The following is a 243,793-nucleotide window of genomic DNA, read 5'->3' as shown; positions in this document are numbered from 1 at the left end:
AGTGTTAATAATTTAAAATGAACCCTTTCTTTCATAGGAAGCCAGTATAGTTGATTCAAAAGGGTTTTTGCACTGTCCCAGTAACGCCCCTCTAACAATAATCTAGCTGCTGCATTCTGGATAATTTGTAAGTTCTTAAACAAAATAGTGGGTAAACCAGGACTTTTTTTTGAGGGGGTACTTGGGGGTACTGAGTACCAGCACCTTTTCCATTGTCTGCTAAAATTGGCCCATGGTCCCCAAGTTTTGATGAAAAAGCTCAGGCTCTACACACCAATTATGCCTTGTCATAGATTCTGTGACTGGTTGCAGGGGGCCTGGCTATTGTGGGGTGGGTCCCTCAGTGATCACCCCACCCCTGAAGTGTAGTCTGGCTTTTGAGTATCGGCACCTTTTTTTGCTAGAAAAATCACACTGGGGTAAACTTACATGTCAGCTGATTCAACTTTTCTGGTTCCTAATTCATTCTTTTCTATGTGTAACATACCTGCCAGCGTTCTTTGTACTGAATCTTAAATATTTTGTAGTAAAACTTAAGATAATGAGGGAATTAAATATTTTGAGTAGATTATACATTTTATGGGGGGATTCTCCCAGAGAAAAGACCCATACCCTGCCCTCCACACCCTGGTGTGCTAGATTAGCCCAATAAAAATCTGGTAACCTTATGATTCTAGAATGTGTGCACCCTCAGCAACACCTAGTGGCCAGCCAAAAGATAGCATGGAAAGTAGCTCCAGCCTCTTAGCTGCATTTTGCTCTCTCAGACACAAGTGACAGTATCCTAAGGAGAGTGTAGAGGCAGGATTATCAGATAACTCCATGTTATCTAGAACCATGAAATCAGGATGACTATTCTACTGCATGCAGCAGGGGGAACCCAAGCCTGACTCAGTTTGTCCTAGATGACATGGTGTCACCCAGTAATGCTCTCATTTTAACAGTTCACTGGATTCCTGGTGGAGGATTTGTGTAGGATAGATGGGGGTGCTCAAGCACCCACAGAGTCGGCTCCAATGGATGGTTCTCTGTTGTACAGGCCTAACCTGACAGGCCAAAGGCTTGACTAAAGTAAAGTTGACCACAGTAACTGTAATGGAAAGACTTGACCACAATAAGCATAACAGAAGAAACTGTCATACTCATTAAAAGGAAACACACAGAACAATTACTGCTTGTAACACAGGAAATGAGGGTCTGCCTGAGTGCTAGCAGAAGCGGGTAACTTGTCCTTGACTGATAAAGCACAAGGCTTGTAGCACATGTGAAAAATATTTTAGAGAGGTAACTGCTGAAGCAAGAAAGGAAAAAAATGTAGAATATGCATGTCTGAGAGGGGGAGGAGAGGGATTGAACTATTTATTTATTATTTATTAGGATTTATTTACCACCTTTTTGAAGGAATTCACTCAAGGCGGTATACAGTAAGAATAGATCAAACATGAGCAATAGGCAATTACAGCATTAAAAATATTCAAATAACAATACAACAACACAATAAGGAATAGAACATTTTAATTGACAGTATAGGGTATAAGCAAGGATGGAACATATAGAAAGGTAAGAGAGTAAGAAGAGTTAGAGAGTAAGGCAACTAATTTAATAAAAGGTGCATATGAGGTCAGAGAGATGGGTAAATATTATCTCAGCTATAGTAGGAGTGGATAAACTGTTAAGAGAAAGTCTGTACTCAGCAGACTGCTTGTTATTTTTTTTTTTCTGGTAAAATGCATCAGACAGATTTTCCAGACAGAAGGTGAAGTGTATTTTTTCCACTTTCCAGCTCATTTTCGAAAGTGATTGCCGGCCATCTTCCGACACAAATCGGGAGATGGCCGGCGATCTCCTGAACCCGGCCAAATCGGTATAATCGAAAGCCGATTTTGGCCGGGTTCAACTGCTTTCCGTCGCTGAGCCGGCGAAACATCAAGGGTACGTGTCGGTAGGGTAGTGAAGGCAGGACGAGGGGGGGAACGAAGCCCAAAGTGGGGGCCCATTTTGCCCCACATCCCACTGCTTTCCACCTCCGCTGTAACCCCACATACCTGGGCTTGCGGGGGTCTCCAAGCCCCGCCAGCAGAAAACGTCCTATGGCGGTATTTAGTGCCGCAGTCCCTGTTCTGATTTCCTGATCTGGCACGCATGCTGTGTTTTAGTGATACTGAGAATGCGCAAAGCTCACGCATGCTCAATTTCATTAAAAACCAGCATATGGACATGGGAGGTGGAAGCAGGGCAGGCAGTGCAGCGGTGAATATTGCTGCAGGAAAGTTTCTGCTGGTGGGGCTTCGGGACCCCCGCCAGCCAAGCCAGCAGACTTTGTGGGCCATGAACCCAAATTGGGAGGCCCAGGCCCCCAATAACTACGCCACTGCTTATGCCAGTCGTAGCGCTGGTGTAAATGCTCGCGCCTGCATTTAGGAAATGCGCGCATAACTTATAAGTTAGGTGTATAAGTGTGTACCCCCATGTCCCGCCCAGACTCTGCCCATGTTAATGCCACCTCCGCAGTACTATTGAGGATATGCACGCACCACAGAACAGCATGTAATTGGATTCTTATTAATGCACATATATGTTCACATATACATTGGAATGATTAGAATACTGATATTTAGGTGTGTATTTGCTGCTTAACGGTTTGGCAGGTCCTTATAGGATTATTTTCATAGTATCTCATAATCTCAAGGTGGCTAACCAATATGATGGCTGAAACCAGATGCATGCTAAGCTGCACTGAAAGAGACAAAATGAGAGAGAGGAACCTCTCCTGGCCATTTAAATCATTTTGAATATCAGGCCCTCGATGTCAGAAATATCAGTGTGGCAAAGCAGGAGCATATACATCCAGTAGCAGCACTCATGTTGGTATTTCAGAACACAAACATGTAAAGTGCCAATAAATAGACATGTATGCCTGTCAATTTGGAAACCTACATGTCTACGTTCTGTGAATTAAGTACAGAGCTTACACTCATGCGGCACTTTTATGTGGGGCAGAAAAATTGGAGAATTAAGGGGCGATCTCCCCTAGCTCCTCCAGTAAAGCGCTGCAATGAGCAGCTTTATCAAAACTAGATGTCCCAAGAACAGTGTAAATCCCGATGATATTGATGTAGATATGTATTGCCTGTTCACAGATCCGATGGACTGCAGTTCATATGCATGTCATAGCTTCTGAAATGGGGAATATAGGTGCATTTTTTGGCCCCGCCCTAGTCCCACCCAAAAGATACTGAAACCATGCCCCCATGCAATATGCACATAGCCAGGATTTACATTTCTTAAAATCGGGTTTTCTAGACATATGAGAGATGTGTGTGCTAGTAGTTGCATGTGCAAACAACTGCCTTTTGTGTATTGTGTTTTTAATTAACTTTGTGGTATCTGTTTGCTTGTGTGGTGTTATTCCCTAATCAAAATTGTGCACCTCTCTGATATTTTTGGTTATAAGTGGCACATGAATGATTTTAAATAAATAAATTAACTTCATTTATAGCAGTGTTTCCCAAGTCCGATCCTGGAGTACCCCTTGCCAGTCAGGTTGTCAGGATATCCACAATGAAGATGCATGAAAGAGATTTGCATATAATGGAGGCAGTGTATGCAAATCAAGTTCATGCATATTCATTGTGGATATCCTGAAAACCTGACTGGCAAGGGATACTCCAGGACTGGACTTGAGAAACACTGATTTATAGGACTTCTTCCAATGGATAAGAAAGCAAGGTCATCTTGAAAGTTACAATATTCGGTCAAGTTGTTTCAGGATCAGAGGGTCACCAAATATGCCACATTAATCCCTTTGATTCTATCAAACATCTACTTCTGTTTATCCTAATTAATCAACTTTTCTCATAATGGAGACATTTCTTACAATAGAAGTGATGAACTTGATTTCTGGTTTTGCAAGTTAATTAGCTGTGTGTGTGTGTGAATGGGTTTATGATAGGTTGTTGGAATGTACACCACTTCTGAATGTAGGGTAGGGCACCTTAGTATGTTTCTGAAAAATGGTGGATGGATACCTGTCTCTTCCATATTCTTCCTTCCTCATTTTCCATTAATACAGGAGTACTGTATGTGTTCAGGAGAGACCTGAACCTGGCCCTTTTATTGGTGGACTCTAGCTTCCTTTTCCTCGGATTTAAGATAGTACTGTCTCTGGAGAATGGAACAATTTCCTTCACACATTGACTTATCTTCCTGATAGTATATTGCTCAGACTTGTAACTCATATAGTTTCAGATGTTTTTGGGTCAAAGTTTTAAAAATCTATTGACAAAACGTCCCAGTCACTCAATAATTAAAAAGTTAGAAGTGGCTAATTCCCAGCTCTCTGTTTCTCCAGTTACAAATGACATATCCCCAAACCTGAGCTTCCCAACCTCCCATCAGGCCTTCCAGACTCTCCTAACTTGCCATGGTGCTCACTACTAGTCCTTGGGCATGATGGGGCGGTTTATTCGGGCCTCTGATTCCAGGTACACTTTGAGCTTGGGGCGGGAGGTCAACCTCTCCACATAAGCTGACAGGAGAGGGAAGGACTTCAAGCAGTCTGGAGCCAGGTTCAGGTGATTCTGGAGGACATGCAGGAGGCTGAAGTCTGCATATGAAATCTGTATCAGGGAAGGAATACATAATATTATATAATAGTGGTGGTGGAAGTACTGCACATCAGTAGTACAGAAGAGGAAGTGATCACATTGTATAGCACTGACAGAGAAGATGACTTCTGCATTAGGGTTGTAACTACATTGAAACCAGGGCAAGGGAACCAGTCACTGCACCTTCATCTGCTGAGTTCAGTTAATACTACCTGCTGCTGGACAGAATGTCTACTCCTTAGCATAAATCACTTGTTACTTAAGATCACAGAAATATCTGTGAAAGATGCCAGGATGCTTCTGCTGAGGTTTGCTGCTGTGACGGTTTGCAGAAACAGGAATCTGGGGGGGGGGGGGGGGGGGGGGGGGGGGGGGAGGAGTGGAAGTTGGCTGGGTAGGCATAGAGAGAGGGGGATATATCTGGTTGGCGTAGGGGAGTAGGCCTAATGGTTAGCACAGTTCACCAAGAGCCTGGTGAACTGGGTTCAATTCCCACCACAGCTCCTTGTGACCCTAGGTGAGTCACTTAATCTGTTACCTCAGGCACAAAAACTTAGATTGTGAACCCACTAGTGGCAGAGAAAATTCCCTGGGACACTGAACTATTCACCTCTCTTCTCCATTAAATATTTTAGGGTGAGATTTTTTTACAGGCCCCTAAATTGAGGAGACTTTGTCTGGCGATCCGTGAGCTCCGTGTGCTCACCTCGGCCGTCGCGCTCCCCGGCAGGAACTGCCCGGGACCGTGTCGGCTAGGAGTTGGAGGGAGTTCGCCTGTGGCCTGTAGTGCGGGCCTGGCCTCGTGGCGCGAGCCCGGTCCGGGCGGCGTGTGGGCCTCTTCAGTGGGTGTTCGCGGATCTGCCGGCCCAGCGATCTGGGGACCCACCACACCACCGCAGCGATCCCTGGCCCAGCAGCCCGACGCCCATGTTGCCCTTCCCGCCGCGTGGCACGGCCAGCCTCCACCGCGAATCTTCCACACTGGGCTGTCGGTGCACAACGAAGCAGTCCACAGGCACCACAGGCACCACGGATCAGCAAATCTCCCTGCATCAGGAGGAAGTATTAACGCTCCAGTTGCTCTGAGAACACCCCAGCTTTCCCTGGTCCACCCGAACCTGCCTCTCTCCGCTTGCCTGCTACAGTCTGACGGTTCCAGCTTCTTCCAGTCCGCTGATCCAGCTCCCCCCTGCTTGCTGCAATCCAGCCGGTCTACCGTGTTCCAGTCCGCCTGATCCCAGCTTGGCTTGTTCCGATCCGGTCCGCCTGACCCCAGATTGTTCCGGCCCTCCAGTTTCCCAGCTTGTTCCAGCCCGCCTGAGCCCATCCTGTTCCAGTTCGCCGATCCAGCGTCCCCCTTGTTTGTTCCAGTCCATCTACTCCAGCCTGCTTCTAGTGTGTTCCAGTCCGCCTGCTCCAAGCTCGTTCCAGTCTGCATGATCCCATCTTGTTCCAGTCCGCCCGATCCCTGGTTGCTCCAGCGTCCCCCTTGTTTGTTCCAGTCCATCTACTCCAGCCTGCTTGTTCCAGTCCAAACGCTCTAGTGTGTTCCAGTCCACCTGCCCCAAGCTCGTTCCAGTCTGCATGATCCCATCTTGTTCCAGTCCACCAATCCAGCTTCCCTGTTTGCTCCAGCATTCCAGCTTCTCCCTTCTTGTTCCAGCCCATCTGCTTCAGCCTACTTGCTCCGGTACACCTGCTCCAATCCCAGCTTGTTCCAGTCCACCGATCCAGCTTCCCTGTTTGCTCCAGCATTCCAGTCCGACTGTTCCAGCTTCTCTTTGCTTGCTTCAGCCTACTTGCTCCGGTACACCTGCTCCAGCATTCCAGTCCGACTGTTCCAGCTTCTCCTTGCTTGCTTCAGCCTACTTGCTCCGGTACACCTGCTCCAGCATTCCAGTCCGACTGTTCCAGCTTCTCCTTGCTTGCTTCAGCCTACTTGCTCCGGTACACCTGCTCCAGCATTCCAGTCCGACTGTTCCAGCTTCTCCTTGCTTGCTTCAGCCTACTTGCTCCGGTACACCTGCTCCAGCCTACCTACTCCAGCACATCTGCTCCAGCGTGTTCCAGTCCGCCTGAACCAGCTTCTCCCTGCTTATTCCAGTACCTGCTCCAGCCTGCCTGCTCCAGCTCATCTGCTCCAGCGTGTTCCAATCCACCTGAACCAGCTTCTCCCTGCCTGTCTCAGTCCATCTGCTCCAGACTGCCTGCTCCAGCTTCTCCATGCTCGTTCCTATTCATCCGCACCAGCTGCTCCAGCCAACCTGCTAGCTTGTCAGCCATTGACTTACTTGCCTACTAGCTTACTAGCCCGCTAACTCACCAGCCATTGACATACCTGCTCTCCAGTTTCTCCCTGCTCACTCCTGTCCTCCTGCATCAGTATGCTCCAGCCCGCCTGCTAACTTGTCAGCCCTTAACTTACCTGCTCTCCAGCGTCTCCCTGCTCATTCCTATCCATCGGCACCAGCATGCCCCAACCCGCCCGCTAACCTGTCTCCCACTGATTTACCTGCTGACCTGCTAACTTGTCAACCTACCTGCCTCACTGCTTGTTCCAGCCCACCTGCCTCTCCCTGCTCGTTCCTGTCCATCCGCACCAGCCTGCTTCACCCCGCCTACAAGCTTGCAGCCACTGCCACACTTGCCTGCCTCCTAACCTGCCAGCCACGCACTTACCCACTCTCCAGTACATCAATCCCACCAATTCCAAGCCTCCGGCTCTTCGCTCTGTCACTACACTTACACCTGTCACACTGTAACCACTACTTATGGCCCCTGTCCACATCTTCTTCCTTGCCCTGTCCCTTCCTAATCTTTTTCCCCTCCCCTTACCGCTGTCTACCGCTGGAACCCATTGCCCTCCCGTGTTCCCCCCCATCCTGCCCGCTACGGCATCCCTCACCACCTCACCATCTCTCCTGTCCCCCTCCTCCTTCCTAGCCCTTAATCTCCAACATCTCCTTCCTACCATTAACCCTTCACCATTCCTCCTATGTGCACCCCGTCTTCGTCGCCTTCGTCGCCCGACCTCCCCCACCCTCCTCCGCACTCTCTTGCTCCTCCTCCTGCTATCCGCGGGAGACATTAACCCTAATCCAGGCCCCCCCCACCTGTCCTCCTCCTTTCCATTCAAACGCTTCCGTGATGTCTCCAACCTCGTCCCTATTCCCCTCCTCCCCCCCTCTTCCCTCCCCTTCTCATGTGCCTTGTGGAATGCCCACTCGATCGGCAACAAACTGCCCTTCACCCACGATCTCTTCATCTCTCGTTCCCTCCAACTGCTCGCCCTAACTGAAACCTGGCTCTCCCCTGACGACTCTGCCTCAGTCGCGGCCCTCTGTCATGGAGGCTATCTCTTCTCCCACACTCCCCGCCCAGATGGCCGCGGTGGAGGCGTCGGGCTACTTCTCTCACCCTCCTGTAGTTTCCAACCCCTCCTCCTACCGCAGTCTCACTGCTTCTCGTCCTTCGAAGCTCACTCCATCCGGCTATTCCATCCATTACCACTCAGAGTTGCAGTCATCTACCGCCCCCCTGACAAACCCCTCTCTTCATTCCTTACTGACTTCGACGCTTGGCTCACCGTCTTTCTTGATCCCGCATCTCCTTCCCTCATTCTTGGTGATTTTAACATTCACGTTGACAACCCATCCAATGCCTACGCTTCTAAATTCCTTGCTCTGATATCCTCCTTTAACCTCCGACTATGCTCTACCACCCCTACTCACCGTGATGGCCATTGTCTCGACCTCGTTCTCGTCTCTTCCTGCTCACCTTCCAATTTCTGCACCTCAGTCCTTCCTATCTCAGATCATCACCTAATTACCCTCACACTTCATCACCCTCCCCCTCAACCTCGCCCAACTATAACCACGCCTTTCAGGAATCTCCAAGCTGTCGACCCCCCCTACCCTATCCTCCCACATCTCCAATCTCTTCCCTTCCATCTCGTCTTCTGAATCTGTCGACACGGCTGTCTCTACCTACAATGAAACTCTCTCCACCGCTCTGGATACCCTAGCACCATCTGTCTCTCGCCCCACTAAGCGCACTAATCCGCAGCCCTGGTTAACCCCCTGCATCCGTTACCTTCGCTCCTGCACCCGATCTGCTGAACGACTCTGGAGGAAATCTCGCACCCTATCAGACTTCACCCATTACAAATTCATGCTATCCTCCTTCCAATCCTCCCTATTCCTTGCCAAACAGGAATATTATTCTCAATTAACCAATTCTCTTGGCTCCAACCCTCGTCGCCTCTTTGCCACCCTCAACTCCCTACTTAAAGTACCCTCCGCTCCCACCCCTCCCTCACTCTCTCCTCAATCACTAGCTGACCACTTCCGCGATAAAGTGCAGAAGATCAACCTTGAATTCACTTCCAAGCCTTCTCCTCCCTGTGACTTCTTAACCCACTCCCTCAACCAACCTAACCCGGCCTCCTTTTCCTCCTTCCCTGAGATCACCGAAGAGGAAACTGCTCGCCTTCTTTCTTCCTCCAAGTGCACCACCTGTTCCTCGGATCCCATTCCCACCAATCTGCTTACCAACATCTCTCCTACAGTTATCCCCTCAATCTGTCACATCCTCAACCTCTCTCTCTCCACTGCTACTGTCCCTGACACCTTCAAGCACGCAGTAGTCACACCACTTCTCAAAAAACCATCACTTGACCCAACCTGTCCCTCCAACTACCGCCCCATTTCTCTTCTACCCTTCCTCTCCAAACTACTTGAGCGTGCTGTCCACAGCCGTTGCTTTGACTTCCTCTCCTCTCAGGCTGTCCTCGACCCGCTTCAATCTGGCTTTCGCCCACTACACTCGACAGAAACAGCACTCTCTAAAGTCTGCAATGACCTGTTCCTCGCCAAATCCAAAGGCCATTACTCCATCCTCATCCTCCTCGACCTATCCGCCGCCTTTGACACCGTCAATCATAATTTACTTCTTGACACACTGTCCTCATTTGGGTTCCAGGGCTCCGTCCTCTCCTGGTTCTCCTCGTATCTTTCCCAATGCACCTTCAGAGTATCTTCTAATGGCTCCTCTTCCACCCCCATCCCGCTCTCTGTTGGGGTTCCCCAAGGATCTGTCCTTGGACCGCTTCTCTTCTCGATATACACCTCTTCCCTTGGCTCGTTGATCTCATGTCATGGTTTCCAGTACCATCTCTATGCCGATGACACCCAGCTTTACCTCTCCACTCCCGACATCACAGTTGAAACCCAGGCCAAAGTTTCAGCCTGCCTTTCCGACATCGCTGCCTGGATGTCCAACCGGCATCTGAAACTGAACATGGCAAAGACTGAGCTCCTTATCTTTCCACCCAAACCCTCTTCTCCTCTTCCCCCACTTTCTGTCTCTGTTGACAACACCCTCATCCTCCCCGTCTCTTCAGCACGCAATCTCGGAGTCATCTTCGATTCCTCCCTCTCCTTCTCTGCCCATATCCAACAGACAGCTAAGACCTGTCGCTTCTTCCTCTATAATATTAGCAAAATTCGCCCCTTCCTCTCTGAACAGACCACCCGCACCCTCGTCCACTCACTCGTTACCTCTCGTCTTGACTATTGCAACCTTCTCCTCGCTGGCCTCCCGCTTAGCCACCTATCCCCCCTTCAATCTGTCCAAAATTCCGCCGCACGTCTTATCTACCGCATGAACCGATACTCTCATATCACCCCCCTCCTCAAGTCGCTTCACTGGCTCCCAATCCACTACCGTATACAGTTCAAGCTTCTTCTATTGACCTTCAAGTGCACTCAATCTGCTGCCCCCCATTACCTCTCTACCCTCCTCTCCCCGTATGTTCCCACCCGTAACCTCCGCTCTCAGGACAAATCACTCCTATCTGTACCCTTCTCCACCACCGCTAACTCCAGACTCCGCCCCTTCTGCCTCGCAGCACCTTATGCCTGGAACAGACTTCCTGAGCCCATACGCCATGCGCCCTCCCTGCCCATCTTCAAGTCCTTACTCAAGGCCCATCTCTTCTCCCTTGCTTTTGGCGCCTAACCACCTTCCCCATTCCTGTTACCTACACTGACTGCGTAGTCTATTACCGTTAGATTGTAAGCTCTCTCGAGCAGGGACTGTCCCTCCCCGTGTTTAAACTTGTACAGCGCTGCGTAACCCTGGCAGCGCTATAGAAATGCTAAGTAGTAGTAGTAGGCGTAAGGATTTAGTTTCTATGTTGTGTTAGCTGGAAAAAAGATCCACCGGCCAATATTCAAAGGGAAATATTTGGAGAACTGCAGCAGTTATCCGGATATTTCCTTCAGTTGCAGTGGAACTATCCGGAAAATGCCAAGGCAGTGTGTAAAGCTAATTCAGTGGCACTATCTAGATGGTGTTGGGGTAGTAAGTGGACGGAGCACAGCTGGGTCTGGCAGTTATCTGGTTAATGGTGATATTGAAACCACTAACCGGGCACTTACCCGGATAAAGTGAGGACAGAAAATTTGCTGTCCTTACTATATCTGGTGAACTATCTGGATAGCAATTTGAATATCACTGCTATCCAGATAGCATTACCTCTCACAGCTCTATCTGGATATTCAATGCCAGCTATTATCTGTACACCAGCATTGAATATCCAGATTAGCTTTAAATGCCACAGCTGAAAATGCAGACCATAACAGCTGAATAGTGGGTTTGTTGAATGGCTCTGGGTCCATACTTGAGAAATAACCAGCACTTGCATTTGAACCCCAGAAGTTGCATGTGCAGTGATCTTTGGCTGCCTCAAGTTGTCCCCAGTGGACAAAGAAAGTAGACACCATGGTAGTCAGGGAGAGAACCTGTTATGCTCTTTATGAAGCTAAAGGACAGACAGCACAGATACAGTATAACAGAGGAAAACAATGAGACACAGAGAGCGCACATCTGGCAGAAGAACAGAAATGTTGCAGTTAAGGCTCCTGCAATCCCCTGTTGCAAGCTTCTCACAGCTCTGGGATGGGCTGGACATGGGGCTTGTGATGGGAAGGGCAGGGGAAGGGGATAAGCAGAGGACAATCAGGGGACTGACCACCTGTTCCAAGTGTGCAGGGCTGGCTGTATGTAGAGGTGATTAGAGGCACTTTACCTTGCGTCCTGCGATGAACACGCTGCCTTTGGAATTCTGGGAGAGAAGTCTCTCAAATGGGCCCAGGTGATTTGGTAGCTCTTCAATGTATTTCTGTGGGTCAGGTTCCTGTGGGAGAAGTGAAGTTAAAATGGCTTACAAGGTCCATGATATCTTTGCTAGGACTGCAGCAAATGACTGCAAACCTTTTTACTTCACTAAACCTGTCTCAGACCTGCTTCTTCTCCTCTGTGACTCCATCTACTGTTATTCACAGTCCCATTAGCACTCAGATGGTTTCCTGCATCCGTCCTCTACATCCTCTGCTGACTTGTCTGACCTTCAGTTCTACGCTTGTACTGTACATTCTTAGTGCTGATAAAAGTGCTGATTAGCTAATTAAACAATTAAGGTATGCCCATTGTTACAGAACAAGATTCAGTTTCTGTGTGGATTTTCAGGTGCCATATATAGAATCTGGGGGAAAATGGCAAATTAGTGCCAATTAATGCTGAATATGTGCAGGACGTCAGACTCGAAACAGAATGAAGGAAGAAGAGGACCTCGGCTGGCGGGGGTTGGAGTCCCCCGCCAGCAAAGGTAGGCAACGGCGGGTTGGCGTTGGGGGGGGGGGGTTGAGAGAGTCGTCAGCAGGGGGTCCAGGGCCAAATTCAAGGGGGCCCAGGCCCCTGTGGCCCCACATAGCTACGCCCCTGCCTCACACAGGCTCAGGGAGGAGGAGGTAAGGACCAATAGGGACAGAGTCTGCCACCGGGTGGCAAGGGAGGTGCTAGAGGATGGCCCTCGATTGGAGGGAAAGGTCATACTTGACTGACCTCTCAGGACACAGATAGTAAGAATGACCAGGAAATAATAGCAGGAAGACACAAGAGCCAAGCTTGGCTGAGAGAGAGAGGAGGTCTGGGCAGCCTCACAACCAGTGGTAATAGTTCTTACACAGATAAGCATGTGTGGCTGCACTGCCTGTGAACTACATTACTCACAGTGCATTGATCAGCAGTGTTGCCAGGTGGGTGGTTTTCCCGCCCAATTCGGCGGTTTTCCGCGACCTGCCGCGGGAAATTTTTGCCCGCGGCGGGTCGCGGTTTTTTGGGCTTCTTTTTCTTCTTTTCCGCGGTTTTTCGGGCGGTTTTTTCGGCCGCGAGGGGCGGGGTTAGTGACATTTTGGGCGGGGTTAGTGACATTTTGGGCGGGGCCGTGACGGGGGAGGCGGGGCCGGTGATGGGGGAGGCGGGGCCGGTGACGGCGGAGGCGGGGCCGATGACGGCGGGGGCGGGGTTGATGACGGCGGGGGCGGGGGTGATGACGCGGGGGTGGGGGTGTCAGGGGCAGGGTTTGAGTTTGGGCGGGTTTTGGGCTGTTTTTGGGCTGGATTGGGTGGGAAAAAATTTTTCCACCTGGCAACCCTGTTGATCAGGTATCTTTGCAGTGAGAAACTGCAGCAGTGGAAGTCCTTAGGAATGAGAATAACAGTAAAAGCATTAAACACATTTTAGGATCACATTATAAACCGGATGCGAGGCTGTCAGAGGACAGAACAATTATTCCTGTCTTTATTCAAACAATTCCAAATTATTTAAAGTTTAGGAAGGCTTTGAAGTCCTATTTATTTCATAGGTATTAAAAAAATTTAAAAAATTTAATTTAGTGTATCTTTTTGTAAACCACTTTGATTCCTTGGTTGATTTAAGTGGGATATAAGCAACAGAATGGAATAGAAAGCGTGAGTGCTGAAACTTGGTCGAGTCAGGTCATTTTCTAATAAACCTATTTGTGGCTGGGTTAGTGGTAAGGCCAGCCCTCTACATATGCACTAGAAACCTCAGCTCACAGTGGGAGTCCTTGCAGATCCATCAGGCAGTTTTACTGTTTGCTGTTTCCTCTGTCCCTCCTTAGATCCAGTAATAGCCTGTGATCCATGCCTGGGTTTTCTAAAGGCTGGAACTGGGTCTGTGTTCTTGTAGTTTCCATAACTCCTGGTTGTATATATGCTTTAATAATACAGGTGGCCTCTACTTTTCCTGTTAACCACTTTTGTGTTGGAATGAGGGGATTAACCAAGCAGAAAATGAACCAGGTCTCATTATAAGCAGAACAAGAAAGGTTATTAAGCAAGAAGGATTTAATCCCCACACAATCTGAAAAAAAAGGACAGGTCCATATTCAAAGTGACTTTATTGGCCAGAAATGGCTCCTGGCCAGTTAAATTGCCTTTTCGGGGCTAACTAGTCATTTTCAGTGGCACTCAACTGGTTAGTGCAGCTGCAAAGGTCTGGTTAGCGCCTATCTCAAAACCGGCTATTTTGGAGCGTTCCAGGGGTGGAGTCAGCACTTGGCCAGTTAAGTGCCGATATTCAGCAATCAACTGGTCAAGATAACCACAAAAATAGGACCGCATAAATCAGTCCTATCCATAGCTGGTGGGGAACTGGATTTTATTTTATTTATTTGTATCCCACATTTTCCCACCCATTAGCAGGCTCAATGTGGCTTACATAATACCGTAAAGGCGATCGCCAGGTCCGGTAGATGTTAAACAAATACAGTATAAAATAAGGGTCAGGTAAGGTAAGGGTATACAAGTACAATAAGGGTCAAGGAAATAAGGAATATATAATGTCCAATACAATGTAAGGATTTCCACTGCAGCGTCCTTGCGACTCCGGACTAGTCACTTAAAAGAGGCCCTTTTACTACGACGCATAGGTGCCTACGTGCGTACAATGTGTGTCAAATTAGAACTACCACTATTGCGTGCCCCAGGTGGTAATTCTAATTTCTACACGCATCCAAAATGCATGGCAGAAAATAATTTCTGTTTTCTACTGTGTGGCACTAACCGGGCAGTAATCAGCAGTGTACACATGCTGATGATTACTACCCGGTTAACATATGAGACCTTACCACTAAGTCAATGGGTGGCGGTAAGTTCTCTTGCCGCAAGTCCATGTTCAGCAAAAAAAAAAAAAAGAAGGCCTTTTTTGCAGGCACGCTGAAAAATGGACCTGCGTGCATCCAATAAACGTGTCTACACCAGTGAAGGCCATTTTTCAGCGCACCGTAGTAAAAGGGTCCCTTAACCCTCCATTGTTCCCAGTACAAAATAAATTCCTGTATATAAATGTAAACCGCTTTGATTGTAACCACAGAAAGGTAGCATCTCTAATCCCTTCCCTATGCTTTAACCAGCTCTGCAAACCTGGAAATTCAATGCCGAAACCCGGACATGGCCCAGCATTGAATTTCCGTGCATAACACTGGCGGCAGTCAGCAAAACGCTGAGCACTGTTGGCTGAATACTGACCCTGGAATTTCTTCATTGCCAGGGCCTTCACAAGGCTATTGGGTTGCCTAAATGAACCTTCAGCCTTGCTCCTCCCTTTCCCCAAGATTTTAAGAATTAACAGTGATGATACTCCGAACACAATTTCTCCCACAACAATCCTGTAAAATGCACAACTGAACATCATACTTTTAAACAATAAATTTTGCTTTGTATGAATGTGTGTGCTGTCAGCATCTGTGTGTTGTACTGAAGTAAAGTGGACCCGGGACCAAAAGAAAGGAACCCAGAACCAGACGAGAGCCAAAACTGACATCTGACTTCCGGGGCCATAACTGACATGTGCCTGTTCTCCTAGCAGGTTTAGCCATGTGTTGACGATTCTTTGGGTTTGTGTGGCTTTCGGGATCTATTGTTTTGCTTTGACTATTTCTCTTCTTTGCTTACCCTCAGAAGCTGTTCCCATCAGTGACTGCCTGGTCTTGCCTAAAGGTAGAGCCAGCCCTATTCACTACCTGTCCGTCGCCCTCAAAACAGTGGTGTATCACACTCTACTTACGCGTCGAAAAACAAGACCTTCATATTTGTGACGCAGGTCCTCCACACCATCATTCACCATATCAATCAGCGCAGCTTCTTTGCCATTACTACCATAGAGACCTGTGGTGGAGAAATAAATGGAGGAAACAAAATACAGGCATGTGATTGGAGGGTGTTGTATGCTGTCATACTGTCAGCCCCTCATTTCACCTGTCCAGGCAGTGGTATAGCCATGGGGGGGCTTGGGGCTCTAGTGTACCAAGGGAGGGACAATGGGTAAAGGGTCCGCCACGGGTGCAGGCAGCAAAGGGTTGCTCTGAGCAGTTGCATGGCTGTCGGTCCTCTGCCCCCTCTGATGTCAACTTTCTGTTCCTGAACAGGGGACCAGCAGAGCTGACAGCCATGCGATTGCTCAGTGCAACCTCTTGCTCAGAGGAGGGGGATGCTCTACCTTCCCCCAGGTGGCAATCAAGGTAGTATGCCATTGCCTTGGGAGCCTGGGCCCCCTCACCTTCAGCTTGGGCCCCCTCTGTTTAATTGCTATTTCTTAGGTGTTTAATTTCACTTTCAATTTTAAATGATTACACTATATATGCACATTATTGTATAAGTTATGTGACTGACTTCGATTCCCTTGGTTTGTGGATATTAGATTTTAGAAAGGCAACATAGACCCCTTTGTGCCTTTATAAAACAGACTCCTGCAATGGCCCCCATTGGTGAACAAATGCACCTGCATAAACTCACATCCTATATAATAATTTGCACCTCCAACGTTCTACGTCTGGATGCCTTGGTTCGTAACATCCATAACCACTCATTGTCCCGCCCTCGCGTCAAAACGTAATGACGTCAGAGGGCAGAACAGTGAGAGGGAAGGGAAGCCAGCACCAGCCAGCCAGAGAACGTTCAGGTACAAATCGAGGGGAGGAGAGAATCGTGGGAGAATCACTCCCTCCCTTCCCCCTCTCCTCCGAGTTCCAGGTCCCCCCTCTACTCCAAGTTCCAGGCCCCCCTCCCTCCCTCTCCTCCGAGTGCTAGCCCGATCTGCACTGCCTGCTCTCTTCTTCCAGTCCTTTGCCTGCTCCTTGCCTTCCTGCGTGCTGCTCAGAATTTAAAAGTTCTTACCTCGGGTTCCGGCGGCAGCAGTGAAAGGCGATCAGGCTCGGCGCTTCAGCTTGCCTTCCCTTCTCTCTCAGCTCTGCCTCTGGTCCCGCCCTCATTTCCTGTTTCCGCAAGGGAGGGACCAGAGGCAGAGCTGACAGAGAAGGGAAGGCAGGCTGAAGCGCCGAGCCTGCTCGCCTTTCACTGATGCCACCGGACCCCGAGGTAAGAACTTTTAAATTCTGGGTGGCTCGCAGGAAGGTGACGGACAGGCGGAGGACTGGGAGAAGAGGGCGGCCAGCGCAGGTCGGGCTAGCACTCGGAGGAGAGGGAGGGAGGGGGCCTGGAACTCGAAGGAGAGAGGGGGCCTGGAACTTGGATGAGGGGGGTAGGGAGGGGGCCAGGCTGGAACTCGGAGGAGAGGGGGTCCAGAAACTTGGAGGAGAGAGAGGGGGCTGGAACTCGGAGGAGAGAGAGGGAGGGAGGGAGGCCTGGAAGAGGAAAGGAGAGGGGGGCCTGGAACTCAGAGGAAAGGGAGGGGGGCCTGGAACTCGGATGAGGGGGGGAGGGAGGGGGCCAGAAACTCAGAGGAGAGGGAGGGCGGGGGCCTGGAACTCGGAGGAGAGGGAGGGGGGCCTGGAACTCGGAGGAGAGAGAGAGAGGGAGGGAGGGAGGCCTGGAACTCGGAGGAGAGGGGGGGCCTGGAACTCAGATGAGAGGGGGCCAAGCTGGAACTCGGAGGATAACCTTGCTAGCGCCCGTTTCATTTGTGTGAAAAATGGGCCTTTTTTACTAGTCTGCTATAAAGAAGATGTAAATGTGTTCATTTACTCTAAGGGGTCAATATTCAGGCAGCAGTGGTCAGCAGGTTTTTGGCCACCGCTGGCAGTATCCCCAAATTTTCAATACTGGTCATGTCCAGGCATCAGCATTGAATATTTGGTGATACGTAGCCAGATAACACTTATCCATTAACCCCCAGATTCTATATAGCACGCCTAGAGATCTGTGCACATAACTTAATTGGCTTAATAAGGTAATCAGTGTTGATAACAGCTCTTAACAAGCAATAATGAGCACTAATTGGAACTGATTAGAATTCATGCGCAGAACTTGCTAAACGTATTCTCTAATGAAGTGCGCCAAACTTCTAAAGCGTGCAGGCAAAAAGGGGCATGGTTATGGGTGGGTGGGGAAATGGGCATTTGTTGGCATTCCAAAATTTACGTGCGTAGTTACAGAATATGGCTCAGTGCGTCTAACTCTATAGGCCAGGATTTACGACACATTTTTGTTGCTGTAAATGGGTGTAGTTTCAGGTGCTAGGATGCCAACTAAGCGTATTCTATATACCACACCTAACTCTAGCCACTGCTCATAGAATACGCTTAGTCTGCACTGATTTATTTTAGGCTCCATATATAGAATCTCCCCCATAATTTAATTAGCGCCAATAACTGCTTGTTAAAAAGCCAATTGTCGGCACTAATTGGCTTGTTATTCAATTGTGCATGCAATTTATGGCGACTTTTATAGAATTAGGCGGTTAATGTTTACTCATGTATACTCCTGTGTAATTCGATAAGAATCCTTTTCCACATGCAAAACGTGCTTCAAAAGCTTTATGAAATTAAACCTCTCCCCTCCCCCACATGCAGCTTTATGTTTAAAGACTCACATTATGCTTTTTATTAGATCTGTAAATGATGTACAGACGCTTTCAGGGCTTGTTTAATAGCCATGACCGTGTCATATTATCTCTCTGCAGAATCCCAAAACCTGTGTTATGGAGACCAACTCTATCACACAGCCATTTCCAGAGACTTACCATACTTCTGTCCTAAGTATCGCAGGATTGCATTTGATTGATACAGAACAAAATCTCCATCCTGGAATTGTGGTAACTGACCAAACACCTAATGAATAAATAATATAAGAATGCAAAAAATCACAAAACAAGGAACTAGATGGGTAAAGCCTTAGTTGGCCAAAGGGAGAAAAAGATCCTTAAATACCAGGAAATGCAGTCAGAGACCAAGAAAATGAGACAGAAAGATACAAAAAATATTTCCCATCATATTGGGAGCTGCAGGCTTGATTGTAAAGAATTTCCAGACACACCTGGATAAGTTGCCGATTCAAGTTACATCTTATGAACTCCAGAACAGTGGCTGGCAGAGATTCCCAAGCTGAAAACTCCCAACAACTGTCCCTCCTGCATACCTTATAAATAGCAGATCTTCGCTTGCAGGAAGCAGCGACTGACACATACTGCTTACACCGGCCCCCCAGCCTTCCCTCTGACGTATTCTCACCTATGCGGAAACAGGAAGCTGCATCAGTGGGAAGGATGTGGGGCCTACATGAGTAGTGTATATTAGTTGCTCCTTACTGCTGGTGAAAATCTGAAATTTAAAAGGTGTGCAGGAGAGGGAGGATAATTGAGAGACCATATGGCACGCAGGCGAGAGGAGAGACCAAATCACCTATGGGATGGGATGGGGTGGGGTTCTTCTGCCCACCCATCTTGGGCACAGGCCCACCCAAAATTGGGTGTCTGGCTACGCCCCTGCTCTCTGTCTCTGTGGCACAATGCAAGTATGACGACTGTTAGCAGTAAATTTGAGAGACAGGTCATGTTTCATATACTGTGGCTTAGGAGTGAGGTTCATTATCGTGACTGTATGCACAAAATTAAAATAATGCCTCGCATAATAATTCAGCTAGAAAACTAGCCCATTTGGAGACGTTGCCCCTGAGAGAAACTCCAGAGAGAGTTTGCTTTGAAAACTGGCTTTTAAATCTGTGGACATGCAAGCTCCCCACACTTCCTGAAAAAACATACACCTGTAACCAAAAGAATGTTGAGACCATACAAACAAAAACATTGTGATAGATTTTCATTCAGTTTTTGTTTTTATGATTGAAAGAAGCAGGGCTTTTTTTGAGGGGGTACTTGAGGGTACTGAGTACCGGCACCTTTTCCATTGCCTGATAAAATTGACCCATGTCCCCAAGTTTTAATGAAAGAGTTCAGGCTGTATACACCAATTCTGCCTTGTCATAGATTCTGTGACTGGTTGCAGGGGGCCTGGTTATTGTGGGGTGAGTCCCTCGGTAATCACCCCACCCCTGAAGGGTGGCCTGACATTTGAGTACCTTTGAGTACTGGCACCTTTTTTGTTAGAAAAAACGCACTGGAAAGAAGTGTTCCTTTGTAAGTATGATTTCATTTTCTTAACAACAAATTACCTCATTTTGTCTCTAGAGAAGTCAACAGCGGTAAGGTAAGAGTATATTTTCTACCTGTGTTGTTCAGGTTAACCATAGGCCTGCTCCAATATCTGTTTACTACTTCTAGGAAAACCTTTAGCTGTGTTGGGAGAGATTTATTTTTCTATCCTAATAATTCAGTTGAGATATAAATAACATTTTTCTTGTAATCAGGGGTGACTACCAGTTATTATTCTTATAACACCCTTTTTATCACCCTACACAGAATCATGGGTTCTGTCCAAGGTAATACTCTGTCTTGTTACTCACGGTTGTCTTTTTCAGGTCTACTTCTCCGCCTTTCCACTTCTTCTCTGACACAACTTCTTCTTTCCACTCAGCACCCTGATCTGCGAGAAGCAAGCGTATGGCTTCTGCCCGTCCTAGGGATTTAAAATAAAATAAAAGAGATTCTCATTGGAGGGAACACAAAAAGACAGTTACTCTGTTCTCTCCATGCAGAAAACCTAGTTTATTCTTGGGAATCCCCCTTTTTCTCTTTGGTCTTGTTCTTTTATTCTTTCTGGTAGTCTCTGCTGCTTCCTCTAAACAGAAGGAATGCCAGAACTTTCACTGTCTCCTCTGGAATGCTCATTCAGCACCCCTCATAGGTCATCAGGGACCACTGAAGTACTACAGTGGACTCCCTCCAACTCTCCCCGGGACCAAACTCATCCACTACCCAGTTTCTCTTTTTCTCTTGTGGAGAATCATTTTATAGCAAAGAATCCCTTAACGTATTTATTATTTTGGGGGGATGCCACTGCTTACACAATACTTATATTGCTCCACTCAGAAGAAGGCAACAAAAATGGTATGAGGTTTGCACCCAAAAGGATGTATGAAAAGAGACACGAAGGTCTGAATATGCATACCCTAGAACAGTGGTTCCCAAACCAGGTCCTGGAGGCACCCCAACTAGTCAGGTTTTCAGGATATCCATAATGAATATTCATGAAAGACGTTTGCATACAGTCAGGGGTGTGCTGGTAAATTTTTAGCAACAGGCTCTTTCTCCGGACGTAACCAGCTCTGCAGTTGGAAGGGCCAGGGGTGGCTGGGGGGTGGGGGAGAGCAACACTTGCCTCTCTCTCCTCCCTCCCTTCATGCGGGCACGCTAGGCATACCTTTGCTGGCAGCCAATAAATGGACTGCCACCATTCCCAACATCTTGCTCTGAGCAGCATGCTGGAACTTCTCTCACATGCTCAAGAAGTCCCAGCCTGCTGCCCAGAGCTGGAAACAAGGAGTGGGGAGCAGCAGTAGTCTATTTACTTGGCTCAGCATCCCCACCAGCAAAGTAAAAGATAATTCAGCAGGGGGCCCAAGCCCACATTTTGGGAGCCAGTTGTTAAAGTAGCCATGGAGGGCCCTACTTTAACAACCGGCTCCCAAAATTCTTAAAACAACCGGCTCTTGCGAGCCTGTGAGAGCCTGCTCCAGCACACCACTGCATACAGTAGAGGCAGTGCACCCAAATGTCTCTCATGAATATTCATTGTGGATATCCTGAAAACCTGACTGGTTGGGGTGCCTCCAGGACCTGGTTTAGGAACCACTGCCCTAGAAGAAATAAGGGACAGTGGAGATATGATACAAATTTTTAAATCCTTGCGAGGTATTAATATACAAACATCTTTTTCAGTGACAGGGAAGTGGTAGAACCAGAGGACATGAATTAAGGTTGCAGGGTGGTAGACTTAGGAGTAACGTCAGCAAATACTTAGTCATGTGGAGGGTGGTGGATATCTGAAATACACTCCCAGGAGAGATGACGGAGACAAAAACTGATGGAATTCAAAAACTTGTGGGATAAACACAGAGGATCCCTATGTAGAAAGAGCAGGGCTTTTTTGAGGGGGTACTTGGGGGTGCTGAGAACTGGCACCTTTTCCATTGTGTGCTAAAATTGACCCATGATCCCCAAGTTTTAATGAAAGAGCTCAGGCTTTACACACCAATTCTGCCTTGTCATAGATTCTGTGACTGGTTGCAAGGAGCATGGCTATTGTGGGGTGGGTCCCTCAGTAATCACCCCACCCTTGAAGGGTGGCCTAGCATTTGAGTACCTGCACCTTTTTCGCTAGAAAAAATGCACTGAGAAAGAGCATGAAATGAAAGCAAAAATAAATGACCTTCACACTAAACAGGGTAGAGAGGGGTGTGACCTGCACAGAGGAGCTTTTGAAACTCTGGCCACCTTTTTGGGTGGACTGGATGGACTAGGGTTACCATATGGCTCCAGAAAAAGGAGGACGGATTGAGCTAGCCGGGTTTTACTTCCATTGCTTTCCATTGAAAGCAATGGAAGTAAAACCCGGCTGGCTCAATTACTTCCATTGAAAGCAATGGAAGTAAAACCCGGCTGGCTCAATCCGTCCTCCTTTTTCTGGAGCCATATGGTAACCCTAGGATGGACCATACAGGTCTTCATCTGCTGTCATTTCCTATGTTACTATGCTACAATATTGCTATGTCATCTCCCTCTCCCCAAACTGGAAAGTCTTTAAGAAGAAACTCACCAATATCTGCATCACTTGCTTATAGAAGGAGAAGCCAGAAACACTGGCTGTGATGCCCACCACCATCATGGACTCTAGGAGCTGTGTGGTGTGGGGTGCAGTGTAGAGTTTCCCTGGACTCAGCTTCTCCTTGCAGCAGTTTGGTTGCAGTGCAAGACCTGAGCTGAGCTGCCTAACCAGGACATAAGGCCACGATGAGAGAAAGGATCCTACAGGGGCTGTTAGACCACCTTGGCTCAAAGCTGGACCATGTATCTGGTTATTGCTAGGAAGCTCAGGTCTTGCACAGTAACCAAACTGCTGCAAGGGGAATCTGAGTCCAGGGAAACGATACTGCACCCCACACCACACAGCTCCTAGACAACCTTGGCTCAAAGCTGGACCATGTATCTGGTTACTGCTAGGAAGCTGCCAAGGCTCAGTTGGATTGCTGGTTTTCATACTTTCAGTTGAGAGGACATGCTGGCTGCCAGCCTCCTAGACTAAACACCAGCCAGGTCAGGCAAATGCCAGCAGGTTGCCAACACTCCACCCAGGTTACTAGGAGGGACCTCCACTGTAATCAGGCTGTGAGAGCAAAGGCAGAACTTCCAGCAGGGAAAGGGGAACCCCACCCACTAAGCAACACCTAGCAGTAATTAAACAAACTAATCTCATTAGTTCTATGCAGTTTTTCCATGACTTAAAACTTTCTGTTAAAGGTGGCTTAGTTATTTTGCCTTAAACCTGCTGGTAAAGAAATTACATGTTTGTTTTCATTTCAGAGGGCTATTTGCACCTGGCCATATGTGAGTAGTAGTATTTTCCCCTGATAATTTATTTACTGTCATTTCTATAGCACTTTGGGGCATACAAGTGCTTTACAGAGATTTTAAAATTTAGACATTTCCTGCTCTCTGGAACTTATAATTTAGTGAAGATAGTCACACATAAATCATATGTAAGTACATATGTAAATGTACTGCTGTGAATTGGTTCCTTTCCACCCTGTTACTGCTGAGTACATAAATGTTGCCATACTGGGACAGACCGAAGGTCCATCAAGCCCAGCATCCTGTTTCCAACAATGGCCAATCCAGGTTACAAGTACCTGGCAAGATCCCAAAACAGTACAATACATTTTATGCTGCTTATCCTAGAAATAAGCAGTGGTTTTTCCCTAAGTCCATCTTAATAATGGCTTATGGACTTTTCTTTTAGGAAGCTATCCAAATCTAAAAGAAAAGTCCATAAGCCATTATTAAGATGGACTTGGGGAAAATCCACAGGACAAAAAAAAAGCTTAAAACAGTGAGTCCATGACTGGGAAGAAGAAAAGCAGGTATATCAGGCAGAAGCAGGAAGCCTGTGAGGGAATCTGTGGGACCTTTAGATCATGAAGGAGCAAAAGGAGCACTCAGGGAGGACAGGGCCATAGCAGAAAGATTGAATGAATTCTTTGTTTCGGTCTTTATGGAAGAAAATGTAAGAGATCTTCCTATACCAGAAATGGTTTTCAGGGATGATGATGTGGAAGAAGTAAAAGAAATCCTGTTGAACTTGGAAGATGTACTGAGCTAAATTGACAAGTTAATGAGTGATAAATCACCTGGACTGGATGGTATACATCCCTGGGTACTGAAAGAACTCAAACTTGAAATTGCTGATCTGTTGCTGGTGATCTGTAACCTGTCAGTTAAAATTGTATGTAGTAGTATATTTATTCAAAAGGAGTGAAGCCTGTGAAATTGGGATTACCTTAATCAGTGGGAATTGGATTAGAGACTCAAGTGTTTGTATTGTTAAATAATTTCTGGTTTTAAAAGAGAAAAAATGAAATCAGTTGTATTATTTCCACTAATATTGGACAATAAGTATGTTTCCAACGAAATAAATTGACTATACGCCGTTTTGGGTTTGAAGAAGCCAACCAGACGATCAATGTGGAATAATGATTCAGATAATAAATAACTGGGGAAAATTAGGTTAATACCACATTTTCTTTGTTTACTGTTGTTTAATTGATCTCCTTGTCTTGTTTCACTCTCCCTATTTTGTGGTCTAAGGAAGAGTTTATAATTACCTGATTGAAATAATTCTTGTATTATTTTGTCTGTATTTCTGGCAAGTTATTTTAGTGCTTGTAAAATTAAATTCTTATAAATAAAATAAAAAAATTGTATGTAGTACCTGAAGACTGGAGGGTGGCCAATGGGACACCGGTTTTTAAAAAGGGTTCCAGGAGTGAACCAGAAAATTATGGACTGGTAAGCCTGACTTCAGTGCCAGGCAAAATAGTGGAAACTATTATAAAGAATAAAATTACAGAACACATAGACAAACATGGTTTAATGGGACAGAGTCAGCATAGATTCAGCCAAGGGAGGTCTTACCTCACCAATTTGCTTCATTTCTTTGAAGGTGTGAATAAACATGTAGATAAAGGTGAGCCAGTTAATGTAGTGTATCAAGATTTTCAGAAAGCTTTTGACAAAGTACCTCTTGAGAGACTCCTGAGAAAATTAAGGAGTCATGGGATATGAGGCAATGTCCTTGTGTAGATTAAGAATTGGTTATTGGACCGAAAACAGAGGGTGGGGTTAAATGGCCATTTTTCTCAATGGAGGAGGGTGAATAGTGGAGTGCCGCATGGATGTGTACTGAGACTTTTGCTATTTAACATATTTATAAATGATCTGGAAATCAGAACAACGAGTGAGGTGATTAAATTTGCTGATGACACAAAACTATTCAAAGTTGTCAAAACAAATATGGATTGTGAAAAATTGCCAGACAACTTTAGGAAACTGAAAGATTGGACATCCAAATGGCAGATTAAATTTAATGTAGACAAATGCAAAGTGATACAGATTGGGAAGAATAATACAAATCATAGTTATCTTAATCTGGGGTCCACTTTAGGAGTCAGCAGTCAAGAAAAAGACCTAAGTGTCATTGTAGACAATACGCTGAAATCTTCTGCCCAGTGTGCTTTGGTGGCTATAAAAGGGGGAAAGAGAATGAGACTTGATATACTGCCTTTCCATGGTTACATTGAAAGTGGTTTATGTATTATATACAGGAACTTATTTTGTACCTGGGGCAATGGAGGGTTAAGTGACTTGCCCAGAGTCACAAGGAGCAAACAGGATGATAGGAATTATTAGTAACAGGATGGTAAAAAAAAAGAGAATACTATAAAGCCTCTGTATTCACTCCATGGTGTGATCTCACCTTGAGTATTGCGTTCAGTTCTGGTCACCGTATCTCAAAAATGATATAGTGGAATTAGAAAAGGTTCAAAGAAGAGCAACCAAAATGATAAAGGGGTTGGATCTCCTCTCCTATGAGGAAAGGCTAAAGAGTTTAGGGCTCTTCAGCTTGGAAAAATTGATTGCTGAGGGGAGATATTATTAAGGTCTACAAAATCCTGAATAGTGTAGAACGAGTAGAAGTGAATCGATTTTGTACTCTTTCAAAAAGTACAAAGACTAGGGGAGACTTAATGAAGTTACAAGGAAATACTTTTAAGACAAATAGGAGGGAATATTTTTTCACTCAATGAATAGTTAAGCTCTGGAACTCTTTGCTGGAGGATGTAGTAGCAGTGGTTAAAATATCTGGGTTTATAAAAGATTTCGCCAATTTCCTGAAGGAAAAATCCATAGTCTGTTATTGAGATGAACATGGGAGAAGCCACTGCTTGCCCTGGGCTTGGTAGCATGGAATGTTGCTACTATTTGGGTTTCTGCCAGACACTTGTGACCTGGATTGGCCACTGTTGGAAACAGAATACTGGGCTAGATGGACCATTGGTCTGACCCAGTATGGTTATTCTTATGTTCTTATGATAAAGTAATAGAGTGAAGCTATTCTATTCTCATACTGTGTTTTTTCAGTGCAGTATTCAACAATTAGCTAAACCAGTTCAACATTCATAGAGGAGTCTCAATCTCAGTTTCGAACAGTTTAATACAGATAAGTAAAGACAAGTAACTTACTGCATGCAGATCATTGAAACACTAAAGGATGGGCTGTTGAGAAGTTGCATAACCTCGCTGGGAATGGATGCAAATGAATGCTGATGTTGATGAATGTCAAACTGGTAAAGAGATAATTGACTTGCAGGGATGGAAGGGGAGAGGAAGCTTATGTGACCTTGATTGCTGTACTGGGAACCAAAATGGATATTTTCTCCTTAGGGAGAGTGATGCAGAGGACTACCCAAAAGGCTAGGGCCTCTGGACTTGACCAGTATGGTCAAAGGTTGTGCCTGACTGAAGCATTAGCAAGACAGGTCTCAAGGAGACTGGAGAAGAAATTACATGAAATATTTAACCTATGGGTATAAAGATTACTGGACCAAAGCAGGAAGCAGCTTACATTAAGGCTGTCAGTACAGTAGAAAACTGAAGGTAAATATACACAGAAAGCTGTGAGGGCAGAACAGGAGCGTATCTGACTTTCCCTGGTAGGGGGAGCCAGAGCCCGAAGTGTGGGAGCTGTTTCATTCCCATGGGCTTCTTCGCATTCAGCATGCCACTAATTGGTAGCGCAGCTTTGTAAAAAGAGCCCTTTGTTTTTATAATCTTTGTGCCTCCTTGTTTTATTATCCATAGTTTTGTATAAACTCATACATTTTTGGAGAGCCCAATAAATTGGAATTTTATTATAATTAAGAATAGTCTTCCAGTTACCTGTTTGCCTTTGAATCTATTGTGCCTATTTATTGTTACTTATTAACTTTAAGCCTGCCGTTAGGGGACACTTCTTAGTCTGTGTCAGGGGCATATGCAAAAGTCAATTTTGGAGAAAGGGGGAGCCCAGGGGTGGACTCATTTCCTTTCATCTGTTCTTCTCCCTCCCCCCAGCAGCATTAAATTCTACCTTTGCTGACAGGGATGTTGAAGCAGTCTACTGCCCAAGCCCCCTCCCATGCTGCCTGAGCAGCGAAGAGGTTGGTGGTAAATGTCAGCCACTGACTATGGCACTCCCACACGTACTCAGAGCTATGTGGGAGTGCTGGCAACAGCTGAAGAATGCCACTGACTTCTTCACTGCTCAGGCAGCATGGGAAGGGGCTCGGGCAGCAGACTGCCTTGGCTGACAGGGCTTGGGCATCCCCACCAGCCTTTCCATAAGTGCTACAATTTTGGAGGGGCCTTAACCCAAAATGAGAGATTCCAGGCCGCTGAGGCCTCCCCTCCCCCCCTTGAGGCTTTACCACTGGTGAGAGAAAGTTTTAGGAGATTTGAAATGCATTTTGGACATAGATACCATCAAATTGTTTATGCATCAATCTCTGCCACTAATCTAAGAGGTCCATTACGCTGAAATCATACTCTACCTATGGCTTAGGAGTGAGGCTCATTGCTGTCACAGTATGCACAAAACTGACCCATTTGGAGATATTGCCCTGAGAGATCCTTAAAGAATGTGTGGCCCCCGGAAAGAAGAGAGGGAGAGTGAGAAGCCACATAGTGAGGGGCAACACTGGAAACCCACCAGCCCAAGAAGGAAGTACAGTCTTCCTCCCCCCTCCCCTCTTTGTGCTTGACAGCCAGAATAGAGCCAGAGGAATAAAGATTCCCCTTTGTCCCTCCCCCTGCCAGATTGATACTGACAGGAACAGCCTCCTCCCCCCGCCAAGCTTCTGGAAGGAAGAACAGTGGCTGCAATCGCTGTAAGTCTTCTGCTTAGTCAGTCAGCGCACTTAAGTTATGTTGTGTTCTTAGTTTAGTTAAGAGTACGATTCAGAGGTAGTGCACACACCCAGTCACTCCTACTCTTTGTTAGACCTAGAAAGGTTTTTAGTTAATTTGGTAGCTAGTTAGGTGAATTGAGGCATATGAGGCTATTTTAGACCACAACATGTGACCACAACAGGAATCATGGGACCCTGAGTCATCCATCTGACCTGGACATCCACTGAGCTACCCAGAGGTGGATATCCAGCAGTGAGAGCTAAGGTTGCACCAGAGTATTAGCTACTACCATGAAAGATACACATCAGAGTGCCCACTACTACATCTAAGATATCCGTAGGAGCCTCCCTAAAGGAATGTCTAAGAGACTGTAAGTGTTGGAGACTATTTTTGCACTTTGACTGTGCCCATACATACATAATGCTGAGTTGTCCCAATTTTGCCTGAAGGATCCAAGTTTTAAGTAAATCCTTTGGTTCAGAACTTATATTCAGGCCTGGACTGACTTATTGATTGAGAGAGAAGTGTGGAATGAGTGGATTATTTGTATCACTGGCCTCCCAGAGCAAGCTGGTACCAATCCTGACCCACCAGAATACTACAATGAGAGTTGCTTACTCTTTTGGTACAAGCCCTGATTCTTTCTCACCTTGACTATTATAACATTTTACGCTCCGATATCTCTACACATTTGAGATTGAAATTACAAACCTTGCAGAATGTAGCTGCAAAATTGATTTTGTATTGGCTAAAATTTGATCAGGCTAATCTATTATTGGTTAAGCTACATTGGTTGCTAGTTTCTGTGAGAACAGAATTCAAAGGCTTGCATTATGTATGAATTGTTGGGGGGCTTTGCTCCTGAATATTTAATTTGCTTGTTTTTTTTTAACTAACCCTAGAATGTTGCATTCAAACTTTACCCCTATCTTACTCTTCTCTTCTGTGAAAAAATACATTTTAAAAAACTACTCAAAGGCTCTGTTAGTTATCAGGCAATGGCAGGATGGAATGCCTTACCTTGGGAATTAAGACTTTTGAAATTTTATCTAGTTTTTCAATGTTTCTTACAGACCTTTTTAATTTAGGAACTTTTTAAACTGTTTTTTTCTAAACTTCTTATGGATTGGTTTTTATTTGTATTCTGCATATAACCTTTTTGTAATCCACTTCGGACCCTAGGGGAGTTGATGGAATATAAACCACAGATTAGATCAGTTTAGATTAGTTGTTGACTGAAAGCAAAGGATAACCATAAAATCAGGAAAATATAATGAATCTAGTATATAGTCATGGTGGTACTCAGTGACATGTGCCATCTTTACCCCCTAATCAGATACCTATCAATATAACACCCAGTCTTCTGGAATGGCTACCCAGTACCACTCCCACCCCCACCCCCACCCCCAGGAAGCATGCCTTCATGTGGTAAGCTGTATATATTGAACCCTCTATGCAGCAGTGTGCATGAACAGCAAAGTAGGTTTATGATCTTGCTTTCTCCATCATTCCTGAAGCAAATGAAGAAGAGAAGGAGAGAGTTAAAGACTTGCCTCGAAGTGGAAAATAGGTGATAATATAGCCAGACACTGCAAAAAGAAAAGAGTGTTTAAATTACAGATATTAAAATGATATACAGTAGATATTGCTTTGCCCAAATGGGCTTACAATCTGAGTTTTTACCTGAGGCAACGTAGGACAAATTGACTTGCCTAAGGTGCACTTGTGGAAGAAGAGGGAGTTGAATGCTGGTTTCTCTGGTTCTCAGCCTGCTGCTCTAACCATTAGTCCAAGAGCATAGCCAGACTCAGTATTTTGGATGGGCCCAGAGTTAATTTGGATGGGCCCTTCCACGTCTCCCACACCCTGAGATTTAAAAAAATTTACATTTTTTTTTTTTACTTACCCCACATCCAACATCTTTCCTCCATGACTTTCCAGCATCTGCTCTCCTGTTGCTGGGCCCTTCCCTCCCCAGTATGCCTTGTGAGCATCCCTGGCACCTGCAGTGGTTCATTTCTGCTGTGTGTGCTGGCCCCACAGGCTTCCATCTGCTATGATGGGGCACGTCCCACCACACAGGAAACAGGAAATGATGTCATCAAGGGTGGGACGCAATGGATGGATGCCTGTGGGCCAGCATAGGTAGCAGAGATAGATAGCAGCAGGCTCTGGGGACACCTTTGGGGTGCACCAGGAGGGATGGGATTTAGTGACAGGAGGGCAGATGCTGGGGCGCCACGGAGGAGAGAGAGGAGAAGGCAGTGTAGTGTCATTGCTGGGTGGGCCTGAGCCAAGAATGGGTAGGCCTGTGCCCACCTAGCCCCACCCGTAGCTACACCACTGCTAGAAGGGTTAACTACTATAATGGTTTTACAGCTTCAGCTATACTGGAGAAAGCAATCAGGGTGTTAAGCTAAAAGCTAACAGTGTCATTAATATCTAGCCCTTGGACTCCCTTTTGACCTGTGACTAATAGTGCCTTGTAGGTGGTAGGCCCTGGTGACCTTCAGGTTTGAGGAGTCATGGGTTTGAGGAGGTAAATTCTTCTTTGCCTGAACTCAGGGTTCTAGAAACTGTGCTGGCTTGGGGTGTACAAATATTATCCTAACAGAAAGCAGCTTTATGAACTCTATAGGCAACTCCTTGCACCCCAGTTAGATCAGACACCAGGCTGAATGTAACAACAAAACGCTGTTGTTAAATGCACTTTTGAACTTAACTGTACACAGTAACATAAAGGAAATTATAGGCAGGTATATAAACAGTTATGGAATTAAATACAAAGGTATATAGTAACAAGATTTAATTTCTAGTATACACCTCAGCTTAGCAGACCTGGCAGCCAAAGGAGCTGACAGAGTGTATGGGAGTGCTTCCTGTCAATGTGCTTATTGCCAGCGAACAGAGTAGAGTTGCAACCAGGGGTCAGTATAAATAATTCCCTAGATCAGTGATTCCCAAACTTGTCCTGGGGAAACCAGAGCTAATCAGGTTTTCAGGATATCCTCAATAAATTTGTATAAGATAGCTTTGCATACCAAAGAGGAAACATATGCAAATTGATCTCATGAATATTCATTGTGGTATCCTGAAAACCTGACTGGCTGGGGTTCTGCCAGGACAGGCTTGGGAATCACTGTCCTAGATACTGCACACCTCTGTTCAGATATAGGGACTCATGCTGTGGATAGCCATTTTTTCCTTACAGATTTGGGTTCTCCTTGGGATTGCAGTATTCCCCTACAGAGCTGGAGCTGTGTCTGAGATAGTCATTCCTACAGGGAACAGTCTCATATCAGAAGAGTTTACCATTGGAAATTTGGCTGGAATGGGGAGATTCACTTGAGGAATTTACCTAGCTAATAACTTACCTGGGCAAATTTATTTCAAAACCATCCCAAAACTGCCTCCACTTTGTCTCTAGCCTTTCAGAAGCACCAAAGAAACCTGAAAACATATCATTTTCTTCTTCCATTTGTGAAGTTTTTTTTAGATGTTAAACTTTGTTCCAAAGAGTAAGATTTATGGGTAATGTGTCTGAAATATAAATTTACAGTCTACCCCTGGCATCTCTGGTCTGTACCAGAGACAATGAAAGGTGAAAATGACTTACCAAACTTCCTTTTTTATCAGCCTACTGCTCCTGAGCTGCCAAGTTACCTGGTTGCAGAAGGAGACGATGGCCTTTCCTGTTTTTGAAGTTATTCAGTGTGCTATTTGTAGTCAGATTCTACCCATTGAAATCAGTGGTATAGATCCCATGATGTACCGTGATAGGATTATAAGAAATCCAGAGCTGGCCCAAAATCTCCTTCCAGGGATGGGGTAACTTGGCATCTCCATTGAAGCCTATATTTGTCTACTCTCCATGCTCACTCTCACACCCACAGCCAGGCTCTACATTTTTCCCTACTGCTTCTGGAGAGGTGACATGTAGGGAGAAGGCCATGAATGAAGATCTTGGGGATGAGAGGGTGAGAGAGCAGGGAAAGTAAATGGGATGCTACAGGATGTTAGAAAAGGTGTAAATGGGGATCTATGGTTGGGGGCCCACAAATAATATTTGCCTATATAGTGTTAATCTGGCCCTGACAGCATTTTGAAACCTAAAGAAATACTTTATTTTAAAAAAATATTGCTGTTATCTATGAGTTGTAGTAAAGTATCATAGGATGTGATTAGCTCTGAGATCAAAGATCTAGAAAATGAGGACAAATTCTAGAGAGTAGAACTGATTTCCTGGTGAATGTGGTAAGAGGAATACTTTTGGTACTAGTGGTGGTCACATCACCCAAGAGGTAGCCAGGGATGATGCTCTGACACCAGCATTCTAGAAAACAGGGTATGAGCTCATTGGATGGCCACAACAGAGGAAGAGGTGAGATTGGATGTGTTTGTTGGGTGGCAGGGTAGTGAAGAGGATTACCATGGACTCTCAACAGGAGAACAACAGCTCCTATGGAGGGGGATCCTGGGGATGTCATGTGAAGCTATATGTTTGGGACTCTAAGGGGATAGTATTTAGTGACAGTGGTCAACATTTGACATAAACACTGGTTGCTGTAGTGATTTTATAACCAGGTACCAGTGATATTTAGACTGGGTAGTCATATGGATAACTAGACATATGCCCAAACAACCTCATGAAACCAGCCCCTCAACAATTCATAACAGACCTAACGAACCATGTAAACTCCATGCTACAAAGCGGGCTTTTCCCAAAAGAAAAAGGAAATATTCTACTCACCCCAATACCCAAGGACGCAAAGAAAAGTGCAAGTGAAATAACTATTTACCGACCAGTAGCATCCATACCACTAATAACCAAAATAACCGAAGGGATGGTAACAAAACAACTTACAAACTATCTAGACAAATTCTCAATACTGCATGATGCCTAATCAGGATTTCGATCGAACCACAGCACCGAAACAGTACTAATTACACTAATGACTAAATTTAAACAAATGATTGCAACCGGCAACAATATACTCCTTCTACAATTTGACATGTCAAGTGCCTTTGACATGGTGGACCAAGGAATCCTACTACATATACTTGAATACTTTGGCATCAGAGGCAATGTCCTAAACTGGTTCAAGGGGTTCCTAACCTTACGCTCATACCAGGTCACATCAAATTCAACTACGTCTGCAGCATGGACACCAGAATGTGGAGTACCGCAAGGATCACCCCTCTCACCAACTATCTTCAACCTAATGATGACTACCCTGGCAAAACTTCTAGCAAGCCACAACCTCAACCCAAATATATACGCTGACGATGTAACAATATACAGTATATCCCTTTCAAACAAGACATTAAAGAAATCCACAATGAAATCAACCAAAGCTTACACATCATGAACACCTGGGCAGATGCATTTCGTTTGAAACTGAATGCAGAAAAAACTCAATGCCTGATACTTACCTCCCAATACAACATGAATGAATTCACCGCTATAAACACACCAAAACTAAATCTTCCAATTTCTGAAACTTTAAAAATCCTTGGAGATACTATTGACCGCCACCTAACACTCGAAAATCACGCAAACATCACAACCAAAAAGATGTTTTACAGCGTCTTCCGCAGCCTAGTGCAATCACTCGTACTTAGCCATTTGGATTACTGCAACTCACTATACGCAGGTTGTAAGGAGCAAATACTGAAGAAACTTCAAACAGCCCAGAACACAGCTGCCAGACTCATTTTCGGGAAACCAAAATACGAAAGCGCGAAGCCCTTACGAGAGAAGCTACACTGGCTCCCACTCAAGGAACGCATCACTTTTAAAGTATGCACACTAGTCCACAAAATCATTCATGGTGAAACCCCAGCCTACATGTCTGACTTAATAGACCTACCACCTAGAAACGCTAAAAGATCATCCCGAACTTTCCTGAACCTCCACTTCCCTAATTGCAAAGGCATAAAATACAAAGTGATGCACGCATCAACCTTTTCTTATATGAGCACGCAATTTTGGAACAATCTTTCACGTAACCTGAAGGCGACCAATGAGCTGACCGACTTCCGCAAACTATTGAAGACTCATCTCTTCGAAAATATCTATCGAAAGGTTCAAAACACATGAAGTCTACGCACACTGTTAGTAATACATCAATACATTCCCATCTGTACTCTCATTTTAACATACATAAACCTTAATCTACAGGTAAAATGCTATACCCGAACGTTTTTTCGCGCTATTGTTCTATAGTCCTATCATTATCCGTTGTTCCATTGTTTTGTTCCATTGTACTATTCTCTTAACGATACGTAGACTCCGTTTTAAACTCAATGCCTAACAATGTAACCACAATCGAGTTGTAACAAATTGTACTTCCATTAATACAATGTATTGTAAGCCACACTGAGCCCGCAAATAGGTGGGAAAATGTGGGATACAAATGCAATAAAATAAATAAATAAATAAAACTCAATAAAGTTAGGACATGCTTTTTGCTGTCCTATGTTTATCTGTATAATTACTGAAAATCACCACTAGCCAGGTAATTGAAAACTCCACCTAGGCTCTGTCCCAGACCACCCTGATGCTGCATGGATGGTGCCAAGGCAGTCTGTCTAGACTTTTTAGTGGCATTTCCAGATAAGAGTGCTGAAAATTGGGACTTATCTGGGTAGGAGGCACTCCTACCCAGATAAGTCCCATGGAATATCATCCACTTAGGTTGTGTTCAGTACTTGCTCGTGGTCAGTTATTGGTACCCCAGGCATAACATCAATTTGCAGCCACTTCTGTGAGAAGTACTTTGACTTCACCTGGCTTGCATCTTCTGTCTGAAAGGGGTGCACCCATCATTGTTGTTAAGTAACTATCCTGATAGGACTGTGGGTCAACCTAACCCCTCCCAGAATGCCTTGCTGACTAAGATCAGCTCCCACATTTGAATTTTAGTACACTACATTTACTCTGTTTATAACCAGCTGGGTTGTAGAGTATTCAATAAATTTGCTGTTGGCTGCAATTTTAACCTTCTTTTTTTAATTCCTGGGATATGCTGTTTGTTTAGGACACTCTTGAGGGACTTATAGCCATTGTCTGGTCTCCATCCCCCTGTGTTTAATGGGCTGAACCTGGAGACCATGTATAGTACCTAGTACATTGCCCAGGGTTACAGACAGATAAACATGGAAGCATGATGAACTTGTAACATAACATAACCAAGTCCAAATATGATCAGAGTGTTTATACATATAAGCATAAACACAGGTGTGCACATGGAAGCAAAACACATCCATGCACACACACCTGAACTGCACAGATGTACCCACCCTAGAGCAGGGCTGAACTGTGGGACAGACAAAGTGCCAACACTTACTTCTTACTGCTGGAGATGGTGTTTCAGTGTAAAGCTGGATGTTTCGTATCCTCCTGTTCTGATGCTGCCTGTCCTTTCAGTCTGGTATGAGATTTATCTACCTACAATTTCTGCCACGTCAGTATGAACTCAGACTGTTTAAAGAGTAACAAAAAAGGATGGGAGGAGAAAATGGTTCATTTTAGCTGGTTTATGCAGCTTGAGGCTTGGAATCAGGAGGGAGGGGGTCAGATACTAAAGAATGGCAAAAGGGAGAACGAAGAACAGAGATGAGAAAGGAAGGAGAGAGGGAAAAGGGCAGGGAAACTTATACATTTCTCTTTTGTAGCATACGATTCCTCAGGTACATACAAATATTTCCCACAACTGTCAGATTGTCAATGACTTTGCACAAAACAATAAACAGGAAAAACTCTGTATAATGCTTGAGGAGACAACAGAAATGGAGTGAAAGGTTATATTCTGGCAGCAGAGCTGTCTACACTTGCAGACGAGACTACATTAAACTGCTGAAGAGTCAGAATACTGAAGTTCCCAGAGCTCATCCTTCTGTGGGACTTTAATATTTATTAGATAATTTATATACCACCTTTCTGTGGTACAGTGAAAAGCTGATTCTCCTATTAAACCTCAAGTTAAGGCTTTCTTGACCCCCATGAGAGCGCTTGGCAGTAAATAGTGCGTTCATACCTCGACACATGCTGCCACACAAATTTTTTATTTCCAACCTCCTCTGAGAACTTCTCTTTGGATGATTTGGATACATTGCCGTTACCATGGATAGATCATTCATTAGTCATTTTTTCTGTTTGCTTGCTGTCTCCTGGGAAGAATAATCTGAATCATAGTTATCTAATGCTAGGATCTACTTCAGGAATTAGCACTCAAAAAAAGGACCTAGGTGTCATTGTAGACAATACGCTGAAATCTTCTGCCTGGCAGCGGCAGCCAGGAAAGCAAACAGGATGTGAGGGATTATTAGGAGAGAAATGCAAAATAAGACCAAAAATATTATAATGCCTCTGTATCACTCCATGGTGCGACCTCACCTTGAATATTGTGTTCAATTCTGGTCAACATATCTCAAAAAAGATACAGTGGAATTAGAAAAGGTTCAAAGAAGAGAAACTGAAATGATAGAGGGAATGGAACTGCTTCCGTATGAGGAAAGGCTAAAGAGGTTAGGACTCTTCATTTTGGAAAAGAGATGGGTGGGGGTGGGTGGGATATGATTGAGGTCTACAAAATCCTGAGTGGAGTGGAATGGGTGGAGGTGAATCGTTTTTTCTGTCATTCAAAAAATACAAAGACCAGGGGAAACTCAACAAAAGTGGAATGGGTAGAGGAGTGGCCTAGTGGTTAGGGTGGTGGACTTTGGTCCTGAGGAACTAAGTTCAATTCCCCTTCAGACACGGGCAGCTCCTTGTGACTCTAGGCAAGTCACTTAACCCTCCATTGCCCCATGTAAGCTGCATTGAGCCTGCCATGAGTGGGAAAGCACAGGGTACAAATGTAACAAAAAAAAAGGGAAATGGGACTTGATATACTGCCTTTCTGTGGTATTTTGCAACTATATTCAAAGTGGTTTACATATATACAGGTACTTATTTTGTACCTGGGGCAATGGAGGGTTAAGAGACTTGCCCATAGTCACAAGGAGCTGCAGTGGGAATTGAGCCCAGTTCCCCAGGATCAAAGTCTGCTGCAGTAACCACTAGGCTACTCCTCCACTCCATAGGAGGAAATATTTTTTCACTCAAAGAAGAGTTAAGCTCTGGAACTCGCTGCAGGAGGATGTGGTAATGGCAATTAGTGTATATGGGTTTAAAAAGGGTTTGGACAAGTTCATGGAGGAAAAGTCCATAGCCTGTTATTAAGATGGACATGGGGGAAACCACTGCTTGCCCTGGATTGGTAGTGTGGAATGTTGCTGCTAATTGTGCTTCTGCCAGGTATTTGTGACCTGGAGTAGCCACTACTGGAAGCAGGATAGTGGGTTAGATAGACCATTGGTCTGACCCAGTATGGCTGTGGCCTAGTGGTTAGGGTGGTGGACTTTGATCCTGAGGAACTGAGTTCAATTCCTGGCACAGGCAGCTCCTTGTGACTCTGGGAAAGTCAATTAACCCTCCATTGCCTGCCGCCATGAGCGGGGAAAGTGCAGGGTACAAATGTAACTTAAATAAATATATTCCTGTGACATCTGTTTTAGCTGCCCCACAATGGTTTAGCAACTGGAATAAATTAAACTTGACTTCCTTGGCAGCTAGATGTTAAGACCTACTTCTGACTTTACAAATTTATCGATTGATGAACAGGCCCACTTCTAGGATTCAACACTTCGGCAAGTCCGAGACCTAGGAGCTCCCCTTGGCCTTTTTGTTATGTATTGAATGTATTTAAGATAATGTAATGACTGCATCATACAACACTCTGTAAGCCACATTGAGCCTGCAAAAAGGTGGGATAATGTGGGGTACAAATGCAATAATAATAATAATAATAATGATCACTAATCATAATCATCCATGGTACTATCAAAATCTTTTCATGCTCAGACATCAGCTGCATAGGGCAGAAACCTCTGGAGAAGGAAGAGAGAACCTACTAGCCTAGCATTCTATCAAATCAAAATCAAATAAAATCAATTCTTGTACATAAGTACATAAATACATAAGTAATGCCATACTGGGAAAAGACCAAAGGTCCATTGAGCCCAGCATCCTGTCCCCGACAGCGGCCAATCCAGGTCAAGGGCACCTGGCAAGCTACCCAAACGTACAAACATTTTATACATGTTATTCCCGAAATTGTGGACTTTTCCCAAGTATACCGCTAATATCCCCTTTCCAGGGTTCAGTGTGGTTTACATTCTAGGTGAGTCAAAAGCCAATAATGTTAGTGTGAGGTATGAAAACTACTAGAGACCATTGGTATAATGCATGAAACCAAAAACATTATAGGAAAGGATAATGGATGATACTAGGAGATAGAAGTCAATGGATTGTTATGAAGCAGTCTTTGGGAACTGAAAGGTTTTTAGCCTCTTTCTGAAGCTAAGGGGTCCTTTTACTAAGCTACGTAAGCACCTATGCGCGCCCAATGCATGCCAAAATGGAGTTAGAACCTGACTACAGCGTGGCTTTTATGGTAATTTCATTTTTGGTGTGTGTCCGCTACGTGCATATGAAGAATATTTTTTATTTTTTGGCGCGTGCCAAGTGGCATTTGGCATGTGTAGGTCATTACCATCTGGTTACTGCATGAGTTTTTACCGCTAGGTCAATGGCTGGTGGTAAGGTATCAGACCCAAAATGGACACATGGCAATTTTCATTTTGCTGCACGTCCATTTTCGACAAAAACAAAAAAGGCTTTTTTAACAGGCGCGCTAAAAAATGGATTGGCGTGCGCCCAAACTCGCACCTACACTACCGCAAGTCATTTTTTAGCACGCCTTTGTAAAAGGACCCCTTAGGTAGCTGTTTTTTGTTCTGATGGCAATAGGTACAGAGTTCCATATTTTAACTCCAAGTACAGGGAATAGGGAGCTGAAAATCTTCTGATTTCGAATTGTCTTTTGAAATGGTGGCAATAGCACCAATTGTTCTTTCAGTCTGTTAGACTGGACCAAACTTAGCGAAGTGGTCTTAGTCAATAGTTCAGAGGTAAAACCCTGTAAGATTTGAAAAACTAAACAAGCAGCTTTGAACCTATCTTTCTGCTATGGGAAGCTAGTGCAGTTTGTTAAGATGAGTTGAAACGCTAGTATATACAGATTGAATATACTAGTGTTTCAACTCATCATACAGAATACAACTGCTAGACTAATATACAATTAGTCTAGCAGCTGTATTCTGTATGATTTGCAGTTTTTTTTCTGATATTGACACTTAATACCAAGAAATAGAATGTTACTGTAATCCAAGTGAGGTAGGACTAACATTTGTACTAGTAGAGCAAAGGCTTTTGGTTGAAGAATGATCTGACTAGACGTAGCTGTCTCATTTTGAATAGTGTTTTCTTCCATAGCTGGTTAATGTAGGAAGAGAAGGTGAGTGACGAATCAAGCAAGACCCCTAGTACTATGGTTTCAAACTTGACTATAAAGCTTTGACCATTGGGCAAAGATATTGATGATGGGACCTCAACTCCCTGATTTCGGAACCAAAGGACCTTGTTTTTTTGCGCATTCAATTTCAGTTTATAGATCAGAGCCCAGGTGCTAACAGCAGTCATGCCATTCACTACAGACTGAATTGTATCTTTGATGCTGTCACTGGTAAGAGAAGCAGGATGTCATCCGCATAGGATAATAGTAGTTCATTAAGACCCAGATGTACTGAGGCAAGGAATGACATAAAGAGATTGAACATGATAGGTGGGAGGGGAGATCTACAGTTAGGAGACCATTAGTTTGAAAGTTGGTTGTTTTTCTTGACAGAATAGCTTCAATTTGAAAGGAATTCACTGAAACGTTTTATCACAGTCCCTGTTATTCCTATCTGATCCAGACGTTCGAATAGCATAAATACATAAGTACATAAATATTGCCATACTGGGACAGACTGAAGGCCCATCAAACCCAGCATCCTGTTTCTAACAGTGGCCAATCCAGGTCACAAGTACCTGGCAAGATCCCAAAACAGTACAATACATTTTATACTGCTTATTCTAGAAATAAGCGGTGGATTTTCCCCAAGTCCATTTTAATAATAGTCTATGGACTTTTCTTTTAGGAAGCCATCCAAACTTTTTTAAAACCCTGCTAAGTTAACTGTTTTTACTATATTCTCTGGCAATGAATTCCAGAGTTTAATTACACATTGAGTGAAGAAATATTTTTTCCAATTCATTTTAAATTTACTACTTTGTAGCTTCATTGCGTGCCCCCTAGTCCTAGTATTTTTGGAAAGAGGAAACAATCGATTCACATCTACCCATTCCACTCCACTCGTTATTTTATAGACCTTTATCATAGCCTTCTTTTCTCCAAGAGCCCTAGCCACTTCAGCCTTTCCTCATAGGGAAGTAGTCCCATCCCCTCTATTATTTTAGTTGCCCTTCTCTGTACCTTTTCTAATTCCACTATATCTTTTTTGAGATGTGGTGACCAGAATTGAACACACTATTTTAGGTACGGTCGCACCATGGAACGATACATTTTTGTTTTCCATACCTTTCCTAATAATAGCTTACATTCTATTTGCTTTCTTAGCCGCAGCTGCACACTATGCAGAGGGTTTCAACGTATCATCAACGATGATGCCCTGGTTGGTGACTCCTAATGTGGAACCTTGCATTATGTAACTATAATTTGGGTTCCTCTTTCCCACATGCACCACTTTGCACTTTCTCACATTAAACATCATCTGCTATTTAGATATCCAGTCTCCCAGTCTCGTAAGGTCCTTTTCTAATTTTTCACAATCCTCTTGCAATTTAACAAATTTGAATAACTTTGTGTTGTCAGCAAATTTAATTACCTCACTAGTTACTCCCATCTTTAGATCATTTATAAATATGTTAAAAAGCAGCAGTCCCAGCACAGACCCCTGGGGAACCCCACTATCTACCCTTCTCCATTGAGAATACTGACCATTTAACCCTACTCTCTTTTTCTATCCTTTAACCAGTTTTTAATCCACAATAGGACAGTACCTCGTTTTCTGGAGTCTTTCATGAGGTACTTTGTCAAATGCCTTTTGAAAATCCAAATATACAATATTGACCAGCTCACCTTCATCCATATGTTTGCTCACCCCTCCAAAGAAATGTAATTTATTTTATTTATTTATTTATTGCACTTGTATCCCACATTTTCCCACCTATTTGCAGGCTCAATGTGGCTTACAAAGACCTGTTATGGCTTCGCCATTCCAGGGTCAAAGATACAATTGGTGTTACAAAAAGATCAAGGATGACAAAAAAGATCTAAGCAGACATTTATGGAAATATGACTTTCAGAATAAGGTGAAGTGGTGAGGTGTTATAATTAAGCTATGGATTCTCGTGGTAGGCCTTGTTGAAGAGATAGGTTTTCAGAGATTTGCGAAAGTTAGTTATATCGTTAATTGTTTTCAGGTTAGTTGGTAGTGCATTCCACAGCTGCATGCTCATGTATAGATTGGTGAGGCAATATTTCCCTTCACTAAATCCATGTCTCGCTGCACCCTACGCCTGGAATAAACTTCCTGAGCCCCTACGTCTTGCCCCATCCTTGGCCACCTTTAAATCTAGACTGAAAGCCCACCTCTTTAACATTGCTTTTGACTCGTAACCACTTGTAACCACTCGCTTCCACCTACCCTCCTCTCTTCCTTCCCGTTCACATTAATTGATTTGATTTGCTTACTTTATTTATTTTTTTGTCTATTAGATTGTAAGCTCTTTTGAGCAGGGACTGTCTTTCTTCTATGTTTGTGCAGCGCTGCGTATGCCTTGTAGCGCTATAGAAATGCTAAATAGTAGTAGTAGTAGTAGTTAGCTTTGTATCATTAATCCTTGCTTTTGAATATGCTCTGTAATTTTGTTCTTTATATTAGTCTCTACCATTTTGTCCGGCACCAACGTCAGGCCCACCGGTCTATAATTTCTCAGATCTCCTCTGGAACCTTTTTAAAAAATCGGCATTACATTGGCCACCCTCCAATCTTCTGGAACCACACTTGATTTTAAAGATAAATTACATATTACTATCAATAGTTCTGCAAGTTCATTTCATTTTTCAATTCTATCAGTACTCAGGAATGAATACCAGCCGGTCCAGGAGATTTGCTACTCTTCAACTTGTCAAATTGCGCCATTACATCCTCCAGGTTTATAGAGATTTAATTCAGTTTCTATGACTCAGCTTTGAATACCATTTCTGGCACCAGTATCTCTCCAAAATCTTCCTTGGTGAAGACCAAAGCAAAGAATTCATGTAATCTCTCCGCTATGGCTTTATCTTCCCTGAGTGCCCCTTTTAGCCCTTGGTCATCTAGCGGTCCAATCGATTCTTTTGCCAGCTTCTTGCTTTTAACATATCTAAAAAAGTTTTACTATCAGGCTCATTTTCAAAAGAGAAGGACGGCCATCTTTCGACACAAATCGGAAGATGGGCGTCCTTCTCACAGGGTCGCCCAAATCGGTATAATCGAGAGCTGATTTTGGGCGTCCCCAACTGCTTTCCATCACAGGGACGACCAAAGTTCACAGGTGCGTGTCAGAGACATAGAGAAGGCGGGACTTGGGCGTGCCTAACACATGGACGTCCTTGACCCATAATGGAAAAAAAAGGGTGTCCCTGATGAGCACTTAGATGACTTTACCTGGTCCTGTTTTTCTTACGACCAAGGCACAAAAAGGCACCCAAACTGACCAGATGACCACTGGAGAGAATCGGGGATGACCTCCCCTTACTCCCCCAGTGGTCACTAACCCCCTTCCCCCCTCAAAAAAATCTTTCAAAATATTTTGTGCCAGCCTCTATGTCAGCCTCAAATGTCATACTCAGGTCCATGACAGCAGTATGCAGGTCCCTGGAGCAGTTTTAGAGGGTGCAGTGCACTTCAGGCAGGCGGACTCAGGCCCATCCCCCCCTACCTGTTACACTTATGGTGGTAAACGTGAGCCCTGCAAAACCCATCACAAACCCACTGTACCCACATCTAGGTGACCCCTTCACCCCTTAGGGCTATGGTAGTGGTGTACAGCTGTGGGTAGTGGGTTTTGGAGGGATTTGGGGGGCTATATACCTGGGAGCAATTTCTGAAGTCTACTGCAGTGCCCCCTAGGGTGCCCGGTTGGTGTCCTGGCATGTGAGGGGGACCAGTGCACTATGAATGCTGGCTCCTTCCATGACCAAAGGGCTTGCATTTGGCCGTTTCTGTGATGGGCGTCCTTGGTTTCCATTATCACCGAAAATCAGAAACCCATCTCTAAGGACGACCTAAATTTCAAGATTTGGGCGTCCCCGACCATATTATTGAAACGAAAGATGGATGTCCATCTTATTTTGATAATATGGGCTTCCCCGCCCCTCCATTGGGACGTTTTGCAAGGACGTCCTCAGCAAAACTTGGGCATCCCTTCGATTATGCCCCTCCACGTGTTTTTGCCTCCAGCACAATCTTTTTTTCAAAGTCCCTCTTTGCCTTCCTTATCAGCACTTTGCAATTGACTTGCTATTTCTTATGCTGTTTCTTATTATTTGCAGTTGGATCCTCTTTCCATTTTCTGAAAGATTTTCTTTTAGCTCTAATAGCTTCCTTCACCTCATTTTTAACCATGGCAGCTGTTGTTTGGTCTTCCTTCCTCCTTTTTTAATACAAGGAATATATTTGGCCTGGGCTTCCAGCTTTGTATCCACACCTCATGTAAATTTTTGATCTTTACGGCTAGGGTGTTTCTTAGTACAGTTTTTTCTAGACAGATTATAGATTATGGGGATAGGGTTAGGCACTAAGTTATTTGGTAAGTTGACGCTTGATGTGCTCAAAAAGGCTAAGCAAATCCATTTGAGCCACTTCATGCTGACAGCTTTTGGAGCTAATTTAAGTCAGTTGGGTTCAGCGCTCTTTATCAGTCTTAAATGTGCAGTGTTAAAGACTTCAGATCAGGATTCTCCCTGAGGGTGGAAGCCACTGATGGTGATGAGAAGTCATGGTGTCTCAGGAGCTCATAAGGTGGGGAGGTGTGGATGTGCCGTTGTGGTTGACTCCAAAATGATGCTGCCATTCTTCCATAGTCAGTTGTGAAACAGTAAGGGAGAGTTTAGAGCATGTGAGAGGCTACAGTGTAGCTCTTATGTTATAGAATTGTCAATGTTCTTTGTATGCTGTTTGAATTATGGTTAAAGTACAGACCTGATCAGGACAGGTATTTGTATGACAGAGGAGAGAGAATAATCGACCTTAAGCACTCCTTGGGTTCCTCATTCTTTCAAGCTGCGTTCTTCCATAGCCAGTCGTACAGCTGTGAAAGGAGAGTTAAGGGTGGGTGACAGGCCACAGTGTAGCTCTCCTGATTACAAATTCAGATAATTCTCTTTATTCAAGTTGCAGACTTGGAGTTGCTGCAGGCAATGGAGAGGGGAAGAGGAGGGAAGCTGAACAGTTCAGGTAATTGAGGGATCTTTTTACTAAGCTGCAGGAAAAATGGCCTTGCGCTAGTGGCAGGGGCCATTTTTCCTGCGCGCCAGGGTCCTTTTTACCACAGCCAGTAAAAGCCCCCCCCCCAAACAAAATGGCCACGCTGTGAGATAACTCTTACCGCATGGCCATTCAGCGGTGTGCCCTTACTGCCACCCACTGAGGCGATGATAAGGGCTCCTGCGCTAACCCGGTGGTAACCAGGCAGCGGCAATGCCTGATTACCACCGGGTTAATGCCACACAAGCCATTTCGGTAGTCCCGAAAGAGCAAGCGGTACTTTAAAAACTTGAAACAAGGTAATTTGGTTTTTAATGTCCAGTATCTAATATTTAACAGGCACTTCTGTTCATTAAAGACATACATCAAACGGCTGTCTTTCACTCCTGTGAAATTGTTTGGAAGTTTTAATACTGAGGAAGCTTCAGCAGGATATCAGTAATTTAGAGATAGTATAAGTTAAAGATATGAACTTTAACTCACAAATTGTAGTGATGGTTTCAGTTTGCAGTTTCTGATCCTGATGTCCTTTGTTCCAATTGATGCAGATCTCTGGAGGCCTTTTTAATTGTAGATCCAGCTCATATCACAAGCAGAGAGAAAGGGTGGTTGCTTGCAAAATGCAGGGAGGACAAAAGTTGCATTTGTCCAAACAAATCAAATGAAATTAACTTAGTGAAGGAAGGAAATTCTAAATAAAAATAAATTCAGGACTGGTTCCCCGACGTAGATCAAGAAAAAGTATATAAACTTTGGGCCATAAATAAGCAAATTATGGATTATTTAACCTAGATTTTAGGAGCTCGATGTCAACACATTCTCTCCCTGAGCCCTCGCTATGAGAATCAACTTTATCATTGCCGCAAGGAAAACAAACAGGCTAAGCAAGAATGCTACCCAAAGATTATTCAGGAAAACATTAAGCAATCTAAAAAATAATGTAACATAATTACGAGTCTTATTAACCCTCCTGAAGAAGTTAATGCCTCTCAACTCTTGGTAGCAATATTAGCATCAATTTTTGCCAACAGAATTGCTTCCTTATGTGATACCTTTGTTTAGTTCAATGATGTCTCTTCTTTTGGATCATATACAGTTTCTGTGCAAGTTCTGCTAGAGAATGCTACCTGAGAAGGCCAGTTCCAGTCATAGGAGCTGGCTTTGTGGGTGCTGTGGGTGCTTGAGCACCCCCAATATTGAGAGAATTCATTGTATGTGTCCAGGGAGGGGTTATTTCCTTTGGGCTTAGCACCCCCCAATAATTCTGAAAAGTTGGCTCCTATGGTTCCAGTTCCCAGTCATAATTTTTGTGCTAATATTTGGGCATCTTTTACCATGATGTCAAGGCTTGACATTGAAACTTGGCATTGGCCTTTTAGGCCGCATCTTTGATGCTTTGTTCATATTTGATCAACCAATCTCCTCAGTTACAAAATCTTGCTTTTTAGTCTTACATCAAAAGTGTTCCATTTGCTTTTATTTCAACCACAGGGTACTGGTGATACTCAGACTGAAACCAGTTGTTTATAAGTACGTAAGTATATAAGTATTTTAAAATTCTTTTACTGGCCTGTAAGGCATTTTTCACTGGTCTTCCTTAGGTACCTACTTGATCCTGTTGTCTTCTTTGCAACCTACTAGATCTCATAATGAAAACGTGTCATCTCTTGTCTGTTGCTCGTAAAACGCTGAAGTTGACATATCATTTACCATTTTTCTTTCTTGTAACTTCATAATGGAATGCTTTGCCACCATACCTCTAAAAGGAATCTTCTTGTAATAAATTTACATCTGGTTCAAAAACCTTTTTCTTTGTTAAAGTCTGTGAGGACTGATTGAGCCTGTAACCTTTTGCCTCCCTGAGTCCCTTCCCATTGTCTGACGCATTAAAGTGCATAGGGCTTTTTCTTACTACCTGCTTATTTTAACTAGTGCTATTGTTTATTTGTTGTTTAGTTTTATGTTGTGGTATTGTAATTATTGAATTGTTGTAAGCTGTCTTGATGTTGCGGAGAGAGCAGGAATGGAGTGAAATGTTATATTCTGCCAGCAGAGCTGAGTCGCTTACAGACTAAACTACCAGAGAGCCACAAGTACAGGACCTAAATCCAATATTTCTTCCTGCTTTTCCAATTTAAGTGATCCCTATCTGAAGACTGGAAAGTGTCTTATTTATTTCTTGTTGTGCCTGTTGTCAGTCTGTAGATAGTAACTTCCAAGGAAAAGGAACTGTGAAGTACTATACACATGATAGATAAATACATAAATTATTATTATTATTATTTCTTCTACCTCTTTATTAAATATTACTTCTAGTCCTGTCATACCCATTCACAGGTGTGAACAGATTACAGATGACCAAAGAAATAAGATAAAATACAATAACATGACCTTAAAATAGAATAAAACAACCAAACATAAAACTAACAAAATCACATAGACAAAAACTAGTACAAGCACAGCAACCAATAAAATACACAGTAAAGCAGGTCTAAGATTAACTATTAATATCTGTGCCTCATACAAAGATAAGATAGTATAGTATATTAGCCTGGGTCAAAGGCAATTTGAACAAAATGTGTTTGCCTTCTTGATGTAAGACAGCAAGTAGGTTTCTAGTCTAAAAGCCTCTAGAAGGGAATGCCATAGCCTGGTTCCATTTTGATCCTGGGTATCAACGAGATGGCACCGTCCAACAGATGGAACAGCTAACACCCCTCACCCACTTGATCCCTGTGACCATGAAGGTACAGATTGCGAAACGAAGATCTGAGATAGCAGGAATGTCGCAATGTAATGCCTTAAAAATCCAGCACTATCACTTTGAAGTTCATATGCCAGTTAATGGATAACCAGTAGAAGTTACCAAGGCTGGGAGTAATATGTTTAACATGGTGAATTATCAAACAGCAGAATTTGTGCTCTGTCCAGGCAGGCTACATTTAAAATGCTTTTAAAGAGGAACCCTGTACACTGAGAATAACAGAATTACAATAGACAAGAGAAGAGATAATCACAGCCTGAAGTCCTGTTCTGAAATCATTGTATGTTAAGTACATTTTCAGCTTATGTGGCACACAAGGTGTAGAAAAGGGATTCCGCAGTACAGCCTTGATATGAGGGTGGATTTTAATGAAGAGTCCATTACGACATCCAGATTGATTAGGGGTGTCACAGTCATCTCCATAAAGATAAAAGCAGGAGATCAGGCAGAACCTTTTGACTGGTGACTAAAATTCCATCCTATTTAACACCAGACCAAAAACTAATGCCAATATCTTAAATGGCTACTGCACATGTTATTCAAGGCTGTCAATCATAAGTCCTTTCTGACAGCCAAATACAGAGGCCCTTTTACTAAAAAGCATTAAAATCTGGGCTTTAGTGCCTTTTAATGTGGGAGTTTCGTTGTGCTAAGCCCAGATTTAGGGACCCTTTACCAAGTGGTGGTAAAAGGTGGCCCACAGTGGTGTCAGTGCGTGGGATCAGGGCCGCTGAGAGACTAGGCTGGGCTCGGGGCAAGGCTGCCCCCCGCTGCCCTCCTCCGCCCCCCGGCTGCGGCCCCCCCGCCGCTTCAGTCCGGCGTCTGATGTAACTTCCGGTTTCCGCGAGGGCGGGACACAGGGAGGGAATGCCAGAAGAGAGGCGATCTTCGATTGCCGCTTTGAATGAAGGGGGCCCGGAGCCGTGGAGGCAGGCAGGTGAGACCGGGGACTGTAGCGCCGGCTGCCTGACCACGGCGCCGGGCCCCCCTTGGAGGCCCGGGCCCGGGGAATTTTGACTCCCCGCCCCCCTCTCGGCGGCCCTGCGTGGGATTGCTACATGCTGAGGCCATCTTTCACTGCAGCATGTAAAAGGGCCCCAATAGAAGCAGTAAATGGCTGTGCGCTACTTAAAAATTTGTCACGCTGCCATTTACTGCCAGAGCCCTTACCACCTCCTGTTTAGGAAGCGATGAGGGCTCCAGCTGTAAAGCAGTGGTAATCGGGCAGTCTGTGGCACTGCCTGATTACTGCCAGGACGTCAGACACACAGAAACCGAAGCCTGCGCAGCCGCATTGCTGATCTGCAAAGGCAGGCTTCTACATGGAATGTTGCTAGTGGAGGAGTAGCCTAGTGGTCAGTGTAGCAGACTCTGATTCTGGGGAACTGGGTTTGAGTCCCACTGCAGCTCCTTGTAACTCTGGGCAAGTCACTTAACCCTCCATTGCCCCTGGTACAAAATAAGTACCTGAATATATGTAAACCGCTTTGAATGTAGTTGCAAAAACCTCAGAAAGGCAGTATATCAAGTCCCATTTCCCTTTCCCTATTTGAGATTCTAAATGGAATGTTGCTACTATTTAAGATTCTACATGGAATGTTGCTGCTATTGGAGATTCTGTTGCTACTATTTGAGATTCTACATGGAATGTTGCTATTCCACTAGCAACATTCCATGTAAAAGCCTGCCCTTGTGATCACCAATGCGGCCGCGTAGGCTTCTGTTTCTGTGAGTCTGACGTCCTGCACGTATGTGCAGGACATCAGATTCACAGATACAGAAGCCTGCGCGACCGCATTGCTGATCTTCAAGGGCAGGCTTCTACATGGAATGTTGCTAGTGGAGGAGTAGCCTAGTGGTCAGTGTAGCAGACTCTGATTCTGGGGAACTGGGTTTGAGTCCCACTGCAGCTCCTTGTAACTCTGGGCAAGTCACTTAACCCTCCATTGCCCCTGGTATAAAATAAGTACCTGAATATATGTAAACCGCTTTGAATGTAGTTGCAAAAACCTCAGAAAGGCGGTATATCAAGTCCCATTTCCCTTCCCTTCCCCTTATTGCCCCCCAAGCTTCCATCCTCCTTCCTGCCTAGAGGCAAAGACATTATCCAATACAACCCACAATACCCTTCAACTCAAGCAAGGAGAAACCAAAGACCATTTGCCAGAAAGTTAACAAAGTGGCTGTCACGTTTCCTGGCTGTTCTGAGCTGGGCACTGGTGGCCATCTTGGATTCAGGTTTATTCCAGGGTTCGGCGGCCATCTTGGAGAGGGCTGTTAGGCCAGGGCAGCCATCTTGGAGGTGGCAGCTGCAGGAAGGACGCCTTTATTTGGTCGCAGGGTGTTCCTGATGGGGGCTGCCATCTTGTTTTCAGCTGTGCCTGGTTGAGCCTGATTCCTTCCTATTTAAGGCTCTGTCCTCAGTCTATCAGTGCTTCGGCTTCTACTCGGTTCGCTGACTAGTAGCAGTGCTTTGGATCTACTTCTGATGGATACCTGGTTCTGACCTTTGCCTGTTCCTGGACCTGCTTCTGACAGCTGCCTGGTATTGACCACTGCCTGTTCCTGGACCTGCTTTTGACCTCTGCCTGGTATTGACCTCTGCCTGTTCCTGGACCTGCTTTTGACTGCTGCCTGGTACTGACCCCTGCCTGTTCCTGCACCTTCTAGTGACTGCTGCCTGGTGTTGACCTGTTGCCTAGCCCTGGTTTGCTGTGACCTGCTGTTTGGTCTAACCCTGTGGACTTTGTGCTGGACTTTGTTCTCTCTGTTGCTGGCTGCCCGAACTCAGGGGCTCAACTCCTGGGGAACGTGGGAGGCATAGAGAGGACTCAGTGGCATCCTGCTTGTGAAAGCGTCCATCGCTCAAAAGACTGCCAACTAAGCCAGACAGAGCGCGAGCTATCATGCTTAAATCATTTTTTTTTTTTGCAGGTCGCTGCTAATTTTTCCATTAAACCATGGGTCTTGTAAAAAATGGGGGAGCACTTACCACTTCTATTTAGGAGGTGCTAAGTGCCTTCACGTTAAGTCTGCTTTATCCAGTTAATGAGCGCTATTATGAATGCACTAGCTGGATAATGCTTCCATGCACATTTCCTGCCCATGGCACTCCCTCTCCCAAAAATGCAAAAAAAAAAAAAAAAAAGATGCTTGATTAGGGTGTGCAAACCTGCAAATTGCTGCAAAATACTTTAGCACATTTTATGGTGCGCTTTATTTAGGGGTGTGTGGAATAAAGTGGCCCCAGTGCACCCTTAACGTGAGTGCTAAGACCACTTTCTACCACAGCAGTAAAATGGCTGATTTCCCATGTTTTAAATTAATGTCATATGCTAATCAGTGCTGGCTTGCCCACTGTCTGCCACGCCCCCTCTGCCATAAAAATGAAACTACTTTTTAGCACGTGGTTTGTGCATGCTAATCTCAGACTTGCTGCAGGATCTACCGCGGTAAGTCTTTTTAAGCTGTGGTAAGTGCATGCTAGCACTTACCGCATACCATAGCTTAGTAAAACATAAGAATAGCTATACTGCGTCAGACCAGTGGTCCATCTAGCCTAGTATCTTGCTTCCAACAGTGGTCAATCCAGGTCAGAAGTACCTGGCAGAAACCGAAATAGTAGCAAGATTCCATGCTACCAATCCCAGAGCAAGCAGTGGCTTCCCCATGTCTGTCTCAATAGCAGACTATGGACTTTTCCTCCTGGAACTTGTCCAAACCATTTAAAAACCCAGATACGCTAATCCTTGTTACCACATCCTCTGGCAATGAGTTCCAGAGCTTAACTATTCACTGAGCGAAAAAATATTTCCTCCTATTTGTTTTAAAAGTATTTCCATGTAACTTCATTGAGTGTCCTCTAGTCTTTGTTCGTTTTCAAGCAGTAAAAAATGATTCACTTGTACTCGTTCTACACCAGTCAGGAGTTTGATGCCCTCAGATCATATCTCCCCTCAGCCGTCTCTTTTCCAAGCTGAAGAGTCCTAACCTCTTTAGCCTTTCCTCATGAGAGGAGTTCCATTCCCTTTATCATTTTGGTCGCTCTTCTTTGAACCTTTTCTAATTCTGCTATATCTTTGAGATAGACCAGAATTGAATGCAATACTCAAGGTGAGGTCAGATAATGGAGCGATACAGAGGCATCATAGTATTCTTGATCTTATTTACTATCCTTTTCCTAATAATTCCTAGCCCCATCGTGAATTATTTTGTAGAAAGTAATGTTTTGTGAGTTCAAAAAGTGTCTCTGTAATCAATCAAACATATATATAATTGAGTCCCTCTCTTCAGTCTACAATTTCCAGACACGTCACAATAAAAAAAATTAAAAAATGCCCTAAAAGGAAAAATACAATACTGACAGTCATCCATTTCTCAACTTGAATGTGTGAAACATTAACAAGCAAAGATAACTGTCAGATATATGGCATCTGAACAGACATTCAACTTTGCTGTGATTTGACAGTGTGACCAGTGTTTGTTACTTTTTGCAGAATAAATAGATATCATGACAGAGGAATCTTGCAGAGGATATAGTGATCAATTCAGAGGAAGGATAGTGAGCACTGGTCCCTGAAGCACTGCTAATGAAATCGGTACAGTGATGGACTATACATCATTTACATGCCAGATAAGTGTTATAGCGCTCTGCCGAACAGTAAGTCTTTCTTATGTTATTGGGATGTTAGGAGTTAAGAAATGCTTTAACTGCTTTTGCTCTTTTTTTTTTTTGACAGCCCCGCTTATGTGGCCCCTGATGCAGCAATAACAAATATCTGTGAAATGCTGGCCATTGTTGGTCCTGGGGAACAGAAAAACTAGCTGTGACAGTTGCTAAAGCTAAGTTTGCTTATTAACTAGTTTAAATTGTTTCTATAAAAATGATAAGGAAGGTTTTTATGCCAATGATGATCGTTTTAGCTCTAAAAGTTGAATAACTTGAAGCTCTTTGAGGCTTTTCCTGCCTTATTAACTGGTGACTTCAATGTTCGATTAATATACTTACAAATAATTTTTGTGAGACATTTTTTAATGAATTATTCGTACTTTGGAAGAAAGGCAGGAGAAGGGAGGAGATAGGATCTCTAAGGGAGTGATAGGGATAGTAGATGGCATGGATGAGCAGACTGGCTAAGCCATATGGTCTTTATTTGCCTACATTTTTCTATCCTATATAATAATTCTCACCACCAACATTCTAATGTGCCTGCCTGTGTCCGTGGCGCCTTCAGAGTTGCTGAGCTAGGCTCCGTAGCCAGGCTGACGTCACTCACAGCTGATTCCCAGGCAGGGGGAGGAGTAGGGAAACACGCGGAGCAAGTGGCAGGGAGCGGCGCATCAAACAACGACCCTCCTCTCCCCTGCCCCCCCTCCTCCAGCCACTCATGTCCTATGACCCTCCTCTCCCCCTGCCCCCCCTGCAGCCACCCATGTCCAGCGACACTACTCTCCTCCTGCCCCCCCCTCCAGCCACCCATGTCCAACGACCCTGGTCTCTCACCTGCCCCTCCTTCATCCACCCAGGTTGTGTAACCAATTCTTCGGGGCAGGCAGGAAAGATCCCCGGTCCTGCCTGCCCACTGCTGGCGCTGGTGCTGGCACTGACGCTCCCCCACTGTCGGATCGCTGTTCAAAATGGCCGCCGATACTTACAAGGGCGACCTCCAAGACTTCAGCAGAAGTCTCGCGAGTCCGCCAATGGAAGTCTCAGCGGCTATTTTGAACAGCGATCTGGCAGCGGGGGAGCGTCTGCGCCAGCACCAGCACCAGCAGCGGGCAGGAAGGACCAGGGATCTTTCCTGCCTGCCCCGAAGAATTGGTTACACAACCTGGGTGGAAGAAGGAGGGGCAGGTGAGAGAATGGGTGGCTGCAGGGGGGGGCAGGGGGAGAGGAGGGTCGCTGGACATGGGTGGCTGCAGGGGGGGGCAGGGGGAGAGGAGGGTCGCTGGACATGGGTGGCTGGGGGGAGGGGGTGAGGGGGGTCCTGAGATCAGAGAGGTGGGGGTGGAAGGGGGGCCTCAGACCATAAAGGGAGGGGGGAGAGGGCACACACTCACTCACTCACTCACTCTCTGTCTCTCACATACACTCTCTCTGACACACTCTCTGTCTATCACACACACACTCTCTCAAACATACACTCTGAGGAAAACCTTGCTAGTGCCCATTTCATTTCTGACAGAAATGGGCCTTTTTTTACTAGTTTTTCTATAACACAGACATTCATATGCTGCCAGAGAGATGTTTATGTTCCTGTGTTACCCAAATGATATTTTAGATGTCTATCTTTCTAAAATGAATGTTCAAGTTGCCTGTCACCAGCACATGAACATCCTTTTCACCAATGTACTTTAGAACAGGCTCTACATTGGCAGATTCTGTTCTAAGATACTAGTAGAAGTTCAGACATCCTTACTTAGATGTCTAATTGCTGATTTGAACATCCTTTTTAAATGTCACTCCACATTTGGCTGCCAAAGAGACTTATGATTGATGTAGCCATTCAAGGTATTCAATCCCAAATACTGTATATTATTTCCTTCTCACAGCAACTCTTATATTAGACCTCAGAGGTATTTTCTTATGCCAATTTTCACTATGATGTTTAACGAGCATCTAGTGAGTAGACTTTCATGCTCCTCTCGTCATAGGTCAATATCTTCTCTTTCTGTATGTTAAATTATTTTAAATGTTGTTATTATTTCTTATTTTTCCTAAAACTTATTCATCCTTCACAACATTGGAAAGAAAAATGTTTTGTACTTAGCTTTGTACCAACTGAGATTTAGCAATCATTTAGGCGTATGTCACTCATCTCATTCATAGTCTAGGGCCTCTACCAATGATTGTCAGTGGTTCCCAAACCTGGTCCTGGAGGCAGCCCAGTCAGTCAGGTTTTCAGGAAACTCACAATGAATATTCATGAGAGAAATCTACATGCAGTGGAGGCAGTGCATGCAAATATCTCTCATGAATATTTATTTATTTATTTGCATTTGTATCCCACATTTTCCCACCTATTTGCGGGCTCAGTGTGGCTTACAATACTTTGAGAATGATGGAAGTACAATTGGTTACAGTACGATTATGGATTACATTGTGATGAGTTATAGAAACAGAGTAAATACAGGATATCATTTGGGAATAGAACATCAGAAGATAACAATGGTGAGTCGAGAGGTGGACAAATAATATCAAGGTAACATCAAGGTTTAACATTCTTATTTTTGGGTAGGGTTTTAAGGGTGGTGAGGATACGGGAGAAGAGACTTCAGGATGGAGTGTTTTGGTGCGTATCTATTGGTTTGTATGGACTTCATGTGTTTTGATTCTTGCCGTAGATTTTCTCAAACAGATAGGTTTTCAGTAGTTTGCGGAAGTCGGTCAGTTTATAGATCGTTTTCAGATTGCGTGGTAGTGTATTCCAGACTTGTGTGCTCTTGTATGCGAAGGTCGATCCGTGCAATGCTTTGTATTTTATTCCTTTGCACTTGGGGAAATGGAGATTGAGGAAGGTTCGGGAAGATCTTTTTGCGTTTCTGGGTGGTAGGTCTATTAAATCAGACATGTATGCAGGGGCTTCCCCGTGAATGATTTTATGGACTAAAGTGCATACTTTGAAAAGTGATGCGTTCCTTGAGTGGTAGCCAGTGTAGTTTCTCCCGTAGGGGTTTTGCACTTTCGTATTTTGGTTTTCCGAAGATGAGTCTGGCTGCTGTATTCTGGGCTGTTTGAAGTTTCCTCAGTATTTGTTCCTTGCATCCTCCATATAATGAGTTGCAATAATCCAAGTGACTGAGTACGAGTGATTGCACTAGACTGCGGAAGACAGATCTTGGAAAGAATGGTCTAATTCTTTTCAGTTTCCACATGTAGTAGAACATTTTTTTTGTTGTGTTGTTCGCATGAGTCTCGAGAGTTAGGTGGCGGTCAATAGTGACTCCAAGGATTTTTAATGTTTCTGAGATTGGCAGATTTAGTTTAGGTGTGTTAATGGCAGTAAGCTCTCTTGAGCAGGGACTGTCCTTCCCCTTGTCTAAACTTGTACAGCGCTGCGTAACCCTGGCAGCGCTATAGAAATGCTAAGTAGTAGTAGTAGTAGTAAACTTATTCGTGTTGTATTGGGAGGTCAGTATGAGGCATTGAATTTTTTTCTGCGTTCAGTTTCAGCCGGAATGCATCTGCCCAGGTGTTCATGATGTGTAGACTTTGGTTGATTTCGTTAGAGATTTCACTAATGTCTTTTTTGAATGGAATGTATATCGTTACATCATCGGCATATATGTATGGGTTAAGGTTCTGGTTTGTTAGAAGTTTTGCCAGGGGGGTCATCATTAGATTGAAAATAGTTGGAGAGAGGGGGGATCCTTGCGGTACTCCACAATCAGGTGTCCATGCAGCTGACGTAGTTGAGTTTGATGTGACTTGATATGAGCGTAAGGTTAAGAACCCCTTGAACCAGTTTAGGACATTGCCTCCGATACCAAAATATTCGAGAATGTGTAATAGGATACCGTGATCTACCATATCAAAGGCACTTGACATGTCAAATTGTAGGAGGAGTATATTGGTGCCGGTTGCAATCATTTGTTTAAATTTGGTCATTAGGGTAATTAATACTGTTTCTGTGCTGTGATTTGACCGGAATCCTGATTGAGAGTCATGTAGTATGGAGAACTTGTTGAGGTAGTTTGTGAGTTGTTTGGTAACCATTCCTTCTGTTATTTTGGTTATTAGTGGTATAGATGCTACTGGTCTGTAGTTGGTTATTTCGTTTGTGTTTTTCTTAGTGTCCTTGGGTATTGGTGTGAGTAAAATGTTTCCTTTTTCTTTTGGGAAAAGTCTGTTTTGTAGCATGAAATTCATGTGGTTAGTTAGGTCAATTGTGAATTGTTGAGGGGCTGATTTCATGAGGTTGTTTGGGCAGATATCTAGTTTGCATTGGGATTTGGCGAATCTTTTAAGCATTTTAGAGATGAGGTCTTCTGATATTAGTTCGAATTCGGTCCAGATTCTGTCTGCTGGGTATATTCCATCTTCTGGGTCAAGACAGTTTAGGAGTGTTGTGTATTCAGTAGGGCTGGTGGGTATTTTAAGTCGTAGTTGTATGATTTTTTTCCATGAAGTATTTCGTGAGGTCGTCGACCCCTGGTGTGTCTTTGCTGTTGTTTGTTACTGGTGTGGTGTCTAGCAGTTTGTTTACAAGGTAGAAGAGTTTGTGTGTGTCTTTGTAGTTTGGTCCAATCATTGTTTTATAGTGTAGTCTTTTAGTCTGTTTGATGGTGTATTTGTATTTCCTCCGGAGTGATTTCCAGGCATTCAGTGTATGTTCGTCTTTCTTTTTGTTCCATGTGCGTTCTAGTTTTCTGACTTGTGTTTTGAGTATTTTCAATTCCTCAGTGAACCATGAATTTGTTTTTTTCCTGTGTGATGTTCTTGTTTGGGTTGGGGCGATTGTGTCTAATGTTGTCTTGCATATGTCGTCCCATTCTTGGAGGAATTGAATGGTGTCTGTATTTGTTGACCATTCGTTTTGGTAGACCTGTTGCCAGAATGTTGTGGGGTCTATTTTTCCTCTCGTGGTGTAAGTTGTTCGTTCATGCTTGTTTATTTCGTTTCTGTGTGTTTTTCGCCAGTGGAGGGAGATCATCGCTTTGTAGTGGTCTGTCCATGGTGTAGGTGTCCATCTTGTATCTGTGAGTAGGAGAGTTGAGTCTGGGTTGAATTTGTGTGTAATGATGTCCAGTGTGTGTCCTTTTTCGTTTGTTGGATATCCTGAAAACCTGACTGGCTTGGGTACCTCCAAGACCAGGCATGAGAATCACTGGATTATGTTAAACTAGTTAAAGGCCTGTTTCTTAACGCAATGAAACGGGCGCTAGCAATGTAATGAGTTCCTGCCATTAATGTTTCCACAGTTGTATTCTGAATATAATTGTTGTTTACATGTGTAAGATTTCTTTATGTACAATATTTTTGTGTAAACTGTATTACAATGTGGTAAAAGTTTTCCTTGTTCAGGCCCTTCAATCAGTTTAACAATCACATCAGAATAGCTCCTTACTCATGAGAATGCAACATACAGTTGCCTATGTGAGAGACTGAGAGTGACAGTGTGTTTTACAGACAGTGTAAGAGAGAGATACACAGAGTGATTGAGTGTGTGTGTGTGATGTCTGTGTGTGTGTGTGTGTGTGATGTGTGTGAGTGACAAAGTGATGAAATGTTTGTCTTCCCTTCCGTTCTGTGCACTTGCCTCCACTGATGTTCGTACCTCCCTGTATATGATTGTTTGTTAGCGATTCAATCCACTCCACTTCCCTCCTCCAAATTCCGTTCTGTCTGATTGGTTCTTCATTCCTGTGATGTCACGTTTGTTTGCTTGGCAACTATGCAGCGTTCCGTTTCCTCGACGTGAGGGTGGGGTCAATGAGAGCCAATGAAACGCTGAACTACAGACTTACGAACCGTACACTGCCACAGTGCCACGGAGTCAGCTTCAGAATGTTGGAGGTGCTTTTTATTATATAGGATTTGATTGTGTTATAATCACTATTGTTAAGTGGCCCCACCACTGTTATCCCATGTTTGGACTTTTTGTAGTTTGTCTAATATTAGACTCTTGCCTGATATTTAAACTCTGCGGTCTTTTAAAATGCCAGCTGTGGTGTTTAAAATAATTCATGGATGTTCATTGCTGCTATCGGAATATCTGGGTGGAGTGGGCAACATCAGAATTCAGACCATTATCTGGATAAAGTTAGGACAGCTTTTTTTTACTATCCTAACATTATTTGGCTAACGGCCCTAATATCGCTGCTATCACATAATTTGCTGCCAGTGACTTAGCCGCGGGGGCCTTGGGGGCCCGGGCCCCCCAAATTGGGTTTGGGACCTCTGAAGATCTGCTGGTATGGCTGGTGGGAATCCCCAAGCCCCGCCAGCAGAAGCTTTCCTGCAGCGATATTTACTGCTGCGCTGCCTGCCCTGCTTTCCCTCTCCCCATGTGCATCCTTGTTTTTAGTGAAATTGAGCATGTGTGAGCTTCACATATGCTCAATTTCACTAAAAACGACCATGCACACTTTGGCAGGAAAGTAGGGCAGGCAGCACAGTGGCGAAAGCTCCTGCTGGTGGGGCTTGGGGACCCCCGTCAACCCAGGTATTTGGGGTTACGGCAAGGGTCAAAAGCAGCAAGGAGGCGTGGCAAAATGTGCCCCCCCTCTCTTTGTGCTTATGCCCCCTCTCAAGGTCTGGCTGTGTCTCTGTTTGCTGCTCTGTCCACACACCTTCCTGTCACTAAATAGATAGTGCTAAGGTAGTCAGGAAGTATGGATAGTGTCACTGAAAATTCACAGGGATGACCAGCAAGGAGAATTATCTAGCTGCCAGGCTGATATTTGGTAAATCACGCTTCGAAAGTGCTAAACCCCTCTGAGAAAAGCTGCATTGGCTCCCAATCAAAGAACGTATCATCTTCAAAATCTGCACCTTTGTCCACAAAATTATCTACGGCATAGTCCCAGGATACATGACAGACCTCATAGATCTACCAACTAGAAACAGAATCAGATCATCACGATCATACCTAAACTTACATTATCCAAATTGCAAAGGACTTAAATACAAAACAATTTACGCATCCAGCTTCTCCTACGTAAGCGCACAACTATGGAATGGACTCCCAAAAGCTGTAAAAACAATCCATGACCATCAACTTCAGAAAATCACTAAAACACAACCTCTTCAAAAAGGCTTACTCCACTGATCCAACATAAATTCCCACACCCAGCAACACAGCACAACCAATGATCGTACTGGACAGTATACAATCTTCATTCCCTTCAACCTTCACAGTGCCTGACACACACCTACCTCATTTGACCACAATTCAACTTTTTATTTGTTATCAACCGACTGGCGAACGCCTTTACGGTACCATGTAAACCACATTGATCCTGCCAATAGGTGGGGAAATATGGGGTACAAATGTAGCAAATAAATAAAATAACTGCTGTTATTCGGATAATTTATTTTGAATTTGGCTTTGTAGGTAGACTGATCCTTATTAATGGATTGAATTGCAATAGGCAGTTCGTTGAATACGTTTCTCAGTGTTTCATCCAGATCTATGAACATCCGAGTGGTGAAAGGGTTATATATACTCCCTGATTCTAACACATGAACATCGGACTGATGAAAAAGGCATATATATATACCCCATGATTCTAGAACTCGGCATTTGCATTTATGCACCACTTCTGTATGAAAATGTACAGAATACCGGCACTTTCGTGGGTCATATACACTTACTTGAGAAAGGGCCGGCAGGGTGCCAAAGCACTATTCTGTAACGATACACATAAGTGGCATGATTGTGGTTAACTGCAAGGGTGGCGTTCACATGAGCAGAACAAGGACGGGGCTTCCACTTGTGCCCTTGCTACATTAAGCTGCCCACAGTTATGCCAGGTCTACGGCTGGTGTAACTGTAAGGAACATAACTGTCATGTCAGGCGTACCAATGCTGGCCTTTTGTAACAGAAACTGTCTACTGCATTATCCACTTATACCATAGTAAAAAGGGACACAAGGTCAGATTTTTTCATTCTGTATTGATGAAAATGTTTTCTGTCTCTTTTCATAGCATATCCTATTTCACAGTCCCACTTCTGGATAAAGAGATATCATGAATGCTAAGGTATGGTTGGGTAGGGTGTGTCGCCATCATTGTTCCAGCTCCAAGACAAACAGAACATTGCAAAAGAGATCGGTTTGTCCTTACACAAAGAGTGAAAGTACCGGACAGCTAAATCCTGATCTATTGTTTCATTACAGGTGTTCTCTTTTTTTCTCATCTGCAGGGAATATTACATTTCAGCATCACCACTCCCTCCTCCCCCATTTCATTCACAATACTTAGCCTTACCTACAGGGAGCCTTTCCTCTCAGTGTACACACTGGGAAGTGAACAGTGAAAATGCACCAGTAGTATATATCTGTTTTACGTAGATCAGTTTTATTTTTGAAATGCAAAACTTCCATAGAAAAACACAGTCACTATCCATAAGAAAAACAGAAACAATCAGGGTAAAGTACTTCTGGAATTTGGTCCCAAGCTTTAGTAAAATAAAAACATCAAGGTTACGCTGCGCCTCCTATCAGAAAGGATCTGCATTTAAAACATTCAAAGATATGGGTCATGCATTTGGTATACCTCCTTTCTCTGGTGCAGCCAGAGTGGTTTATGTATTATATATAGGTGCTTTCTATGTCCCTACAATCTGAGGTCGATAATCAAAGCCAGTAAACAGAGAAAGACACTGACTGCTGTCAGCTGAATATTACTCCCTCTAAGTTTTGTACCTGGCGCAATGGAGGGTTAAGTGATTTTCCCAGGTTCACAAGGAGCAACAGTGCAAATCAAACTCAGTTCCCTGCTCAGTTGCCCCTTTACCAGTAAACACAGGCTCCTTTCTTTTAACTTATGATAATACCTCTAGAACTGCTTTCCTCACTGACCCCACTTCCTGATGGAAGATCATAATTCCAGATATTTTTCCTTTACAGTTATAATGAGCTTTTGAGAAAAATATCCCAGTTGCACTATAGTTAAAAGCTTGGAGTTAGCTAGCTGCCAGGTCTCTGCCTCCCCTCCCAAAATGACACCCCTATCCCTAGATTCCCAAGCCCTTCTACCATCCCCACACGCTCAATTCTACTTCTTTGGCGTGAAGGGGCGACTCTTGCGGGCCTCTGATTCCAGGTACACTTTTAGCTTGGGACGGGAGGTCATTCTCTCCACATAAGCTGACAGGAGAGGGAAGGACTTCAAGCAGTCTGGAGCCAGATTCTGGTGGTTCTGGAGAAGGTCCAGGAGGTTGTAGTCTGCATATGAAATCTGTGCCAGGAAAAGGAACACACGGTAATAATTCATTAATTATATGCTTTTATTAACCACCTTCCTGAAGCAAAATATTCCACCCTAAGCAATGTATGAAGTAAAAACACTTAATGATAATATTCAGTGGTATTTAACTGGGCAGTGCCAGGGTGGTCTGGGGGCAGAGTTATGGTACTCCAAGAAGTTATATGGCACTGTTGTCTGCATAGCTAGCCAGGCAAGTAGGATCACTTTAATAGCAGTCCTGACTCAGGGCCCTGTTTACTAAGTTGCGCTATAGGCACGCTAGCGTTTTTAGCACTCGCTAAAAGTGAGTGTGTGCTAACGCTAGAGATACCAATAGGAATATATGGATGTCTCTAGCATTAGCGTGCACTAAAACCGCTTGTGCGCCTTAGTAAACAGGGTGTGAAGAAACAGTGTGTTTTAAGCCTGTAAAATGTATTGGATATTTTCCTGCCTTATATCCTGAAGTGTATTTCTCCTATTTGGCCAGCAGGTGGTGTTTCTTTGCTGTAAAGCTGTTACAGAGAAAATGAATGTTCTTTCTTTAGTTCTAGCACACAAATAGGAAGCAAGAAGCAGTATATTTTTGATATTTTCTTATTCTGGGCTCTGATTGGCCCTGGAGCTCATTTTCATTTGGAGAGTACTGGCTTTTGCTCCAGTCTTAGCCAGGAAGAAGAAGAGAGATCTCTTTGCTAAGGCCTTGTAAATAGTTACATTTGATAACGTGAGCAGCTATATGTCCTGATCTTCCCATGTACTTTTCAGAAAGTAAACAAATGTTTAGTTAGTGTTATAATTGATCCATATTTCAGTTACCTGTTATTGTTTGTACACTGTTCAGTTTTTAAGACAATAACCAATTTAGTTTATTGCCTCTTTGTCTGGACTGGTAAAGAATCCTGGTGGTTTATGTGTTGGGTCTGTGAGTGCCTTCTGGGAACTGTGGGACTACTGGGAGTGTGGCTCCAGTAACCTAGAAATCACTGGGGATAATTTGACACTGGGAGACTTGCCCAGAGGTGGTTGTGAACCAGTCGGTGGAAGGAGGGTGCTAGTGTAGAGCACAAGCAGCAGGTGCAGGCAGACCTGAGCTGTGCTGGGGATAGACCTTCTAAGTGACCACAGAATAACCCCAGGCGGGTGGCTAGGCATATCGTGACACAGGGCCCTTAGTCCGGTCAGCTATGTGGGTATGGCACTGAATATCAGCTGAACCCACTTCTGAGTATCGTCACTGACCTGGATATGGGTCTATATTAGCAATAGTTGGTGGCATGTTTTTTGAAAAGTTGTATTTATTAAACCATATAACTTCAACAATATCATAATTTAAATTAACAACACTATCAGGCTTATTTTCGAAAGAGAAGGGCACCCATCTTTCGACACAAATCGGGAGATGGGCGTCCTTCTCTCAGGGTCGCCCAAATCGGCATAATTGAAAGCCGATTTTGGGCGTCCTCAACTGCTTTCCGTTGTGGGGACGACCAAAGTTCACTGGGGCGTGTCGGAAGCATAGCGAAGGTGGGACTGGGGCGTGCTTAACACATGGGCGTCCTCAGCTGATAATGGAAAAAAGAAGGGCGTCCCTGACGAGCACTTGGCCGACTTTACTTGGTCCATTTTTTCTTGCGACCAAGCCTCAAAAAGGTGCCCGAACTGACGAGATGACCACCAGAGGGTATTGGGGATGACCTCCCCTTTCTCCCCCAGTGGTCACCAACCCCCTCCCACCCTCAAAAAAACTTTTAAAATATTTTTTTGCCAGCCTCAAATGTCATACCCAGCTCCATCACAGCAGTATGCAGGTCCCTGGAGCAGTTTTAGTGGGTGCAGTGCACTTCAGACAGGCGGACCCAGGCCCATCCCCCACTACCTGTTACACTTGTGGTGGTAAATGTGAGCCCTTCAAAACCCACCACAAACCCACTGTACCCACATGTAGGTGCCCCCCTTTACCCCTTAGGGCTATGGTAGTGTTGTACAGTTGTGGGGAGTGGGTGTTTTTTTTTTTTTGGGGGGGGGGGGGTTGGGGGGCTCAGTAAGGGAGCTATGCACCTGGGAGCAATTTCTGAAGTCCACTGCAGTGTCCCCTAGGATGCCCGGTTGGTGTCCTGCCATGTGAGGGGGACCAGTGCACTACGAATGCTGGTTCTTCCCATGACCAAAGGGATTGGATTTGGTCGTTTCTGCTAGATCTGAATTGTAGGATGCTAGTACAGTAGTAGGCAGAATTCCTCCTGAAATGCAGCAGGGTCTATCTGGCAAGTCATGCCCAACCGCTGCTAATGCTGTTAGATTACTATCAGGCTTATTTTCGAAAGTGATCGCCGGCGATCTTCCGACATAAATCGGGAGATGGCCGGCGATCTCGCAAAAACGGCAAAATCGGTATAATCGAAAGTGGCGTATTTTACACCATCGCCGCTTTCCCATCGCCAAGCCGGCAAAAGTTCAAGGGGGCATGTCGACGGCGTAGCGAAGGCGGGACATGGGCGGGCATGGGCGTGGCTACCAGATGGCCAGCTTTCGCGAATAATGGAAAAAAAAGCGGCGTTAAGCAGTATTTAGCCGGGTTTACTTTGTCCTTTTATTTTCATGACCAAGCCTCAAAAAGGTGCCCCAACTGACCAGATGACCACCAGAGGGAATGGGGGATGACCTCCCCATAGTCCCCCAGTGGTCACCAATCCCCTCCCGCACTAAAAAAAAAACAAATAAAAACCTTTTTTGACCAGCCTGTATGCCAGCCTCAAATGTCATACCCAGCTCCCTGGCAGCAGTATGCAAGTCCCTGGAGCAGTTTTTAATGGGTGCAGTGCACTTCAGGCAGGCAGACCCAGGTCCATCCCCCCCCCTACCTGTTACACTGTTGTAATCCTAGAAACCTGATTGACTAATTTACCAGTTATCTTCTCAACCCCACCTCTTTAATGACCATTTCATTCCTCTTTACCATCCTCAGGATATCTGACCAGACAATCCTAGCTCAAGGGATAAAGCTTTTATCCAAGTCTTGCATAATTCAAAGCTGGACAAGGCTGGAATTATAGGAGTATGTTTACCAGCCGGCTGGAGAAGAATAAAGAACTCAGTTAAGTGCACTATACATGGGACTGAGGGGAGAATTTGGATAGGTATAAGTAATATAAAATGAGGGTATTGGGATATGGATTACGTTTATAAGCAGTGTGGTTAGGATACTTTGATGAAAGATGTAATAGTATGTGTTGATTCAAGTCAGCCAATGCAAACCAAGCAGTTTTTTTGCAGGGTATAAAGTATATTAATTGGATATTAAGACCTATGATAAGAAACAACCCCACAGAATCCCTGGTATCCTTTATATAAAGGTTCTGTTTCACCAGTTGGTGATAGACCAGGGGTGGAGGTGTTGAGGTCAGTTTGATAAATAAATGATAGCATTGGAGGTCCTGGTCAATACATACGATAATCCTTGGGAGTAAGTTATTATAGAATATAATTCAAAGCTATAAATTTGAATTAGAATCAGAATGACATTAAGAGACAGGTGCAGTTCTCATTCTATGTATTCCATCTCGTGGGTTATGGGGAAAGGGCAATTTCAGAGGTCGAGAGGGGGGGATCAGGAGGGCTTTTAAGGACAAAAATAGTTATGTGGCTCCCAGCCAATATTCAGCTGAGGCCCACATAACATTCTTATGTGGACCCTGGCTGAATATTGCCCAGGACCTGCATAGGCTTTGGTGGTTAACCCCACCAAATTTAGCTCCTGATATTCAGTGCCAGTGCCTGGACATGGCCTGACACTGAATAATGGGGGCTAATCTAACCAGTGACAGTAAGCGTTTAAAAAAATGCTGACCACTTGCAGCTGAATATGGACCAGTGAGTGTTAAGTGCTTTTTGTGTCAAGGGGTGTGGCATGGGTAGAAAGTGATGTGGAAGGTGTTCAGCGGTTAATGCACTTACTCTGCGCTAACTTCCTCATGCAGAGTTAGCATGGGACCACATATCCCCTCCTAAATTGGAGGCACTAAGCAGATGGGGTGGGGGGTGTTGGGCATGGTTTTATTTAATGGTCTTGTCATTTGGCTGATACACATAATAATTCTTTTTCTATTACAGGGGCAACTTTATGGAACCATTTACCAGGTTATTTGAGATTGTGTCCTGCTAGATTACAATTTAAGAAGCTTTTTAAAAACACATTTTTTTCTTGAAACATTTTGGTGATGATTGATCTGAGATTAGATATGGGCTCTTCTCCCAGACTTGCACTGCAATGTTTTGATATTTTAAAGCTCTGTTTCATGTTTTTGTGTTATGTTTTATTGATTTTATGTATGCTTTATTGTAACCCGCTTTGGATTAAAAGTGGGATATAAATAAATAAACTGTTACGAGATTATTGATGATGGGGGAGGAGGGAGGTTTGGGTGGGTAGGCAGGAGTTGGGAGGGAGGTGGGGAAATAAGAAGGAAATTATTGGTATAAATAAAGGGTCTCTTTGTACACCACTACAGTGTTTTGTATGGTACTTTTGCCTTCTCCTCACCTTTCTTATGAGGGAGGGTTCTTTTGAGGGTGAGGCACAGAGCTGTTTGCCAAAGTTTATTACATAGGACTTTGCTATTTTAGTTTATTTTGTGCCGCGATATCATGCTATAAAGAGATATTTTTTCAAGAAAAAGCAAATAAGCAAAACTCTACCTTGCTTCCGGTGATGAATCCACTGCCATGGGCATGCTTGGACAGAAGCCCCTCGAATGGGCACAGTTGTTTGGGCAGCTCCTCCAGGTACTTCTGTTTGCCAGTTTCCTTTGGTGGGGGAGAGAAACTAAAATGGGTCACAGGGTCCATGATGTCTTTACTGGGACCATAACAGGACTGACAGCAAACCTTTGTACTTCACTAACTGTCTGACAGCCTCAGATCTGCTGCTTTTCCTCTGTGACTCCATGCACTGCTATTTCTGGGATAAGCAGTATAAAATGTTTTGTACTTTTTTGGGATCTTGCCAGATATTTGTGACCTGGATTGGCCACTGTTGGAAACAGGATGCTGGGCTTGATGGACCTTTGGTCTGTCCCAGTGTGGCAATACTTATGCACTTATGTATTCATAATCTCATCAGCACTCAGATGGCCTCCTGCACCCGTCTTCCACATCTTTTACTGACTGGTTGGTCCTTCAGTTCTAGTTCTGAACTGTACACTCTTTAAAGCAAGGACATTCACCATGTCTCTTGTCTCTGCCTTGACCCCCTTGCATCCCTGCCCATCAACATACACAATTCCATAATGGGGCACTTTCATTTACAGGCATATCATGGGGGGAGGTCTATGAATGACACCCAAAGTTAGGTGCCAAGAAGATCCATGCTACGCTAGTGTCTTGCAAAGGGCGCTGTGCACAGCAGTGGTGTACCAAGGGTGGGGTGGTGGGGGCGGTCCACCCCAGGTGCAAGCTGCAAGGGGGTACAGGGAGCAGCTGCACGGCTGTCGGCTCCACCGCTTCCCTGATTCCTCTGACATTGTTTCCTGCTCCGGGGCAGGAAACTGGTGGAACCAACAGCCATGGAACTACTCCTTGCACCCCCTGGAGCTAAGAGTAATGCACTTTGGGGGGTGGAAGTGATGCTCCAGAGGGGTGTTGTGATTCGCGGGGGGGGGGGGGGGGGGGGGGGGGGGAGGTGATGCGGATCCCAGGGCCGCCGAGAAACTAGGCCGGGCCCGGGGCAAGGCCGTCCCACCTCATGCCGCAAGGTCGCCCCGCCTCTGCCCCCTGCCGTTGCCACCCCCGTCTCACCCCCGCCGCTGTAGTCCCCGGTCTCACCTGCCTGCATCCACGGCTCTGGGCCCCCTGCATTCAAAGTGGCAGTCACAGATCGCCTCCCTTCGGGCCTTCCCTCCTTGTGTCCCGCCCTCGAGGAAACCGGAAGTTACATCAGACGAGGGTGGGACACAGGGAGGGAAGGCCAGAAGAGAGGTGATCTGCGACTCAAGAGAGGCAATCTGTGAGCTGAGGAGGCAGGTAGATGAAACTGGGAACTGCAGCGCCGGTGGCCTGACCCTAGCGCCGGGCCCCCCTTGGAGGCCCGGGCCTGGGGAATTTTGCTCCCCCTCTCGGTGGCCCTGACGGATCCGCCCTGGGTGGCAGCCAACCTAGGAATACGACTGCTGCATGGAGTGCCCTTTAGAGAATGCTAGCTTAGTGTGGATCTCACTCCTAACTGTGGGCACAAGTATTTATGCCTGCTCAAACCTGGTGTAAATGCTGGCATACAACTAAAAGCAGTTGGGTGCATAAATGACGACAGTATTCTATTACACCGTGCCTAATTCCTTGGAACATCCTTGACCTACTCATGCCCCTCCCATGACCACGCCCACTTTTGAGTTGTGCATTGTAAGCTGCTAACCGGAGATATTCAGTGGGAGATAGCCGGTTAAGCACTATCCAACTGGTCAGCAGCCGTTCTGGCCAGTTAAATAGTACTGAATATCTGAGGGCTAGATTTTAGACCCCCTGATAGAATTCTAGAATGAAATATGGGTGCCCAGATGCCATTATAGACTAGGCATACACTTCTTGGCATTACTGACACTTACATTCCACATTAGCCTTTAACAACTCAATGTGGCTTACAATCATAAAAAAATACATTGAAAAACAGTTACAATGAGATCTAGATCATAGAAGCAACAGTGCAAATAACTAACACTTCTTATATCATCAGATTGTAGCAAAAATCTATGAAATAAGAAAGTTTTTAGCATTTTTCGGAAAGAGAATAGTTCTCCTGACGCCTGATTTCCAGTGGTAACAGGTTCCACCATTTAATAGCTTGGTATGAAAACTAGGCAGAATGTATACTTTTACAAACTATTTTCTTGTACTTTGGATAATGAAGAATCAAAAACTCCCTTGAACCTGCTCCAGTTTTTCTTTCAGGTAGCTCTACAAGGCCTTGCATATAAGTCGGGGTGGCCCCATATAAAATTTGATGGACTAAGGTGCATAATTTAAATAAAGATCTTGCCTCTACTGACAACCAATGTAATGTCAGTAACAGGAGTGTTATTCTCTCAAATTTCAATGCTCTGTGGATCAACCAAGCCATAGTATTTTGAACTGTCTTACAACAGTAATGAATCAGCATTACTGGATTTGAATGTCCCTTTCCCTGCACCAGACAATCCACATGCAGGTCTTTCATGTTTTTTGTTTGAAGCAGCACTAAGCCGTGATCAGAACAAGAGAGAGGAAGAAAACATTTTTAATGCTTTCTCTGTCGAAGCACAGCCCTTGAAAAAGCCTGTAAGCGAAATGGATGGGGCCACCGTCGGGCAACAGATAAGTGCTCGACTTTACTTCATGTTTGAAAATAGCTGCTTCATAGCATTTCATAAGAATTAGTAAAGGTTTTTGAGAACCAAATAAGATTTGAAGTTAGCATTGAGATTGGCAATATATTAAAAAAATATTTTTAAACAAGAATAAAAAAAAATACATTTGTTAAAATTTTTTTGGGGGGAATTAAATAAAAAAAATTACAGTAATTGTCTCAAGCAAGGTTTTTACGACCAGTAATGAACACCACACCCCCAGTTAAAGCCGCTGAAAATTGAAAGTAAGCGGTTGGGCGTTTTGAGGTCTTTTCCTTGCTTTTCAGAAATATTTTGTAAAAATTAAACATTATATTTCCATATTAATTCAACTGGATTCCTCCTCATCTGTTTGGTGACCTTATGCTTTGGAGTCCTGGGTAAATTTCTCTTATCTGCACCCTTCTCCTCCACCGCTAACTCCAGACTCCGTTCCTTTTATCTTGCTGCACCATATGCCTGGAATAGACTTCCTGAGCCTGTACATCAAGCTCCATCTCTGGCCGTCTTCAAATCTAAGCTAAAAGCCCACCTTTTTGATGCTGCTTTTAACTCCTAACCCTTGTTCACTTGTTCAGAGCCCTTATTTTATCATCCTCACCTTAATATTCCCTTATCTCTTGTTTGTCCTGTTTGTCCTAATTAGATTGTAAGCTCTGTCGAGCAGGGACTGTCTCTTCATGTTCAAGTGTACAGCGCTGCGTATGTCTAGTAGCGTTATAGAAATGCTAAGTAGTAGTAGTAGTAGTTTATGGTGATCCTCTTACCATTGTCCACACTGTGCTAAATAACATTCTATAGACCTGGCTCGTCAAGGTTCTCTTTCTCATAGAGAATCAAACCAAAGCCCTAATGATTTCAGCCCTAAGATGTATAACAAGCACATTGTAAAGCTATAATTGTGGTAAGGAGAGGAAATGTCAAAAACAAAAATCACAGATGCAAAGTACAGATTGGAAATGCATGCCAATCAACCATAAATTATTATAAGCATGAACAGTAATGGGGGGGGGGGGGGGGGGGGGGGTAAGATCTCAGACAATCATGGTGAGCTCTGCCTAGGACTTGTATGTCTTTCACTGGTCAAAAGCCCCCTTTTAAAATTTTTAAATCAATTTTCAATATTTTATCTTTAACATTTTCAATTTGTGATTTTTTAATTGCTAATTTTATCTCCAAATGATCAACTCAATAATGGTCAGAGAACAATGAATCAAAATCGGTGACTTCCAGCAAAGTTCAGAGACAGCTACAAATTAGTAAAGGGGCTGAGATTTGATATACCACCTGTCACGGTCTGTCTTGGTTGGTCACTTGGAAATCGGGTACAGACCCAAGGAGTGAGCCCTTTTGTCGATCCCAGGCCCGGAGGTGAGGGGTAGGTCCTAGAAAAGGCAGTCGGATAGGCCCAAGGCTTCACCTGCGGTGACTGCCATTCCCCAGAGGTTGGGCCCCTAGGTTCAGGCAGCCGGCAGGACTTTGATGGAAATTGGGCTGGAAGAGACTTATCCGGGAGGTACCTGTCTTGGCTGTGAGGAGACAATGGGGATCCTGGTCAAGAAGTGGAGACGGCAGGCTGCGGCCCAGGCAGGGTTCGATTCAGGCAGAGGTCGAGGCAGGTGGTGATCCAGAAGGCAAGTCAGGTTCAGGCAGAGATCAGGGCAGGCGGCGATCCAAGAGGCAAAGTCAGGTTCAGGCAGAGATAAGGGCAGGCGGCGATCCAAGAGGCAAAGTCAGGTTCAGGCAGAGATAAGGGCAGGCGGTGATCCAAAAAGCAAAGTCAGGTTCAGGTAGAGATCAGGGCAGGCGATGATCCAAGAGGCAAAGTCAGATTCAGGCAGAGATCAAGTCAGGACAAGTCAGCAAGAAGAAACGCACCAGCACAATCCAACAAGGTTGTAGCCAAGGCAAAGAAGCAGTGACAGATTCCTCGTTTTAAAGCTGAAGGCATCTGACATCAGAGGAGCGCACGCCCGTAGGTATGCGTCCAGACTGTAGGTGCGCTGGATTGATGCGCCCAGAGTGTAGGTGCGCCTGAATATAGGCACCCAGGAGGGAAGGGATCTATGCACGTAGCATCCAGGTCAGGAACGTCGTGGGCGCGTACGTCTGGCTCCACATGTTACACTCCATGTTTGTGACAGCACCTTCCTGTGGTTATAATCAAAGTGGTTTACATATTATATGCAGCCACTTATTTTGTACCTGGGGTAATGGCGGATTAAGTGATTTGCCCAGAGTTACAGGAAGCTGCTGTGGGAATTGAACCCAGTTTCTCTATGCCACGGCACTAACCATTAGGCTACTCAAAGTAGTACTTAGCCTCAGTGGGGGCCTCCATTTCACCCTCTGGGTTTCTTTAGGAGCTGTAATTTTTCACTGCTCTCATTGAGTTTCACTGTGGTCACATTTAGACGTAAGTTGTAAGAGTCAGAGGCTATCAGAAATGAGAGCGGTGAAAAAGTACAGCTCCTGAGGAAGCCCAGAGGGTGAAACAGAGGCCCCTGTTGAGTGTTAAGCTAGCTACTAATTTGTAGCTGTCTCTGAACTTTGCTTGACCAGTGAAAGATATACAAGTCCTAGGCAGAGCTTATCTACAGCTCACCATGGACATCTGAGGTCTTTTTATCCCATTATAATCTGTGATTGGTTGACATGCATTTCCAATCTGTACTTCACATCAGTGATTTTTATGTTTGACATATACAGAGTACTCTCCTTTTTTTTGTGAGAAAAGAAAACAGTACACAATGCAGGAGTCCCTACAGATCCGCCAACCCAGTTTTCAGAATCTTCAGTTTTACTGACTGCTTGCTGTTTTCTGCACCTGTCCTCAGTTCCAGTAAAATTGTGTAATTCTAAGGCAGGTACCAGTCTTCTATTCTTCACTAGCATTTTTAGCACGCACTAAAAATAAGCATGCGCTAAACGCTAGAGATGCCCATTTATTCCTATGCAGAACTACTGTCAAATTAAACTGGAGTAAATCTACTGAACTTTTCTAAATACAAAACCCCCCAAAAAGTAGACTTTCAGGTAAAAGCACCTATAAAATTTCACATAGATTGTTAGGAGGTAGAAGGCAGAGGAGAAAGCTGAAAGACTGTCCGGTATGATATTAACCCTTGAGAAAGCTGGAATTGCGAAACAGGCACCTATTGGGTTGCGGCCACACCTGGGCATGCAGATAAGTGCAATAAAGTTACCTACGTTAGCACAAAACGTGAAAGCTTTTCTACCATAAAGGACGTTAAATGATAGTATGATTGAAGTTAAATGTAAGCCACAGCAACGAAGGAGATTAACTCACTAAATAGAAAAACAAAAATTAAAAAAAAGAAACAGAAAAATAAAAAACAAGAAGACCGAATAAATCCATATTAAGTGGAACTCAACTAATTAGGAAGGTTGGGGGCAGTTTATGATTAAATTTGTCACCAAAGAGGGGCACACCTTATGGGTGATAAGATATTAAACCTAGTGACTATATGAGACTTGCCCTGAACAATATATGTGAAATTTTATAGCTGCTTTTGCCTGAAAGTCTACTTTTTTGGGGTTTTGCATTTATTCCTATGGGCAACTCTAGCGTGTAGCACGTGCTAATCATTAGTGCAAGCTAAAAATGCTAGCATGCCTTTGTAAAAGACCCCCTTAGTTTTCAGGCCATGTATGCCTAATAATGCAGGTGGCTGCCACCATAGGAGCCAACTTTTCAAAATTATTGGGGGTGCTAAGCCCAATGAAAATAACCCCTCCCTGGACACATACAAGGAATTTTCTCAATATTGGAGGTGCTCAAGCACCCACAGCACCCACAGAGTCGGCTCCAATGGCTGCCACCTTTCCTGTTAGCCCTTATGTGCTGGAAGAAGAATTTGCCCCAAGTGGAAAATGTACTTTTTGTCACCATAGTCATGAATCCCTGGTCTCACCACATAGTTCTGGGCACTAGGTAGCTCTTTGGGTCAGCACCCGAACCAGGGTCACAACAAAGGTCTTATTTCTTACTGAGTTGGGCATGGGCAAGGGCTGGGCTTGATCCTGGTAGGGAGTAGGGTTTTAAGCCACACTTTGATATTTATTCTTTATCGGTCTGGGAAAAAATTAACTTCATTCTCATTCCAAAGAAACTCTCCACTCCAGGAGTTGTATTTTTTTCCAAAAACAAACTTTACTGAATGCTGCAACAGGCAGATATCCAAACTTCATGCTCTCTTAATATCAAACAAGTTCTTTTGTATCCAAACAGTTTACTTTGCTGAAAGAGGTTTTTGTGCCAATCCAAGACTTTCGGTATAAAAGTGCCAACTCTTAATTAATAGTTACTTTATAAATCAGGGGTGTAGCCAGACTTTGGCGGGAGGGGAGTCCAGAGCTCGAAGTGAGGGGGCACATTTTAGCCGCCCCAGCGCCGCTGACCCCCCTGCCATTTTTGACCCCCCCCCCCCCACTGCCGCCACCACCACCAACTTTGACCCCCCCCGCCGCCGACCCTCTCAACCCCCCTCCCGCCGCCAACCCTCCCCCGCCACCGCCATCGGCTACCTTTGCTGGTGGGGGACCCCAACCCCCACCAGCCAAGGTCCTCTTCTTCCGGTGCAAGGCTTCGTTCTATTTCTGTGAGTCTGACGTCCTGCATGTTGTACGTGCAGGACGTCAGACTCACAGAAACAGAATGAAGCCTTGGAGATCAGTCAGCAATGATGCAAGGCTTCGTTCTGTTTCTGTGAGTCTGACATCCTGCTCGTACAACTTGCCTTGCGCCGGAAGAAGAGGACCTTGGCTGGCGGGGGTTGGGGTCCCCCACCAGCAAAGGTAGCCAATGGCGACGGCGGCAGCAGGGAAGGGTTGGCGGCAGGAGGGGGGGTCGAGAGGGTCATCGGCAGGGGGGTCCAGGGCCAAATCTAAGGGGCCCAGGCCCCCGTGGCCCCACGTAGCTACGCCACTGTTATAAATCCTAGAGTATTTACATATTTACAGCACCACCATCCTTTCTGACAGAACAATTCAAGGCTGTGCTTGCCACGCTTTCTGCGGCAAGCTGTCCTGCCGGAATTTATCCATCTGCCGGACCCACTTAGGACCAGACCTCCCTGTCTGTCCTTTCCCCAGAGATGCACTTCCACAAGATGCTACCTCTGGCCCCAAACAGACTCTTTCCTGTTCTGCTCCTGGACTGGGTTAACCCTTTCTACCCAGACCACTCCTCACACTTCAGTTAATGCTTTTGTCGGCAAAAACCTCCTCTTAATTCAGCCTTAGGTTATTGGGCCTATCCAGGACACCCCCTCTCCTCACAGGCCCTGGCAGGGGTGAGGCAACCAAAGACCATATGAACACCAATCCCATCACTTTTATCATCTTCCAACTCCACCTCACTATGACACCAACTATCAGTTATTCTTTACTAATCCTCCCTCTGGGCTGGGATTTCCGTCTCCCACAGCAACTCTGGAGAGTTCCACAGCAGTCTAGTTATCCCCTGAGGAAATTTCCAAACCTATTTACCAGGGGATTACAACCAGGATGGGACAACCTCCTTCACCAGGCTAGAGAGTTCAAGTCCCACATCTTCTGGACTGGAAGGGATGAAAATGGTAACGGAATTCAAAAATGCTTGGGATAAACATAAAGGAATCCTGTTCAGAAGGAATGGATCCTCAGAAGCTTAGCGGAGATTGGGTGGCAGAGCCGGTGGTGGGAGGCGGGGCTAGTGGTTAGGAGGCGGGGCTAGTGCTGGGCAGACTTCTACGGTCTGTGCCCTGAAAATGGCAGATACAAATCAAGGTCAGGTATACACATAAAGTAGCACATATGAGTTTATCTTGTTGGGCAGACTGGATGGACCATGCAGGTCTTTCTCTGCCGTCATCAACTATGTTACTATGCTACTATGTTTCACCACCCCCCACCCTTCTGTGAAGTTGTGGTGCCTTGCCCTGTACTTACAAAGTTCTGGAAGATGAGACGTATGTAGTTTTGACGCAAGTCCTCCACACCATCATTCACCATGTCAATCAATGCCTTTTCTTTGTCATTACTCCCGTAGAGGCCTGCAGTGGAGAAAAGAACATAAAAACTGTATTATTCGGTACAAACTGAGATTTCATATTCTGCATCATTGTGCAACATTGTGGGGAAACCCCACCCCTCCTCCAGGTGAAGCATCATTCCTGGGTGTCCTATTTATGTAAATTTATCTCATGCATATTTATTAACAACCTACTTGGGCTATCTAAAAGAGCAAAGATACCACTGATAAGACTACCATACCATCTGAATTATTGTACAACATTATAACATTCGATTTAAAAACATATCTTTATTAACACACCTTATGTCAAATTAAAAAATAAAAACCCCATGGTGAGCTGTAAGGTATCTGGCAAGAACATCTGCTAGTTATAAAGTAAACCTATTACATGAACTCCCAATTCCCTGTGGAAGTGTTTTATAGACGATATTTTTCTGATTTGGTTGGGCGATATTGAATCTCAGAATAAATTTTTACATCATGTGAATAATAGTGATCTCCATATTATGTTCACTTATCAAATTGAGGGCTCTACTCTAAATGTTTTGGATATACAGATTACATACATTTGAGGCAGTTTTCAAATTTGGGTTTATCGGAAGAAGACAGATAGGAACACGATATTGCATATAATTGTTCACCGGAACACTAGAGCAATGACTTCTTTATAGGCCAACAATTATAACTTGGAGCCTCAGTGATGGGCTAATTCTTCTTTTTTGCAGGTACTGTTTTATGATGCCTGATGCAGACACTGAGTGCAGAAACATGGCCTGTGTCAGGTCAATGATGCACAGCATTGTTTCTACTACTAATTAAAGGACATGTTCCAGTTTTGAAGGCTCCTGGTGCTTTTTGTTTTGTATTGCTTACTTTGTACTTTGTATCCCTCTCTATTTGTGGTATTACAACAGATTCACTTGAATTGGGGTGGAGATGTAACAGCAATGTTAATTCGTAAAGAACAAAGGATGATTTTTAACTGGAATACTATTGAACCATTAGGCCTTAATAGGGAAATAGAGTGGGCACAGGTGTGAGGTAAGGCACAGGGGTATTTACTGCGTCATTTCTGCTGATGGATTCAGATGCCTGCGGGGGAGCGTTGTTTTTGCTCGTACTCTGTAGGCTGAATTACTTTACCGGCATTGACCATGCAAGTATTTTGAAATAATTTTGTAAGGTATGTAATATGTTGTTAAAATGAGGTAGAAGGAATTTATTATGCGAGAGTATATAATAGCACAAGTTGTAACTTTGTGTGTTACAGTTTGTCTCCTGAAGACACCATAGAGGTGAAACATGATATCATGTAGAGACTACGATCAAGTGATATAAATGAACTTGCAAGCAACTGCAGCTGACATCTTCTGAAAGTGACATCAAGGTGTTCAGTGTGGTTCTGCACTCCAATTTTGAGAGAAGATTTGTGGACAAGTGATGTCGTTATTGTTTTGTTTGTGTCTCATCACAACAGTGGGCACTCAACGGATGAACACCAAAGAAATGGCAGAAGAATCCTTTTGGCGATAGAACTGAGAGCACCACGGACTGTGATAAGTAACTGGAAAACTGACAATTCGAATACTGATAGTTTGAATTGGGAGTTCATATAATAGGTTTACTTGATAACTAGCAGATGATCTTGTCAGTCAGCGTTACAGCTTGGCATGTTTTTAAAAATTGGATATAAGGAGGGGCATAATCGAACGGGGCGCCCAAGTTTTCATGAGGGCGTCCTCGCAGGATGGCCCCGCGAAGGGGCGGGGAAACCCATATTATCATAACAAGATGGGCGGCCATCTTTTGTTTTGATAATACGGTCGGGGACGCCCAAATATCAACATTTAGGTCGACCTTAGAGATGGTCGACCTAAATGTTGAGATGGACGAAATTAGAGATGGTCGTCCTCGGTTTTCAGCCATATTGGAAACCGAGGACGCCCATCTAGAGAAAAGACCAAATACAAGCCCTTTGGTTGTGGGAGGAGCCAGAATTCGTAGTGCACTGGTCCCCCTCACATGCCAGGACACCAACCGGACACCCTAGGGGGCATTGCAGTGGACTTCACAAATTGCTCCCAGGTGCATAGCTCCCTTACCTTGGGTGCTGAGCCCCCCCAAAACCCACTACCCACAACTGTACACCACTACCATAGCCCTAAGGGGTGAAGGGGGCACCTACATGTGGGTACAGTGGGTTTCGGGTGGGTTTTGGAGGGCTCACGTTTACCACTACAAATGTAACAGGTAGGGGGGAGGATGGGCATGGGTCCGCCTGGCTGAAGTGCACTGCACCCACTAAAACTGCTCCAGGGACCTGCATACAGCTGTGATGGAGCTGGGTATAACATTTGAGGCTGGCATAGAGGCTGGCAAAAAATGTTTTAAAAATATTTTTTACGGTGGGAGGGGGTTGGTGACCACTGGGGGAGTAAGGGGAGGTCATCCCCGATACCCTCCGGTGGTCATCTGGTCAGTTTGGGCACCTTTTCACGGCTTGGTCGCAAGAAGAAATGGACCAAGTAAAGTCGGCCAAGTGCTTGTCAGGGATGCCCTACTTTTTTCCATTATCGACTGAGGACTCCCATCTCTTAATCACGCCCCAGTCCCACCTTTGCTACGGTGCCGACACGCCCCCGTGAACTTTGGACATCCCCGCAACGGGAAGCAGTTAAGGACACCTTGAGAGAAGGACGCGACCCTGAGAGAAGGACGCCCATCTCCCGATTTGTGTCTGAAGATGGGCGCCCTTCTCTTTTGAAAATAAGCCTGAAGGTGTGCTAATAAACATATGGTTTTAAATCAAATCTTATAACGTTATACAATGATGCATATTCATTGAGAATATCCTAAGAACCTGACTGGCTGTGGGTCACTAGGACAGGTCTGGAAAGTGTTACCTTAGACTTTAAATTTAGGATGATTTTCAGCCAGATTTTGGGATCTAAATTTTGGAAATGCATTACCTACAGACCTGAAAGCAATCGACGAAACAAACAACTACCTTTCAAAAATCTCTGAAGACATTCTTCTTCAACAAGGCCTACAATGAGAAGCTATAGCCTCACTAGGTCAACTCACCAATCCACTCAATTATGAACGCCTACCCTCTATAACTACCCTAACCACTCTCTCCCTTCCTCTTTCTTCCCTTCCGAATCACCACACATTACTAACTGTATCTGATATCCTGCAATGACAATGTTAACAAATCTATGTAAGCCACATTGAGCCTGCAAATAGGTGGGGGAATGTGGGATACAAATGCAATAAATAAATAAATAAATACATGTTCAGCTGAAAATCCTCATATATTTAGGCATCAAAAGCTTAGGAGTCCTACGTTTAGGACTGCAGTTAACTTGCCTAGGAATAGGTCGCCAGCAATCTATTTTGGCGGCGGCGCAACAGCAGGCCGGAACCGTATTTTCAAAAAAGATGGCCGGCCATCTTTTTTTTTCGATAATATGGTGTGGGCCGGCGAAATGCCTTGGATTTCGCCGGGTTTGAGATCGCCAGTTTTGTTTTTCCGCGATAATGGAAAAAACTGCCGGCGATCTCAAACCCGGCGAAATCCAAGGCATTTGGCCGTGGGAGGAGCCAGCATTTGTAGTGCAATGGTCCCCCTCACATGCCAGGACACCAACCGGGCACCCTAGAGGCACTTCAAACATCTTTTATAAACAACCAAATTAGCTTCCAGGTGCATAGCACCCTTCCCTTGTGTGCTGAGTCCCCCAAATCCCCCCCAAAACCCACTGCCCACAAGTGTGCACCATTACCCTAGCCCTAAGGGCTGAAGGGGGGCACCTACATGTGGGTACAGTGGGTTTTGGGGGGTTTGGGAGGGCTCAACATTACCCACCACAAGTGGAACAGGTAGGGGGGGGATGGGCCTGGCTCTGCCTTTCTGCAGTCCACTGCAACCAACAACAACTGTTCCAGGGACCTGCATACTGCTGTCAGGGTGCTGGGTATGACATTTGAGGCTGGCTGAAGATTGTTTGCTCCAGGCTCAGCTTTGTCTCTCAGTGGTCCTAGTGTCTAGTGATGAAAATCAGTGCTAAGTGTCTCACTTTTTTCTATGCCCTAACTCTGCCTCCATAGCTGTCCATTTTTTAGTGACCTAAATTTACATAACATAAACCTCTACATCAGGGCAATTCAAGACAATCTGACATCCTTTTTAATTGGTCAGCATAGATATGGTTTATCACCTGTGATTAGAATTTTGGGAATACTTATTGATCAGTCTTTAGTTTGTGATTCACAGATAAACAATCTAATTAAGAAACCTTTTGGCCTAATGAGAAAGCTCAGACGTAAAAACATTTTTTTCTTGGTGGAGCACTTCAGATGGTTAGTTCACTCATTCCTACTTTCTCAACTTGATTCCTGCAATCTGGTTTATCTAGGACGTTCAAAGAAGAATTTGAGAAAGCTGCAATCAGTACGAAACACTGCAGTTTGTCTGATCTTTTCACTTAAGAAATACGATGGACTTTCCCAATTTTACATACCTTTACATTAGCTCCCTTTTGAGGTTAGGTTACAGTTTAAATTTTACTGTATTTTCTATAAAGTTATATCTGGTTTGACTCTATTCTATATGTACAAGCATTATGAACCCAATTCTCTATATGGCGCCTGATAAATTTGTGCAAAACAATTTCCACCTAGGCGTATTCTATAATCCATATCGAAACCTAAGCATAGTGTATAGAATATACCTAGTGGCCATGATGACACCTAACTCTAGGCACGGCCATTTATGCGCATTATATAACTCTGCGCATAGTGTTTTGGAACACCCACAGCCTGCCCATTCGACGTCCTCTTTTCAGTAGCACGCATTAGAATTTATGCTAACCACTTTGCAGAATATGTTTAGCAAGTAGTACGCATAAATTCTAATTAATGCTAATTAGTGCTTATAATTGCTTGTTAACATCCAGTTATTTATTTATTTATTTGTTGCATTTGTATCCCACATTTTATTTGCAGGCTCAATGTGGCTTACAATGTTCCGTCATGGCATTCGCCATACCAGAGTAAAAGATACAATTGGTATTACATAAAGAACATGGGTGACAGAATTAACAATCAGGTATAGAGAGATAACATTCGGAATATCAGGTAAATGGTGATGCGCTGCAGTTCCTATTATGGATCGTTGTGGTATGCCTTGTTGAAGAGATGGATCTTCAGTCACTTGCGAAAGTTGATTGGGTCGTAGATTGTTTTCAGGTCAAGTGTCAATGCATTCCACAACTGCGTGCTCATATAGGAAAAGCTGGACGCAAGTATTAATCTGTATTTTAGTCCTTTACAGCTAGGGAAGTGAAGATTCAGGAAAGTGCATGCTGATTAGCAGTGCTTATCAGCGCTGATTAGCTTGTTAAATAATTACCCCCCCCCATCCTTTTTACAGAACTGCGTGGCAGTGCTGACACAGCTCATTCAAAGTAATTTAGGGGGCCTAAATTATGCACATTGTTATGGAATATGCTTCAATTTGCACGTGGAAATCTCAGCGCGAAATATAGAATTCAGGGGGTTATATTTTTATTTATTTATTTATTGCATTTGTATCCCACATTTTCCCACCTATTTGCAGTCCTGTTGTGGCTTTGTCATTCAAGGATGTCAAATACAATTAGTGATGTAAAAATATTAAATAAGGGAAAGCAGGAAAGATTTAGGCGGATAGGTATAGAAAGTAGACTTTCATAACTGGGTGGGTTGGCGAGGTGATTTAGTAAGGTCAGAACAAGTAGATGCGCATTTATCTTTTGAAAATCATGTGGCTCAACCAGGGGCGTATCTGCGTGGGGCCACAGGGGCCTGGGCCCCCGCAGATTTCGCCCTGGCCCCCCTCCCCGCCGTCAACCCTCCCCCGCTGCTTACTTTTGCTGGCGCCGAGGTCCGACCCGCAATCTCCGTTTTTCGTCTTCCTCCGTGGCCATGCTTCCAGGAAGTAACGCTGCAGTGCTGATTCGTCGAATCCAGTTCGGCGTCTGACGTCAGACGTCGAACTGGAGTCAACGAATCAGCACTGCAGCGTTACTTCCTGGAAGCATGGCCACGGAGGAAGACGAAAAACGGAGATTGCGGGTCGGGACCTCGGCGCCAGCAAAAGTAAGCAGCGGGGGAGGGTTGACGGCGGGGAGGGGGTGGAGAGAGGCAGAGGCGGCGGCGGCGGCGGCGGCGGGGGGGGGGGGGAGGGAGGCAAAAATGTGCCCCCCCTCTCTGGCTCTGGCCCCCCCTACCGCCGGATTCCAGATACGCCCCTGGGCTCAACTCAACAAGAACATTTTTTTTAACCTTAAAAAGCTTAAGAAGGATTAGACATTGTTTTGGCTCTTTGCAATTTAGACTGGTTTGGTTTTGAGTCAGTTAGACTATTGTGATGTACTTTTTTGCAGGCTGTTCACAATTTTTACAAATCTTACTGATTGAAGCAGTTTGATTGCTTTACTCTGCAAAAGTATTTGATAGGGTTACTCCATTACTGATTAGAGCCCATTGGCTTCCAATTCAAGCTAGGGTGTATTTTAAAGTCTGCATTATTATATTTAAGACATTGCATGGTCTTGAACAGGATATGTATTTATCACTGCTAACTTTTCCCTGTTATGATGTTACTATACGACTGAGAAATAGTTTGGTGTTGTGTTTGCCTTTTTTTTAAGCTGTTAGATACAAAAGGATATTTCAGTTTTCATTCTCTTTTATAGGAGTTAAGCTATGGAATGATCTTCCTGTAATTATTAGATTTTCTATTGTTTTTTTGTGATTTAGAAAGTCCCTGAAAACATGGTTGTTCGAGAAATATTTGTATTGAGAGTTTTGGGGTGGATTACTGTTTTTTAAAAAATTGTACTTCCCAGGTATGCCTGGTTCTTCTTTTTATTTGTAAACCACATACCCCCCAATATTCAGCGTTATTTAACCAGTCAGAACTGCTGTTGACCAATTAAATAGCACTTTATCGGCTATCTGCCAATTTTTAAATTGGGTTTCTCGGCCATATTTGGTCGCATGAAAACCTGGTATATCTTTGGCCAGTTTAAAGATAACCAGCTAAGTCTGATTATTGACTTAGCCGGTTATCTTTAAACCTGCAAAAAATAAAACAAATATTCAATGCTGGTCACCAGAAACATAGCTGGTTATCTTTAAACCTGCCAAAAAATAAACTAGATATTCAATGCCAGTGAATGGCTCGGCATTGAATATCCAGGCTTAGCCAGTCTAACCCCTAGGGACGTACTCCGCAACATGATCCAAACAATGGTGCTGGCCCACGCAGACTACTGCAACGGAATTTATGCAGGTTGCAAAGACCTAATCATAAGAAAATTACAAACGGCACAGAATACAGCAGCCAGACTTATATATGGAAAAATTTGCTTTGAAAGCACGAAACCCCTCCTTCAAAGTCTACACTGGCTACCAATAAATGCATGCATAGCCTTCAAGATATGTTCAATTGTGTACAGAATTATATACGGCCTTGCACCGGACTGCATGACTGAACTAATCGATCTACCTTTAAGGAACATGATGGAAAGAGTGAGATCATACCTGACCCTTCACTATCCCAGTTGTAAGGGACTGAAATACAAATCATCCTACGCATCCAGCTTCTCCTTTATTGGCACCCAACTCTGGAATTCACTGCCAAAAAAACTCAAACTCACTGATAACTGCCTTAAATTCCCTAAAAACCTAAAAACATACTGTTATGATTCTGTTAGAATTCTTCTAGTCAGGCAGGGGAATGCTTGGAACCGCTCCTGATTGGTCCGTCAGGGGCTGAGCTGATGTCAGTCTGTCTACTTAAGCTCACCTCTCCCGTCAACCCCTGCTTTGGCATTTACTCCAAATCTTCTGAAGCCTTCCTTTGCTCTGTTTGAGCTGTTAGCTCTGTGCTCCTGAGGAGTTGTTACTCCTCTCCTGGCTGCAGTTTCTATTGCTCTGTCTCTGTCTGAGGGCTAGATGCACTAAACTTAACGAGCCATTAACGTGGTTTTAAACTGGTTCTAGCCAGTTTAACGTGCAAGTAGTAAACCAGGACATGCACTAAAGGGCATTTTCCTATCACGGTAGCAGCTAATGAAAACGGAATGCAGATGAGCAAATTAGTATTATAATGTGTATAAATCGTATTGTAATGAGATGCACTTCCATTTTCCGATTCCCTTACCGTGGAAACCCTAATGGGAGGTCTGCACCTCTCGTTGGGGCTGCTGTGAGGGAATCGTAAGGAAAAAAAAAAGAAAGTGCTCGTCAGGGACGTCCTTCTAAAGTGCCTAACATAGACTCCTTCACTCACAAAAACAAAAAAGGACGTCCCTGACGAGCACTTGGACGTTTGCAGCTTAAGTGAAGGGCTACTACTCTGCCTTCTCTCTCCAAAACACTCACGGGAAGCAGCGATCAGACGGGGTTACGAGGATGCTCTCTCTTCCTGCGCTGCTTATTTGTCTTGTCCCCTGGAAATCTGGGTAGTTTGGAGGGTTTGTGTGCCTCGGATTCTGCTGTCCCCACACAGGGTGGTGTTGCGAGGGAATCGGAAGGAAAAAAAAAACATCCAAGTGCTTGTCAGGGACGTCTAACACGAGCTGGACGTCTTCCTGCAACTTTTGTGATGGGTGTCCTTCTTGGACATGTTTTTCTTACCTGCAATTAGGAAGGACTTCTCTGAAGAAAAAAAAAAAAAGGACGTCCTGTTTTTCTTACCTGCCTAAACTGACCACAACCACAGTTCTCTCAACAGTCCCTTCCAAGGTTGTTTTCAGCTTGCGCCCCCCTCCCACAAGATCGGGACATGCGAGGACGTCCAAATCAAAACTTTTTGGATGTCCCTCCCTCCAGGTCTCTCTCAGCCAATCACAGCGCGTTTAGCTGTTACCAGTATCAGTTAAACGCGCTGGGATTGGCTGAGAGAGACCTGGCGGGAGAGACGTCCAAAAAGTTTTGATTTGGACATCCTTGCAGGTCCCGATCTTGTGGGGAGGGGGGGGGGGGGGCGCAAGCTGAAAACAACCTTGGAGGGGACTGTTGAGAGAACTGTGGTTGTGGTCAGTTCAGGCAGGTAAGAAAAACAGGGACGTCCTTTTTTTTTTCCTTCAGAGAAGTCCTTCCTAATTGCAGGTAAGAAAAACACGTCCAAGAAGGATGCCCATCACAAAAGCTGCAGAAAGACGTCCAGCTCCTGTTAGACGTCCCTAACCAGCACTTGGATTTTTTTTTTCTTCAGAGAAGTCCTTCCTAATTGCCTGATGTAAGCCTGCCTTTAACATGCAAAGCAGTAAACAATGGAAATGTTACACAAGGGAAGAGCAGTAGCACTTAAATTAACTGGGGCTCTTTTCAGCACTCTTTCTCTTCTGAGGTTTCAGGCTGCTGACAAGTTTCCTGCTTGTCAGGGACGTCCTTTTTGTTTTGTTGTTTTTTGAGTGAAGGAGGTTCTTGGCATGTTAAAGTCTGCAATGATTATGGGAACGAGTGTTTTTTTGTTTTTTTTTGAGTGAAGGACGTCCATAAAGGATGTCCTTGGCATGCGCAGAGAAGCCAGCATAACTCTTGGCTGCTCTGCGCATGCTCGACCGGCTGACTGGCTTCCGAGGGAATAGAGAATGCAAGTGAGCTGCAATGAGCAGCTCATTTGCATTCCATTTCCTTGATGCATGGCCATTCCCTACTGATTCGCTATGGAATCGGTAAGAGAAGGGCTCTTCCGAGGACCTTAGTGCATCTAGTGGGTCTAATTACCTCTCTCCCTTCACCTGGGGATCTCTGTTTAGCGCTGGTGCCGTGTGGTGAGTTACTTCTCGTGTGGTGAGTTACTTCTCCAGTTTGTTTGCTTCCCTTCCTTTCGAGTTCCCTTCTGCTGTGTTTGTTTCTGCCTATCAGGTCCTGCCCTTTGTTTCTCTCTGTGGGGGTTGTTTGTTTGTTTTTCTTTGTACTCCCATTAACGTGTTGTCTGCAGCACTCCCTGCCTCTGGTTTCTGTTTGTGTGCTGAGCTGGGTTTAACCCTTTGTCTGCAGAGCTTCTCTGCCTCTGAGTTATCTGTTTATTGCAGTCTTCCCTTGGTGACTGTTGCAGTACTTCCTTTACTGTACTTCCTCCTGTATCACTGAGCACTGTCCCTTTCTGTGCTAGTGTGTGTGTTAGGCTCCGCTCTCCCTTTTGCTGACTTTTCCCTTTCCTGTTTTGCTGAGGGTCTCTGCCTACAGTATCTTATCTCAGTCCCTCACTTGTTGTGTCTCTGTGTAGGCTACCCTTTCTCCTTGATTACCAGCACCGAGGGTGTTGCTGGTGCTCCGGTCCCCGGTGGGGGGGGGGGGGGGGGGGGGGTTCACCTCACTTAGTCTCTTTCCTCCCTCCCTACGTATGACTCGGTTCCAAGTAGGCCGTGAGGCCCACATGCTTGACTTTGGAGTGTATCGGTTCCTGATAGGCCGTGAGGCCCACCTGAATGCCCTACCTTCCCCTTTCTGGAAGTGCAAGATTGGTTGCATGTGTATGTGCAGTGATTGGTAGCTGGGGTCGTTTATAGTACCTGTTCGGTCCATCCTATGCCTTGGCCTAAAAGCTATACTAGGCCTTGGCCTAGGTCCAAGGGCTCACGACCAGACTAACAATTACCTTTTCAGGAAGCTCCTTTCTCCCAGTGTCTACCTAACCTTAAAACAATCTAAATATTGCCGAAATAATCTCAGAAATAGAAAACAATGATACTAACCCCTACCCCAATACAACACATTCTCCTAGACTATTATAAACATAGTCCACGATAGTTTGATCTTTCATATTAACAGCTTCACTTCAACTAAACCAAAACTCTGTAACCATCTCTTTGTAATATATAAGCCACATTGAACCTACCAACGGGTGAGGAAATGTGGGATATAAATGCAATAAATAAATAAATAAACTCCCGTGGTCTGAATATCAGCTCCATAAATCCCACAAGGTTGTTGCGGTATAAAAGTATTTTTTCATTTAGTTTAGTAGAAACAGTATTTATAATTTTTTAAGTTATCCTTCAGTTTGAGGTAGAAAGAGAACAAAGGATTTGGAATCTCTTTTGGCCTTTAAAGCAGCAAGGCTAGAAAAGAATATTTGTCAGGCGCTACAGACTTCATCTCATTATATGGAATTTAGAAGAATTAAAGCTATTTTATTTAACAAGTATGTGCTTGGATTAGAACAAAGATAGTTTGTGCTGTTTAACAAGTATGTGCCTGCTATAGATCAAAGATAGTTTTGCACTATTATATTAAGATTATACAGTCTTAATTTGATTATTATGTAAATCCCAGGTTTTGTGCTGGTTCCTTGAATTGTGATCCACTTAGAACTGAATAGGTACTAGCGGAATATAAACTTTGATGCTATGTTATGCCTGAGGTGAGGGATGAGCTGGTGCCCTTTCTTGCTTCCAAGGCTCCCAAGGAGGGCTTAAGAGCTCCAGTCACAGAGCAAGGAATCTCCTCACTCAGAACACCTGTGAGGTGGATGCTCCAAGATAAAAGAAAGCAACATATTCCCAGGTTACATAATGAAAAAACAAAACAAAACACATTTGCAATGCTATTTATTTGCCAACTCCAAGAAAGTGACCTGACAGAGCAGATTGTGAAATTAACAGAAGATGTTTTAACAGGAATTATGTGCCAGTTCTTCATCTTGCAACATGTTATGTGTTGTGCCAGTATAGGGCTAATTTTCGAAAGAGAAAAAGTGTAAAAAGTGGCATAAAGTAGCATTTGGACAATTTCTCACAAAAATGTCCAAATTGGTATTTTTGAAACCTATTTTTCAGACGTTGTTCTATGCTGTTCGTCTGCAGTGCGTCCAAATCTCAAGGAGGCATGTTAAGGGCGGTATTTGGACGTTCCTAAGACTTGGACATTTTTCAGCCCTAATGAAACAAAGCAAAACTGTCCAGGACTAAAACTAAGATGTTTTGAGCTAGACCTGTTTTTAGAACGAATAAAGCACAAAAGGATGCTGTAAATGACCAGATGACCACTGGAGGAAATCAGGAATTACCTTTCCTTACTCCCCCAATGGTCACTGACCCCCTCCCACCCCCCAAAAATGTGATTACTAACATTACTTACCAGCCTCTATGCCAGCCTCGGATGTTATACTCAGGTCCATTAGAGCAGCATGCAGGTCCCCAGAGTAGTGTAGTGGTCGGTGCAGTGCAGTGCACTGCAGACAGGTGGACCCAGGCCCATACCTCCACCTACTTGTTCCACTTGTGGTGGAAACTGTGAACCCTCCAAAACTCACCATAACCCCACTGTACCTACATATAGGTGTCCCCTTCACCCATAAGAGCTATTGTAGTGGTGTAAAGTTGGGGGTATTGAGTTTTTTTTTTTGGGGGGGGTTGGGGGGGGGCTCAGCAGACAAGATAAGGGATCAATAGTGAGATGTGTACCTGGGAGCATTTATTTGAAGTCCACTGCAGGACTCCCTAGGGTGCCCCATTGCTCTCCTGGGAAGTCTGTGTAGCCAGTCTACTAAAAATGCTGGCTCCTCCTACATCCCAATGGCTTGATTTTATGCGTTTTTCACTTGGATGCTTCTTTTGTTTTTGAAAATGGACCAAAAAGATAATGCCCAGGCACAAAAACATCTAGCAAATATCCATTTTCAGAAAAAAATTAAGATAGATGTTTTTCTATTTTGAAAATAACTATATTTCCCCTCTTGAATTTTGGATGTTTTTAACAAAACATCCAAAGTTGGACTTAGATGTTGTACCGAAAATTCCCCTCTATGGCGGTCTGTCCAGCAGAACTGCTTATGGGACGTTACCTTAAAACATGCTTAGACCAGCTCAATCCAGATCTCACTGCAGAATTGCAACAAGTAGGAACAGAAGCTAGACTTCCCTCTGAGATCATCTACTTTGCACTCTTTTATACTAAGCCCTGTGTTTGCTAGAGGTTAGGGGCTCGAACAAAGAAAGTCCTTACTTCCATTATTGAGATCACTGGACTTCTGTCATTCAATGTCCAGACCATGGATAGACAGATTTGGCATCACCACATTGATCAACAGAGAAGCTGCTCATCTTGAAACATTGGTGTGCCTCATGAGACTATGGAAGTCTCCTCTAGCTCTCGACATGTTCATGCTGCCAGAGGCACCCTCCTCTCACCATGTGAGGCTGATGCTCTTAACTCTTCAAGGACTGAGACTGATGTATACCAGTAGATGATCCCTATGACTGGACAATCACAACATCACCTAGGGAGCCTGGGGATTGGGGGAGTTCTACTGTATGAAACTTCCATGTGCTATGCTAGATGCTCTCTTGTTGATGACCTACCCCAACTGCATGCTGGTGTAGATGATAAAGGCCAGAAGTAGGGAAGGGATGTAGATCAACAAACATACTGATGTAATCCAAAAAAAGCATCATTCAAATAAATTTGCCTTTTTTGGATTGCATCAGTGTGTTGTTTAGTGTACGTCCCTTCCTACTACTACTACTACTACTACTACTATTTAGCATTTCTATAGCGCTACAAGGCATACGCAGCGCTGCACAAACATAGAAGAAAGACAGTCCCTGCTCAAAAGAGCTTACAATCTAATAGACAAAAAATAAATAAAGTAAGCAAATCAAATCAATTCATGTGAACGGGAAGGAAGAGAGGAGGGTAGGTGGAGGCGAGTGGTTACAAGTGGTTACGAGTCAAAAGCAATGTTAAAGAGGTGGGATTTCAGTCTAGATTTAAAGGTGGCCAAGGATGGGGCAAGACGTAGGGGCTCAGGAAGTTTATTCCAGGCATAGGGTGCAGCGAGACAGAAGGCGCGAAGTCTGGAGTTGGCAGTAGTGGAGAAGGGAACAGATAAGAAGGATTTATCCATGGAGTGGAGTGCACGGGAAGGGGTGTAGGGAAGGACGAGTGTGGAGAGATACTGGGGAGCAGCAGAGTGAATACATTTATAGGTTAGTAGAAGAAGTTTGAACAGGATGCGAAAACGGATAGGGAGCCAGTGAAGGGTCTTGAGGAGAGGGGTAGTATGAGTAAAGCGACCCTGGCGGAAGATGAGACGGGCAGCAGAGTTTTGAACCGACTGGAGAGGGGAGAGGTGACTAAGTGGGAGGCCAGCAAGAAGCAGATTGCAGTAGTCTAAACGAGAGGTGACAAGGGTGTGGACGAGGGTTTTGGTAGAGTGCTCGGAAAGAAAGGGGCGGATTTTACGGATGTTGTAAAGAAAGAAACGACAGGTCTTGGCGGTCTGCTGGATATGAGCAGAGAAGGAGAGAGAAGAGTCAAAGATGACCCCAAGGTTTCAAGCTGAAGAGACAGGGAGAATGAGAGAGCCATCAACAGAAATAGAAAACGGGGGGAGCGGGGAGGTGGGTTTGGGGGGGAAAATGAGAAGCTCGGTTTTGGTCATATTTAATTTCAGGTGGCGTTGAGACATCCAGGCAGCAATGTCAGACAAGCACGCTGAAACTTTGGTTTGGATGCAAGGTGAGATATCAGGGGTAGAAAGGTAGATTTGGGAGTCATCAGCATAGAGATGGTAGGAAAAGCCATGGGATGAGATTAATGAACCAAGGGAAGAAGTGTAGATAGAAAAGAGGAGGGGACCAAGAACAGAACCCTGAGGTACGCCGACAGGCAGAGGGATAGAAGTAGAAGAGGATCCACCAGAGTGAACACTAAAGGTGCGGAGGGAGAGGTAGGAAGAGAACCAGGAAAGGACAGAGCCCTGGAATCCAAGTGAGGACAGGGTATCGAGAAGTATGCTGTGATCAACAGTGTCAAAAGCAGCGGAAAGATCAAGAAGAATGAGGATGGAATATTGACCTCTGGATTTAGCCAGTAATAGGTCATTGGAGACTTTAGTAAGCGCAGTTTCGGTTGAGTGGAGAGGGCGAAAACCAGATTGTAATGGGTCAAGAATAGCATGTGAGGAGAGAAAATCAAGGCAGCGGCGGTGAACAGCACGCTCAAGTAATTTGGAGAGAAAAGGAAGGAGGGAGATGGGTCGGTAATTAGAGGGACAAGTAGGGTCAAGTGAAGGCTTCTTAAGGAGAGGTGTGACCACAGCATGTTTAAAGGCAGCAGGGACAGTCGCAGTGGAAAGTGAGAGGTTGAGAATGTGACAGATAAAAGGAATAAGAGTAGGAGAGATGGCATTAAGAAGGTGGGTGGGAATGGGATCAGAGGAACAGGTGGTACATTTTGAGGAAGAAAGGAGAAGTGTAGTTTTCTCAATAGTAACTTCAGGAAAGGAGGAAAGGGAATGAGGGGAAGGAGAGAGAGGGGAACGGACTAGTGGAGGGAGAGCTGGTGAGGTAGAGAAAGCAAGGTTTATCTTTTGAACCTTGTTGTGAAAGAATTCAGCAAGGGTCTGAGGAGATAATGAAGGGGGAGTTGGGGGAGGGGGCACCTTGAGGAGAGAGTTCAATGTGGTGAAGAGAAGTCGAGGATTAGAGCCAAGAGAGTTGGTCAGTTGGATATAATAATCCTGTTTGGCACGTAAAAGAGCAGATTGGAAGGAGGTCAGCATGAATTTAAAGTGTAAGAAATCAGCAAGGGCCCAAGATTTCCGCCAGAGGCGTTCGGCGGAGCGGGTACAGGAACGTAGGTAGCGGATATTAGAAGTCAGCCAAGGTTGGGGTTTTGTACGCCTTACAGGGCGGGTCATCAAAGGTGCAAGAATGTCTAAGGCAGAGGATAGAGTATTGTTGTAAGAAGAAACAGCCTCGTTGACAGACGTGGATGGTGCCACAGTAGAGAGGAGGTTTGAAACATGGGAGGATAGAGATGAAGGGTCAATATCGTGAAGATTCCTAGATAAATTAGATAGGATAGGACGGGACTGGGAGGGAGGAGATTTAAGTGTGAAAGTTATAAGATGGTGATCAGAGGAGGGATGATCAGAGGCAAGGAAACTAGAAGGTGAACAGTTGGAGGAGAAGATGAGATCAAGACAGTGACCATTTTGATGAGTGGGGGAGGTGGAGCATAGTTGGAGATTAAAGGACGACGTTAAAGCGAGTAACTTGGAAATATAAGAGTTGGAAGGATCATTAGCAGGAATATTAAAGTCACCAAGGATGAGAGAGGGGGAGGAAGGATCATGGAAGAAGGCAAGCCAGGAGTCAAAGTCACTGAGAAAGGATGAAAGGGACTTATTAGGGGGACGATAAATGACCGCTATTCGAAGAGGCAGAGGAGAGAAAAGGCGGATAGAGTGGACTTCAAAGGAGGAAAAACAGTGAGATTGAGGTGGAAGAAGGGGTTGAAATCTGGAGGAGGGAGAGAGAAGTAGTCCAACACCGCCCCCACGGCCAGCAGGGCGAGGAGTATGTGAAAATAGATAACCGCCATGGCACAGGGCTGCGACTGAAGCAGAGTCATCAGGGCAGAGCCAGGTTTCTGCTCCTGTTTTTTTTGTGGATTGTTCTTTGTAGAAAATTGTCCTTCGGTTTTTGCTTTTTGTAGATAATAAAGGTTCATAACTAATATTCTACAAACCTTTACACTTATCTAGGGTCCAATGCAGAAAAGTACTGCATGTTTACCTGCTTGATTACTGTACTGTATACATACACATTATTGGCCAAGCAATACATCAAAGAATTGAGTGTGATCTGCAAATTGTATTAAAACGTATGGTAAACAGGCCACTGAGAATTCTGCATCAATACAATAAAGGAAAGAGTTGATTTTGTTGTTAGAATAATGCTAGAAATGTTTCACCAAGGTCTGAACAGTGGGAAGAGTTGCTGAAGATGATATGTAGGAAGGGAAAGTTGTGTTATTTGATGCCTGTTATTCTGCACTCATCTCCCACAAAGCGAACTAAATGAAGAAGCACAAAAGTACAAGAAGTGGGCTTATCATACATCTAAGCCCATAAATAAAAAAACACTAATTAACAAGTGCGTCTGCTATAATTTTTATATCTGTGCAGATTAATAAACTCCTATATTCCACCCAACTGTGCATGTGTGAGAATGCTACAATTTTTATTTACTTCCACTTGATATATCGTCATGTGGCCTGTGCTAGGCTTCAAAGCTGTTTACAATCGATAATAATAAAAAGAGAGAGAGAGAGAGAGAGAGAGAGAGAGAGAGAGAGAGAGAGAGAGAGAGAGAGAGAGAGACAGGAGAGACAGCAATGAAAGGAGAAAAAGTTAGGGTGGTGGACTTTGGTCCTGGGGAACTGAGGAACTGAGATCGATTCCCACTTCAGGCACAGGCAGCTCCTTGTGACTCTGAGCAAGTCACTTAACCCTCCATTGCCCCATGTAAGCCGCATTGAGCCTGCCATGAGTGGGAAAGCGCGGGGTACAAATGTAAAAAAAAAAAAAAAAAGCTAGTTAACATCTGGACCAAAGGATTGAGTAAACAAATGAGATTTGAGTAATTTCTTGAATTCCGAGAGAGTGGGTTGAATCCTAATATCAATTGGCAATTTGTTCCATAATTTGGGGACAATATAGTGGAAGGCAGTGGATCATGAGGAAGTCAGATGGAGTGCCGATGGTGACAACAGCTGAAGGTGATTGTAGCCAGCAAAGCAAAGAAAGCAGAGAGGGGTATAGGGGATGAGAAATTTATTAAGGTAAGTAGGAGCGGAGGGCAGATGTGATTTGTAGACCACAGTGAGGAGTTTAAAAATGACAAGAGCAGAGACCAGAAGCCAATGATTGAACTTGAGCAGAGGCTTGACATAGTCAAAACCATCATCATTAGCGTAGAAAATGAATGTGGTTGCATACAGTCATCCCTTCCCGTTAACACTGCGATTTGTCCGTGCATTACATTTGCATTTTATTTGTTTGTTGCATGTGGCGGAATATTTTCTTGTTAATCTCGTGGTACTGTCACTATTTGTCCGCAGCTCTACCGTAAGCTTTCTGCATCTGAGCCCTAATTTACAATGCTTTGTGCAAGTTGCATAATTCATATTTGAAATTTTCTCTGAATTCTTTACTTCAGTTTCAACTTGTATTTGGATCCCTGGTCCTTCTCCTGTCAGCTCTTTGTGCTAAGATTTCCACCTGCTCTTTTTTTTTAATTATTATTATTTTTTTACTGTTTTCTCACTACATCTCTAATTTGGACACTTTTTCCCTGATATTTAAAACCATTAATTTCATGGCCAGTAAAATGGCATTCAACTGACTATCTGGCGATATTCAGTGAGAGATAGCTGGTTACCTCTTAGCAGAGAGCCAGTTAATTCGCTCAACACAACCGGCTATCCGCCAATACTCAGTGCAACGCCAGCTAAGTTTGGTGGCCAAATTCGGCCGCTGAAATAACAAGAATATCCTTGGCCGGTTTCAAGTTAACTGGCCAGTGCTGAATATCGACTTGGCTGGTTAAGTTGAAACCGGTATCAGGAAAAAAACAGGAGAAAAGACCTCTACGTCCGTACGCCAGTTGTCCAAAGAGAAGTAGAGGGTGACACAAATGACAATCAGCCGTTGGAAATGAAGTCTAAGGGTCTCTATTGAAAGCACCAGCATTACAGACATATTAAGTTGAAACTGGCCAAAAAATACCCAGATATTCAATGCTGGTTACCGGAAAAGGCCTGGCAGCCTGAATATTGGCCCCATTTATTTTCCATGGATAGATTCTCGCCCAATAAACCTCTGTCAGTGAGGACCCAGAAATATAGGGGTCGACATTCAAAGCGATTTAACTGGGCGGGAGAGGCTGCTGGCCAGTTGAATTGCTTATGTGGGGCTGTCCACTGATATTCAGTGGAACTTAATTGGTTATTGCAGCTGAATATCAGCGTTAGCCACTAAACTGAAAATCAGCAATTTTGAGGGTGGTTTGGCGGTGGAGTTGGCACTTAACTGCCTAAGGGCCCCTTTTACTAAGCAGCGGTAAGCCCAACACGGGGTTGTCACTCGCTAAACAGGAAGTACCGCCGGGCTACCGCAGCAGTCCAGCAGTACTTCCCATCCCTGGCGCGCCATCATATCCAACGCTACAAAAATATATTTATTTTTGTAGTGCCAGGGTGTACCTGGCGGTAATCGCGCAGTGCTAAGTGCTGCCCGGTTACAGCCAGGTTAGCGCAGGAGCCCTTACCGCCACCATAGTGGGTGGCGGTAAGAGCCCCCCCCCCCCCCGATATGGCTGCATGGCAAGTGCTTTACTTGCTGTACCACCATTTGCTGCAGTAAAGAAAGACTTCCCTTTTATTTACTGCAGTAAAAGGGGGTTTCAACGCGTGTGAAAAACGCGCTTTTGCCGCAGCTTGGTAAAAGGGGTCCTAAGTTAATTGGACAAGTCAGACCGCATAAAACTGAGGGTCCGATGTGCAAAGCTTAGCATGGTTGCAACGTTTGCTTTAGACTAGTTGTAGCCATTCTAAAGCAAATGTTACTTAGCGCCTGATGCACAAAAGGGTTTTGCGTGGCTTTAACCATGTGCTGTAGCAGCTACCAAGAATCCCATGAAAATGTGTTACAGTGAGATCAGTAGTATTATAATGAGTATTCCGTGCGATGCACAGAAAGGAACGCCTACCTTTAATGAGCAAACTTTTCCGACAGGTCTAGAGCTGTCCTTGTCTGAGGGCGACTCTACCCTATTCCCACCAGCAGCAGCATGAACAGGATGCTCTCTGGTCCCGAGATCCTAGAGCCACAAGACCTCTGCAAACCACTTCCCCAGTTTAATCTTTGGTCTGTTACAAGTCCTTCTTTTCAAACTCTCCCTAGAAATGACTTTTCTTTGAACCCTTTTTTACCTGGAATCTAAAATGGAGAGCGTTGACTTCAAAGAAATACAGACACGGGCAGGCCGATCCCAGGATTTTGCAGACCCCAGACAGGAGGGTCTGATCCTGGGATCCTGGAAACTGTGGCAAAGTGAACACCAGATTTCAGCTGCAGGCAGGATTGGGGACCGGCGGAGAGTGCAGCAACAAGACATCCTGTTTCTGCGTAGAACATGGAGAGCTTACCGAGCAACTGTGCTGCGCATGTGCTAAGCGCTTTCCCTATGTGCCACTTGCTGAAATTCCAAGCATTTCATTTGCATGCGATTCTCTTTCAGCATCAGTCGCTGTTTAGGAATCGGTAAGTTAGACTGCAGCTGCCGTATTTAATGGCGACTTTCGAGCATCAGGGCCTGAGTCCTATCTTTATCGTGTTTCGCTTACTTGTTAAGTGCTGAATATCACACTGGCTGCATAAACCCAGATTTTAATGCTGGTGCCTAGACATGGACTGGCATTGAATATCCAGGAATAATGCTGACAGAAGCCAAAAATAAAACACTGATCGTCGCCTGCTGATTATTTACCCCATAAACTTTAAATGTTCACTTTCTATTTAAACACTCCCATTCTGTTTTTATCAGGGACTTTCAGAACTTCTCGAAATGCCACAAACAGCAGTAACAATGTCGGTGTCACATCCTCTCTCTCCTCAGAACTCCGAATACTGCTTCATGGAGACCATCCCTGATATCACATGCCCACCTCCAGTGACTCACCGTACTTCTGCCCGAGGTATCTCAGGATCGTGTTTGACTGATACAGAACAAAATCTCCATCTTTGAATTGCGGTAACTGACCAAATACCTAATGAATAAAGAATATCAAAAAGGAGAAGTCACAAACCGAGGAAATAAACTAAAGACCTGATATCATAATCCTTGCTATCTGAGTTCCCAGGTACCTGCAGTCTGTGCCCAGGTGATGGCAATGATTTATTTTTTTCTAAATATGGCTTTGCTACTCACAGCTGTTTTTTTCAGATCCACTTCCCCAGCCATCCACTTCTGGATTGACACCACTTCTTCCTTCCACTCAGCGCCTTGGTCTGCAAGAAGCAGCCGTGCGGCTTCTGCACGTCCTGTGGGGTTAAAATAAAACTTTTACTAAGACGTATTTATATTGCGCTACTAGACATATGCAGTGCTGTACAAATGCATCGAGGAGATGGATTATTGCCACAGGAAACATAAAAAAAACCCCCAGTGACCCCAATTTTTCCATGCCCTGCTCTTTTTAGACAGCACAAAATAGAGGGGTATACCCAATAGACAAAAACCAGTATAATAAACAAACATAAAGCACATGAGTATGTCAGAGAGTCACCAAACAAAAATCTTCATAAACAGATATACTTTAATAGAACTTAAAAACATGAAGAGCATCAAATGGGTGTGTTTCCGTGATTATATCATAGGAATCAACACCCATTGACGATCCAGGCTATTTAGATGAATTCAGTCTGAAGACTGACATGTTTCGGCAGCATATTTGCTTCAGGGGCTGTTAGGAGACCTTGCATCCAAAAATTGGACAATGTAATTAGGCAAAAACCAAGTGTATCAAAAAGAAACAGGAAATACTTCTTTGCAACCAGGAGACAAATGATGAAACACAGCACAAACATGCTGGGAGAACAGATAGTCTTTACTCCAAAGCAGATTTGCCTATTATGAGTTTATTTATTTGTTGCACTTGTATCCCACATGTTCCCACCTATTTGCAGGCTCAATGTGGCTTACATTATTCCATAATGGCGATCGCCATTTCCGGAATGAGAAATACAAAGTGGTATTGCATTAAAGTTCATAAGTGACAGAGTAGATTAAGCAGTCAACTATAGAGAATTCATATTCGGATTGAGAAATAAAGTGGTATTACGTTAAAGTTCATTCGTGCCAAACTAACTGAAGCACTCAAGTATAGAGAGTTCAGTTTTGTCCAGTTCTGATATGAGTTTCGTTGTCTGGTATTTAGGATGGATCATTATGGTATGCCTTTTTGAACAGGTTGGTTTTTAGTGATTTTCGGAAGTTAGTTAGGTCATGCATTGTTTTTATGGCGTTTGGTAGTGCATTCCATAGTTGTGTGCTTATGTAGGAGAAGCTGGATGCATGTGTTAATTTATATTTTAGTCCTTTGCAGCTGGGGTAGTGGAGATTCAGGAATGTGTGTGCTGACCTTTTTGTGTTCCTGGTTGGTAAGTCTATGAGGTCTGACATGTAGACCGGGGCCTCGCCGTGAATGATTTTATGAACCAGAGAGCAAATTTTGAATGTAATACATTCTTTAAGTGGGAGCCAGTGTAGTTTTCTCTTAGGGGTTTGGCGCTTTCGTATTTCGTTTTTCCAAATATGAGTCTGGCTGCTGTGTTTTGGGCAGTTTGGAGTTTCTTAATGATTTGTTCTTTGCATCTGGCATAGATTGCATTGCAGTAATCTAGGTGGCTTAGCACCATTGATTGCACCAGGCTGTGGAATATTTCCCTTGGGAAGAAAGGTTTTACTCGTTTGAGTTTCCACATTGAATTATACATGTTTGTCAAAAGTACAGTATACTATTGCTAATTTGGTTGTGTACTTAGATTTTTTTTTATTATATATGAGTTTATATAGGTTTTACAGTCCATGTTTTTCTGTGGTCCAGGTTTTAGCATGTTTAGTCCACTGATGTATTTTGATATAATGTTTTGTTATAAATATTTTAATATATAGTATTTCATTGTTTATTTATTATATATGTATTTGTTCTCTTGTAGAACGATTTTATTAGATCCCTGATGCAGGTGGTGTCTCCGCCGAAACATGGACTCGTGTTGGGTCTTTATTAGGCAAAACCCACCATATATGTCTCAAACCGCATATAAAACCTTCAAATAGGTAACATTCTGAAAAGTGTATCTGAACGGAAAATCATGGGGCCTAATATTCAAAATTGATTTAAATCGCCTGTCCGGGGCTAACTGGGCAATTTCAGTGGCACTATCTGGTTAAGTGCTCCTGAAAATACTCAGTTTATGCCCAAGCCAAAACTAGATACTTTGGGGGCGTACCAGGGACGGAGTCATAGTAACATAGTAGGTGACGGCAGAAAAAGACCTATACGGTCCATCCAGTCTGCCCAACAAGATAAACTCATATGTGCTACTTTATGTGTATACCTGACCTTGATTTGTATCTGCCATTTTCAGGGCACAGACCGTAGAAGTCTGCCCAGCACTAGCCCTGCCTCCCAACCACTAACCCCGCCTCCAGACCACCGGTGCTGCCACCCAATCTCTGCTAAGCTTCTGAGGATCCATTTCTTCTGAACAGGATTCCTTTATGTTTATCCCATAAAGGTATGCTGTTCAGAAGATGACCCCAAGGTGATGAGACAGGGAGGATGAGAGTGTCGTTCACAGAGATAGAGAATGGGAGAAGAGGACAGGTAGGTTTAGGGGGAAAGATATGAAGCTCAGTATTGGCCATGTTTAGTTTCAGATGGCGATGAGACATCCAGGCAGCATGTCAGACAGGCAGGCTGAGACTTAGCACTTAACCGGTTAAAGTTAAAAGCAGTCCTATCTTTATGCGGCTCTTTACAGCCAGTTACGTGCTGAATATTGCACATAACTGGCTATATTTTGGCCGGCTCTGTATACCTGGAGATTCAATGCCAGAGCTAAGATGTGGGCCAGCATTGAGTTTCCGGGTATAATGCTGGCGGCGGTCAGTAAAACACTGATCACCACTGGCTGAATAGTGGGCCCGTAATTTTTATTTATTTAATTTTTTACTTCCCGCCTGCAAGCCTGAAAGCTATCAACGTGGTTTACATTCAGATACACTTTTCACAGTCAGTCTTGTGATTGAATTAATCTAAATAGGCTGGATTATCAATGGGCATTGATTCCTATGATATGATTGTAGTAACCCACCCATTTGATGTTCTTCTTGTTTTTAAGTTCTATTGAAGTATACATGCTTATGAAGAGTTTTGTTTGATGACTGTCTGACATTCCCATTAGCTTTGTGCTTGTTCATTCTACTCTTTTTAATGGGATCAGTGTCTGGCACAGTGGCGTACTTATTCAAGGTGCATGTGTTGCATACACACCCCCTGTCAGACCCGACCCCCTGCCCCCCCCACCCGTGCCTTAAAATCATACTTTTAGACTATGAGCTCAACCTCAAAGTTTTTATGCTTATTATAGTCTTGTTTTATTCCAGCACATAAAGCGCATCAAGCTTCCATCAGACATACCAACGATGATAAATACAACAAGTGGATGTAATTCTTGAACACAAGAGACTCCTGATGCAGGCCTCATAGGCCGAAACACAGCTATGTCGAGTCTTGTTCATCATCCAATAAATAGTTACTTTCATCTGAAGCATCGTTTACTTTTTGAATCATCTTTGCTGTCTCATTACATTGCATACCCATCCCCTGTCAGACCCGACCCCCAGCCCCCCGGCTCCCCCTGCCGCCCGTGCTTTAAAATCATCTATGCTCCAGTTTTTCCTGGGCAGCAGTAGTGGCACTCATAGATTGCCTGTACTGGAACTTCCTCTGTGAACCATCCTGTCCTTCACAACACAGGAAGTTGCATCAGAAGGGGCGAGACAGTTCAGAGAGGAAATTCTGGTGTAGTCTGCAGGCAGCCTATGAGTGCGACTGCCTCTCCCCGGGTGAAGACTGAAGCAGAGATGATTTTAAGGTACCTGGAGGATGGGCACAGGGGTGCACTGTGCACAGGAGATGGAGGATATGTGGAAGATGCACTTCCTGTAAAAAAATTCCTGGCTACACCATTGGTCTGGCTTATTCGTCGTTGAGAAAGTTAGAGGGTTGCTTCTTCTAAAGTATACTCAGTGCCATCTTCCTTTCCTTTCTGGGTCTGAATGTACTGCCTTTTCTTCTTACAGGGAAAGAAGTGTAGGGATGTGTGTTGATAACATTGTTTAGTGTGTGTTATAGTGTCACTGAGGTGACATTTTGTGTTCTTTCAAGCTTTCTATTACTGGCTTAATTTCCTTTCCTTTATGCATGTTTACAAAATATTTCTGGGTATCAGAAGATACTTCCAACCAGGAGACAAAGGAGATGTAGGGTCCAAATGTCTTAGACTTTATTGAGTAAAAGAAACTTCTAAGACTTGACACGGTGCTGTGTTTCGCTGTGGTCGCCTGTGCCAGGAGTCTGAAGGGTGTAACTCCTACAGTATCTGAGCAGCAAAAGCTCTCAATAAATGATGCAAAAGGACTCTGTAAAGGGAAAGCATTCAGTCAGTAGAGACCAAACACATGCAGTAACTTCTCTAACAAGAGAGACGTTCCTGAATGTGTTATACTTTTCTGGCGCAGGCTACTAAGCTGAAACACAGTACTGTGTTGAGTCTTAGAAGTTTCCTCTACTCAATAGAGTCTATGACATTTCGACCCTATGTCTCCTGGTTGGAAGTGTCTTCTTCTGATGCACTACTCTTGTGTTTCCTTCTGTGACTTTTTTGTAACGGTGTGCTTGTTCCCCCACCTTTGGTGATTTTCCTCTACAAAATATTGCTGTCAGATCCAGAGGCCTAGCCATCTCCTTCTTCCTAGACAATCTATCTGAAACAAAGTTGCTCCAGGCTTCTCTGGCCAACTTTTCCACCCTGATCTTCCAAAAGCGGCACACTGAGCCTGCAGGAGGACTTTACCGTTCTTATCCAATGTTGGTCTGATAAGCTGCCTTTAATTTAACCACTATAGCTAGCAGAGACCAAAACTGGTCACAAAACATAGGAGGTAGGTGGAAGCCTCTTGCTGACTTATTGTGGGGAGTTCTGGTGTGACTCTTTGGGGGTGGGGGAAGGGAATTAGAGGCCAGAGTCACATTGAAATTCAAATAACAGCTTGGGAGGGGAAGTGACCGTGTCTGGCAGCAGATTTGTTTATTTTTTAATTTAATTTTTATTAGAGTGAATTTTTTTAATGAGGTAAACAACATGACAAATATGGTTGACATTTTCATGTCATTTGCAAATGAAATCATGTCTCAAATGGAAAGCTGTGATACAGAAACTGAAAGTTTCATTTAGCAGTTGTTATGATGAAAGAGAGCAGATGATGATATACAGAGAAAAGACATAAAAGGAGAAATTTCCAGAAGGCGCTGGGCAAAAAATGCTCAGACTATAAAAATCTTTATGGCAGAAGCTAATAAAGATGTTGTTCTGTCATTGAGACATACAGTACTTCAACAGGTCCATGACTGGAAATAGCCAGATCAGATAATCTGTCAAAGAACAAAAGGCAGGAAGACACTGGGGAGGTGAAACACATTTTATTAAAATAAATAACGTTAAGATATCCCATCATGTCCCCATCTATATTTTCACACTTGGCCCCTCGGCTACGTGGTAAGCTGTATTGTAGAAAAGCATTAGCATCATATCTATGTTATCTGAATGTTGCAATGCATGCTTATTAGATGTTCCATTGGTATTATGCTGACATTGCATCAAATCTATGTTATTTATTTGGATTTATTAATGCCTTTATGAAGAGGTTCACCCAAGGTGGTGTACAGCAGATAGAGTTTAACATAAAACTTACAATTTTGTTAACAGCATAGCAATAGTAAAATAACCAAGAATAAACTAAATACAATAACAGGCTTATTTTCAAAAGAGAAGGACGCCCATCTTCCGATGGGCGTCCTTCTCACAGGGTCGCCGAAATCGGCATAATCGAAAGCCGATTTTGGGCGTCTTCAACTGCTTTCCGTCGTGGGGATGACCAAAGATCATGGGGGCGTGTTGGACGTGTAGTGAAGGTGGGACTGGGGTATGCCTAACACATGGGCGTCCTCGACCAATAATCGAAAAAAGAAGGGCTCCCTGACGAACACTTGGATGACTTTACCTGGTCCTATTTTTCTTAAGACAAAGCCACAAAAATGTGCCCTAAATGACCAGATGACCACCGGAGGGAATTGGAGATGACCTCCCCTTACTACCCCAGTGGTCACTAACCCCCTCCCATCCTCAAAAAAATGCTTTAAAATATTTTTTCCAGCCTCTATGCCAGCCTCAAATATCATACCCAGCTCCATGACAGCAGTATGCAGGTCCCTGGAGCAGTTTTAGTGGGCGCAGTGCATTTCAGGCAGGCGGACCCAGGCCCATTCCCCCCCCCTACCTTTTACACTTGTAGTGGTAAATGTGAGCCCTTCAAAACCCACCCAAAACCCACTGTACTCACATGTAGGTGCCCCCTTTCACCCATAAGGGCTATGGTAGTGGTGTACAGTTGTGGGGAGTGGGATTTGGGGGTCTCAGCACACAAGGTAAGGGAACTATGCACCTGGGAGCAATTTCTGAAGTCCACTGCAGTGTCCCCTAGGGTGCCTGGTTGGTGTCTTGGCATGTCAGGGGGACCAGTGCACTACAAATGCTGGCTCCTCCCATGACCAAATGGCTTGGATTTGGTCATTTCTGAGATGGGCGTCCTCGGATTCCATTATCGCTGAAAATCTGGGATGACTAGCTCTAAGGACGACCATCTCTAAGGTCGACCTAAATTTCGCGATTTGGGCATCCCTGACCGTATTATTGAAACGAAAGATGGCCGCCCATCTTGTTTCGATAATACAGGTTTCCCCGCCCCTTCGTCCGGACATCCGTCCTCAGGAAAACTTGGGTGCCCCTTTCGATTATGCCCCTCCACATGAGGTAAACTTGAAAACAGTAAATTGAAACCTAATAATAGAACAACCGTGAAACAGTATCAAAAATATACATATTTAACAGCACTGGAATTCAAATACTAGAGATATATTACAATGTTAGCATAATACTAATGATACACCTAATAAGCATGCATTAGAACATTCAACTAACATAGATATGATGCTAAAGATTTTCTACAATTCGGCTTACCATATAGCTGACGGACCAAGAGCAGATATATGATGCGAAGAAGATGCGTGCAGTTGGGATAATTTGATGGTTAGCTAAATTCAAGGCAAGTTCTTTATATAGTTAAGCAAGATATATGGAACTGATCTGAGTTACAGTGTGTGTAGCAAGCTAGTCCAGGTGCAGAATGAGTGTATAGTCAGTCACGCTATGTATTAAAGGCTTGGGAGAACAGCCAGGCTTTCACCTGCTTCCTGAAGTAGAGTTAGTCTCAAGTTACACCTAGCCCCTCTGGGAGTAAATTCTAAACTGTGGGGGCTAGTTCTGAGAAGGCTCACTGGTGGGTATCACATCATACAGTTTCTTTTGATGAGGGTAAGATAATGATGATCTTTGAGAGGACCTTAGAGGTCTCAAAGGTGTGTAAAGGGCTAACTTATTCTTTAAGTACTCTGGCCCATTTTGTCTAAGGACCTTGAAAATCAAACATAGAGTTTTAAATTTAGTCCTGTAAGATACTGTTAGCCAGTGTAGCTTTTGCAGGAAGGGTGTGATGTGGTCATGCCACTTGCAGTCTTCTATCAGCCATGCTGCAGCATTCTGAATTAACCGGAGCTGGTACAAACTCTTTTTTGGTTTGGCCAGTGTACAGGGCATTACAGTAGTCTAGTCGTGATGTTATGATGGCATGGACTACTGTAGTCAGACTCGTCTTTTCAATATATGGAGAGAGATTTCGTAGCTGCCGTAGGTGATAGAGACAATTTTTGATGGTTGTTTGAATTTGTGGGATCAGAGTGAGTGATAAGTCTAGCAGTATTCCAAGATTCCTGACCTGTGATTTTAGGGAGAGTTCATACTTCCCAAAAGGTATTTTGAAGTTGGGTATTTCTCCATTTGCGTATGGCATCCAAAGAATCTCTATTTTATTTGAGTTCAGGCAAAGTTTGTTGTTGTTTGCCCATTCCTGAGTTGCAGTTAAGCAGGCAGTCAGAGCTGTGGGTAGATCTGGTTCAACGGGTATACGTAGTTGCTCATCATCAGCATAGATGTAGAATTATGTGTCCATTGATCGAAGAAGCAGCTCAGCCAGAGGCTTGAGGTAGATATTAAATAAAATGGGAGACAGTATGGATCCCTGTGGCACCCCACAGTTCAGTGCCCAAAGTAATGATGTAGGATTTGAACCAAGTAAATACGATGCCACTGATATCTCTTTCTGCCAGTCTTGTAAGCATGATATTATGATCCACAGTGTCGAAGGCTGCTGAGAAATCAAGCAACACAAGTATCGAGGCAGATCCCCTGTCACGGTTTCTGTACAGATCATCAAGAAGGAACACAAAAACTGTGTCTGAAGCCAGATTGACATGGGTCTAGCCAATTACTTTCAATTAGCCAGTTGTTGAGTTGACTGCAGACTGTCTGTTCTATACGTTTTGACAAGAAAGGAATGTTAGAGATTGGTCAGTAGTTTTAGAGCTTATCCTGGTCCAGTGAGCTCTTTTTCAGTAAGGGGCGCACCACAGCTCTTTTTAGTGTTGTTGGCAGCTGCTCTTCCATAAGAAAGGAGTTAACAATTTTAGTGGCCCCTTCAATAAGGCCTGCGCTCACTCGTTGTACAATCCTTGCCGGGCAGGTTGTAGACCATAAACCTTTCAGGATATTTTCAAGAGCTTCCTCTGTGACCTGATTGACTGAGTCCCAGATGGCTGTGCATGGTGGGGAAGAGGGAATGTTCTATTTATTAGCTGGTAGGAGCTTTGATGGGACAGTCTGTAGGTCCTGATGGAGACCTTTAATTTTGTTGGCAAAGTAAGTGGCAAAGTCATTGTTGGTTAGTCGTGATTGGGAAGGCAGGTTCTGTTGTGGGGTTTGCAGTAGGCTGTTTACTATTTTAAATAGTTGCTTGGTTGAACTTGCAGCTTGTTCTATGTGTTGAGAAAAATGTTGTTTTTTGGCTGCTGTAATGGCCTGGCGGTACATTGCCATGTATTTCTTACAGTTGAGCCTATCTTCCTCTAAGATGAGATTTTTTTCCATTTTCTTTCAAGTTGAAGTCCTTGACGCTTAAGGATCCATAGCTCTGGGGAGAACCACGGAGAAAGTTTGTTTGTGGAGTAAAGGACCTTCTTTATAGGGGCCACTTTTTTCTTATGCCATTGCTAAGCATGCATTTTAGATATCAACCTGTTCTGACACAGTCATTATTTTTTCATCTACAAGGGGATAGGACAAGGCCTCTAGGAAGTTTTCAGCAGTCAGATTTCTCATGTCTCAGATTTCCTTTAGTACATAAGTACATAAGTAGTGCCATACTGGGAAAGACCAAAGGTCCATCTAGCCCAGCATCCTGTCACCGACAGTGGCCAATCCAGGTCAAGGGCACCTGGCACGCTCCCCAAACGTAAAAACATTCCAGACAAGTTATACCTAAAAATGCGGAATTTTTCCAAGTCCATTTAATAGCGGTCTATGGACTTGTCCTTTAGGAATCTATCTAACCCCTTTTTAAACTCCGTCAAGCTAACCGCCCGTACCACGTTCTCCGGCAACGAATTCCAGAGTCTAATTACACGTTGGGTGAAGAAAAATTTTCTCCGATTCGTTTTAAATTTACCACACTGTAGCTTCAATTCATGCCCTCTAGTCCTAGTATTTTTGGATAGCGTGAACAGTCGCTTCACATCCACCCGATCCATTCCACTCATTATTTTATACACTTCTATCATATCTCCCCTCAGCCGTCTCTTCTCCAAGCTGAAAAGCCCTAGCCTTCTCAGCCACTCTTCATAGGAAAGTCGTCCCATCCCCACTATCATTTTCGTCGCCCTTCGCTGTACCTTTTCCAATTCTACTATATCTTTTTTGAGATACGGAGACCAGTACTGAACACAATACTCCAGGTGCGGTCGCACCATGGAGCGATACAACGGCATTATAACATCCGCACACCTGGACTCCATACCCTTCCTAATAACACCCAACATTCTATTCGCTTTCCTAGCCGCAGCAGCACACTGAGCAGAAGGTTTCAGCGTATCATCGACGACGACACCCAGATCCCTTTCTTGATCCGTAACTCCTAACGCGGAACCTTGCAAGACGTAGCTATAATTCGGGTTCCTCTTACCCACATGCATCACTTTGCACTTGTCAACATTGAACTTCATCTGCCACTTGCACGCCCATTCTCCCAGTCTCGCAAGGTCCTCCTGTAATCGTTCACATTCCTCCTGCGACTTGACGACCCTGAATAATTTTGTGTCATCGGCGAATTTAATTACCTCACTAGTTATTCCCATCTCTAGGTCATTTATAAATACATTAAAAAGCAACGGACCCAGCACAGACCCCTGCGGGACCCCACTAACTACCCTCCTCCACTGAGAATACTGGCCACGCAATCCTACTCTCTGCTTCCTATCTTTCAACCAGTTCTTAATCCATAATAATACCCTACCTCCGATTCCATGACTCTGCAATTTCTTCAGGAGTCTTTCGTGCGGCACTTTGTCAAACGCCTTCTGAAAATCCAGATATACAATATCAACCGGCTCCCCATTGTCCACATGTTTGCTTACCCCCTCAAAAAAATGCATTAGATTGGTGAGGCAAGACTTCCCTTCACTAAATCCGTGCTGACTTTGTCTCATCAGTCCATGTTTTTGTATATGCTCTGCAATTTTATTCTTAATAATAGCCTCCACCATCTTGCCCAGCACCGACGTCAGACTCACCGGTCTATAATTTCCCGGATCTCCTCTGGAACCCTTCTTAAAAATCGGAGTAACATTGGCTACCCTCCAGTCTTCCGGTACTACACTCGATTTTAGGGACAGATTGCATATTTCTAACAGTAGCTCCGCAAGTTCATTTTTTAGTTCTATTAATACTCTGGGATGAATACCATCCATCCATTTTGTGTAGTCTGTAATAGAAAATTTGATTAGGAAATGATCAGTCCATGATAGGGGTGTTATCTCTATGCCACCAGCCTTGTGTTCCAAGATGTCGACCTCTTTGCAGAACACCAAGTCTAGCATATAGCCTTTTTCACGGGTTGGAGATTTGATCACCTGAATGAATCCTAGAACTGCCATTGTATCAAGGAAGGCAACAATAGTGGTGTCTGGAGTTTTGTTGTGTACATAAAAAGGTCTTCCATGATCAGTAACCTAGGGTAGCTCAGGGTTACCTCAGTCACCAGATTCAGCAGTTCTTGCACATATGATGTGGTGTTGTGAGGTGCTCTGTAGACCTCGAGCAGCCACATTGGTTCCTTGTCTCCCAGCTGGATTGGCAGGCATTCTGACTCAGACAGGTGGGTGATGGAGACTGCGCAATTTGAGTGTCTCTCGGATCAGGACTGCTATCCCTCCACCCCACTTCCCTTGTCTTGGTTGGTGCAGGATAGTGAATCCTGTGGGATATAGTACAGTCAATGGTACTCCTCCGCTTGCATCGTCTAAGTGGTATTCATTGATGACATCATGGATCAAATTTCCAAGTACTGGTCTGTATGTGGTTGTAGTTGTAGTTTTAGGGGTTACTTGATGGTGGTAGGCAGGTATTGAGTTTGTGTCTCCTAGGCAGATGGGGGAATCTATTGTTCCTTCTTCCCCAGATCACTGGGATATCTGAAGATTTTTGATTTACTAGACCAAAGCACATTCCTGGTTAAAGTAAGTAAGATTTCACAGCTCTCTAGCTATTCAGTATAAGGTATACCTGTACTGCAGACCTCAGGCACAGGCAGAGAAGTTGGACAGAAATCTGCGAAAGACATACAGAAACTATGCCAAAGTGGAAGGTATTTGTGCTAGGAGATTTTATTTTTTCTAGATGTTGATTGGAGCAACCTATCTGCAGAAAGAGTTAGAAGAAGAGAGATCCTGGACTCCCTGTGAAAGATACCTTTCAGGCAAATAGGAACAGAATTCACAAGGATGGAGATGATAGTGGATTAGGCACTTACAAAATGGAGAAAATCTTTCTAATAAGGGTGTGCAGCTGGAAAAGTTTTAGTGTCACGTTATTTTTGCGAATGTTAATTTTTTCCTTTTGTCATCACAGGAACAATGTGGTTGACTGCATACTCTTCAGTAACAGTGCGCACTATTGACAGCACACAAAAAAAATGAAATTTTGTGTGTGTGTGTGTGTGTGTGTGGGGGGGGGGGGGGGTCTGCTTGTTTATGTTTGCCAATGACATGAAATGACAGGAAATTTGTTAGCAGCAAAAGAGATGGAGTCCACAGTACAAGAAAGCAAAAAAAAAAAAGGACCAAGGGCCTCCAGAAATAGGTAACCACCAGCCTTCAACAAAGGATGCAACACAGATTGTGTTTCAGTGTAATGCCTTAATCAGGGGTCTATTCAAATAAACATAAATACATATGTATATGCATATATGAACAGAATTTAAAATTAACACAACCATAATTAATAAAATTAAATACATAAAAACACACAAAAATGATAATCACGCATGCAGTGCCATCTTGAAGGAAAAAAGTTTCTTACATGTGAAATAGAGTGAAAAGTTTGTGATAAGAAATGTGAAATCTTAATGCCAATTATAATTTACCATACGATATCATTCATTTCAGAACATCATAGACTTTCATGGAATGAATAATTTAGGCCCATCATAGTACAGAAACGAATAAAAATATTTTATAAAGTTCAAATACAGATACTTAGGTGTACAGAATTGTAAGTGATTATGGTGCATTTTGTGAAATGAGTGAACAAACAGACTATATTGAAACCTGATCGAGCTCTTATGAGCCTTTAGAATTCACCTTGGGTGAGATGCTGTCAAGTTCCCTCAATAGGGCAATCATATATAAAAAATAAAAATAAAAAAGGATACTTGTTAGAATCTCTCTCCCCACCCCTTTTTACAAAGCCAAGTGGCAATGCTGACACAGCCCATTCAAAGGCCCCCTTTACTAAGCTGTGTTAAAATGGGGCCCTGCACGAGCAGTGACAGCCATTTTCCCCACGTGCCAAGTCCCCTTTTACTGCAGTGGGTGAAAAATGAAACGAACGTGCGGTAAGTTTACACTTGCCATGCAGCCATTTTAGAGGAAGAACTTACCGCCACCCATAGAGGTGGCGGTAGAGGCTCCCGCAATAACCTGGCGGTAACTGAGCAACATGTAGCACTGCCTGATCATTACTGAGAAACATAAGTACGTAAGTATTGCCATACTGAGACAGACTGAAGGTCCATCAAACCCAGCATCCTGTTACCAACAGTGGCCAATCCAGGTCACAAATACCTGGCAAGATCCCGAAAAAGTTCAATACATTTTATGCTGCTTATCCCAGAAATAAGCAGTGGATTTTCTCAAGTTATTTTAATAATGGTCTATGGACGTTTCCTTTAGGAAGCTGTCCAGACCTTTTTAAAACCCCGCTACGCTAATTGCCTTTAACACATTCTCTGGCAATGTTGAGTGAAGAAACATTTTCTCCGATTTGTTTTCAATTTACTACTTTGTAGCTTCATTAAATGCCCCCTAGTCCTAGTATTTTTGGAAACAGTAAACAAACGATTTACGTCTACCCGTTCCACTCCACTCATTATTTTATAGACCTCTATCATATCTGCCCTCAGCTGTCTTTTCTCCAAGCTGAAGAGCCCTAGACGCTTCATTCTTTCCTCATAGGGAAGTCGTCCCATCCCCTTTATCATTTCCGTTGCCCTTCTCTGTATCTTTTCTAATTCCATTATATTTTTCTTGAGATGCAGCCCTTTTCTTCTTAGATGTACTTCGTTTAAGCCCAAACAATTCATGAACTTTCCTTCTTTGCCTTACCCTTTTTAAGCATCCCCCTTTCCAGCTTCATTTTCTGCAATCAATCATCTTAAACTCACACATCAGTAACAGTGAATATCCAATTCAGACTCTTGCCCCAGGACAATAAGGCTTCTGGTTCAACTTTGATATACTGTGAATAAATTGCTAATATTTATCTTGCAATAAACAGTTACATTTCATAAAAATAGAGTCTTCGTTGGATGATGGGCTAGTGCTGGTTTACCAGTCTGGAGTGGATATTAAGGTGTCTGCATGCTTTAAGAGGCCAGAAACAGAGAAAAAGGATAGATTTATATTCAAGGAGGGGAATGTGAATCAGCAGAAAATGAACCTTGTAAAAAGCAAGGGACCTTGCAGCAAACAAAGTAAGAGAAACATATTCTGCAAAGTTGTAGCAATTGAAGGGCTTATACTGTAAACCAGCCAAGGCCTTGAAAGAAACAAGAAAGAAATATTCTGCAACCCCTGCAAAGCTCTTTTAGATATGCTGACTAGGAACTCAGTAAGAATTTTATGAAGATTTAAAATGGAAATTGAAATATTGGGAAAAGCAGCTTTGAAACAATATTCCTCAGAGCAAATTCAGTTTTATTGCCTGTCTTTTGAAGTGCAAATTTATAACCATGGCTATCTACTTGGAGAGCTACTCCCCCCTCCTCTCTCCATTACCTTTGCATCAGTGGTGTGCTGGAAAATTTTTAACAACAGGCTCTCTCTGGGCATAGCCAGCCCTGCTATTTGGGGGGGGGGGGGGCCTGGGTGGACTAGGGGGGCAATGCATTTCTCTCCCTCCCCCTCCCTCCCCATGCGGGCATGCTAGACATACCTTTGCTAGCAGGGAGGCCGAGCCCCACCAGCCAAATAAATGGACCACTGCCACTCCCTGCTGCTTATTTCTGGCTCTGAGCAGCATGCCAGGAATTCTCATGCATAGAGTGGAGGAGTGGCCTAGTGGTTAGAGTGGTGGACTTTGGTCCTGGGGAGCTGGGTTCAATTCCCACTGCAGGCATAGGCAGCTCCTTGTGACTCTGGGCAAGTCACTTAACCCTCCATTGCCCCAGGTACAAATAAGTACCTGTATATAATATGTAAGCCGCATTGAGCCTGCTATGAGTGGGAAAGCGCGGGGTACACATGTAATAATAAAAAAAAATACTTGTGCTAGAAGTCCTGGCATGCTGCTCAGAGCCAGAAACAAGCAGCTGGGAGCAGTGGCACTCCATTTAATTTGGCTGGTGGGACTTGATATCCTTGCCAGCAAAGGTGGCCCATCTCAATGCTGGAGATTTACCACTGCTATTCTGCTCATTGAAGACCAATGAGTAAGGTTTTTCTTGTGGGCCCCAGGCCCCCAGCCATGTCTAAAACCAGTTCTAGCAGACGCACATTCCAAAAACTGACATATTCTAAACAATAAATAGAAAATAAATGTCATTTTCTACCTTCATTGTCTGGTCATTTTATTGTTCTTATTGTGTTGGTCCCAGTCTCTGATTTCTGCTTTCTTCTTTCTTCCTTAACTGTTTTGCCAGAGTCTACTTGTCCATTTGACACTTCCTCTCTCTTCATGTCCACCATCCATCTTCTCTCTGCATCCCTATCTGTCTGACCCAGCATCACCCCCTATCTTCCTACCATGTTGAGCATCTCCCATCTCTGTGTTCCTATTCTTGCCCTATCCAACATATCTCTTCTGTGTCCCTATGTCCCCAGCCACTTGCTAGCATCTCCCCCTCTCTCTCCCCCCAGGGGTCCAGCAAGTATTCTTTGCTCTTCCCTCACTTCTGTTGTGTCTCCTCTTTGCAGGTTCAGCACTTCTCCCTCTTCCTTCTTTCCCTGCATGTCCTGGCACCTCTCTCTCTTTCTTGGTCTTCCAATCCCCATCCCCAAAGTCCAGCACCTCTTTCCCTCTCTGTGGCCCTTCTCTTCCTCATTCCCCTTACCTCACTGAATCTCTTTCTTTGGTACCTAACCTCCCTATCCAGCACTTCTCTGCTTCTTTGCACCCATCTTGATGCAGCACCTCTGTCCCTCATTGACCCACCCCTTATTCAGCAACTCTGTCCCTCTCTATTCTACCCCTCCCGATGCAGCACTTCACTCTCTCCTTGCCCCCCCATGCAGTACCTGTCTTCCTCATTGTTCCCTCCAATGCAGCACCTCTCTCCTTCTTTGACTCCCCATGCAGCAACTCTCTCCTTCCTTACCCCCCCCCATGCAGCACTTCTCTCCCTCCCTTCAACCTCCCCCCATGCAGTACCTGGCTGGCTGCCTCCCTTGTTCCCCCCCCATGATGCATTATCTGTCTCCCTCGTTGCCCTCCCCCCAAGCAGCACCTTTCTCCCGAGTCTCGACCCTACCCCTCTTGATCCAGATTCTCTCTCTCTCCCTCCCTTCCCTTCCACATGCAGTACCTAGCTGGCTGTCTCCCTTGTTGTTCCCCCCGCCCAAAGCAGCACCTCTCTGCTCTCTCTTCTTGCATTTCCTTGCCTCTTGCTCTTGCCCGTCTTCTGCGTTTAATTTTTTTTAAGCAGTGTTAACACGTCAGCAGGAACCTAGGGGCCTTCCTTCAGCGTGTTCCGCCCCCGAGGGCTGAAGGAAGGCCCCTGGGATTGGCTGAAGCAGTCTATTCCTGCTGACGTGTTAACACTGCTTTAAAAAAAAAGTAAGCGCAGGTTTGCGCGAAGCAAAAGAAGAGAGGTTGGGGGGGAGGAGGAGAAACAGAGAGAGAGAAAGAGAAGAAGTGCCAGGTGGGGACCAGAGCCCAAATTTTGGGAGCCGGTTGTTAAAGTAGCTACTTTAACAACCGGCTCCCAAAATTCTGAAAAAAATAACAACCGGCTCTCGTGAGCCAGTGCGAGCCGGCTCCAGCACACCACTGATCTGCATGCTAGTGAAACCTGATTAGAATAGTAGTAACCTTGCCTCAGACAAAAGACCTAGCATTAAAACAAACAGTTTCTGGCACAGAATCAGTCTTCCCTGCCTGTAAAAATCAGTTTTCTGTTCACAAGCCACTCCAAAGACTTGGCTGCTTCCAGATTCTGCTAAGAGCTGCCTTCTCACACAAATAATTTATATAATAGCAGAGTTTAATGTGTCACAACATGATTTGATTGTGGAAAATGCTGAAGTGAGTATGCAAGTTGAGTTAAAGAAAACCTATGCACAGTGCATGGAGACCCTGTTTGGCCACAGCATAAGAGTAAATCCAAAAGGGTATGCAAATTGATTCCAAAGGCCTTGGAAAAGTATTAAACCAACCAAGAGAAATACCTTAACTAGGCTTTGGCATAAGGTAGAGAAAACGTCCTCATTGCTCAGTATTTCTGAAGCAGTCAGTGACCTCCATATAGCACAACTACAGAGACACCAAGGGTGACCCATACCAGAGCTGGAAATTTACCACTGCAATGCCGGAGATTGAAGGCCAATGAGTAAGGTTTTTCTTATGGGCCCCAGCCGTGTCTAAGACAAGTTCTGGCAGATGCACATTCCAAAAACTGACATATTCCAATCAATAAATAGAAAATAAAATTTTGTTTTCTAACTTTGTTGTCTGGTCATTTTATTTTTCTTACTGTGTTGCTCCCAGTTTCTGCTTTCCTCTTTCTTCTCTTAACTGTCTTGCCAGAGTTCCCTTGTCCATTTGGCACTTCTTTCTGTCCATCAGGGCCACCGAGAGGGGAGGCGGGGGGGGGGGGGGGCAAAATTCCCCGGGCTGGGCCTCCAAGTGGGGCCCAGTGCTGGGGTCTCTCTCTTTTTCCTGCTCCTGACAGGACCCAAGTGATCACATCTCAACAGGAGCAGGAGAGAGAGAACTCCGGCGCTGGGCCCTCCTTGGAGACTGGGGAGGACCCAGAGCTTCCTCCAGCGCTGCTCTGCTGATCGGCTGCTTTTCCTCTCAGGCTTGCATGCTCGGTTTTGAAACTGAGCATGCCCTGAGAGGAAAATCAGACGCAGGGGCAGGCAGTCAGCGCTGGAGGAAGACATCTTCTGCTGGCGGGGCCTCAAGATCCCCTCCAGCCAAGGTATTTCCTGCTGAGGCAGTGATCGGGTGGGGGTGGGGGTTGGCAGCGATTGGGTGGGGGCAGCAGCGGATAACAATTGGGGGGGGGGTGGTAGCAGCCCTGTTCTGGGCCCAGCGGCGGCAGCCCTGCCCTGGGCCTGGTTCAGTCTCTCGGCAGCCCTGCTCTCCATGTACACTAAACATCTCTCTATGCCCCTATCTATCTGACCTACCACCACCCCTTGCCCCTATCTTCCTGCCTTGTTGAGCATCTCCTAGCTTTGTATTCCAATTCTTGCCCTGTCCAACATAACTCTTCTGTGTTTGGACCTCTACCCTGAAGAAGCAAGTGAAACTTGGCCATGTCGGCAGAGGTTCTGGCTGTTTTTACATAAGTACATAAGTAATGCCATACTGGGAAAAGAGCAAAAGCCCATCAAGCCCAGCATCCTGTCCATGACAGCGGCCAATCCAGGTCAAGGGCACCTGGTAGCTTCCCAAACGTACAAACATTCTATACATGTTATTCCCGAAATTGTGGATTTTTCCCAAGTCCATTTAGTAGCGATCTATGGACTTGTCCTTTAGGAAACCGTCCAAACCCTTTTTAAGCTCTGCCAAGCTAACCACCTTCACCAGGTTCTCTGGCAACGAATTCCAGAGTTTAATTATGCGTTGGGTGAAGAAACATTTTCTCCTATTTGTTTTAAATGTACTACGCTGTAGTTTCATCGCATGCCCCCTAGTCCTACTATTTTTGGAAAGCGTGAACAGACGCTTCACATCCACCTGTTCCACTCCACTCATTATTTTATATACCTCTATCATGTCTCCCCTCAGCTGTCTCTTCTCCAAGCTGAAAAGCCTTAGCCTCCTTAGTCTTTCTTCATAGGGAAGTCGTCCCATCCCCGCTATCATTTTTGTCGCCCTTCGCTGCACCTTTTCCAATTCTACTATATCTTTCTTGAGATGCGGCGACCAGAATTGAACACAATACTCAAGGTGCGGTCGCACCATGGAGCGATACAACGGCATTATAACATCCTCACACCTGTTTTCCATACCTTTCCTAATAATACCCAACATTCTATTCGCTTTCCTAGCTGCAGCAGCACACTGAGCAGAAGGTTTCAGTGTATTATCAACGACGACACCCAGATCCCTTTCTTGGTCCGTAACTCCTAACGTGGAACCTTGCATGACGTAGCTATAATTCGGGTTCTTTTTTCCCACATGCATCACCTTGCACTTGCTCACATTAAACATCATCTGCCATTTAGCCGCCCAGTCTCCCAGTCTCCCAGTCTCGTAAGGTCCTTCTGTAATTTTTGGAAGCTAAATAGCTTTTTAAAAAGTACGGTATTTTGCAATATAAAAAGTTAAAAAATATGGATTGATGACTATTTTCTCAGCACTGTTTAAGACACTTTCTGAGTTGCAGTGTTTGTGTGTGATATCTGAAGATCCTTTTCATAACAAAGATTGATTTATTAGTTAACTTGTTGAAGATGTGTTATAAGTTGTAGTATATGGTGACAGAAGGCTTGTTTTGGTTGCTAGGAATATACCTGTGTGTTATATGCACCCTTACAGAATAGCACTTCGCCACTTTGATAACACTTATGCACATACATGTACACTTACCCATGTACATACTGTATGTGTACAGTTACCCGTGAAAGTGCTAGTAGTCTGCACATTTATGCACATAAGTAACATGTAAATGTGGATGCCCAGTCATAAAACTGCCCTTCACCTGTTCCTGTAATGATGTGTGCCCCCTGCTGGGCTGTGTGTGCATCTGCATATGCTTTGTGGACCTACACGGCTGTGTGCACCCCCTATGCGGCACTGCAGAACCTTCTGTGGATATGTGCCCTCTGCTGGGCTGTGTGTGCACCTGCATATCTTTGCCTATCCTTTATGTGGGCCTGAGTGGCTATCAGCCTTATTTTCAAAAGTGATGGGCACCCATATTTCGACCCAAATCAGGAGATGGGCACCCATCTCGCAAAGGCGTCCAAATCGGTATAATCGAAAGCCGATTTTGAGCGTCTTCAACTACAATCTGTCGCGGAAACGGGCAAAGTTGACGGGGGCATGTCGGAGGCTTGGTGAAGGCGGGACTGGGGCGCCCTCGGCCGATAATCAAAAAAAGTAAGGTGTTTTTAGCGCGAATTTGGATCATTTTTGGACCCTTTTTTTTCACGAACAAGTCCCAAAAAAGTGCTCTAAATGACCAGATGACCACCGGAGGGAATCAGGGATGACCACCCCTGACTCCCCCAGTAGTCACTAACCCCCTCCCACCAAAAAAACCCAACTTTAACAACTTTTTTTTCCATTCTGTATGCCAGCCTCAAATGCCATGCCCAGCTCCATCACAGCAGTATACAGGTCCCTGGAGCAGTTGTTAGTGGGTGCAGTGGACGTCAGCCAGGTGGACCCAGGCCCATCCCCCCCCCACCTGTTACACTTGTGGTGGTAAATGGGAGCGCTCCAAACTGCCCCCAAAACCCACTGTACCCACATCTAGGTGCCCCCCTTCAGCCATAAGTGCTATGGTACTGGTGTGGGCAATGGGTTTTGGGGGGGATTTGGGGGGCTCAGCACCCAAGGGAAGGGAGCTATGGACTTGGGAGGTATTTTACTTTTTTTTTAATTGTTACAAGTGCCCCCTAGGGTGCCCGGTTGGTGTCCTGGCATGTGAGGGGGACCAGTGCACTATGAATCCTGGCCCCTCCCATGACCAAATGCCTTGGATTTGTTGGTTTTTGAGCTGGGCGCCTTCGGTTTCCATTATCGCTGAAAAACAAAACTGCCCAGCTCAAATCCGCACAAATCCGATGCATTTGCCCGGCACAAACCGTATTATCAAAAAAAAGATGGACGCCCATCTTTTTCGAAAATACGGTCTGTCCCGCCCCTTCACGTATCCGTTCTCGGATATAGATGCCCATGGAGATGGGCGTTCGCATTCGATTATGCCCCTCTTTATGTGCTTCCTATATGGTCCTGTAGAACCCACATATTTAGGAATCTTTGGAGAAGGTAAAAGCACCTCAAGGATGTGTGCCCCCTGCAGGGCTATGAGTGTACCTGCATGGCTTTGTATATTCCTTACAAGGTTTTGTATGGGCCTACATGGTTGTAAGTACCCTCTATGTGGCTTTGTGTAGATGTTGCATCCTATTTGGCTTTGTGCGCATCTGTGTGCCTGTGTACCTGATGCTTAAGCCTCTTTTCCTTACAGTTCCTGAGGGAAAGAAAACGACTTCCAGACTTACCTCGCACAGGAAAATATGTTATAACGTAGCCAGGCACTGCAAAAACATAGAAGCATACAAATTACAAAGTGGAAAAACTTGGGGGGGGGGGGGGGGGGGGGGGGGAATAAAACAAAGCAACAGAAAGGTGAATTTTCTTTTATATCATTTGAATAAAACACGGGTACATTTCTCTCCACATTGCCTCAGTGCAGTGTTACATTGTACAGAAAGCATGGTGAGGACCATATTACAAAGAATGGCAGATAAAGACTTCTGAGGCTCCCAGGCTCCAATAATTTTGGAGCCTTTCCTCATATAAAACTGAAAATGGACTTTTTATTATTGCAATTACAAACATGACAAAAAAAATCATGTAAATACAAGTCTTAGTAATGTGTCCACTGTGCCGATCGGGTAATCCAGCACTAACCGCAAGAGTAACTGCTGGGTTTTTGACATTTGATTTTCACGACACAGGCAATGTGTATGAATAGGGGCTGCAGCAACAGACACACACACAGTTTATAGTTTGTAGGTTTTTTTTTTAAATTTCTGTACCGCTCAAGCTGACTAGCATAACTGAGTGGTTTACAGGCTAAAATAAAAAAGAACAGAAAGGAACTCCATCTGGTAATAGAGGAAAGAAAAACAATCAAACTAAACCATACTAAAAGCAAAAAACATTCATAGACATTAACACCAGTTTAAAACAAAAGACAACAAACGCTTATCGTTAACCACTGAGGAGACTCCTTACCCACCCTTTATTAATGGCTTGGTGGAACAAACATGTTTTAGCTGATTTTTAAAACTTTTAAAAAGCAGATTTGCAATGGATGGGGAGAGGCAGGTTGTTCCAGCTAAAGGGGGCCAAAAAATAAAATGTGGTAGGTCTGGTTACTTCAAATTGCACATTTTTAGGTCCAGGAAGCACCAGTCAAAAATCATTGAGTGAACATTACACCCTGCTTGGGGAATAAAGAATAGTAAGAACTGAGAGATATTCTGGTAAACCTATTCTAAGGGCTTTAAATGTAAGAGTTAATACCTTGAAAGTAATGCACAGGGTCACCAGCTAATGAGACACCAGATCATCCCCACTCTCGAGGGCTATATACACACACACATACACATACAAAGCCCATACATATGTATACACACACACTAACACACACATACACATATACACGCACACACACATGTATGCATGCATAAGCAGCCTAGAACAGCTCTGAAATTGGAACATGGCATACACAGTGTTGGCACTTACTGCTTACTGATGAAGGGGAGTCTCAGCGTAACGTTAATGTCTCACACTCTGCCTCAGCTGCTGTCTGCCCTCCCACTCTGACCTGAGGCTTTATCTACCTGCATTTCTGCTAAGTCACCGTGAGCTCAGGGCAACACTCAAGGCAAGGCCCATGGGAGTGAAAAAGGATTCTTTTCAGCAGGTTTATGTGGCTTAGAGCCAGAGGGCTTGGAGTCATAAGAGGAAAGAAAGAAGCAGAGACTTAAACAGAGATACAGTGAGAGACAGAGAATCAGGCAGGAGTAGCAACATGCCCTTTTCTCCCAGAATTCTCTAGTTACCGATGGCATTTAAGGCAAAGGTGTCACCTAGAATGGCAGCTTGCCCCTTAATGCGTCTTAAAGGTCTCTATTGCAACTTCTCATGCCCAACCACAGTGATATGTAGATCACCCTGGGTTATATAGAAAGGAGATGCAAAAATGCATGTAAAGCAGCTCATTACTATGTAAAAAAACAGAATGCGACCTGCAGTGTGCACCAGATAACCACCACAAGTTGTATTATGGGTAAAATAACCCTAGCGAACCCCAGCATCAGGTAACTATGATTCGGATTATTCTTCCTAATGTGCAACACTTTGCATTTGTCTACATTAATTTCATCTGTCATTTGGATGCCCAGTCTTCCAGTTTCCTAACATCTTCCTGCAATTTTTCACAATCCACAAGTGTTTTGACAACCTTGAATAGTTTTGTGTCATTTGTAAATCTAATCATCTCATGTATTCCAATTTCCAGGTCAGTTATATGTATGTTAAATAGCACCAGTCCCAGTACAGATCTCTGTGGGACTTCACTATTCAGCCTCCTCAATTGAGAGAAATGGCCATCAAGAACAATGCTCCTGAGCTGGAGCCTAAAGGGCTGGTGCCATTCCCCCTTCCCCCACTTCCCCAATCACATCTACCTTATAAAACACCCTCTTCCACCCCCAAGGGTCCTCCTTCATTTTCGTGAGCCTACCAGTATTTTCCCTGAGGGTCTAGTGGTCTTAGGGCAGGAACAATCCCCAGTTGGTCCTGCCTTGCTGTTGCTGTTTCCAAAATGGGTCTCTAATAGTAGTTTTATGTTATTATCACTAGGGGTTATGTTTCCAAATCTAGAAGGGAACTAGGGGCATTGCAAGTAATTGAAGTGTGTGTGTGTGTTTGTGGGGGGGGGGGGGGGGGGAGTATCAAAACAGTGGATTTTAAGCCTGTAAACTGTTCTGATTATTTCTTGAACTGTATTTCTCTAACTTGGTTAGCAGGTGGTGCATGTTTATGTTTAAAGCTGTTACAGAGAAATGACTGTTCCCGCTTTGGTTAACACAAATAAGAGGTAACCTGCAGTGATGTGGCCAGCTATTTTTAAAACTTGTTGTTTTGGGCTCTGATAGGCCCAGGAGCTCAAACTCATCTAGGAAATACTGGATGTTTCTCCAGTCTCAGTTTGGAAGTAGAGAGAGAAAGACCTCTTTACTGAGACCCTGTAAGCAGTTGTATTTCCTGTACTTCCCAGGCACTATTTAGGTAGTGAAGAAATGTTAGATAGTTTTACAATTGATCCATATTCAGTTACCTGTTATTATGTGCTGTTTTTGTTTCATCTGGTTTTTATGGTTCACTGTTCAATGTTTTTCATGACAATAAACATTTTTAGTTTATTGCCTCTGCCTGTCTGGACTGACTAAGAATCCTGGTGGTTAATGTGTTGGGTCTGTGAGTGCTTTCCAGGAACTGTGGGACCACTGGGAGTGTGGCCCCATTAACCTAGAAATCACTGGGGAATACCTTGAGAGTGGGAGACTCACCCAGAGGCAGTTGGGACCCAGTCAGTGGGAGGTAGGTACTAGTGTAGAGCACAAGCGGCAGGCGTAAGCAAACCTGAGCTGTGCTGGGGATAGACCCTCTAAGTGGCTGTGGGGTAGCCCCATGCTAGTGGTTAAGCGTTTCATGACAGGGCATAAGGCTGAAAGTTTGTCTAGGCCTAAGGCATCTAATATCCTTGTGCCGGCCTGTGTGTGAGAGGTTAACGAGTCATGGTCTTTGGTATTTGCACTCTCTCTGACCACTCTTTGGGTAAGAAATCCTATGGAAGCCACTGAATGGAATAAAGAAATTAGAATTTAGGCAGATATTGGGATGAATGAGGGTGTGTATGTGTGTGTACAGAAACATGGTGATGAATGATATAAACTGGGCTGTGTGCCTGCATGTAAGGATAAAGGGGGAGGGAGAGAGTGAAGATGAAGAACTTAGGTGTGTGCCTGAATATGAGAATGAATGTGCAATACTTTTTGTCCTGGAACAATTAGTAATGTTTTACAACTACTATGAATAGGCTGTTGTTTGTGTCTGTATAGCACTGTTTAAGCCTAGTGGCACTTCAGAAATAAGTACTAGTAGCAGATAACTGTCTGTCTATATCTGCCTTTCTATCCTCTCTCTGTTGTTTGGTTCCTTTGCTCTCTCTTTTTTTAAATTTTATTATTTATTTATAACGGTTTTACAATTATAATCAAGCAAAACTTGTTTGGAAAGCAATACATTTCCTATTTAGCTTAACAAGAATCCTATATAATAAAAAGCACCTCCAACATTCTGAAGCTGACTCCGTGACCAGGGTTGCCAGGTGGAAAATTTTTTTCCCACCCAAACGAGCCCAAATCCAGCCCAAAACCCACCCAAACTCAAACCCCGCCCCTGACACCCCCATCCCCGCGTCATCAACCCCGCCCCTGCCGTCATCGGCCCCGCCTCCCCCGTCATCGGCCCCACCCAAAACATCACTAACCCCGCCCAAAACGTCACTAACCCCGCCCCCCGCGGCCAAAAAAAACGCTCAAAAAACCGCCCAAAAGACACAAAACAAGCCCAAAAAAACGCAACCCGCCGCGGGCAAAAATTACCCGCGGCGGGTCGCGGAAAACCGCCCAATTGGGCGGTAAAACCGCCCACCTGGCAACACTGTCCGTGACACTGTGACAGTGTAGGGTTCGTAAGTCTGTAGTTCAGCATTTCATTGGCTCTCACTGTCTCCGCCCTCACATCGAGGAAACGGAATGCTGCATAGTTGCCAAGCAAACAAACGTGACATCACAGGAACGAAGAACCAATCAGACAGAACAGAACTTGGAGGAGGGAAGTGGAGTGGATTGAATCTCTAACAAACAATCATATACAGGGAGGTACGAACATCAGTGGAGGCAAGTGCACAGAATGGAAGGGAAGACAAACATTTAATTACTTTAGTCACACACACATCACACACACACAGACATCACACACATACACTCTCTCAATCACTCTGTGTATCTCTCTCTTACACTGTCTGTAAAACACACTGTCACTCTCAGTCTCTCACATGGGCAACTATATGTTGTATTCTCACGAGTAAGGAGCTCTTCTGATGTGATTGTTAAACTGATTGAAGGGCCTGAACAAGGAAAACTTTAACCACATTGTAGCACAGTTTACACAAAAAATATTGTATATAAAGAAATCTTACACATGTAAACAACAATTATATTCAGAATACAACCGTGGAAACATTAATGGCAGGAACTCATTACATTGCTAGCGCCCGTTTCATTGCGTTAAGAAACGAGCCTTTTTTACTAGTACAATATAAAGGAAACAAAATCTGAAATTTCTTGCTCAAGTCCATATATTTGGTGCAAGATGTTAAGAAATGGAATATATGTTCATTACAACGATTATCAAAGATTAGGCTGAAAGAGAATTAACAGGTTAACATTGCTCAGTATTATTTACCTAAATTAAAGGGAGAATAACAATTTAAGCTCCCCTATTTTGCCTAGATGTTAGAAACACTGTTAACTGAGCCGGGTCAAAAAAGACATATTTATTCGATTGGTATCTCACCACATATTTACATGGATATCTCAGGTAAAGTGTAGCTCCCAACTGAATGACCACAGGTTTCATCAAAAGAAATTGCTTCTGGCGCTTTTGCGTTTCTCTAAAAATATCAGGAAATATTTGTATTTTTTGACCAAGAAACATTTTATCTTTGTTTTTAAAGTACATAGACATTAACCAAGACTTATCTGGTGCCAGTGCCACTGTTGCTATTAGTGTTGTTGAAGTAACAGGTTCAAAGTCTGATGATTCAAGTAATTCAGATATATTCAAGGCTTGTTCTCATTCTTGTGTTTTCTGGTCACCCTAGTCTAAAGATGGCAAGTAATAGACCTCGGTGAAAGGAGGAATAATTTCTTCCTTTACACCAAAAATCTCAATAAGATATTTTTTCAACATTTCCCTGGGAGATTTAGTAAGCTGCTTAGGAAAATTTAAGAAGCGGAGGTTATTACTTCTAGCAGAGTTCTCAAGGGTTTCAGTTTTTCTTCTTAATGAAACCAAATCCTTTATCATAATTTCCTGTTGAGTTTGCATTTTTTTCATTTCCAGTTCCATTTTAACATCTAATTGCTCTAATGTTTCTACTCTTAAATCCATAGTTTTTAATGTTTTGTTCTTGTATCATCATTTCTTGATTAAATTTCTGTATCTGTGGGGACAGCGATTTCCCTAGGCCCACTATTAGGGTCCAGAGAGAGTCTAGGGTCACTTCAGCTGGTTTATTCATATCAAAAGAAAATTGTACGGGTGATACCTCTTTCTCCGTTGTTATCTCCTGGTTCAAGATAGCAGTGTCTCCCACCGTAGCTGTAACTGGTGTCGGCGTTCCCATCAAGGCTTCCAGCTTACCAACAGGCAGATCTAACTCCTCCCGAATCCGTTCACTTGCACCGCTCTTGAGAAGCATGTTCGGAGACGCCTTTGTTGGTGTGCTGCAGCTCACTGGCTGAGGGGGCAGTTCCCTTGTGTCGGGGCTGAGCGTCAGCTCTAGCCCAGGAGACGCTTCCAGGCCTCCATTCGCACTGGAGCGTATTAGCGGGCTGCCTTCCGACATACTTAATACTGTTGTGGATGGAGTTACAGCGGTCTGGAATAAAGTCCGAATATCTTGTGAAGAAGGAGTCTGCCGTTGTGGGGCATTGGAGACTGGTCTACCCCGTCTCTTCGGCATCTCGGTAAGCAAGGTTTTTCAGAGAGCTGTACAAATGCTGCCTGCTAACAACTCAGCTCAGCGGCCATCTTGCCCCTATCCTTTGCTCTCTGTTTTGACTATGTACTATGCAGTCTTTCTGGCTTTGGAAACAAGCAAAAAAAGACAAAGGTAAGGATAGACAAAAAGCCCTCCAATCAAGTTCAGAGGTAAATCCAGCCACAGAGGGTGAGAAATTTTTAAATCTCACTTTTTTCTGACACTGAAGCACAAACAGTGCTGTCTGTATGTCTGTTTCACTCTCTCTCAAAACTCTATCTTGATATTTGAATGATTTCCATAGTTTTTATACCTTCTGAATGTCAGCCATGTGCCTTTCTGGAGCCTTCATCTTTTTTGCCACCTTGCCTCTCTGATGTAAGAGAGAAAAAGATGTAAGACTGCTTTTGATTTTAGTTTCTTGCTAATGTGACCTCACTCTCAGTAGTTTAAACTCACCCTACTATACCCGATAAATTACCTCAGATGAGTTTAAACCAAAACGGGAAAAAAGATACACAGTTAGTACACTAACCCCATACTTCTATTTCTAAAATAGAGTAGGAAAAATTCTAAAATAACAGAAACATGAATTGACTAATAAGAAAAAAATGTAAACTTGAATACGTTTGTTTTAAATAGAACCACAGGCAAATTACTGCCTTCAGATAAGTATTAACACTCAATACTAAAAAAACATATGAATTCTATCTCTAATCTCATAAAACTTCAGAATCTAACAAAAAGTGGATTCTTGGCATTTATATTTTTGTTTCACAGAATTCCTTTGGAAAACTCACACCAAAGGAATTCAGGTAAGTTCTCCAGTTTATTTATTATATATATTTTTTTCTTAGCTGAGGTTGAAAGTTTTCTTTTCTTCTCACGACCAGATTTGCAGCTTTACTTCTAGCGTGGGGGCCCAAGGTTGATATATTTTATTTTTTCTTCTTTGATGCTGGCGACGTCTCCTCAGGAATCTTGTTTCTTCTTCCTACACTTCTCTTACTTAAAATAAATGAGGAAGGAAAACCCTGTCTTCCTGCCTGTTCATAAGTTCTAAATAAGTGTCATTAATGGAACACAATACTGTGGTCCAACTCACTAATAAAAATAAAATTAACCATAGTTTTCTAAACTTCCAGGCCTATGCGTCAACTTTCACTTCCCTAACCTAAAGGGCACATGAACAAGCAATAGTACTTGCTTCCATTACAGTACTCTGTCAGTATTGCAGTTATCATTCCAACATACAAACTCACAATCCATCCCCCCCCCCCCTTAGCACTCAAAATCTTTAAATGCTTTCTGATACTATAACAAAATTAACTTTTGATTTCATATCATAAATAGTATCAGTTTGTTTTTGTTTCTATCACTATTCCTAGAATTCACAAATACCTTCTGAATGCACTCAGCACTTTTACTAATCAGGGATACAGAACTTTACCTAGCCCTGCTCCTAGGATCTTTCATCCAATCACACTGGATACACAAACTTTTGTTCAGTACACTCAGCCTGACTCACTTCCCAAACGTTTACTGACTTCATTGAAATTAGCTTTACTCAAGCTTCACTTTCCCAGGCAGTCATAGTGATCAAATCCACCAACACTCTTCCCCTTTTTACCTGAACTCATTCATGCCACCATTCCCAAAATCTTTCTTCCCTAATTAGTACAAAAATCCTTTTCAGAATTCTTTCAAACCCCTTTTTACCACCTTCTCACCACTCTCACACTCAAAAATACATATTCTCAATTCAGCTGCTTCTGCTCAACTCTCAACTGACCAGCAAGCCGTTGCCAAGGCGACCAGGTCTCAGCTTGCTCAGTTGTTGTCCCATAGTGATGTCACTATAGAACCCTTTTTTTCTCTCTCTCTGAAGGATCCCAGGTAAGATTATTTTAACCCCTTAGGGTTACACTAAGCTGCTCACATCATCAGCCATGGGGGTTAGAAGGAGTGAGGCTGGGATAGGCTTCTTTGGATGCTTGTCAAAAAGTTTCAGCATGATTGATAAAGTTAAACATGCTTCTTCCTTCTCCCCTCCCAAATTTGTTTTATTTATTATTATTATTTGTTACATTTATATCCCACATTTTCCCCACCTTTTGCAGGCTCAATGTGGCTTACATATAACCGTTAACGGCGTTAGCCGATTATTGTCTGAACAAATACATGGTATGAATGAATACAAAGTGATATTGTGGTAGAATGAGATACATGTAAGGTAGGTACAGTTGGGGGGAACTTAGAGAGGAAAAGGGGGAAGAAGAGACAGGTAATATTTGTTACGGTCTTTGGTTACATTGTGTCGCAAGTGTCCAGGTATTTTTATGTTGGGTCGGTGGGGTATGCTCTTCTGAACAGGTCTCTGATTCGTTTGGTTGTAATTATAAATTAGTAAGTGTTATCTGGGTTTATTCAAGCTTTGATTTTTTATATAGAAATAAGGAGGAAGTTCTAGGTTTTACCAAACCATGGGCCCTGCTCTAAGGTGCTCCAGTCCAACCTCTCTTAATAGTATATGTTGTACAAAATGGAGCAGAAGCACTGGTTTCAGTGGATGTCACAGCACCTGCAGTGCTGGCCTCTCCCGGGATGAGTTGCACAAAGGAATGGTGCAGAGTTCTAACTGTGGGGAAGCTCATATCTACTACTTTCCCAGCCTCTCCTAAGAGTTGCACTGAGCAACGTTGAGAGTGTTGACTATGGGGAAGTTCACAACTCCTGCAGTCCTGTCCTCTCCCAAGAGGAGCTGCACCAAGGCAGAGATTTTCAACTTTTTTCATCTCATGGCACACTGACAAGGTGCTAAAATGGTCAGGGCACACCATGAGTTTTTTTTAAGGATATATGTCCTCTTCACCCCCTTTTTGGCCTGCCTGCCCCGCCCCCTCGAGTTGCTCTCCCCCACACTTAACTTTAAAAAAACACTAGTCTATAATATTGTTTCATAAAGGCAGGATAAAAATTTAAGAACTCCTAAGAATTGAGAAAAAAAGGAAGAAAAATCCAGAAAGAGGCTTCAACAATAGCTTTGATTGGCACTTCATTTACTCTGACCCAGACAAGAAAAACAATTTTTGGATGTCCCCAACACTGGTACTCTGCACATAGGCGAAAACTGAGCATGCGCACAGTACCGGCACTGGTAGCTCAGGAAGCAGCTGCTGACTGCCGAGCTGAGCTGCTCTTAGGAGCTTCTGATGCCTTCAGTGACATCTTCAGCTGGTGGGATTTGGGGATTCCTACCAGCCAACACAGCCACTGAGAGTCCCACGGCACACCTGCAGACCATCCACGGCATACCAATGCGCTGCGGCACACAGGTTGAAAATCGCTACAGTAAGGACTGGGAAGTTCACAGCTCCCGTATTCCTGTCCTCTCCCGTGAGGAGCTGTAGGAGTTGCAGTAAGGCATGATGCGGAGTGCTGACTGTGGGTAAGTTCACAGCTCCTATATTTCCAGCCTCTCTCAGGAGGAGTGACAGTAAGGAATGGTGCAGAGTACAGACTGCGGGGAAGTTCACAGCTCCTGCAGTGGCATTTTGCTCTAGCAAGAGTTGATATGTATTGTACCAGTAACATACATACAAGAAACTTATTTTTTTAAATAATTTATTAATCAAAGACAAGTCATTAAAATCAAAATGGAACATACAGAAACAAACAATCCAAACAACAGCTAGTGACCTGCAATAAATTTCAGACTGTATCTTTGTTTTAAACAGTTTTTATTTTAAAGGCTTTGCTGATAAAGATCTCTATGTACAAATAGTGCCCTGAGTTTACATGATAAAGATCTTTATGTACAAATAATGCCATGAGTTTAGCTGTGTTTGTCCTGTAATTTCCCGATCAGGTTACTGGTTAAAGAATATCATTAGATGCTTGATGTAATAAGTTACATTAAAGTAAACTAAAATTTATATCTTCAGATATCAAACAGTGTATTGTCTTGCTTTCTGTCCCAGATTTTGGAGGTTCTGCACTACTAATCTGTCCCAGTGGAAGGTAACATAGTAACATAGTAAATGACGGCAGAAAAAGACCTGCATGGTCCATCCAGTCTGCCCAACAAGATAAACTCATATGTGCTACTTTTTGTGTACACCCTACTTTGATTTATACCTGTCCTCTTGAGGGCACAGACCGTATAAGTCTGCCCAGCACTATCCCCACCTCCCGCCACCGGCTCTGCCACCCAATCTCGGCTAAGCTCCTTAGGATCCATTCCTTCTGAACAGGATTCCTTTATGTTTATCCCACGTGTGTTTGAATTCTGTTACCGTTTTCATTTCCACCACCTCCCGCGGGAGGGCATTCCAAGCATCCACTACTCTCTCCATGAAAAAATACTTCCTGACATTTTTCTTGAGTCTGCCCCCCTTCAATCTCATTTCATGTCCTCTCGTTCTACCGCCTTCGCACCTCCGGAAAAGGTTCGTTTGCGGATTAATACTTTTCAAATATTTGAACATCTGTATCATATCACCACTGTTTCTCCTTTCTATGAAACAACAAAGAAGTGATAATTGTAGCTCTAGGGTTGGAGAAGGTGGGAGTGAGAGATCTTTCTATCTTGAGGTCACAGTACCAAGCCTTGCTGGCTCCCAAAGTTATCCTATAAAAAATCAGCAAGCCCCTCAGTTCAGCATTAAATAATTGTAAACAAATTTCTGATTCAGTCATGTGAAGGACAATTCCATAATCCAGGTGCCCACACTTGCATGTCTCTTGCATGGATAAATGTCGAGGATACAGGAAAGGAGTAGTATAACCAGCAAGGCTCTTCCGTAAGGATAACAGCAGGACAATTAATTGAGAAAATAAAGCTTTCATTCTTCAAGAGACCCGACACAGCACTGTGTTTCGGCAGAAAAGTCTACCTACTACTACTACTTAACATTTCTAGAGCGCTACTAGGGTTGCGCAGCGCTGTACAAATTAATAAACTGCTTACTGTTCAATACAAAATATTTCAAAACAACAAAATGGTGAAATACCAGGTTGCATTTAAGTAGTTCTCTCAATTCAGGTAAGTACAGAAGGATAGCTAGTCCATTCATTTGGAGCAGTTTACCCTTAAACTGCATTACAGTGAATTTGTCGGGTTTGATTGCTGGTGCATCTAAGCTAGGAACGCTTGATAACAGTGCTTTTCCAGCACCATAGCCAGATGTGCCTCTAATAGAAAGAGTTAATCAGAACCAGCATTTAGAATGAACAGATCCAGGAAACTATTAAGACCCCTGAGGTAGGCTTTTTTGCTGAAACGCAGTCCTGTGTCGGGTCTCTTGAAGAATAAAAGCTTTATTTTCTCAATTAATCATTTTGCTGTCATCTTTATGGAAATGCCTTGCTGGTTACACTACTCTTTTCCTGTGTGCTCCTGTACATAGTGCATCACGATCCTCTGCTTTGATGGTTCTCCCTAAATGTCGAGAATGCTAGCACGTATACACATAAAGGTTCACTTACCCACCTCAGTGGGTGGCGGTAAGGGCTCCCTGTTGCATGGCCACACGGTAAGAGTTCTCTTACTGCTTGGCCATGTGTGTCTGGGGGATATTTTACCCACTGCAGTAAAAAGGGCCCTGGTACATAGGAGAAAAGGCCCCCATTGCTAGTGCAAAGCCTTTTTTCCTGCAGCTTGGTGAAAGGACCCCTCAATGAATAGTGTCAGAGGATGTGGTAATAGCAGTTAGTGTATATGGGTTTAAAAAATTTTTTGGACAAGTTCCTGGAGGAAAAATTCATAATCTGCCATTAAGACAGACATGGGGAAAGCCACTGCTTGTGCCTCTGGATTAGTAGCATGGAATCTTGCTACTCTTTGGGATTCTGCCAGGTAATTGTGACCTGGATTGACCACTGTTGGAAGCAGGATACTGGGCTAGATGGACCATTGGTTTGACCAGGTATGGCAATTCATAAGTGCTGATCCTAGCCCTACCCCCCTCATCCCTGTTCCCAAGATTACCTACATACTGTATATGCAGGGCCTCCGAGAGACTGAGCCGGATCTGGGGCAGAGCTGACACTGCTGCTGGCTCCCCCAGAACCACCACTGCCGCTCCTCCAAACCACCGCATAACCAGACTATAAAAATTGGGGAGGCCGGAGCTCAATGTGGGGGGGGGGGGGGTACATTTTGCCCCACCTCCCTGCCCCTGCCACAACTCCACACACCTTGACTGGCGGAGGTCCCCAAGCTGAGCATACGTGAAGTGAGGGGAAAAGCAGCCACAGGGCAGGCAATGCGGCACAGAACAGCGCTGAAGGCTTCTACTGGCAGGGCTTGGGGACCCCCACCAGCCACACCAGAGACCTTGAAGCCCTGTGTCTGCTACTCCCCAGCCTCTAAGGGGGGGCCTGGTGCTGGAGTTTTCACTATCCTGCTCCTGTTGGGACACAATCACCCGAGTCCTGTCATGAGCAGGAGAGAGATAGACCCAGGCATCGGGCCCCTCTTGGAAGCTGGGCCCGAGGGAATCTTGCCCCCCCTTGGCAGCCCTACATATATGTAGGTCAATTCTATAACAGAGCGCCCAAATCTATGTGCCCCTTCGCATGTAAATGTAGGTAAAATGAGCACTTATTGCAGGAACACCCTAAGCTATTCTATTAGGGCATGTGTAAGCGCTATGCTGCTAGGCATGGGGCGTAAACATAGGCGGAGCATGGGTGGAGCTTCCACTTACGTACTTCATGTTCGCAATATTGTTAGTTGCTCCAGCTCTTGCTGCCTTTCCACACCCACAGTGACTCCAGGTCTATAGCTGGGTGCCCAAATGTTAGGCACGCTGATACCAGCTTATCCTTGCTTTCTATAATGACATTTAGGTGTTATTATAGAATATGCTTCTCTCAAATGTTATTGGGGCACCTGAAAGAAGATACCTGCTTATAGAACTGCTCCCATACTGCATTTAAGAAGGTGCTATGTATTCTGAACACCTACATAAGTACATAAGTAATGCCACACTGGGAAAAGACCAAGGGTCCATCGAGCCCAGCATCCTGTCCACGACAGCGGCCAATCCAGGTCAAGAGCACCTGGCAAGCTTCCCAAATGCACAAACATTCTATACATGTTATTCCTGGAATTGTGGAATGCATATATAAACCCAGGCCAATTTTCCTTCCTTCCTTTTCCCATCAGTCGAGTATGGCTTAGATTGTAAGCTCTTTGAGCAGGGACTGTCTCTCTTTGTTAAATTGTACAGCGCTGCGTAACCCTAGTAGCGCTCTAGAAATGTTAAGTAGTAGTAGTATGGCTCTCGGTCACTCTATGGATCAGTGTTTCCCATACCTTCCGATCTCTCACAACTTCTTTCACTTCTGCTATGTTCATTCCAGTATCTTCCTTGATAGTATCTATCCAGCGAATTCTTGGGTGGCCTCTTTTTCTTTTGCCACTAACCATTCCAAGCATGATGTCTTTTTCATGGGACTTGCTTCGCATGATGTGACCAAAATAGGAGAGAATTTGTTTTGCTCCCTTGGCCTCCAGCGAGATTTTTGGTTTGATACATTCCAGAACTGCTTGGTTTGTTATTTTGACTGTCCATGGGATGCATAACAGTCATCTCCAGCACCATAATTCAAATGCATCAATTTTTCTGCCTATCTGTCTTTCGCAGCATCCAAGATGTACAGCCATATGTTGCTATTGGGAAGATGATTGCACTGATCAATCTACATTTGGTTGCCAAGCTGTCCTTGCTCTTCCAGATGTTGTTCATGCTGACCATCGCACTTCTTCCAAGTGTCAGCCATCTCTTGATCTCAGGGGTGCACTCACCATCATGATTAATTTTGGAGCCAAGAGAGATGAAATATTTGACAACTTCAATTTCTTCATTGTTGATCTAGATGCCAACATTCACATTTTTTGCTGATGTCATAATCTTTGTCTTTTTGATCATTTTTATAGGCAATTTTATAAGCCTCTATATCAGGGGTTCTCAACCACAATGAATATGCATGAGATAGATTTGAACACCATGGAATCATGGCATGCAAATGTATTTCATGTATATTCATTGTGGGTATCCTGAAAACCTGACTGGCTTAGGTGTGCCCCAAGGACTGGGTTGACAACCCCTGCTCTATATGAATGTGACTGTAAAGCATCATCCTACCTGTTTCAGTTGGTTACAAAATTGTCCTCTTAGAGGTTAATTTTAATTACCATTTATATATGAAGCTAGACGTAAAGAGCAATTAGTATATCTGTAAGTAGTCAAGATTTTGCTACCGACTTTTCTAATAAGGTAGTTAAAATAGTTGAACAGTTTGAAAAAGAAGGTTTGCCAGTAGAACTGGCATGCCCCTTATCTGATGAACAACAATGGCAGAATTTTCAATTAGTCGCATCTTGGGAAATGCAGAAAGTGATTGCAAAAGTGAATAATTCACATTGTCCTTTGGACCCTTGTCATTCATCAATAGTCCAGGCATTAAAAGATCCAACTGTTGATAGTTTTACTTGCATAATTAATAAATCATTTATAGAAGGAAAGATACCATAATCATTAAAGAGGGTTACAGTTAAATCATCAATAAAAAAAAATCATTCCCTAGACCTTAATTTTTTTTTCTTACATTTTCTAGTTGAAAATTATAAACCAATTTCATCTTTACCATTTCTTGGGAAAGTTTCAGAGAAGGTGGTTTGTGAATAGACATTAGAATTCTTGGAAATTAAATCTCATCTTTACCATCTGACTTGTTTCTCCAATATAGCACCCTTCGCACTTTTTACATTGAATGATATATACCATATTTGAAGATGAGCATGTAAAGGATTCCTTTATGTTGAATATTTTTCCTTTGTGAATGACTGTGGGATCGTGTGAAATGTGTTGGCACAGTTTTCAGCTGGATATATTGCAAGGATGTGTGCCTCTCTCTTTTTTCTGAGTTTCTGTTGGGAGCTTGCTTTTCACTAATTTCTGTTTTAAGTTGGGTGGCTGTTGGAAGGCCAGCACTGGTGGGGATAGGAATATCTCTTTCAGTAGTTTATCCTCCTGGAGTAGTGACTGTAGATCTTTTATGATTCTTCTTAATTTTTCTAGCTCTGGGTTGTATATCACTACAAGGGGGATTCTCTCTGTGGCTTTCTTTTCCTTGTACTGCAGTAGGTTTTCCTTGGGTATTTTAAGGGAGGAGACAACATCCTTGGGGTTTATTTTGGGGTTGTAGACTTTTTGTTTGAAGGATTCAGTCAGGAGTTTGAGGTGTTTATCTCTGTCTCAGGTCAGAGCAGATGCAATGGTATCTTGTGGCTTGGCTGTGTATAATGGATTTTGTTATATGTGAAGGGTAGAAGTTGGAGTTGTGGAGATAACTGCATCTGTCTGAAGGTTTCCTGTATATAGATGTTTGCATATAACCATTGCTAATGGAATGTGCCCAAAAAATTGACTTTTTCTGGGGAGAAAATTCCGTGTTATAAAAGATGGTGTGAAGTCGGCAAATGTAGAATATTCAACTAGAGTTCCATAAGGATCCTCCCTTTTGGTAATGATATTTAATATCTTTTTGTTCCCTCTATGTAGATTACTAAATTGTCTGAATCTACAATTGAGAATTTCCACACATGACATCCAATTTTTATTTCAAATTTGATATATCCATAGATGCATTGTTTGACATGTTGTATCTATTTGAATGCTATATGTCAACGGATGAAGGGAAACTCTCTTAAACTAAATGTGTCAAAAAAGTGAATTTTGGTTTTATCAGTTTAGCCATCCAATGATATTCCTCAGGTTTTACCATTGATAATATGAAGATTCCAATTGCCAACAAAATACAAAATTTAGGAGTAATATTGGATGCTAGACTTATGATGAAATTTCAAGTGGATAAAATCATTAGTTCAGTTTTATAAAAATTAAATCTTGTTAGAAGATTGGGAGATTTGTTGAATTATTCTAATTTCAGATTAATAATTCAAAGTGTCATTTTCCCATTCTTTGACTATTGTAATGGTCTGTTGATGGGACTGTCAAGAATTGTCTCAAAACATTACAAGTAGCACAAACCGCCAGCTGCTAGAGTTCTAACTAGCACTTCTTGATTCAGTCATATTGCTCCAGTTCTAAAGAATTTACATTGGTTACCAATAGAACAAATAATAAAATTTAAAATATTATGGTTGGTCCTTAATGTTCTGAGTAATGCGATTTGTCTGACCATCGCAGCTAATTTGTGTATTTATCAGTCACCAAGAACTGTATGATCTGCTCAAAAAATGCTATTAGAAGTTCCATCTTTTCAGATATTAAGACTAGAAGAATATAGAAAGGGAAAGAGGATAGGACTTGATATACTGCGTTTCTGTGGCTACAATCAAAGCGGTTTACATATTATATATAGGTATTTATTTCGTATCTGGGGTATTGGGGGTTAAGTGACTTGCCCAGAATCACAAAGAGCTGCAGTATGAATCAAAGCTAGTTCACTAACCACTAGGCTACTCCTCCACTCTATCTTTCAAGTGGTTTGCCTGAAGTACTGGAATTTTCTATCTCTGAAATTTAGAATTCTAAAAAATTTTGACTCATTTAAGAAAGGTCTGAATACCAGTGAGTCTGACGTCGGTGCCGGGCAACATGGTAGAGACTATTATTAAGAACAAAATCACAGAGCATATTCAAAAGCATGGATTGATGAGACAAAGTCAACATGGATTTAGTGAAGGGAAATTTTGCCTCACCAATCTACTACATTTCTTTGAAGGGGTGAACAAACATGTGGATAAAAGGGAGCCAGTTGATATTGTGTATCTGGATTTTCAGAAGGCGTTTGACAAAGTACCTCATGAAAGACTCCAGAGGAAAATGTAGAATCATGGGATAGGAGGTAGTGTTCTATTGTGGATTAAAAACTGGTTAAAAGATAGAAAACAGAGAGTAGGGTTAAATGGTCAGTATTCTCAATGGAGAAGGGCAGTTAGTGGGGTTCCCCAGGGGTCTGTGCTGTGACCAGCGGCGTACCAAGGGCGGGGTGGTGGGGGCGGTCCGCCCCGGGTGCACGCCGCTGGAGGGGTGCAGAGAGCAGCCGCACGCCTGTCGGCTCCGCTGGTTCCCTGCTCCCTTTGCCCCGGAACAGGTTACTTCTTATTCCGGGGCAGAGAGAGCAGGGAGCCAGCGGAGCTGAGAGCCATGCAGCTGTTCCCAGCAGTATATCAATTGAGGAAAAACTATAAGTGAGAGGATCAATCAAACAAATACAGTTCGAGGTGAAATGGTTGATCATCGACCAAGTGGTTGGTTCTGCTAGAGGAGGGGATTTGGATCAAATTTTAAACAGGAAAGAACAGTATTGGATTTTTGAATTGGGAACGATGATGCCATATGGACTGAATGAAATGATTGAATGGAACATGCTCATTTAGTTACCGCAGCTAGCCTCTTTTTTCTTTATGATTGGCACTTGCGGGCTGACATCATTTCCTGTTTGAGGGAGTATTTAGTGACTCCTAATTTTTTGGTAGTAGTAGAAAGTATTCTGGAGCAGAGGCATTTTTCACATCGTTTACAAGAGAAAATATCTTTATCTAACAGAGTTCCTGAAGAAGATTTTCGAAACCCTGCAGAGTCGGACTCGTTATGATTTGTTCTAAGTAGCTGGAAGGAGAATTTGAAACGAGAGTTGAGCAATAATGGTATGGGGACCCTGTGGTGGTAGCTTCGAAGGAGAGAGAAGTGGCAAGCTCAGATGGAGCTGATGGAGAACATCAATTAAGACTTTTTTGTTCTGGGACTATGATTTAGAGACTGTTTCAGCCCTTCTCAGCAGTGGAGAAAAGTGTGGATTAATCAAGTGACAGCTGTTTTTTTGTACCACATCTATATACGGAGAGAGAGGATTATTGAGGACTACTCCACGGAGGATCCATCTACATGAATGTTAAGTGCCCTCTTTTGTCTCACTTCTGATTAAATATTTAAGATATTATAAGAGGTGTGAGAGAACTTAACCCGTGGTGGTTATTATGGAATAAGTAAAGTACATCTTAAATTTAGGGTGTGCAGGAGATTTAGAGGAATAAGTGATAGGATCGACATACACAGTTCTGAGATTTGTGATAAGTACGTTGCACATTGGATTAACGGTAATTGGAGTAAAGGTGCATTTTCTATTAAGGAATTTTTCCTAAATGGGTGGGATTTTAGACACCTACGAGAAGATCGATGATTGAGAAATTTGTCCACCCTTGAGAGACTCCACGTTTCAGTCAGTGTGAGTCTCGTTTTGGGTGAATTGCAACCCTGAGAACTTCTCTAGTTTACAAAAGTATTATCTTTTATATATCACCTCGAACTGTGTTTGTTTGATTGATCCTCTCACTTATAATTTTTCCTCAATTGATACACTCTGGTACAATAGTAGTGGTTTTAATTTTGCTGCATGTCCATTTTCGGCCACAAAAAAAAGGTCTTTTTTCCAGGTGCGCTGAAAAATGGACCTGCATGCGTCCAAAACACGCACCTACACCAGCACAGGCTATTTTTAAGTGCACCTTAGTAAAAGGGCCCCATATGGCATAAATGCAGGGTCCATGCCTAAAATTTATGTGTGGCCTGAAAAAGGGGGCACAGAAATGGGAGGGTCATGGGCATTTCGGGGATGATCGAGGTGTGGTTTTGAGTTACATGCGTAATTATAGAATAACAGTGCTCAGCATGTAAATTTAGGCACGGGCATTTGCACCATGTTTTTGCTGGTGGAAATGATGGGGCCAAAGTTTACGGGTGATGTCTCCACATAAGCATTAATTCTATAATCTGTGCTGATTTTTAGGTATGGTTATAGAATACCGCTTCAGTGTGTGTGTGTGTGTGTGTGTGGGGGGGGGGGGGGGGGGGGGGGGGCGCTGATTTTTTAGCCACCATATTCTCAGAAAATTATTGAAGTCTGTACTGTTTAAAAGAGCTTACTCTTCAGGTTCAACATAATTTTGATCAGCTCCTAATTTTTACCAAAGTTCATGGACACTAACTATTCTTTATTATCTTTTACATATTGTTTGCTTTATATGATACTTACTATCTTTACTTTTTACTATGTAAGCCGCATTGAGCCTGCTCTGTGTGGGAAAGCGCGGGGTACAAATGTAATAAATAAATATATAGACTCTATCCCAGTATATTCAGTTCTAGAAAGAGAAGTCTTGTGGTACAATTATAATGAGGATGAGCACGTGGCAGGAGCTGAAGAGACACTCTTTATAGGAATTTTTGGAGAGAGAAAAGTGCCCAACTCTTGCTGAAGCTATAGCTCACAAAAGACCTATGAATCCCAACAGTACAGTGTTCCCATCCTAGTGATACAGCATCCCAGAACAGAGCTATAAGCACAGATGGAGCCCAGGAGACATAGAGGATCCAGTGACTTGAAACCCCAGAAGGAGGGGTGTTTGCAAAATCTGGCAACCTCAGAAGATCCAGGGAGAAGCAAAACCTCTCAAACCCTTATGTTTTGATATTAGATCTGGTCTAGAATTGAGAGTACAGTAGTCCCAAGTTTATTCATTACTTGTTATTTTGCCTTCTGAGCACTGTACAATGACTATTATATCAGCTAAAATGTAAATTAGAAGAAAAAAAGGAACTCCATTGGTTATAGAAAAGTTATAGGATAGATAAGAGACTAGTTTGCCGAGGTCTGCAGATTCTCAACTGGCCCGTGGCCCTGCTGCATCCTTATGGAAAACTGGACTGTTGGACTGATTAAAATAAAAAAGAAATGTTTTCAATCCAGATTGAACATTTTTAACACAAGACTCTGCCCATAGTTGGGCTGGGAGAGCATTCCATAATTTTGGTCCCAATACTCAAAAAGCTCATTCCAAATTTCTGTGAACTACGTACACTCAATTGCTCCTCTTGAGAATCTTATAAATATTTTTCTCAAGTTGGAGCCACATTTTAAAAGTTTTTCACAGTCGAGATTATATTGCAATGAGATGCCAGACAGAGGACTTAGTCACCCTTCCTACTGAGTGCTTCTATCCCATCTGCTTGACCACTTCATAAAAAAACCCTCAAACCATTAGGAGCGAATCCCTTGAACAACTAGTTCTTTAAAAATATGTTTTAACAGCATAATTGATTCCTATTATTGGATGGTCCTATCATCATCCCCCATTTCTCTGATAGAAACCCCTTTCACACCTTGATTGTGCAGGAAGATGCTGCAATTGCCTGTTTCTGACTTTCTTACTGACCCCAAGCATCCCAAGCCGTTGAGCCATGACAAACGCATGGACTTCTTGAGTGAGTTTCTTGGAGCAGAGCCTATGGGTGATCACATGAGAGTCAATGGCAGGAGTCCTAAGTAATTCAGTCATCATATAAAGTACAAGATCGGATGACACCATGGTACTAGCTCAGGCTAATCCAGTCCTGGTTTTCCATCACTGCAGGTCTATTTTTCTTAGGTAAACAGAAATATGTCTTCATGTATGCAATGCAGAAAAGCCCGGACTTGATAAACCAGTCCTAGGAGAGATGTTGCCTGATATTTTAAACCATTTAACCAGCTATCCAATGATATTCAGTGGGAGATCACCGGTTATCTCTTGCTGACTATTGCCAGTTAGTGCTTAGCGGATAGCTGGTTATATCATGCGATATAACTAGCTATCTACTAATATTCAGCACATCGCTGGCTAAGTTTGGCAGCCAAATTCGGCCACCGAACTAGCAGGCCTAATTTTGGCCAGTTTTAATTTAACCGGCAGGGCTGAATATTGACTTGGCTGCTTAAGTTGAAACCAGCCAAAAAAAACACCCAGATATTCAATGCTGGTCACCAGAAATATCCGAACTCAGCGCCGAATGCGGGAGTCAGCCTGGCTATCTCCTACAGTCTGAATATCGGGCCCATGGAGTCTGTTCTGTCCTTTGACAGCCTTGCCTGGTTGGGATAGGTTCCTGAAATGTGTTAATGTTTTACTGTAGGCCACTGTAGTGTTAGATAAGCAAGGCATTATGTGAAATGTAGTTCACAGGTAGTGCAGACACACTTGCTTAAAAAAACTGTTATTATTGGTGGGCTGTTGCCTAGCCTTTTTTCTCAGCCTAGCTTGGCTTTGTTCTCATTGGTCTGCTTGGCCTCTTGTTCTTTGGGCTTGAGGGAGCCCCCCCCTCTCCTGTCCAGGTTCTCTCTCTGACTGACTGTCTTCATCTTATTTCTGTCAGCACTTGTCCTCATAGACTCCCTGGAGAGAACTCGGTTTTTTACCTCATAAATATCTTGACAATGAGATATTGCACTTTCAATCTCCCATCTGTGAGCTGTTCTGCCTGTGAAACTGCTTTTCTAACTCAGTAGTAGAACTGCCCTTTTTCTCAGGTCTCTGATTCCATCCAATGAGGCAGCTTTCAGAATACGAAGGCTCTATGCTAAGAGGCACCTCTTCTGATTTGTGAGTAAACTGTTTGTTATTCAATAAAGGACATTTCAGAAATATAAAGGGACTTCAAGGTGTATTGATGTACTGAGGTTATACATAGTAACATACATAGTAGATGACCGCAGAAAAAGACCTGCAAGGTCCATCCAGTCTGCCCAACAAGAAAAACTCATATGTACATCAAGATACTAAGATCTTACAGTAACAGATCTTGGGAGGCTTGAACAGAGTCATTTGCTAAAGTCTACATATATAGCGCACTTTTTCACCAGACTGTAACAGTATCAAGAATTTTTCATGCGAGAGTTCTTTGTAAATCTCCAGGCTCTTCTATCTTCCCACAGAGGCTTATAGGTGCCCCTCTACAGGTGGCTGTGTGGATCACTGCTTGCCGTTGGCATTGAGAGGCCGGTTCTTGCGCTTCTCACTGTCCAGGTATGCCTTGAGCTTGGGGCGGGAACTCATTCTGTCCACATATGCCGACAGGAGAGGGAAGGTCTTCAAGCAGTCGGGAGCCAAAACCAAATGGTTCTGCAGGCTATCCAGGAGGTTGTAGTCAGCAAATGAGATCTGGATCAGGCGGAAAAAAAACACAAAACCAAATTTACTACTACTACTTATCATTTCTATAGCGCTACAAGGCATACATTTGCAAACCTGGATGGAGGGGGTAATTCTCAAAAGATTGCCTAAAGTTAAATGTTATGATGATCTCCTCTAACCCCCTAATTCTATAAAGGGCTCTTTGAGAGGCGTGCAAAATTTGGGTACATACACAATTTGTGCATGCATCATAATTGAATAATAGGCCAATTAGAACCAATAATTGGCATTTTAACAAGCTATTATTAGTGCTAATTGGAATAACAAGATATATACACGTAAATTCAGGCATATGATCTGTGCCTAAATTTTACTTGTGTCCTGAAAAAGGGGGTGAGAAATGGGAGGGTCATGGGCAGTTCAGGGCAGATAGTGGGTGTTGTTTTTAGTTACATGTGCAATTATAGAATAATGGGGCTCGTCGCTTAAATTTAGGCATGGGAATTTGCACCACATTTTCGTTGGTGCAAATGGATGTATCTAAATTTAGGCATGATCCCCGGGACTTAAGCGCTATTCTATAAACCAGGCCTAAATTTAGACACGGCTTATAGAATAGCGCTCAGCATTTATTTTTGGTGCCAATTTTTTAATTCACCCCTAAGTGTAAATTCTATATCGCGATTAAGTGTATTCTGTAATGAACTGCGCCTAAATTTTAATGTGCACAGTTCAAAAGGAGCATGGTTGGGGGTAGGGAAATGGGCATTTTATGGGCATTCCAAACTTTACACACGTAGTTATAGACTATGGCCCAGTGTGCATGTAAATCTACGCACAGGGATTTGTGCCAATTTTTATTGGTGTAAATGGAGGTGTGTAGTTTTAGGTGCTGGGATATGAACTAAGAGTATTCTATATACCGTGCTTAAATCTAGGCACCACTTATAGAATACTAGTAAAAAACGCCTGTTTCTGACACAAATGAAACGGGCGTTAGCAAGGTTTTCCTCGGAGTGTGTATGTTTGAGAGAGTGTGTGTGAGAGTGACTGTGAGAGAGAGAGTGAGTGAATGTACGAGTGTGTGTGTGTGACAGAGAGAGAGAGTGAGACTGGGTGCGAGTGTGTCTGTGAGAGAGAGAGTGTGTGTGTGAGAATGAGAGTGTGTGCCATGGGCCCTCCCCTCCCTCCCTCCGAGTTCCAGGGTCCCCCTCCCTCCCTCCGAGTTCCACGGTCGTCCCTCCCTCTCAGTTCCAGGTTCCCCCCTCCCGAGTTTCAGGTTCCCCCTCCCTCCCTCCGAGTTCCAGGGTCGTTCCCCCTCCCTCCCTCCGAGTTCCAGGGTCATCCCTCCCTCTCAGTTCCAGGTTCCCCCCTCCCGAGTTTCAGGTTCCCCCCTCCCTCTGAGTTCCAGGGTCGTCCCTCCCTCCATCCCTCCGAGTTCCAGGATCGTCCGTCCCCTCCCTCCCTCTGAGTTCCAGGGTCGTCGTCCCCCTCCCTCCAAGTTCCAGGGTCGTCGTCCCCTCCCTCCCTCCCTCCGAGTTCCAGGGTCATCCCCTACTTCCGAGTTCCAGGGTTATCCGTCCCCTCCCTATGAGTTCCAGGGTCGTCCCCTACCTCCCTCCAAGTTCCAGGGTCGTCCTCCCCCTCCCTCCGAGCTCCAGGGTCAACCCTTCCCTTCCTCCCTCCCTCCGAGTTCCAGGGTCATTCCCTCCCTCCTCCCAGGGTCATCCCCCCTCCCTCCGAGTTCCAGGGTCGTCGTCCCCCTCCCTCCCTCCGAGTTCCAGGGTTGTCCCCTCCCTCCCTCCCTCCGAGTTCCAGGGTCGTCCCCTCCCTCCTTCCCTCCGAGTTCCAGGGTCGTTCCAGGGTTGTTCCCTCCCTCCCTCCGAATTCCAGGGTCGTCCTCTCCCTATGAGTTCCAGGGGACCGAGTTTCAGGTTCCCCCCTCCCTCCCTCCTTGTGGAAACAGGAAATGAGGGCGGGACCAGAGCTGAGAGAGAAAGGGCCGAGCCTGCACACCTTTTACCGCTGCTGCCGGCCGCTTTAAACCCAACTTGGTAAGTGAAGATGATTTTTAAAATTCGGAGGGAGGGAGCCTGGAACTGGAAGGGAGGGACGACAACACCCTCATGTGTGTGATGTCACGTTCCTTTGCCTGGAAACTCTGCAGCGTTCCCTTCCAGTGATTGGTCACTGCTGCTTGTGACGAACCAGGAAGCAAGCAAACGTCAGGACAGGAGATGGATACAGCAGGCAGCACGAACCCTTCAAACCCTTCACTGCCATGGAGTCAGCTTCAGAACGTTGGAGGTGCTTTTTAATATAGTAGATGCTTAGGCAGAAATGTTTACCATGAGCATTTTTCAGGTGCCATAAATAGAATCTGCAGGGCCGTGCCGATGCGGTAAGCGAGGTAAGCGCCGCAGGGGGGCGCCCACCTCTGGAGGGCGCCACCGCGGTGCTTACCCTCGCCCCGCGCCCCCGAGGACTTTAAATTACCTCGGTCGCAGGCTGCAGCAGTGTCGGTGAAAGCGCTGCCGACGTCTCCATTCCCTTGCACTCATTGGTTCCCTCAGTGTCCCGCCTTCTTCTGACGTCAGAAGAAGGCGGACACTGAGGAAACCAAGAGCGCGGTGGGGGCGGTCCGCCCCGGGTGTCAGCGGGTGGGGGGTGCTCCGCTCCCGCTGCTCCCACCCTACCTTCTTTTAAAAAAGAAATCCGTAAAGCGGCGTGGCAGGCAGCGCAGCTTCGCGTCTGCCCTGCTTGTAAAACAAGTAGATCTCCTCGTCGGGCCTTCGCTCACTGGGTCCCGCCCTCCTCTGAGGTAACTTCCTATTTCCTCGAGGGCGGGACCCAGTGAGCGAAGGCCCGACGAGGAGATCTACTTGTTTTACAAGCAGGGCAGACGCGAAGCTGCGCTGCCTGCCACGCCGCTTTACTGATTTCTTTTTTAAAAGAAGGTAGGGTGGGAGCAGCGGGAGCGGAGCACCCCCCCCCCCACCCGCTGTCATCTCGACGGAGCTGGTAGTCGGGTCGGATCAGGGGTGCCCAGATGGCAGAAGGGGATGGGGAGGGGAGCCCAGATGACAGAAGGGGATGGGGAGGGGAGCCCAGATGACAGAAGGGGATGGGGTGGGGTGCCCAGATGACAGAAGGGGATGGGGTGGCGAGCCCAGATGGGAGAAGGGGATGGGATGGGGTGCCCAGATGGGGAGGGGAGCCCAGATGACAGAAGGGGATGGGAGCCCAGATGGCAGAAGGGGATGGGGTGGGGAGCCCAGATGACAGAAGGGGATGGGGTGCCCAGATGACAGAAGGGGATGGGGTGGGGAGCCCAGATGGGAGAAGGGGATGGGATGGGCTGCCCAGATGGGGAGGGGAGCCCAGATGACAGAAGCGGATGGGAGCCCAGATGGGAGAAGGGGATGGGGTGGGGTGCCCAGATGACAGAAGGGGATGGGGAGGGGAGCCCAGATGACAGATGGGGAGGGAGCCCAGATGGCAGAAGGGGATGGGGTGGGGTGCCCAGATGACAGAAGGGGATGGGAACCCAGATGACAGATGGGGAGGGGAGCCCAGATGGCAGAAGGGGATGGGGTGGGGTGCCCAGATGACAGAAGGGGATGGGGTGGGGAGCCCAGATGGCAGAAGGGGATGGGGTGGCCAGATGGGAGAAGGGGTTGGGGTGCCCAGGTGGGAGAAGGGGATGGGGAGGGGAGCCCAGATGGGGTCTGGGGCTGAAAGGGGAGGCCCTAATGCAAGGCATGTGGATGAAGGGAGCTGGAACTGGGGGCTGAAAAGGAGGGTAGGTGGGATAAGGGGGCTAGTACTGGGACTGGGGGCTGAAAAGGGACAAGAACTGAAACTGTGGGGACTGGGGGCTGAAAAGAAGACAGGGAGAAGTGGCTGGGGCTGAAGCTCAGGACTAGTGAGAGAAAAGGGCTGGGTTTGAAACTGGGGGCTGAAAAGGGGACAGGGAGAAGTGGCTGGGGGCCGAAGCTCAAGACTGGTGGGAGAAAAGGGCTAGGGCTGAAACTGGGGACTGGTGGGATAGTAGGGCTGGAACTGGGGGCTGAAAAAAAGGGGCAGAGAGAGGGGACAGATCCTAGATGGAAGGGGGAGTGAGAGGGAGGGCAGACCCTAGATGGATGGGAGAGGGAGGGCAAATGGTGGATTGAGCGGACAGAGAGAAAGGGCAGACAGTGGATGGAAGCAATAGAAAGGGCAGACAGTGAATGGAAGGGGGAGAGAGAGGGCAGACAGGGGCAGATGGTGGATGGAAGGGGCAGAGATAGAGGGCAGATGTAGATGGAAGGGGCAGGGAGAGAGGGCAGACATTGGATGAAGGGGACAGCAGAGAGGGCAGACACTGGATGGCAGAGAGAGAACAAAGACAGATGCTGGATGGAAGGAAGGAAGACAGTGAAAAGAAGATGAGGAAAGCAGAAACCAGAGACAACAAACTGTAAATAAAATATTTACTTTTATTTTTTTGCTTTAGGATATAGTAGTATTGTAGCTGTGTTAATAAATGTTTATAATAGGTAATCTTTTTATTGGACTAATTTTAATACATTTTGACTAACTTTCGGAGAACAAAACCCCCTTCCTCAGGTCAGGATAGGATACTGTAACAGCACTATACTGTATTGACCTGAGGAAGGATGTTTTGGCCTCTGAAAGCTAAATGTATTAGTCCAATAAAATGGTATTATTTTATTTTCTATATTTGTTTTATTTCTATTTGTTAATTTGTAAAGTGGTGATTGGTTCTTGTTAGTTTTTTTCAAATTTACATCTGCAGTCTTTATATTTTGCACAGTACTAGGGGACATTTTCTGTTTCTGTGGTGTTGCATTGTATGCAGAGTCTGGCATCTTGGGGGTTCAGTTTAATTTTTGTCTAGCGTTTGGAATATGTCCACTTTGAGAATTTACATCTGCTATCTTATTTTGCAATGTATAGCAATTTGTTTCTAAGAATATTGCTGACAATTCCTGTCAGTGTGGCAAGTGGTGAGCGATCATTTTCACCGGGGGGGGGGGGGGGGGGGGGGCATGATTATTTTCACGGGGGGGGGGGGGGGGTAGGGGCGCCAACTGATAGTCTGCAGGGGGGCGCCAGAGACCCTAGGCACGGCCCTGAGAATCTGACCCTTAACCTTACTCAATGGCTGATGTAAATGCTTACACCTAACTGATGGTAGTTTTTTTTTGTTACATTTGTACCCCGCACTTTCCCACTCATGGCAGGCTCAATGTGGCTTACATGGGACAATGGAGGGTTAAGTGACTTGCCCAGAGTCACAAGGAGCTGCCTGTGCCTGAAGTTGGAATCGAACTCAGTTCCTCAGGACCAAAGTCCACCACCCTAACCACTAGGCCATAAGCACATATACCGGGATTTTATATATCGTGTGGAGATTTCCATGTGGAAATCGAAGCATATTCCATAACAATGCACATAAGCTAATTATCAGTGTTGATAATTGGATGTTAACAACCCATTATCAGCACTAATTGACATTAATTAGAATTTACTTGCAGAACTGTCTAAGCATATTCTGCAACAAGGTGCGCAAAAAGTTTAAGTCATGTAGTTGAAATGGGGGTGTGGACAGGTCGTGGGTGTTTCTAAAATCTATACGCGTTGTTATAGAATACACCCGGTCCGCACATAATTTAGGCAATTGGGATTTACACCAAGTTTTACTTGGCGTAATTGCCCACGACTAAATTTAGTCATGCGGAGCAGCACTTGGCATATTCTATATACTGCATTGAGATTTAAGCTTATTCTATAAAGTATTCCTAAATTAAGGCGCACTTTATAGAATACGCATAGGTGAATTTAATTTCGAAGTATAGAGCTGCACGGGAACGGGGTTCGCGGGAATCCCGTGGAACCCGTGGGATTCCTGCGGGGACGGAGGTAGTTCCTGCGGGGTTCCCGCGGGGATGGAAGCAGTTCTGCGGGGTTCCCGTGGGGACGGAGGCAGTTCCTGCGGGGTTCCTGCGGGGATGGAAGCAGTTCTGCGGTCTTCTCGTAGAAGTGTAAGAAGCACCTGCACCAGCCTCTCATCTACCGAATGCCAACTTTGAGTGCTGTCTTCTCCTCCTCTTCTTCTTCCTTGCTTTAACAGCACAAATGTGGAAAGTCTTCCATTAAGGAGGTGGTAGAGTCACAAATGATGACGGAATTCAAAAAGGCGTGGGATGAACACAGAGGATCTCTAATTAGAAAATGGAAGTTATATAAAACCTAACCTTAAATGGCTGCATGTGTGTGGATGTGTCAAGTGATGCTTAGATGGCGACTCTGGCTGTGATGAACTAGGGCTGATACCTGGCAGACTTGTATGGTCTGTGGCTCATACATGGCAATCTGGTTTAGGATGGGCTGGAAAGGGCTTAGACAGCAACTTCAGTGGCTGGAACATGAGGACAGTGCTGGACAGACTTTTACGGTCTGTGTTCCACAAATGAGAAGACGAATAGACTGGAGTGAGCTTCAACGACAACTCCAGTAGCTGGAACATAAGGATAGGGCCAGATAGACTTCTGTGGTCTTTGTTCCAGAAACACGAAAGAAAGACCATAATCAAGTATATAATATCACACTCGTTGATTTAATGATGAATTGATAATGAGTGTGACTATTGGGCAGAGTGGATGGACCGTTCAGGTCTATTTGTTGTCACTTACTATGTTACTATTAATCCTCTTTGCTCCCAGGCTGGTGCACAGACCTCAGCTCTGACACAGGCACGAGAATCAGATGTCACGTGTCCTACTGGTGCGTGCATGTGGTGACCTCTCAGCACACAGTGCAAGTGAATCGGAGACAAGTCTTACATGTGCGCACCAGAGTGTTCCAACTTCCAACTTCCGTTCCTTCCTTGCCTACAGTGCTGTGGCTCAAATCCAGAGAGAGACTGAGGGAGCTGACTGGAATTTTCTTTTATGTACCATTAAATTCTTGCGGGGACGGGTGGGGATGGGTTGGGATGGGTTAAATTTTTGCGGGGATGGGTGGAGATGGGTAAGATTCCAGCGGGGATGGGAGGGGATGAGTAAGATTTCTGCCCCGTGCAACTCTCTATTTCGAAGGCTGATTTTTTAGGCGTGATATACAGAGAATCTAGTCGATAAACTACTAGAATTCTAGAACCCGTGTGGTTAAATGCTGGGCACACCCCTGACCCGTCCATGCCCCTCCCAGGTCCACGCTCCCCTTTCAGTTGCACACTATGGATTTTGTGCAAAATCAGCACTAATTGGTGTTAATTAGAATATACGCACACTACTCGCTAAGTGCATTCTGTAACATGGTGCATGCAAAATCTAATGTGCACTGCCAAAAAGGGGGCGTGGCCATGGACGTGGAATGGGCGGCATTTACGAGAAGGGTTATAGAATACAGCTGCCCCGTGCCTAACTTAGGCACCCGTATTTACCCCACCCTGTGCCTAACTTAGGCACCCGTATTTACCCCAAGTTTTCCTTGGAGTACATGGATGCACCTAGACTTAGGCGTTGGCATGGCCTGCTAGGTGAATTCTATAAATCCACTAAGGCATATTCTAGAAACCACACCTAGATTAAGCAGAAAACTTGTAGCGCCGATTTTTCAGGCTCCATAAAAAGAATCTAGTCCTGTGTGTGTAACTGGCACTATTCTATAACCTGAGTGCACAGCTTTGAGTGCTAAGCCCAAAACTGTGTGTGAAAGTTTATAAAATTAGAGAGAAGGGAGTAATTCTATTTGTTTCCACAATTTATATACCGCACTATCCTCATTGCCAGGTGGTTCACAGAAATTACAGAAAATATCAACATCACTAAAACAAATTCTTAAATCTTCTCTCTTCCGCCAACAACAATTACTTTATCAGGTCATGGTCTATGCGAGGTTTTGATCCAAAATCTAAGTTTCTACATTAGAAACTTCTCTAAATAAAAATGCCTTTAAATGTTTTCGAAAATGAGCCAGAATCTGCACTGTGTGAATACTGTCCTGAAGCAGGTTCCACAGCTGTGCTCTTTCCACATAAAATATTTTAGCTCTGTATTCATCTAGGCGAATATGTCTAAATGATGGTACATCTAAAAGTAATTTAGTACCTAAGTGGAGTATAGGATGGGGACTATGAATCCTTAAGGAGGTAGACAACACCACAGGAGTCTCATTAGTCACACATTTGTATATGAGTGTCAAAATCTTAAATTGTGTATACCATTTCACTGGTAACCAGTGCAATTTTATCAAAACTGGAGTAATATGATCAAATCTAGAGGTTTTTGGCAGCAATCTGGCTAAAGTATTTTGTGCCGCTTGTACAGATTTTATTATATATCCTGACTGTCCTAACAGCAGCAGTCCCATTAGTGGCTGGGCAAATGCAGGCAGAAGAACTTGTAATGAAACGGGACTTCTTGGCAGATAAATTGGCGAAGCTCCCGAGGAAGCTATAGCAAAATGGCAGTGCTCTGTCGAGTGGGACCAATTAGCCAGATAAGTCTCTATCTTTCAGTCAAGCTATTTGCAGTACATTATAAGCTACTATCAAGATAAAAGCAAAGACAAAATGTTAAAACAAAAAGTCAAGATATATGAATATAAAAAAGTTGTTAAAATAAAATGAATATAGAGGAGGAAGTTTTTTTTAGACCTGTGAAGATATTGCTCAACTGTACAACTGCTTAAATGCAAGTCACTTGATTTCAAGATAGAGATTTATTCATATGGTTGAGCTACTGAGGTCTTTTTCTCCTACCACTTAGTAATTTTTTTAAAATCTCAGACTCTATTTAAGAGTCCTGTATTTGTATAGCATTGATTGAGATTTGTCTCACGTGCGTAGCCAGATTTGGTATTAGTCCTAACAGAAGTACATTACCATAATCAAACAATGGCATTATATAGGCATGAATCACTGTTTTAAACTTGTTCTATAAAGTAGGTGCTAAAATTTGTGCAAACGTCACCTGCAAAAAATGTTTAGAATAGTAGCTTATACGTGGCGTATGGATGCTCATATGCCTACATGGCAGATATGCACCTATGCATTATTCTGTGAGGGGCCCTTTTACTAAGCCGTGGTAAAAAGTGGCCTTCGGCAGTATAGGCGTGTGTATTAGGCATGCGCCAGGATAGTTTTTAACGCATCCGCAAAAAAGGGTTTTTAAAAAATGTGATGGGAAAAGGGCTTGCGGTAAAACTAAAACCAGCACGTGTCTAAAACCGGTTGAGCACTTAACGCCACCCATTGATCTAGCGGTAAGGGCTCCTGTGCTACACACGGGTGACTGGTCAGCACGTGCCAACTGCCGATTACTACCAGAAATGGCGCACGTGGGAAGAAATAAATAATTCATCCAGGCATTACGGGCGTGTGCCAAATCTGAAATTACCACTAGGGAGGGTGTGCTAGCCTGGTGGTAGTCTCATTTGGGCGTAGATCCTACTGCGGCTTAGTAAAAGGGCCCCTCAATGCACATATATCTGTGATAGCATATATTTTAAAGGTGGGTGTGTCAGTGCCAGCGCTACCATTAGGCCAACTGGGGCACGGGTCTCAGGTGGCACTCTTTATGGAGAGGTATCTTGCCACTGCCATCAGCCTGTTTCTTCAGAGGTGGGCTGCAGTAGAGAGAAGAAGCTGATGCCGACAGCAGGGCAGCATATGGGAATTGCTACCAACGATGACTTTTGGAAAACAAAAATGGAAGGTAGACTCAGGGAAGGGGGTTGAGGAAGGAAGGGGGAGATGCTAGACTATGGCTGGGGGGAGGGAGTTGGGAGAGAGAGAGAGAGAGCATGTGAAGGGAGAGATGCTGGATTCGGGAGGGGGGTATGCCAGGGGACCAGGGGTGCCATTTTATCCCTCGCTTCAGGCAGCGGATTGCCTTGGGCTGCTCATGAGGTGTGTACATAGGTGGACTCTGGGCAGACTATTGGTGGAGGCCAATGTTCCCTCTAAGCTGTGTGGGAGTCTTCCAAACACATTCCTGCCACTGGGGGGGGGGGGGGGGGGTGCTACATTATCATGTATTCAGTCACTAGGGACAAGGTAGGTTCCCTGGATTCCTGCAGAGCTTGCCTGTTACTCACTATTGAAAATGTGATAGTGAAACAGCACCCCCTATTGGCAGGAATGTAGGTGGAGGACTCCTGCATGGCTTAGAAGGAACATTGGCGGGGGTGCACATTTATGCACATAACTTACAGAATACTATAAGTTATGTACAACTACTTATACCAGATATATGGCGCTCATAAGTGCTCACATCTATGTGCATACATGCATATATATATATATGGTTATATTAATCCTATATAATAATTCTCACCTGGAACATTCTGAAGCTCACTCTGTGGGAGGGAAACACTGAAGGCTAGGCTGTCAGCAACACTCACTCTCACTCATGCACCACTTACTGTCACTCAGGACCCTTCCTCAGCCACGCCCCTTCCGGACATAATTCTCAACCCCAACGTTCTAAATGAAGCCTCAAAACCCCCTCAAAACCGGAACTGTGAGGCGCCAGAGATATCCTGTTTGCCCATGCCTGGAAACTGGAAGTCAGAACTGTGACATCTCCCCCTCCCCCAAAACCTTGCACTTTTGCCTGTAGTCATAATCGTAATTGAACAAGAGGCAGAGAACAGCAGCACAAGAATTTCTAGAGGAAAAAAAATACAACTTTTTGTTTGCCTACTACCAGTGGCGTAGCCAGACTGCCAATTTTGGGTGGGCCTGAACCCAAAGTGGGTGGGCACAAAATTTTCTCTCTACCCCCCTCCCCCAGCAAAATTTAGTCACACTTTTCAGTGAGCTTTCAGAGGCCAAAACCTCCTGCCTCAGGTCAGTATAATGCTGTTACGGTATCCTCTCCTGACCTAAGGAAGGAAGTATTGGTCTCTGAAACTTTATTAACACAGGTACCATTTTACTTTATCCTAAATTAAAAATAAAATTATTTTCTTTACCTTTGTTGTATGGCCATTTACTTTTTCTCATTGTGTTGCTCCCAGTCTCTAGATTCTGCTTTCCTTCGTCTTTCTCTTGCCAGGGTTTCCTGTCCATTCATCACCTATGGCTTTTCATCTTTTCCTCACCCTTGTTCGCCTCATGCCCCTTCCTCTTATTCTCCAGTCTTTCCCTACTCTGTCCTCTCCCTCTTTCCATCCAGCAGCTCCCCTCTTTCTCTCCCCATCCTTCCAGTGTCTCCCCTCTTTCTTTTACATCCAGCATCTCCTTTTTCTCCCTACCCTTCCATCCAGTGTCTTCCCTCTTTCTCTCCTTATCCTTCCACTCATCTACCCTCTCTCCTGATCCTTCCATCTAGTGTCTCTATCTCCCCTCTCCTTCTATCCAGTGTCTATCTCTCTACCCTTTTCTGTTCAGTCTCCTCCCTCTCTCCACATCCTTCTAGTTTCTCACCTTTCTCTCTGCATCCTTTCATCCATCTCCCCTCTTTCTCTCCCTATCCTCCCATGTCCAGCAGCTCTCTTCCCTCTAGTCCCTTCTTCCTCTTCCTTCCTTGTCCAGCAGCTCTCCAGCCCCTTCCTCCTCTCCCTCCCATGTCCAGCAGCTCTCTCCCTTCCATCCAATCCCCTCCTCCTCTCCATCCCATGTCCAGCAGCTCTCTCCCTTCGCTCTGGTCCCTTCTTCCTCTTCTTCCCTTGTCCAGCAGCTCTCCAGTCCCTTCCTCCTCTCCCTCCCATGTCCAGTAGCTCTCTCCCTTCCCGCCAGTCCCTCCCATGTCCCAGCAGCTCTCCCTTCCCGTCAGTCCCTTCTTCCTCTCACTCCCATGTCCCAGACGCTCTCTCCCTTCCCTCCAGTCCTTCCTCTCCCTCCCATGTCCCAGCAGCTTCTACCTTCCCTCCAGTCCCTTCTTCCTCTCCCTCCCTTGTCCCAGCAGCTTCTCCCTTCCCTCCAGTCCCTTCTTCCTCTCCCTCCCATGTCCCAGCAGCTTCTCCCTTCCCTCCAGTCCCTTCTTCCTCTCCCTCCCATGTCCCAGTAGCTCTCTCTTCCTTCCCTCAAGTCCCTTCCTCCTCTCCCTCCTATGTCCCAGCAGCTCAGCCACTTTCCCTCCAGGCCCACGAATCCACATCCTTCCCGCGCTGTCGCAGCCCTTTTGTCCCACAGAGGCAGCGTTCAGTGTTTCCTTCCTGCTGCCCTGTCTTCTCCCCAGGCTCCGCTGCATCGTCCCTGCAAGTGGAATTGTTTTCCTTTTTGGCCGTCGCGCTGCGCTGCCATACACACAGGCAGCTTCGCTCCTCCCACACCGCGTTCATCTGGCCCTAACAGGAAGTGCATCAGAGAGGGCCAGAATGGACGCAGCGGGGGAGGAGCGAAGCTGCCTGTGTATGGCAGCACAGCGCGACGGCCGAAAAGGAGAAGGATTCCACTTGCAGGGACGATGCAGTGGAGCCTGGGGAGAAGACAGGGCAGGAAGGAAACGCTGAACGCTGCCTCCGCGGGACAAAAGGGCAGCGACAGCGTGCGAAGGATGGGCGGGCCTGGAGGGAAAATGGGTGGGCCTGGGCCCGTCCAGGCCCACCCGTGGCTATGCCCCTGCCTACTACAAAGAGAAGGTTTCAGCTCTTCCTTCGCCAACACACAGCACAGGAAAAGAGACTCAGCAATCCGCTCACACACACACAAAAAAAAAAAACAACAGCTGAGCAGACTGACCTCCTCTCCAACACAGAGCACTAAAAACATCCTCTTCTTTGCAACACATTGACAATTTTGCCTGCAGTCCTAATCGAACAAGAGGCAGAGAAGAGGAGCACAAGAATTTCTACAGAAAAAAAAGGTTTTGTTTGCCTACTACAAAGGGAACGTTTCAGCTCTTCCTTTGCCAACACACAAGAGTCTCAGCAATCAGCTCACAGACACAAGAAAACTTTGACACCGTCAACACTTCGACAATGTAAAAGCGAAACGGCAAAGGGACCTTTTCTTTCACATTCATACATTTGCTTTTCCTGTATGTGCCACATTGCAGCTGCAAGACATCGGCATACATTCACATCTGGGGCTGGGTTTTACTTTTTCTGGGAGACAGGGCCAAAACGACCCTGAAAATGGGGGGGGGGGGGGGGGGAGGAAGGGAGAGATGGGGGGGGGGCAATGACCCTGGGAGGGAGGGAGAGAGAGATGGGGGGGCAACGACCCTGGGAGGGAGGGAGGGGGCCTGACCCTGGATCTTGGAGGGGGGGGGGGCGTGCACACGGACCCTGCAACTGGGAGGGAGGGGTAGAGGGCAGACCCTGGGAGGGAGGGGTAGAGGGCAGACCCTGGAACTGGCAGGGAGGGGGCCGGCCCACTCTCATTCTCACACTAACATTCTCGCACCCAGTCTCACTCTCTCTGTCACACACACACACATTCACTCTCTCTCTATCACACACCCACTTTCACACTACTACTACTACTTAACATTTCTAGAGCACTACTAGGGTTACGCAGCGCTGTACAAATTAATAACTAAGGACGGTCCCTGCTCAGAAGAGCTTACAATCTAAAGGACGAAATGTCAAGTTGGGTAGTCTAGATTTCCTGAGTAGAGGTGTTGTGATTAGGTGCTGAAAGCGACATTGAAGAGGTGGGTTTTGAGCAATGATTTGAAGATGGGTAGGGAGGGGGCCTGGCGTATGGGCTCAGGGAGTTTGTTCCAAGCATGGGGTGAGGCGAGGCAGAAAGGGCGGAGCCTAGAGTTGGCGGTGGTGGAGAAGGGTACTGAAAGGAGGGATTTGTCTTGAGAGCGGAGGTTACGGGTAGGGACGTAAGGGGAGATGAGGGTAGAGAGGTAAGGAGGGGCTGCAGATCGAGTGCATTTGTAGGTTAGTAGGAGAAGCTTGAACTGTATGCGGTATCTGATCAGAAGCCAGTGAAGTGACTTGAGGAGAGGGGTGATATGAGTATATCAGTCAAGGCGGAAGATAAGACGTGCGGCAGAGTTATGGATGGACTGAAGGGGAGATAGGTGGCTAAGTGGGAGGCCGGTGAGGAGTAGGTTGCAGTAGTCAAGGCGAGAGGTAATGAGAGAGTGGATGAGAGTTCGGGTGGTGTGCTCAGAGAGGAAGGGGCAAATTTTGCTAATGTTGTAGAGGAAGAAGCGACAGGTCTTGGCTATCTGCTGGATATGCACAGAGAAGGAGAGGGAGGAGTCGAAGATGACGCCAAGATTGCGGGCAGATGAGACGGGGGTGATGAGGGTGTTATCAACTGAGATAGAGAGTGAAGGGAGAGGAAAAGCGGGTTTGGGTGGGAAAACAATAAGTTCAGTCTTGGCCATGTTCAGTTTCAGGTGGCGGTTGGACATCCAGGCAGCAATGTCGGATAAGCAGGCCGATACTTTGGCCTGGGTTTCCACAGTGATGTCTGGTGTGGAGAGATACAGCTGGGTGTCCTCAGCATAAAGATGATAGTGGAAATCATGAGATGAGATCAGGGAGCCTAAGGAAGAGGTGTAGATTGAGAAAAGGAGGGGCCCAAGGACAGATCCCTGAGGAACTCCAACAGAGAGCGGGATAGGGGAGGAGGACGAACCATGAGAGTGTACTCTGAAGGTACGATGGGAGAGATAAGAGGAGAACCAGGAGAGGACAGAGCCCTGGAACCCAAAGGAGGACAGTGTGTCAAGAAGTAGGTTGTGATTGACAGTGTCAAAAGCGGCGGATAGGTCGAGGAGGATGAGGATGGAGTAGTGACCTTTGGATATGGCGAGGAACAGGTCATTGCAGACTTTAGATAGTGCCGTTTCTGTCGAGTGTAGGGGGCGAAATCCGGATTGAAGCGGATCGAGGATGGCATGAGAGGAGAGAAAATCAATGCAGCGGCTGTGAACGGCGCGTTCAAGTATCTTGGAGAGGAAGGGTAGGAGGGAAATGGGGCAGTAGTTGGAGGGACAGGTAGGGTCAAGAGATGGTTTTTTAAGGAGTGGTGTGACCACAGCATGCTTGAAGGTGTCCGGGACAGTTGCAGTGGAGAGAGAGAGGTTGAGGATATGACAGATGGTGGGGGTGATAGTAGGAGCGATGGTGCTAAGTAGGTTGGTGGGGATGGGGTCTGAGGAACAGGTGGTGGATTTCGAGGAGGAGAGGAGATGGGCGGTTTCCTCTTCGGTGATATCAGGAAAAGAGGAGAAGGAGGCCTGGGTTGGTTGGTTAAGAGAGTGGGTTATAGGATGAAGAGGAGGAGAAGGTTTGGTGGTGAATTCGAGGTTGATCTTCTGGACCTTGTCACGGAAGTAGTCAGCCAGAGATTGAGGAGAGAGTGAGGGGGTGGGGGGGTGGGAGCAGAGGGCACTTTGAGGAGGGAGTTGAGGGTGGCGAAGAGACGACGAGGATTAGAGCTGAGGGAATTAGTCAATTGGGTGTAATAGTCCTGTTTGGCGAGGAATAGGGAGGATTGGAAGGAGGATAGCATGAATTTGAAGTGAATGAAATCAGTATGGGTGCGAGATTTCCTCCAGAGGCGTTCAGCTGAACGGGCGCAGGAGCGAAGGTATTGGGTGCAAGGGGTCAGACAGGGCTGGGGATTGGTACGCCTTGTGGGAAGGTGGACGGTGGGGAGATGGACGGTGCAAGGGTGTCTAGAGCAGAGGAGAGAATGGCATTGTAAGTGGAGACAGCTTTGTCAACAGATTCAGCGGACATGATGGAAGGGAGGAGATCAGAGATACTAGAGGATAAGGTGAGGGGGTCAACAGCCTGGAGATTTCTGGAAGTAGTATTTAGTGTTGGGCGAGAATGAGGGGGAGGGTGCTGAAGTGTGAATGTGATTAGGTGATGGTCAGAGAGAGGAAGAGCTGATGCACGGAAATTGGAGGGTGAGCAAGTAGAAGAGAGGACGAGATCAAGACAGTGGCCAGATTTGTGAGTAGAGGTGGAGGAGCTCAGTTGGAGGTTGAAGGAGGAGGTAAGAGTGAGGAACTGAGAAACATATGAGTCGGATGGGTTATCAATGTGTATGTTGAAGTCACCAAGAATGAGGGATGGGGATGAGGGCTCAAGAAAAATGGAGAGCCAGGCATCGAAGTCGGTAAGGAAGGAAGGGAGGGACTTATTACGGGGGTGGTAAATGACTGCAACTCTGAGTGGCAGCGGGTGGAATAGACGAATGGAGTGAACTTCAAAGGATGAGAAGCAGTGAGACTGAGGTAGGTGGAGAGGTTGAAAACTGCAGGAGGGCGAAAGTAGTAGCCCGACGCCGCTTCCGCGACCAACTGGGCGGGGTGAATGGGAGAAAAGATAGCCTCCGTGGCATAGGGCCACGATTGAGGCAGAGTCATCAGGGGTGAGCCAGGTTTCAGTTAGGGCGAGCAGTTGAAGGGAATGGGAGATGAAGAGATCGTGGGTGAAGGGAAGTTTGTTGCAGATTGAGCAGGCGTTCCACAGGGCGCACGAGAAGGGGAGGAAGGAGGGGGGGAGGAGGGGAATGGAGATGAGATTGGAGATATCGCGGGAACGTTTGCATAGATGAGATGAGGACGAGGACAGGTGTGGGGGACCTGGGTTGGGATTGATGTCTCCCGCGGATAGCAGGAGAAGGAGCAAGAGAGTGCGGAGAAGGGTGGGTGAGGAAGGGCGACGAAGGCGACGAAGACAGGATGTGCTTAGGAGGAATGGGGAAGGGTTCATGGCAGGAAGGAGGTGTTGAAGGTTGAGAGCTAGGAAGGAGGAGGAGGACAACAGGGATGGTGAGGTGGTGGGGGATAGGGGTAGGTAGGGTACTGCAGTAGTGAGCAGGACGGGAGAGGACATGCATGGGTAGTGAGATCGTGTGGTATACAGCGGTGGGAGGGGGAAAAGATTAGGGAGGGACAGGGCAAGGAGTTGAATGTGAATGGGGGCCATGAGTAGTGACTGAGGTGTTCACAGGGCAGGTAGTTGGGCTGGGAGACAGGCAGGTGAGGGTGAGCAGTCGGGCAGGGAGTGATGAGCTGGTAGGAATAAGGGCTGGGAGGCAGGCAGGTTTCAGGGTGGGCAGTCAGTCAGTCAGGTGATTGGCTAGTCAATCAGTCAGGTGATTGGCTAGTGGGCAGGAGCAGGTGGATTGGGCAGCAGGTTGAGTGGCTAGCAGGCAGGAGCAAGTGGATTGGGCAGCAAGCAGGCAGGAGCAGGTGAGTGCGGTGGAGAGCACAGTAGCAGTACTGGAACAAGCTGGAATGGTATGAAGCAAGAGCTGGCGGACTAGAACAAACTGAAGCAGATGAACTGGAGCAAGCTGGATCAGGCGGGCTGGAACAGGCTGGATCAGGCAGTCTGGAGCAAGCTGGAGCAGAGGCCTGGAGCAGGCGGGCTGGAGCAGAAGGCCTGGAGTAAGCAGGGAGAAGCTGGATCAGGCAGACTGGAACAAGCAGGAAGAAGCCGGATCAGGCGGAAAGGCCATGTTATGGCAGCTGAGAGAGAAAAAGGCTTTTGGAAAAGTTCTATTATTCAGCTGAGTGATGAGCCAGGTGGCAGAGGCATAGCGGCTGGACATCCTCACAGCTTCTGCAGAGATGGATCTGAGTTGCAGTTGAAGAGAAGAAATCACACACACTCTGTTAAACACACACACTCCGAGGAAATCCTTGCTAGCGCCCGTTTCATTTCTGTCAGAAACGGGCCTTTTTCACTAGTGTTCTATAAAAGAAAATAGCCACCTACTTCCTTTACAGGATATGTACTGTATGTAGGCACATTTTATAGAATTACTGCCAATGGATTACCTCATTATCGGCCGAGGACGCCCATCTCTGAAGCACGCCCCAGTCCCGCCTTCGCTACGCTTCCGACACACCCCCGTGAACTTTGGTTGTCCCCACAACGGACTATTTAATTCAAAACTATGTTGCTATTTTTGCCATTTTTAGGTGGAAATCCTTTCAAAAATATACAACTTTGATGGCAGCAAATAGCATGTGAAATACTTTGATCGCACTGCAAGGGCTACCGCCTTGTCCTGCTCTGATTGGGCAGTGCCACATGAGGTTTGCAAGAGGAAGAGTGTGTTTTACCTTGTCTCCTGCGATGAAGCCATTGCCATTAGAATGCTGGGAGAGAAGTTTCTCGAATCGGCTCAGCTGCTTGGGCAGGTCATCAATGTATTTTTGTTTTCCACTATCCTGCGGGGAAAATATTAGAAGTGTTATAGGACTGGTGATTGACAGGATATTTAAAGGAGCGCCCCTCCTCTGCACAGACAAGGCTCTCTAGTTGGGGGGTAACATAGTAACATAGTAGATGACGGCAGAAAAAGACCTGCACGGTCCACCCAGTCTGCCCAACAAGATAAACTCACGTGTCATTTTTTGTGTATACCTTACCTTGATTTGTACCTGTCTTTTTCAGGGCACAGACCGTATAAGTCTGCCCAGCACTATCCCCACCTCCCAACCACCTGCCCCGCCTCCCACCACCGGCTCTGGCACAGACCATATAAGTCTGCCCAGCACTATCCCCACCTCCCACCGCCGGCTAAGCTTCTGGGGATCCCTTCCTTCTGAGGAGGATTCCTTTATGTTTATCCCATGCATGTTTGAATTCCGTTACCGTTTTCCTCTCCACCACCTCCCGCGGGTGGGACAGAAGATGTAGAAAGTCAGTAATAACTAAGCCAGCTTAACTTTTCAGTGTTTTTTCTGAAAGGCAGGCCTGGATTTTAGCATAGGTAAGGTAGACAGCTACCTAATACCAAATTTTGATAAGTCTATTTGCATGCTACCAACTGGGCCTGCTGAAGACTGTCCATTAGAGTAACTTTAATAAAAGTCAGCATAGATAATTGAGCCAGAATATGATTACAGGCCCTGTGGAAGCCTTTTCTTAAAGTTGCTGCTGCTGGTGGTGTCTGGTGCAGACCTCTTAAGGTGAGAGGGGGCATAACCCAATGTCACATGGAAAAAAAGCCAAAGGGAGAATGGAGGCTCTGAGCAGGGGTGATCCAGCAGGAGGAAGAGATAGAAGGAATCTCTGTGTATCCTCTGATGATCAATGAATTCTGAGGGCAACTCTCCACCCAGTGTCTGTGGGCCCTCAAGTCTTAAATCTAGCCCTGCTGGAAGGCCCAAGCCAGGGTCCTTGTACCCAGGCTTTCCTCTGGAGGACAGCCAGTTTCCTCAGGGCCCAATGTTCAAAAAATGCTGAGCTCTTAAATTAGGCTCATAAGTTTGTGCCCTATTTTCAGCTAAATTCTTCTTAGGCACTTAAAAGCTATACTCATAAATTTAGGCCTGTGTTTGCCCAGGTTTGTGAGCATAATTAATGATCCTAGTGCTGAAAATCAGCTGGCGGCGATCGGTGTTTTGCTGACCACCGCTGGTGTTAAACTTAGAAGTTCAATGCTGGGTCATATCCTGGCACCAGCATTGAATTTCTGGAGCCGGCTAACGCATAGTTGGTTAAGTGTGATATTCAGCATTTAACCAGCTATGGGTTACCGCATAAAGATAGAACTGGCTTTTATCAGTCTTATTTATGCGGTTAACCTGACTGGTTAATTGTTGAATATCAGCACATAACTAGCCAAGTGCCAACCTTGTTCCTGGAACGCCCCCAAAATAGCCGGTTTTCAGTTTGATACTGACCAGTTATTTTTAGCATGACTAACCAGTTAATTTCCACTGAAAATTAGTGATTAGGCCTGAACAGGTGATTTAACTGACCAGGAGCTGTTGCTGGCCAGTTAAATTGCTTTGAATATTGACCCCTAAGGCTTCAAAAGATTTTACTAATTTAAAAAAGAAAGAAGGACAATAACTTGTTTGTAGGCCTGAGCATTTCCTTTCCTTTCTAGTGAAATCCAGATGAACAGGGAACTTAAGGGCTATCGTTTGCTTAAGCTGCATGGGAGTCTACTGCCCACACTTTTACGGTTGGGAGGTTTTGCTGCTGTTTTAACAGTTTGAATTGTGTGGGGGTAGGAAATTCCTGCAGAACCTGCTTTCCCCAAGTAATCAGAATCACAAGATTGCAACATCAACCCTGACAGTAAGAACATGTGGCAAACTCACACACAGCTTAGAAGAAACATTCCATAAGGGGTCAGAACAAATTAAACAAGGTCCCTGTATCACAAATTGCTACGCTAATGCACAACATTTGATATACCACCTTTCACACTTGGCAATGAAAACAGTTTACCTAACAAAAAAAAACAAGGAGCATAAGAAAGGAACTGCAATCAATTACTGGAAAGCAGAAATGAGGGAAAGGAAAAGAGGACAGCAAGGGGAGAGAAATGCTACCCATTCGGTTAGCCAGTGCATCAGGAAGACCTAAACACCTGGGAAAAGAGATAAGATTTTAGCAAGGCCCTGAACCTTTAAAAGAATTGTTTGGAGTGGAAAGAGGTGGCAAGAGCATTCCATAATGATGGACCAGTCAAAACGAAAGCTGACTGTTGAGTTGACTCAAAGCGTGAACGAGAGACAGAGGGAATAGTGAGACGATAATCAGCAGCAGAAAACAGAGCCCAAGAGGGAATATATGGGATAAATAGAGAGACCAGATAAGAAGGGCCTCCAATATGAAGAACCTTGGGAGTTAGTGTCAAAATCTTGTTGTGTTACAGTGCAGCTCTCTCTATCAAGCCCCTAAAATCTATAGTTCCAGCATCTCTGTGTCCCTGGATTGGGGGCATCTCCTCCCCACCCCAGGGAGCTGTCAGGATGGCAGCTTTCCTTACAGCCTCACCCCCTTCTCCCATAGAAGCTTGACTTCCAATGGCACGTACATAATCCTGGTAGATGAAGGTCAGGTATTTGGTACGCAGGTCCTCCACACCATCACTTGTCATGTCAATCAGTGCAGCTTCTTTGTCATCTTTGCCATAGAGACCTGTGGAGAGAGGAATCTCACTAATGGCAGTGTCAAGTATCTGCTAAAACATGTACATAATCTTGGGTCGCAGACTTCCCCAGATGAAGAGCATTGTAGTAATATTTTCTCTGCACAGTCAACACCTTGGGCTGAGAAACATATCTTCAGGTGACAGTTTCAGTGGATGGGGTGGGGGGGGGGGGGGGGAGGGGGAGGGGAATACAAGTGCTAAACTATTGCAAAGTATGACTGGTTGGACTGCAGGACAGTCAATTGACTTCATTGTTGAGTATGTATTAACTGTTTATTTCAAAATATAAAATGAAAAATCCTTCCAAACAAATATTTCATCTTGTAAGAAAAATTATGCTGTTTCTATAAAACATGTCCATAAATTTATTTATTTATTTATAGTACTTGTATCCCACATTTCCCCACCTATTTGCATAAGCATTGCCGTACTGGAACAGACCAAAGGTCTATCAAGCTTAGTATCCTTTCCAACAGTGGCCAATCCAGATCACAAGTACTTGGCATAATTCCAAAGAGTAAAACAGATTTCATGCTATTTATCCCAGGAATAAACAGTGGAATTTTTTCAAGCTTCACCTTAATAATGGATTATAGATTTTTCTTCTAGGAACGTGTCTAAAACTTTTTAAAACCCTGCTAGGCTAATGGCTTTTATCACATTGTTTAGCAACAAATTCCAGAACTTAATTGTACAAATTCCAGAACTTAATTGTACATTGCATGAAGGAATATTTTCTCTGATTTGTTCTATATGTACTACTTAGTAACTTCATTGCGTGTCCCCTAGTCCTTATGTAGCATGATATGATGAATTTTCAGAGTTACTAATTTTGCAGAAAACAGAAACAGATATATAAAAATGTTTTGCTATGCAACTTGCAAAGTATCAGAAAGCAGATCTGGTGCCACCCTCCCCCTGAAGACCACTGATAGCCTGGAACAATAGGACTATTAAATGGCCAGCTAGTGTAACAAAAGCAGGCTGGGTGGATACTGGAAAGTTAGTCACCACCATTCAGGGTTGGTATAGTAACAACAATCCAAGAGGCTGTAAGCAACAAAAGACAGACCATCTACCTGAAATTCCCAGACAATGACTCTCTTAATCCTGTCAAGTGCCTTCTGGGGTGTTTACTATAGTGCAGTAGTTGGTCAGCCAGAAAACATGTGACTAGCTAAATCAACATTTCCATGTCTCCAGCTCAAAAAACAGAAAGAACCAGTTTCAGCTATCCCTGAGTTTTGATTGGATTAATACACCCCACCAGCCTGTGGCCCAACAGGAATTATTATAAAGACTGGATTCACTGAATTCTAGTGCTCTCTGGACTCTGGACCTGCACCTTTCTCTGGACCCTCCTCCCCCCCCCCCCCCCCCCCCCCCCAAGATAAGACTTTCTCCAGGTTCCATTCCCAACAAATCTGCAAAAAGACTTCTTTTCCAGCAAGGATCCACCTTCTACCATCCAGCTATAGAGACAAGACCTCCTTCACCACTCCAACCAGCAGCAGAAAGAATACTACTGAGCCTCAAAGTGAGTTAATATTAATCCAGCATAATTAATAATTCTGCCTTGCTAATAATATTTATCTTGTGACACATTTCCGTTGTGTAATATCCCTAAATTGCCTTCTAAAAATTTGCATTACCTGTATTGTAAATAAAGTTTATTTGTACCTGAGAATAAGAATCTAGTCCTTATGTTCTGAGCACATTTCCTTAAACATTATACAGTGCAGGTTAATGTGATTTCTCAACAAACATACATATATATCTTATTAAATTATTATACTTGGACTTTTAGCAAGAGTAAACAAGCAATTTATCTCTACTCGTTCCGCTCCACTCAGTATTTCATAGATCTTTATCATATCACCCCTCAGCTGTCTGTTTTCCAAGTGAAAAGCCCTAGCCTCTTTAACCTTTCCTCATAGAGGAGTCATTCTATCCCCTGTATCATTTTGGCCGCCCTTCTCAGTACCTTTTTTTAATTCCGCTATATCTTTTTTGAGATGTAGTGATCAGAATTGCACACAGTATTTGAGTTGCAGTTTCACCATGGAGTGATGCAAAGGCATTATAATATTCTCTGTTTTGTTCTTCATTCCTTTCTTAATAATTCCTGATATTCTATTTGTTTTCTTGGCTGCCGTTGCACACCGAGCAGAGGATTTCAATGTATCATCAACAATGACACTTCCCTCAATTTTTTCTCTGTGTGGTGACTCCTAATGTGGAACCTTGTGTTATATAACTATAGTTTTGGTTCCTCTTTCCTATATGCATCACTTTACACTTTCTAATAATAAATTTCATCTGAAAATTGAATGCCCAGTCTTCCAGCCATATAAGATCTTCTTGAATTTTTCACAATCCTCTTGTAACATGGTAACATAGTAGATGACGGTAGATAAAGACCCACATGGTCCATTCAATCTGCCCAACAAGTTGAGCTACTTTATATGTATACCTGGCCTTGATTTGTTCCTGCCATTTTGAGGGCACAGACTGTAGAAGTCTGCCCAGCACTAGCTTTGCTTCCCAATTATCGGTGTTGCCACCCAATCTCAGCTAAGCTTCTGTGGATCCATTCCTTCTGAACAGGATTCCTTTGTGTTTATCCCACACATTTTTGAATTCCGTTACTGTTTTCATCTCCATCACCTCCTGCGGGAGGGCAATCCAAGTATACACCACCCTCTCTGTGAAAAAATACTTCCTGACATTTTTCCTGAGTCTGCCCCCCTTCAACCTCAATTCACGTCCTCTTGTTCTACCTCCTTCCTGTCTCCAGAAAAGGTTTGTTTGTGGATTAATACCCTTCAAATACTGAACATCTGTATCATATCACCTCTGCTTCTCTTTTCCTCCAGGGTATACATGTTCAGGTCAGTAAGTCTCTCCTTGTATACCATTTTTGTAGCTTTTCTTTGCACCGCTTCAATTTTTTTCACATCCTTAGCAAGATATGGCCTCCAAAACTGAACACAATACTCCAGGTGGGGCCTCACCAACGACTTTTACAGGGGATCAAAGCCTCCTTTTTTTCTGCTGGTTACATCTCTCTCCATACTGCCTAGCATCCTTCTGGCTACAGCCACCACCTTGTCACACTGTTTCATCGCCTTCAGATCCTCAGATACTATCACACCAAGATCCCTCTCCCTGTCTGTGCATATCAGACTCTCACTGCCTAACACATATGTCTCCCCTGAACTTCTACTCCCTAAGTGCATCACTTTGCACTTCTTTGCATTGAATTTTAATTGCCAAACATTAGACCATTCTTCTAGCTTTGTCCACCTTTAGATTTTCAAATTGTTTATAAACACTCTCCTCAGTGAACAGTGCTATATCCGCTCCATTCTCATGTGTACTTTTGCCAGTCAATCATGGTCCTTCTTCAGGACGACCAAAGTTCCCGGGGGCATGTCGGAAGCATAGTGAAGGCGGGACTGGGGCATGCTTAACACATGGTCGTCCTCGGCTGATAATGGAAAAAAGAAGGGTGTCCCTGACAAGCACTTGGCCGACTTTACTTGGTCCATTTTTTCTTGCGACCAAGCCTCAAAAAGGTGCCCAAACTGACTAGATGACCACTGGAGGGAATCGGGGATCACCTCCCCTTACTCCCCCAGTGGTCACTAACCCCCTCCCACCCTAAAAAAACTTTAAAACTATTTTTTGCCAGCCTCTATGCCACCCTCAAATGTCATACCCAGCTCCCTGACAGCAGTATGCAGGTCTCTGGAGCAGTTTTAGTGGGTGCAGTGCACTTCAGGCAGGCGGACCCAGGCCGATCTCCCCCTACCTGTTACACTTGTGGTGGTAAATGTGAGCCCTTCAAAACCCACCAGAAACCCACTGTACCCACATGTAGGTGCCCCCCTTCACCCCTTAGGGCTATGGTAGTGTTATACAGTTGTGGGGAGTGGGTTTTGCTTTTTTTGGGGGGGGGGCTTAGCACCCAAGGTAAGGGAGCTATGCACCTCGGAACAATTTGTGAAGTCCACTGCAGTGCCCCCTAGGGTTTCCGGTTGGTGTCCTGGCATGTGAGGGGGACCAGTGCACTACGAATGCTGGCTCCTCTCATGATCAAATGCCTTGGATTTCGTCGTTTCTGAGATGGGCGTCCTCGGTTTCCATTATCGTTGAAAACCGGGGACGACCATCTCTAAGGATGACCATCTCTAAGGTCGACCTAAATGTTAAGATTTGGGCATCCCCAACCGTATTATCGATATGAAAGATGGACGCCCATCTTGTTTCGATAATACGGGTTTCCCCGCCCCTTCCCGAGGACGTCCTGCAAGGACGCCCTCAGGAAAACTTGGGCGCCCCATTCGATTATGCCCCTCCACGTGACACTAAATGACAATTAAGACCTCAATATTATCATGATCTGGAAAATCACCTTAACCAGCACTATCCATGCCAGTGCAGATCAAGTGTTGTTGTTCCATTTAGTTAATCAGAGAGTGGAGATAATCAGTCAGCCATCTAGGACAAAAAGGCTCTCCTACATTTAGCTGGATAGCAATCTGGATGATCTGTATATGGCCTACTGTACATGTATATTCAGTGCAGATAGCTATTCAGATAGTGATGCAGAATATCTTGAATGACTTAAGCCCCACGGCTGGCGTTTAAAACAAATGCTGACTGTAGTATTTAAATATTGAACAGTTAAACCTTTGCACAACTTCTAATGCAGTATTTGAAACACGTATGTCATTAGCTGCCCTTTCAAACATTCATTCATTAGCTGTACAGAATATATTATGACCAACTGCTTTGTTGGTTATTCTTTTACATAATTGTAACTTTTCCCCTGTTTTCCATGCAAGGAACTCTGGAGAGCTACAGCACTTGAGGCAAGATATAAAAGGGACATGTCTGTCACTAAGGAACAGCAGTCTCACCATGCTTGCGGCCCAGGTACCGGAGGATTGCAGTAGACTGGTAAAGAATAAAATCTTTATCCTGGAACTTGGGAAGCTGACCAAAAACCTAGAGAACAAGACAGAAAGACTGAGAAGAAAAGGCTGCAGCTGGTAGGGGCCTCTGTTATATGACCCATCTCATATAGACCCAGATACTTTGGGAACTATTTGGGGCTAGTAGGCTCTACTGCTAATATAATTTATCATTTCTACAGCACTACTAGACTTATACAGTGCTGTACACAAATATATAAGAGAGTTCCTGCTCAATAAACTCTATTCAAGACCAACAGGAAAAATAATTTAATTTATCATGGAAACAATGAAAAACAACATGGTATTAAACAAGCAAATAAAGGGTTAAGAGTTAAAAGCACCTCAAAAAGATGGGCTTCTAGCTTTGATTTGAATATGGCCAGAGATGGAATGTGACGTACTGACTCGGGAAGTCTATTCTAGGCATATGGCACAGCAATGTGGAAGGAATGGAGTCTGGAGTTGGCAATGGAGTCAGTGGCGTAGCTAGGGCTGAATGGGCCCCAAGTGGAAAAATTGTGATGGTCCCCTATAACACCATTGCTCCCAAGGTAGTAGGGACTAGGGGGGGGGAGGGGAGATGCAATTTTTCCAAAATTGACCTTTGTTGTCTGAGCATTGCTTTGATCTTAGTGTCTCTCTTCTGCTTTTCTCTGTTGTTTTTTTAAAACCTCTCTTCAGGGTCTTCTGTCATTTGACAATTGTACACTTTCTGTGTCCACCATCCATCTTTCCTGAGTCCCTATCCATCCTGTCCAGCATGTCCTCTCTGTGCCACTGTCCCTCCCCTCCCCCTTATTTCAGCATCTCTCCTCTGTATCCTCATCTTTCTCCCTCTAGCATTCTCCTCTGTCTCCCTATCCCTCCCCTTGTGCCCAGTATTAGCCCTTCTGTGTGTCTGACCCTATGCTTTTCCACAGTCAGCATCTCTTCTGTGTCCCTGTCCCTCTCTATATCCATCTTCTCTTTCTCCTATGCCCCCCCCCCCCCCGGTGGTCTGGCATCTGTATCCCTTCCTCCATTGGCCCAGTGTCTCTCCCCCTTTTTTCACCTGGTCCAGCCTTTCTCTCTCTCTCTCTTCCCTCCACTCCTTATAGTCCAACATCTATCCCCTCTCTTACTCTGTCTTCTCTCTGCTCCTCCCCTCAAATCCAACATCTCTTTCCCTCTCCTCCAGTGGGTCTGGCATCTCTCCCCCCTCTCTCCCCTTTGGTGGTCAGGCATTTCTCCATCCCCTTCCCCCTCACACCCATGCCTACAAGAGTCCAGCATCTCTCTAGCTTCCCCTACCCCTGCAGCTGGCTTTTCAAATGCTACAGCGGGTTGCTGGCAGACAGCTTTGAAATTGGGCTATCTTACCATGTGTTGCCTCTCTGATGCAATTTCCTGTGGGTGGGTCATGGCAAAGATTCTGCTAGTCAGACACAGCCCATTTTCACTGCTGCCTCTTCCGGCAACTCGCTGCAGCATTTGGAGGATTGGCTGTGTGTGTGTGTGTGTGTGTGGGGGGGGGGGGGAGCTAGAAAGATGCTGGACAAGGGGGATAAGAGGGAGATGGAGAGGTGCTGGACCTGCATGGGAGAAGGGGAGACGAAGAGAAGAGGAAGGGAGGGAAGTTGGACCTCCAGGATGGAGGGAGGGAGGTAGCATGCTATTTAGGCAATCCCTACCATTAGCGGTCCTGGGTATTTTGACAACTTGCTCAATGGTAGCTGCACCCCTGGGTGGAGAAGAAGGGCACAGTAACGTGACATACCTGATTAGCAGAGTTCCTGAAGTGACAGATACTGAGGAGCTGCAAAATGAATGCTAGTAAAGCACTGGGGCAGTAAGATGTGAGCTTAAGTTTCACCTCCAGCTACTCAAATTCCTGGGCAGTAATCAGAGGAATAGGCCATAGGTGTAGCTTGGGAAGGGCATGGCGGTAGGCATCCCCAGATGCTGTGAGTGCTAATAATAAATCTGTTCCCCTGCCCCAGCAGCCAATATGACTTCCTTACCCTTCACACCCCAACCACCACAAAGTAAACAATCAAACTACCCCAATGTCAGATGCCTAGGTTGTATGTCGAGTTGGGAAAGCCCTAGGACATGATCATGAAACAGGAATTAATTGGTATAACCTAAGTGGATACTCACAGCTTCTTTCTTGAGGTCCCCTGATGCCCACTTCTGGAATGGAATGTCTTCATCCTTCCATTCTTGGCCCTGATCAGCCAAAAGCAGCCGCATGGCCTCAGTACGACCTTTGAGTGTAGAGCACAGTCATAGCGTGCAGTGAGTGTGGATTCACATGTGCATAAGTGTGCATATACTCCTAACATTTTGACAACTTCAAATACAGGCTCATCTTTCTTGAAATAGGAAGATTCAGAATTTGACCATTGCCATTAATTTCTTCAAAGAGAAGGTGACAAGTGGCAGGGACTGCCACTCAGTTATTGCCTGGAGCCCATTCCTCCCTAGGGTTTGTTCTGCTACTAGACAAAAGATAGCCAAGTATTTGATTTTTCTGAGTACGTATTCTTGTAAAAAAATGATATTTATCTGCTATTTCTGCAGTTCTAAAACACTACAGAGCAGGGGCGTAGCTACGTGGGGCCACGGGGGCATGGGGCCCAGTAGATTTGGTCCTGGCCCCCCCCCCCGCCACCAACCCCTTTGACCCCCCTCCCGTCGCCAACCCTCCCCCGCTGCCGCCGCCGTTGGGTACCTTTGCCGGCAGGGGTCCCCAACCCCTGCCAGCCGAAGTCCTATTCTCCGACGTGGCCGCGTTGCTGATCTGCAAGGGCAGGCTTCTGTTTCAGGAACAGAAGCCTGCCCTTGCAGATCAGCAACGCGGTCGCACTGAAGAAGAGGACTTCGGTTGGCGGGGGTTGGGGACCCCCACCAGCAAAGGTACCCGACGGTGGGGGATGGTTGGTAGTGGCGGGAAGAGGGGGTCGAAAGGGTTGGTGCCAGGGGGTCAAAGGTGGTGGTGGCAGCGGGGGGGGGGGGGGGGTCGGCAGTGCCGGGGGGGGGGGCTAAAATGTGCCCCCTCACCTCAGGCTCTGGACCCCCCTCCCGCCGAAGTCTGGCTACGCCCCTGCTACAGACTAAGGGCCCTGTTTACTAAGTAGCGCTAATGGCGCGCTAGTGGTTTTAGTGCACGCTAAATATTAGCACGCTCTAAAGACATCCATAGGAATATATGAGGGTGCCTCTAGTGTTTAGTGTGTGCAAATTTTAGGTGCTCTCTAAAAATGCTAGCACGTCTTTGTAAACAGGGACCTATATTCAGAAAGATCAAAAAGATATGGAGCATACAGGAGATGGAGGCTGTTCCATTACAAGGCTCCACTCCAGCTCGTGGTAGCCCACCCTTGCCTCTCCTTCTTCAGCCTGAGCCAGGTGTGTTCTCAACCCAGTCCTCAGGACAGCACCTAGCCAGCCAGGTTTACAGGATCATCACAATGAATATGCATGAGATAGATTTGCATGGCCTACCCTCCATTGTATGCAAATCTACCTCATTCATATTCATTGTGGGAATTCTAAAAACGTGAATGGCTAGGTGTGTCCCAAGGACTGGCGTGAGAATCCATGCTCTGAGCAATAATACAACTCAGTAATGAGAAGAGAAGCGTATACCTCCATATCTAGGGTTACCATATGGCTCCAGAAAAAGGAGCCAACACCCATAGAAGGTGATCTCTCCACAGGAGAAACGAAAGCCAAAACACACAGACAGTGGATCCAAAAGAGTCCTCTCACAAGTGGTGTTTTCTTAAACAAGGTCTTTATTTCAAATCAATAAAAGCAAACCCGACACGAATTATATTTATGTTTATTCATATACCCCTGACGCAGGCCTTTACGGCCGAAACACGGTTCGTGTCAGGTTTGCTTTTATTGATTTGAAATAAAGACCTTGTTTAAGAAAACACCACTTGTGAGAGGACTCTTTTGGATCCACTGTCTGTGTGTTTTGGCTCCAGAAAAAGGAGGACAGATTGAGCCAGTCTGAGTTTTACTTCCATTGCTTTCAATGGAAGCAAAACCCAGACTGGATCAATGTGTCCTCCTTTTTCTGGAGCCATATGGTAACTCTATCCATATCCATCAATTCAAGAAAAGGGTAAAGTGGTGTGGTAGCCATGTTGGTCTACTTTCAAAGGTAATAAATAGAAATAAAACCAAAGAAAAGAAAACAAGATGATGCTTTGTTGGTGGACTAATTTACAACATGTTTTTATTAGCTTTCAAAGCAATACCTTCTACTACAGATCAGAAAAAAATGTAGAAATTGGTTGCATTAGAGTCAAAATCATGCCAAGGCTTCCAACAGCTTATTTCACTTAGGGGTCCTTTTACAAAGGTGCGTTAGTGTTCTTAGCATGCGCTAAAAATAAACGTGCGCTAAATGCTAGAGACTCCCATATATTCCTATGGGCTTCTCTAGTGTTTAAAGCGCGCTAAACATGCTGTCGCGCTTTTGTAAAAGACCCCCTTAGTTAGCAATTTTTATATGCCGTGAATATCCTTATTTGAAACAAACTGAGGCCCAGATGATCAAAAGCAAACGCCGGCGCTAGTGGCTGTTAGCGCCACACTAGCGCTGGCGTTTGCTACCGCCCCATGATTAGAGCCCTCGAGCGCGTGAAACAACGTGCTCGAGGGCTCTTTGCGCAAGTAGCATGCAAATGCATGCTAAACAGGGCATTAGGTATTCCTCCCCAATCATCAGCGGCCAGCACGCCAAAATTTGGGTAGCTGGCTGAGGCAAACCCTAAAGCCAGCTCCGAGCTGGCTTTAGGGTTTGCCAATCATTGGAGAGGAATGGTGAGCCCTGTCCAGCATGCAGTTGCATGCTGGCAGGCCCCTGCTCCCCCCCCCAAAGCAAACCTGCCACCAGAGGGCTGGAGGTCCGGTGGACCTCCGGTCCCCCCCCCCCCCCCGATGATCCCCCCCCCCCCCATGTTCAGGGAGGGCTGGAGATCTGGTGGGTCTCGAGCCCCCTCAAACCCCCAGAAAATGAGAAATGATCGGGTAGCTAAAAAGTTAAGAAAAGACCTGATTGGGGACATCCTTCTCTTAAACTTTCAAGAGCCTGGGCCTGGTTTCATTGAGTTTACATCATGGTAGTAAGTCTGGTAGATACCCAGGGAGCATGGAGTAAGGCGAGTGCATGTGTGATTGGCCCTCCTGTTCTCTGGGCAACCCTCATCTTAAACCAAAGGAGACCTATTAGTAAATCACTAACTGCTTCCACCAACTGAGCTTTGAACTGTTGCTAAGGGATGGAGTGAACAAAGACTCAAGGATAAGAAACATAGAAACTGCAGAGCCAGAGTAAACACACGGGGAAGTGTCCCAGTAGTACTCAGTAATTAAGCAGCTAATGAGCAGTAGGGTTTTAAGTAAAACAAGACAACCACATAGAGATGAGACAAACAAAAGAGACAGCACAGTCTCCTTGTCCACCTCCGTCTCCATAAATATGGATATGCTTTGCTTTCATCACCAAACTGGAGGTCCTGCAATTTCTGCATCTTAAGTGTAGAAACCAACGGCTCCAGATTCTCAAGAGCGGATGAGGCAGATAGTTGTAGACTCTGTCCCCGATGCCACCTTGCACATACTGTTGGGTGAGCCCTGGAGACTCTCTGCCCTCCCTTCTTCAAGTCTGAAAGTCCTGACTGCTGACTTACCTCGAACAGGGAAATAGGTGATAGTGACAGCCACTGCAGAGAAAAACAAAACAAAAAAAGGTTCCACCTTACATCAGCTAGGCTGTGAACAAAGAGAAGAAAGAACAGACCTAGAGAGAGCACATATTAGAGAGAGAGATGCACAGATTAGAAAGACAGTGACAGACAGGGCAGTTACTGTATAAAATGGTGCTCAGGGTAAAGGTTGCATTCAGTGTCCCCTTTCAGGCACATGAGCTGACTAAGAAAGGCAGCATGGTGTCCCCCACCCACCCCCAGCTTGGAGCCCAAGGCCATCACTCTGCTTGCCCACCACTTGTGACAGTGAGATAGGTGACTGGACATAGTCCCTTCCCTGCATGGATGGGTGTTGGTATAGTTTGTTGGCTTATTTTGGGGGGAGGGAACAAGGGTAAGGAAGTCATATTGGCAATAGGGGCACGGAGACCAATTCAGCATTAGCACCAACAACCTTTCGGGAGGCACCGCCCCTCCATGATCATCTGAAAGTATGCCTATGAGGACGGGCTTTGCATTCCAGCTCCCTTCTCTTAAACATAAGCCTCGTCATTTTAAGCCCATGTCCTTGTTTATCTCCATAGACTTCAATGGCCTCACCTGATAGTGAATTTATGAACTCATCTTACTTACGAATACCCTAATTGATCCATACATTTATTTTTTGATTGGCAGATGAAATTGTACTTTTCTCCCTTTGAACTCAATGCAGCCGAGTTGAACAATAGCCCCACCAATTTGGACTATGGCCAGCTCTTGACTTGACAATCTCAGATTACCTGTCACAGTCCCAGCAACCTTGAAAGATGTTTTAAATATGGGAGGGGGGGGGCAAGTCCTCCCGTACTCTCCTCACATTCACAATCAACCCACAGATAAATTGTTATACCCTAACGCTCTCCTGCTATTATCTGTTCACCCTACCATTCCCCAATGTCACATCCCACATTTTCTATGCCCCAAAGATGATTTTACTGAATTTGTCTCCTATAACTCTTCATAATGTAACCCATAATCATAATGTAACAAACTGTACCTCCATCATTCACAACGTATTGTAAGCCACACTGAACCCGCAAATAGGTGGGAAAATGTGGGATACAAATGCAATAAATAAATAAATAAATATCTGGACACCCCATTTTAGGTGCCCCATTGTAGTGCAGCATCTGGGTGCTCAGATTCCTTTATAGTGCACTAGCCTTAACCCTGCATCAGTGTGCCCACGTGTATATCCACCTACTTAACCAGGTCAACGGTAGGCATTAGTGGGGGCACTGAACTGTGACAAGCAACGCATTCAGCTTATAGTATTCCACAAACTGCATGTGGGCATAGAAGATGTGCCCTTGTCTCACCCGAGTGTATGTCCCCATTGCAACTGTGCGCTAATTCACTTACAGAATAGCGCTAGGGCACTTCATGCCTAGAAAGCACCTTTCCCTGCAGTTATACAATTGCCATTCACATGTTCAAGAGAAAGAGCCAATGTGTAGCCAAGGCCCATTTCTAGCAGTCTAATAACATCACAGCCTGCCCCGAAGGCAAGTAACATAATAACATAGTAGATAATGGCAGATAAAGACCTGTACAGTCCATCCAGTTTGCCTAAACTCATAGTATAAGGTATGATTTGATACTACATACGTATACATGATCCTTCATCTTGACTTGTTTTGATGCCTTGATTTGTCCTTGTCATTTTTGGGGCACAGACTATAGAAGTCTGCCTGGCACTGGCCTTGTTCTCCAGTTACTGAGGCTGAATCTGTCCCATCACGATCAGGGCACAGCAGAGGCGTAGCCAGACTTCGATGCGAGGGGGGTCCAGAGCCCGAGGTGAGGGGGCACATTTTAGCCCCCCCCTCCCGGTGCCTCCAACCCCCCCCCCGGCGCCATTGTCAACACCACCTGCAACAAGTTTGACCTCCCCTGCTGACGACCCTCTCGACCCCCCCCCCCCCGCCCGCCTGCCATCGCCTACCTTTGCTGGCAGGGGACCCCAACCCCCGCAAGCCGAAGTCTTCTTCCTTCGTTTGGTTTCTGAGTCTGACGTCCGGCACCTACATGCAGGATGTCAGACTCAGAAACCAAACGAAGGAAGAAGACTTCAGCTGGCGGGGGTTGAGGTCCCCCGCTAGCAAAGGTAGCAGACGGCAATGGCGGATTGACGGCGGGTTGGAGGCGGGAGGGGGGGTTGAGAGGGTCGTCGGCAGGGGGGTCCAGGGCCAAATCTACGGGGGCCCAGGCCCCCGTGGCCCCATGGTAGCTATGCCACTGGGGCACAGACCGTAGAAGTCTGCCCAGCACCGGCTTTGCTTCCCAATTAACTGGTGTTGCCATCCGATCACCACTAAGTTTGTTTGGTTCCATGCCTTCTATACAGGATTCCTTGGTGTTTAACTCACACATTTTTTAAATTCTGTTAACGTTTTTTATCTCCACCACCTCCCACGGGAGGACATTCCAGGTATCTACCACCGTCTCTGTGAAAAAGTACCTCCTGATATTATTTCTGAGTCGGCCACCCTGCGTCCTCAGTTCACATCCTCTAGGTCAATGTTTTCCAAGTCCGGTCCTGGAGTACCCCTTGCCAGTCAGGTTTTCAGGATATCCACAATAAATATGAATGAAAGAGATTTGCATATAATGGAGGCAGTGTATGCAAATCAAGGAAATATCTGGGGAGTAATTCTGTAAAGTGGGTGCCAACATTTAGATGCCAAATATGTGCATAAATGATCAGAACACTGGTGTATATGCACATACATATGTAAATGCCAAAAATTCAGCGTCATGCTATTCTGTAACTACTCAAATATCATCAGAGAATGACAATGGGACAAAATTTGTCCCTGTCCCCACCCTGTCTCCGTGGGTTCTGTCTCCATCCCCACCCCGTCCCTGCAGGCCCTGTCTCCATCCCCATCCCGTCCCCGCAGGCCCTGTCTCTGTCCCCGTCCCTGCCCCATTCCTGTGGGCTCTGTTCTCCTCTGCAGAAGCCTCAAACACTTATGATTTTATATTTAAATCTTTGTATTAAATTATAAAAAGGAACAATATGCTGTGCAACTGTTATGTATAAATTACAAACAGAAAACAATAATAACAGCTAGCAGCTATAATAACCCTCCCACCATCACCACCCTCTACCCTTCCAACCCCAACAATAGCTAACTTCTACTACCCCAAGGAATCCTAATCCACCCTGTTAAATTGTCCAGGGGTACAAAATACAACCCGTTCTGTATGCCCTAGACGGGAGAAATATGCCCTATGAAGCACTGTTATGATTTTTTAATTTGCGGATGAATAAGAAGTCATCAGCAGTCTCAGAATTCAATCTAGCTCTCCTGTCTTCCACAGTCCTTCCTGCAATAGAAGATGTCTTCTTAGATGTGCTGGTACCAGGATGTACAGGATCCCCAATGCAAATTTTGCGAGTTGTGGCCAGCATGTTTGCTTGTTTTTCCAAAAAATAAAAATATTGTCGTCTGCATCAATCAAACTTAAATAAAAGTCCAGTTCATTAACAGGCTTCAAAGTAGAAAGTGACACGGGCACAAAGTTTGTCCTCATCCTCACGGGCTCTGTCCCCATCCCCGCCCCATCCCCACCCCGTCCCCATGAGATCTGTCCCTACCCCATCCCTGTGGGCTCTTTCCGTGTCCCCATCCCCGCGGTTTCTGCGGGTCCCCGTTCCCATGTCATTCTCTAACACACACATCTTCGATAGCGCAGTTTGCAGGTGGGTGTACATGTGGGTGAGATCTGAGTGAAGTATGTGTGGGGCTTATACTTTCACACGTAAATCATACATCTCTGGAATCTAGGTAGAAGTAACTATAATTGCTGGTGTAAGTGCTCATGCCTGGTCACATATACGTGCATACACATCCCTTTATGCCAATATTCTGTAAAGGAAAGTAGCCCCCGGACTCAATATAGGTTGCCCAAGGTTGGGCGCAGATCCCAGATGCGAGAGTAAACTAATTACTCAATTAGATGCTAACAAGCCATTACTGGAGTTAATTGGCACTTAATTGACAGTAATTAGGAGTTCCGTGTGCATCTGCCCTATGCGTGCCTAAATTTCATAGCTCACAACTCAAAAGGGGGCATGGCCATGGAGGGGGGGGGGGGCATGAGTAGGTCAGGGCATTCCCAGAAATACTTGGACTTGCGTGCCCAACTGCTATCATTTATATTCAAAAGGCATAAGTTCTCATGCCCACAGTTGGGTGTGAGAATCCACTCTAAGCACTATTCTATAAATGTTGCTTAGCGCTAAATGACCTTTATTGAATTGCCGCTTAGCACAGATCTTATCGACGCCTAACTTCGGGCACCATTTATTGAATCAGTCCCTAGGTGTCTACTTTCCCGTCTAGAATAGACTCCCAGTAGACGACCCTCTACGTGCCTACTTCTAGGTGTCCCCTGGTGCTAATCTCGCTGATCAAGAAATATGGACATGCCATCTGTTATCAAGCCAGCTCAGAAACATAAGAAAGGTTCAGTTAACACTTCCTCCCCCACCTTAACTCACTAAGAAAAACTATGAGGGAAAAAGCGATGAGCAATTTTTTTTTAGTCTCCATTGGCTTTATTCCCAGATATTCAATGCTTGGCTTATCTCCAAACACCATCATTGAATGTTTGGGAATGTGCGGATGGCTGCACTTATACGGTTAAGAGCCAATAATCAGCCCTTAACTAGATAACAGAACAAAGATAGGACTGTGTTTTATGCAGTCTGATTTGTCTGATTACTATATACAGTGCATTTTTTCTAGCAAAAAAGGTGCTGGTACTCAAATGCTAGGCCACCTTTCAGGGGTGGGGTGATCAGTGAGGGACCCACCCCACAATAGCCAGGACCCTGCAACCAGTCACAGAATCTATGACAAGGCAGAATTGGTGTGTAGAGCCTGAGCTCTTGCATTAAAACCTGGGGTCCATGGGCCAATTTTAGCAGACAATGGAAAAGGTGGCAGTGGCCAAAAAAGCAAACAGGATGCTAGGAATTATTAGGAAAGGGATGGTGAATAAGACCTAAAATACTATAATGCCTTTGTATCGCTCCATGGTGCGTCCACACCTTGAGTATTGCAGGATTAGAAAAGGTTCAAAGAAGAGCGACCAAAATGATGAAGGGGATGGAACTCCTCTCGTATGAGGAAAGGCTAAAAAGATTAGGGCTCTTCAGCTTGTAAAAGAGACGGATGAGGGGAGATATGATTGAGGTATACAAAATCCTGAGTGGTGTAGAATGAGAAGTAAATCGATTTTTTACTCGTTCCAAAAGTACAAAGACTAGGGGACACTCGAGGAAGTTACATGGGAATACTTTTAAAACAAATAGGAGGACATATTTTTTCACTCAATGAATAGTTAAGCTCTGGAACTCTTTGTCGGAGGATGTGGTAACAGCAGTTAGCGTATCTGAGTTTAAAAAAGGTTTGGACAAATTCCTGGAGGAAAAGTCCATAGTCTTCTATTGAGGCAGATATGGGAAGCAACTGCTTGCCCTGGGATTTGTAGTATGGAGTGTTGCCACGATTTGGGTTTCTGCCAGTGACTGCCAGCCACTGTTTGGAAAACAAGATACTGGGTTAGATGGACCACTGGTCTGACTTATGTTCAGTACCCCCTCAAAAAAAAGCCCTGACTATATATGGTTAAGCACTGACTAGTGACACTGAACCGCCACATAAGTGTTGACTCTGCCCCTGGACTGCCCACAGCATAGCTGGTTTTGGCTTAGGCAACTAGAGGGCATATTCAGTGACACTATCCTGCGGCAATATCATCAGATAACCCCACACAGGCGATTGAACCAGGCAGGAGCCACCCCAGGAGCTGTAAGGGAAAGTCACTTGAAGGTCCTTACTTGGTCTAGATGGAGTTCCTTGATGGTCGCACACTTGTCTTTCTTTCTTTCTCTGTCCTCCCTTGTTATCTATCTGTCTCTGCTCTTCTGCTGAGTCACTGTGAAATGATGAGGTTTGGTGGGGAGGGTAAGACAAATGATTTGCCTACAGGTGTGTCTTGGGTGTGTTGCAGGTGAGATCTGAGGGTATATTTTTGTCCTGAGCATTTGCTGATTCTTTAGGGGATAAACATACAGGCATGGGAGATAAACAAAGGCAGAAGAATGAATAGGCAGATTCATTCTCTGTTCACACATGAGCAATGTCCTCTTTCTCTATTGACATTCTCAAATTTCTCTTTTCTTTCTAGCCTCTAGAAGCTTTCTGTTTCCTCCATTCACTCTTATTTGTGTTTTCTTTCTTTACATTTCTTTAAATTTGAATGTATTAATTGCTTCCTTTATATACAACTCAGCGTGATTTGCAGTGAGTGCCATAATACACATCCTCATTCTTTTTCCTCTGTATTTTATTTTCTTCTGCTTTACACATTGCTCAAGTCCGGGGAGCAATAGAAAAGCGACTGCTTAGGATCCCTCATTTTTCCCCATTCCACAGAATCAAGGCTGGTATTAAACATGCTAAGGCCCAGGACAGAAATTTGGGGCCTAGAAGCAGGCTGTTTGCTTGACATTCAGATACATTTGGGGCTGCCATAATATAGGGCCAGTGTATATTTATGTATTTGTACTTTGCTCACACGTTTTTCAGTTGTAGCCAGGAATTTTGAACAGGATGTGCGTCTCACGCTGCATCTACCTCCCTTCTCCCTCCCCCCCCCCAGCTCCTTCTCCCCGCTCCTCCTCCCTAATACCTTAAAATCATCTCTATGTTTTGCCTGGGCAGCGTCAGCAGCACTCATAAGCTGCCTGCAGTTGTACCACGGCTTTCTCTCTGAACCATCCCGCCCTTCAGAAAACAGGAAGTTGCATCAGAAGGGGTAGGATAGTTCAGAGAGAAAGCCCTGGTGCAGGCAGCCTATGAGAACCGCTGCTGCTGGCACTGACCAGGCAAAGACTAGAGGTGACTTTAAGGGGGGGGGAGCAGGGGGAGCTTTGTGGGGCCAGGAAGGGAAGGGAGAGATACGGTGAGAGGGAGAAGGGAGAGACTGACAGGGGATGCATATAATATCAGCAAAATTCGCCCTTTCCTTTCTGAGTACACTACCAGAACCCTCATCCACGCTCTTATCACCTCTCACTTAGACTATTGCAACTTGCTTCTCACAGGTCTCCCACTTAGCCATCTCTCTCCTCTTCAATCTGTTCAAAATTCTGCTGCACGACTAATATTCCGCCAGTGTCGTTATGCTCATATTAGCCCTCTCCTCAAGTCACTTCATTTGCTCCCTATCCGTTTCTGAATACAGTTCAAACTCCTCTTATTGACTTACAAGTGCATGCACTCTGCAGCTCCTCCGAACCTCTCCACTCTTATCTCTCTCTACACTTCTCCCTGGGAACTCCCTTCACTGGGTAAATCTCTCTTATCTGCACCCTTCTCCTCCACTGCTAACTCCAGACTCCGTTCCTTTTATCTTGCTGCACCATATGCCTGGAATAGACTTCCTGAGCCAGTACGTCAAGCTCCATCTCTGACCGTCTTCAAATCTAAGCTAAAAGCCCACCTTTTTGATGCTGCTTTTAACTCCTACAGTGGTGGAAATAAGTATTTGATCCCTTGCTGATTTTGTAAGTTTGCCCACTGACAAAGACATGAGCAGCCCATAATTGAAGGGTAGGTTATTGGTAACAGTGAGAGATAGCACATCACAAATTAAATCCGGAAAATCACATTGTGGAAAGTATATGAATTTATTTGCATTCTGCAGAGGGAAATAAGTATTTAATCCCTCTGGCAAACAAGACCTAATACTTGGTGGCAAAACCCTTGTTGGCAAGCACAGCGGTCAGACGTCTTCTGTAGTTGATGATGAGGTTTGCACACATGTCAGGAGGAATTTTGGTCCACTCCTCTTTGCAGATCATCTCTAAATCATTAAGAGTTCTGGGCTGTCGCTTGGCAACTCGCAGCTTCAGCTCCCTCCATAAGTTTTCAATGGGATTAAGGTCTGGTGACTGGCTAGGCCACTCCATGACCCTAATGTGCTTCTTCCTGAGCCACTCCTTTGTTGCTTTGGCTGTATGTTTTGGGTCATTGTCGTGCTGGAAGACCCAGCCACGACCCATTTTTAAGGCCCTGGCGGAGGGAAGGAGGTTGTCACTCAGAATTGTACGGTACATGGCCCCATCCATTCTCCCATTGATGCGGTGAAGTAGTCCTGTGCCCTTAGCAGAGAAACACCCCCAAAACATAACATTTCCACCTCCATGCTTGACAGTGGGGACGGTGTTCTTTGGGTCATAGGCAGCATTTCTCTTCCTCCAAACACGGCGAGTTGAGTTCATGCCAAAGAGCTCAATTTTTGTCTCATCTGACCACAGCACCTTCTCCCAATCACTCTCGGCATCATCCAGGTGTTCACTGGCAAACTTCAGACGGGCCGTCACATGTGCCTTCCGGAGCAGGGGGACCTTGCGGGCACTGCAGGATTGCAATCCGTTATGTCGTAATGTGTTACCAATGGTTTTCGTGGTGACAGTGGTCCCAGCTGCCTTGAGATCATTGACAAGTTCCCCCCTTGTAGTTGTAGGCTGATTTCTAACCTTCCTCATGATCAAGGATACCCCACGAGGTGAGATTTTGCGTGGAGCCCCAGATCTTTGTCGATTGACAGTCATTTTGTACTTCTTCCATTTTCTTACTATGGCACCAACAGTTGTCTCCTTCTCGCCCAGCGTCTTACTGATGGTTTTGTAGCCCATTCCAGCCTTGTGCAGGTGTATGATCTTGTCCCTGACATCCTTAGACAGCTCCTTGCTCTTGGCCATTTTGTAGAGGTTAGAGTCTGACTGATTCACTGAGTCTGTGGACAGGTGTCTTTCATACAGGTGACCATTGCCGACAGCTGTCTGTCATGCAGGTAACGAGTTGATTTGGAGCATCTACCTGGTCTGTAGGGGCCAGATCTCTTACTGGTTGGTGGGGGATCAAATACTTATTTCCCTCTGCAGAATGCAAATAAATTCATATACTTTCCACAATGTGATTTTCCGGATTTAATTTGTGATGTGCTATCTCTCACTGTTACCAATAACCTACCCTTCAATTATGGGCTGCTCATGTCTTTGTCAGTGGGCAAACTTACAAAATCAGCAAGGGATCAAATACTTATTTCCACCACTGTAACCCTTGTTCACTTGTTCAGAACCCTTATTTTATCATCCTCACTTTAATATTCCCTTATCTCATATTTGTCCTGTTTGTCTGTCCTAATTAAATTGTAAGCTCTGTCGAGCAGGGACTGTCTCTTCATGTTTAAGTGTACAGCGCTGCGTACGTCCAGTAGTGCTATAGAAATGATAAGTAGTAGTAGGGTTACCATATGGCTCCGGAAAAAGGAGGACACATTGATCTATTTTTTTTTTTGTTACATTTGTACCCCGCACTTTCCCACTCATGGCAGGCTCAATGCGGCTTACATATTGTATACAGGTACTTATTTGTGCCTGGGGCAATGGAGGGTTAAGTGACTTGCCCAGAGTCGCAAGGAGCTGCCTGTGCCTGAAGTGGGAATTGAACTCAGTTCCTCAGGACCAAAGTCCACCACTCTAACCACTAGGCCACTCCTCCACATCTAGTCTGGATTTTGCTTCCATTGAAAGCAATGGAAGTAAAACTCAGACTGGCTCAATCTGTCCTCCTTTTTATGGAGCCATATGGTACCCCTATGTGTACACAACACATGCACCTTGAATGAATACGCCAATAATTGTAGCTCAATATGAGGTGCACTAGGTATTTTCCTGTCCCTGAAGGATTACAGTCTAAGTTTGTACCTGAAGCAATGGAGGGTTAAGTGACTCGCTCAAGGCCACAAGGAGTGTCAGTGGGATTTGAACCCTGGTCTTTCTGGCTCTCAGCCTGCTTTTTTAGCTACTAGGCACAAAGCAATGGTTACAATCCTAATAGCAGCAGTGCAGTTACTATGTAATAATTTTTAAAGCAAATAGGAGAAAATATTTTTTCACTCAAAGAAAAGTTAAGCTCTGGAATTTATTACCAGAGGATGTGGTATCTGGGTTTTTAAAAGTTTGGGCAAGTTCCTGGAAGAAAAGTCCATAATCTGCTATTGAGATAGACATGGGGGAAACTACTGCTTGCCCAAGGATTGGCAGCATGAAATCTTGCTACCATTTGGGCTTCTGCCAGGTATTTGTGACCTGGATTAGCCACTGCTGGAAGCAGGATACTGGGCTAGATGGACCATCGGTCTGCCCCAGTATGGCTGTTCTTATATATGACTGGCTCAGCATGAGAGACAACAGTCTACAATTTGATATGGTTTACAGTAAGATGACAATATCTTTTATAGATACTCAGATAACTAAAGACAAAGGGACTTTCTCTACATCTATTTTCCATAAGCCTATAGATAAAAAAAAAAGAAAAGATTGTTACATTTTGACAGAAATAGTGGAAGACATCTCCAGTCACAGGAAGGGAAGCAGTGAGTTTGGGAAAAGCTCTTGTGCTGTACAAATGATATTTCTGCATTTGGTTGAAGAGTTTCAGGAGGTACAGATTGAACTGGGAGGGGAGAACTGCTGCAGTAACCCCTGAGGAAGTAAAGCCTGCTATATTACAGATCATCCTTCCTAGCTCTCTAGACCTGTGTCCTTGTTTTTGGCCTGTGCAGATCTGAAAGGCTGCCTTTGTTGGTACATCTGGTAAATGCTTCTTTACAAAAAGGCTTGTTACCTGAGAACTTGAAATCTGCAGTAGTGAAATCACTATTAAAGCAATTGTCATCATAGCCTCCTTTAGAACCCACCCAAGTTGGAGGGGGCGCTGTGGAGCTACCGACGAGAATGGACGCTTGAAGATCTCTCTCCCCTGCTCTAGCAAGAATATCGTTCCAAATCAACATCAATCCTTATTCCTCTGTCATCAACTAAAACAATTACTTATATAATGTCTTTATCTAAATCGTCGAAGCTGGATTTTCTTAGTTTGCCTCAGACTGGTTCTAAGCGAACAAAAACTGACCCACCAACACCGGAGAAGGCCTTACAGGCAAAATTACTGCTTTCCATGTCGGATATCATCATGGAAGAAATAAAAGCTCTAAAAGAACTAACGACTAAACACTTTCAAACGACCTGTGATCTGAAATCGGATTTGCAATCCCTTTCTCTGCCTTAACAGCTTTTCAAAGCCGTGTTGAGACCTTAGAAACATGTGCGGATCAAACTGCTCTGACTATGGCGCAGCAACAGGAAAAAACTGATCAGCGTTTCCAAAAACTCCCTCCCAGCTCCAAGGCCCCATTCCCTCCCAGCTCCAAGGCCCCATTCCCTCCCTCCCTCCTTCCCTCCCTCCTCCAAGGCCCCCCTTCTTCCTTCCCTCCCTCCTCCAAGGCCCCCCTTCCTTCCCTCCCAGCTCCAAGGCCCCCATCCGTCCATCTCTCCCAGCTCCAAGGCCCCCCTCCTTCCAAGGCCTCCCTCCGAGCTCCAGTCCCTCTCCCTCCGAATTTTAAAACTCACCATACCTCGTCAGGTTACAGCGGCAGGCAGCAGCAGTGAAAAGCTTGCGAGCTGTGCGCTTCAGGAGCCTTCCTTTCGCTGTCTCAGCTGTGTCCCGCCCTCATTTCCTGTTTCTGCAAGGGCAGGACTAGACAGGGAAGGGAAGGCCCCTGAAGCGCCGAGCAGTTCGCATGCTTTTCACTGCTGCTGCCTGCCGCCATAACCCCGACGACGTAACTTAGATGACTTTTAAAATTCAGAGGGAGGGGAACTGGACGGCCGGTCGGGGCGGAGTTCAGGCGAGCCACGCGGGGCTCCCTTGAGCGTGAGGCCCTTTGCGGTTGCCTCGCCCTAAGACCGGCCCTGCTCGCTCCGCCTCTGGACTGTTGCTGTCTGAACGTTCGGGCTCTATTGCGCATTTGCGGGTGAGTCGGTCACTTGTCATTTATATAGATTGATGTTTCAGTATTGTTGGTAAACTTATATGCCCCAAATACTGACTCTCCTGAGGTTTTGGAAAATCTCTTTAAAATAATACAGTCACTGGATTCTATTCTCATTATTATATCAGGGGACTTCAATATTCCTTTAGATTATTTTCTAGATAGGCATTCTCAAAGTAAGGTGTCACCTTCAAAATCGTCTATCACTTTACACTCTCTTATAGACCAATTACATCTCATTGAAGATCTCCATGGAGATTATGTAATCCGACAGGTAAAAAATACACTTTTTATTCTTCCCCTCATAAAGGTTTCTCCAGATTGGACTATTTTTTGATTTCTAATAGTCTTGTTGAAACAATAATCACCTCCAATATTTCACCAATTGTAGTCTCTGATCATGCACCAGTCTCATTAGCCCTAAACTGGTCTACTTTATTTTCTACAAGACTCCCACTTTGAAGACTCCCTTTAAATCTTCTTACAGAAAAAGAAATTTGTATAAAAGTGAAAACTTTCATTGAAGAATTTTTCATTAACAATTCCTCCTCCACTCTTGGTCCAATAGCGACTTAGGAGGCCTTTAAAGCAGCCCTCCGTGGTGAACTTATATCTCTAGCTGCTCACAGATCTAAAAAGGATAGTGCTCAAATAATACAGCTTGAATCTCAAATTAATGATGCAGAATCTAAATATTTTCAGACAGGGAATACTATTTTCCTTAATACTTTATGTAATTTAAAGTATAAGATAAATAAATTGCTTAGTCTTAAAGCTGGTCAGCAAATTTTTGAGTTTCATTCCAAGCATTATGCTGAAAAAGATAAAAGTAGTAAATTATTAGCCAATTATCTTAAAAGAAAACATTCTAAAGTCCAGATCTCTGCTATTAAACTCTCTAATCACAGCGTGGCTTTCTCCACAAAGGATATTTCTAAAGCATTTTTTCATTTCTATTCTGAATTGTACCAATCTGAGTCTCCTCAGTCCCAAAATTTAACAAATAATTTTCTATCCTCATTAGTTAGCTCTAAGTGGACGGAAAATGATATCAAATTTCTTCAGGCTCAGATTACTGAGCAAGAGCTCATCACTGCCATTAAAGACACCCCGATTGGGAAGTCCCCGGGTTCTGATGGGATTCCCATCGAGTTCTACAAATCATTTAAAAAAGATCTTTCTCCTATCCTCTTAAATCTCTTTAATGATTTATCTTCTGAAAATATTTCTTCTAGCCATTTCTCGGAGGTAATCATTACTGTGATTCCTAAACCCAATAAAGACCCTCTTTTGGTATCTAACTACCGCCCCATTTCTTTATTAAATGTAGATTACAAACTATATGCTAAAATTCTTGCAAATAGAATTTAAAAAATCATATCTAAAATTATTCACCCGGGTCAGGTAGGTTTCATGCCTGGTAGACTTATTAGTGACAACTCAAGGCTTTTTTTGCACTTATCTCAGGTAGTATCTTCCTATGCCCAGCCAGTTGTGGCCCTTTCCCTAGATGCGGAGGCCTTTGACAGGGTAGAATGGAATTACCTTTTTGAAGCCTTATCCTGGTTTGGGTGTCCCCCTGAATTTTTGTTAAAAATTATAACTCTGTACGCTAATCCAACTGCTAGAGTAATTACTGATAATGTACTATCGGAGAAGATAGTCCTCCATCGTGGTACTAGACAAGGCTGTCCCCTCTCTCCGTACTTATTTAATATATCTCTTGAACCACTCCTGATTGCAATTAGGTCTCACACTCATATAAAGGGTATTGTATACAAGGATTTGGAAATTAAATGTTCAGCCTACGTAGATGATGTCTTGCTGTATCTGTCTAGTCCCCATCAATCAATATCTAACCTCATTGATTTAATTACTCTCTTTTCCAAATTCTCAGGTTATAAATGAATCAACAAAAGACTGAATTATTACCCCTTAATAATTACGCACTCCCTGACATTGCTAAATCTTTCAATTTGATATGGGCAATGCCAAAGATTAAGTATCTTGGATTGGATCTATATACTTCACTGGCAGATACTATCCAGTTTAATGCTGACCTAATTCTTAAATCCCTCAAATTGTTGTTACATACCTGGCACCCCTTAAATTTATCTTGGTGGGGTCGTCTTGAAACTATTAAAATGATGGTTTCTCTTAAAATCAATTACACTTTAAGTATGCTCCCAATAATTTTTCCTCTCACTTTTTATTCTCAGATAGACAAATTATTGACCTCCTTTTTATTTATTTATTTATTTATTTATTTATTAATATATATCATTATTTCACAACAAATTATGAATATGTAATAGGCATTAACAAAGAAATGTAAAAGGAATAACATTAAGGCCTATTCGTCCACAAATTAAGAAATTGGTTCCAAGAATCAAGAAATGTAGATAACAAAAGGCAATAAAATAAAAAAAAATAAAAAAAACACCAGTTGCTACCTCGGGGTTACTGATCCCAGCCTGCTATTTTATGGAGGGCATACAACATTCATATCTACTCTAGCATCAAGAAATTCTTTTAACTGTTTAGGGTCAACAAATTGAAACTGTTTACCCTCAAGCATTAAATTACATATACAAGGAAATCGTAATACAAAATTTATTCCCAATGCCAACGCTCTAGGACGCAGTTCCAAAAAGGCCCTGCGTCTAGCTTGGGTAGGCCTTGAGAGGTCAGGAAAAACACGGACCTTTAAACCCATAAACAGGTTTTCTAAGTGTCTTAAAGAAAGTCTTAATATTGCATTGCGGTCAGGCTCCAATACAAAAGTAACAAGCATAGTAGACCTCTGGGTAATAATCTCCAGTGAGCTCTCAAGGAATGAAGTTAAATTCATTCCATCCCCCACCGCTGGGAGGTTTCCATCACCCCCCTGTGGGTTCCAGATGTAATAGGCCCTTGTTATGGGGGGCAATGAATCCTTGTCCATTCCAAGAATGTCCACCATATATTTCTTGACCATTTCAACAGGTGAAATTAAAGGTGACTTAGGGAAATTTAGAAACCTAAGATTAAGTCTCCGAATCTGGTTCTCCAGATATTCCGTTCGTTTATGAAGAAAAATATTGTCCTTAACCAAAGCAGTCTCTAAGGTTCCCATCTCTTGCAATTTGGTATTTAAATTTTCCAGTTTCGAGGCCTGCTGCGCAGATACCTGTGCTTGGAGTAGCGCAGCTTCTGAAATAGTTCTTATATTATCAGTGTTCTCTTTTAATGGTCGAACAAGCATCCCAGAATTGCTCTCAAAAAACTTAAAGGTACTAAAGACTCAGGAGGTGTTCTGTTTCCTGATTTTCACACTTATCATAAATCGTTTATTTCTCATCAAGGATGTAATTGTTTTTTTCATAAATCTGACTATAAACCTATATGGTTGCTTTTTGAAGAAGATATGGTATACCCACTTCGTTTGTCTTTTTTGCGCTCATCTACCTCATTTCCATCTCATAAAATAGATGATATCATAATCTCCACGGTTAAATGCATGATAGAATTGGATAAGTTACAAACTATTCCTTTTACCTTGTCTTTTCATATGTCACTATGGTATAACTCCCATATATTAGTAAATAAGGTTCCTTTCTTTTGGAAGGAATGGATCGATAAAGGTATTTTCACTCTCTCAGATATTGTAAATGAAGACAAAAGTATTTGGTCTTTTTCAGAAATTATGGAACAATTTTCTTTGCCATACTCTATGTACTTTAAATGGTTACAATGATCTCACAGTGTTAATGCAATGTCCACCCTCATCTCTCTGACGCATCAGTTACCCTCATTGTTTTCCAATGCACAAACACTGATTCTAAATGGTCACACGACATCTTGTATCTATCAACTTTTTATCAAAAGTGCATATAATTTCAATCTAGTTCTTCAAAACATTTGGCAAGTGGACATTAGATATGCTCTAGATAATGAAGCATGGACTCATTTTTGGACAAAAGTAGTGAAACTTCTCTCCTCTGCTTCTATGTTGCAATCAATGTTCTTTCTGTATCATAAAACCAAATGGGCACCCCATAAACTTGCTGCGGCAGGGCTTCGATCTTCTGATAAATGCTGGCATTGTTCCCAGCACGTCGGTACCTTGTTACATATGCTTTTTGAATGTGATCTAGGGGGGCATTTTCGACCGGGGACGCCCATCTCTAAGGGCGCCCATCTCCAAGGATGGCGCCGCAAAGGAGCGGGGCGGACCGTATTTTTGAACGAGATGAGCGTCCATCTTTTGTTTCAATAATACAGTTGGGGCCGGCCAAATGTCAGAGATGGCCAACATTGGTTTTCGCTGATAATGGAAACCGAGGCCGGCCATCTCAAACCCGGCCAAATCCAAGGCATTTGGTCATGGGAGGAGCCAGCATTTGTAGTGCACTGGTCCCCCTGACATGCCAGGGCACCAACTGGGCACCCTAGGGGGTACTTCTAAAAATTAAAAAATAAAAATAGCTCCCAAGTGCATAGCTCCCTTACCTTGGGTGCTGAGCCCCCCCAAAACCCACTCCCCACAACTATACACCACTACCATAGCCCTAAGGAGTGAAGGGAGGCACCTACATGTGGGTACAGTGGGTTTCGGGTGGGTTTTGAAGGTCTCCCATTTTCCATCACAAGTGTAACAGGTGGGGGGGGGGGGATCATGGGCCTGGGTCCGCCTGCCTGAAGTCCACTACACCCACTAAAACTGCTCCAGGGACCTGTATACTGCTGCGATGGACCTGAGTATGACATTTGAGGCTGGCATAGAGGCTGGCAAAAAAAGTTTTTAAAGTTGTTTTTTTGAGGGTGGGAGGGGATTAGTGACCACTGGGGGAGTCAGGGGAGGTGATCCCCAATTCCCTCCGGTGGTCATCTGGTCAATTCGGGCACTGTTTTGGGACTTGGACCTGAAAAAAAGGGACCAAATTCTCGCCAGGGACACCCTTCTTTTTTCCATTATCGACCGAGGGTGCCCATCTCATAAGCATGCCCCTGCACGCCCCTGTCCTGCCTTTGCAACCCTTCTGACACGCCTCTGGGAACTTTGGCTGTCCCGGCGATGGAAAGCTGTTGGAGCCGGCCAAAATCGGCTTTCGATTATACCGATTTGGCCGGCTTCAGGAGATGGCCAGCCATCTCCCGATTTGTGTCAGAAGATGGCCGGCGATCTCTTTTGAAAATAAGCTGGGTAGTCTCTAAATTTTGGAAAGTAATATGGTGTATTATTCAACAGATCTTGTTGATCAATTGTGACTTTTCATCTTCCATAGTAATTCTCAAGTCTTCTTCTAAACAACTGAATTTATCAGCTCCACAGGCAAAATTATTGGACGTTTTGCTTACTATTGCACAGAAACATATTCTACAAAACTGGAAATCCGCTCACTTATAAATGTCCATTTCTGGTGGAACACGGTTCTACAACATCAAAAATTTGAATATGCAATGGCGGAAAATTTTCGGACAACTTTCTCTAAGAAAAAAGTTTGGACTCCTGTGGAACATTATCTTCAATCTCTTCAGACTGCATTATATCCCAATCATTATCTGGTTGTATCAAGGTTTTTTTTATACGCTTCTTATGACGTTAAGAGCATTCTGGCATGCCGACACGGTATTTTCTCCCTTCTCCTTTCTTTAGATTTTCCTTGTCTCTTGGTTTATTGTATGTTTGGAAAAAAAATTTCAATAAAATATATTGGGAAAAAAAAGATCCCATCCAAGTTACTGCCCGGTATCAAACCCATAGGCATAGTTTGGGGCGCCCCTCCACAAATGTTGCAGGTGCTGATATTAAATTGGTCCCTTCTCCCCCAATGCCAATATGATTTCCTTATACTTTGCCTCCTCCCCCCAGAAAAAGCAGGGAAACTACATCGACGATCAAAGCTCACAACTTTGAGGAAGGTAATAAGTCCTAAGTTAATTAATGGATTTCCGAGAGGATAAAAACATCTTTGTTTGGGATCAGTGAGATAATGCATTTGATTTGACTTATTTTGTTTTTTGATTTTTTGTTTGTTTTTTCTAGTTCAATTTTTGTATTGAAAATTTTAGAAATTAAACAATTAGCGATAAACATTTCAGTGGAAAACAGGCATTGTAAGCAACATACATAGAGTACAACAATCTGAGGAAATCTGTATAAAAATGATTATACAAAAAATGAACAGGATGTTAAAAATAAATCAATTGGCATCCACAATTGTTTAATAGCAACGGCATTCAGATGTTTTCCTGAAACATGTAGTTCAAATTTTTTGAAAAGGCAAACTGTATTGTTTTACTCTGTATTGGGTTCACCTTTATTGGTGTTTGCATTTATTGAGTGGGACCCCCCTGCCTAGACACAAATCCAGGAAAGGGATTCCCAGTGTAAAACCTACAAGAGGAAGAAGCCACAGAACCAGGATGGACTACTTCTTTGTTTTGTCAAGCCCAGAGTAAAATGGTTACAATAGGTAGCCTTCTCCTGGTTTGGGTGATAGAAGGTACTGTAATTCTGGAAATTAGAATTCAGACAGAGATCTTTGGTACGATCCTTTTATTAAGACGTTAGTTGTTCAATGCATAGAATCATACATCAATAGATGTAATCAACCTGGAAAACAACCTCCCCTACCCTCACATCCCACACCCCATAGAACCTTGTGTGGATGTGCATTCAAATCCAAGCACCTATTTTTCTGTAATATTCCAAATACTGTAATCATTGAGCTGGATGGGGAGAGGAATAAACTCAAGGCTAGCTGGGACTGAGGGCTTGAGGAACCATACCTCTAGCAGAGGCTGGTTCTGATTGAGCTGGAAGCCCAATGGAACAGGAAACACCAGGATAAAAACAAGAAGGAAAAGAATATCTAAATCAATATTTCCCAGTTATAACATGGTTCAAGAAGCATCATTCTGTATACATAACATTGGAATGAGATGATTTGTTTAATCTCTCATGTATATATTGGAATTTACGGGCATATTTCATGTGATATATATACCAGAGCATGGTATGTGCTTGCTGCAGAATTAAACCTTTGATGTTAAAGAGAATTAAAAGGATCTTGAGCAAATTTGGATTAAAGAGGAAGTTATATGAGGGACCCTCCAGGTGGCAGTCCAACAATATACTGGAACAGTAATTAAGAGGTTGATAGTCAGCTAGCGGTGCTCAGCGTATTGCTGACCGCTGCCGGCGTTAGCCCTAGAAATTCAGTGCCGGATCATGTTCAGCCTCCGGCACTGAATTTCCAGTATACACAGGTGATGAAAACGGTTAAGTGCGATATTCAGCATTTTAAGCAGCTGTGATGAACCGCATAAAGATAGGACTATGTTTTAAGTGGTCCTATTTCTGCAGTTATCCTAGCCGCTTAAGCGCTGAATATCAGCACTTAATTGGCCAAGTGCCAACTCTGCCCTAAGAACCCCTCCTCCCCCAAAAAATATCCGGTTCTAGCTTAAACACTAACCAGGCATTTTCAATGGCACTGTGTCATTACGTTGCCACTGAATATGCCCAGTCAGCCCTGGACAAGCAATTTAAATGTCCAGAAGCCATTTCTGGCTGATTAAATCACTACCTCTGCTTTTTTATATTTGCCACACTTTATTCCCACCTTGGCCTTGAGTGTAACTTCTATTACAGGATGACAGCTCAGAGAGACAACAGTGGCAGCTGCTTGCAAAAAAAAAAAGTGTCCCGAGTGCTTAATGTGAAAGGGATCAGGCAGCTAATGGCAGAGGATCACTGGTGAAGGTGCAAACGCCAGGATCACTGCTTGCGATTCCAGTTGATGGGGCGGCTCTTGTGTGCATCGCACTCCAGGAAGGACTTGATCTTGGGGCGGGCAGAGAGACGTTCCACGTATGCCTTCAGCAGAGGGAAGTCCTGCAGGCAGCTGGGAGCCAGGACCAGGTGATTGAGGAGCACATCTAGGAAGCTGTAATCAGCGAATGAGATCTAGCAGAGACCCAAAACAAATGTTAAATACCACAATTCCAAACAGCAGGTGCAGTGCAGAGAGGGAGGGGAATAGTTCAGGACAGGGGCGTAGCCAGACAGCAGATTTTGGGTGGGCCCAGGCAAGAAGTGGGTGGGCACCAAGTGTACTCCCCCACCCCACACACCAAAAAAATATCTCAGCTGGTGGGAAAATGCTTCTCCCCACCTTCGCAGTCTGCAGCAGGCATGCACTGAAAACTGAGCATGTGTAGGTACCAGTATCGTGGAGAGCAGCATTTTTGTTACCATCAGGGGGAAGTCTTCAGCTGGTGGAGCTTGGGATCCCCAACAGCTACTGCTAAACGTGTGCTACTGTTGGGTGGGCCTCGGCCCACCCAGGCCCACCTGTGGCTATGCCACTGGTTCAGGACAGCTGGCTATAGTGGAGGGTGTAGAAGCACAGACTATGTGGAAGATGTAGGAACATTGGTTGGGTGAGAGGGGGGGGGAGAAGACTGTATGTGCTGATTGTGAAGGATAATGTAGGAACACTGGCTGTGCTATGGGGTAGGATGGTTTAAGAGCACTGGCTGGTGGAATGAGGTGGCAGAAATGTTACAGCAGTGCTGACTGCAGAGAGGAAGATGTCAAATTGTTGGCTTTAGGGGTAGGGGTTGTACATGAGGGACGGTGTTGGGGTAGTGGCTGTAGTCAGATGGTGTGGAGGGAACAGTATAGGAGTGATGACTATGGGATGGATGTGTCAGAATCAGGGTCAGCTCAACCATTATATAAGACTAGGCGGTCGCCTAGGATCACAGTTTTATGGGGTAGCAAAATGCAGCTGCAGTCTAAGCAAAACAGTAGGTCCTCGCAGCTGGACAGACTCGATAAACCATCAGCACATATTTTACCCTACATTTTTACAGGATGTTTGGTGATTATGACTAGGAGCTTGACGGTTAATTGTGGGGGGGGGGGGGGGGGGAAGACTGTAATACAGAAGACTTGCTAGAGCACCCATTACACTTGCACCTGCTCTGAATGGAAAGCTTAGTGTAGGCGAGATTGTGTTAGAGCCCTGACTGCGGGAGGAGGAGAGAGTTGGTATGCTGGCTGAGATCAGATGGTGTGGAAGGAATGGTATAGGATGGCCATGGGAAGGATTTATCTGAAATCCTGGGATGGTGTTAGAGTGAGGGGTGCTGATTGGCACTTCAGGGAGGAGATAGTGTAGGAACACTGGCTGTAGGAGGGATGGTGCTGGATAGGGCTTGCATGTGCTGTGTCCAATGTATGCAAATTTATCATCTGTATTTTCATTGTGAAAATCATGAAAATCAAACAGGCTGTGATGTCACCTGGACAGGTTTGGGGTGCCCTGGTGTAGGAACATTGACTTTTTGCAGGATGGGGGGGGGGGGGGGGGATCTTTTACCTTGTCTCCCACAATGAATCCTTTCCCTGCATTGTTTTTGGAGAGGCAACACTCAAAGTGCTGGAGATCATTGGGTAGATTTTTTATGTACTGTTCCTTTTCTTCATCCTGTAAAAGAGAAGGGAGATTGTGGTTCTCTTTCTCTCTCTCCCTGCCCTGTGCATTTAGGTTCTCCTAGTAGCCTCCCTATTAACAATGGATTTGAAAGTCACCAGCATAAGTTGATGATCCTACTGGGATCCTCTCATTTTATCCCAATTTGTTCAGCCCTAATTATTGCAGTCAATGGTAATGATATGTTCCTACCATATGAATAGGGTTGCAGTTTCACCCAGGTCAACCCACACAGGCTGATCCTGTCTTGGTTCTGCCCTGTTGCATGTAGGGAGATGTAGTTCTATTGTGCTGCTCATCATGAAATCAGAACTACAATTCCAAGCATAGAATGAGGAAAACCCAGATGATAAATCAGCCTATTTGAATTGAGTTGGGTGAGGTGGTAACCCTATCGTAAGAGATGGAGGTCCATGTCCACAACCTGAGGCTCTGTGTTTGGTAGTAAGCAGAAAGGAGGGAGGACTCACGTAGGTCTGGTAGATCAACTTGACATATTTTAATCGTAGATCCTCTATACCATCGTTGACCATGTCTATCAGAGCTGCCTCCTGCTTGTCTTTCCCGTATAAATCTGAGAAGAGGGAAAGAGACAGGAAGAAATGAAACAACAGAAAAACCGAAGGTCTGTGGCAAGCACTTCTAATATTCTATGACTGTCCCTCCCTTGCTCCCCCTTTCACAATCTCCTTGTAAACATCATTCTCATCATTGAGCTGCTTCCAAAATCCTCCATGCCCTTCTCCCCTCCTCACACAATTTGTCTTCAGATATTGCACACCCATACTGTCTTTATGTGGAAATCTTCCCCTACCACATACCAATGACAAATTTTTGGAGGAAAAAAGAGACTGGCGTATTATAGTGAAGGTGAACTCTATAGAGAGAGCCAGACCTGGGATTTAAAGTCATTGCTTTGCTGGGACCGAGATGCAATGTTTATCCCTGTATTGCAGATCAGGGTGTTTGTTTTACTTTACCCTAAAGTAGAAGTGTGCACAGGGACATAATCTGGTCCCCATCCCCACCCATCCCCAGTGAACTCATCCTCACTCTGTCCCCACCCCATCTCCATCATATTGCTACCATCCCCTCATTATCCCCAGTCAATTCTTTTCCATCCCCATCATATTAATACCGTCTCCTCACCATCCCCACGGCTTTCTTTCCCATCCCCGTACCCAACCTGCATTTAAAATATGTTGTAAATTCAAACAAAACATAAAGGGATTCTTTTACAAAGCTGTGCTATCAATTAGGGTGCACTGAATGCGAAGAAAGCAAATAGAATGTTAGGTATTATTAGGAAAGGAATGGAAAACAAAGGTGAGGATGTTATAATGCCTTTGTATCGCTCCATGGTGCGACTGCACCTTGAATATTGTGTTCAATTCTGGTCACCGCATCTCAAAAGAGATATAGTGGAATTAGAAAAGGTACAGAGAAGGGTGATGAAAATGATAAAGGGGATGGGACGACTTCCCTATGAGGAAAGTCTGAAGAGACTAGGGCTCTTCAGCTTGGAAAAAAGACGGCTGAGGGGAGATATGATAGAGGTCTATAAAATAATGAATGTAGTGGAACGGGTAGATGTAAATCGTTTGTTTACTCTTTCCAAAAATACTAGGACTAGGGGGCATGCGATGAAGCTACAAAGTAGAAAAATTTAATACGAATCGGAGAATTCGTTGCCAAAGTATGTGGTAAAGGTGGTTAGCTTAGCGGAGTTTAAAAAAGGTCTGGATGGCTTCTTAAAGGAAAAGTCCATAGACCATTATTAAATTGACTTGGGGAAAATCCACTGCTATTTTTGGGATAAGCAGTATAAAATGTATTTAACTGTTTCAGGATCTTGCCTGGTATTTGTGACCTGGATTAGCCACTGTTGGAAACAGGATGCTGGACTTGATGGACTTTTGATCTGTCACAGTATAGCAATACTTATGAACTTAAGATCTGTTGACAGTACTTTTGTAGCTCTGTCAAATGGTTCCAACACTATAACTGTTATGACTGGGGATGAGTGAGCCCTTGTGCCCCGACTGAGCACGGTGAAGATGGAGTGACACCGCACTCGGTCAGGCAGCCAGACAACCCCTAGCTTCACTTGCACTTAGCCACTGCCACCCCCCAGGAGTTGAGCCCCTGGGTTTGAGTGGCCGGCAGGACTTCCGGAACCAGCGGGGTTGCACGACCACTGACCAGACAGGTGGGCAAACAAATACAGTCCACAGCCCGTAAATGGCAGAGCAAAGAATAGTCAGTAAACAGTCCAAGGTCAAGGCAGGCAGTAACACAACGCGTGGTCAGTAAGCAATCCAAGGTCAGGAACACAGGAAACCACTGGAACAGATGAAGACCACAACCTCTACGCAAATAGAAGCCGAAGCATGGAAGGACTGGAAACAGGACTTTAAATAGTGGAAGAATTAGGCTCAACCATGTGCAGCTGTTCCAAGATGGCCGCCCCCATCAGAGGAGATGCTCTATGCCCAAATATGGGCTTCCTTCCTGAAGCTGCTCAACTCCAAGATGGCCGTCCTATCCTGGAGATACTACCTCCAAGATGGCCACCGCATCCTTGAATGCCCAAACCCTGTGCGAGCAGACTGCACCTCTGGAGGAGTGTAGCAGAGCATATAACAATAACAACTTCTGCCAGCAAGGAATTATCAATTACGCACAATTTGGTCAGGAGCTGCTTATTTGCTCCTGGTTCAATGGCAATTGCACACAGCTCTTCCCATATTCTTTGCCACAGATTTCAATGTTAGTAGAATGCTGTTCCACCAAGTTGACATGCACTGCTTGAGTATTTTCTTCAGTGAACAATTGACTTTTGTTCACTTAATAAGTGTACATAAGAACATAAGAATAGTCATTCTGGGTCAGACCAATGGTCCATCTAGCCCAGTATCCTGCTTCAAACAGTGGCCAATCTAGGTCAAAGTACAACATTTCATGCTACCAATCTCAAGGCAAGCAGTGGCTTCCCCCATGTCTATCTCAATAGCAGTCTATGGACTTTTCCTCCAGGAACCTGTCTAAACCTTTTTTAAACCCATACACGCTAACCGCTGTTACCACATCCTCCAGCAATGAATCCCAGAGCTTAACTATTCTTTGAGTGAAAAAATATTTCCTCCTATTATCCTATATAATAAAAAGCACCTCCAACATTCTGAAGCTGACTCCGTGGCACTGTGGCAGTGTAGGGTTTGTAAGTCTGTAGTTCAGCGTTTCATTGGCTCTCACTGTCCTCGCCCTCACGTCGAGGAAACGGAATGCTGCATAGTTGCGAAGCAAACAAACGCGACGTCACAGGAATGAAGAACCAATCAGACAGAACGGAACTTGGATGAGGAAAGTGGAGTGGATTGAATCTCTAACAAACAATCATATACAGGGAGGTACAAACATCAGTGGAGGCAAGTGCACAGAACGGAAGGGAAGACAAACATTTAATCACTTTGTCACTCACACACACATCACACACTCAATCACTCTGTGTATCTCTCTCTTACACTGTCTGTAAAACACACTGTCACTCTCAGTCTCTCACATGGGCAACTGTATGTTGCATTCTCACGAGTAAGGAGCTCTTCTGATGTGATTGTTAAACTGATTGAAGGGCCTGAACAAGGAAAGCTTTTACCAAATTGTAGCACAGTTTACACAAAAAATATTGTATATAAAGAAATCTTACACAAGTAAACAACAATTATATTCAGAATACAACCGTGGAAACATTAATGTCAGGAAGTATTTTTTCACGGAGAGAGTAGTGGATGCTTGGAATGCCCTCCCGTGGGAGGTGGTGGAAATGAAAACAGTAACGGAATTCAAACATGCGTGGGATAAGCATAAAGGAATCCTGTGCCAAAGGAATGGATCCTCAGGAGCTTAGTCAAGATCGGGAGGTGGGGCTGGTGGTTAGGAGGCGGGGATAGTGCTGGGCAGACTTATACGGTCTGTGCCAGAGCCGGTGGTTGGGAGGAGGGGCTGGTGGTTGGGAGGCGGGGATAGTGCTGGGCAAACTTATACGGTCTGTGCCCTGAAGAGCACAGGTACAAATCAAAGTAGGGTATACACAAAAAGCAGCAAATATGAGTTATCTTGTTGGGCAGACTGGATGGACCATGCAGGTCTTTTTCTGCCGTCATCTACTATGTTACTATGTTACATTGCTAGCGCTCGTTTCATTGCGTTAAGAAACAGGTCTTTTTTTACTAGTATTTCCATGTAATTTTATTGAATGTCCTCTGGTATTTGTACTGGAGGGAGGGAGATATAGAGACAGATACAGAGGGGAAATGTTGGACACAACAGATAGGGACACAGAGGGAAGATGGATGGGTGAACATGGAAAGAGAAGAAAATTCAAATGGACAGGAGACCCTGCACAGATAGGAAAAAAGCAGAAAAGAGACACCAGGACCAGCACAAATAGAAAAATAAAATGCTCAGACAACAAGGGTAGAAAAAATTATGTTATTCTGAATTTATTAATTGGAATATGTCAGCTTTTGAAAATGCCTATCTCTGGTATTTTGCATTTCAGTTTCTATCGCTCTGTTATTGTTGGGTGCCAAGTCTGACTTCCTGAGGTTTCAGTTCATGCCTCCATACCTCTATTACTGATGTATGGTTCCTTGTTTCATATTTGTTGAGGGTCTATCTGGGTTTTTTGTCTCCAACTAAGGCAGTGATTCCCAAACATTGTACTATGGCAGAACCCCTAAAATATAGCAGACGTGTGTGTGACCAAGCTTAAATCTTGAGATCCTGCCAGATGAAGGATCTTTAAATACAGTTGAATTGTTTCCATAGGTTGTATGTAGTTTCATGTTAAGTGTTTGAAATAATTGTGTTTTAAATATGTAACATGTCATCCATGAAGACACATGAAGGCATTACTTTTCAATAAGTGTAGGCAGCAGCCCTTGCTTGGATTTCAGTCCCTTTACCACCATTTCAAATTTATAGATTGAATGCACTAAGAGAAAAACCTCTCTCATTGACCTTCAATTTCACTTATTGGGGTGGCCCATGTCACTCTTCTGGAAGGGCCATCCTTGGCATCTCTGACAACAAATGTAGAAAAGATACTTTTATTTTCTATTTATTGATTGGAATATGTAGGTTTTTGGAATGTGCATCTGCCAGAACTAGATTTTTACACATGGCTGGGGCTCACGAGAAAAATCACACTCATTTGGCCTTCAGACTCCAGCACTGCGGTGGAAAATCTCCAGCACTGGGATAGGCCACCCTTGGCGTCTCTGCAGAAGGAAAGGCCCGATGCAGGCCAAGGCAGTGTTTCAATACACTGCCGCTGGAGGGTGAAGATTTACTGCAAATAATAAGGTAAACCGGGAAGGGAGGGGAAGAAAGGAGAGAGCCGTCGGTGGTCCGGGAGGGGAAGAAAAGATGCCGGATCGGGTGTGCGGTTGGGGGAGGAAGAGTGGTTAATCAATAATCGTGATTAATTTTTTTAAAGAGTGATTAACGTGCAGCCCTATTAAATACTATTTGCACTAATCTATGGCGCACACATTGTTTCCTGCGCTAGAGCCCTCTAAACATTCTGCTCAGATTAGCGCTGGTGTTAGTCCAGAGCTAATCAACTCTAGCCTTGGCTTTAGGTTCTGAGCATTGGCCTACAGGACAGGATTGAAGAGCAGTGCACTGATGACAGGCAGGGAGATAAAGTCAGATAGAGAGGTGGCAGAGAATTCAGCTACAAGAAATGAGAGTCAGATTATCAGATAACTTCATATGAAAGGGGACAGACTAAACCAGCTCTGCGCTTATCCCTTTACGTGTAGGGACTTGCAATCCTGCTTTGTTTATAGAAAGGTCATACGAACAATGGAATGTAACCAAGACTGACTCAGACTCTCCACCCTGGTGCCACCAGGTAACCCTAGAAAATGTACTTGTTTTCTGAGTCACGCTGAATCTGCACCAAAGCATGTATTTGTACCGTGCTGGCTAGCTGATCCCTCTGAGCTCATATCTTCCTTTTGGCAGTCACTTTTGAAAGGGGATCCCAGGCCACAAGTGTGTGTCAGGCACAGAGATTCACTTACTGTGTGCTCGGCCCAGGTAGCGCAGGATCGCATTTGACTGGAAAAGAATAAAGTCGCCATCTTTCAATGCTGGCAGCTGCCCAAATGCCTGTGTGAGACCAGAAAGAGAGTTACATTCAGGGCAGGATTAAGGCATAGGCAAACTAAGCCCTTAACTAAGGCCCTAATGTTTATGAGGGGCCATCTCAACTGTGTAATTCGATGACTCCCAAGGCAGATTTCACCCTGATACTCAGTAGCTGGCAGAAAAAGGGTGGGAATGGAAAAAGGATACCAGAGTCACTAATGCCCACAGAGGTCTGTCTGTCTATTTTCCCCCCAGGCCCCACCCCCTGTGTACTGCCATCGTCCAGTCTACGAGAAGTGCTCACAGCATCCTCCTCTGAGTCAGAACTAAGTAAAGCCCTGCTTGTGGGAATTTTAAAATACACTGTAGGGTTGCGCATTCCTTTGAAACAACATTTTCCACATTGTTTTATGTCATCGTCAAATGAAAACAAAAGGAGAAAACCGCAAAATTTAGTATTTCTTCGTGTATCATTGAGTGCGCACTCTTCCAACACTATGTACACTATTTGAAAATAGTGTACAGTATTCCTGAAGAGGGCGCACTATACACAAAGAGGCTGCACCCTTTCAGAGAGTGCACATTTGTTCTCAATAGCGTGTACATGCTCGTGCTACTCATGCTTGTGCAATGGTTTGTGTCTGTGTACACTATTGGGAAAGAGAGTGCAGTCCTTCTGAAAGAGAGCATCCTTTTTGGAAATAGTGCGCCCTCTTCAGGAACAGTGCACACTTTTCAGGAATAGTGTACAGTCTGCAAAAATGCACACACTCTTCCCAAAGAGTGTGAACATAAGAGTAGCCATACTGGGTCAGACTGATGATTCATCAAGCCCAGTATCCTGTTTCCAACAGTGGCCAATCCAGGTCACAAGTACCTGGCAGAAACCCAACTAGTAGTAAGATTCCATGCTACCAATCCCGGGTCAAACAGTGGCTTCCCTATGTCTGTCTCAACAGCAGACTATGGACTTTTCCTCCAGGAACTTGTCCAAACCTTTTTAAAACCCTGATATGCTAACTGCTATTACCACATCCTCCGGCAATCAGCATGCACTCTTAACATCGCTTCAGTAATGAAAAAATGCCAACCTTCTCTCTCTCCCCCCCCCCCCAAAAAAAAAATAAACATTTCTGTAAATGGCATGGGAAAAGATACAACCCAGTAATTTTCAGGCTGTATACCCCTAGTACACTGTAGATCCCAAATAATGTAGAATTGCTTATTAAGCAGTCAAGGGTTGCTTCCCCCCCCCCCTTTTTATTGTACATTATAGTATATTATAGAATAATATAATGTGAATTCACTTACAAAATGGTCAAATATCTTAGACCTCAACTTCTGCATGGGGTCTACAGTCAGTGTATATCTATATTACAACTACAATGGGTGCTTGTTTGCCTAGGGCCCATCAAAGGGTTAATCCTGCTCTGATTCTGTTTCTTGATCAATACCTATCACCCAGACTTAATAAAGAGATGTCCAGAACTTTCTGTCTATCTCACCTGGAAGGATACAGTTAGGCAAAAGAAAACAAGCATAATAAGTAGGCAGGAAAAGTACATTCTAGAGGGCTTTTAAATATTTAAAGATGCAAGCTTTTGAAACATGAAAGTCTCCTCCTTGGGCAGGAGAAGGTCCTGGAAGGTGAGAGCTTTTTCACTACCATTAGGGGGTTGCATACCTTTCGGCCTCTCTCAGTGGGGCTAACAAAATGTGAAGGCTCCGGTTTAAGAGAGCTGAGGCAGAATGAGAGGTATAGGCAGAGCTACAGGGTAGATATAACCAAAACACATACACAAGGCAGCAGCAAACCCAGAGATGTATACAGAATAGAGGCATGCCCTGCCCCTGATACCTACACAAGTCTTCTTCAAATCTCCCTGATACCAGGTTTCAGGGCTCACAACTTCGTCCTCCCAGCTTAGGCCCTGGTCTTCCAAAAGCATGCGCAATGGCTGAGCACGTCCTGTAATATGACATCACGAGAGATGGAGAAAAGTGAAATTCAGACAGGGCAGCTCAAGGCTTCTCCTTTCTCATGCTCAGAAATTGTAGACTTCTAGTACCTTCTATGGGGGAGAGTACAGCTGAACGGTTGCAGACACCCCACACCTCTCTTCACTGTTATAGCTCCCCTTGGGGAGGACAGTGATTAACTGCTACAGACATCACCCCCCCCCTTCATTTGTATAGCATCATCTGCAGGGAGGATAGGGCTGAGCAGCTGCAGACTTACTCCTACTGGCTGCTATTGCACCTCCTGGAGGGCAGGTTAGAGCTGAGCGGCTCCTCTTCCTTCAGCATCCCTGGGCCAGGCCCTTACCTTGTGTGAAAGGTACAGAACTATTTCTGTGTTATCGGTGTAGTGTACATTACAGTGGCATAATCAGAGTATCAGTTTTATGGGCCTGAGCCCAGAGTGGGTGGGCATATAATTTTCTCTCTGCCCTGTCCTCTCTCTGCTGTGCCTCCTCCGTGCTCCCCAGCACACCTCCCATATTCAAAATGTAAATACCTGAACTGACAGGGATCCCCAAGCCCTGCTTCTTCACCAGTGGCCAGTACTCTTTCCAGCTTGGCAGCAAGTGGCAGTGTCCCCAAGCTGCTGCTGCCCCCCCCCCCCCCCCCCCCACATTCTCATGCATGCTTCAAAACTGAGCGTGTGCAGGGGGCTGGCAGTGGCGGTGGCTCAAAAACACTGCTGCCACTTCCAAACTTGGAAATGGTTCTGGCCATTGGTGGAAGAATTCCTCAGCTGGAGGGGCTTGAGGATCTCTATCAGCCATAGCATGGGTGTGCCAATTTTGGGTGGGTCTGAGCTCAAACTGGGTGGGCTTCTGCCCACCTGGGCCCACTCACTGGTACATTTCTTTGACACATCACTTATTTGTTTTGTCATTTCATTGATTATTAAATATACAAAATTAGAACTTGGAACATCTGTGCACAGACTGTAGCAGTCGGTCAGCACCTGAGTGGTGGGTACTGTGATTGGCTGGGTGATGGCACTGGTGACATCTGATTGGTTAGATCCCATGCCCCATAATAACAGATTCTCTTCCCCCGTATCTTCACCACTCTTAAAACTCTACCCGCAGATAAATTATTAGACCTTTATGTTCCCTTGATACTGTTTTAGCGCCCTCTCAACTCCCCACTGTTATATTCCATTGTTCTGTTCCCACATGATATCCTGACTTTACTCTATCTTCCCACAACTCTTCACAATGTAACCCATAAGCGTATTGCAACAAATTGTATTTTCATCATTCACAATGTATTGTAAGCCACACTGAGCCCGCAAATAGGTGGGAAAATGTGGGATACAAATGCAAATAAATAAATAAACAGATTAGCAGGAGAGGTAACTGGCAGCATCTGATTGTCTCTGTTCTGTAATTAGCAGTGTCTTGGCAGTTACAGAGGAGAAAACTTACCTCGAAGATGGAAATACTGCAGTGTATATGTGACCACTAGTGAGAGAGTAGAAAAAAAGGGATTACAGTGAGAGTAGGGAAACATTTTTTAACTGAATGAGGTACAGTGGGAAACAGTGATGTTCATTGGATCAGGTATTCAGCAGCAGCCTCTAAACATGTTGCTCTGCCCCCCATTTGCATGGAGGCAGGACATTTTTCCTTGTTTAATTTCTGCATTAAAGAAGATTTTGGTTCAAGAGTTCTGAGTCTTCTCATAGTGATGCTCTATTTTCTGGTTTAAATGACTCTCAAGCTTAGTACAAGTAATACTTTGCAAGGACAGAACACGTGCAAGTCCCCTTTCTGACAGCAAGGGCGTTTCTCCCAACTATATAGATAGCTGAACTATTCAACTACTAACACTGTCGCTGTAGCAGTTTAATTTAGGCCTGAAAAAAAATCTGTCCTGCTTAGCTATAAGGAAAACAGCTGAATATTGCCACACTATGCATAGGGGCCAGTGGCGAGCACTATCCATGCAGATTCAGTGTTGCCAACTGTCAGTCTGGATAGTGATGCTGAATTTATGTGCTTATTAAAATGTCACAGGGAGCATTAAAAAAATGCTTGCTGAATATTGGCTCCACTGCATTTAACAGAACATGCATGATTTACAGCTTGTTTTCATGAGGCATGGCTGACTTGATTGCCATTTGATTAGCAGCTCCCCCTCCCCCCCAATATAACCTTTGATTTCCCTTCTCATAGTCACTATGTATAGACACAAATGGATACACTCTCACTCCACCTAGTGGATAAAACTCATACTGCACTTAACTTATTTAGGCCATTTTTACTACAATGAAGGGCAGCTGCTGGAGTCATCTCTCTTGTGCAAAGCAAGTCTGCCCATGTCTAAGCTAACACTTGTGTAAACCTCACTACTGTGATACTACCTTAAAAATAAGATGAGGCCCCCAGAGTGGTCATTTCCGCATGAGGGTTGAGGGTTAGGGTAAGATTGAAACCAGGACTGGCCAAAAGTCTCCTTCCTGGAACTGGGTAGCTTGGCAGCTACTACAACTACTATTATTTATCATTTCTGCAGAGCTACTAGACATATGCAGTGCTGTACACAATTATATCCAGGTACATTGTCCCCAGTGGGCTCACAATCTAAGTTTTGTACTTGGGGCAGTGGAGGGTTAAGTGACTTGCCCAGGGTCACAAGGAGCTGCAGTTATGCATGAATCTGGCCCTCTTAATGCATGCACATGCACTAATATCCAGATAGTAGAAACCCAACATGTCAACATCTACAGTACAAGAAAACTCTTTTTTTTCAGAATTTTCAACTGTTTATTTCCAGGATAAATATAGGCCGATTTTTATAAAGGGTTCCAGGGGTGATCCAGGAAATTACAGACCGGTAAGCCTGACGTCGGTGTCAGGCAAAATAGGGAAACTATTATAAAGAGTAAAATTATGGAACACATAGACAAACATGGTTTAATGGGATAGAGTCAGCATGGGTTCAGCCAAGGGAAGTCTTACCTCACCAATTTGCTTCATTTCTTTGAAGGAATGAATAAACATGCAGATAAAGGTGAGTCAGTTGATGTAGTGTATCTAGATTTTCAGAAAGCTTTTGATAAAATTTCCTCATGAGAGACTCCTAAGAAAATTAAAGAATCATGGGATAGGAGGCGCGGTTCTGGTGTAAATTAGGAATTGGTTATTGGACAGAAAACAGAGCATAGGGTTGAATGATCATTTCTCAATGGAGGAGGATGAACAGTCCACAGGGATCTGTACTGGGACCGGTGCTATTTACTATATTTATAAATGATATGGAAATCAGAATGATGAGTGAGGTGATTAAATTTGCAGATGACACAAAAATATTCAAATGGCAGATGAAATTTAATGTGGACAAATGCAAGGCGATGCACATTGGAAAGAATAATCCGAATCATAGTTACCTGATGCTAGGGTCTATCTTGGGGATCCGCACTCAAGAAAAAGATCTAGGTGTCGTTGTAGATAATATACTAAAATCTTCTGCTCAGTGTGCGGCGGTGGCCAAAAAAGCAAATAGAATGCTAGGAATTATTAGGAAAGGGATGATGAATAAGACCAAAAATACTATAATGCCTCTGTATCGCTCCATGGTACCGTGTTTCCCCGAAAATAAGACACTGTCTTATATTAATTTTTGCCCCCCAAAATGCGCTAGGTCTTATTTTCAGGGACTGTCTTATTTTTCGGGGAAACATTGGGGTTGGATCGGGGTTGGCCTGCCCGCCCTCTGTCGCTCCCAGAAGTAACCGTAAACGCCTCCTTTCACCTTCGCAGCAAGCAGCAGCAGGGCAGGCCACTCCTTCCTTCCGTGTCTCGCCCTCGCCTGACGTAACGTCTGCAAGGGTGGGGCATGGAAGGAAGGAGAGGTCTGCCCTGCTGCTGCTTGCTGTGAAGGTGAAAGGAGGCGTTTAAGGTTAGTTCCGGGAGCGACGGAGGGTGGGTGGAAGGGGGGCCCAGCGACCTCGGGTGGGGGGGGGGTGGCCCGGGGGCGGCCTTGTCCGGCTCTCGGCGGCCCTGCTTTCAAACAAAAATTTGCTAGGTCTTACTTTCGGGGGAGGCCTTATATCTACCAATTAAGGAAAACCTCTACTAGGTCTTATTTTCGGGGGATGTTTTACTTTCGGGGAAACAGGGTATGACCGCACCTTGAGTATTGCTTTCAGTTCTACATAGTAACATAGTAGTTGACGGCAGAAAAAGACCTGCACGGTCCATCCAGTCTGCCCAACAAGATAAACTCATATGTGCTACTTTTTGTGTATACCTTACCTTGATTTGTACCTGTCCTTTTCAGGGCACAGACTGTATAAGTCTGCCCAGCACTATCCCCGCCTCCCAACCACTAGCCCCGCCTCCCACCACCGGTTCTGGCACAGACCGTATAAGTCTGCCCAGCACTATCCCCGCCTCCCAACCTACTACTACTACTACTAACTAGCATTTCTAAAGCGCTACTAGGGTTACGCAGCGCTGTACAATTTAAACATAGAAGGACAGTCCCTGCTCAAAGAGCTTACAATCTAAAAGACAAGAGAACAATCTAAAGACAAGTGAACAATCTAGAGGACGAGTGAACAGTTAATCTGATAGGGTGGATAGACTGGGCCATTTCATATTTCTAGAGCGGTTAGGCGCCGAAGGCAGCATTGAAAAGGTGAGTTTTAAGCAGAGATTTGAAGATGGGTAGGGAGGGGGCATGGCGTATGGGTAAAGGAAGATTGTTCCAGGCATAGGGTGAGGCAAGGCAGAATGAGCGGAGCCTGGAGTTGGCAGTAGTGGAGAAGGGTACTGAGAGAAGGGCTTTGTCCTGTGAGCGGAGGTTGCGGGCGGGAACATAGGGGGAGATGAGGGTGGAGAGGTAGTGAGGAGCCGCAGACTGAGTGCATTTGTAGGTAAGGAGGAGGAGCTTGAATTGTATGCGATATCTGATCGGAAGCCAATGAAGTGATTTGAGGAGAGGGGTGATATGAGTATATCAGTTTTGGCGGAATATAAGACGTGCAGCAGCATTCTGAACGGATTGAAGGGGGGATAGGTGGCCGAGTGGGAGGCCGGTGAGGAGTAAGTTGCAGTAATCAAGGCGAGAGGTAATGAGAGCGTGGACGAGAGTTCTGGTGGTATGCTCAGAGAGGAAAGGGCGAATTTTGCTGATGTTGAAGAGGAAGAAGCGACAGGTCTTGGCAGTCTGTTGGATATGCGCAGAGAAGGAGAGGGAGGAGTCGAAGATGACTCCGAGGTTGCGGGCAGATGGGACGGGGAGGATAAGGGTGTTATCAACAGAGATAGAGAGTGGAGGAAGAGGAGAGGTGGGTTTAGGAGGAAAGACGAGGAGCTCGGTCTTGGACATGTTCAGCTTCAGGTGGCGGTTGGACATCCATGCCGCAATGTCGGATAAACAGGCCGATACCTTGGCCTGGGTCTCCGCGGTGATGTCAGGTGTGGAGAGGTATAGCTGGGTGTCATCAGCATAAAGATGATACTGAAAACCATGAGACGAGATCAGCGAGCCCAGGGAAGAGGTGTAAATTGAGAAGAGAAGGGGTCCAAGGACAGATCCCTGGGGAACTCCAACGGATAGTGGGATGGGAGTGGAGGAAGATCCATGGGAGTGTACCCTGAAGGTGCAGTGGGAGAGATAAGAGGAGAACCAGGAGAGGACAGGGCCTTGGAACCCAAAAGAGGACAGCGTGGCAAGAAGTAAATCATGATTGACAGTGTCAAACGCGGCGGAAAGATCGAGGAGGATGAGGATGGAGTAGTGACCTCTGGATTTGGCCAGGAGCAGGTCATTGCAAACTTTAGAGAGTGCCGTTTCAGACGAGTGCAGGGGGCGAAAACCGGATTGAAGTGGATCGAGGATGGCACCAGTCCCGCCTCTCACCACTGGCTCTGGCACAGACCGTATAAGTCTGCCCTGCACCATCCCCGCCTCCCGCCACCGGCTCTGCCACCCAATCTCAGCTAAGCTCCTTAGGATCCATTCCTTCTGAACAGGATTCCTTTATGTTTATCTGGTTGTCATATCTCAAAAAAGATATAGTGGAATTAGAAAAGGTTCAAAGAAAAGTGACCAAAATGATAAAGGGAATGGAACTCCTCTCGTAAGGGGAAAGGCTAAAGAGGTTAGGGCTCTTCAGCTTTGAAAAGAGACAGATGAGGGGAGATATGATTGAGGTCTACAAAATCCTGAGTGGTGTAGAAGTGAATTGATTTTTTACTCATTCAAAAAGTACAAAGACTAGGGAACACTCAAGGAAACTACATGGAAATACTTTCAAAACAAATAGGAGGAAATATTTTTTCACTCAACGAACTCTAGAACTCTTTGCTGGAGGAAGTGGTAACAGTGGTTAGCATATCTGGGTTTAAAAAAGGTTTGGACAAGTTCCTGGAGGAAAAGTCCAAAGTCTGCTATTGAGACAGACATGGGGAAGCAACTGCTTGCCTTGGGAATTGTAGCATGGAATGTTGCCATGTTTTGGGTTTCTTTCTGGTACTTGTGACCTGGCTTGGCCACTGTTTGGAAACAGAATACTAGGCTAGATGAACCATTGGTCTGACCCAGTATGGCTACTCTTATGTTCTTACATATGGGCTAGGTTCTGAAAAAAAATCTCTATTCTATAAGTCATGCTTAAAGTTAGGCATGGTTTATAGAATAGCATTTATGTCCGGGAATCATTCCTAACTTTAGGCGTGGCCATGTGCACCAACTGAAACGTGGTGCAAATGTACACACCTACATTAGGTGCTTATCCCCATTATTCTACAACAATGCACATTCATTTTAGAAACGCCTCCTTTCCGCCCATGCCCCTCCCATTTCTGCACCCCCTTTTCAAATAACGCATAAAATTTAGACGTGGATCCCATGTCTAAATTTACGCACGTAAACGTCAATTAAATTTAACTAGTGCCAATAATTGCATGTTAAAAAGCCAATTATTGGCTCTAATTAGCTTGTTATTTAATCATATTGTATGTGCAAATTGGGCACGTGTCAAAATTTGCACACACTAGTTTTGGTGACTTTTGCAGAATTAGGGGGACAGTGCATAGTTGAAGTCAGAAGCTTGCTGCCCCAGTTCAAGGGCCATCGAACAAATAGTGATTCTTGCTGGGAATGAAGGTGAAGTTCTGAAGAAGAAGTGTTTAAGGTGGAGATATTCAGTAGAGGAAATGAAGTAGTTGAGAAGTAAGACTGAGTTTGTGTGTTTGGGTGAAAAGAAGGTTCATCTTTAAGAAGACAGGGAGAGAGAGAGAGCCTGAGAATAGGTCACAGTGAAGTTCACTCAAGGTCACTGTTGGCAGCCCTTGATTGGAGGGAGAGGATTGCATGCAAGGGGCTGACCTATCAGAGCGTAGATTAAAATGCGATCAGGACAAATAGATTCCGATAAATACTGGTCCCATGTAGCACCTCTTTTATGGTCAGGTAAGTGTAATCCTACCTCAGTGTTTGCTAACTGGAATCAGTCTATATCCTTATTATTCTAAATGTCTTATGAGAAGATTTTCATCTTCCTGGTACTCACAACCCTTATGTCTTTTAAAGCAGGTTTGTTGCCAAGCCGAGTGTCCTTGGAGGAAAACAAAGGATCCCCAGAAAAGACGGGATTGGATATAAAATGGAGGTACAAGAGGCTAATAAATTGTATTATTCTGAGCTGGTAGGATATCCCAACTCAGACCAGAATTTTTTTTTCTCTAGTTAGAAATACTTTTTCCTAGGCTAATATCTAATTCTCAGCCATTAGCTGAAGAGCTGGCCAACTTTTTTTTTTAAAGATAAAGCTGAAACAATTCAAAGAGAACTGTTCTCCGTGAAGACTTTTTCATGGAGAGGGTGGTGGATGCCTGGAATGCCCTCCCGGTGGAGGTGATAAAGGCAAAAACAGTGATGGAATTTTAAAATGTGTGGGATAGACACAAAGGATCTCTAAATAGAAAGAGGATAGTATCAAAACAAAACTTAACACATCATCAGTTATAAGTTCATTTACGATAGGCAGGAGTGGTGCTTAAATGGCAGCTCTAGCAATGAGGAAGTGAAGCCAGACTTCTATGCAGGGCCGCAGAGAGAGTAAGCCGGGCCTGGGGCAGAACAGCCAATATGCCCCCCCCCCCGGGCAGGACCGCCACTGCTGCCGCCTCCCCCCCCCCCCCCCAGGACACTGTGTAGCCAGACTTCAAAAGTTGGGGGAGCTGCAGCACATTTTGCCCCACCTCCCTGCCCCCTGCCATAACTCCACATACCTTGGCTGGCGGGGGTCCCCAAGGCCCTCCAGCATAAGCCCTTTCTCCAGTGCTGTTCTCCGCCGCATTGCCTGCCCTGTGGGTGCTTCCCCTTACGTCTCGCAAGCTCAAGTTCATCAAAACCGAGCATGCGCAACCAGGGGCGTATCTGACCTTCAGTAGTAGGGGGGGCCAGAGCAGAGGTGAGGGGGCACATTTTAGCTCCCCCTGGCACTGCCACCACCCCCTGGCACCGCCATCATCATCACCCACACACCCCCCCCACTGCCGCCGCCGCCATCATCATCGCCCACACCCCCCCCGCCGCCGCCGCCCCTTTCGACCCCCTCGCCTGCCTGCCAGCTCACTCACCGTCACCTACCTGTGCTGGCGGGGGACCCCATCCCCTGCCAGCCAAAGTCTTCTTCCTTCCTTTCAGGTTTCTGAGTCTGATGTCCTGCATGTTGTATGTCAGACTCAGAAACCTGAAAGGAAGGAAGAAGACTTCGGCTGGGGGGGGGATGGGGTCCCCCGCCAGCAAAGGTAGGCGGCGGTGACGGCGAGTGAGCGGGCAGGCGAGCGGCGGGGGGGGGGGGGTCGAGAGGGTCTGGCGGAGGATGGGGTCCCCCGCCAGCATAGGTAGGCGACGGTGACGGCGAGTGAGCAGGCAGGCGAGCAGCGGGGGGGTCGAGAGGGTCGTCGGTAGGGGGGTCCAGGGCCAAATCTACGGAGGCCCAGGCCCCCGTGGCCCCATAGCAGCAACGCCCCTGTGCGCAACATGAGGGGAAGCTTGGCAGGCAACGCTGCGGAGAACAGCACTGGAGGAAGGCTTGTGCTGGCGGAGCTTGGGAACCTCCGCCAGCCAAACCAGAGGCCCCAGAGCCGAACCCAATTTGGAATCCTGTGTCTGCTCCTCCCCAGCCTCTAAGGGGGGCCCGGCATTGGAGTCTGTCTCTCTCTTGCTTCTGTCGGGACCTGGGTGAGAGACAGACTCTGATGCCGGGCCCCCCTTGGAGGCCAGGCCCAGGGGAATTTTGTGTCCCCCCCCCCTCTTGGTGGCCCTGCTTCTATGGTCAGTGTCCCATGTATGGCAAAGACAGATCAGGATGGGCTGGAGTGGGTTTTGATGGCAACTCCGGTAGCTGGGAAGTAGGCCAGTGCAGGGCAGACTTTTTTTTACAGTCTGAGCTCTGAAAATGGCAAGGACGGATCAGGAACACCTATGCATATTTTATACCACATTTATTTATTATTATTATTATTTTTTTAACCTTTAAATAATTATTGAGTTGAAAATTATGACATGGATGACAATACAATATTTTTGTAGGTTATATCACATATCATATGGGTGCGAATCTTGTATATCTCTTTGGGGGGAGGTGAAGACATGATATAGTGGAACTTAGTGAGTAAAATGCTGTGATAATGAATGTGACTGTTGGGCAACTTGATGGACCATGCAGGTCTTTATCTGCAGTCATTTACTATGTAACTTAGTAAATTTGATGCGGTGAATGATCTGCAGTATTATGTGCTGTTTGCATGGGGTCAAATTTCTCACCTGTTTCTGGGCACTCAGCTAAAATGTCTTTTACATATTATGGATCAGATCCTTGTCTCACTAATTTGTTACTTGAAATTCCTGGTGATGTTATAGAAAGGGAAAAGGGATGGGATATGATAGACTACCTTTCTGTGGTTGCAATCAAAGCAGTTTAGATTATGAGGCTAATTTTTGAAACAGAAAAAGTCCAGAAAATGGCATAAAGCAGAAAATGGACTTTTTTGTTTTGTTTTTTTGCCAAAACGTCCAAATCGATATTTTCAAAACTCATTTTAAAGATGTTTTTCTTTACTGTTCGTCTGCAGTGCATTCAAATCACAAAGGGGCATGTCAGGACGTATTGGGGGAGGCGGGATTTGGGCACTTCCGTTTTTCTGCCATAATGGAACAAAGCAAAAATGTTCAGGGCTAAAAGTTAGATGTTTTGGTCTAGACCTGTTTCAAATATGACTAAGTCACAAAAAGGTGCCCTAAATGACAAAGAGGGGCATAATCGAACGTCGCCGGCGATCTATTTTGGCGGCGGCGCAACAGCTGCCAGGAACCGTATTATCGAAAAAGATGGCCAGCCATCTTTTTTTTCGATTATACGGTTTAGCCCGGCCAAATGCCAGAGTTCGTTGGGTTTGAGATGGCCGGTTTTGTTTTTCAGCAATAATGGAAGAAATGCCGGCCATCTCAAACCCGGCAAAATCCATGGCATTTGGTCATGGGAGGAGCCAGCATTTGTAGTGCACTGGTCCCCCTGACATGCCAGGACACCAACCGGGAACCCTAGGGGGCACTTCTAAAACTTTTTACAAAATACAAAAAAAGCTCCCAGGTGCATAGCTCCCTTACCTTGGGTGCTGAGCCCCCCAAATCCCCCCCAACCCACTTCCCACAACTCTACACCATTACCATAGCCCTTATGGGTGAAGGGGGGCACAACATTTACCACCACAAGTGTAACAGGTGGGGGGGGGGGGGGGGATGGACGTGGGTCTGCCTGCCTGAAGTGCACTGCACCCATTAAAGATGCTCCAGGGACTTGCATACTGCTGTCAGCGAGCTGGGTATGACATTTGAGGCTGGCAAAAAAGGTTTTTACTTTTAATTTTTTAGTGTGGGAGGGGGTTAGTGACCACTGGGGGACTACGGGGAGGTAATCCCCCATTCTCTCCAGTGGTCATCTGGTCAGTTGGGGCACCTTTTTGAGGCTTGGTTGTGAAACTAAAAGGACCAAGTAAACCCGACAAAATACTGATGAACGCTGCTTTTTTTTCCATTATCCGCAAAAGCCAGCCATCTGGTAGCCATGCCCATGCCCACCCATGTCCCGCCTTCGCTACGCCGCCAACACACCCCCTTGAACTTTCGCCAGCGAGGCGATGGGAAAGTGGCGATGCTGTCAAAAACGCCGCTTTCGATTATACCGATTTCGCTGCTTTTGAGAGATCGCTGGCCATCTCCCGATTTATGTCGGGAAATGGCCGGCGATCACTTTCGAAAATAAACCTGATAATGACCCACTGGAAGGGATTAAAGCATGACTCTCTCTTACTCCCCCAGTGGTCACTGACCCCTCTCCCCTCCCCCCAAAAGATGGGAAGGAATCAGTACATAGCCTCTATGACAGCTCCAGATGTTATGCCCAGTCCTATTAGAGCAGCAAGCAGATCCCTGGAGTAGCCTAGTGCTTGGTGCAAGTGCACTGTAGAGAAGGAGACCCAGGCCCATATCTCACTCTAACTGGTACACTTGTGGTAGAAAGTGGGAGCCCTCCAAAATCTACCAAAAACCTACTGTACCCTCATAAAAGTGACACCTGCAGACATAGGGGCTATTTTAGTAGTGTATAGTGTAGTAGTGTAGGTTTTAGAGTGCTCTCCATACAATATAAGGGGGTAATAGTGAGACATGATAAAATGACCGTTGATTAACGGACTGCAGAAGCCGTTGGCTCCAGTTACCAACACGGAGTAAACCCATTTTTGGGCTGTGGTTTGGCCTGATTTTGTTTGTGCCGGCTTCCTTGAGTACCGCGGTGATCAGACTCTCTTCTTGTTAACTTTGTTCCGGTCCAAGATCTCCGGGAGAGTGGCTGTCCATCATTGCTTCATCGCTGGCGTGTCTGTGAGCTAGTTGGGGGTCCGATTGCATTGACAGTGTGGTTGTAGGTGCCGGGGAGCGGGGTCCGGTTTGGCACAATGCAGGGAGCCTGTTTGACTGTTGATCCGCACTCCTCTGGCGCCCATATGCCCCGATTTTTCACCAGCCTTTCCACGGGTCACTGGTGTCTCCCGCGCTGTGGGTCCTCTTTCAGTGTGCTCCGCCAGCGACGATTTTCGTTCTTCTCAGCCTCCGGGTTGTCATCTACGCTGCTTGTTCCTGGCATCTGTCACTACAAGTCAACACCTTCTCGGCTTTGCTGCTGGACTGGGGTGGTCGTCCTCGGCGATGTTGGTGGTTGTCTTCTGCGGCTGCTTTGTGCTTGGAGAGTGCTACACGTCGAAGGGGCCCTGCTTCCTCTTGGATCACCGATTCCAGTCGTTGGCTACTGCCTGCATCCCTGTCCTGTTCGCAGGATATGATTACCTGCCTTAATGTGTCTCAGCGAGTCAAGATCTGATTCTGGACTTTTTACTCTTTACTTTCTCTTCTTTTTGCTTTCTATTCCCTGCCTGCTTATTTGTTTAAATATTGTATTTATATTCCCTTCCCTTCTTCCCTCTGTACTGTCATTGTAAATGTTTTCATTAGTTCATTGTAAGCCGCTCTGGGGCTGCTTTACGTGGCAAAAAGCGGGGTAAAAATGATCTAAATAAATAAATATGTACCTGGACTTTTTATGTGAAGTCCAATATGGCGCCCTATAGGGTGCCCCACTGCTCTGCTGAGTATCTGTGTGACCAGTCTATTAATAATGCTGGCCCTATCCCCCCCCCCCCCCCCCCCCATACATCCCAATGGCTTGTTTTTGTGCGTTTTTTCCTTTGACTTTTTTTTTTTTTTTTTTTCAAAAATGGTCCAAAAAGATAGATGCACTTTGGCTGATATTTAGCACTATTTAACCAGCCAGGAACAGTGCCTGGCCGGTTAAATAGCATTTAGCCAGTGTAGCTGGGTCACCTAGCCAGGCTCAAACCTGCTTAGCTGCCTCTTCCTCCACACGATTGTTGCCTTCACTCCACAGCAATCTGGCTCCTCTGAGCCTTGGCTCCAGGCCCTGTGAACTCCCAGGACTTCCTCCTCCCTCCGTTTCTTTCACAGAGGCACATTCAAAGCCCAATGTTTATAAGTAAGAGCTTTTATTTTCTTGCTTCAAATCAACAAAACACCCTTCACTCCAGGTTGTTTAGGCTAGCAGCCCAGAGCACAATTCAGGTTCAACACAGTCAAACTCAGGTTCAAAAACAGTCCATATAACTTCACTTCACTTTAGCTCAGATTACTTCACTTAGGGAACAGTACATTATCAGAGGGAAAAACCAAATAGCTTGGTAGGTTGCAACCCAGACCTTTTTAGTATGAAACAGTTTACACAGTCTTTCTTGCACCTTCTTACAGCATGGTTACACAGCTTTATTCCCACCTGGTTCAGGCTGGGGTTTCAATTGTGCCCAGCTCTCTTTCTCTCCCACAGGCTGCACCTGTTTCCTCTTTAGTAGAGATTTCCCCCAGTGCCTCAGCCTCTCTCCTCCGGTCTTTCACCAGTCTCTCCAAGGTATAGCTAGCCACCCTCTTACAGCAGCTTTTTGGGTTTGAGCCAGGGTTCCAATCTCCATCTGTTCCTCCCGTAGTCCTTCAGTAATCTCCATTTTATCCTCCTCTTCAACTTCCCCCGCCCCCAATCTCTCCAGCTGGCCCTCATCACCTTCCTCAGAGACCATTTCCCAATCTTCTATCTCCTCCCCTAACTCTTGCCGGGTGGGGAAGAGAAGGATTCTGGGACTGGTAGTTCCTCCCCTTCTTCCTTAACCCAGCCAACCTCTCTGCCTCCGGTAGCCCAGCTTTCTGAATGTGGGTTTTGTGCACATGAAATCTGCCCCATTGGGATTCCCCGGCTCCCTGTACCCCCTTTCTTCGTGCCTTCCCAGATCCCCTTTCACCTGCACTCTCACACCAGCTATCCACTAATGTTCAATAGGAGATAGCTAGTTATTGTCACTGACTATTTACAGTTAGCGCAATATAGCTAGCTATCTGTGAATATTCAAGTGCTGGCTGGCTAAGTTTAGGAGCCAAATCGGATTGCCTAAATAGCAGTCCTATCTTTGGCCGCTATAAACTTAACTGGCCAGCACTGAATATTCACTTAGGGGCCATTTTACTAAGCCGCGTAGGCCCCTAGGCGTGCCCAACACGTGTCAATTTGGAGTTACCACCCGGCCCGTGCGGTAATTTCATTTTTGACGCGCGTCTGCTATGCAAAAATCGAGCGATAACTCCAACTTGACGTGCATAGGCGATTACTGCACGGTTAACATAAGAGACCTTACTGCTAAGTCAATGGCTGGCGGTAAGGTCTCAGACCCATGTTCAATTGTGAAGCGCTGCGTACGACTGGTAGCACTATAGAAATGATTTATAGTAGTAGTAGTAGACCCAAAATGGACGTGCACTAATTTTTATTTTGCCACATGTCCATTTTCTGCAAAATCTTTAAAAAGGCCTTTTTTTACAGGTGCGCTGAAAAATGGATCTGTGCATTTCCACAACATGCGTCTACACTACCACAGCCCGTTTTTCAACACACCTTAGTAAAAGGACCCTTTAGCTGGCAAAACCTCCTCTCCCCCGAATTTTCAATGCCGGTCACCAGAAATGGCCCGACGTTGAATATCTGGGGTCAGTGCTGATCATGGCACTTATGAGGGCTGCCTCCCGCAGTCTGAAAACCTGGTTCGCTGAGCACTCTCCACTCTCATCTCTCCCTACATTCCTCCCCGGAAACTCCGTTCACTGGGTAAATCTCTCTTATCTGCACCCTTCTCCTCCACTGTCAACTCCAGACTCCGTTCCTTTTATCTTGCTGCACCATATGCCTGGAATAGACTTCCTGAGCCAGTACGTCAAGCTCCATCTCTGGCCATCTTCAAATCTAAGCTAAACGCCCACCTTTTTGATGCTGCTTTTAACTCCTAACCCTTATTCACTTGTTCAGAACCCTTATCATCCTCACTTTAATATTCCCTTATCTCTTGTTTGTCCTGTTTGTCTGTCCTAATTAGATTGTAAGCTCTGTTGAGCAGGGACTGTCTCTTCATGTTCAAGTGTACAGCACTGCGTACGTCTAGTAGCGCTATAGAAATGATAAGTAGTAGTAGTAGTAGTAGTAGAAACATCTAGCAAACGGTCATTTTTGAAACAAGAGGACAGACGTTTTTCTGGTTCAAAAATTGCTATGTTTGCCGCTTGATTTTTGGACATTTTCAGCAAAAAATGCAAAATCAGATTTAGATATCATATCAAAAATGCTCCTCTATATTATATACAGTACTTATTTTGTACCTGGGGCAACAGAGGGTTAAGTGGCTTGCCCAGAGTCACAAGTTGCTGCAGTGGGAATCAAACTTGGTTCCCCTGGTTTTCAGGCCACTGTACTAACCATTAGGCTACTCCTTTATTGTTCTTGTGGTAAACAAGTTTCTGGCTTTAGGAGACTTCCCTTTGACCTTGAGAACTATTATATTGACACCAATATCAGAGTAGGAGGGACTGGACTTGACTCTTCCAACCAACTTTCAACTTGCTGCTAGCATTCCATCCCATGCTAAAATGCTTGAAACACTAATGGCATCTCACTTTTCATATTTTCTTGCTAGTCACGATTATATACATTTCACCCCAGTTTGGGTTTTGGCCATTATTCAGCACTGAACTGTTACTTATAATGGGGCCCTTTTGCAAAGGCTAGCGGTAAAGTCTCACATGGTAACCAGGTGATAATGATCTACGCACATCAAATGCCATTTGCCGCACGTCCAAAACGCATGTCCGAAAATAAAAATTGTTTTTCAGAAGCGCATATCGGATGCACGCCAAAAATGAAACTACCGCAAGAGCCACTCGGTAACCACATGGTAACTCCATTTTGGCGCACGTTGGGAGTGCGTTGACGCTTACGTGGCTTAGTAAAAGTGCCCCAATGTGAGCCACAAAAATTAGGAGAATACTGGGTCAGGGTGATCAAATGATCTTACTACAATTTGACATTTCATCTGTCTTTGACACAATCATTCATTATATTAGAGAAATTGAGGAACCTAGGTATCTCTGGTCTGATATTAAAATGGTTTGAAAACTTTCTGAGGAACAGGACATACTGTTTCAAAAAAGGGGATTCATTCATACTCTGGAACTCGTTCCAGAGGGGGCTACACCTAACCCAAAACTATCTCTAGTTCAGGAAGTAAAAGAAAGCATAACTCTTCTGTAATACCTGTGGTGACTGATAATCCATTCATTCCGCCTCTGAATTAGGTTGCTGTGCACCTTATAACTAAGACCAGTTCCACCTACCTTTTACAACTGTACATATAATTTGCCTTTAATTTTGCCACCCATTTATTTCTCCCAATGAGTTGTTCTAGCCTTCTTGTCTGTCTATATGACTATACTACACAGGATCCCACCACCACCCTCTGGCTGCCTATTAAGATGTTTCTTACATAGTAACATAGTAGATGACGACAGAGAAAGACCTGTAGGTCCATCCAGTCTGCCCAACAAGATAAACTCATATGTGCTACTTTATGTGTATACCTGACCTTGATTTGTATCTGCCATTTTCAGGGCACAGACGGTAGAAGTCTGCTCAGCACTAGCCCCGCCTCCCAACCACTAGCCCCGCCTCCCCCCACCTGCTCTGCCACCCAATCTCCACTAAGCTTCTGAGGAACCATTCCTTCTGAACAGGATTCCTTTATGTTTATCCCATGCATTTTTTAATTCGATTACCGTTTTCATCTCCACCACCTCCCGCGGGAGGGCATTCCAAGTATCCACCACTCTTCTCCATGAAAAAATACTTCCTGACATTTTTCTTCAGTCTGCCCCCCTTTAATCTCATTTCATGTCCTCTAGTTCTACCGCCTTCCCATCTACGGAAAAGGTTCTTTAGTCTAGAGGGCAGTTCTATAAAGGGGCATCTATTGGGAAAGCAGATGCCTATTTTCCTTTATAGCAAACTATATGCACACGTGTTTAAGCAAAAGCACTTACGTCAGCCATACAGATGATGTAAATGCTCGTGCCTAGATTCAGGAGATGGGCGCATAACTTGTAGGATTCTACAGGTTGCATGCATAAGTGTGCACCCCTCCCAATCTCTTCCCATATGAATGCCCACCTGCAAAGTACACAGTATCAGAGATGTGCGTATATACAGAATAACATACTACAGCAGGCCATGTTTATCCACTCCTACCCTGGCTGAGATAATATTTAACTATCTCTTTGACCTCATGTGTACCTTTCTTTAAATTAGTCACCTTATTTTCTAATTCCTTTTACTCTCTTACCTATCTATACGTTAACCATCTCTCTGACCTCATGTTCAACTTTCTTCAGATTAGTCACTTTATTTTCCTAACTCCTCTTACTCTTACCTATCTATATGTTCCATCTTTGCTTATACCCTACACTGCCAATTAAAATGTTCTATTATGTATTGTGTTGACATTGTAAGTAGTGTACTATGCCATACTTTGTATTGTTATTTTAATACTTTTACTGCTGTAATTGTCTATTGCTCATGTTTGATTTATTCTTACTGTACACCACCTTGTGTGAATTCATTCAAAAAGGCGGTAAATAAATCCTTAAAAATAAACAAATAATAAATAAAAAAATAGTTGGTCAGCAGTTATGAGTTCTTTGGGGACATATTTTGCAATTCCTTTTGTCAGTTGTTTTCATATACTGATGACATTTTTATTTTAATTTCTGTTCAATTGAATTTTGTCAAAACTATTGAGAAAATTAATGACTGGTCTATACTTCATTATTTGAAGTTGAATAAGCAAAAGACAAAGGGTCTGATATTCAGACCGTGGGACTTAGCTCAGCTATCTCCCACAGTTGGCGCCAGGGCCGCCGAGAGACTGAGCCGGGCCCGGGGCAAGGCCGCCCCCCCTGAGGTCACCACCACCGCACCACCCTCCACCCGCCCCCCTCCGTCCGCCACCGGACAGGGCCCCCTGCATTGAAATCACAGCACCTCTCACCTCCGTGTGAAAGCGCTGCAGGCAGCAGCAGCAGATTGCTTCCCTTCTGGCCTCCTTCCCTCCCTGTGTCCCGCCCTCGCAGAAGTTACGTCAGACAAGGGTGGGACACAGTTAAGTTTAAACTGGTGAAAGATAGGCCTGAAATTCATGCAGCCAAATATGGCTGCCAAACTCATGATGAAAATTGATGAATAGCAGGTTATATTGCACAATGTAACCAGCTAGCCGCTAGCCACAAATTGTCAGAGGGTCATGGCCAGCCATGTCCAGCTGAAAATTTGCGGATAGCCGGTTTTGGGACATTTAACCGCCCAGGTGCCAATCCTGGCCAGTGAAATGCTCTTGCAACTTGTCAGTCCCCTTCCCTCTGGAGCAATGTTCCCTGTAGAAAGACGATCCCGGGGGTAACACTGGATTTGACCTTAACGATGGACCCACAAATAAACAGGATATTTCACTATCAGGCTTATTTTCGAAAGAGAAGGGCGCCTATCTTTCGACACAAATCGGGAGATGGGCGTCCTTCTCTCAGGGTCGCCGAAATCGGCATAATTAAAAGCCGATTTTGGGCGTCCCCAACTGCTTTCCATCATGGGGACGACCAAAGTTCCTGGGGGCGTCAGAGGCGTAGCAAAGGCGGGACTGGGGCATGCCTAACAGATGGGCATCCTCGAGCGATAATGGAAAAAAGAATGGCGTCCCTGATGAGCACTTGGATGACTTTACTTGGTCCATTTTTTCTTGGTCGTTTCTGAGATGGGCGTCCTCGGTTTCCATTATTGCCGAAAACCGGGGATGACCATCTCTAAGTTCAACCATCTCTAAGGTCGACCTAAATGCTGAGATTTGGGCATCCCCGACCGTATTATTGAAACAAAAGATGGACGCCCATATTGTTTTGATAATACGGGTTTCTCCGCCCCTTCGCGGGGATGCCCTGGGAGGACGTCCTCGGGAAAACTTGGGCACCCCTTTTGATTATGCTTCTCCATGTGTTTTTCAAATTTTGGGGCCCTTTTACTAAGTGGCAGCAAACACTAATGCATGCATACCGCTCGCTAAGAGGCACTATTGCGGGACACACCCAGGCATCCCACTGTTGTTCTGGGATCAGCACGCACTAGTGATGCGCTAAAAAAGTAGGTTTTATTTCTTAGCATGGGGGGGCATGTTTGGAGACGGAGAGCAGGCGTGCCCTGCACTAATCGGTTAGTGTGGGTAAATCACTGTGCGCTGCCTGATTAGCACAGATTTAGCGCAAGAGCCCTTACAGCCTAGTAAATAGGTGGCATTAAGGACTCATGTGCTAATGGCCATGCTCTAATTGGGTAATTAGCACGTGGCCATTGATGGGGAGATAGAAACTGTGGTCATTTTACAGCTACACTAAAAGTGGCCTCAGCACGCAGGAAAGCCCCACGCTATTAATATCACAGGCCACTTTTTAGCACACCTTAGTAAATGGACCCCTTAGCTGCAGTATGTTAGGTCTAGTTTTGATAAGTATTAAATACGGTCTGTTAGTTCAGTCATTGATTCTACTATCCTTAACTTGATTACTGTAATTCTTTCTATTTAGGATAGTCCTTCAGCTCTTATAAAATACGGTGGCCAAATTCATATTTAATATTGGCAAATATGATAGGACCTCCCCACTGCTGTCGAAGCTCCATTGGCTGCCTGTTCTGATTTGATTATATTTTTTTAATGGCTTGTATTGCATTTAAAACTACTACTACTACTACTACTACTACTACTACTACTATTACTTATCATTTCTATAGCGCTACTAGACGTACGCAGCGCTGTACACTTGAACATGAAGAGACAGTCCCTGCGTCACATGGCTCTGCCCTTGAATACTTCTCTCATCTATTAACTTTCCTGGCTTCGGGAGGAGTGTCTAGAAGAGCTGTCTCGCTGTAAAATCTGTCTGTACCACACCTTTCTCACGGTACAGAGAGATTTTACATTCAATATTTTGTTTTCAGGCAGTCAAATTTTGGAATCACTTGCCTGTTTGGATTAAACTTCAGGCTTCCTCTTATCTTTTTTAATGGTTGTTGAAAACTTATTTATTTGAAAAATTCTTCGGGTTGATATTCAAAGCGATTTAACCAACCAGAAACAGCTCCTGGCTGGCTCACATCACCTATTCGGGGCTAACATCTAATTTTCAGCGGCACTTAACTGGTTAGTGCCACTGAAAATTAAGGGGTCCTTTTACAAAGGCATGGTAGTAGTTTTAGTGCATGCTAATGATTAGCATGCACTAATGTAACTACCCTTCTCAGCTGGACTTTAGTGGTGTGCTCCCAGATACCTGTTGTTGTAGTCGTGGCGAATATCCAGGAAACACACCGTTACAGCAGAGAGGGTAGAACAAATAGACTAACCTCGTCCTTTACTCTCAAAGAATAAAGGAGGAAAAGAAGCTAAAATTTAGGATTTGTTCCTGATATGGAAGAACCAAACTTTCAGATTTGCAAATTATCTTTTTCTTTATTGAATACTAGTAAAAAAGGCCCATTTCTGGAACGAATGAAACGGGCGCTAGCAAGGTTTTCCTGGGAGTGTATATGTTTGAGAGAGCCAGATTGAATGTGCGGGTGTGTGACAGTGTGTGTGTGAGAATGCCCCTCACCCCGTTCCCTCCCCTCCTTTTCCTCCTCCTTCCCACACTTTGGGTTCCTTAAGGCTTTCAAAAGTCTATGTACCCCCGTGGCCCTAACGCCCAGTATCCGGATACCCCACCGCTTTCCTCCTCACCCCTCCCCCAAGATGTAATACTTTCACGTCCTTCATTTTTTTTTAAAGTGTCCTATCTACCCTGTGTACAAATGCCCGGCATTCAGATTGTGTTCCTCTCGTAAATTTTCATTTCTTTCATTCATTCAGAACTTGCCCCCCCCCCCCCCCCCCCCTCCTGAACACTTTTGGTTCCTTCAGTGTTTTAAAACTCTCCTATGTACCCTGTGTGCTAATGGCCAGCATTGAGATTGTTTTCCTGTCCCAAATTTGCATGTCTTTCAGTCATTCACAACTCCCCCCCCTTCTCCAGTTTAACACTTTTGTTTCCTTCAGTCTTTTAAAACTCTCCTATCTACCCTGTGTCCTAATGGCCAGCATTCAGATTGTTTTCCTTTCCCAAATGTTCATGTCTTTCAGTCGTTCAGAACTCCCCCCTCCCCCCATTTAACACTTTCGGTTCCTTCAGTCTTTTAAAACTCTCCTATCAACCCTGTGTCCTAATGGCCAGCACTCAGATTGTTTTGCTTTGTCAAATTGTCTGTCACTGATGTCTCTGAGGTCAGTGAGTGCCTGCCTAGCAGACCACTTCCTGCAGGCACGGTCCCAGGCACATCCTGTTGGAGGTGAGAATTATTACATAGGACAAATGCCAGCAAATTTTCATTCAAATAATCTCACATTCAAAGTTAGTTTGTGGGTTAATAGAACTGCAATAACATATTCAACATTCAAATGTGGAACTACATTTATACCTTTTACTTTTTATATTTCTTTCAACAGAATCACCTAAAAAGGCAGAAAGGAACCCTTTCAGATGAGTATTTAAATTGTCTTTTATCAGAATCACATGTTTGTTGTTATTCTCCTTTCCTGGCTATTGATTTAAGAATTTGAGTCTTTGTGTGTATTATTGATGTTTTTGCAGGGATCTCGCTGGAACCAGAACACTTTAGACCAGGTCAGGTAAGTATGAATTTTTTTTATATCTGATGTTCTTTTCCCTCTTTTCCCTTAAAATGTTGTTAAAAAATATATGTCTTTCAACATCCTTTGCAAATGTCATTTAGCTGTAGTTGAATTGATGTGGATGATTTCTTTCTTGCGTTGGAGCTCAGCCGGAAACCCTTCAGAGGATAACTCACAGATTTCTTCTTCCTAAACCTCACATTAATGAAATCAAATAGGAGGCAAAACCCTGACTACCTAATGATTCTGCTTCTTCCTCTGGGACATTTAAGGAATAGTAATACTGTGGCTTAATTACTAATCAAAATAAACTTAACAAAACATCCTTTTCTCTCAAACCTGTGCTTCACTGTTTCTCCCTATTCTAAAAAGAGTAGGCAGCCGTGTGTCCACTTAGTACCTTAGCATACAGACTCTCATTCAACCTTTCAAAACCTTAAATTCCATATAACTTAACCATTCCATTCACTTTATGCAGGGACATACCTCTTTTCCACTCAAAACCAAATTAAATTTGGTTTAAAATTTCTCTCTGCTTTCTCTTAGGACAGCTCTCACTCACCCAAAACACATCAGTTTTCCCCAATTGGATTCAGCAATACAGCTATGTCAAGGGGCTGTCTGTTTATTTAGTTACTCACTTTTCAGCCCAAATCACTTCATTATCAGTACCAAGGTTCTTTTATTCCTTCCTCCCCAAAATGGTAATTCACTTTCTATTTTTTGAAATCCAGTTCTATCACTGGAACAGCATTCACACTCACATCAGCTTACTTTCAATATCAAAGTACCCTCTTTCAAACTGGCACACATAAGCCTGTGTCTTAATTGCTCTTCCTGTCACTTATTTCACTTTAAACTGAACAAATCTATACTTTTTCTCTTTTATATCACAGACACCCAGCATACGTTTTCTCTCACTCTCAGTGCTTCAGCCTTCTCTCCTCACAGCTCAGAAGTTTCCCTGACAACTCACCCCCCCCCCCTCCGAGAGGAACATCTGACGTCCCTCAACCAATCAGACTGTCAGATAAAGACTGTTTTTTTTTTCCTTTTTTTTTCTAGAATCTTGACTGTCTTAACTGAATCTCCATTTTGGATTTCCCTTTCTCCATAGAAATTAATGTAAAAATTACTATATATAGAATTTTAAAGTCAATTTTAACCTAACTTGTACCCAAAACACCAAGAAACATTTTATATTACAATCCCCACCTAATCATGGGTTATTCTTTTAAAAAACAAAACAAAACAATATTTAAGAAACATCTAACAATTTCTTCACCTAACTCTATTAAAAATTCCCAAACTAAATTTAAACCACTCCTGCACCTGCTCCGTCGAACTTAGAATTTTAAACCCCAAACTGGACCCTTAATTACGCCTCTACTTCAAAACTCCCACTTTAAGACATAAAACTAAATTTTAAACCCCCCAGAAATTATCATTCAATTCTCCAGAACCCCTAATTACCACCCCCCCAAAAGTTCAATTAACCCCTTGCTTTCCAAAGCCTAAACATCCAAAACACACAATTTAAAAATAAACTAAATAAAATCCTGGACCACAAGACCCCTTATCATGTTCCTGAGAAACTTCTCACCTGAAGACCACCAACAAATCTGGTCCCATGACAACTCAAAAAAAAACGGAGCTAAAACAAAAAAAACAACCCAAAAACCGTCAAATTTGCTGGAGCTCCTGTTAGGCCTCAAAAATCGAGCCCCTGGCTTCAGCCTAACCGGACCCAGAGACTACCCCAAGCGTGCACACGCCTACACTGATGCACCGCGCTAAGTGAACCAGACTAGCCACTCACCCTGCCACAACAATGCCTCAAACCCGAAGCCACATCACAGGCAGCCAGCACCAGTCACCAAAATCCCGAAACGGCCTCCACAGAGCCCCAGGTAAGAAAAAAAAAAATTAATATATTTCTTACCATATATTACACTAAATGCTAGAGATGCATCACGTATCGCTGTAAAATAGCCTAAAAGCTAAGTACTAATGCTAAACGTTCTGTAATGCATATTATAAAGAAACTGAAACTAAGAATATATATAAAATCATTTTGATATCAAAATAAGGATTAATAGTAAAAAGTAGTAAAAAGAGTAAAAAAAACAGTAAAAGAACTGGATTGATGAGGATTGCAGTATCGCCCTAATAAGTATGCATTGCTCATTGAATCGTTCAGCCAAAATGGAGGCGGATATGCTAATCTGACAGATCCTGTTATGATGTTCCGATCCTATTGACCTGTGTAATATAAGATATAGTGTGAAGAAGTTGAGTATAATGAGAACTATAATGTTGAGTATAATGAGAACTATAATGCGACACAATGTAACCAAAGACCATAACGGACACTATCTGACTCTTCTTCCCCCTTTCCCTCTCTAACTTCCCCCAACGCACTGGCCATACATGTAACCACCTTAAATCTACCTCATTCTACTACAATATCACTTTAAATTCATTCATATCATGTATTTGTTCAGACCGTAATCGGCTAACACCGTTAATGGTTATATGTAAGCCACATTGAGCCTGCAAAAGATAGGAAAATGTGGGATACAAATGTAACAAATGTAACTAATTGTTAATGAGCTCCCTTCAATTCTTAAAATGGTGTATAGAAATATATGGGCATCTCTAACATTTAGCACGTGCTTATTTTTAAGATGTGCTTAAAACGCTAGTACGCCTTTGTAAAAGGACACCAAGTGCCGCTGAAAATAACCAGTTAGTAATGAACTGAAAACCTGCTATTTTGGGGGTGTTCTGGGGGGGGGGGCAGAGTTGCCACTTGACCAGCCAGGGTAACCGTATAAATAGGACCATATAAAACTTAGTCCTATCTTTATGCAGATCCCATAGCTGATTAAGTGCTACATTTTGCTGACGCCTTCGGGCCATGCTGGGTGTTTGGCCTTTTTTTCTGAACGGAGCTATTTGGACAGTCTCCATCTGAATATCATTGTGACCCCCTGAGGCAGGCGTTGTATTGCGCAAAAACACGGATTGTGTTGGATCCTGCTGTACAAACACTGAATAAAGCATCTTTTTAGCACCAGTTCCTGTGGTTGAGTGTCCATTGCCTGTCCTCTACGCTGATTTGGTTGGACTTTCTACATGAAGGTGTTCCCTGTTTGTTCCTTTTGCCTAAGTGCTGAATATCACACTTAACTGGCTATGTGTTAGCCTGCTCCGCAAACCCGGAAGTTCAATGCTGCTGCCTGGACATGACCTGGTAGTAAATTTCCAAGTTAACACTGGTGGTGGTTCGCAAAACGCTGATCGTTGCCAACTGAATATCAGGCCCTTTATAAATTTGATGTAGTTTTCTCTGATTTGACGTATGTGGTTTATATTTTTGCTTGTACACTCCTGGGTAACTTGCTAGTTTATTGTTAACGCATGTCATCTAGATCTAAATGGTGAGTAGACAACTGAGAAATGTTGAGAATAGAACAAAGTATAGAGCCCTCTCAACTGGAGGCCTTTATAATAGCCAGACAATGATTGGGAGATGACTACTATCTAGAACTCAACAATATAAGTAAATCTGCTATACGTCCAAATTTTCTATTAGATTTGATGATGTTTTCCTTTTTTTTTTTCCTTTGTTCTCCACCTATCTAGGCACTCTTGGATCCATATAGTGGACTTTTGTGAAGTTAAAAGACATAAATTTCCTTTTTTTTCTTTTCTCTTTTAGAGAATAATGTTACTTAACTGAACTTTTCTGAACAAGTGTTTTGCTTGTATTTTTTCCCTCCCTTGTTCCTTCTCACCCAGTACTTCCCTTGTCCTTTATTGTCTGTCTGCCTTATTTTTAGATGGTAAGCTCTTTTGAGCAGGGACTGTCTCTCTCTACGTTGGATGTTCAGCGCTGCTTGCGTCTGGTAGTGCTATACAAATGTAAATGATAATAATAATATAATTGAAACTAATAAAAATAAAATGTAAAAAAAAAAAGAACAGAGTATACAATAAGAGATGAAAGACTCAGGCTCTGCTGAGAAGGAGGAAGAAGTCACCTGCTCGCACATTACAGAGGAAGTAACAGTAGAACTGAAAATCTTAAGAGATAGCAGGAGCTGTATGATACAGTGGGAAGGTTAATACAAACATTAAGCTCCTTATACCCCCGGATTCTATTAATGGTGTGCAAGTTTCAGCATGAAAAATTACACGCTATATTGAGATGCATGTGCAACTAAAGTGGAGGAGTAGCCTAGTGGTTACAGCACTGGTCTTCCAGAGGTGGCTGGTTCAAATCCCACTGCTGCTCCTTGTGATCTTGTGCAAAGCCATTTAACCCTTCATTGCCTCAGGTACAAACTTAGATTATGAGCCCTCCTGGCACATGGAAATACCCAGTGTACCTAAATGTAATTCACCTTGCCCTACTACTGAAAAAGGTGTGAGCAAAATCCAAATAAATTATTTGAGATTCTGTTGCTACTATTTGAGATTCTACATGGAATGTTGCCATTCCACTAGCAACATTCCATGTAGAAGCCTGCCCTTGCAGATCACCAACACGGCCAAGCAGGCTTCTGTTTCTGTGAGTCTGACGTGCAGGACGTCAGACTCACAGAAACAGAAGCCTGCGTGGCCGCATCGCTGAACTGCAAGGGCAGGCTTCTACGTGAAATGTTGCTAGTGGAGGAGTAGCCTAGTGGTTAGTGCAGTGGAACATCAAACGTTGCTACTACTTGAGATTCCGTTGCTACTATTTGAGCTACTATTTGAGATTCTACATGGAATGTTGGTAAGTGGAGGAGTGGCTGAGTGGTTAGAGCACTGGTCTTGCACTCCAGAGGTGGCTGGTTTAAATCCCACTGCTGCTCCTTGTGATCTTGTGCAAAGCCATTTAACCCTTCATTGCCTCAGGTACAAACTTAGATTATGAGCCCTCCTGGCACAGGGAAAATACCCAGTGTACCTAAATGTAATTCACCTTGAGCTACTACTGAAAAAGTTGTGAGTAAAATCCAGATAAATAAATAAACTAAACTGTCAAAGATCAAAGCGGTGTACAATGTCAAATCAATAAGTTAAAAATAAGAAAGAAATTCCTTTAAAACAGGAAAGTACTCAATCATCTTAAGGAGCAGAGTGGCATACACACGATAACAATAATACTATAATATATATATTTTTAAAACTCTGCGGAGATGTGCTGCAAGACAGGGTACAAACTGTGCACCAGACACCACCTGGGGGAGGGGTATAATATTAAAGGCCAGATGAAAAAATCGGTTGTAAAGCCTTGAAGAATTGTAAGCAAGGTGGAAGAGAGTTCACTTACTGTTGCTGAGAGATCTTGGGTTTGGGGTGCTTGCTTGGAGTGAAATTAACACTGCTCCAGCTGATGATTTTAAACCATTACTAATTCCCAGTGAGACTGCTTGTACGCCCAGGGAAGGACGAGCAAAGTAAACACAACCTAGTCCTGTTTTTCTTGTTTCAGCACATGTGTAAAGGTAAATGCAACCTAGCCCAGTTTTTCTTGTTTCAGCACAGGTGTAACTTGGATCACGTTCTACAAATGCATTGCCTGATCGGTTTTGTGTAAATTTATAGACTGAACAATACTCATTTTTGAGGTACTTTGTCCATGGATGGGGGTCTGTATGTGCACTGGCTCCCCATCCGTGGGGTCCGGGTGTTCTGTCCTCTGACAAACTTGCACTAGTTTATAATGTGACCCTAAAATGTGTTTAATGCTTTTACTGTTATTTTCTCTTCTAAGGATTTTCATTGCTGCAGTTCTCACTGCAAACATACGTGAGCAATGCATTGTGTGTAATGTAGTTCACAGGCAATGCAGCCACACTTGCCTGTCTGTTTAAGAACTGGTACTATTGGTTTATGCTGCTGCCTAGACCTCCTCTCTTTCTCAGCCAAGCTTGGCTCCTTTGTCTACCTGCTATCATTTCCTGGTCATTCTTACTATCTCTGTCCTGAGAGGTCAGCCAGGTATGACCTTTGCCTCCAATCGAGGCTGTGCTCTAGGACCACCCTTGCTACCTGATGACACTCTGTCCCCATTGGTCTCTTTACCCCCTCTTCCCTGGATCTGCGTGAGCCTTCTTGGCCTCTCTGCCTCTTCCTGCATGAGGCATTCTCCATCTTGCTTCAGACAGCACTTGTCCTGCTAAACTCCCTGGAACGAACTTGGTTTTTTACCTTGAATATATCTTCCTAATGAGATATTGCACTCTCCAGTCACCCAGCTCTGAGCTACTTCTACTTGTTCAACTATTTCTCACCTCTGCAATAAAGCTGTCTCTCTTCAGATTTCTACCTCCAACCACTGATACAGCTCTCAGAATTACGGAGTCTCTGTGCCCTGGGGCAACACTTCTGAACATCTGACTGTGAGTAAATTATCTGTGTTTATTCAAAAAAGGAAACTTCAGAAAATAAAGAGACTTCAGGTGTGTGCTGGTGTGCCAAGGTTATACTTCAAGATATTGAGACTTTACAGTTAACAAGTCTTAAGAGGCTTGACACCAGGATGGGGTTCCTTCTTCACTTATTTTATAAAGAGTAGACAATGAGCACTGGAGGTTGTTCACCCCTGGCATAGAGTAGTTGGATGTCTTCTTTAATACCTGCATCTGATGAGCAGATGTCATCTGGAAGACTGACTGAGTCTCAGTATTAGATATTGGGGGATGGGTTGAGGTGCATGAGGAAAATGAACCTGAGGAGGGAGTGAGTAGAATGAGTCAGACAAAGGAGAGGGAGATAATAAATTGGGAAGGAGTAGTGGATAAGACGTGGGTGGGTGAAATGGAGAGCTAAGGTTCAAAGGAGAGCTAAGGTTCAAATTCAGACAACTTTGTTGACCTGACAGTTTTTCATGTGTTGCCAAAGTACAGTTATACATTAAGAAGGTCATTTTAGAACAGGGCAGCTTGGCTGGGGAGGCATGTCAGCACTTAAATTGTGCCTATTTTGTAAAGATAACGTATGCTGCTATGTGCCTTTAAAAATAGCTTCCCCAGTTACTCCTGCTCTAAGGCGCTAAAATTGTGTATGTCTGATTGTGACCCGCTTTGGTTAAAATCGGGATATACATGTGAAAAATAAATAAATATGTGTACAGGTGAATTTTATTAATACATGCAATAAATGCTGATCCCACTTCCCTTCTCCAGCCCCAGGAACACCTGCACATATACCATCTAAAACAGAGGTTCTCAACCTTTCTTCTGTTGTGACACACCTAAAAGATAATGTTCACATGCTTGACACACTGAACACTACAATTCACAGCTGAACAAAGAAAAAAACCCTATATATATCATACAGATGCAATGGTGGCGACTGCCGGGGTGGAGGAGAGGTGCCTGCCACAGGTCTGCAGCATTTCTAGTTGGGGCTGATGACAGGAGCAGAGTCTAGTTATGGAGATTAAGTATTAGACTTCCTGGTTTTCAACTCTCCCCAACCCACCACACATATGTTAAGAAAAGCACAAGAGTGCTGTCTGTCAAATTGTGGTGACGCACTGGTTAGAAACATAGAAACATGACGGCAGATAAAGGCCATATGAGCCATCCAGTCTGCAACCTCTAACTCTTCCTTTTCCTAAGCGATCCCACAAGCTTATTCCATGCCTTTTTAAGTTCTGGAACAGTCCTCGACTCCACAACCTCCACCGGGAGGCCATTCCATGCCTCCACCACCCTTTCTGTGAAATAATACTTCCTTAGATTACTCCTAAGCCTATTCCCTCTTAACTTTGACATATGCCCCCTCATTCCCGAGCTCTCCTTCATTTGAAAAAGGCTCTCTTCCTGTACATAAATGCCCTTCAGATATTTAAACGTCTCTATCATGTCTCCTCTCTCCCTCCTCTCTTCCAGCGTAAACATGTTGAGGTTCATAAGCCTGTCCCTATAATTTTTGCGTTCAAGACCACTCACTAATTTGGAGCCACCCTCTGGACCGACTCCATTCTGTTTATATCTTTCTGTAGGTGCGGTCTCCAGAACTGCACGCAGTATTCCAAATGGGGCCTCACTTGAGAACCACTGATCTAAAAGCAAGTGCTATGGGGTCAATTTTCAAAAGGCTTAGGTCTGAAGGTTACATCTGCAGCTGATGAATCATTATATGTACATCCATGTTTGGTAAATGTAGGGATGAAGACTACGTTGCAGCCCTGTTGTATCCACTGTAGAGGCTGTGAGATAATGCATTTTGACATAGGCATCCCTGGGTTATTTGGACAGTGGATAACAAATGAGTCCTATAAGTATTAAGATGCACACACGTTTTTATTCAACTTTAAAGTCTAAAAATGAATTATAATCAAAAGGCACCCAGGGTTTACTTAAAACCAGTATAATCCCTAACTGGTTCTCATGGGCAGATGATGAAGTCAGCAGAATGTTTAGATAGAAGCTGTCACCACATCTCAAAAAAGATATAGTGGAATTAGAAAAGGTGCAGAGAAGGGCGATGAAAATGATAAAGGGGATGGGACGACTTCCCTATGAGGAAAGGCTAAAGCGGCTAGGGCTCTTCAGCTTGGAGAAAAGGTGGCTGAGGGGAGATATGATAGAGGTCTATAAAATAACTAGTGGAGTTGAATGGGTAGATGTGAAGCGTCTGTTTATGCTTTCCAAAAATATTAGGACTAGGGGGCATGCGATGAAGCTACAATGTAGTAAATTTAAAACGAGTCAGAGAAAATGCTTCTTCACTCAATGTGTAATTGGGCTCTGGAATTCGTTGCCAGAAAATGTGGTAGGGGCGGTTAGCTTAGCGGAGTTTAAAAAAGGTTTGGACGGCTTCCTAAAGGAAAAGTCCATAGACCATTATTAAATGGACTTGGGGAAAATCCACTATTTCTGGGATAAGCAGTATAAAATGTTTTGTACTTTTTTGGGATCTTGTCAGGTATTTGTGACTTGGATTGGCCACTGTTGGAAACAGGATGCTGGGCTTGATGGACCTTTGGTCTTTCCCAGTATGGCAATACTTATGACATTGGTCCCATTGAAACCTGAGATGTCACTGCAGTGATCTCATATGCAGCCTGGCTGGTGGTACTACATGGACTGTGGCAACCATGTGACCTAAAAGACACAAAGCAGCCCTGGCTCTTACTGACCCTGCTTGGGAAAGGTCATGGGCCAGGGTTTTACTCACAAAGTATTCTACACCTCAATTCCCTGTGATCTCTCTTTTAATTCCCTACACCCTGTTGCCTCTTCAAGAGACTGAGCACCCTTTATAGAATAGTGCTTAGCATGGATTCCCATGCCCAACTTTGGACACAAGGACTTACACCAACTGAAACCTGATGTATATCATGGCACACAAGTTGGGCGCACATCCCCTGTATGCTGTAATACTGTGTGTTCAATTCTGGTTGTCGTATCTCAAACAAGAAATAGCGGAATTAGAAAAGGTTCAAAGAAGAGCAACCAAAATGATAAAGGGGATAGACCTCCTCTTGTATGAGGAAAGGCTAAAGAGGTTAGGGCTCTTCAGTTTGGAAAAGAGATGGATGAGGGGAGATATGATTGAGGTCTACAAAATCCTGAGTGGCGTAGAACGAGTAGAAGTATATCAATTTTTTACTCATTCCAAAAGACTAGGGGACACTCAAGGAAGTTACATGGAAATACTTTTAAAACAAATAGGAGGAAATATTTTTTCACTCAACAAATAGTTAAGCTCTGAAACTCATTGCCGGAGGATGTGGTAACAGCGGTTACTGTATCTGGGTTTAAAAAAGGTTTAGATAGGTTCCTGGAGGAAAAGTCCATAGTCTGCTATTGAGATAGACATGGGAAGCAACTGCTTGTCCTAGGATTTGTAGTATGGAGTGTTGCCACGATTTGGGTTTCTGCCAGGTACTTGTGACCTGGCTTGGCCACTGTTTGGAAAACAGGATACTGGGCTAGATGGACCACTGGTCTGACCCAGTATGGCTACTCTTATGTTCTTATGTTATGTTCTTATGTTCAAATATTTTGAATGCCCTGTCCCGCCTATGCTCCTCTCGAACCTGGGAGTTCGAGGTAGGGTGGTGAGTTGGCAGACGGCTTGTTAATCAATTAAGTTACATGTGCATCTGTGGATTGCATCCAAATTTGAGTGACCTTTATAGAATCCAGGGGAAAGTGTTCATCTTTCTCTCACACAGCCAGGCTGACTTTATTTAGCCAGAGGCAAAAAGGAAAGTGAAACAGGGAGAGGGGGAAACTAAACCAGAAACATAAAGGGGGAGAAGGTAGAACTACAATGGGTTCTAAACTCCTTCCCTGCCTCCTCTCTCTGGTGGCCTAGGCTTCCTTCCTTGTAAGCAGTTCATTTTTCCCCACAAACAGCCCCTAGATTTCTACAATGCTTTCTTTATGGGAACACCCAGTCACTATCCTCCCTCTAGCAGGCAGTGGGTGCAGTCCGCCCCGGGTGCACGCCGCTGGGGGGGTGCCGCACGCGCCTGTCCTCCGTTTGTTCCATGCTTCTTCTCTGCCCCAGAACAGGCGTGCACCCGGGGGGGTTCTTTCGCAGGGGGGTGTCCTTTCGCCAGGGGGGGGTCGCGCTGCATCCGGGGGGGCACTGCACCCGGGGGGCGGGGCGCATCGGCGATCCGCCCTGGGTGTCAGCCCCCCTAGGAATGCCACTGCTAGCAGGGTCTACTACTACTACTACTTATCATTTCTATAGCACTACTAGACGTACGCAGTGCTGTACACCAGGACTGCTCCTTCCTCCAAGGTTTGTTGGGGTGGCTGGCTGTCAGCAGAGACACCAAGTTACCCAGTTCCAGGCTGGAGATTTTGGGACAGTACTGGTTTTGAATTTATATCCCAAAGCAATGTGGGATTTGTAGTGCTTGATCCTGTCCACGGAAATCCATGCTGCAGATCCCATAATGCACCACGCTGGGGTAGCCAGAAATCCAGGACTGTCTCAAAATCTCCAGCCTGGAACTAGGTAACTTGGCATCTCTGTGTCAGAAAGCTCATTTCCTCCTCCTCCTTCCTTTACTTCTCTCCCTGGAATGACTTGGCTCCCTTTAAGTTCCTGCAGGCAGAGTTTGAGGACTCAACCCTCCCTCCCTAATCATTTTCCACACACCAGCTCCTCCCATGTTTTTTTCCCCCCAGGACAGCCACATCATGTTTTTCTCACTGTCCAATATGTTTGTTTTTGCCACACTGCTCTTTCCAAACAGTTTTCATTTTGTCATTGCCTTTCTTGATCCCTTTTTATATCTAATAACTGTATTTTGTCAGTAAACGTATGGAACTTGACATATCACTTAAATTCCTATTCTAAGGAGCCAGATACAAATTAAAAGTGATGACAGTACTGAAGGAGCAGACGCCTTTCAGAAAGTTTACTGTCCCAAGCCACATAATGGGACTGTAAGTTCACAGCCTACACCACTTTATGAAATACTAAACATGGATTTCTACACTGCAGAGAACCAGCAAGCTGCCTGTATAAAGTTAGCTGAAGAGACACTATTTCTCATTTTAACTGTCAACTGAGAATGTACTTGTCTGAAGACCTTGAAACAATGCTGCAGCAACCAACATCAAGCTTGTGTAGGTAAAACAAAATTGCTTACCTATACTATATTATACTATACTATACTAGAAGCTTGTAGCCCACCAAATCCCTTTAGAAAAGGTGCAAGACGGGTAACATAGGGAGACCTGAGGCATACACAATGGTACAAATGCCTTTATGAAGAGATTTTCCCTAGGCGGTGTACAGCAGGTACAGTTTTGCATAACAAAATTGTAATATGTAATTTATCTTTAAAATCAAGCATTGTACCGGAAGATTCGATGGTGGCCAATGTAACACCATTTTTAAAAAAAGGTTCCAGAGGAGATCTAGGAAATTATAGACCGGTGAGCCTGATGTCGGTGCCAGGCAAAATGGTAGAGACTATTATAAAGAACAGAATTATAGAGCATATTCAAAAGCATGGATTAATGAGACAAAGCCAACATGGATTTAGTAAAATCTTGCCTCACTAATCTAATACATTTCTTTGACGGGGTGAATGAACTTGTGGATAAAGGTGAGCCAGTTGATATTGTGTATTTGGATCAGGGGCATAGCCAGACAACAGATTTTGGGTGGGCCTAGGCAAGAAGTGGGTGGGCACCAAGCGTTCTCCCTCCCCCCCCCCCCACTACCAACACAAAAAAAATATCTCAGCTGGCGGGAAAACACTTCTTTCTACCTTGGCAGTCTGCAGCAGGCTTATGCTGAAAACTGAGCATGTGCAGGTGCCAGTATCATGGAGAGTAGTGTTTTCGTTACCATCAGGGGGAAGTCTTCAGCTGGCGGAGCTTGGGATCCCCACCAGCTATTGCTAAACATGTGCTACTGATGGGTGGCCCTGAGCCCTAAAATGGGTGGACCCAGGCCCACCTGTGGCTACGCCACTGATTTGGATTTTCAAAAGGCGTTTGACAAAGTGCCTCAAGAAAGACCAGAGGAAATTGGAAAGTCATGGGATAGGAGGTAGTGTTCTATTGTGGATTAAAAACTGGTTAAAGGATAGAAAACAGAGAGCAGGGTTAAATGGTCAGTATTCTCAATGGAGAAGGGTAGATAGTGGGGTTCCCCAGGGGTCTATGTTGGGACCGCTGCTTTTTAACATATTTATAAATGATCTAGGTATGGGAATAACTATTGAGGTAATTAAATTTACCAACGACACAAAGTTATTCAAAGTTGTTAATTCGCAAGAGGATTGTGAAAAATTTCAAAACAACCTTAAGAAACTGAGAGACTGGGCATTCAAATGGCAGATGATGTTTAATGTGAGGAAGTGCAAAGTGATGCATGTGGGAAAGAGGAACCCGAACTATAGCTACATGATGCAAGGTTCCACATTAGGAGTCACTGACCAGGAAAAGGATCTAGGAGTCATCGTTGACGATACTTTGAAACCCTCTGCTCAGTGTGCTGTGGCAGCAAAGAAAGCAATGGAAAAGGAATGGAAAATAAAAACGAGGGTGTTATAATGCCTTTGTATCGCTCCATGGTGCGACCACACCTTGAATACTGTGTGCAATTTTGTGTGGTCACTGCATCTCAAAAAGGATATAATGGAATTAGAAAAGGTACAGAGAAGGGCGACAAAAATGACAAAGGGGATGGGACAACATCCCTATGAGGAAAGGCTGAAACAGCTTGGGCTCTTCAGCTTGGAGAAAAGAAGGCGGAGGGGAGATATGATAGAGGTCTATAAAATACTGAATGGAGTGGAACAGGTAGACATGAATCACTTGTTTACTCTTTCCAAAAATACTAGGACTAGGGGGCACACAATGAAGCTACAAAGTAGTACATTTAAAACGAATCAGAGAAAATGTTTCTTCACTCAGCGTGTAATTAAACTCTGGAATTTGTTGCCAGAGAATGTGGTAAAAGTGGTTAGCTTAGTAGGGTTTAAAAAAGGTTTGGACAGCTTCCTAAAAGAAAAGTCCATAAGCCATTATTAAAATGGACTTGGGGAAAATCCACTGTTTATTTCTAGGATAAGCAGCATAAAATGTATTGTACTGTTTTGGGATCTTGCCAGGTACTTGTGACCTGCATTGGCCACTGTTGGAAACAGGATACTGGGCTTGATGGACCTTCGAGCTGTTCCAGTATGGCAACACTTATGTACTTATGTAAGTTTTAACAGCATAACAATAGTAAAATGACCAAGCATAAACATAAGTACAATAAATGAGATAAACTTGAAAACAGCTAATTGAAACCTAATAATAGGACTACCCTGAAACAGGATCAAAAATTTACAAATTTAATAGCACTGAAATTCAAATAGCAGAGATATAATACAATGCCAGCATAATACTAATGAAACATCTAAAAAGCACCCATTAGAACATTCAAATAACATAGCTATGATACAAATGCTTTTCTACAATACAGCTCACCATATAGCTGAGGTGCCAAATGCAGATATATAGATGGGGACAAAATGCATGGTAGAGTCAGTTGGGATAAATAGGTGGCTAGACTCAAGGCAAGTTTTTTTGTAAAGTTGAACAATGTATAACTATACAAATCAATCTCCTAAAGTCGCAGAACACACATTTTCAGTTGTTTTCGAAACAATAAATATGAAAAAGAAGAACAAATATCCTGTGGAAGAAGATTCCAAATTCTAATGGCACGGAAAGCTAAAGATTGGCCATGTACTCAAGATCACTGTCTGCAAATGCTGGCACCTATGAGAGACAAGAAACAAATTAGCAACTCAAACCAAAAGTGAAGATGCAATGACCCAGTGATCAGAGCAAAGGGATAAGAACCCAGGGTCAAATCCCATTTCTCCCACTGACAGTTAACGCTGAGCAAGTCACTGTCTGCTGCTGCCTCAGGTTTTCCAATTGAAAGCTCTCTGGGGACAGGACTGTGTATGTTTAGGTGGTGCTTTAAGTTTGTAGATCCTGACTCTGCAATTCTCATTCCCTTTTCCTAGCACATCTTTGTATATTATGACAACAAACAGTACTGGCCTAGTTGCACATTCATACTGACAGTCCTGAAAAGGATCTTCTCTGCAGATGTGCTCCCATCATTGCGTGCTCACCTCCGGGGCAGCCAAGAGTTACACTAAAGGTACAGGAACAATGTAATAAGTCATTTATATTCCACTTTATTCTGTTTCAAGTTTGTTTACTATAAAGCATATCACATAGATAAAAAGTTTGCAGTTTACGTAACACACATCAATACAAAGTACAATAACTCAAATAAAACAATGACAAAAAGAAGCTGACGGTAGCTTATCTGATATTAGTGGCAACAGAGCAGGGCACTTCTGCAAACACATTTTTTTCTCAGTTTGAAAGCAAGTGAGGCCATGGCATATGAGAACAGAGAATGTGCACTGGATTATAGATTAGTGAAAGGAACGAGTTGGTAGCTTAATAAAACAATGAAGCAAACCTGAGTTCAAGGTAGTTTGGGGGGCAGGAGTCCATCATGCAACACACCTACCAGCCAGGCTTCAGATTCTGAAAGGAGACTTATTCCCCCTAATTCTGCCTGAAGATATGCACCAATTAAGCATATAATTTCCATACTAAAACAGCAATCACACAGCTAAAACAGTGGGAAATGGCAGTTATAATTCGCAACTAAGTGCTCTGGCAGGTAAATACAAGGGGGCGTGGATGTGGGAGGGGCATTGGCAGATCATGGGTGTGTCCAGCACTTACGCATGAACCTTTTAGAATACTGTCAGTTATATCTAACTGCCACATTTAGGCAGGAGCATTTACACCCGCCATAGTGCCTTTGTATTGCTTCATGGTGCGGCCGCACCTCAAAAGTTGTGTTCAATTCTGGTCACTGCATCTCAAAGGAGATGTGGTGGAATTGGACAGAGTACAGAGAAAGGCGACGAAGGTGATGGAGGGGATGGGATGATTTCCCTGTGAGGAAGAGCTAAAGCAGGCTCTTCAGCTTGGAGAGGAGATGGCTGAGGGGAGATATGATAGAGGTCTATGGAATGATGACTGGAGTGGAACGGGTAGACGTGGGTCGCTTGTTTGCTCTTTCCAAAAATGCTAGGACTGGGGAGCATGCAATGAAGCTATAAAGTACTATATTTAAAATGAATCGGAGAGGGTTTTTCTTCACTCGACTTGTAATTGAACTCTGGAATTTGTTGCCAGGGAGTGTGGTGAAAGCAGTTAGCTTGGTGGGGTTTAGGAAGGGTTTGGATGGCTTCCTAAAGGAAAAGTCCATGGACCATTGTAAAATGGACTTAGGGAAAATCCACTGCTTATGATAAGCAGCATAATATGTATTGTGCTGTTTTGGGATCTTGCCAGGTACAGTGCACTCCATTTAAGTGCACGTTGGATAAGTGCATGCTCTGTTTAACTGCATGCCGTACTTCGGTCCCGTTTTTGGCGCCATCAATTTCTATAGGGACAAACTTCGGTTTAGCGCACCACTGATAAGTGCAAGATTTGCTTAAATGCATGGTTTAAGACATCTCCTCTGCAGGTAAGACTCCGCATAAGCGCATGCACGGAATATGGAAGCCGAATGGCGCGTGACAACCGAGATTTCAAATTTACCGCCCTTTTAACTGCCACAGGCACAATAAGTGAGAAAATGTTGTTAGAGTGTACACTGGGGGCGTCGTCATCGTTGCACAACTGTAAGACTTTAACACTGGCTGAACGAATAGAAGTTCTTAAAAAATTAGAAAACAAAGAAAGTCAAGCATCTATTGCTAAAAAATATGGTGTCAATCCCAGTCAAATTTCATGTATCTTGAAGCAGAAAGACCAGCTTCTGGAAGACTGGCAAAACAATACAAATCCACAACGGAAACGAAAACGGGCAGGAAAAGCTGAGGAGGTAGAAGATGCTCTTCTTCAGTGGTTTTCTCGAGTCAGGAGCAGACAGTTTCTTGTCAGTGATCCACTGCTTATGGAGAAAGCTAACCAGCTAGCTGAAAGTCTTGGACTAACTGAATTCAAAGCCACTGTTGGATGGTTGGAAAAATGGAAGGAGAGGCCTAGTGGTTAGGGTGGTGGACTTTGGTCCTGGGGAACTGAGGAACTGAGTTCGATTCCCGGCACAGGCAGCTCCTTGTGACTCTGGGCAAGTCACTTAACCCTCCATTGCCTGCCGCATTGAGCCTGCCATGAGTGGGAAAGTGCGGGGTACAAATGTAACAAACAACAAAAAAAACCCATAAAATTCAAGAAACAGCATGGTGAAAAACAAGATGCTGATGACTTTTGTGCTGAAAATTGGGTTGTTTCAGTTCTTCCTACCATCTTGAACAAGTTTGCACCTCGTGACATTTTCAATGCTGATGAAAATGATCTCTACTGGCGAGTGATTCCTGATGGAACACTTGCATTCTCAAACAAGCCGAAACTGCAGGCGGTAAAACGTTGAAGGACCGACTGGTGATCCTCCTTTGCTGCAATATGGATGGGAGTGAGAAGTTGGAACCACTTGTCATTGGAAAGAGCAAACAGCCCCTTTGCTTCAAGAATGTTAAGTGACTTCCTGTGTCATATGAGGCTAATGCAAATTCATGGATGACTGGGGAAATTTGGAAGCAGTGGCTAAAGAAGTTAGACACTAGAATGTGGGCACAAGAGAGTCAGATTTTGTTACTTTGAGATAATTGTGCTGCTCACAGTAATGATGTCAGGCTGTCTAACGTGAAGGTGGTCTTCCTGCCACCAAACACTACCTCTGTGATCCAACTTATGGATCAGGGCATAATAGACAATTTCAAACAACATTATCGAGCTCTTGTGCTACGTCGTCTGATGAGTGTTATGGATGACCAGACTGGCAAGGATAACCGTGCTGTTGAACTGGCTCGTAATCTATCACTGTTGGATTCCCTACATATGCAGAAAGAAGCCTGGAATCATGTTACACAGGCAACTATTGTGACCTGCTACAAGTGGGTGGGCAAGCTTTGTTAGGGATGTGGAGAAGGACGAAATAGAAGCAGCTGTTGCAAACATGTCAGATGAACAGCCTATTGACATCCCAGCCTGTGTTACTGAAGAGGAGTTTCCTCACTACGTAGCTGTTGATTATGATCTACAAACAGCTGACGACAGCACTGATGTCCAGATATGTGCCTACACACAGGCAACGGCGGATGATGAAACAGATGATGAAATAAGCAGCGAGGCACATGCTGACGAAATTCAACAACCTCCTGTCACTTTTGCAAGAGTGACCTGCATTGGCCACTATTAGAAACAGGATACTGAGCTTGATAGACCTTCGGTCTGTCCTAGTGTGGCAACGCTTATGTTCTTCTGTTCTTTCATCATACTAGGGAACAGTTTAGGGAAGAAAGCAGGCAGTGTGATTAATGTGAAATTAAGAAACAACTTTAGGGAGGAATTTGGGATGATTATGCAGAATCACTTATTTGGGCAGGATGTAATGAACTAACACCTAGATTTTGCAAATCCTTTTGACTGAAATGATTGCTACTATGACTACAGTTTTCCATGTGAGGTATTTAAGGGGTGCTTCCATGGGACCACCTAGCATCATATTCAGGTACCAGGGTTACAGTAGGGTTTTCAAAGTTGGTGTAGAATTCATTAAACCTCTCATAAATTAGGAGACAACTGAATGCATAGAGAGTTGCTTGTCTTCAATGTGAGCATGGTATGTTGATGTTGGCAATAGGTGTACTCTTAACAAAGTAGTTTTAAGGCCTAACAGAGAGGTAGAGAAGGTGCAACAGAATCTGTGGTGGTGGGTCACAATAGTTTGCAACACACTATGGTGCAAACTTAATTTCCCGGTAAAGGGTCTCCTCAAACCAAGTACAATGTCTTGTACGTCATAGTTCACTTCTAATTTCCATAGTATTTCCCTTTCAACATCCAAGCCATAATAGTCAAGGACTTGATGACGGGGGTGCAGGAGATGCCCAGTTTGGTTAGCAAGGTTGGTGAATTCTTGAAAGGTAGCCGTTTGTCTTTCTGTTTTGGCCAGCAAGGAGCTACTTAACTTTGTCTTGAGATATTTTCTGCAGGACTTTGGACATCAGTGGGAAAGATGGGAATGGGTAAAGGGACCTCTGTTCCAAAGAATCAAGACTGTATTATGTGCTGTCCATTGAGGACCAGATGTAGAGAACAGAAGTGAAGGCACTTCTCATTTTTTGTTGGAACAAACAAGTCCAATGCTGGTCAACCTTATTTTCTAAAAATTTGCTCCACTACGTTGAGACCTAGAAACATATTTAACGTGTCTTTGTTTAATTTAGGTCATCTGGTAAATAAGTCTCAGTGCTCATGGCCTGAAAAGCACATGCAAAATGCCAGATTTTCATGGCTTAGCTAAGAGCCTTACCTTCCTTGCCGGCTGATTAGATCATCATTACTTGGTTATGCAAATGAAGATGGTACTCCCTGAAAGCTAATTCTTGCATAAGCACACAGAACTCTAAATGGGGCCTTACCTCATCCCTCTCCTTATGCACCCAAGCATCCTTCTGGCTATGACCATCACTTTTGCTACCCCACAAGCTCACTCTTCCTTTGTACACACAAGTACTTCACCCCCTATATTGTACCATTCCCTTGGATTCTTGTGACCCAAGTGCATGACCCTAAATTTTTTTAGCATTAAATCTTAGTTGCAAAATATTGGACCATTGCTCAAGCTTCGCTAAGTCCTTCCTCATGTCATCCACACCTTATGGGGCGTCCATCCTGTTGCAGGAGTTTGGTATAATCCACTAGGAGATAAACCTTACCAGACAGCTCATCCACAATATCACTAACAAAGATGTTACAAAGAGAGGCAGCCCTAGGACCGATCCCTGCAGTACTCCACTGATAACATCCCTATCTTCAGAGCAAGCTCCACTTACTGCTACGCTCCATCTTCCGTTCAACCAAAACCTTTGCTGAAATCCACGTTCACCCCATCTCGTACCCCTCCCCAGTGACAATCCTAGGTTGGCTGCCACCCAGGGCGGATCGCTGATGCGCCTCCCCCCCCCCCCCCCGGGTGCTTTCTTAGCTGCTGGGAGCAGCCGCGCGGCTCCCTGCTCCCTCTGCCCCGGAACAGGAAGTAACTTGTTCCGGGGCAGAGGGAGCAGGGAACCAGCGGAGCAGACAGGCACACAGCTGCTCTCTGTACCCCTCCAGCAGCGTGCACCCAGGACAGACCGCCCCCACTGCAGTATGCCACTGCCCCTCCCATCTCCAACTGTTTGGTCACCCAGTTGAAGAAAGCAGATTTGTCTGGAAGGGATTTTTGCCCACGTATTTTTACATTTTATGCATTTGATGTTGTCAACTAACAGTCTTTTCTTGTTGATGTGCAGTGTTCCAGCCATCTCCTGGAGGGAGCACAGCTTGCAGTGTGGGCCCTGGGCCAACAGCAAGACACTTATATTATAGGTGACATTCCAAATGGCAAGTACACCGTAAGTGTTGCAATACTTTAGAAGTGTGACTCTCCAACAGTACTAGTGCTGGGCAGTATTCAAATGTATATAAAAGCAGAGAAGCAACCCAGTTATCACATAGTAAAAGCAGGGCAAGTGCTAGTGTGTTCATTTTGAATTTCTCATTATGAAAATATTAGATTGCAGAGATCAAAGATGGTTGAAGTGATCATGTTTGCTCCTGAATGAAGAAAAACCTGGAATAGAACCATTGCCCCACTGGTACTGTGATAAAGGTTCTAGTGCACTGTTTTGGAGAAAGACCTCTAGTTTATTGTTTAGCTCGCCTCACCTTCTGCAAGAATGGGCAGGGACCTAGTAAACCAAGGTATCACAGTGGTGCATGAAAATGGAAAATATAACCCCTCAAAACTAAGTGGAAGATATTAAACATTTAGTTAACAGTACTCAAATGAGCACCTCACTGCCACACCTATGCAATCCCCCTTTGGAACCATAGGCCTGCTGAATACTAGATCAGCTGCTATGAAATCCTGAACAACTGATTATATCATCTGGAGCATATGACAATTATATCCAACAGCAAGGAAGGTGGGATGGAAAGGTAGCAGTCATGACTCAGCATAGAAGCAAAAATATGCAAACTCACCCTTTGACTCTGAAGTCCTTTTAATACAGCTAGAGACAAATCCGTCTGCACATAGGATACCGAGCATCGCATAATACCACAGCACCTGTACAAGAACCTTCTAGTCCGATGACAGAGGTGACAATTTCCTTAGTTTGATAACCATGGTGAAGGCATAGTATTCACAGTGATTAATTATCCAACTCATGAAAAATGGTCATAGATTTAGTGTTCTGTTAAGGGGCTACACAGCCCAGAACACTGGAGTAGTGTTGTAGAAATAAACATCTATGATGGTTATGCTAAGTAACCATCTAAAACAAGGCTTTGTGGTGCAAGCCCTAGGGCACTTGCTTACTGTGCTCATAACCAGAGTCTGAATCCTGCACTGGGATTTCTGGAAGGTAGTTACCCTTTGGCCAAGTCAGCTATCCATCTATTTTTAGTCAGTAAATGAGTAGCTGGCCTTAGACTAGAGGTTGTGTTATTTACTTACACATTGCTGTAGACGACTTTGGGTTCAGCTCCTTAGGAAGCATCAGCGAAACAGGAGCTCGCTGTCGGGTGTACCCATTAGTTTCAGAGCATACAGCAGTTAAGTATCAATTTACATTATTAAACAGAACCAAAAAAAGTTTGATAACATTTGAATAAAAAGTTTGAACAAGGTTTTTTTGATTTGACAATACTCGCCAGCAGATTTACCTCATGAAATAAAATATTTCAAAGTATACGCTGGGAGAAACGGTCCACTGAGCTATCAATATCAGCAACAGTGTGAACCAAGTATCAAGTCTTCCTCGAAACATAACATTAAGCAGAGAGATTTACTTGCTAGCAGTGGACTTAGACGGCAATGCTTATTTATGTTCTTGTTTTGGGATTGTAAACCAAATAAATACAGCTTCACCCTAAACAGTTCCTGGATTTGTTCAACAAGCACACTTTCCACATACTCTAAAGATACTTGTGAAATCCAGAAACAAGTCAGTGTGGAAGGCTGAGAGGCCGCTATTAGGGGACATCCTTTAAAAAGCATTCCACCAAAATACGTTCTGTGCCAGAGAAGAGTGCCCCAAAGCCAACTAGATCAAGTGGTATAATAATTTAAAGATGAGTATCCAGTAACACAGGTACAAGGCAGTCTATTTCTTAAAAAAAAAAAAAAAAAGTTTAATTCAAAAACTACATAGGAAGGTGGCAACTATTGAACCAGCGAAAATCTAAGTATGTAAGACTGCATAAGTGTATAAAAGCACAGTGTGTTACTACTGAGGTACATTTTATGCTGCTTATTCTAGAAATATGCAGCAGATATTCCCCATGCCATCTTAATGGCTTATAGCCTTTCCTTTAAGTTATCCAAACCTTTTTTAAACCCTGCTATTTTTACCATATTCTCTGGCAACAAATTCCAGAGTTTAATTTTTTATTTTTATTACATTTGTACCCCGCGCTTTCCCCACTCACGGCAGGCTC

General features: G+C 44.5%; 4 protein-coding genes across 4 annotated transcripts; all 4 read right to left on the bottom strand.

Moving 5' to 3' along the window:
• Window positions 1–3,910: 3,910 nt before the first annotated feature.
• Window positions 3,911–45,414, bottom strand: LOC115456768 (glutathione S-transferase P 1-like). The gene is made up of 8 exons (XM_030186054.1): window positions 45,069–45,414; window positions 35,453–35,586; window positions 29,657–29,692; window positions 20,168–20,280; window positions 18,453–18,540; window positions 15,540–15,640; window positions 11,698–11,805; window positions 3,911–4,619 (listed from the first exon to the last, which is right to left on the bottom strand). Coding segments are annotated over exons 2-8 (630 nt in total). The 5' UTR covers window positions 35,454–35,586; window positions 45,069–45,414; the 3' UTR covers window positions 3,911–4,436.
• A 14,936-nt stretch (window positions 45,415–60,350) lies between these two features.
• Window positions 60,351–117,837, bottom strand: LOC115456763 (glutathione S-transferase P 1-like). The gene is made up of 7 exons (XM_030186044.1): window positions 117,757–117,837; window positions 116,505–116,540; window positions 95,459–95,571; window positions 95,210–95,297; window positions 74,591–74,694; window positions 65,961–66,068; window positions 60,351–61,253 (listed from the first exon to the last, which is right to left on the bottom strand). Coding segments are annotated over exons 1-7 (633 nt in total). The 5' UTR covers window positions 117,758–117,837; the 3' UTR covers window positions 60,351–61,070.
• A 20,615-nt stretch (window positions 117,838–138,452) lies between these two features.
• On the bottom strand, window positions 138,453–176,495 carry LOC115460575 (glutathione S-transferase P-like). Its single transcript, XM_030190345.1, has 7 exons — window positions 176,271–176,495; window positions 170,360–170,392; window positions 166,809–166,915; window positions 164,613–164,700; window positions 159,571–159,674; window positions 156,854–156,961; window positions 138,453–138,863 (listed from the first exon to the last, which is right to left on the bottom strand). Coding segments are annotated over exons 1-7 (630 nt in total). The 5' UTR covers window positions 176,272–176,495; the 3' UTR covers window positions 138,453–138,674.
• Window positions 176,496–188,862: 12,367 nt separating this feature from the next.
• Window positions 188,863–227,166, bottom strand: LOC115456748 (glutathione S-transferase P-like). Its single transcript, XM_030186021.1, has 7 exons — window positions 227,041–227,166; window positions 201,426–201,461; window positions 199,848–199,954; window positions 197,919–198,006; window positions 192,297–192,400; window positions 191,713–191,820; window positions 188,863–190,292 (listed from the first exon to the last, which is right to left on the bottom strand). Coding segments are annotated over exons 1-7 (633 nt in total). The 5' UTR covers window positions 227,042–227,166; the 3' UTR covers window positions 188,863–190,103.
• Between the last annotated feature and the right edge of the window lie 16,627 nt (window positions 227,167–243,793).

The sequence above is a fragment of the Microcaecilia unicolor genome, chromosome 1 (genome assembly GCF_901765095.1).
Source record: "Microcaecilia unicolor chromosome 1, aMicUni1.1, whole genome shotgun sequence".
Taxonomy (NCBI): Eukaryota; Metazoa; Chordata; class Amphibia; order Gymnophiona; family Siphonopidae; genus Microcaecilia; species Microcaecilia unicolor.
Note: the sequence above shows the minus strand (reverse complement) of the source record. Positions and strands in the feature narration are given on the sequence as shown.

Excerpts from the sequence above, each read along its gene's own strand:
- LOC115460575 (XM_030190345.1), bottom strand. Across the intron at positions 164,701-166,808 it reads GGGACCTCAAGAAAGAAGCT|GTTTTTGGTCAGCTTCCCAA; the intron begins GTGAGTATCCAC and ends CTTGTTCTCTAG. Across the intron at positions 156,962-159,570 it reads CCTTCATCTACCAGGATTAT|GATAGTGGAAAACAAAAATA; the intron begins GTACGTGCCATT and ends TTTTCCCCGCAG.
- LOC115456763 (XM_030186044.1), bottom strand. Across the intron at positions 95,298-95,458 it reads TGGATCTGAAAAAAACAGCT|GTATTTGGTCAGTTACCGCA; the intron begins GTGAGTAGCAAA and ends TTTATTCATTAG. Across the intron at positions 74,695-95,209 it reads ATACCTCGGGCAGAAGTACG|GCCTCTACGGGAGTAATGAC; the intron begins GTGAGTCACTGG and ends TCTCCACTGCAG.
- LOC115456768 (XM_030186054.1), bottom strand. Across the intron at positions 18,541-20,167 it reads TAGACCTGAAAAAGACAACC|GTGTTTGGTCAGTTACCACA; the intron begins GTGAGTAACAAG and ends TTTATTCATTAG. Across the intron at positions 4,620-11,697 it reads TGTTCATCGCAGGACGCAAG|ATTTCATATGCAGACTTCAG; the intron begins GTAAAGTGCCTC and ends TCCCTGATACAG.
- LOC115456748 (XM_030186021.1), bottom strand. Across the intron at positions 198,007-199,847 it reads GAGATTTGAAGAAGACTTGT|GCATTTGGGCAGCTGCCAGC; the intron begins GTAGGTATCAGG and ends GGTCTCACACAG. Across the intron at positions 192,401-197,918 it reads CTACCTGGGCCGAGCACACA|ATTTATACGGGAAAGACAAG; the intron begins GTAAGTGAATCT and ends CCCTCTTCTCAG.